The sequence below is a fragment of the Prorops nasuta genome, unplaced genomic scaffold (genome assembly GCF_024137725.1).
Source record: "Prorops nasuta isolate Cenicafe-Biocafe unplaced genomic scaffold, Cenicafe_Pnas_1.2 PNAS00024, whole genome shotgun sequence".
NCBI lineage: Eukaryota > Metazoa > Arthropoda > Insecta > Hymenoptera > Bethylidae > Prorops > Prorops nasuta.
The window spans coordinates 1,334,368-1,622,725 of record NW_027116821.1 but is presented as its reverse complement, the minus strand read 5'-3'; the positions used below and the strand labels follow the sequence as shown (position 1 = coordinate 1,622,725).

General features: G+C 33.0%; 24 protein-coding genes, 9 long non-coding RNA genes and 1 pseudogene across 43 annotated transcripts; 20 read left to right on the top strand and 14 right to left on the bottom strand.

Annotated features, from left to right (window-relative positions):
• Positions 1-51,949: 51,949 nt before the first annotated feature.
• LOC136781806 (cilia- and flagella-associated protein 251-like) lies at positions 51,950-53,021 on the bottom strand. The gene is made up of 2 exons (XM_066740806.1): positions 52,521-53,021; positions 51,950-52,447 (listed from the first exon to the last, which is right to left on the bottom strand). Exons 1-2 carry the CDS (start codon positions 53,019-53,021, stop codon positions 51,950-51,952), a joined length of 999 nt encoding a protein of 332 aa, XP_066596903.1.
• Positions 53,022-54,221: 1,200 nt separating this feature from the next.
• Positions 54,222-56,335, bottom strand: LOC136781720 (putative nuclease HARBI1). Of its 2 annotated transcripts, XM_066740693.1 has the most exons (4): positions 56,279-56,318; positions 55,457-56,210; positions 54,971-55,257; positions 54,222-54,887 (listed from the first exon to the last, which is right to left on the bottom strand). In XM_066740693.1, the coding sequence occupies exons 2-4, from the start codon at positions 55,690-55,692 to the stop codon at positions 54,334-54,336; spliced, it is 1,077 nt and encodes a 358-aa protein (XP_066596790.1). In that variant the 5' UTR covers positions 55,693-56,210; positions 56,279-56,318; the 3' UTR covers positions 54,222-54,333. The 2 variants fall into 2 exon arrangements, with proteins under 2 accessions (XP_066596790.1, XP_066596789.1); XM_066740692.1 differs by having other exon boundaries at positions 55,457-56,335.
• A 20-nt stretch (positions 56,336-56,355) lies between these two features.
• On the top strand, positions 56,356-60,828 carry LOC136781722 (uncharacterized). The gene is made up of 6 exons (XM_066740694.1): positions 56,356-56,430; positions 59,552-59,654; positions 59,727-59,855; positions 59,925-60,187; positions 60,262-60,349; positions 60,429-60,828. Exons 1-6 carry the CDS (start codon positions 56,422-56,424, stop codon positions 60,581-60,583), a joined length of 747 nt encoding a protein of 248 aa, XP_066596791.1. The 5' UTR covers positions 56,356-56,421; the 3' UTR covers positions 60,584-60,828.
• A 54-nt stretch (positions 60,829-60,882) lies between these two features.
• Positions 60,883-62,296, bottom strand: LOC136781805 (putative nuclease HARBI1). The gene is made up of 4 exons (XM_066740805.1): positions 62,094-62,296; positions 61,838-61,984; positions 61,486-61,753; positions 60,883-61,416 (listed from the first exon to the last, which is right to left on the bottom strand). The coding sequence occupies exons 1-4, from the start codon at positions 62,294-62,296 to the stop codon at positions 60,883-60,885; spliced, it is 1,152 nt and encodes a 383-aa protein (XP_066596902.1).
• A 1,760-nt stretch (positions 62,297-64,056) lies between these two features.
• Positions 64,057-66,427, top strand: LOC136781776 (uncharacterized). Its single transcript, XM_066740777.1, has 6 exons — positions 64,057-65,266; positions 65,349-65,417; positions 65,505-65,675; positions 65,760-66,025; positions 66,095-66,200; positions 66,289-66,427. Exons 1-6 carry the CDS (start codon positions 65,152-65,154, stop codon positions 66,417-66,419), a joined length of 858 nt encoding a protein of 285 aa, XP_066596874.1. The 5' UTR covers positions 64,057-65,151; the 3' UTR covers positions 66,420-66,427.
• A 90-nt stretch (positions 66,428-66,517) lies between these two features.
• Positions 66,518-68,953, bottom strand: LOC136781803 (putative nuclease HARBI1). Its single transcript, XM_066740804.1, has 5 exons — positions 68,760-68,953; positions 68,556-68,696; positions 68,217-68,484; positions 67,782-68,150; positions 66,518-66,748 (listed from the first exon to the last, which is right to left on the bottom strand). Exons 1-5 carry the CDS (start codon positions 68,951-68,953, stop codon positions 66,518-66,520), a joined length of 1,203 nt encoding a protein of 400 aa, XP_066596901.1.
• Positions 68,954-72,785: 3,832 nt separating this feature from the next.
• On the top strand, positions 72,786-74,528 carry LOC136781802 (uncharacterized). The gene is made up of 4 exons (XM_066740803.1): positions 72,786-72,996; positions 73,078-73,216; positions 73,295-74,204; positions 74,274-74,528. The coding sequence occupies exons 1-4, from the start codon at positions 72,786-72,788 to the stop codon at positions 74,526-74,528; spliced, it is 1,515 nt and encodes a 504-aa protein (XP_066596900.1).
• A 21,696-nt stretch (positions 74,529-96,224) lies between these two features.
• On the top strand, positions 96,225-98,660 carry LOC136781801 (putative nuclease HARBI1). Its single transcript, XM_066740802.1, has 5 exons — positions 96,225-96,418; positions 96,482-96,622; positions 96,694-96,961; positions 97,028-97,396; positions 98,430-98,660. Exons 1-5 carry the CDS (start codon positions 96,225-96,227, stop codon positions 98,658-98,660), a joined length of 1,203 nt encoding a protein of 400 aa, XP_066596899.1.
• A 90-nt stretch (positions 98,661-98,750) lies between these two features.
• On the bottom strand, positions 98,751-101,121 carry LOC136781778 (uncharacterized). The gene is made up of 6 exons (XM_066740780.1): positions 99,912-101,121; positions 99,761-99,829; positions 99,503-99,673; positions 99,153-99,418; positions 98,978-99,083; positions 98,751-98,889 (listed from the first exon to the last, which is right to left on the bottom strand). The coding sequence occupies exons 1-6, from the start codon at positions 100,024-100,026 to the stop codon at positions 98,759-98,761; spliced, it is 858 nt and encodes a 285-aa protein (XP_066596877.1). The 5' UTR covers positions 100,027-101,121; the 3' UTR covers positions 98,751-98,758.
• Positions 101,122-103,709: 2,588 nt separating this feature from the next.
• Positions 103,710-104,881, top strand: LOC136781706 (uncharacterized). The gene has a single exon (XM_066740680.1). It carries the CDS (start codon positions 103,861-103,863, stop codon positions 104,758-104,760), a length of 900 nt encoding a protein of 299 aa, XP_066596777.1. The 5' UTR covers positions 103,710-103,860; the 3' UTR covers positions 104,761-104,881.
• Positions 104,882-109,615: 4,734 nt separating this feature from the next.
• LOC136781800 (uncharacterized) lies at positions 109,616-110,602 on the top strand. Its single transcript, XM_066740801.1, has one exon. It carries the CDS (start codon positions 109,616-109,618, stop codon positions 110,600-110,602), a length of 987 nt encoding a protein of 328 aa, XP_066596898.1.
• LOC136781777 (uncharacterized) lies at positions 110,187-112,967 on the top strand. Of its 2 annotated transcripts, XM_066740779.1 has the most exons (9): positions 110,187-110,414; positions 110,487-110,603; positions 110,788-110,942; positions 111,068-111,251; positions 111,332-111,493; positions 111,578-111,691; positions 111,786-111,997; positions 112,084-112,294; positions 112,563-112,967. In XM_066740779.1, exons 4-8 carry the CDS (start codon positions 111,068-111,070, stop codon positions 112,108-112,110), a joined length of 699 nt encoding a protein of 232 aa, XP_066596876.1. In that variant the 5' UTR covers positions 110,187-110,414; positions 110,487-110,603; positions 110,788-110,942; the 3' UTR covers positions 112,111-112,294; positions 112,563-112,967. The 2 variants fall into 2 exon arrangements, with proteins under 2 accessions (XP_066596876.1, XP_066596875.1); XM_066740778.1 differs by having other exon boundaries at positions 110,187-110,603.
• Positions 112,968-113,349: 382 nt separating this feature from the next.
• On the top strand, positions 113,350-116,032 carry LOC136781707 (uncharacterized). Its single transcript, XM_066740681.1, has 4 exons — positions 113,350-113,847; positions 114,025-114,175; positions 114,245-114,398; positions 114,758-116,032. The coding sequence occupies exons 2-4, from the start codon at positions 114,037-114,039 to the stop codon at positions 115,533-115,535; spliced, it is 1,071 nt and encodes a 356-aa protein (XP_066596778.1). The 5' UTR covers positions 113,350-113,847; positions 114,025-114,036; the 3' UTR covers positions 115,536-116,032.
• Positions 115,630-117,624, bottom strand: LOC136781708 (uncharacterized). 2 transcript variants are annotated; one of them, XR_010823963.1, is made up of 5 exons: positions 117,075-117,624; positions 116,380-116,969; positions 116,149-116,282; positions 115,949-116,057; positions 115,630-115,756 (listed from the first exon to the last, which is right to left on the bottom strand). XR_010823963.1 is itself a non-coding variant. In XM_066740682.1 (5 exons), exons 1-3 carry the CDS (start codon positions 117,097-117,099, stop codon positions 116,395-116,397), a joined length of 522 nt encoding a protein of 173 aa, XP_066596779.1. In that variant the 5' UTR covers positions 117,100-117,624; the 3' UTR covers positions 115,947-116,057; positions 116,149-116,282; positions 116,380-116,394. The 2 variants fall into 2 exon arrangements, 1 of the variants encoding a protein (XP_066596779.1); XM_066740682.1 differs by lacking the exon at positions 115,630-115,756 and having other exon boundaries at positions 115,947-116,057; positions 116,380-116,748; positions 116,827-116,969.
• A 5,416-nt stretch (positions 117,625-123,040) lies between these two features.
• On the top strand, positions 123,041-123,914 carry LOC136781714 (uncharacterized). Its single transcript, XR_010823965.1, has 3 exons — positions 123,041-123,539; positions 123,609-123,710; positions 123,792-123,914. It is a non-coding gene; the product is annotated as an uncharacterized lncRNA (long non-coding RNA).
• A 2,021-nt stretch (positions 123,915-125,935) lies between these two features.
• On the top strand, positions 125,936-127,770 carry LOC136781713 (uncharacterized). Its single transcript, XR_010823964.1, has 2 exons — positions 125,936-126,351; positions 126,533-127,770. It is a non-coding gene; the product is annotated as an uncharacterized lncRNA (long non-coding RNA).
• A 4,751-nt stretch (positions 127,771-132,521) lies between these two features.
• LOC136781718 (uncharacterized) lies at positions 132,522-134,372 on the bottom strand. Its single transcript, XR_010823967.1, has 3 exons — positions 133,957-134,372; positions 133,256-133,775; positions 132,522-133,202 (listed from the first exon to the last, which is right to left on the bottom strand). It is a non-coding gene; the product is annotated as an uncharacterized lncRNA (long non-coding RNA).
• Positions 134,373-134,643: 271 nt separating this feature from the next.
• Positions 134,644-136,756, top strand: LOC136781749 (uncharacterized). Of its 2 annotated transcripts, XM_066740743.1 has the most exons (5): positions 134,644-134,757; positions 134,844-135,231; positions 135,320-135,517; positions 135,767-136,112; positions 136,626-136,756. In XM_066740743.1, exons 2-5 carry the CDS (start codon positions 135,115-135,117, stop codon positions 136,754-136,756), a joined length of 792 nt encoding a protein of 263 aa, XP_066596840.1. In that variant the 5' UTR covers positions 134,644-134,757; positions 134,844-135,114. The 2 variants fall into 2 exon arrangements, 1 of the variants encoding a protein (XP_066596840.1); XR_010823979.1 differs by having other exon boundaries at positions 134,650-135,236; positions 136,626-136,754.
• A 335-nt stretch (positions 136,757-137,091) lies between these two features.
• LOC136781750 (uncharacterized) lies at positions 137,092-137,807 on the bottom strand. Its single transcript, XR_010823980.1, has 3 exons — positions 137,469-137,807; positions 137,298-137,399; positions 137,092-137,214 (listed from the first exon to the last, which is right to left on the bottom strand). It is a non-coding gene; the product is annotated as an uncharacterized lncRNA (long non-coding RNA).
• Positions 137,808-138,295: 488 nt separating this feature from the next.
• LOC136781895 (NADH dehydrogenase [ubiquinone] flavoprotein 1, mitochondrial-like) lies at positions 138,296-140,631 on the top strand. The gene is made up of 6 exons (XM_066740902.1): positions 138,296-138,574; positions 138,733-138,800; positions 138,881-139,549; positions 139,624-139,856; positions 139,926-140,129; positions 140,216-140,631. Exons 1-6 carry the CDS (start codon positions 138,526-138,528, stop codon positions 140,406-140,408), a joined length of 1,416 nt encoding a protein of 471 aa, XP_066596999.1. The 5' UTR covers positions 138,296-138,525; the 3' UTR covers positions 140,409-140,631.
• Positions 140,632-140,698: 67 nt separating this feature from the next.
• Positions 140,699-167,468, bottom strand: LOC136781894 (pseudouridylate synthase RPUSD2-like). Of its 3 annotated transcripts, none has more exons than XM_066740899.1 (9): positions 164,822-165,214; positions 164,121-164,372; positions 150,505-150,609; positions 149,997-150,084; positions 147,375-147,597; positions 143,752-143,839; positions 143,078-143,254; positions 142,676-142,967; positions 140,699-142,585 (listed from the first exon to the last, which is right to left on the bottom strand). In XM_066740899.1, the coding sequence occupies exons 1-9, from the start codon at positions 164,822-164,824 to the stop codon at positions 142,104-142,106; spliced, it is 1,710 nt and encodes a 569-aa protein (XP_066596996.1). In that variant the 5' UTR covers positions 164,825-165,214; the 3' UTR covers positions 140,699-142,103. The 3 variants fall into 3 exon arrangements, 2 of the variants coding, with proteins under 2 accessions (XP_066596996.1, XP_066596997.1); XM_066740900.1 differs by lacking the exon at positions 164,822-165,214 and adding an exon at positions 164,472-164,706; XR_010824027.1 differs by lacking the exons at positions 140,699-142,585; positions 142,676-142,967; positions 143,078-143,254; ... (2 more) ...; positions 149,997-150,084; positions 150,505-150,609 and adding exons at positions 165,674-165,937; positions 166,012-166,216; positions 166,283-167,197; positions 167,298-167,468 and having other exon boundaries at positions 164,232-164,372; positions 164,822-165,593.
• Cpsf6 (cleavage and polyadenylation specificity factor subunit 6) lies at positions 157,138-181,393 on the bottom strand. 3 transcript variants are annotated; one of them, XM_066740896.1, is made up of 11 exons: positions 180,698-181,391; positions 179,750-179,995; positions 179,438-179,665; positions 178,876-179,358; positions 178,500-178,623; positions 178,190-178,303; positions 177,727-178,019; positions 177,346-177,643; positions 177,012-177,276; positions 175,703-175,783; positions 174,102-175,099 (listed from the first exon to the last, which is right to left on the bottom strand). In XM_066740896.1, exons 1-11 carry the CDS (start codon positions 180,752-180,754, stop codon positions 174,943-174,945), a joined length of 2,346 nt encoding a protein of 781 aa, XP_066596993.1. In that variant the 5' UTR covers positions 180,755-181,391; the 3' UTR covers positions 174,102-174,942. The 3 variants fall into 3 exon arrangements, with proteins under 3 accessions (XP_066596995.1, XP_066596993.1, XP_066596994.1); XM_066740898.1 differs by lacking the exons at positions 174,102-175,099; positions 175,703-175,783 and adding an exon at positions 157,138-158,030 and having other exon boundaries at positions 180,698-181,393; XM_066740897.1 differs by lacking the exon at positions 178,190-178,303 and having other exon boundaries at positions 174,103-175,099; positions 177,727-178,007.
• On the top strand, positions 167,592-173,958 carry pink (WD40 repeat domain-containing protein pink). The gene is made up of 6 exons (XM_066740895.1): positions 167,592-168,073; positions 168,134-168,244; positions 168,318-168,551; positions 168,627-170,644; positions 170,707-170,827; positions 170,891-173,958. The coding sequence occupies exons 1-6, from the start codon at positions 167,987-167,989 to the stop codon at positions 171,143-171,145; spliced, it is 2,826 nt and encodes a 941-aa protein (XP_066596992.1). The 5' UTR covers positions 167,592-167,986; the 3' UTR covers positions 171,146-173,958.
• A 259-nt stretch (positions 181,394-181,652) lies between the features above and the next one.
• LOC136781887 (uncharacterized) lies at positions 181,653-182,216 on the bottom strand. Its single transcript, XR_010824024.1, has 3 exons — positions 182,109-182,216; positions 181,838-182,018; positions 181,653-181,768 (listed from the first exon to the last, which is right to left on the bottom strand). It is a non-coding gene; the product is annotated as an uncharacterized lncRNA (long non-coding RNA).
• A 4,103-nt stretch (positions 182,217-186,319) lies between these two features.
• On the top strand, positions 186,320-186,894 carry LOC136781888 (uncharacterized). The gene is made up of 3 exons (XR_010824025.1): positions 186,320-186,438; positions 186,529-186,709; positions 186,779-186,894. It is a non-coding gene; the product is annotated as an uncharacterized lncRNA (long non-coding RNA).
• Positions 186,895-208,240: 21,346 nt separating this feature from the next.
• On the bottom strand, positions 208,241-210,045 carry LOC136781799 (uncharacterized). Its single transcript, XM_066740800.1, has 3 exons — positions 209,957-210,045; positions 208,903-209,190; positions 208,241-208,487 (listed from the first exon to the last, which is right to left on the bottom strand). Exons 1-3 carry the CDS (start codon positions 210,043-210,045, stop codon positions 208,241-208,243), a joined length of 624 nt encoding a protein of 207 aa, XP_066596897.1.
• Positions 210,046-217,544: 7,499 nt separating this feature from the next.
• On the top strand, positions 217,545-218,554 carry LOC136781889 (uncharacterized). Its single transcript, XR_010824026.1, has 3 exons — positions 217,545-217,657; positions 217,749-217,920; positions 218,013-218,554. It is a non-coding gene; the product is annotated as an uncharacterized lncRNA (long non-coding RNA).
• A 1,491-nt stretch (positions 218,555-220,045) lies between these two features.
• LOC136781669 (uncharacterized) lies at positions 220,046-225,842 on the top strand. The gene is given in 11 exon segments (XM_066740602.1): positions 220,046-220,199; positions 220,526-220,661; positions 220,769-221,151; positions 221,631-221,743; positions 221,803-223,360; positions 223,427-223,557; positions 224,182-224,271; positions 224,303-224,437; positions 224,495-224,592; positions 224,976-225,014; positions 225,091-225,842. Coding segments are annotated over 10 exon segments (2,712 nt in total). The 5' UTR covers positions 220,046-220,199; positions 220,526-220,601; the 3' UTR covers positions 225,196-225,842.
• Positions 225,843-226,162: 320 nt separating this feature from the next.
• Spt6 (transcription elongation factor Spt6) lies at positions 226,163-233,377 on the bottom strand. 3 transcript variants are annotated; one of them, XM_066740599.1, is made up of 10 exons: positions 232,930-233,376; positions 232,767-232,848; positions 232,453-232,652; positions 231,948-232,064; positions 231,853-231,870; positions 228,318-231,769; positions 227,722-228,238; positions 227,345-227,585; positions 226,757-227,204; positions 226,163-226,625 (listed from the first exon to the last, which is right to left on the bottom strand). In XM_066740599.1, exons 1-10 carry the CDS (start codon positions 232,966-232,968, stop codon positions 226,421-226,423), a joined length of 5,319 nt encoding a protein of 1,772 aa, XP_066596696.1. In that variant the 5' UTR covers positions 232,969-233,376; the 3' UTR covers positions 226,163-226,420. The 3 variants fall into 3 exon arrangements, with proteins under 3 accessions (XP_066596696.1, XP_066596698.1, XP_066596697.1); XM_066740601.1 differs by lacking the exon at positions 231,853-231,870 and having other exon boundaries at positions 227,354-227,585; positions 232,930-233,377; XM_066740600.1 differs by lacking the exon at positions 231,853-231,870.
• Positions 233,378-242,045: 8,668 nt separating this feature from the next.
• LOC136781772 (uncharacterized) lies at positions 242,046-242,585 on the top strand. The gene is made up of 3 exons (XR_010823992.1): positions 242,046-242,258; positions 242,324-242,486; positions 242,574-242,585. It is a non-coding gene; the product is annotated as an uncharacterized lncRNA (long non-coding RNA).
• Positions 242,586-244,104: 1,519 nt separating this feature from the next.
• On the bottom strand, positions 244,105-245,695 carry LOC136781798 (putative nuclease HARBI1). Its single transcript, XM_066740799.1, has 3 exons — positions 245,557-245,695; positions 245,112-245,295; positions 244,105-244,906 (listed from the first exon to the last, which is right to left on the bottom strand). Exons 1-3 carry the CDS (start codon positions 245,693-245,695, stop codon positions 244,105-244,107), a joined length of 1,125 nt encoding a protein of 374 aa, XP_066596896.1.
• Positions 245,696-248,848: 3,153 nt separating this feature from the next.
• LOC136781899 (uncharacterized) lies at positions 248,849-249,454 on the top strand. Its single transcript, XR_010824030.1, has 3 exons — positions 248,849-248,909; positions 249,094-249,135; positions 249,329-249,454. It is a non-coding gene; the product is annotated as an uncharacterized lncRNA (long non-coding RNA).
• A 7,826-nt stretch (positions 249,455-257,280) lies between these two features.
• Positions 257,281-258,745, top strand: LOC136781797 (putative nuclease HARBI1; annotated as a pseudogene).
• A 28,081-nt stretch (positions 258,746-286,826) lies between these two features.
• LOC136781796 (putative nuclease HARBI1) lies at positions 286,827-288,176 on the top strand. The gene is made up of 5 exons (XM_066740797.1): positions 286,827-287,008; positions 287,082-287,374; positions 287,453-287,757; positions 287,824-288,068; positions 288,167-288,176. Exons 1-5 carry the CDS (start codon positions 286,827-286,829, stop codon positions 288,174-288,176), a joined length of 1,035 nt encoding a protein of 344 aa, XP_066596894.1.
• Positions 288,177-288,358: the final 182 nt, after the last annotated feature.

Sequence of the window (288,358 nt, the reverse complement as noted above, 5' to 3'; positions counted from 1 at the left end):
GAGGAGGAGGAAGAATGTAAGTATTAACTTTATCTTTTTTACCTTTTCATAATTATTACCTGTTTGTATTTTTAAATTAAAGTGAAGAAAGACGAAGAGACCGGGGAAGATATTGAGTCAAAGGAGATGAAGAAGGAAGAAGAAAAAAATAAAGTGAAGAAAGACGAAGAGACTGAGGAAAAAGATATTGAGTCAAAGGAGACGAAGAAGGAAGAAGATAAAGAGGAGAAAAAAATAGAGGAGGAGGAGGAAAAAGATATTGAGTCGAAGCAGACGAAGAAGGAAGAAGAAGATAAAGAGGAGAAAAAAATAGAGGAGGAAGAATGTAAGTATTAACTTTATCTTTTTTACCTTTTCATAATTATTACCTGTTTGTATTTTTAAATTAAAGTGAAGAAAGACGAAGAGAAACAGACCGGGGAAGATATTGAGTCAAAGGAGATGAAGAAGGAAGAGGAGAAAAAAATAGAGGAGGAGGAAAAAGATAATGTGTCAAAGCAGACTAAGAAGGAAGATGAATCACCAAATTTCTTTTTCTTTTATTATTAAATTTTTATAGAATAGTTTAAAAATTATTGTAGAAATATTATTAAAAATATATATTAATTTTATTTAAAAAACTACAACGATTGTTCAACTAGCAAACCCCTGCTCCTCAACCTTGAATTCACGTGAAAAACGTTATCATCCAAAGTATGGACGAGGTAGTAGAAGAGGAGGAGGCTGTTAATAGCTATTGTGAAGTGGAGAAATCTAATACGTATTGATAGAGAAAATAATAATAATTATACATTTCGTATTGAGCTTACATCTCTACCATTCTCAGTCTACCGAGTTTGCTTGACGTGATAGTTTCAACAAGAAAAAAAAATGGGTGCAATTAAATTGTACAGATTAACTACTGAACAAAATATTGAACAAAATATTGAAAACATTCAGAATATGGATGAATTTGTGGAGGAAGAAGAAGAAGAAGTAGATTTGGAAGGAGATTGGGGTGAAGTGAATAACAACGCGTTGACCGCGATTGTCAGAATGTTGAGGAAGAAGCTTCAGCGGCAAAAATCAACATCAAATATTGATGATGATGATGATGATGATGATGATGAGGCTAATCTATTAGATTATAGTAGTGAAGTAGAGTGGGAGCCAGAAATTTGGGAGCAATAAATTTCTCCAGAAAATATAATACGGTTCGACGAGGATAATGACGTTCTCCAGCTACTGTCGAATTCATTTACGGAAACCTCCAACAATCGGTAAGAATCGATGAAAAAAAAAAACTATCAAGTGCTTGGATAAGTAGTATAATTTTTCCTAATTTTTTTTTCTCGTAGATGATACCGCTCCTACTACTGCTACTCTCACTACCACTTCATTTTTATAATATTTTATTATTAAATTCAATTATAACTTTTTTTTATGTATGTTATTAAAAATATATTTATAAATTTTAATTAAAAAAACAAAAAAATATCGTTCATTTCACAACCTCAAAATTCTATTTCTCCTTCTCCTTCTATTATTATTATTATTATTATTAACGTTCGTCGTATCAGGTCTCTATTGAAATTCTCTTTGACTGCGTTCCGCTTCTCGGATAGGAGGCTAATATGTTTTGATAAAGAGTTAACTAATATGTATTGATAAAGAAAGGTATCTGACTAACTAAAATGTACGTGCGTAATCGGTCAGTTCATATTTCATTGGGAGATCGTTTTGCATCTGAGCGACTAGTGACGAAAAATCTTGAGATCATTTTAACGCTAGCAACGACAGTGACAATGTTCCGTGCTACATCTAAAAAACGAGACATTTTTAAGGATAATCCTGATTTTGATGCCTTGATTGAAGTGCTTGTGGGGATAATAAGTGAAATAGAGGAACAAATAGAGGAAGAGGACGAAGATTTGTTGAGGAATCCGGAGGATATTCCTGAATTTAGCGCCTTGGTTGAAGAACTTGTGGAGATAATGGGTGAAATGGAGGAAGCAGTGCAAGAGGAAGAAGATTTGATAGTAATTGTTGAAAAACTAGTGGAGCTCAGAAATCGAATACAAGAAGGGCTAGAGCAAGCGGAGCAAGAGCAGGAGGAGGAAGATGAGGAGGAGGAAAACGAAGAACAACATTAATTCAAATATGTTTTTGAAGAGAGAAATTTTGGAGGCTGCGCAATCTGAGACTTTCGTCACGGGGGAACACAAGTTACGAGCCTGAGGTACAACTTACTTCGTCACGGTGGAAGCAAGCAAATACATATATATCATCAGTCAATAATGTATTTCAATAAAGAGGGTTTTTTATGCCGAAAGGCTTTTTCCCTTCAATTTTTTTTTTTTTTTTATTTAATTACCTCTCCATCAATCCATAACAATTTCCCTTTTTATTGAATAATAACAAAATGGGAATTATATCGCTCAAATACCTATAAAATTTTTATTAAGAAAAATATTTACATTTTAAAAATTCTTTATCCATAAGGTTTTTTTTTTTTTTTTTAAAAAAATAACGGTACTCGCAAGCCAGCAACCATTTTCCAGTTATATTGCCTTGAGAGCCATTTTCACACCAATAGAACCCTTGAACACTGCTCCTAAATCTTTTCAAGTGTTTCAAATACGTCCCAACCACTTCTCTTTAGGTAAGGTCACGTAGGCTCCGCTCTTATTACAGAGCGGATGATAAGTATCTACGACGATGGACTATTCGCCTTAAAAGAAGTCGATCGCGAAACCTAATACGTATTGATAATTGAATATAAACTTCTCTCCGCATTGACAATGAGATGTAAACTTGATCTGAAGTGGAGAGAAGGCTAATATGTAAACTTGATCTGAAGTGGAGAGAAGGCTAATATGTATTGTTAAAGATGTATAAACTTCATCTGGAGTATAGAGAGAGAGAGAGAGAGAGAGAGAGAAAATTTGAACACGTAGAGGAGAGCATTCTTCAAATCAGTCTTCAGTGAACCATCATGAGTTCCACAAGGAAAGTTAGTTTACCGGACAAGAAAGTGACGCTGGAGGATCTAAAACATTCCTCCAAACCAGTGGCAATAGTGAGGCCAATTGTGAGGCAGCAGCAGCAGTCAGTGCGAAGAGGGTATCGCACGATACCCGAACAGCAGCAGCCACTGCGGCGGCCACATTCGCTGCCCATAGCCCTGCGGATGCTGCATGCAGCGGAGCAGCCTGCAGCGGAGCAGTCTGCAGCGGAGCAACCTGCAGCGGAGCAGTCTGCAGCGGAGCAACCTGCAGTCTCGCGTAGGCTGTAATTAATATTACGTTTACCTAATATGTAGCCTATGTGAGCTGCTAGGTTGTGTGTGTGTGACAGGCAGTCCCCACCAAATCGGTAAGAGTTAATACAAAAAAATAATAATAATAAATATAAATAATTTTTCTTTTTAATTATAGATGCTGTTGCTGTTTTTATTGCGGTACCTATATATATATATATTTCATATGTATTTCAATAAAGAGGGTTTTTTATGCCGAAAGGCTTTTTCCCTTAAATTTATGTTTTTTTTTTCTATTACATTACCTCTCCACCAATCCACTGTATCCCGTACTAGAAATATTGCAAAGAATCAGCTACAGAGGAACAAAGATGGAATCTCTCTCTCTCTCTCTCTCTCTTAGACGTACACTGCTTAACGTAAGAGGGGGGAGGTCGCATCATCGCACTACTCTCTCTCTCTCTTGTATGGCTTAACGTAAGGGGGATGGGGGGCTCTCTCTCTTGTACGGATAAACGTAAGGGGGACCACGTGTGTACCCTACGAGTTTATTCTGCTGGAATCTCTCTCTCTCTCTCTCTCTCTCTCTCTCTCTCAGGCGTCCACTGCTTAACATTAGAGGGGGGGAGGTCACGTGTGTACCCTACGAGTTTAACGTCGGGGGAGGACGATGCGCATGCGCACAACCGCGCACGAGGAGAGGGGGCAATTCCCCTACTTCCCTTGCCCCCGCGGGACCCCGACCCCCTCGCCACGCGGTCCCAGAACCATCCTAGCTACTCTACTTACAGGAATGAAGAAATATTAAATAATTAATAGGATTATAAAAATGGCAGTAATGAGAATTGAATTATAATATTTGTATATACTATATACGTAATAGGTTTTAAAGAGATAAATTTTAGATAAGTATTTTCTATTCAGATTATTTATGTTATCAAAAATAAAGGTATTGTTTACTTTATGGATTTATTTTATACTTGTTACAGGAGTAGTATTCATATTAATCGAATTGCATGATCAGCCAGTCTATGGATTTTACGATTGCGTACAAAATGTGATTATATGGTGTCCTTGAGCTTCCTCAACAAAATTACTAATAAATGCAGTATATTAAAACAAACTATTAAAGTATTATTGTTCATTAGAAAAGTGTGAACTGTATATAAAATATTTAAGTAAACCTTAAGAATAATAAATCTTTCAGGCTATGATTACAGTTTTGAGAATTAATTTAATGCGTATGCTCTTATATAACTAAACCTAATTAAAACATAAAATCATTTTTGAATTATAGTTCAATGAATAATATATCAAAATATAAGAAATCTTAACAGCAGTAACTGAGGGTATCTGTAACTATTATAAGAATGATCTAGGGAAAAGTAGAAACTATTCTAGATCTTCTATATAATTAATATAGTAGGAGAAATATTTTTATAAAAACAAGGTATATTAAATAGTTTTTATATTGTAATATTAATATATATATATAAAAGATTTAAAAATGCTATTACATGATGGGAGCAATACTGATACAGTAGACTGATCTATCACACTATCATTTTTAAAATTTGCTGCACAAATCCTAATTATTCTATTTCCAACATATTAGAGACATATTTTAAAATACTGTAAGATATTAAACTGTAAAGTGACGATGTTTAAAGCATAAAATTTAATAGTGAATATTTTCAGAAGATGAAATAATCTAGGAAGAAGAGGCAAAGATTGAATTCGAATGAAATAAACGCATAGATCACGATAACGATAAAGCATTTGTAATCGCAATATATACCATATATATGATGAGATGTTCAATATATGGTATGATTTAATTTATGAAAGATTTGATTGAAAATCGAGATCCTAAGAAGGAGGGCAAATTTCTGTGTATAAACGGAGTGAATACCTGCTTGAAAAGAGGCAAATATTTGCTACAAAGTATAGTACATTTTTTATTATTTCTCTACTCACTTTTTAAGGATTGGAAATATTTATATTGCAATTGTATCCACTAATCCTCTATTCATAATTACAATCTTGATATATTTTTATTTACTAATATGTATCGCTTAGTTTTATTCAATATATGTAAGTAGTGGTAGCTAGGGGGTTCCTGTGACACGGTGGTGAGGGGAGTGCGGGTGTGCGGGGGAAGTGTCTTGGGTTCCTGTGACACGGTGGTGAGGGGAGTGCGGGTGTGCGGGGGGAAGTGTCTTGGGTTCCTGTGACATGGTGGTGAGGGGGGTGCGGGTGTGCGGAGGAAATGCTTTGGCTATGGGGAGTGAGAGAGAGAGAGAGAGATCCCTCTCACCCTCTCTTTCTCTCTTAGAGTCTCTCACCCCTCTCCCATCAGTCTAGGGCCCTGATGGTTAATTATCCTACGGGTCCACTAGTTCTCTAAGGCTTACCCCCTCTCCCATGTCACTAGGGTCCGGATGGTTAGTTATCCTACGGGTCCACTTGTTCCCTAAGGGTTACCCCTCTCCCATCACCCTAGGGCCCGGATGGTTAGTTATCCTGACAGTTACCCAGAGAACTTTTTTTTGTATTTTAGTTGGTGGAGGAAAAAGTTTCATTTTTCTCCACTAGGTGGCGATCACGAAAATTACTGGGTACAGCTACACCGATAGGGGTCCTGAGCATCTTACGGACTGCCATTTTTTTTTCTTAGACCTGCCCTCCAAGGGTCTTTTCTCCCTCCACATACTTATCCTAGACCCTCCCACTATTTTCCTACTATAGATCCGCCATTTAAATTGATTTTACATTTTTCCTTACACATTGAGCACTAGGTAGATTTTTTTTCTTTTATGAGTTAGTAATAATTATAAAGTGCTTTTTTTATTTTTTTTCTGTTTTTCTTTTTTCTTTTACGGATTAAATTAAGGGAAATAGGAGTAGGGGAAAAGAAAGAGAGTATTAAATAACATTTATCATATAATTAAAAACGAACATGAAACTTATATAAAAAACTAATACAATTGAAACTTATATAAAAACGAATTTACAATAATATTTAGCCTATTCAGCTAATAACAGCTTCTGAAACATAAAAAAAATTTATTAATATCAAGTGAATTGCGAACTTAATTTTTAATATTTACCTTTTATTTGTTTCCGCAACCACTTTGCGAAAATATCCACTTCTTGGGCCACACAGTGAACTGGCTTGTTCTTTCTCGTATACAATAATTTATGCAAACTACATGTTTGCGTATACGTTCTATATTCATTTATTAATATATCGAATTTGGGACAGTTGTATGCTTCTAAGTTCATGCTGATAATCCCCAGTGAATTCAGAACATCTCGTTCAATGTGGCCTCCTTTGTATGCCACTATCGGCCGTTCACAGTCGTTGTTGATTTCATTAATAAAATCAAATACGTCATGTTGGCTGTATTTTTCACAACCAACATTTCCGTATTCAATTCCGTGTATGTTTTTAAACACAAAACTCACTGTCTTTTTATCACTCAAATTTAATTTTTCATAGGGCACACTGACCCTAAACGCCCCGTAATGCGTATAATTATTAGCCAAATTTTTTATAGCTATTTCTTTGTAGATAATTTTTTTGTTGACCATAAAGCCATCAATGTCAATAATATGCGTAATTTCGTTTAAACGTATCATTGTGGCAGAGTAGCTTAAGAGTCACTAGCTTAACTTGAACTGAAAATTTTCTGAACTGAAGACTACCCTACACACTCCTCAAGATTTTTTAAATGCTGTAAGGGATGTGAAAAATTTGATCTGTGGTGGGAGGTGACTAACTAGACACTCTTAGAAACACCATTGGTCCAAAGAGTGAATAGTTAAGGATAGTGGGAGAATTGAAATACTTGGTTTGAAGAGAAGGGGAAAACTTTAGAGAAACAAAAAAAGAATATATTTAAAATAAAGGCAAAGTGTAATAAATTTAGTATTAAAAACGCTAACATGATGATCCCAACGTTCGTCGATTTTCAAGGATTCTATTTAATGGATAAGACATTTATAGTTAAAGAATTTGCAGTTTTACAAGAACTAAAAGTGCATCATATTTTATTTTCACCCCCCTTTCCACATACTTGGTTAAGTGAAGAGGAGAGAAAGAAAACAGAGTAAGTATATTTTATAAAAAACAACGAATTATTATTTTCAATGAATAAGGAATTTCTTTTTCAGTTCAATCTTTTTCAATCATCATGGCTTAAATTGGATGGATGGTTTTTCACCATATTATAAATATAAAGATATTATAAAAAAATATGTATATGAGGATACGGTTTTTGTAAAAGGGGTGGAAAAGTTAAATTGGTTAAAGAGTATTTGTGATTTAGAAATTAGTAATGTAGATGAATATGTGTGGGGAAATTATAATTTAGAAGATGGTTTATATAATTCACAACTTCCTATTTGCATGAATCATGAAGGTATATGCGCACTGAGAAATGTATATTATATGAAATATATGTATGAATCAAAAATCTAGAATATATGTATATTTTAAACTTGAATGCATTCTTTTTACTTCAACGCGAAACCTGATCCGTAAAGTATTTATGTTACTGAAGTGTCTCGGAGACTGATTATTTGAAGGGTTCTCCATCTAAGATTTTTCATTAGTTTCACGCTGATCATTTAAACGGAAAGAAGTACGATGTCGCTTCTAAATAGAGTTTTAAGTAGCCAGGATGAATATCGTGAGTGGGTACGTGATTGTCGCGATTACATTAAAAAATTGAGAGTTGCTAGCCGCAATGCACGTATAGGAGCAAGGCAGAAAATATTTACGGAAATTGCTCAGATACAGTGTCGATTAATCAGAGCAGCAAGAGAAAAAAGTTATTCTTCAAATCACGCTCTTAAGAATCCCGATTTAAGAACTCAGCATGATTATCGCGAGTGGGTTTGCAAGTGTCGTGATTATATTCGAGATTTGAGAGAATCCAACCGGAATGCAACTCCAGATGCTATACAGAAAAATCTTGCAGAAATAAAATGTATTCGAAAGTTACTTCTCCATGCGGCGAAAAATAAAAATTCAATTGGAGCGGGCATTAATGCGGAAAAGCTTATTTGGAAAGATCTTGATTCATCATTTAAAAGTCGAATGTGTAGTGGTATGATAGTAAACACTAATTATATCGAACCACATGAATTTCTATTGGCAGCATCAGAAATGCTGCAATCCTACATGAACAAAGTATTCAGTAAAGTAAGCGCTGTTAAGATAAATATGGTATTCAACGGACAATTTATTTGCAAGGAAATTAGTGATATCAAACATATTTCCACAAAAAATGTGATTTTATTCAAGACTGATACTTTTAGTGATTGGTATAAAACAAACGTCATAGATAAAATTTTAACAAAATTAGGTGAATTTCAAGAGCGTGATAGTGGGTGGGCTTTGGAAAAAATATTAAATTTAATTGTGAATATTAATCACTATAATCCACTACATGCAGGCTGTGGAATCGACCATCCAAAATATATTAAGAACAAACATGCAGTGATAAACATACAGAGTGATGATAATACATGTTTTGCATGGGCTGTAACGGCTGCACTCTATCCGACTATTTCAACTAAAAACCCACAACGACAATCTTCATACCCCCATTTTAAATCTGTTTTCAACGTCAGAAGTATAACATTTCCAACCACATTAAGGCAGATACCTAAATTTGAAGAAGATAATGATGTGTCGATTAATGTTTTCACCATGGTGGATGAGCAAGAAGGGCAGGAGAATAAAATTATTGCACCTCTTCAACTCACAAAATGTGAGAAATCGAGACATGCGAATCTTCTTCTTCTCGAACATCAAGGTGCAGCACATTTTTTATGTATCACGAATCTTTCTCGCTTGCTAAAGAAACAACTGACTCGAAAAAAACAATCTCATCTTATTTGTAATCGGTATGTTATACTGTTTATATTTTAATATAATTTTATTTAATGTTTATATACTAATATGATTTTTCTCTTAGATGTTTACACTATTTCTTCAATGAGGATAAACTTCAATCTCATAAACGTGATTGCAGTCAGCTCAATATAAACGTCCGTATACTGCTACCTGAAGAGGACCGTTGGGTGTCCTTTAAAAATGACAAGAACAATGAGAGGACCCCATTCGTCGTATATGCAGACATTGAATGTTTATTAGAGAAAGTGAATGAAACGAGCGGTAATAGTAGTATTTATCAAAAACATTTACCCTTTAGTGTAGGATATTATTTTAAAAGCGTTCGTGATTCATCGCTCTCAACCTATAAATCATATCGTGGACTCGAGTGTATAGAATGGTTTGTGCGAGAACTCGATAAAATTGCTAGCATAGCGAGCGAAAAACTAAAGACTGTAGTGCCTATGAGAACGCTAAGTATTAGCGAAAATTTTCGTCATAACAATGATCCTGACTGTCATATATGTAAAAAGCCATTTCTTCCAAATCAAATACGTGTTCGCGATCATGATCATTTAACAGGTAAATATAGAGGACCCTCTCACAACAATTGTAATTTAAACTATAAAGATTCGCACGTTATTCCAGTAATTTTTCATAATTTATCTAATTACGATGCACATTTCATCTTCAATGCGATCGCAAACATGTATGAGGGTTCAGTATACCTGCTACCTGTACATAAGGAAAAGTATATTTCATTTACAAAATACATACGGAAATATAATATTCAGCTCAGATTTATTGATTCATTTAAATTTCTTGCATCAAGTTTAGACAAATTGAGCTCATACTTGGAGAGATCTCAATTGCAAAACTTAGAGTCAGAATTTTCGAATTTAAATACGGAACAATTTAATCTACTAACAAGAAAAGGTATTTTTCCTTATGATTACGTAGATAATCTGAATCGTCTGGAAGAAAATGCTTTACCGCCTCGCAAGTTATTCTATAACAAATTAACTGACAGTGATATTAGTGAAGAGGCATATAATCATGCTAAGGAGGTATGGATCAATTTTCAAATACAAACACTTGGGGAGTACAGCGATCTCTATTTAAAAACTGACGTATTATTACTGACAGACGTTTTTGAAAATTTTCGTGATAGCTGCATGGAAAATTATAATTTGGATCCTGCACATTATTTTACACTCCCAGGCTTCACTTGGGATGCAATGCTTAAATATACTAGAATAAAATTGGAACTTTTCACTGATGTTGAAATGTTGCTTTTCGTAGAACGCGGAATACGTGGTGGTTTGAGTCAGTGCTCTCACCGCTATGAAAAAGCAAACAATCGGTATATGAATGATTATGACTCAACAAAACCAAGCAAATATTTAATGTACTATGATGTAAATAATCTATACGGATGGGCAATGTGTCAAGCTCTACCTACTCATGGATTTCGCTGGATTGAAGATACTAACAACTTTGATATCTCTAGCATACCTATAGATTCATCTGAGGGTTTTATTTTAGAGGTAGACTTGGAGTATCCAAGCGTACTTCATGATAATCACTCTGACTTGCCATTTTGTCCGGTACGTGAGGCTCCGCCCGGAGCACGACAGAAGAAGCTACTTGCAACTGTCGAAAATAAGGAGCGTTATGTTATACATTATCGGGCTTTACAACAATGTATTCGTCATGGAATGGTACTGAAACGTATCCATCGCGGATTAAGATTCCAGCAATCTGCCTGGCTAAACAAATATATAGACTTAAACACACGTTTGCGAGCTGCATCTAAAAATGAGTTTGAGAAAAATCTTTTCAAACTAATGAACAATGCAGTGTTCGGTAAGACGATGGAAAATGTAAGAAATAGAGTTGATGTGAGGCTAGTTAGTAAGTGGGAAGGAAGATATGGAGCAGAAGCATTGATATCCCAACCAAATTTTCACAGTAGCGCCATATTCAACGAAAATTTGGTTGCGGTAGAATTAAAAAAATTAACGGCGAAATTTGATAAACCTATATATGTAGGTATGAGTATTCTAGATATTTCAAAAACATGTTTATACGAATTCCATTATGAATATATGCTTCCAACGTTTGGTAGTAAATGTAGAGCATTGTATACCGATACAGATAGTTTGATATACAGTATCGAATGCGATGACATTTACACGATCATGAGAGAAAATCTTTCAAGATTCGATACTAGTGATTATTCGCCTAATAACCAGTATAATTTACCTCTAGTAAATAAAAAAGTGCCTGGTTTGATGAAAGATGAGAATAACGGGAGAATTATGACTGAGTTTATTGGGCTGAGATCGAAAATGTATACATTTAAAATACAAGATAAAATTTTTAAAAAAGCTAAGGGCGTTAAGAGTTGCGTTATCGCTAGAAAAATAACGTTTGAAGATTATAGAGACTGCTTACAAAATTTTACTGTTCATATCCATAATCAAAATTTAATTCGTTCAAAATTGCATAATGTTTATTCAATTGTACAGCAAAAAATTTCTCTCAGTCCACATGATGATAAGCGCTATATTGTACAAGGTACTGTATCAACTCTACCATGGGGTCATTATAGGATAAATGAAATAGAATTAAGTGAAGTAGATTTAAATGAAGATTAAATAATTGCTTCTTTATTAATAAATTGTATGTTACAAAATATTGTTTTTATTTATCCATGAATTATGTGTATTATTGAATCCTAACCACTTTACAAAGACTTTGTCCCCCTTCTTACGTAATACCTTCTCAACTAGATATACATTAGGATTAGCAGTTTTTAAAAGTTCATGTTCGTAGAATCCACCATATATATCTGTACCACTAGAATCCCTTAGTAAATATGTAACAGGATTTGTTTTCTGCACTTTTATAATTTCAAATATTTCAGTTGTCCAATTTGGTGTGTAGCCTTTTGCAAATACATTCTTATATTTACTGATTCGTACAAAATCACCGACTTTGAACTTGGCACGACCAACGATCTTTATATTACTGAATACTGTTGCTAAGAGCTTATTAGCATGTTCAGGTTTCACATCGGCTGGACGCATTCCTATAGTACGATGTTTTCTTGAATTGTATTTGTCAACCAGTTGTTGTAGCATAGCTCTCCACTTGTAATTTCCATTCAACGTAAATCCTTTCCACATTTCTGTCTTCAACGTTCGATTCCAACGCTCGACTATGGTTGCTTTCAATACACTGTATGTTGAGTAATGATTTATTCCATGCTTTTTCATAAGCGATTGGAAATCACTATTATAAAATTCCTTGCCATCGTCGGTCTGTAGATTTTTCGGACATCTCCCACTCTTCAGGATTTTCAGCAATGCAGCTGTCACTTCCTTGCCTGACTTGGTTTTCAGGGCTATTGCCCAGCCATATTTCGACAATGCATCAATAACTGTGAGAATGTAGTGGTAGCCTGCGTCTGCATAGTTTCTCATGTCTACCAGGTCTGCTTGCCAGAGGTCATCGAAGCCTCGTATTATTACCCGTCTACGTAAAAAGTTCCGTCTGGCAGGCACATGCAACTCTTCTACCAATTGCTTCTTCTCCTCACTACTCATAATTATTCCACTACGTGTTATGTTTACAGCAGGTCATCAAGCACTGGCGGTAGTATAAGTTTCTTCAAGGCATAATTTATATCGTCTTCTCTATTCTTCTCATTTGCAAAATCTTTTTTTGCCAGCTGATTAGAGAAATATTCTACAACAATTTTCAATCCAACAATCATATCATTTCGTAATTCCTTGTCTTTTCGATCCAATTTATAATCATTATGATCGACTTTATCAACCAATTTATCGATTCTTATACCAATTTCATCAATTTCATCGATTTTTTTCATTAGAGTTGTAAATTTTTCCTCAAGAATGTTACATTTTAGGTAATAGTGAGTTAGCTTCTCACTGTATTCAAACAATTCTCTCATTAAGCTATCACGTACAGTCATCGAATTACGTAACAGAGCAGCCATATTCACCGCACTTGTCTCATCCGTAACATCACATTCTAAGTTTGAAATTATTTTCTTCTTGGCATTAAATGCATTCTTTTGTTTATCAAACTTTAACGTATCATTATCAATTTTGTGGAAATAATTTCTCACTTTACCGGTATTGAAACCAGCTCCAAATTTATTTATTGTCATAGTGAAGTAGTACGTGGAACTGAGAAAATCTTGAAACTGCAATCTCTTTTATATAGAATAACGCTTTCTTCTCTTATTTAGATCCTGCCAATTTGTAACTATTATGATCGATTTTATCATTCAATTTTTCGATTCTTTCATCAATTTCGTCGATACGTTTTTTCAACAGATTTGTCATTTTTTCCTCAAGAATTTCACATTTTAATGCATATTCATTCAGCTTCACACTATATTCATTCATTTCTTTTGTAAAGCTATCACGCAGTGGTGTCAAATTACTCATCAGAACACTGATATTCACCGCACTTGTCTCATCAGTAACATCAGATCCCAAGTTTGAAATTATTTTCTTCTTGGCATTAAATGCATTCTTATATTTATCAAACTTTAACGTATCATCATCAATTTTGTGAAAATAATTTCTCACTTTACCAGTATTGAAACCAGCTCCAAATTTATTTATTGTCATAGTGAAGTAGTACGTTGAACTGAGAAAATCTTGAAACTGCAATCTCTTTTATAAGATGATACCTTCTTCATGGAGCTCCTCAATTATTGACTGTATCTCATTATGGTGATTCGTATGACCAGCAGCAGATGATGCAATTAATAGTTTTAATCGCTCGACCAGTTCGTTTGGATCGTTCCAATGTACATAGCTCACGGGATTATTATTAACACGCATATATCCCTTGCCTTGTACAAGTTTTGTCTTCGGTGGAAATAATTCACTAATTATTTTCTTCCATTTATGTCCCTTATTCCCACGAAGCTTTCCTGTACTAATGTTATCTGCTCTGTGCACATTAGTTTGAGAAAGAATACTTTTATATGTGTCTAAATCATCTTTAGTATAATCTTCAGGTTCTTTCATGAAGATCAATTCAAATAGACCTTTCGTGCCAGGATAATACTCCTTATCGATAATAATAAAATTACTGTAATCATCAACATTAAAAGCACATTTCGCAAGCCACATTTTATTCGTCACTTTATCTAACTTAACTCCAAAATTACTGTCAATTTTATCCTTAGCATTATTCGTCAACAATTCTATATATTTGGATGCAATTGAACCAGACTTTATCGTACTTCGATTAGCATCTTTTACATCCTCGATGGATGTATGCACAGGTAATTCTATTTGTCTCGCTAAATCTTGCGTGCCATATTCATTATTCTTCTTCACCTTCTCCTCCTCCTCCTCCCCCTCCCCCTCCTCCTCCTCCTCCTCTTCATCATCTTCCAGAGAAAGGTACTGTGTTTCGTGCGACTGTGGATATTCCTGCTCATCATCCGATGAATGACCTTGAACGTTAATTCTGGAGCTGCGTATGAAATCTTTCCGCTGTGGAGTCGATGTGAGATAAGACTTTCTTCGTTTCATCGGAATTATGAAAGATTCCTCGTGTGAGAGAGATCTCTTTATAGGTTCCATTTTCATCTCATGTTTCGGTGCAACGAAAATTGCTTGATTATTTTCGGTGAGCTTCTTTAATGGTTCAACTATTGGTTTAAAAGTTTCATTTAAACTGTCTTCCATCATTACTCTGTCTGATTTGAGTGCGCGATATTTTTGACGAATTACTTCACTTGCCTCAGCAATCTTCTTTAGAAGCTTTTTCTCCTTCATTTTGTAAAGCTATTCTCTATTCAATATATAGACTTGTTCAACGTTCAAGGTTAAACTAACATTTTTGACCATTAACATCACTCTTTAATCACAGCATATTTATTGAAACCCTTTCGATATCGTCCATTTTGCATTGCACTGTCTTTATCAATTACTAAAAATCCATAATCACGCTTCCAACAATTTGAACACAATTCATAAAATTTTTCAAACGCCATATCTGTATTTACATGTTCGTTATATATATGTTTTAGGTTAGTTCCATCTTGTTTAAAAATAATTAAAAAATTTGCATTATCACGTATTAGATGTTTTGGTATCCTTGCATAAGTCTGACAAAGATAAAAGCAATCAATCTTAGAATGTCTACCCATGGAGAAGTAGTCTCTTATATTGTCTTGCTTATCGGTTGCAACATCATCAAATATGAAAATTGAATTTGGTAGTGCTTCAGCTACTTTTATAACCTCACTATTATTAGAAAATTGGAAATAACTAATTTCTTCATTGTCCGATAATAGTCGCTCCAAGTATCGATATTTTGGTTGCTGCAACGATTTTGAATAAACGTATAGGTTTTCAAATCTCACACCCTGAGGGCTTTCTATAAGGCTCAGCAATACATTTGTTTTTCCACAATTTGAAGGGCCACAAACTATACAGCGTATGGTTGATGGGAGTAGAGGTCCGTGACGTCTCATGCATTTATCGGTTGTTCGGTAATCTATATTAGAAACACGAATACCGAGCGGCTGCTTTACGAAGTCCATGACTGAAAACTCTGTGGTCATACAACCTATTTATAGGAATGAAATGAATTGTTTGATCAGTTCTCATCATGCCGTTATTAGTGTTAGATGTGTCAAGTTTGGAGGTATTAACCGCTGAGCAGTTTGAATACATACCGAAAATTTTACTTTTAAAGTACTTTCCGCGTAGTATTCAAGAGGTTTGGAATAAATTGCCTGAACATATTCGTGCAGATCCTGAAGTACAACAATATCGCTGGTGTTTTAAACATCATAATCTACCTAATACAGATCACATTGATGGACCGCTCCCTTCAATAAAAGATTGCTGGGCTTGTCAGCAAACTCTGTGTGAGAAACAGAAAGAAAGTTCCACATGGTAAGCTACGGTTGTGGAACTTTTTTCAATAAAATACTGAATAAATTACCGTTCGAAGTACACATACCTGGCTACAATTATTGCGGACCAGGTACTCGACTTCGAGAACGGTTAGCACGTGGTGATCCTGGTATAAATCCTCTAGACGAAGCCTGTCGTGAACACGATATCGCATATTCAATATATAAGGATCTGCCACCACGTCACCAGGCTGATAAAGTTCTTGCACAGCGTGCACGAAAACGTATCACTGCTAGTGACTCATCTTTACGTGAACGAGCAGCTGCAGCAGCAGTCTGGGCATCCATGAATGTAAAACGAAAACTTGGCTTAGGCCTACAAGTGCATGGAAGAAGCATGAAGAAAAGAAAAATTCGTGTACCGAAGAAACGAGGAGGTTTATTGAGGAAAAAGCAATTTACTCAAAAAAAAAAACGGGGGGGTTTATTACCTCTGCTCCCACTGTTGAGTGCAGTGGGCGCATTAGCTGGGGGCGCAGCAGGTATAACAAAAGCTGTAAACGATGCGAAAGCATCCAAGAGACAATTGGAAGAGATACAGCGTCACAATCGTGTAATAGAAGGCAGGCGTGGACATGGTTTATACCTAACCCCTTACGGACGAAGGGGAGAGGGTTTGAAAAGGAGGAAAAAAACCTCGCAAAAAAAAAAAAATAAGCAACCTCCCGAAATCTGGAGCTACTAGTAATATTCAATTATTACATGCATGTCAGGATATACCACATTTTCGAGGAGTTTTTATGCGCACATCTCTACCGCAAACCGTACTATGCAATGAGTGTGCAATCGTGAATCTTGATGAAGATAAAGGTTCTGGTACACATTGGGTTGCCTACGTTAAACGTAATAATTACGTAAAGTATTTCGACTCCTTTGGAAATTTGAAACCTCCAATTGAACTTTTAGATTATTTTGGTCCTTCTGCTATAATCTACTACAACCACGATCAATATCAATCGTATGATACAAGCATATGCGGTCAGTTGTGTGTCAAGTTTCTACGTGAACAATGTCTTTAACGGTTACGCTGTCTGACCGCGAGTCCATATTAGAGGCAGATTTTTTCCCACCGATCAATCTTCGGGAGGAGCAATATGAACTTGGTCTCGTAGACTTTCAGAGCTTCAATTCAATCGCTAATGTTGATGAGTCGAACAATAAGTTTTACTACGATACTGAAGATCTGACTATACCTACAGGTTGTTATGAATTGAGTGCTATAAATGATCTTTTGCGTACATTGATGCATGAGGCGGATAATGAAGATGTCATTATTCTACGTGCTAATAATAATACGTTGAAAAGTGAAATAAAGTGTAAATATCTGATCGATTTTACAAAACCTAATAATATAGGCTCTTTATTGGGTTTTTCGTCAGATCGAATTATTCAGCCGAACACTCTAGCCGAATCAGACCAGCCCGTAAACATTATAAGGGTGAATATTTTACGAATTGAATGTAATATTACTGCTGGTGCATATACAAACGGCAAACCTCAACATGTTATACATGAATTTTTTCCAAGCGTGCCACCAGGCTATAAAATCTCGGAAACACCGAAAAACGTCATTTACTTGCCAGTCATTGTGAAAGTAATTGACCGTCTTACTTTGCGCATTCTCGATCAGGAAAACCGTCTAGTAAATTTCGGTGGGGAAGAAATTACAATTCGATTACACATTAGAAAATGCTAATTTACAAGAATACTTATAAATCACCGATACCAGATGAGCCTATCATCAGTCCAACAGTTGCTGCAGGAGCAGATACATTGGGTGGGGATTACGTTAGAAGACCGCTAACAAGAAAAAATATAACCTTTCTTCAATCACTGGGTTTCAAGGTCAGAAATAAAAATGGACCTGTTGGACGTAACCGCACAACCTGTGTACGACAATCGCATTACTAAAATGGAAATACATGCTTACAATCCGTATGCAAATGCATCATTGGGAAATAGTGACGAAATTCGAATTCCAATACAACAGCAAGATTTAATTCTTCTACCATGTGAGAGTTACCTATACATAGAGGGAAAATTAATCGAGGGCACTCGTGCTCAGGGTGCAACAGTTCAAGATACAGTGGGACTTGACTGCAATTCCATGGCATTCTTGTTCGATGAAATTCGCTATGAATTGAATGGTATTGAGATTGACCGCAGTAAGAATGTGGGTATTACTAGTTCCATGAAGAATCTCATTTCTCTGACTGGGGAGGAGAGTACGAGTCTACACCATTCAGGATGGTTTCTATCAGATTATAAGCCTACGAAATATTTTAATTTTTGCGTACCACTGAAAATGCTGTTGGGTTTTTGTGAAGACTATAGAAGAGTCATAATAAATGCACGTCATGAGCTCGTTCTCATTCGAGCACGTAATGATACGAATTCGATATATTCTTCAACGAAAATCACCGACTCCAAAATTGATGTTCAAAAAGTGCAATGGAGAATTCCTCATATATCATTGAATGAATACACAAAACTTCAATTTCTACGTATTATCGACCAAAACAAAAGCCTCACCATGGCTTTTCGATCCTGGGAACTCTACGAATACCCGCTTCTACCAGAAACACAGAGGCATACGTGGGCTGTAAAAGCTGCAACACAATTGGAGAAGCCTCGATACGTTATTCTAGCATTTAGAACAAATAAGAAGAATACGCAGCATATGAAGGTGCTTGACTTCGATGATAGTTTTGTTCGTGATATTAAAGTCTATCTTAATTCTGAATTTTATCCGTATGATCGACTTGATACTGATACTGAAAAATCACGATTTTCTGTACTATATGATATGTATGTTAAATTTATCCAATCCTATTATGCTGGAGAAAAACCGTCGAAACCAATGCTTGATTACAACAATTTCTTAGAATATGGCCCTCTCTTTGTCATTGATTGTTCGCATCAAAACGAATCTATTAAATCTGGCAAAGTTGACGTTAAAATAGAGATCGATTGTTCTAAAAATATTGCAAGTAATACTACTGCGTATTGTTTAATTATACATGATAAAATTGTTGAATATAACCCGCTTACAAGTATTGTTAGAAATGTAAGTTAATCGTTAATAGTTAGTTATGTAAGTTAATCGCTAATAGTTAGAAATGTATGTTAATCGCTAATAGACTATAGTTAAGCTTATCATTATAATGAAGGAAAAAAATAATAAATAAGATATAATAATCATTTATTTGTGTTTAAATTATTCCTTACAAATGTTTTCTAAATTAATCTTTTGAAATTTGACTAACAATTGCAAATGTCATATTATTGTAATTTCCACCATGATACGTGAATGTTAATATTTGATTTGAAGCTGCATCTTGAAAATTCTTGAATTGTTCTGGTTTTTCCAGTAATGCCATCATCCTCGCAGGCAAGAAGAACCATTCCTTCGTAAGCAGCTTTGCTATTATTCTCTCCCCATATTTGGTTTTAATTTTCGATAATTCAGTTATTCGGTATGACCCCCCAATCTCCAAAGTATTCAGTTTTATAAAAGTTTTTGGTTCTACAGTTGCGAGTTCATTAATCTTAGTTAAATCCATTTCTATAATAATAAAATAATATTAAGAATAGAGAATAACGTAAAAAAGAAAAAATAATTCTTACCTTCTAAAGATTATCTACGACAATTACGTGACAATAAAAAAATATTCTATCTGCAACGTGAAACTGGTACTTTGTACTGCTTGAAGCTTCAATACTGCTATTACACCACAATAAAATATTATGACTGCAGCGTTACAGACTTGAACTTTCGACTGCTTCACGCTTCTAATCGAGACTGAATGAAATTTCCTAATTGCTAGCGTGGGTGACTTTGAATAATATCCTAGGAGGGAATAAGATATACACACTTGGAAATTGAGAGTAGGGGAAGTGTTGCAGGCAAACGAAACTTGGGTGGCTTTGAATAATATCGTAGGAAGGGATAAGATATACACGCTTATTGGAAATTGAGAGTGGAGGGACTGTTGCAGGCGAACGACATTTTTGATGGGTTACTCACTCATGATTGTAGATTTCAAAGAGAATTCATTATTTTAAACCTGTTGATACATGTATTCTTTAGATCAAGTAGTTGTTAATTAAAATAAATAAATCCATTTAATTATATACACGTTCCTTATATAAAGTGACATCAGTCTAGAATATAAACTTTTCATTGTTTAAAAGCAAGTCGTGAGATACACGTTCTTCAGATCAAATAACCGTCATCTAAAACAAATATATTTAATTCAAACGTGTCATAACACGTACTAGATGGTGCAGATAGTCACGTTCCTCAGATAAAGTAATGACAGTTTAAAATATAAACTTTTCATTATTTAGAAACGAGTCGTGAAATATACGTCCATTATTACTTGGGTTGGGAATACTAGCATCTTAAGGACATATCCTGAGTGCAGCTTAAAATTTACGAGCGCATCAATTGCTTTTCGACAATCTTACGTCACACTGTGACTCTGTTTAGCACGTGGGATCATTTGTCTGCTCTGCTTGTGAGAAAAGTCTTGAGAAAAAAATAGCTAGAGGCTGAATGATTTGTCAGGTCTGCTTGAGGGAGGAAAAGTCACGAAAAAATAGCTAGAGGCTGGTTTAGAGGGTAAAATATGGTCAGAAAGTATCGAGCGCATCAATGGCTTCTTGACAATCTTACTTCACAACTGTGACTCTGTTTAGCACGTGGGCTCATTTATCTGACCTGTTTGTGAGAAAAGTCTCGAAAAAAAATAGCTAGAGACTGGTTGAGAGGGTAAAATATGGACAGAAGGTATCGGGTCAGTTTTAGAGAGCCCTGGGAAAGCTCATAGGAGGAACATTGGGTGGTCCCTAGAATTTCACTCCCCATTGTTTCGCAAAAGGAAAAATAATGTCTGTTAACTATGTAACATGTAGAGCATGCTTACAGGAAGATGTAATGAATAATCTATTCATTTATAATATGCTTACAGTAATTTTTATTCAATATTCAAAAGATTTAACATATAATACTTTTATTCAATATATATATATATATATATATATATATAACTAAAAAGAGTTTTAACATATAATATTTTAAAATATCAAGCTATTCTTCTGCCCTTGCTACCTCCATCGTTGTCTCCTCCTCATCCTCCTCCTCCTCCTGCTCCTCCTCCTCTTCCTGCGGAATTATCCCTGCCTCTATCTCAATCATTCTGATACCTCTCATCAACAGTTGTATACAGCGTGTTACTGTAAAAAATCATCAGATTTTAGAAAAATGTATGATGCAATCTCATTCATAATAACTTACAATTTTCATACTCCATTCCATGCGTCTCGATTGTTTCTTCATTTACCGCTTGTGATAAATTTTGCATAATTTCATCTATTATTCTTGTAATTATATGAATTACTGGAGAATTCTGTCTATACGCTAAATTAATAATCACTTGATACTGCATATTTTTTCACTTTATATTTATCGACAGCTTGTATAAGAAAAAAGGAATCTGTACCCAAGGTTCAAAAAAGGTATAATGTGAAATTAAAAGAAGGACCCAAGGAGGAAAATAGTAGGAGGGAATAGAATGGGTATGTGGAGGGAAAAAGACCCTTCAATGGTGTAGAGGTAGATTGAGAGGGAAGAAAAATGGTTAAATGTGAAATCAAGTTAAATGGCGGGTCCATAGTAGGAAAATAGTGGGAAGGTCTAGGATAAGTATGTGGAGGGAGAAAAGACCCTCCGAGGGCAGGACTAAGAAATCAAAAATGGCAGTCCGTAAGATGCTTAGGACCCCTAGCGGTGTAGCTGCCCCAGTAATTTTCGTGATCGCTACCTAGTGGAGAAAAAAGAAACTTTTTCCTCCACCAACTAAAATACAAAAAAAGTTCTCTGGGTAACTGTCAGGATAACTAACCATCCGGGCCCTAGGGTGATGGGAGAGGGGTAACCCTTAGGGAACTAGTGGACCCGTAGGATAACTAACCATCCGGACCCTAGTGACATGGGAGAGGGGGTAAGCCTTAGAGAACTAGTGGACCCGTAGGATAATTAACCATCCGGGCCCTAGGCTGATGGGAGAGGGGTGAGAGACTCTAAGAGAGAAAGAGAGGGTGAGAGGGATCTCTCTCTCTCTCTCTCACTCCCCATAGCCAAAGCATTTCCTCCGCACACCCGCACCCTCCTCATCACCCAATAAACCCTAGCTCTTAAGAAGACACTTCTCCCCGCACACCCGCACTCCCCTCACCACCGTGTCACAGGAACCCAAGACACTTCCCCCGCACACCCGCACTCCCCTCACCACCGTGTCACAGGAAAACCCAAGACACTTCCCCCCGCACACCCGCACTCCCCTCACCACCGTGTCACAGGAACCCCCTAGCTACCACTACTTATGTAAATGTTAGCATTCAGCAGAGGCAACTCTTGAGTTTTCTTTCTAAACGCCTACTACTATTGAGTAAAATTATAAGATTTAAGAGAAATAGCCAATAATACACATCGCTCTCTCAACAGTTATCTTTGCTGAATACTGTTATGTTTCTACTAATTACAGGAGGATAATATTAATAGTTCGTACTACTTCATTAATTACTTCTTTATTTCAATGTAACCATGTCTTCAACGCCAGTACTAGTTAACATCTGGCTCGGTCGCCATGCTACGGCTACGGCCGCCACACTATGCGCCATCAGAGCCATCTCTGATGCATACATTACAAATACCACTAATGATTCCTATATAAAACAAGTATTATATATAAAAACATATAAAAATGTGTATATATTAACCAATATTATAATAATGATATCTCCAAATATTTAAATGATATTTTAAAAATATTGAGAAAAGTTGGCTTCTCATCGTATATATTGGGTGACCAGTTAGCTATATTCAAATCTATATTTCTAAATAATGACTGCCTTCAAAGGCTTTAACGCGGAGTTAGCGTTGTGCTAAAGATGTGTCATGATTGGTCAAATTGATGGAATTAACCAATCATAATGCAACCCTATTTTAGCGCTAAGGATTTCGAATGCCACCAATATGAATAATTTGAAGATAAAATTTCCTGTAGAAGTTTTACATCTAGCTCTTAATACAAAAATTATTAAAGATTAATAATTGATTAATCAGAGACTGCCTATTGGTATTGCAATCCAGTGACTTTCTGCTATTGATCACACTTCGCCAAGCTGTATACCAATCATAACGTTTGAATTAATCATTTTTAATCCAGAATAGTTTATTCATTAAAAGCTACATTTAAAGTTTGTATAAGAAACATTATTTAGGTATTTTTCATTTTACCAAAATTTTTAATTTTTACCATAGTAAAACAGGGTATCTTATTAATTTGTCGCATAGACAATATACGAAACAACGGAAATTTTACAAATTTATGAAACATTGGCGAGAAATATAACTTTCAGTTTTATGCTTAGAAATTCTATACAAAAATGATAATGTATATTCTTTCGTATAAATGTATTAATAAACTAGTTTACATCGAATAATGTAGGAAAGAGATCTTCGTAAGTCATTTGTTCATGCAGGATAATAACAATGATAACAGTAAGATTAACGTACAAGTGCACTATGGTCCTTTTGCTCAACTGCAACACAACGCAATTTATACTAATTGTTTATATTGGTGTTATAAATCAATAAAAATGGAAAAAACGTTAAAAACAGGTTCAACCTTATATCCCGATGGTTATATATATTATAGAAATAGTCGATTTATATCAAAAGTTGGAGAAGTTATGTAAGTTTTATATATATTTAAATATCTCTAATAAAATTTACATAAGCAATAAAACCGTTTATGAGTTAAATTGATTAATTCCAGCAATCTCTAGTGTTAATAATATAATCGAAGAAAATTTCTTTATGTAGAATTTAATTATTAAAATGAAACATGAGTAAAAAATAAAGTTTTAATAATTTCATTGTTCGTATTGCGGGCGATATATATTGCTAGTATAAAAATGAAACCATATGGTTTGATTATTGTATATTAAATAGCCTTCGCAATCTAATTAAAGCTATCAATAAAATTTATTTTTCAAAACTTGTACTTGTGAAGGTGATACGAGTCTATATGTGTAACCTCATGTGCATTTATTGATAGATGGTTTAAGCAATATAAAGGTTAATATAGAAAGTTCAACTAATTTCATTTCCTTTTTTTCTTATTTACAAATAGTTATTTAAAATGTTCTGTAATGGGATGTAAAGGACAAGCAAAAATGATAAATAAATCATTTAAATGCACAAAGGTACATTCACATCAGAGGGATGAAACATTCGAATGCAAAGCAAAATTTAGGAAAGAGCTTCTTGAAATGGCAAATAAAGTACCTGTTTCTTCTAAAGAAGTATATGACATGGTATCAAAAAAGTAAGATATTCAATTTTTAAAAAAATTTTTTGAATATATGTATTTAAAGTTAAAATAATAGAAAACTCTAAAGACACATTTGTTATAAGCTAATCATGCTCACTGGAATATTAACCCTTAAATGCATGATTTTTCCTTTTTTTAATACCATAAATTGACACAGGTAGATAATTAAGCATAGATAAAGGGAAAAATAAAGAAAAAAATATTTATTTTCCAAAAAGTATAATTTTTAGCACCTAATAAAAGCAAAAAATACTGTTTGAGTTACCGTTTAGAAATTATGTAAGGACAAATACACTGATGTATAAATACATCATCATGCATTTAAGGGTTAAGTAGTATCATTGTAGATTTACATGTTGTGTGGAAAAATATATGCATTTTGTTAAAAGTATTTATTACATAAGACTGTAACAAAACGTAATCAGCTACATTTATAAATACTAGTTGTTTATTAAATCATTTATTTTTATTTCAACTCGACGTTAACAAAAAAATTTAATAAAACGTGTTTGGCTTACATAATAGTAAAATCTTTGAGCGCTTTTAAATGATCAAATTTCCTATTTTTTAATAGAAAGATACAATGGTTTAGGATGCCTGGCTTTATACAATAAATGGAAAAAGAATTTACATATTAATGCCTGGTATAAATCAGTAAATGAAAACGTAATGTAAAACAAAAATGATAGCCTAGGAAAATGTTATTGTGCATTAAGGCGGTTATTTATGAGACACATCTATATATTGTCATAGTATGAATATTATTCAGAAAAGACCTCCTATATTTATGAATTTCTAATTTATCTCTTAATGAAAAAACTATTAAGGATTAAAATACCCTAATTCGAAGCTTACAATTAGTAGAACTATCCATTTGTTCTTCTCCTTCTATTTGTCATACTTTGCCAGCTGGCTACTTCTAACGCCAATGAAAAGGCTTAAATTAATTAATTTGTAATCCTTAATAACTTTTTGATTGAAGCTAAATGAAATGTTTATTGAATAATAATTTTGTTCTTATAAACATTTATACTATCTAAATTTATAGATTCGGCCATTACAGGCCGCCTGATATTAATTAGTAAGAAAATATATATTTCATAACAAGATGATTATAATTAATTTAAATCGAAATAAATTGTTAAATGTTCCTTTCATTTTTATATTTACTATTTCATTTTTTGCATCAGATGCAAGGCAATTTCTTTATGGTATGTTGTGAGAATGGAATCATGTAATGTGGAACTGATTTACCTTCTGAATTTGTAGCAACATAATTATATTTTCTAGTGACAAGCTTTTGGATTTTTTGTGCATATATTGTGTATACGTTCTCGTTTCTTTACATATCGTAAACAGATTAATTGCAAATAGCATATGTTTATGATTCACTTAGAAATTAATAAATGTACTTAAAAATATATATTTTTTCTTTGTAATACAGACATTTTGCAGCTTCGAGTTTATTGCCCTTTCATAAAGTAAAGGATACTCTCAAAAAAAGAAAAACCAATTATGCAATAAAAAAAATAAAAACTTTAAAGGATTTGACAATTTATGGAAATGATGAAAATTTCATTCAGTTCTTAAAGTTTAAGTTTAATAACAAAGAACACACTTTAAAATTGTTAATCTTTGAAGAAGCAATCGACATTTCCGTAGCCATGTTTGATGAGAGCTTATTAAGAAAAGTTTTAAACAGTCCAGCATGGAGTATTGATGGAACTTTTGAATGTGTTCCCCGAATAATAAAAGTTTATCAGTTGCTGACAATTATGGTGAAAGTACATGACAAGGTACAATTTCTTCATATCTTAAATATACAGTGTGCAGTATCGACAGATACTAAACTTTTAAAGGGAGTATATCGGATTATGGAAAAATAATTTGAATTTATTTAGTTATCAAATAATTTAACGATGAATCACGCCTAAGCGTTAAAGTGTATGTTTCTCGTTACTTTTACCTGTTTAATACTTTTTAACAATACGCTAAACAAAAATATGGGTTTTATAGTTAATAAATTCACCACAAATTTGAAACGTAAAATTTATTTAAATTCAGAAGCTGTAGAAAATATATATTGGGCATTCTTTGTCAAGTGGCAATCATATGTTTTTCAAAGTTGTAAGAAACCTAGAAAGTTATAAGAGGTTTTAAGATTTAATTTTTTCAGATTGTTCTTTCGTAAAGATATAAATATAAAACTGTTTATTTATTTGTTTCTTAAAATGTTATTTACCTTTCTTTTAACAGTTTCTCCCAGTTATTTGGATATTAATATCTAATAAAAGATGAACAAATTATCAAAATATATTAAAACTGCTGAAATATAAGTTTCAAGATTTGTTTGCACCTTCCCTAATAATAACTGATTTCGAAATCGGATTACAAAATTCTGTACAACTTGTTTTCCCTAGTTGTGATGTTCAAGGTTGCTACTTTCATTATGTTTCAGTGAGTAAATTATATGTATATGAAAATGTAATATTATAGGGTGTCTCTGTGATGAAACATTCTATATACGTTGATATAAAAGTGTAAATTTTATATGAATTATAATAAATTTAAAATTCTCTCAACGATATTATAACTTGAAAAAGGATGCTGCAAATTCCTTTATTTATATTTTATAACATGCATCCAATTTGAAACAAGAGTAAAATCTGTATTAAATTTTTTTATTTCAGGCTATTCGTAAACAAGCACAAAAGTTTAAGCTTTTCGAATTATTAAAATTAAAGACGCCTGAAACTTACGGAAAAAACAATATTTTATTAAGGAAGATGTACAATTTGGCGCTCCTCCCACCTAACTGTATATTTTTGGGATTTCAATTAATTATTGAAAGTTTAGATATTAAAGATCCTGAAGTTAACGAAATTTTCAAAAAACTTTTCAAATATTATGAAAGGTATTGGCTTACCACAATTAATCCCAGAACATTAAGTACTTTTGAAAGAGCAGATAGAACAAATAACTCACAAGAAAGGTACCATCGGACCTTAAAAGAAATGCTTGGTGCTAAACCATCATTCAGTAATTTCATTTGTAAGTAAACTTTATTTGAAGAATTTGGCTAACTTTTTTGTACTAAATTCTGTCGATTGTATATTACAAAATTAATCCATTACAGCCGCATTAAAAGATTTGATTACGACGAATTATAGAACTCTCAATCAATTCAAATGTGGTATTGATGTGAAATATTCCAAGAAACGAAGGGCAGAAAAAAGTTTTGATGCATGGGTACAGGAGGAATCTGAAAAAATGAAAAATATAGATCTTTTACCACAAAATACGAAAATACAGATAATTTCAAATTTTTTGAATAATACATACTGTATAGAAAAATTGAGAATTAAATTTAAGAAATATTTAAGGGATAAAGGTATAAATATATAACAGTGATTCCAATAAGTCATATGTTCTAATATATATTGCATCTGATAATAATGAATTATAAATATTTTATGACATACATAATTTTGCGTTTTGATTTAGATTTGCTTAGTTTGGACAAAGTTCCTGCCTGTAACATAATTGGAAAAGGAAGCAAAACAGGAACCATCATTTTAAAAATGTCAATAAATAGATAATAGTTTATTTAATATATTTGAAGGTTACTTTCAGATTATAAAAAATCCATCACTGTTGTAATTATTTTAGTAAAATATTTGCTTTCACAAAGATTTAATAAAAATATTACCATTTTATTTCTGTTAGGGTTAATTATTTTCAAAGAACCAGTTCTTCTTACAGTTTCAAAATACGATAGATTTTATAATTATCTTGCAACAGCAATTATAATGTTACTTTAATTAAGTTTCGGAGAAATTAATATTTTAATGAATGATCTATTTTATAATTGTATTATTAATTTCTTTTTACGTTCGAAACCAAAATGTATGCAAGTTATGTGCATACGCAGAAAAAATTATTAAAATCTCATTCAAAAACCGTTAATTATAATCTCACAAAACTTATATGACAGTAACCGATATTTTTCATAAGTAATGCAATACTTAACAAAAATGCTTAGGCTGAGTTCTACAAAAGTTTAACCCATTAACGTCCAAAATGTCCAAATTTCTTGCAGGTTTTCAAAGTGATTTTTTCCTATGTAATTGGCGTTGAAAAAATTCTTCAACCACATATTCTGATGTAAAATTGCATGCTCTTTCAGAATCCGTTGCCAGAATCATGATAAAACTCACAGGAAAAGAGATATGCTCGATTGAAACATAAAAAACACCTAAATTTTCGAAAAAAAAAAATTTTTAGGATTTTTTTTCCAAGTGTTACGGTGAAGATATCACCTTGCGACCGTGATCAAAGGTGATCATGGGAGTTGAAGTTTAACAGGGAATTTTTTTGTTGACCTTGAACCATCGCTTCTTTACACAATGGCGGAAAAAACGAATTTTTTTTTTTCAATCTTCATCAACTTTTTTCTCGAAATCTATGGTCTTTAGAAAAAAATTCATAAAAACAAAAATGCCTTAGAATCGCTCGAGGAACATTCTCAAATTTTTTCAGAAGTTTTTGAGACAATTTTTGAAAATTCCATTTCACAAGTTTCCCGGAAAATCAAAAATTGTCTCAAAAACTTCTGAAAAAATTTGAGAATGATCCTCGAGCGATTCTAAGGCATTTTTGTTTTTATGAATTTTTTTCTAAAGACCATAGATTTCGAGAAAAAAGTTGATGAAGATTGAAAAAAAAAAATTCGTTTTTTCCGCCATTGTGTAAAGAAGCGATGGTTCAAGGTCAACAAAAAAATTCCCTGTTAAACTTCAACTCCCATGATCACCTTTGATCACGGTCGCAAGGTGATATCTTCACCGTAACACTTGGAAAAAAAATCCTAAAAATTTTTTTTTTTTCGAAAATTTAGGTGTTTTTTATGTTTCAATCGAGCATATCTCTTTTCCTGTGAGTTTTATCATGATTCTGGCAACGGATTCTGAAAGAGCATGCAATTTTACATCAGAATATGTGGTTCAAGAATTTTTTCAACGCCAATTACATAGGAAAAAATCACTTTGAAAACGTGCAAGAAATTTTGACATTTTGGACGTTAATGGGTTAATGTAGTAAAGTGGTATAATATTTGTAACATGAACTACCGCTTTAAGTAACTATTGCTTATTAATGATATAGTTCATATTGCGGATACTATATCGCTTTAAGTAAGTAAACTATTGTAAGACTTGGCCTTAATAGTTTAATGCCTCCCGTTAGAATATTAATCATTAACATACTTGCAATTATTCTTTAGTTAACACAGCTTAGAAATGTGACAAAATATATTTTATACGAGTATCTTGAGTACTGCATAATTCTGTTAAAATGTTATATCTTTATATATTAGACGACAGATTTTGTATTTTATTTCTATATTGTATATTTTTTATCTGCAGTAGTAATGTGTATTCAAGAGAAAACAATATTTATCAATCCTGGCAGCTCATTTTGCAACTTCCAAAATGCTCATTTTAATTTTTATGCATTCTTCTCAATTGCTGAACTTCTTTTCCCTGAAGTATAAAATGTAAGGAAATTATGTTTTGATTTATTAAATCATAAAGCAGATATTTTTATTATACTTTAACAAGTAATATATCATTAACTTACATTTACTTTTTGAGAAGTTTGATTACTCTCGTTGGTCGTTGATTTTCAAAACTGCAGTATCAGGGAATAATGGAAATATAGCAATACCAATTGCCGCTTAAAAGCAATCTATTCAGTATAAAAATACCTTTATGAAACATTACTATATGAATCATAAAAAATTATGCAAAGCAATTGCAGTAGATATATGATATGACTTTTATGAATTCCATGCTAGTCGTTTTCATCATATTATTAGAAACCTGTAGAAATTGAAAATAATTAATAAAGTTATACTGTCATTAATGAATATATTGATTATTATAAAATGCATTTAAAAACATTCATGTAATGGTTTTAATTACAATACTAGAGGTATACGAAAATATTTTAAAATAGTACCATATTAAAAGCTATCATTGAAACATGCTGTAAAAACCAACGTCATTAAAAATATGTTCATGTTAAATTATACTTGTAATTAATATAACTCTTAACAAATTAGTGTTACATTTATATCTGATTAACATTTGGCTAGCCAGATATATGTGTTATTTAAAAATTACTCGATTAGTCCTTTCAGTTTTTTACAAAAGAGCTGAAAAAACTTCATAAATACATTTTACTTTATGAGCTGATTTAAAATCCATTAAACACTAAAAGTAACTGCAGATTAATAATATAATACAGCTGTACCCCAGTAACTATATAGAATAAAATAAATTTAGAAATTACATAATATTTTTATTTTTGGTAACATAATTACTTTAAATTTAAAATACTTATGTAAAATTTATCCTTCGAAAGCATATATATATAGACAGTAGATAGAAATGTTATAATTCATATCTCTTGTACGCTTTTAATGATTATAACTATTATCTATTTTAATTTTCTGACTTTTGGTCTTAATTTTATAACTTCTAATTTCTTTTTCCTTACTACATATGTTAAAACTAGTCAAGATATTTTACACGTACATGATAATTGTTACGTGTGTGGGTAACTAAGAAAATCTACAAGTGCGCATGCACAACCATCAACTTACTATTGCTTGAATAAACTCAACTTAACTAAAGTTCTGTCCCTAGAAAATTACTATAAAATTTTATGGCACTTTCCCCCCTACCCTATCTCCGCCTAGCAGAATAGAGTATACAGTGAAGGATCCTAAAATGCGGTTCCTAAACGCATCAAGGGACGCCATTTCTGCCGGTCATTGTACAATTTTAATATATCAAATACAGATCATGAAAATGAAGATGTTTCCGATGAAGATTCAGAATACTTTATGCTGATGTAACGCCCGTTTCTCAAAATTGCCTAATTTACTGATATTTCAATTATTATCTTAATTTTAAAAAGAATATATAAATTTGTAACTTAATCTATAGTTTTTATTTGAATATTCGATATTTGAAAATTCTTTAAATTTGTAAAAAAGTTATATGCTTTTAAATAAATAATGTTTATTCTTACTATGTTTTTCTTCATTTCATTTTCATTGCATAAAAATAGTATTTTATTTATAAATATATAAAAACAAGTAGCTAGATTTCATGCAAAAATTATTAATATTATGAAGCACTGTTGAAAATTTAATCAAGATCGGTTGAATAATTTTTAAACGAGAGCTTATGTTACTTCCTAAACTTTGAAAAAATATACATCACATCATTATTTTATTGAGTTTCTGTTATATGCATCATCATATTAATGACGAAAATAACAGCTAATACAGCCAACGAAGCTAGCCAAGACGCCAAAGACCGATCCTGTTAAAATGGAATTTCAGCTTATCAAAGTCTTAGCAAAGATAAATTTTTCTCGATTGAAACTTCCATAAAAGACATTACTCTTCATCCTAAGTAATTAATAATATGATTTTATGTATACTCAGTTAATTGACATACGAGTTTCGGCATAAATCCTCAATTTTGCAGGTACGGTAATCGAAATCTTTTACTTTGCAAGTGACTTTTCATGATTGGTCAACGTCCTTCTAAATTAACCAATTATATTTAGTCATTCATTCTCGAACGCATCTTAGGTATACAGGGTTTTTCTCTAACAGCGGAGCACAGGAGATTTCGTGTTATTTGACTATAGTAAATTTTACTATAGTCAAATTACTGTTTTCCATTTAATTTAAATATTAAACGTAGTAACCAAGATTAATTGAGTAAAATGACATTTATAATGAATAATAAAAGCAATTAAACTAAAATAACCATTAAATTGTAACTATCTACGCTTTTATTAATTATAATAATGTATAGTAAGTGCTTCATTGCTATAGCCAAATAATATAATCCTAAGTTCCGCTGTTAGGGTGAGAATCACCAAGTCCGGCTTGGGGTTAGCCGGGCTAACAAATTGTACCAACCTATGAAAAATATAGTAATTTAAGTTGGCTATCCAGAAGTTTTTTAAAATCTGAAACTTCACGTAATTCTGTCAACTGCAATCTGCAATTATCTGCATTAAAATTATCTGCTACCCATTTTCAAAAGTGAGGAAACTAAATCTAATCTAGTCTATCGTATGTACATACATATCAAACGATTATTTTGAGAGAAAATACGGTATGCATTATTTTTCAATAACCTAGATGTGGTCATTAACATTACTGTACATATACTGAAACACTCAAAATTGCAAGGTTAATTAAATCTGCATGATAATTAATTAAAATAACTAAGCCGAAATTTTTCTTTCTTCTAGGATATACTATTAATTTATTTTATAATAATGGATAAAGAGCTTATACTACATGGTGCTTATACATTAGATGAAAAAATGAAATTTATTGAAATAATTAAGAAATACAAACACATAAAAGAAAATAAGAAAACGGATAATATTGGTTGGAAGGAAAAATCTAATGCTTGGGATAAAATTACATCAGAGTTCAATGGAACACTTTTGATTGGTACTAGACAAAAAGTAGTCTGCAAAAATTATGGAAAAACTTAAAATGTAATACAAGAAAACACTATGCTAAATTAAAGAGTGAAACTTTTGCTACAGGTACTCACTGGTCATTTCTATTTTGCATGCATCTTGCTTAAGGAATGTCCCCAATAATACAGTTTACATTATTAGTGGAACATTTGTATTAATCATTCAGTATTTTATTGGTATATTTTGACCAAATGTAATTTCCATATTTCAGGTGGAGGAGTTTCTAGTATTAAACCCGACATACTATCAGAAAAAGTGCATGAAATCATTGGATCCTCAATTGAAAGTTTACAAAATCCTGTTGACTCTGATGCAACTGGTTTCTTGGAAGTCAATGTTGATGATAACACAAATGAAAATGATGAAAATATTAACCTAAATTTTGATGATTTGTATGACTCAAATAATAATTATAATCCTGATGATCCTTACAACCCTGATGATCCTTACGACCCTGATGATCTTAGTGATCCTGTTTTCGAGGTAAAATATATAATATATACCTGTATTATTTATTATAGAGCAAATGTTCTAAATAAAAAAGTGTTTGAAAAAAATTTGATATGATAACGTTGGTGATTTTTATTATTACCTACAAAGCAAATATAATTATTTGAGAATATTTTTTTCCAATTTTAATTTGTAATAGTACAAGCAATATCTTTTTGAAAACTTTTAAGAATTATAATACATTTTCCAAAATACGTTTTGAGTTTTAGCAAGATTTTTTTCATACTGTTATAAAACAAAACTCAAAAAGAATTCTTCATGCTAGTTGGGTAGATATACACACACACAAATCAATATAATAATGTTAATGAGACGCTTTATATTTCTTTCGATCTTGCAGTTTAAATAAATACTACAGATTTTATTCTGCTGCAAAGATATTTAGGAGAGGCTTATTATTATTTTACTAACAACATGTACTTTTTATACTATTCAGCACCATTGTAAAATATTTTAAATCACATTTCAGTATTTGATAAATGAACAGGCTATAAATAGTTGGTCAAACTGGAATCCTAGAAAACTGAAAGATCCTGTAAGCTATCCACTGAGAAAAGTAATTACTGGAGGTTCTTCAGAAAGTCGAACAATGAGTTTGAAGAACAAGAAAACACAGAGTATTCAAAGTTTACAATCATCATTGATACAAAGTAAAATAGAATTAGTAAATCTTATGAGAAAACAAGTTTCTGAGAAATCAAAACTAGATAATGAATTATTTCAAATTCAGATACAAAAAGAAAAACTACAGATGGAGCTATTACAAACAGAATTTAGTGTTATTCAATCAAGGTTAGTATATAAAGAATATTTCTAAATCAGGTGATTCTACTTTGTAATGCAAAAGTAACCATTGCTGTTTCTATACTGTAGGCAGGATAATTTGTAAGAAGAATTAACCATGAGGTTCCAATCAAACAAGAGTAGAATTCTTTTTAGTTATGTATGCACAAATATCTGCAAATCTGATTTGATGATTTAATGATGTTGAAGTTTTCAAAGTTTATAGTGATATTATTTGAACTTATCTCACAAAGAGGTAACATAGTAATAATTAAGTATCAAAGCAATTTGTTAAAAATATATTACTTTCTTACAATTGTATTCATAAAGAGTATTTAAAAGTTTATAACTTATCTTAATGACATTGTGACCATGTACTATTTTAAGATAGTACCTGTTCACTAAAAAGATATATATATATATATATATATATCTCTACCTATAGAACAAGGAGACATATTATGGTCATATTATCAAGGCCCTAATATCAGGCCATATACGGTTGGCCTACCTATCATCCGAAATATAGTATAAAGTTCGATGATTGATAGGTCATAAAGTAGAGTAACGATCGTGGCCCATAAGTCGTATGTTAACTGGGTCTAACCAACTACGGCCTTCCGCGGCTCCCGAATCTTCAAGTTGAATTTTCGGAAGAAGTCGGACCTTGGATCTGATTGGTGGTACCAATAGCTTAATCGGCTCCGCCAATTAGATTTAGCGTTACGAAAGGTTGGGGATAGGGGACCAACAGCTCGTTGCTTGTGTCTCCCGATTTTTGCGGCACTCGTTATCTAGTCCTGAAGAAGATCAGTCGCGATCTTAGTAACTTGGAAATTGAAGACTCGCATCGTAGCAAGTGAAAAGTGTGGAAGCTACTCGACTCCGCTCTGCTCAGCTTTGCCCTGCTCTGCCCTGCGCTGCTCTGCTCCGATCTGCTCATCTCGGCTCTGCTCTGCTCGGCTCTACGTTGCTCGACGCTGCTCTGCCCTGCTCTGCTCTGCTCCAATCTGCTCTGCTCTGCTCCGACCGGCTCTGCTCTGCTCATCTCGGCTCTGCTCTGCTCGGCTCTACGTTGCTCGACGCTGCTCTGCCCTGCTCCGCTCTTCTCTGCTCAACGCCGATCCGATCTGCTCTGCTCTGCTCATCTCGGCTCTGCTCTGCTCGGCTCTACGTTGCTCGACGCTGCTCGGCCCTGCTCTGCTCTTCTCTGCTCAACGCCGATCCGATCTGCTCTGCTCTGCTCATCTCTGCCCTGCTCCGATCTGCTCTGCTCTGCTCAACGCCGCTCTGCTCTACTCCGCTCCAGTGATGCCAGAAATGAACTTTTTTGCTACAAAAACAGTTGAACAGGGAAGGCAGCACACAAAGCCGTAAGCCCCTATGCGTGTGAAGTGGCTACTGCGCCAGTCAAGAGGGGAAAGTGGGGGCTACTCACACTACTTCAGGCCATATCGGTGTGATCGGCTTTCTGCTGAGGAGGATGGGGATACCCACACAAATTCAAGGGTCTATCCATGTGATATGACGAAGCAGTGACGTAAATTGTTGCTGACGGTTAAACTCACACTGATGCAGAAAATCCGTGAGATAACGAAGTCGGTCTGTCGGTAACAATTTCTTTCGGGTAAAGTAAACATCGGTAAAGTAGGTTGCGTTTAATATTATGTTCTTATTGTAAGTGTAACCTATTTTCAGCCAAAGGTTATGGTGATTGTTGAAATTAATTGAGGTGCTGTCAAATTACTGTGCTTGGGTTTCAAAGGATGGACAAAACAAGGAGTCAATAGCATCAGATAAGTATAATGGCATTGTATACATTATACGTTATCATAAAAGTTTGTGGTACTTTGTGTTAATTTCTTTTACAGATTATGGTGAACATCATTGTTGTGGTCGTTGCCAATTTTTGGAAAAGCTGGTGCTTTCATGAAGGAGAAAGATCTTCATCAGGATGTGTAAAATGGAGACAGCAGAGAGCAGCGTTTATATGCATCAGATAAGTGTAATAGAGCATTGTACATTTTATGTTATTGTAATGCTTTGTGGTACTTTGTGTTAATTTTTTTTGCAGATTACGCTGAGCATCATTGCCATATCAAAGCCGATTTGTCAAACAGCATATTCATGAGGTAATATAAAATAATGTTGGCATCTTTTGTGCGTATATAAAATAATACATCTTATTTCTTTTAGTATAAGAGCTAATTGCATATTCTTTATGTGCTGCCATGAGTGTAGGACTTCAAGCATACGATATAATAGAACATATCAAAATACTAAGCAAAACTGGTATATCCGATGGTATTTTTTATTTTTAATAAATTATTTACATTGTCATGTGGTAAAGTATGTCGATCTCCTTAAACTGCTTAAAATGCATACTGATAAAAATTAATGGTTTATTTACTTATTCTTTAATTCACACAGATTAAGCTTGTATCAAATCACAACAAGCACTTTGTTCAGGCTCCCTAACCAGATGTACTTGAAACGTAATTGAAAGACCCTGTAGCTCAAGAATGCACATTATGGAAGATAGTAGATGAAACAGAGAATGATGATGTTATTGCATTTGCTATCCACTCATAATAACCATAAATATTTTTTAAGTAAGTAGATTGTAAAAAAAATTGTTTAAATTAAACAATGCTATATATATAAGGTTTCGTTTCATGGTTTGCAGTTTGGTGCAAAACCAGTGTCAAAAGCTCAGACAGTTCTTGTAAGAAAATCCAAGAACCAGAAGGTACTAATGAATTAACAGAGGAATCAGCTCCTGCTCCAGGGTGATAATACTACTTTTTATAATGAAACGGACAAAAAGATGATGAGGAAATCAAGAATGTTAGTTTTTAAGCAAATCAAGAGAAGAGTGGAGCAATCCAAAATAGAGATGTATTCAATTGGACCATCCTTTACCAGCAGAGTATTATTTTATAAATGATACTGTTAATCCTGACATGAATATTTATTTATAAACCACCACCAGTTTTTAGGCCTTATCACACAGGAGACAATAGGTGTTTCAGAAATATAATTGGCAATGGTCGAAAAGTTTAGTGGGAGTCATGGCTTGCTGAACAGTAAGGTGAATGAACCTTATATTTTTGATCCTATTATAGTCAAAGTGAAGGAATTTATACGCATTTTACAGATCTTTAAATGTAGTATCTATTTTGTATAAATAAATTATACTAAATTAAATGAATGCTCGATTGTAATTTTTATATGATGAAATTTATTAATTTAATTAAGTTAAAATTATCAAAAACTTTAAAAATCAGGAGTAATTTCAGCTACTATCAAATCTTCATGAATTCTAATATAGGTAGAACTGATAGACGATGCAGCTCTTCCACATTGTTAGGCAGTTTTCATTTATCATTTTATATTTGCTGAAAATGTTTGCTGTGCATAAAAGTATTTCTGATATTAAATTTAAAAAATTTTAATTATTTTCAGAGAAGAATATTTTAATTTGACTTTTAAATAAACTGACCTAACTGCAAACTCTCTAAGACTCGCTTTAGCATAAATTAATTATTATCCGTTTCAAGATCATGTATAGTAAGGTAAGAGTGACAAGTCATATATGACTTAAATAAACTGGCACAGTATATAATTCTTTTTACAGAAATTTATTTCAATTTTATTTATACAGTAGAGAAAATCAATGTTGTATGGAGATCTCATTTGTAATTATATTGACATATAAAGTCTGAATCACTTTTAAAAAAACGAACAATAATATAACAATCATTTTCCTCCTCTAATTAAATGTTTTCTATACATAGAGTTAAATTTAATATGGCCTATGCATATGATCACCTCTACGCCTTCTGTTTCTTTCATTATTCCGTCTTTCTTCATTGGCAATTATATATCCGAAATAATAGTTGGTACATGCAGCCATTCTTGCTGCGTGTGCCCTTGCTCTCCTCATATAGTTCTCCCTTTCTCTTTGACCAGCTCTGTAGTTGCGTCTGGTTCCTGTAATAATATATAGGATAGGCATTATCAATTTGATTGTAAACTTTGCTCAAAAACATATAAACTTTTTCAGGGCAACGATAAATACTTGATTTAATTGATGTTTCAATTAGCGTTGACTTACTAATTAATCGCATCAAGCATTTATCACCGCCCTAAAAAAACTGATCTTTTTGAGCGCAGTCACAAAGTTATAATTTTAAAATTACACTTACTTCTATATATTGTTTGGTTCACCATTGAACTTGGAGGGCCTTGCCGGCCTTGCGGCCGCGGGCCTTGTCGAGAGACTTCTTCCGGCAGTTCCGGCTCCTCCGCCTCCTCCTCGTAGTCATCATACTCTTCTTCAAAAATATTTTCTTGGCCATCTTGACTATGTTGGTCGTTTCGGCCGTCCTTGAGGGGCTGCTGGGGGTCCTGCCCCTGGGCGCCGGCAGGCTGCCGGTGAACAACATCGTCCTGCACCACCCTCGCTCTCACCCTCATTTTGCCAACACTTTCAGCAATCTTATCGACCGTTGGCTCGCTATTCTGTAATAAAACAAAAATAATATTTCAAATTTAAAATTATTTTTTAAATAATAAAAAAAATGAATCAAAAGAATTAAAAATTCATTACTTACATCCATTTTAGCGTTTTTTTCAGTTTCAAAAAACAGCAGCTGTGAAAAAAGGAGCAGTTTGCCAGCTAAAAATTTCCAAACTTCGTTGCTAAGTTAATTTAAATAATGTGAATTTAGTTTATAGCTACGAATGTTTTTCAATATTAACGCTTATTATTTAGGGTGCGTTCACAGAGACGCTATTTAGCGCTATACTCACCACTCTACCGTAATTCCATGAAAAGTTTATATCTTATTGTTGATGAGTACTTTAAGCAAAGATTATGTGTACCATTTTTGTAGAAAAGAGAAGCGTATTCCTTTTTATAAAATTACAGCATTTTTATCATTTGGAAAATAAAATAAAGACAACAACATGTAATTTACATTCACTTTGGTTTATTTTTGAAATTAAATAATATACAAATTGAATATTTAAAGAATTCAATACTTGATACATGCAACGTTATTACATATTTCCATCGCTATTAATCAATATTACGGATCAAATAACTTTACTGCATAATGAAACCTAGGCTGCTTTTTAGTGTACCGTGATCTCTCAAGCTGCATACATCATCGCCTGAATAATTTTAGCAGTGATATAATATGGATAAATATGTACAAGAAGAAGAAGAGTTTGTAAGTAATACTTTTCTATTAAATCGAAATTTGTTGGGTTTTTTTCTTAATTTTTTTTCCTTTTTGCATCAATTATGAAAAATTTTTTTGATCGATATATGTAAAATTTTTTATATATTTTTCATCGGCTGCAATAACGGCACAACTCAAAAATACATAAATTTGAGAAAACCCTCTCTAACGATTTTACCTGATAGAAGCTATCATTATAATGTCTTAATATTACAAAATATAAAATATTACGTTGCGCTATTATTGTAAGAAGTAATCAATATAATGGTAAGAGATATTAGATATAATTGTTAGACATGGTTTACTCTAATTTGTATATTTTTGAGTTGTGCCGTTATTGCAGTCAGTGAGTGATATATATATTATTTGCATAAAAATACTAAAAATTCGATTATTAATTACAATGTGAATTATTTTAGGACATAGCTGCAGACCTTAAAAATGATTGGGTTTATGATAAGATGCAAAAAACATCTAATAAAAAAAAAACAGAGAATAAGAAAACTGATCATGACGAACCAAATTCATCCAAAAATTATGAAAGTTGTTGGAGAAATACAAGGGTAAGATTATATATATATTCATTTTATTTTATAGAATTTTCTTAAACAATTATTATATTTCATATTAAAAACATTTTTGTTCCAGTACGACAGAGAGGTCAGAGAGCAACGAAAAAAGCTTAATTTGGATGTAAAAAAAATCGCCAAAAAAAAAACACAGAAAGGCCTGTCACTCCAGAAGGTTCTAATATTAAAGTATCATTTGAACGTCATGTATTAATAATTTTAAATTTCAATATTTTTATAGGTGTCTGGACTATTAATTTCGCTACTGATTCGTCTGACGAGTGACGGCTCTCAAAAATCCGCATGCAGTTATACATCGAGAAAAATTTTTTTTCTTTTCTTAGTAGCTCTTAATAGTAATTATTATATTTTTGTTGAAAATATTAATATTCACATAAGTTTTTTAAAAGTATTGGTATGAAAATTATATTAATAACTCTATAATTAATTACATCAAATACATATATATTTTTATTTGAAACAATGTAAATCTGAAATATAGAAAATGTAATATTTTTAAAGCATAAAGTCTATATAATATAAATATATTTAAACATATACTCACAAAAGATAAACAAATTTCTATTTCTTTAAAATAATTGTAATGATAGTTAGGCTGCGTTTTTCATACATTTTCCAGTAATTTCCCCTCCACTTAGCCCTGCAGCCGCTGAAATTTTTATATTCTCCAGATAATTCGTGCCTCCATGGTATTAATAAGTCCGATGATTGATTATTTTTATTATAAAGTTATTCATTTATGGGTTCATCGGGCTCATCTGCATCTAACTCATCTTCACCATTTACGGGATGTAATGTTAAGGTTGTCCTCACTTTCTTTTCATTATTCTTATATAAGTTTTTATATTTCATTAAGGCAATGTGTTTCTCAGTAATATTCATATTTATAGCTTTAATTTTCTTGGCTTTCATGGCACATTTTACAACGCAAGCTGCATTTACAGAATTTATTGAAAGTCTATTGCGCTTTCTTGACTTTAAGTCACTTAATGTTGAAAAAGTTCTTTCTGCATCAGCGTTCGAATGTGGAAGGCATCTTACAGCTGATAAAAGTTTAACGAGATTTGGGTAATTAATTTTTCCAATATCATTAGGTTTTAATATTTTCTTCCACATTTCATCAAAACTGAGTTTTGACCAATTATTTTTTTCTTCGTCTGTTGTATTATTATATATCAAAATCCATTCTAATTTAAGATTTTCTTCATTACAATCTATCAAAGCGTTTGCAATAAAACAAATGTCTAAGAAAGATTCTTCTCTGTTATTTTGTAATAAAGCGTTATCTGCTTTCAAAACTTGTATTTTTTTTAAAAATTCATTATTAATTGGAAATCTTTTCTTAATTTCTAAAGCTGCTGTTACATAAAATTGTAAACAGTGCTTTCTTACGTTAAGTGTAATATCTTTTCGTCCTTCTTTTTCTAGTTCTGTGACATATTTTTCACATTCTGGTCCTAAATAGATTTTATCTATTGGTTTAAAATTATTTGTATCTATCTGTTAGTCTTACGCTTTCTGTAATGTAATTGATTAATGGTGCTTTTAAATAGTTAATACATATATTTTTCAAAAGCTCAACAGATTTATGTTGCAATAAATGCACTCTGGTTTCAAAAGACTGGAAAAATGCATTAAATGAGTTAAATAGATTTAACACGTATTTTAGAAATAGAAAATAACATTTAGTATCCACATTTTCAACTATGGATAATAAATTTTCAGCAATTTTATTTTTTTCAGAAACAACCATTTCGCGTAAAAATTTGTCAATTGAATTCCAGGACGTTAGAATTCTTTCGATGCATTGATATCGGCAAAGCCAACGTGTATCGCTCAATTTTAAAATTTTATATGGTTTTTCTTGAAAAACTTCGCATAATTCTTCGTAAATAGCCGAACGTTTTGGACTATTATTTATGTAAGTTGAAATTTTTCTAATAAAATCTTCACAAAAATCGGGTATCTTTGAGCATGCAGCATTTGCCGCTAATGCGGATGAGTGACAGATACATGGAAAAACGATGATATTTTTGCATTTCTCTAATAACTTTGTTTTAAAGCTTGAATTTTTACCTGTCATAACCGATGCATTATCACAGGCTAGTCCAATTATATTGGAAAAAGGAATTTCCATTTTAATCATTTCTTTCATAAAATGATTAAATAAGTTTTCTGCATCACAGTTTTTGGCATCAACATTAATCAATTTCAATAATCTGCATTGAACATTAAGCGTTGTAACGTCAACGTATCGAACCAAAAATGTCATCCACTTTTTATTGCAAATGTCGCTGGTTTCATCAATGTATATTGAAAATTTGTTTTCTTTGATAATTTCAACTATGCTCTCGGTTTCAGTTGGACATAAAACATTCGAAATTATATTTGTGCATTTAGTACGACTAAGTTTCATGCTTTGCAAGACGTTATTATCTTTTCCGATCTCTTGAAATAAATTTAAAATATCTTTAGCTGCAGCATAGGGTATATTTTTTTCGTTAATTAATGTTGCAAATCTAATTTCAGCTGATTTTTTTCTGTCGTCGAAAGAAGAACTGCGCTGCAGATTCAAGTTTTCATCATTATGCATGTTATATTCTCTAATTTTCTCAATATGCTTAGCTGATGTAGCATGTTGATTTATATGTATTAGGCCACTTACACCAGTGAAATAGCAGGCTATGCAATAATAATAATTGTCATTTCTTGGTATATTGCGTAACCATAACTTGAACTCAGGCTTTTCTAACCAACTTAGGCGAAACTTTTGACGAGTTTCTTTACATTTTTCATTATTTATTATCGAATTATTATCACACGAATTTGTGATTTCATTTAATTTAGCAATCGGCTTATGCTTATGCCGTGAAATAGGTTTTTCATCACATGAAAATTTTATTTCACATTTGGTACAAAAATAAGAGAATTCATCGCCTGAAACATTTTTTACAAAATCTTTATATCGTGGGTCCAACAACCATGAAAAACAAAATTTTCATTTTGTTTTCTGCTTTTTATTTTGAGAATACATTTTTAATTTAATCTAAATGTATTTAAATATTATAAATAGTACAATAATTTAATATTTAAAACCTTCAAAAAATTCACAAATAAAATATTAATAGGTAAGCTGTTAAATTTATGTATAGCGCTCAAATGAGTTCTTCGGAATAAAATAATCGAGCTGCTTTTAATTAATTAATCCTTCAAATGAGTATTTTCCCGCGCACGTAAGAAACTCAAAACTACGTTTTTAAATTAACGTGATAATTTAATCAATATAATAATTAGTTCAGCGCTCAAATGAGCTCTTTTTCGTAAGATACTCAGAGCTGCTATAAAATAAATTTAATTTGGGAATAATCCTGTGTGGTCTTGATAGTAACCTGAAAATAAAAAACCTTAATTAATATATAGGTGTTATTGTAATCTATTCATTGCGAAATTACAATTAAAAAATGTTAAGTTGTGAGAAAATTATTCCAAACGTGACATAATTACGGACATTTCTAGTGATACTATTATTAAAGCATTAAAACTTTTAATTAACTCTAAAATTAACGTAATTATGCTGCGTTTAGACTTATTTTAATCGTAAAAATATGCACAATTCAAAAATATAAATATTTAATTTGTTAGGGAAAGTTGCTAAAGTTTCAATCTTAGCTTATATTTTGTCTAGAAAGTGCTAATGTTTTGAATGTTATTATGGCAATCGCACTCAAAACTGCCAATCAACCTTCAAACAATTCATAGGTTCAAGTGGATGTTTTCTTTTTTAGTATTTTAATTTAAAGAATATTAGCATTTTTGACTTTATAATGCGACCAAAACATTCTTCCTCTTTAAGAAATGCTACTGTAATCGATAATCTTTAATTTCAAATAATTTTTTAACTAAAGGTGCTAGGAAATAAGTTTTTGCAACTTTTTTATTTAAATTTTTGTCCCCTGTCCGATGGCATTGGCATTACCATCGATCATGGGACAACCTGTATACAAGGTATAACAATGATGTCCTGCAAACAAGTTTAAAACTTTGCCGTACATCATTATTACACCCTGTATATACTTTCAAATTAGAATTTTTTTATTTAATAAAAAAGATTTCTTACTCACTTCCTTCACTATATCACCTTCCTTCTTTATTAAAAATCTTAAATTTCAACAAATATTTACACTCTTCAATTATTTTATTCCTACATTTATAATAACGATAAATTATAATATTGTAAATTATTGAAGTTAACAATTTCAATATATAAAAACTTACGTTATTAATCGACGAATATATTATTTTTATTAATATAAGCTTAACATATTATTCAATCAGCCACTTCTTTTCTGATTATACATGCAATGCATATAAATAACTTGGTTAAGCATTGACATTTGACAGTTTTAAAACAAAATGCGCAAAGATATTTTAACTTGATCATTTTAAATAGATATATAATCTAAATTCACGTAATTATATCGAAATTCAATTATTCAAAAAACAAAAACAAATAATATTATTAAAAGTCTTCTCTCCAAGTACTTTGTACCTATATGTTATTTGCACATCAGCACAGTAAGAGTATAAATAAAAGTAAAAGGGTGTATTATAAACACATACTGTGTGCATACTGTATGCTACGAAAAATGTTCCTTAAAAATAATGAAATTTATAATTATAAAGTTTTGGTGGCATGAATGAATTACGTATCAACTAGACTACCAGAAATATCCATTACCTGAACGTTACAGTTTTGATTTTAAATGGAGTAAATTCTTGAATTTTAAAATACTTTTTTAATAAAAGAAGTAATTATAGAAAGTTTTGTTTGTAATATTGAATTTTTTCATTAAATTACGAAGAAAAACGGGTAAAAAATATTACAATGTCAATAGTGTATATCCATCTATGAATTTATTACTCTCGAATTTAAACTTTACCACGATAGTAATAATTTAATGCAAGCGTGCGTTAATGTAGAATTTATGCTCTTAATTTTTTAAAAAGTGAATGCTTCTTTGATGTTGAGGAGCTAAAATATTTCTTATATTCATACTAAACGGCAATCATCAGCTCCGGAAATTGTTGTCATATTATCAGCTTTTCGTATCATCTGAAATGCATAAACGGTAATACAACATATGAAATAAATATCGTATATTAAAAAATAAATTAATAAATATTAATACTTTATTTATTTTACAGATCTAAGCCCTTTTCCAGGAATTCGTTATTCATCGGCATCATTGTCACTTCTTGATAATACTTGCTGTAGTAAATGACTTTGATCATCTGTAGTCTTATACATCAAATATGGCTCCTAAAAGTTTTTTTTAATTAAAAAAAAAATTTCCGGGCAATATTATTTTGAAAAATTCGTAATAAGAAACAATACCTCATCCATTCCAGCTACTTTTGTGTAATAACTTTATAAGCGTAAGCATAATTCAATAAAAATCTTTGACGTTTTCGAGAATAATTCATTTCTATAGTATCTTGCGATACCCATGTATAAAAGAATGCATTGTATTCTTCAGCAATTGCTCCTATAAAAATAATCAAAGATAAGTATTTTTTAACTTTCTAACTAAATTTAATAATCAAGCGCCAACCTTTCTTAGCTCGCAAAATATTTTTTCCAAAAACTATGCTTCATTTCTACGTGATCCACCATGCGATGATATTTGTACTAGAAAATTTGCCTCTGGTAAATCAAAAGACGTATCTGTTACTTTACATATAAATGTAGTATTAAACTTTAGTATCAAATTTAAAGATCTGTAAAATGCGTATAAATTCCTTCACTTTGACTATAATAGGATCAAAAATATAAGGTTCATTCACCTTACTGTTCAGCAAGCCATGACTCCCACTAAACTTTTCGACCATTGCCAATTATATTTCTGAAACACCTATTGTCTCCTGTGTGATAAGGCCTAAAAACTGGTGGTGGTTTATAAATAAATATTCATGTCAGGATTAACAGTATCATTTATAAAATAATACTCTGCTGGTAAAGGATGGTCCAATTGAATACATCTCTATTTTGGATTGCTCCACTCTTCTCTTGATTTGCTTAAAAACTAACATTCTTGATTTCCTCATCATCTTTTTGTCCGTTTCATTATAAAAAGTAGTATTATCACCCTGGAGCAGGAGCTGATTCCTCTGTTAATTCATTAGTACCTTCTGGTTCTTGGATTTTCTTACAAGAACTGTCTGAGCTTTTGACACTGGTTTTGCACCAAACTGCAAACCATGAAACGAAACCTTATATATATAGCATTGTTTAATTTAAACAATTTTTTTTACAATCTACTTACTTAAAAAATATTTATGGTTATTATGAGTGGATAGCAAATGCAATAACATCATAATTCTCTGTTTCATCTACTATCTTCCATAATGTGCATTCTTGAGCTACAGGGTCTTTCAATTACGTTTCAAGTACATCTGGTTAGGGAGCCTGAACAAAGTGCTTGTTGTGATTTGATACAAGCTTAATCTGTGTGAATTAAAGAATAAGTAAATAAACCATTAATTTTTATCAGTATGCATTTTAAGCAGTTTAAGGAGATCGACATACTTTACCACATGACAATGTAAATAATTTATTAAAAATAAAAAATACCATCGGATATACCAGTTTTGCTTAGTATTTTGATATGTTCTATTATATCGTATGCTTGAAGTCCTACACTCATGGCAGCACATAAAGAATATGCAATTAGCTCTTATACTAAAAGAAATAAGATGTATTATTTTATATACGCACAAAAGATGCCAACATTATTTTATATTACCTCATGAATATGCTGTTTGACAAATCGGCTTTGATATGGCAATGATGCTCAGCGTAATCTGCAAAAAAAATTAACACAAAGTACCACAAAGCATTACAATAACATAAAATGTACAATGCTCTATTACACTTATCTGATGCATATAAACGCTGCTCTCTGCTGTCTCCATTTTACACATCCTGATGAAGATCTTTCTCCTTCATGAAAGCACCAGCTTTTCCAAAAATTGGCAACGACCACAACAATGATGTTCACCATAATCTGTAAAAGAAATTAACACAAAGTACCACAAACTTTTATGATAACGTATAATGTATACAATGCCATTATACTTATCTGATGCTATTGACTCCTTGTTTTGTCCATCCTTTGAAACCCAAGCACAGTAATTTGACAGCACCTCAATTAATTTCAACAATCACCATAACCTTTGGCTGAAAATAGGTTACACTTACAATAAGAACATAATATTAAACGCAACCTACTTTACCGATGTTTACTTTACCCGAAAGAAATTGTTACCGACAGACCGACTTCGTTATCTCACGGATTTTCTGCATCAGTGTGAGTTTAACCGTCAGCAACAATTTACGTCACTGCTTCGTCATATCACATGGATAGACCCTTGAATTTGTGTGGGTATCCCCATCCTCCTCAGCAGAAAGCCGATCACACCGATATGGCCTGAAGTAGTGTGAGTAGCCCCCACTTTCCCCTCTTGACTGGCGCAGTAGCCACTTCACACGCATAGGGGCTTACGGCTTTGTGTGCTGCCTTCCCTGTTCAACTGTTTTTGTAGCAAAAAAGTTCATTTCTGGCATCACTGCTCCGCTCTGCTGTTTTCTCCAGCTTCAACGGAAAAGGTTAGCGGGAGTCCCAGCTCCTAGAAATCCTTATATTACGAGTAGAACTTCGGAAAACGTGCTTCATAGCCGTGGAATAGTCAAAAATCACGAATCACGAGTTAAACCGGCTCCCAAGGTGCGTGAATTGGGAATAATAGAGACATTACATTAAGAATTGGAATAATAGTCTAATATCGAGAAAACTTTGAGATTCGCCATGAATTCAAGGACCAAGTCTTTCATGGGCTTTCGGATATGAAGTGTATATAGTTTTATATATAACTTATTGTAAATGCTTTTATCGATTATCGTGTATATAGTGCCGTACTAAAGTCTTATAGTTTCCGGAAATTTGGTTATGCGCTTACAGTATAGTTGATGGTCGAATTCGGTTGTACAGAGTGACCGGGATATTCGTTCAGTTTCGAGTTTCGGTTACGTTAGGATAGTTTTGTCGGGTTTAACCAGGGGTGCATCCCAAGGTCGAATTCTCCCCGAAAGGAGCTACCTTGTTCGATCACCTTGTGGTAATAAAGTTCGTTTTTCTCGTTGGAAGAAACCCCGGAGGTGAATTCTCCCCGAAAGGAGCTACTCCGTTCAGTTCTCTTCGCGAGAGTATCGTTTCGTTTTCGTTAAAAGGTCGCAGGAGAAACACCTGCCTCGAGTAGACCTTTATTTATTTAATTAGTTAGTTAGTTAGTAGAGAGATTCGTTGGATTAATCCCGAGCGCTCCGAAAAACCGTTTTCCAGACCATCCGTAGTTTTTTTTTTTTTTTTTTTTTTTTATTTTCCTGGCGCCCTTTCGGGGTCCGCCTTTTTCTTTCCTTACAAAAACTTTGTACAATATCCTTACACTTATTCTTATATCTATTTCTTCCATTCATTTCCTACATCTATTCCTTACATCTACTTTTACATTTCCTTTCCTCCACACTCCTTCTTGTTTCTTTACATTCCTCCACTCTTCCTCTTTTCCACTCATACTTCCATTCCTTATTCTATCTTAACCTATTCTTTCTTACATTTCTATTCCGAGAGAGAGAGATTTCCATTCCCTTCATCCATTCATCCATCCTTCCTCATCCATTCCGTTCTTTCGTACCTTCGCTTCCGGCTTATTTCTCTTTCCTCTCCTTTCATCCATCCTCCTTATCCATTCCATCCCTTCTTCCCCCCCTTTTAAAATCTCCCTTATTTTCTCCCCCACCCCTCTCTCCCCTTCCCTTTCCCCTGTGCATCTTTCTAGCACATGCTCCCAACTTTCCTCTTCCCCCCCACACACTCTACATCTCCTTTCCTCCTCCTTTCTCCAGTATGCTCCTTCCCTCATCTCATTCCCCATCCTATATCTTGCTAGCCTTTTCCACTCTCCCTCTTTCCTTTCTCCTTTCATATATCCCGGTCTCTCCTCCTCCATTATCTCCTTGTACCACCTATTATATCTCGATCTCCCTATTCTTTCTCTCCTCTCCTTCTCCTCTCTCTTCTTTTCCTCCCTCTCCAAATCCTCCCACATCTTCATTCTCTCTTCTTTGCTCCCCCATTCTTTTCCTCCTCTCCTTTTTCCCCTTTCCTCCATAAAGCTCTTCCTCTCTTCCTCCCATCTTGTCCTCTTCCCTCCCTTCCTTTCCCTCTCCTCTATCTCTCTCAAACACTCTCTCGCCCATCTATTCCCTTTCCCCTCCCTCAGCCTTTCCTCAAAATCCCACGCTCTCTTTGCCGCTCTCATTCTCATCTTTTCCCTCTTACATTCTTCCCTCACACTATATCCCGGCGTTGCCCAATCCACTCCCATTACCCACCTTAAGTATCTCTCCCCCATCGCCTCTATTCTTCCCCTTTCCTCCCATCCCCATACCTCTGCACCATACTCCAATACAGGCCACACCATCCTATCATAAAGCCAAATTCTCCTTTCAAAATTATCTCTGAACATTCTCTTTCCTATCCCCCACACTTCCCTCATCACTACTCCTGCTTTCCTAATCCTCTCCGCTACGTGCTCTTCCTGTCTTCCATTCCTCCTAAACCTATATCCTAAATATTTCACCTGCTTCCTCTCCTCTATCCACTCCTCCTTCCATCTACACTTCACCTCCCCCTTCACTCTCTTTCCAAATCTAACCACTTTCGTTTTCTCCACATTTAATTCCATTCCCCTTTCATCCAAAAACTCTTCCACTGTCTTCAGCATTAGCCTCATCCCTCTCATTTCTTTTGCCATCAACACAACGTCATCCGCATACATCATGCAGTGCACTTTTCCCCTCCCCAACCTTACTCCCCCTTTCCCTTTTTCCTCCAACCTTTCCTCCATCTCCGCCATATAAATTATAAATAATTTGGCACTCATTGGACATCCCTGCCTTACCCCTTTCTCTACCCAAAACTTCTCCCCTGTCTCCTTCCCTCTTCTTACCTTACACGCCGTCTCCTCATACATCCCTTCAATTGCCTTTCTTAGCTCCTCTGTCACCCCTTTTCTTTCCAACACCTCCCATAACTTCCTCCTATCCACCCTATCAAATGCCGCCTTTATGTCTAGAAAACATCCCACCATCCCCCCCCCTTCCTCTATCTCCCTGTTAATAATATAATTCAGTGTATATATGTTCTCTATTACCCCCCTCCCCTTCCTAAATCCAGTTTGCCCTTCTCCTATCATTCCTTTCTCTTCCATTTCCTTTTCTATTCTCTCCCCCAGCACTCCTGCATATACCTTCGCCATCGTGTCCATCAGCGTGATTCCCCTATAATCTTCCACCTTTCTCCCTTCTCCTTTCTTCTTTATCGGTACTATTAGTCCCATTTCCCATCCTTTCGGCCATCCCTTCCCTCTCCATACCGCATTGCATATTTTCCATGCCTCCTCTATTACCCTTTTCCCTCCATTCTTCCATGCCTCCTCTATTACCCTTTTCCCTCCATTCTTCCATACCTCGTTCTCTAAACCATTTTCCCCGGCTGCCTTTCCTGTCTTTAACCTTTTTATCTGCTCCTCTATCTCTTCCTTCTTTATTTCTCTCCCCTCCCCCCTCTTCCTCCTCCCTATCCTCTCCTTTTCTTTCCCTTGCTTCTCTCCCTTTTTTCCTTCTAACATCTCTCTAAAATACTCATCCCATTCATCCATCCTAATCTCTTCTACCCTACTCTCTTCTTTCCCCCTACACCTTTTTATTATTTCCCATATTTCCTTTTCTCCCCTTGCTTTTCCTATTTCCTTACTCCATTCCTCCCTCCATTTCCCTCTCTTCTCCTCACATCTTTCCATATACTGCTTTTTCTTCTTTCTATAATCCTCCTTCTTACTTTCTCCCCTCAGCCATCTCCTCATCTCCCCCCTCAACTCTTTCTTTTTCTCTCTGCATTCCTCATCCCACCACCCTCTCTTATTTTCCTTCCCTCCTTTCTGCTTCCCCTTTATTCCTTCTACTATACCCCTCATCTTCTCCTGCAAATCCTCCCACCTTTCCTTCACCCCTTCCCCTTCACCTTCCTCCATGCCCTCTACTTTTTTCCTAAACTCCTCCACTAACTCCTCTTTCCATTCCCTCCTTATTCCTGCCTTCTCCATTTTCCTTCCTCTTCTCCTCTTTTCTCTCCCCAACCTTACCACTATCGGCAAGTGGTCCGATTCTGTCCTCACCTCTACTTCTATTTCTTTTACGCCCATTCTCGCCTCCCTGTCTCCTACCACATAGTCTATTACCGACCTCCCCATGTGTCCCACATACGTGAATTCCCCTTCCCTGTCTCCTTCTACTTTTCCATTCCATACCTCCATTCCCATCTCTCCAATTATGTCCATCATCCTCATTCCTTCCGCATTTACTACCTTATCTTTCGATCTCCTTTTCTCTTCCATTTCCTCACCCTCCTCCCCTTCCCCTCCCAATTCCCCTATCCTCGCATTCCAATCCCCTCCTACCAAGCACCTCTTACCCTGCCCTCTCTCTATTGCTCTCTTTATACCCTCCTCTATGCTCCTCATTCCCTTCCCTACATATAATGCTATAATTCTCCATTCTTCCCCCTCTATTTTTATTCCTACTTCCATTATCCCTTCATGCCTCCCCTCCTCTCCTTCTTCCTTTCCCCCTAACTCCTCCCTTACCCCTATCAATATTCCTCCCTTCGCCCTTCCCTTCCTCTCCTCCTTCTTTGCCCACTGCTTCCACCATCTGTATCCTCTCGGTACTCTCTTGCTCACTCCCTTCCACCCTTTCTCTTCCATCCACGTTTCCACCATGCATACTATATCCCACTTTCCTATTTTTCTCCAAAAATCCTCTTCCTTGTTTCCCACTCCTGCTACATTCCAAAACGCAATCTCTATTCCTCTTCCTTTCCTCTTCTCTTCTTTCCTCCCCTCCCCTCCTCCTATTCCTTCTCTCCTCTTCTCCGTTCCTTTCCCCAACTCTTTCCCTTCTATCCCTTCTCTTCTCCCCCTCTCTCTTTCCCCCGAAAATTTTCTCTTTCACCCTTTCTCTCTCCTTCCCACTTCTTTCCCGCTCCATTCCATAACTCCCCCTTATCTTCTCTCCACCTCCACTCTTCCCCTTCTATGCACACTTTCATATATCCCATATACACCCTTCTCCCTTTCCTCCTTTCCCCTTCCGCTATTCTTTTTACCTTCTCCATCACCCTCCTCTCTTCCCATGTCATATCCTCCTCTATTCTTTCTTTCCTCCCTCTTAGCTTTCCTTTTCCTCTCATTATTTCTTTCTTCACCTCCCTATCCTTCATCTCCACTATCACTCCCTTTCTTCCTCCCTTTCCTATTCCACCTACTCTCTTTATTCCTTTCACTCCTTCTCTTATTCCTATTATCCCCATTAAATCCTCCACCTCTTTCCTCATTTCCCCCTCACTTCCTTCTACCCTTTCTATTCCCCATATTATTATATTATTCTTCCTACTTTCTCTTTCCTTCTTCTCCTTTTCCCATTCCAGCCTTCTTATTCTCTCCTCTAATTCTTTATCCTCCTTTCTTCTTTCCTCGTTTCCCTTTTCTTCTTCCTCTCCATTCTCCTTTTCTTTTCTTTCCATTTTTTCCATCCTTTTCTTTAATTCCCCTATCTCCCCTCTCCACTCCTTTCTATCTTTCTCCATCTCCCCTCTCACCTCCTCCATCTTTCTTATTATTTGACCATCCGTAGTTATAGTTTGGTTAAATATGAAGAACGATCTATGCGTTATGAAATTCGACATATACAGCGGTCTTTACGGAAATATAGAGAATTTGTTATCGAATATTTTGTGTAGTGATTTGACCCGAACTGCCAAATACGTCCATATTTTACGTTTTAGGAACTCACCCACTCTCCGCTTCCGCAATCCTACTCTTATATTCACTGAGCTAGTTGGCATTTTCGTTTGACGATTACAATATTTTGCGATTACTACAGTACAGTGGTTCTTTCGGGAACCTGGCGCCCAACTTTCGTTTTAGAGTTTGATTAATTTATCGTTTACGAATATCTTAGGGTCAGCCAAAATTTTTGTAGTGTAGCAACATAAAATGTTGGCATATTTTACTTACAAATAAAGAGCAATAATGAGTCATTTTCAGTGATGTCCTAAAAAAGAAAATTGTTAGACATATCTAAATTACTTTACGTTATGAATATATTATTAAATATATTAAGTATATTTTAAGTAAGTTGTATAAAGACTTGTTAGTTTAAATAAGAGTACTGTGATATGTGAAGCAGGAGAAAAAAGATTTTTATTTCATATTTGTAAGCTGCAGCTGCTTTGTAGACACTGTAAATTCTTTGCATGATCTAGCCATGTTAATATAATTATTTGTCATTCATTTTGCTAAACTGAAAACAAACTTTAATAAGCTTTTTTCTATTTAATTTTTACCGTTTAAAAATTTCTTACGTGTGGGAGTTTACTGTAGGGATATATAAATGATTACTCTCCTATTACTTCTCCATTCCTTTACTAACAGTTAAATATTTTTATCTTGTCCCCATAAATTAATATAAAGACTTTGTTTGCGCGATGAGTATTTAATTAGATATACTGAACATTTTATCAAATATACAAAATGTAAGTTTATGTTTATGTAATGGTATGAAGAAAAAGAAATATTTTATTTGTATAAGTACCTTTATTATTAATAATTATTTATGAAAATGTACTATAATATATATTAAATTTTGTACCATGAAATAGAAAATAAGAGTAGTTATCTTGAGATTACTTGAATTTACATTTTGAATAATTATATATAATCAGTTTTTAATTCTTGCTGTATGCTTGAATTTTATCTGTGAGGAAATTATCAACGAATTTTGTATGGATTGTTAATATATATTTATTTTACTGTAATTGAATGAATATATGAAATAAAAAACTAACATTGTAAATTGCATAAGTTCGTTATTATACATTTTTATATATGAAACAGACTTTATTATTATACATAATTTTTTCATAGTAAACTTTGAAAGTAATTGTCAATTATATATGATCTTTCTTGGTCATGCAAATTTTCATCTAATTGTCTATTCATATTATTATATATATCATAATTCATTTCTAATTCTATTGAACGCCTTGATATATTATGTATAACAGCACATGCTGTTATCATTGGCAGAGTACGTTGGGGTGTTAAAAAACGAGATCCTATCGTTAACACAGGGAACTTTTTCCCTAAAACACCAAAACATCTTTCTACCATACACCTTGTACGTATATGCGCTTCATTATAAAGCACTGCAGATGGTGTAAGAGGGTTGGTAAGAGGAGTTAGTAGATATGGCAAGCATGGGTATCCTGAATCACCTAATAACATTGCGTTACCAAATTCTCCGTTTTCAAAACGCATTTTGATTTTTGAATTATCAAAAATGGTTGCATCGTGTGTTGATCCAGGCCATCGAGCAACTAAGTCCATAATTTCTAATCGTGAATTAACGATTGCCTGGACATTGATGGAAAAAAAACCTTTTCCGTTTCTGAAAAGCTCGCCATTTTCACCACCTGTAATAAAATGAAATTACACATATTAACAATTTAATTTTCATAAATATAATAAATTTATAAAAAGTTGATATTTTTATTACCATACGATCTTATGCGAACGTGAAAGCAGTCTATTGCTCCAATAATACGGATAAAACCGGATAACTGATAATTCTCCACTTGACATTTTAAAATTCCATTGTTGTCTGAAGGAAATTTGATAAATTCCTTATGTAATTCAGTAATAGCAAATGACACTTTATGAATTATTCTTAAAGCGCTAGTTTCACTAATGCCAATAAAATCAGCTATAGTAATAGCAAATGACCCAGTTGAGAAAAATCTAAGGGTAGTCAGTAACTGAATTATTGGCGGAATACAATTATTTCTGGAAAATTCAAGTATTTAATTAAGCAAAATTGTATAATTTATAGCCTTGTTCATGTTGCTTGCATTTTCTGCACTTTTCAACAAAAATAATGTACATGTCATACTCAGTATACACTTTTAAAGAAAAGTACAAAAAGTAAGCAATTTAAAGAAAGCTAATAATACATGTCAAAGGATATGGAAAAATATTTAATTGCCTTTCTGTTTGACTCCTTATTTTGTGCTCAATCTTCTCCAAAATGATAACAAAATTTTCTTTAGTTATTCGGAACCTAGTCTCAAAATCTATCGCATCATACAGATTAAACCAATCAATTCTGGGTTTAATAAGTCTAGGCCTTCGATAATTGTAAATACTTTCGTGATCCAATAAATTAAATTCATCGTGATCATCATCAATTAACCAATTGCAAATATCTTCTATATTTTCCATTATGATGCAACAAATAATAAATTATTTCTCGCGAATTTGAAAATGGGTAGCAGATAATTTTAATGCAGATAATTGCAGATTGCAGTTGACAGAATTACGTGAAGTTTCAAATTTTAAAAAACTTCTGGATAGCCAACTTAAATTACTATATTTTTCATAGGTTGGTACAATTTGTTAGCCCGGCTAGCCCCAAGCCGGACTTGGTGAATCTCACCCTAGAGAAAAACCCTGTACTTCCAGTTCAAACTACAGTTTGTAGTCTAGACACTTGCTATACCACGTAGAGAAGTATATGTTGTTCTCGCCACTTACTATGCAGTGTAGTGTAATTCAAGATGGCGGACTTGGCAACGCTGCGTAAAACTCACGAAATTCAAGCAAATTCCGCCATTTTGTACCCGGATATTCGCTGTCTTCGTTTATCAAAAGTGGTATATCAACTATCTCTTTCTACTGACAACTTTCGGTAGTTGAATCTGGTTGAATCGAGTTACCTAGAGATATCGCTAAGAGCGATTCTGTAACACAAAGTTTTCGATGGGTAAAATGTCAGGGGAAGGTGGGGAAGTAGGGAATTAGGGAATACCGGCAGCACTTCCACTTTCCAGCAAGGTTGCCAAGTCCGCCATCTTGAACAGTACTACGCTCTATAGTAAGTGAATTTTGATATAAGGAATGCAGACTGCACAAAGTATACTGCCAGCGGAAATACGTCAGTAGCCATCTTAAATGCAGAACGTAATATATCAAAAATTATATATATTATATTCACAGCCTGTCACCGTGAACGGCGTGAACGAAGACAAATGTTTATTATACGGAAAAATAAAGTGTAATAAAGAAATAAGGAGTAGTGACAGCTTTGATCTATTTGACAGCTGAAGTACTTATGGTAAAAGTGAATAAATAAAATAAAAATACTTTTCCTAAATTGATTTTTAATTTTGATAAAATGGTCAAATTTAGCCATTAATTAATTAGATTTGGTAATAAATACAAAAAATGCGTTTTATTATAACAAATGAGTTGAGGTAAAATAAACTCAATGTTTTTATATTAATTTGTTAACAATTGCATTTTTTATTTATTATTGAGTACAATAAGTTAACGGTTATTAAAAAAAAATTCTTTGTAATGAAACAAAAAATGAAAAAATTTTAATCTTCACCAAGACTTGAACACGAGCCCACCGCATGATAAACGGCAACCTTACCGCCTGCGCTACAGCGCTCACTTGATGTAACATGAGCAAACCAGGCTTTTTAAAGACTGACTACAATTCTTTTATTAATTCGTCATAAATGATCAAGAATTAGCTGTAATAATAAATACATTTATCTACATAGCATTATTGTACTAAATTTATTGTTTTTAATTTGAAGCATACATTTTGCATGAAGATATGATAATTTAAGGGTAACCATTCAGTACTCTATATACAAAACTATTCATATGCTCAACTATCATAAATTAATTAAGTAATATTATAATATTTGTTATATGTAGTCGAATAACTATGATAAACCAGCATATGAATAGTTTTGTATTTAGAGTATTGCATGAACACACTTAAAGTATCGTATCTTCATGTAAAATGTATGCTTCAAATTAATAACATAATAAATTTAGTGCAATAATGCTGTGGAGACAAATGTATTTATTATTGCAGCTAATTCTTGATCGTTTATGACGAGTTAGTGAAAGAATTGTAGTCAGTCTTTAAAAGGCTGTTTTGCTCTTGGTACATCAAGTGAGCGCTGTAGCGCAGGCGGTAAGGTTGCCGCTTGTCATGCGGTGGGCTCGTGTTCGAGTCTTGGTGAAGTTTAAAATTTTTTCATTTTTTTTTTCATTACAAGGAATTTTTTTTTTAATAACCATTAATTTATTGGACTCAATAATAAATAAAAAATGCATTTGTTAACAGATTAATATAAAAACATTGAGTTTATTTTACCTCAACTCATTTGTTATAATAAAACGCATTTTCTGTATTTATTACCAAATCTAATTAATTAATGGCTACATTTGACCATTTTATCAATATTACAAATCAATTTAGGAAAAGCGTTTTTATTTGCTTTGAGTTTTTAGGTAAACGCAGCACCACTTCACACGGATAACACGTAAAAATGTCACGGTTAGCGGTAGTCGCCCTTCTTCTAAAGCCAATGTTGCCTGAAGTCCAAATCACACCTATGCTTTCCAGGCATAGTTGTGTTTGTACCGCTTCCCTTTAAATTTTCTATACTCCTGCTGGCTAGCGCTTATCTTCATTTTTGTTGCTAAAAGCTTGATTCTGGCACCACTGCCGTGTGGAACTATTAGTTTGCTAATAAAAGCAGAGGCTTAATTTTAAGAGATTGCAACATATAGTAATTAATATAGATACAATTGTAAAAAGAAAACAAAAATTTTATTTTACATATATTAACTTTAAATAAAATCCCACAAAGTACTGTAAAATATCTAACATGTTATATTATATATCTAATCTGTCAGCTTCTTTATTTTAATATTCATCTCAATTATCACAGTTTGATCCTCAGCGATGACACAGTAACCACATTATGGTGAATCTATTCTTTTTTTTTAATGTTCGATCCACATAGCTCCATTCTCAGCATTGACATAGTAAACACTTTACAATAATTTAATCTGAAACAAAATCCCAAAAAGTACTATATAAAATCTTACATTAGAAATTACAAATGTAATCTGTCAGCTTCTTTATTTGTATCGTATTTACCCAATGTGTTGACTTGTTTATTTTAATATTCATCTCAATTAACACAGTTTGATCCTCAGCGATGACACAGTAACCATAATATGGTGAATCTATTCCTTTCATTTTAATGTTCAATCCACATAGCTCCATCCTCAGTAGTGACATAGTAAACACATTACTATAATTTAATCTGAAATAAAATCCTAGAAAGTACTATAAAATATCTTACATTTTATATTATATATCTAATTTGTCAGCTTCTTTATTTATTATTGTATTTACCCAGTTTTTTCACTCATTTATTTTATTATCCGTCTCAATTAACATAGTTTGAATCTCAACGATGACACAATAACCACATTATGTTTAGTCTATTCCTTTATTTTAATTTTGAAAATCCGCATAGCTCCATCCTCAGCACAGTGACATAGTAAACACATTACTATAGTTTAATCTGAAATAAAATCCCACAAAGTACCACAAAATATTTATATCTTACATTTTATATTATAAAATTTATTGTTATACTTATCTAAAATGTTCAGTCCTTTATATACTTTTAAAAATTATTTTTATGTACATTTTACAAATTTCGTCACTTTATTTATTCACTTATACCATCAGTATATCAGCTGTCAGTAAGATTAAAACTGTCACTTTATTTCTTTATATTACTTTTTAACTTGCGGTATGTATGTACGATACAATAATACTAACATTTGTCTTGGCTCACGGACCATGCATTATGGCTGCGTTCCGTTATTACTGCATATACTCGAAGTATACTGCAAGTATACTTCAAATCGTTCCAAAATAGCTTGCAGTAAGCTTCCAGTATACTGCAAAAGTCCTAGGGAAATTCATGACGTCATGAATTTTTCGTCACTTCCTGCCAATTTCTTACTGCATTTACTGGGCTTTTCTGGGTGGGGTAAATCCAGTAAATGTTAAAAAAAAGCAAAATGTTGACTGATTGAAATTGGTATAAGTCTTGACGACTCAGTTCTGTTATAATTTTCATCCTCTTTTGTCTTGTGCAAAGTTAGTATAAAATTAACGAGTATTACTAATTTATATAATATTTATAAAAACAGGGCAATAATTATATAATATTTAATTTATTCTTAAACGAAGCAGGATCCAATGGCACATAACAGTGAATTAATTTTTTTAAATGAAAGTAATGAACAAATTCAAGTAATTGTTGATGTAGAAACTGCTGAAAACGCTAGGTCTGGTAAGTTATGTGCTCAATATTTACATAGTTATCATAAAGAAGTTTTATACGCTTTTTTGTTCAATTTTATAGACACGAAGTTTGCCCAAAAATTATATAATGAATTGGTATTGAATAAACAAACACAACTAGACGAAAAACTAATTGATGATCCAGGTGACTCTGAGCTTCAAGATCAAGAAAATCCAGAAATTCTTAACCGTATGCTTTTGTTGTTCATTAAAAATATTTTATGTCATACAATAACAGTCTCCTAATGTATTTATTTAGTTATAAGCTCTACAGATCAACATTTATGGAGCGACAATGAAACAAAATTGTTGTTAACTCTATATAAAGAAAATAAGAATAAAAGTATAAGTGTTAAACATTTATTTAAATTTATTTCAACACAATTGAAAGAAAATGGAGGTTATAATATTACACCAGAGAAATGTAATACAAAGCTACAAGCTTTAAAAAGGTCTTACAAAAAAGTTCAAGACCATAACAAAAAGTCAGGAAATAACCGAAAATCTTGTAAACATTACGAGGTAAGAACACATTTTCAAATAGTTTTTTAATCTTCCACATTATTACAAAGTACTAAATAACTCTATATTTGTAGATATTACAAGATATATTTGATAGAGAACCGTGGATAAAACCTGTCGCTGTAGCAGGTACATCTGTAGAAGCTTATAAAGACAATGATGGTAAGTACTATATAATTATATTATAAATAATAATTTTACATTAGATAGTATAATAACTAATTAATAATCTCATTTTAAGATCCTCCCAAGAAAAAAAAGAAGGAAAACACGCTGCAATTATTATTAATGGAGAAAAAATTAAACAGAGAAGACTCAAATAGACGACATAGAGAAAAAATTGAGAGAATTGATAAATTGCAGCAAATCTTGGAGAAAATAGCCAAAGAAGAGTAAATGCCTGAAGATATTTATTAAACCGTTGCAATAACATTAAAATATTTTTTGTTTAAATCTTGGTATACACTGTAAAGGTTAAGCTAGTCTAACTAAAAGTTAATTATATTTTTTTATAACCCCAATTTAGTTTACGAACTTTTGTGACATATTGTTAAGGTTATGTCATTAAAATTAGGGAAACGATGAAGTAAAAACTGAAAATGTTCTTTAAGTATTTAGTTTTAATAGAAAGTGAATCTATGTCTTCGTACAGTTACATACAAATGTATTTGTCACAATTCTATTAATATTAAAGTTTATAATTCATTGCTTAGTAAGTACGTAATGGCATTTCTCTTTTCTATACCTTCTGTTTTTAAAATATTAGCATTTCTCATGCTATCATTTAAATTGTTTACCCTTCTTAACTCATGGACGAGAATAGGAATATCAATCAAGTCATCTTTTAAGATACATATATTATGTAAAATGCAACAAGCTATTATATAGCGTGGGATTAGATCAGTTCTTATCATAGGAAGCTTATCCAATATACTTCGAAATCTTCCTTTTAGAAGTCCAAAACTTCTTTCAATGATCATTCTTGATGATGATAAGACCGTATTGAATTTTACTTTCTGCTCTGATAAATGACCATTGTTTCTGTACGGTACCATTATATACTTCTGTACTTCATACGCCGCATCTCCAATAAGGTGACTGTTATCAGGGAAGTTCTCCTCAGAACACATATCTATAATATTAGACAGTCTAAAAATACGCATATCATGCACTGACCCTACCTCTCCACAGTAGACATGAATAAACTTCAACGTTTCATCACATACAGCCTAAAAATATATATAGTTAACAGAAACTATTTTGTAGTTAAAATAAACTCAACAAGAATATTTAATTACCTGCAGTTGTAAAAAGTGGTACCCTTTCCTATTTACATACGCCTCAGGGTTTTCTTTTGGAGCAGCAATACTAATATGGGTTCCATCGATAGCCCCTACTACTTTAGGAAATCCATACTGTTGTTTAATTCTTGCCATTGTGATTTTAGCTTCCTCTGTTGATGGCCATTTTATGAAGGTATGCAAATATGAATATAGAGCTGTTGTTACCCTTTGTACAGATCTCCAGGCTGTTGATTTACCTATTCCAAATCTGTCACTAACACACCTGTAATATATATGAAAAATATTAAACTCAATAATCTCAAATAAACATAATTTACTGATAGTTAAAAAAGTAATTTAAAGTAACCTGAAGGAATTAGGAGTTGAAAGAAACCATAATGAAAACAACAATTGCATTTCTGGACAAAGTGTGTGACGTCCAAATCTAGCTGACTTTCTTTCTAAATGAGGCGATAATAATTCCTTAAGAAATGAAAATGTGTTTCGTGTTATTCTATAATAATAAAGTTTATGGAAATTATTTAAATATATTACTTAAAAAATGCATTAACATTTTTAATGTATTAACATTTTTAATGTATCTTACATCCTTTGAAACTCACCGAAAATGTGATTTAAAATCTGCGTCTGTATAATTGCATACGGTCTTGCTAAAATAGTTTGTAATTTTTGTTCTTGTTGAAAAACTGTTATTTTTTGTGCTTACTTCTATAATAAATTCGTCATCACTGTCTGATGAGTCTGTATCAATTAGCATAGATGTTATACAGTTGACAGTAGATGAAATAATTTTTCCCTTTTCCATTTTATTTCTGCTAATGTAATAAATTTTTTAGAAATTATCATAAGCCTTGCACACACATTCACACATACACAGATTTTGACGATTCAAATTAGTACAACACAATCACAAATAACATATGTATATATACCGGTAATGTGTCGCCTGTTTTACTGCAAGTATACTCAAATCCGTTCCTTTTAACATTTTAGACAATATACTCACAGTACTAAAGTAAAAACGGAACGCTGTTTGCAGTATACTGTAATGACGTCATTGTTTCTAGAGATGTACTGTACTGGCAGTAATAACGGAACGCAGCCATTTATTTTGAAATTAGTAATTAGAAATATCTATATTGCGGTCCCTCTACAGTCTCTACCCTCTGACGTATTTCCGCCGACCAGTAGTATCAGCAGCGACTATAGCGTAGTACCCAAAATAGTACTACGCTATAGGATATGTCGCTTTTGGGGGTAGAGGGTAAAGTGCCATAATATTTTCCTATAGCAAATTTAAGGAACTTTGGGTGAGTAGTTTATATTATGCAGCACATGCCCTCTACCGTCTCATCAACTATAAAATAATATGATATAGTAATGTTCATCCTTCCTTAAACATTTATGTACTGTATGAGGTTAATTTGGAGATTATGAAATCATATATTTTTTCTTTCAGTTACAAAATGTTGACTGTATAATAGTTTTGAAATGCAAACTATTCTTATTTTTTATTGAAATTAAATAAAACTTATTCAGAAAACATACAAACACATTTTGATTATGCATGTCTACACAATTTAGTGGATACATTGACGTGTTTAATATTATCCTTTACTAAGGAGCGAACTCATAAATAGGTAAAACTTGTATGCATGTTTAAACAAATATTTGTATTCCTTTTTTAGTGTTTCTTCGTCTTCAATAAAATAATTTTTTTTTCATAAATTACGTAATGCTTTACTATTATTTTTTATGATACCATATAATCGTTTACAAATTCCACTTTTCATATTACACAATTTTAATGTTTTCTACACTAAAGCTGAAGATATTTTTGATGAAGAATAATAGTTATAGCCTTTCTAAACACTCGCCTTTGAGAACCTTATAATTTCAGCATCACTTATCTACACCCAGATTTTAACAGTCTAATCTCACTAGTGTTATAGCTGTTACTTATTGTATTTTAAAGTTGCTTTTTATATTCCTCTTTTTTATAATATGAAAAGTAATTAATACACTTTATTTTAATAAATATTTACACAGACGTGCCAAATCTCATTTTCCTCATTTTTAAAAATGGTGGGAGACGATTCTTGTTGATCTTATTGTGTTGTAAACGAACCTGATTTTGAAATTACTCCAGTACATCAGATTTTTTAATTTTTAGCTTAAATAGTACAAAATGGCTTTTTTCGCCATTTTCATTATTTTACTTCAGAGAACGAATTTTGTTTAAATTCCACAATTAAACCATATAGTATTATTCGTTAGCTTTAAAATCCATTTTCAAAACTTATTATACTAGCAGGATGCGATGCAATAGTGGTAATTTACAAAAAGAAAATTTGTTCTCTAAAATAAAAATCATAAACTGAGGAAAACCGCCGTTTTTCAGCCATTTAACTGATATTTCAAAACACCTGATGTGATAGAGAAATTTCAAAGCCACATTCATATTCAGTAAAAAAAATGGAAGAATTGCCCCCCCCCCCCCTCCTTCCCGTCCATTCTTGAAACTGAGAAAATTGAATTTTCCAGGTCTGTGTTATTGTTGAAGATATAAAGTCGTAGCAAACTATACATATTACAATAATATCATAGATACCACACATGCTACCATAGGAGTTGTTGAATTGTTCTCATCTTTTCACACCGTTCAGAAAATACTTGTGAAATTTCCTTTATGGCTGCTGGTAAAAATTCCTCCATTTCCTTATCTCATTCTTGTATGACAATTCCAAATATTTTCTTCTTTTATATATAAGTTGAACTTCCTGTAATCATTAAACACGGTATGAGGATCTTAATTGCAGCTTCGAAACTCGACATATAATAATAATATGAAAAATACATTAGAATATTACAAATAATATCAAATCAACAGACCTATTAAAGACACTATCTCAACTAGACCTAAGACTGTATGATGAAATTTTTCTAATTAAATAGTCAAGAGTACTTCGATATGTAAAGTATTAGTGTTAATCAAGCATATAAACACAATATATAACATGCTATTGTTAGACAATATGTCAAAAATTACTAAGTTGATCTTTCACTCTTTGTCGAAGGGTATGGAAATTATTCTGTGGGAGATTTCCATTCTATGTAAACTTCAGATCAATAAAAAATTGAAGATGGCTTACAATAAATAAATTATTAAATCTGTAAAATAAACAAAATACATACACAAAGCATACAAAAGATTTATTCTTGAATATGCACTTATTATATACAAAAGATATACTTATCTAAAAGTATTTTTGTTATATTCTTTGTGCATATGCCATATGGCATCAATATGTATAGTGAATGACAGGCCATTTCTCTTTGGTTTTCTTACAGAGATGGTTATTATACTTTTAATTCTTTTATGCCTCAAACTTTCTATATTACTTATTATAATCTTTTAATTTCAGCTGTAAGTATCAATGCACACACATTTACATGAAAACATTTTTGGATTACTTGTGTTCGTAAGTTTCTTCTACTCGCACGCATGCGCACAAAATACATTATAATATAGGGTGTATTCCGAACCAAGCTGCTCGGCTAATGATTTGTTTTTGAAGGTTGGTAATGGTAAGCCAAGCCGAAAGGTGTTCCGAACCTTGCCTGACCCGGCAAAATGATTATGCTTTAAGTTAAATTTGTATGTTAAATATGTCTGGAAGTTCTGGAAAAGTGTTTATACAGCTTATGGAAGAAAATAATAACGTTGTATATGATTTTTTAGTAACCGAAGAAATTTATTCTTTAATTTGTAATGGTAAATGCCTATATTAATTTTTATGCAAAATTTGTATGTCATTTAATAATTTTATTTTGTTTTTAAAATACTCTTGGTTTAGATCCATCATATGCCAAACAATTTTTACAAAAGCACAAGAAAATGGCAATTTCCAAAAGTCAAGAGGAGAGTATGTGCCAATTTTTTATTTAACAATGTTTACAAATATATGGAAGTATATAAGTTTATTTTTGTTTATCGTATTTCATATTTATAGATTTAGTAAGTACATCTGAAAAATCAAATACAGAGGAGGTTCAAAGCACAGAGCTACAAGAGGAGATAAATAGACAACAAATGTTTTGCATATCCACTGATATATCTAACCAAGAAAATGAGGAGGAGAATGTGGATGATCCGGAACCCAGTTGCAGTAATATTAGTTCAGGTTTAAACATTAAAAAAAAAATTTATATATATATATGTTCTTTAATTAACGCTAGGCTGATTCCATGTATTTGTTCATGCTTAGATAGGAATGTTAGACATCATTGGTCACTAAATGAGACAAAATTATTATTGCACATATTCTCAGAAATTAACGAAAAGATACAAACTAAAAAACTTACTTATTCTAATGCATGGAAAAGTGTTGCAGCACAGATGAAAGCATATAAATATTTTTTTACACCATCGCAGTGCTGTGCTAAAATTGAAAACTTAAAAAAAATGTATAAAAATATTGTTGACCATAACCGACAAAGTGGAAATTTACGTAAAACAATGGAAAATTTTGACGTAAGTTCTATAAAAAGTAAGATAAGGTGTGTATTGACATTTTAGTATTAAATGTATTCTTTTTTACAGATATTAGATAAAATATTCGGTAAAATGCCATACATCAATCCTGTTTCGACTGCTGGGACAAGTATTCCTCTTAGTCAACATTTGGAAGATAATAGATTCAACAAAGGTAATTAATGATTATATTATTTTGCTGAGCGCTTAATACTTTCTCTGAAGAATTTCAAATGCAACTAAAGTTGTTGATAAATTTTCAGGTTGTAAGCGAAGCTCAGTGAATGATCTATTAAGTGAAATCGTAGAGCTTAAAAAAAAGAAACTTGAAATAGATAAAAATTACAAGCAAGAAAAATTAAATATACTAAAAGATATTAAAGATAAATTATAGGTAATTTTAAGTGGACCAGGATACAAAATACAATTTTACTATTATGTTTAAACATTAATATTCTATTTTCAAATATTATAAAGTTGTTCTAAAACAAATTATACATTTCTCAAAGAATACAAATTACTTTTAATTTCATCACGCTTACAAACACCTTCTTCTTTTTGCTCTCTTGTAATTTCTAATGGTCCTTGATCTTCAACATCATCCATAACCAGAATTGGATAGCTTATTTCATCGCCTCTTAATAGACATACACTGCCGGTCAAAAGTTTAAGACCACTTGAGAAATTTGGCTCAAAAACAGTTACCTCTTTAAATGCCCATAACTTTTCAATGAGAAAAGATAGCAGAAAATTCAAAACACCATAAGAAAGGTGATGAAATTCTACATATGATGGAATTACTTTCATTCGCCAGAAGCTTATAATTTACGAATATCCATTAAATGAAATAGGTGTAAAATTTTTAATTTTTTGTTTCGCAAATTCAACTGCTTCTACCACTTACAAGAATTGTGGTACGTATCTGAAACTTTGGTGACATAAAGCTCAAAGTTTTAGCTTTAATTTGAGCCATCAAACGTAACGATATTCATCGTATTTCCTTATTTTCATAACGTTTTTCTGAGTAATGTCGAGAAAAATTGTTGACCGAAAAACAACTGCCCAAGCATTTAAGACAATTTCAGATCGAAGAATCCGTCGGTATTAACGACTTATTCTACTTATTCCATATTGCACTTTTATTCAATTAAAAGTAATATGTTAATTGTAAATCTTCGAATTAATAAAATATATTTGGTTAATTATTACTCTACATTTGTTGATTTAATCTAAAATTGAATAGTGCTTTGTGTTAATTGAATAAAAGTGCAATATGGAATAAGTAGAATAAGTCGTTAATACCGACGGATTCTTCGATCTGAAATTGTCTTGAATGCTTGGGCAGTTGTTTTTCGGTCAACAATTTTTCTCGACATTACTCAGAAAAACGTTATGAAAATAAGGAAATACGATGAATATCGTTACGTTTGATGGCTCAAATTAAAGCTAAAACTTTGAGCTTTATGTCACCAAAGTTTCAGATACGTACCACAATTCTTGTAAGTGGTAGAAGCAGTTGAATTTGCGAAACAAAAAATTAAAAATTTTACACCTATTTCATTTAATGGATATTCGTAAATTATAAGCTTCTGGCGAATGAAAGTAATTCCATCATATGTAGAATTTCATCACCTTTCTTATGGTGTTTTGAATTTTCTGCTATCTTTTCTCATTGAAAAGTTATGGGCATTTAAAGAGGTAACTGTTTTTGAGCCAAATTTCTCAAGTGGTCTTAAACTTTTGACCGGCAGTGTACATTATGAAGCACAATGCAAGCAATAATGTAAAAAGGTATTAGGTCTGTCCTCCTCATTGGTAGTTTATCCAGAAGAAACCTCCATCGTCCTTTTAAAAGACCTATTGCTCGTTCTACAATTATTCTACTTCGAGATAACACATGATTAAAATGTGTTTCTTGAGGAGACAAGTGGCCATTATCCTTGTATGGGACCATTACACATTTTTGGATTGTATAAGCTGAGTCCCAAATCAGGTGTTTATTACCAAAATAATTATCCATGCATCTTTGTTGGACTCCAGAATATTTAAAACTTCTCATGTCATGGACTGAGCCAGGCATACCAGCATAACAATGAATAAACTCCATTTTTTCATTACAAATTACCTTTGGAGAAAATAATTTCAACAAATATAACAAAATTACAATATGTTACTTTCAAATATGTCTTACTTGTAGTTGTATAGAGTGAAAGCCTTTTCTGTTGACATAAGCATTTGAATTTTCTTTTGGAGCTGCGATTCTCACATGCGTTCCATCGACAATTCCAATTACTCCTGGAAATCCATATTTTACTGCTATAGCATTAGAAGTAGCCTCTACTTCTTTTAATGTTGGCCAACGAATAAAAAAGTTTCGTAGCTGACATAAGGCTCTGACCACTCTTTTCACAGCTCGCCAAGCTGTTGCATTACCAATGTTAAATTTGGTTACTACGGACGTAAATAACAATAAATAAGTAGATTTATATATAAATTATTAACACATTAATTATTTAGTGTAAATACTCATCTGTATGAATCAGGAGTTGCTAGTACATATAAAGTTATGTAGAGTTGTTTCTCTGCTGAAATAACTGGTCCATCATTATTTATATTTTTTAAATGTGGCTTTAAAATATCCAATAAGAAATAAAAAGTAGACCGGTGCATTCTGTAATTATAGGAATGTTTAAGTTATTAATAGCAAAATATCTTTCATATATCTATAAATTACCGGAAATGTCTCTTAAACTCTTCATCATGGTAAGCATAAATTACATTCTCCATGAGATTAATTACTCTTGGTCTACTTTCTTTAGGATAATTTACGTTTTTGAAAATAAATTCAATTTCTTCCATGTCGCTGTCACTATCACCAGAGCTTGATAAAATAGTGTCAAGCAGTACAACTTTAGCTCCTCTGTTCATTTTTATAATATATCTGAAAAAAAGATTTTTTAAAGTAAAATATTTTATTATTTTATATTATTTGTTTACTACCAGACTCCTTTGTAAGGTTATATTAGCTTAAGTGTATTTTGTCCAGTTAGGTTCGGAACACCTTTCGGCTTGGCTTACCATTACCAACCTTGAAAAACAAATCATTAGCCGAGCAGCTTGGTTCGGAATACACCCATAGTCTACTCATCGAAAGCTCCATCCCTAGAAAGTAACTATAAAATTTTATGGCACTTTACCCTCTACCGCGCATCGTTTTCTATAATGTAAAGTCTACTCTTCCAAGGTTCTATGTATAGTGAAGACTAGTGAGGACGTAAGCTGTCGTAACTGCATTGCATTACGACGTAAAGCTGGTTCAAATTTTTCTGACGTTCCAAACGATTCTAACGGTTACCGCGTCGGCTTAACAAATTTAAAAAGGTAAATCTTACAGAATTATTTATAAATATGGAATAATTGTTTATTGATATATCCTAATTGTATTATTACATTACAGTTATATTTACATCATAATATCTGATTACTTATGAAGTAGATTGTATTTTTCAAAATAAACTTTTAGCTAAATGGTTACTTTTTATTACAGGAAAATATGAAAAGAAAGACTTTAAATAACAATCTTATGGGTCAATCAGTCTTCGTAGGCATGCTTTCATCTACCCGCAGAAAAATGATGTACTATTTTAATTCCAATATGAGAAATTGATTAAGCCTATTTAATGATGATATCATTTGCAATGAGAGATTTTATGTAAAATAGACTGATGTTGGTAAGATTATTTTGAAACGTGTATTAAGTATTATAACAAATAATAAATTTAAATGTGCGTTAAACATTTCACACTTTATATTTGTACATTCTTCAGTTTATGGTTATCCTAATTGTTAGTTTAATTACAGTCCATAGTGGGAGGAACTTATTAAAAATATGGCGCTTCATATTTAATTTCTCTTTCATCATCATATATGTTTCAAAACTATTGTGGCTCAGCTACGCATACTTTATTTTAGGTGCTAGGTATTATGCCTCTTCGATATCCCTTGAACATTAGCTTCTTGAAGTTTGGTACGTACAAACTATTTACACTTTTATCAGTAAAAAAGATATCTTTCATATTGCTAATGAAATGCTGGTTATTGTAATATACATTGTTGCATAGTTCGCTACAAATATGGTGAAATTGTTCTCAAAATAGAGCGTAGTACAGGATTTGCTTGACAGCTACATATATAAAATCTATGTTTATGCTTCATGCATACATGTTGAAGGAATTTCAATAATTTCCTATCATAAGGAAATTGGATTAACTACAATCTTTTACATCTCTATAAATTTGTATGTTTAATAAATATGGCATTTTATGAAAGTAGTTAAGTAACAAAATGAGTTCAATCAGGCAATACATTCATAGATTATAGAACCTTTTGTGCTTTTACTTTCATTGTTCTATACTTTTTAGTTAATTTAATTGCAACATTATTTTCAGACTACAGTGTAAGAATCTATTCCTACTCTGCCTCATCATATTTTATCTGTCGCAGTCTTCATGTATCAAGGATTATTATTTCTAAGCTGCGTTAACTTCATTTTCTGCACTGTATTATGATTCTTCGATGTCCCATTGGCATTATCTTCTTAGGGTTTGGTATATATGTACAAATTATTTATCTTCTTACCCTTCAAGAATATATTTTATATATTTGATAGGACATTGGTTAATGCATTCTACATTAATTACTAGGATGTACTTTACTCTTACATACTAAGTTTTGCTTATATATTTCATTAAGCATACGTTTATATTGAAAATATTATTGCAATAATTTTTTATAAAGGAAATTATATGCCCTTTATTATTTTCCTTTAGGGTAACCAATTGCATTTAAATATACATTTACTGTTTAACAAATTAGAAAAGAGAATACATTCAGAAGTCTGTATACTCAACAAATTATCGTTTTCTCCAAGAAAAATATATGTTAATACTTATATATGTACATTTGTAGTTATCACTTTGTTTACTTAAATATTATTTAAAAATGTTATTAGTATATTTGTACCATAATAAAATATTACTTTTATACAGGATAAGGTAACTATAGTGTCCCAAAACATAGATATATGAGTGTACATGTGTAATTTCCTAAGTATGAAAAATATCGATTTGTTTTGGGTCCTTTTAGAAACTCCTTCCTTATTTTTGCTCAAAATGGCCTTTTTAATAAATTGATATTTCTTGCAGTTACGAAGATTAATGAATTTTTCTTATATATTGCAGCTCTTGGGCCTTTTATGTGACACATCACCCTATGGAAGGTACATTGTACCGATAGGTGGTCAGTAATCGCATTACTTAGACTCTCAATCTATGACGACTTTTATTTAACGGTGGATCTGATTGTTCTTACCTCGTTATGCTCCTGCCCAAAGGAGCAAATGAATATCAATCACATCTTTATAAACTCAAACTCATGCAGAAAATTGAATTTAAATTTAAATATGAATTTAATAGTTTCGAAACTTTTAAGTGGATTTTTGTTTAGTGGCGGACTATATTATATTAAGTATCCAGATTTATCTGTTTTAAATAGAAAATGTTGTGCATATTTTTTTTGTTTAATTCTGATGTGCCGTTATTTCTACATTAAAGGTTTTTTTCATTTTAAAGTTTTTTGATTATTTTATTAAGCCCATTTATTATTAATTACTTCTTTGAATTGTTTTCTTTTATAATCATAATTATAGAATCTCTAGCAGGAATAAAGACTAAGAACCTATTATAATCTAGTAGATTATGTATTATAATACGCACATCATGAAATTTGTACGTTTCCTTCAGCTCCGTTCATTTACACTACTTTTAACAGTGGACGCAAAATTGAATCTTTAGGTTTTTTACATATTTAAGTAAAAGTGTCGATATTGATGTGAATGATTTATGGTTCCTATATACATACTATTTACGTTAAATGTATAAAGAAACTCCTTGATTCAATCGTTCATCTATACCAGTTTATTGTACCATACTTTTATACTAGGTGCTATTGACGCTTTCTTTGTTCATTCGTTTCTCTGTTTTTTATCTGACATATGCACGTTGTGAATTATGTTAATAAAATATCCTATTGGGTTTTTATGTGAACCTTAAATCATTATTTGTAACTTTTAAATCACTTTTATTTTGTCGTCTGTAAAAATTACATTAAAAATTTTTTTTTTCGATTTTAGCAAAAACGGTATGTTTTGTAGGTCCCTTGGTTATATACACTAAGTGGATGTATTTAATATTGTAATCTGTGAAAAATATATACAAAAAATATTAATTGAATACGCGCATCTATGCATGGCATTACGTGGCGTATTTCTAAAAATAGGTATATGAGAAATGTATTCAACAACTAATTTAACATATATAATAATTTTATGGAGGATTAATCGTTAAACAATTTCATTTCTTCTGATATAATGTTAGGCAATATTTTTAGTGAATCAGTTTTTTAGAGCTTTTTCAATAAACAGTCATCTAATAAATGCTTTAATCTTTTAAAAATATAAAGAAAAAATAATATTAAGAAAATTGAAAAATTGCACTATTTAAGATCTCAATCTCGTATAACGTTCAGTATATGTTAGTATAATATTCTTTAATTCATTTATTGACATATTTTATTAATATATAAAGGTTATTATATATATATTGGCAATCCAAAGATTCAAGCGGGCGCCTCTAGTGATTAAAATGCAAAGCTTTCTAAATAAGACACATGAGTATGTAGTCATATAAATGTGATAAAAGCTATGGACAAAAAGAAACGAAATACAAACTACTGCTGTGTCCCGCAATGTTCAAATTATGCTGACACCGCAGGAAGTTTACATTTATTTCCAAAAGATAAAAGAAGAAGATCTCAGTGGGAAACAGCTTTAAAAATGGGCAAGCCGGCAAGTAATACAATGCGGGTTTGTTCCCATCATTTCCTTCCATCAGACTATTTTCCAACCACTGTTAGTAAGTACAAATATATATTTTTTACTAATATTCCAAATACATATTTCACATGCTTAGATAGTTTATTTTATTTTTTTTAAGATACTATAAAACATATGCTTTATCCTACCGCTATTCCTAGTCTGAATGTTCCTGCTAGAAGTCATGAAATTTCTGAGCAGCCTATTAAAAAAGAAGAGAAATTAGCACGTAGTAGAAGGGCAGAGAATAGAGAAAGCAGGTATATATATGTATTTATATAAATTTTTTACTTTCAATTAAAAATTTTTATAAATATATTTCATTTTTTTCAATGCAGGAAAATATCAAATTTAAATTCAGAAAAAGCTAGAGTTGATAAATTAACTGTCTCTGACATGAATATAAATAAAGAAAGCACAAATATTACTTTAGTGAAGCTTAAATCAATTTTAAGCACTGGGGTTCAAGTGAATCTAGCTGATCATAGAGAATGTAGACCTCAAGACAATATTGAACTTGCAGACTTTTTATGTGACAATGTTGCAACACAGAAATGTACACAGGTTAATTTTCTTCCAAAATTCACAGAAAGAATTGTTCAACCAGTAAAGTGTTCTAATTTAAGTAATCTTCTTAATAATAAAACGAAGCTCTTCACTTTCACTGGAATTCACTCTATAGAACTTCTAAATACCATTGTCTCTTGTGTTGAAGATTTAATAACTGAAACAACGACAAACAAAATGATATTATCTGTGAAAGATAGAGTAATTTTGACTATGGTTAAAATTAAACAAAATATGGCATTTGCAGGATTAAGTATTCTGTTTGATGTAAATAGTCAAACATGTGCAAACTATTTTAGAAACATGTGTCCTATACTTGCTGAAGTTCTAAAAGTTATGATTCCGTTTCCTGACCAAGAACTTATTAGAAATAATTTACCAATGTCATTTAAAAATTTTAAACATACAAGGATTATTATGGACTGTGCTGAGATCCCTATTGAACAGTCTAAATGTCTAAAATGCAGGGTTTTAACTTACTCTCAATATAAAAAGACCTATACTGTTAAATTTAACATTGGTATAACACCTTCAGGACTCATAACTGAAATTAGTGTACCTTATGGTGGAAGAGCAACGGACAAGCATATCGTAAATGATAGTTCAATCCTTTTTAAAATGGATTGTAAAGATGGTATCATGGTGGATAAAGGTTACAGAATAGAAAATGAATGTATGAATGTGAGTAATTCTAATTATTTACTGATGTTTAATTATTTGTTAAAATTTACTACTGTTTTTATATTCTAGCTGTATTTAGATCTTATCAGGCCACCGTTTTTACAAAAACAGAAACAAATGAGTCAAGAAGACTGTATCCAAAATGCTGAGATTGCGCGAGCAAGAGTTCATGTAGAGCCAGTGATCCAAAGATTAAGACAGTATGAATTTCTGCGCGGACCAATATCATGGACATTGATGCCTTATGTTGAAGATATACTTATAATCGTTTGTAGTTTAACAAACTTAGGTCCTCCTGTGATTAATATTGACAAATTTATGTAATAAGTTGTAATAAAGATATTTTATGAAATAATAAAAAATAGTTAAAAGTTATATTTTATTATTATTGTTATGAGATAACATCATTCTTGGCAAAAATTGATCAAAATAAACATTTACCAATACAGAGCAAAGATACAAAGTATATTCCTCATTAAAAGAAACGGTAGTACTTATATAATTTTCACTAACACGAGAATAAATACAATACTCAGTTTTATCAAGTCCTGAAATTAGCATGCCTAATTGCATTTGAGCATAATGCTGAGTATTTCTTTTAATGTTGCCATTTTGATCTAAAGTAGGGATTACTTCCATTTCAATAAGTTCTATTGCGGTAAGTTTAGTGCCTTCTTTAAAAGATTTTATCTCAATATTCCTGATAAAATTACAAGTTTCATCCAACATTGTTCCATCCAGACTGCATGCAAGCCAAGGTACTTCAGGACGAACCAAAAGACCAGATTCTAATACATCACACATATTTCTCTCTTTAAATTTAAGTCTGCATGATATCTCATCTTCTAAGCCCCTACGAGTGTGTATATTGCCTTGCCAATTGCTATGGAAAACCTCCATGTATCTGGCATCCCAATTAGCTTTTTTATTAAAATAATACGTGAACTGAGATCTGGCTTTCGAAGACGTTTGTCTAATATTTCTGGCACGGTGCCATTATAGAGTTCCCTGCTTTACGGTAGATATATTTACACTTTGATCCAATGTAACGACAACATGCTTGTGGTAAAATTCAATTAGTTCAGGCTGTAATGTTTGCAATTTTTCAAATGTCATGTTTCTAATTTCACCAAGGATACGCCAACTGCGATAAGTTAAAAGTCTTCTAATTAACTGTTGATGCTGTAATTCTTGAAGATTTGTTTCATCTACACAGGCTTCTAAGTTTTGTCCCATACGTATACAGCTCATAAATATAGAATACTCACCAAGTGGACAGCCTATACAATAGAAAATAACAAAACACACTTTTATATTATATTACTATCGTTGCAGCAATTATGGTAAATAATTGAAGCGATTCCAGAGGCCACGTTTTTCCTCGGTAAACAGAAACATTATACACTGTGCTTACAGTTCATTAATTTTTGTCTCCACTTTTCTCGCATTTCTGTGGTTACTTTTGGTATATTATTAATATAAATATCATTCTGCTTTTTGACATGACATAACTCAGATAGTTGCTTTGCTTTGTAGTCTTTTAAAGTAGAAGCTTTTAAAAATCCCCATTGTTGCTCAATATCTGTGCAGCTCAAATCATCAAGCTCACTTTCATAACAGCTATATATAAGAGAATAAAATTAATAAAAAGTAAATTACTTATTATTGTTGAAGGGAACAATTGGACATACTTAGTTAAATAGAGCATTACAGCCATTATATGCTTGCATTTCTGGGAGTTACCAGCAGGGCAATTACAGTAATTTCTGAAGTTTTCCTCATTTTGCAGTATCCTTGCTCCATATTCTTCATAGGTATCAATCCATATTTTTACAGTTGCAGGATCTTTACTTTGTAGGCCCGAAGTACGGAGAACCAAAGCCTGGATTTGAACCAAAGCTCCATTCTTTTCTTTTTTCCCTACAGATATGATCATTCCACTTTTATACAGCTCTTCTCCTTCACGCATAGGTCTAATATATCCTTTTGACATATTCATTACGTCAATTATTGAAAGCATAAGTAGATGTTGTATATTGAATAATTATACGTTAATAATTTAAATCTTCAAATGATGCTGAAATGTAAACAGAATCTAGGAGTTGTCTTACTTAGAGAGCTTCATATTTTAGCCGTTAGAGGCGCTCGCGTAATTTTTGGATTACCAATATATATATATATATTTGTTTGAATTATTGTACACTGGGAAGAATAAATGTTCTACTCCGATTCATCTACAACTAAGCGTTTTTATTTTCAACTTAGGTTGAGGTTCACCAAGTCCGGCTTGCCTTCAAGCCGGGCTAATATGGTATACTTTCGGGCTAAAGTAGTATAGTTTCCGTTACATGAGCTGTATGAGTTTAGGCCGGCTAACCCCAAGCCGGGCTTGGTGAACCTCACCCTTAGGGCGAACCCTACCAAGTCGGGTTAACTTAACCCAGAGTTAAAGTAGTATAGTTTCCGTTACATTAACTATACTACTTTAACTCTGGGTTAAGTTAACCCGACTTGGTAGGGTTCACCCTTAGAGATTCTTTTTCTATAATACTGTTGAGGGTGGTCCATGGACCCGTACAACTATAGGATATGCTAAAGAGAGAGATACATCAAGAAGGGTCCCTATATATATATATATAGGGTTTCACATATTGCAATACCACATATACGTTGTAACGTGGTAGAAACACGTTACAGAAATGCATAGGTTTTGTTAGTTTTCTCCCGTCCCCCTTAGCGCCTCCTGCGATTCACCCGGTATGACTGTGTAGGGGTGAATGTAGCATGATGAACCTTCCGTGGAGCAACGATGTAGTTTTCCGATGTAGGAATATTGTAAGTGTCGACCACGGAAGGAGAGTAGATGTTTTTGGGATAGAGTATGAGTGCTGAAGGATGAATGTTTGTAGGATTAAGTGTACATAATATAAAGCCTGTTAAGAATATTTTATTTTACTATGAAACTAGTATTAAGAAGTCTCCTCTGCTCCAACATGAGATAGAAAACTGTTGTTGTCCTATCCTTTACGCTCCTGTGCCCGAACGCCTATAATGCCCTCTCACTCTAACCTTCCTGCTGAGCGCGACTGTTTACGCGACGCTCCTACCGTCCCCTCACCGCATATCCCCGCAGAAGCGGCCCCACCCATTCCTTCCCGTTACCGCGCCGCGCCGCTAGCACGCCGAGCCGCGGTCTCCCTTGCCCGCGCTATCCCCGCGCCACGGCTACCGCTTCCCCGACCACGACTCGTCGACCCCGCACCACAGAGCCCCGCCCGGATACCAGAAAACAACGAAGCAGACGACACGGCTAGCCGAGGAATTAAGAAACCCAGGGAACAGTGCGAATGCGGATCACAGCCAATATTATAGGTGATAATTGTCTGATTGATCGAGAGCATGCGCTGTTGCCCTGAATAATGACGAGATCCTAGGAATTAGGAAAAGGACCCGGGGCCCAGGAGGAAACGAAGAACCGAGGACCGGGCCACTTCTGTTCTACAGTCAGAACATTCGCCTCGCGCCGAGTTTTCTCTGATATATAGTGTAAGAGAAACAGAAGGATCGTCGCCGTCATTCACTGAGAGCATCGTCTTAGGAATACGGGCCCCTTTTTCGAGAGGCTAAAGTTATCGCGTCACGGGAATTGTGGAGTGCCGAGATTCGTGGTCGAAGTGGTCGCTGCCGTGTTTCCCAGTGCTCCCATAACCCATACCTGTCTCCCGTTTCTCCCTTACGTTTTTCCCCGTTTACCCCGTTACCCTTTTTAGTCCGCCCCTGCCCCTCCCCGGTCCATCCCTGAATAATTCCCTCCCCCCCTCGTATCAACGTAGTGAGAACCCGAAAATACTGTGTACGCGTATAATAAGTGTGCGTGAGCATCGCGGCAGGCCCCCTCTTCTGAGACTTAGTGGGAATAAATGATTATTCCACCAATTATTTTTTGTGTTTAAAGATATTTGTGCCCCTCAGGTTACAACGTATATACAAGTGGTTAGTGCATGTGCACTGATAACGTACAGTATGCTTATATATCTATAATGAGTGCAGTCTTGTCTTTTAACAGAGTTGCCAACTTATGAAGTTCGCTGTTGTGGTAACAGTGGATGCCGCTATGATTGCTTGCCAGCGCCGCCACAAGTACCCCCCCCCCCCCTCTAAGGAAGATTTTTATGTAACTGTCACATTGTATTTAGTTATCGTCAGTTATCGTGAGATAGTTTTAGTTGCACCCTTTTGTACGTGCGCGTGGGTGGATCTATCGTAGAGTGCCAGTGATGTGTTGACTGCTGTGCTTCTTGGTGATCATCAGTGTCTTCGTGTCCTACATCTTCTTTGTTTGTGTAGGTTGGGTTTTACCTCTCGATTGAGAGGTTTCTTTTTGTTCCACCGTAGGACAGAGTAGACTCTATCAGAGATCCTCTGTACCACCTGGTATGGCCCATCGTAGGGCGGTTCCAGTGGTCACCTAATAGTGTCGTTCCTGACGAAGACGTGAGTGCAGGTGCTGATGTCCTTGAGAGTGAAGAGCCTAGCTTTATTGTGGTGGGTAGTTGCTGTTGGACGAAAACACCGCATCAGCTCTCTATGCCTGTCAAGGAAGATCTGAGGGTCTGCTGGTTGTTCTGTGGACACAAAGAAAACTGCAGGAATCCTCAGTTTAGTGCCGTACAGCATTTCCGCAGGAATGGCTTGAAGATCCTCCTTGAAAGAAGTCCTAAGGCCAAGGAATACCACGGGAAGAACCTCGAACCAAGGCTTGGGTGAGCACATTAAAGCTGCTTTCAGTGTGCGATGCCATCGTTCAATCAAATCATTTGATTGGGGGTGGTACACTGTGGGAAATTGAATCGTGGCCATTTCAGTTAACTTCACCTCGTACTTCCTTGGCCTAAACTAAACTGTAGAAAAAATCATTTATGTTGGTGTCTTAAAACCGACTATAGCAAATAGTGTAGCCAACTAAAAATAAGATCTGTTATTTACATATAGTCCACTCGTCGTTAGTTCGTAAAATGGCAAATGTCAATTACGAAGTGTCAAGAGCTATTTGTAGCGCAAACGATCATTTTAATAGATATTTTTTCAAAATAAACTTAAATTATCTTCATTGCAATGGAATCTAATTAATTTTTTTTAAAGTACACTGCAGAACAGCTGAATCAAATGAAGTGATATGTAAAAAAACCACAATAATTATCAGATAAGTATTCAAACCATAGTGAAGAATACCAGTTAGAAATATTTCTTTGTTAAAAGGTTTTTACAATTTTTAATTACAGGAGTTATTATAATAAGGAGGAGCTAAGGTTAACAGTGTAGACAAAAGACCGCTGTTATTTATGTAAAATGTAAGGTGTAAAAATAGGTCCATCAAATAAAGCTAAATAATTGCTTGGGTATATATAAATATTTGTATTTACATATTAAAAACTCTAACATTTTGCATATTTTTAATAAAAAATTTAATTCCAGGCATACTGGACAAAAAAAATAGGAACTTGTTGGGGTCCTTTGACAGCCATTTTCACCGCTTCAACTAGTCCACCAATTCTTGATCAGAGAAATTAGGTAGATCTAAAATATTAAATAATTTTGCATAGTAAAAAATTATTTGTTTCATTGTAAGAAGTTTTTATCTATTTACCTTCAATAGTCAATTGCATTGCCATTGTTTTCTATAACACGCATCAATCTGTTTGGGACAGAGTTTACTAAATTTTCGCATATTTCAGGCTCTCCTCTAAGGGCTTCCCACTCTCTCATGACATGTTTTCTTAATGCAGCTCTTGTCCTCTCTGCTTCTGGCTTCCAACGTTTCGTGATTATATCCAATATGTTTTCTATCACATTTATGTCGGGGGATTTTGATGGCCAGTCAACTAATGATATTTCCGGATGCTGGTTAATCCAATTCCTGGTTGCGTAGGAGGTATGTATACTAGAATTATCCTGTGCATATTCTATCACAGGCATTTCATTTGCTGGATAAATGCTTCCCACTGTTGACAACATCACATCTTCTAAAACATCCATGTACACTTGAGAGTTCATTTTGGTATCAATTTCCTGTAATTCTCCAATACCATGCTTGGATATCCATCCCCAAAATGCCAATGGAATTCTTCTACTCTTATCTCTTGGAAGAACATATTTTTCTTCTAGCCTTCCATTGTCTGGCCTCTAGACATGTATTCGCCCATCTGCAGTGTAAACGAATACTTTTTCATCCGTCCAAATTACCTTGTCCCAATACTCTTCCGTTTTGCTTATATGTTGAAAGGCAAATCCAACTCTTCTTTCTCTATACTCATTTGTATATTTTATTTTTTTACAGGGACGTTGGCAATAGATTCCCTGGCGATGCAGAATATTGCATATTGTTTTCTGTGTAACATTCGCATTGATTTCATTTAAAATCATGGGAGACGGCTGAAAAGGATTATTTGCCATTGAATTTACAATAATTATATTTTCTTCTGCTGTTGTCTTCGCAAGTCCATGATTACTCCTCCTACAGTCTTGTAATCCTCCTAAGCCATTCTGTTCATAACGATAAATACACTCACTGACTGTGTGTCTGTTTAAATTCAACTTCCTTGCAATTTCAGAAATTGTATAATTTTCATCTTTTAAAGCAATGATCCTTCATTTTAAAAAGATATCTTCCTCTCTTTGATTCATGGTTACCTTTTTTTAAACAATTTCCACTGAACTGTATTCCACAGTCTTATGTTTTTTCTTCAATTGTTTTTCTATAACATCCATTAAAAAAAAGAATGTACAAAACATTAGACTGTGGGATACAGTTCAGTGGAAGTTGTTTAAAAAGGGCAAGCATGAATCGAGAGAAAGATATTTTTATAAAGGAAAAATCATGGCTTTAAAAGAAGAAAATTATACAATTTCTGAAATTGCAAGGAAGTTAAATTTAAACAGACACAAAGTCAGTAAGTGGATTTATTGCTATGACCAGAATGGCCTAGAAGGATTTCAAGATCATAGAAGAAAAAATCATGGTCTTGCCAAGACAAAAGAAGAAGAAAATAGTATAATAGAGTAAACTCAATGTTAAATAATCCTTTCCAGCATTCTGCCATGATTTTGAATGAAATCAGTTCCAACGTTACCCCTAAAACAATATGAAATATTTTGCATCACCAGGGGATCCATTTGCGACATGACTTCCTGCTATTGTGGGGAAGGCACAATTTTAACAAGAATCATTGCAAAGGCACACAGACTTTACTTATAAAGAGCGCCAGGCTCATAAACCTTATATGAGCCAGTCTGAGGCTTGCCGACTTGAGACTTTTCAAGGACGTGGCATGCTGTGAAATTAAAGTGGATTTTCTTGGAAAATTACCAGTACACATTAATAAAAATCAAAATACGAATTATATTCTATCACTGCTCTGTCCATTAATTTTACAAGTATACAAGTTAAGATAATTATACAATTGTATATGGGATTACTCCCCAAAATCTACCGGTAACTTAATACGACAAGAGCAATGAGATGATAATCATTTACAAGAAAATATTTATATATACATAAGAAATAAAAGAATGAATATTAGATAACATTGAGGAGGCGGATCACTCGTATGACTCTCAGTCCAGGCATGGACAAGTCCAAATGGCCAAAAGACCCCTTCCAAGTTTATCCAACGCTAGCCCTCCAAGAACCTAATTACTTGCTGCACTATTCCTGTAGGAAGTATAAGATACAAGCAAAGAGGTAACACCAGGTCAAGTAAGGCGTAGCCAAATCCATCAATATTCAAATCAATACCAGAAAAGTTAATTGGCTAGGGTTGTCCAACGGAGTCTCTAAATCTCCTTTCTTAATGTGCGTATGCACCAAATTCATCAACCTTATGTTAACCATAATATAATTCAATACCTAGCCAGGAGATACTTGATTGAAAATAAGACTATGTACAAGTATATAAGAAGGAAAATAAAAGTATATATATGTATGGCATTAAAGCCTAACTCCTGTCATCGTACAGGCTATGGAATTTATAATCCAACTCCTCTCAATGATAGTCCACCTTCCTTATTGGAAATACTAGAATATATGAGAGCAAAAGGGGAAAGCTCTCTATCTGTCTCCTGTAATTGGAGTTGGACTCGATAACACTTCCTACATAGACCTAATACGCCCCACCAAGTTTGGAGCCACCAAGTTAATTACAGAGGAATATTATTAATTAAACGTTGAGTCCTAATATCAGTGCTCAACGCTTACCTTCATGCAATAAACAGTGTAACAAAGTACAAGCCAGGCATGCACAGCAGTGTCAAATTTAAGGTTAGGAGTAGTGGATGGAGTGAAGTCCCCAATTGAACCTCTCGACAGTTCCCAATTTCCTGTCTAACCTCCTTCCTTCCTTCTTAGTATATCGAATCCAGTCTCAGGGTCCACTTACATGAGTATCCGAACTTGATTAAAGCTTTCCTTGGATTTTCCACAAAGATACGTCCTGCCTTGATGACTGGTAAAAGCGGTGTGTCTGCGCCTAAGGCCCCGCTCGACCAGGCGATCGCGGCAGCTGTGCGCGGGGCACAGCGCCGCCACGCGGGATCGAGCGCAACCTCATTTAAGCGCGGCGCTTTTAAAAGTAGAAACAAGTTATGTAGTAAGGCAAAAGAATTTGCCTTGTTACAACTCCCCTACCCTTAGACGAAACCCATCAGGGTGAGAAAAGACAAAAAAATAATACCATTTATATCCTCGCTCCTTCCCAAAACCCGCAAAATTCAGTCTTTAGGGATAAAATAAAATAAAGGATACTGATTTAGCACTTAGCGCTGAAAGAGAAAAAAACGAGGAAATTAGCCGAAGCTAAACATCAGGAAACATAACAAAGATAGCAACTACAGCCTACAGCCTGAGTTAAAAGGCTTGGGATAGAAGACGAAAAGAACTATATATATATAAAAAAAACTGAATATACATAAGAGAGAGTATATATGAAACGAAGAACAACACAAATGAGCAACGCAAAGGAGCGCAGGAGGCGAAGAAACTATTCCGTTTCGGTTATTGGGGCGGCAGCAGCTTCCGCGGCGCAGAGGGCTGCAGCTTCCATCGCAGCTTCCTCCCTTCGGGCCTGACGGCTGGCGCGGTATTTAAGGACCCAATCTTTCCTCTTCCGATCACTACTGCGCGAGCTGGGACGCCTTTTAATAAAGTGTTCCGGCAGCGGCAGCTCGTTGGTCCACCACATATGCCGCGGTCGGGAACATATTGGCGAGCTGAGGTATTTATTATTGCACCTCAGGCAAGTAGCTTCGTCCTCGAACGCCCAACCGCAATGTCGGCAAAAAACAGTTATGAGTGTCGCAGTGCACTCATAAAACCGGTGACCAAAAGCATGGCAAGCGTAGCACCGATTGAATGGCAGGGGTCCGCGAGTCCACATTTGGGCTCTCTGCTCCAACGGTAGCGGTGGCTCGGACTGAGCCAGCGGACGGCAGTACCAGGGAGCCGATGAGTTCTCAGACTCGGATGTGGGGCCCTGATCCGGGCGGTCCATTGGTCCCTGCGCGGACGACAGAAAATCCCCGGGTCGAACCAATAGGGTGCCTCTTATGGGGCTGAAATCCCGGTCCTGAGTGGAGGTTACTGAATCTGGTCCTGTTAATTCGCCTGCACACGGGCTTAAGGCGGAAGATTCGTTGCGAGAAGACATTCTAAATAAAAGGGTGAACGAAAATCAAGGTTACACCAAGCACACTATATATAGTCGGTAGTATACAGGAGAGATATAATCAGACAACTACAAGGAGTATCCTCCACCAATTTTCTACTTCCGAAGTCGCAATCGCTTCCTCCAAGTAGAGTTTCCGATCTCCGACGCACGGCTGGCAGTTACGGGTTTAATCCTGGGAGCAGAGGGTCTAACCTCCGTTATTTTCTCACCAGGTTCCTCTAAACTTGACTCAGTATGATTCGTTACGAATTCCGGAAAATCAGAAATAAAAGGTTTTAAGTGACTAATGTGTACCTTGGGGTTACAGCGCGAATCAGCATCTAACAGTTCGTAAACAGTAGGGGTAATAACCCTCACTATCTGATACGGTCCTGTAAAATTTGGTGCCAATTTCGCGTTGAAATCATTTGCAGCTGAAGATAAAACGTGACTCTTTCGCCAAACTAATTCACCCACTCGAAAGCTATATTCCCGTCGATCCTGATTATAATACTGAGCCTGGCGGAGGCTAGCCTTCTCCATTTGTTGCTGTACCAAATCTCGGAGTAACTCCAAGCGTCGCATACGCTCGTTCCATTGATTGGGGTCCGTCTTTACAATATGTTTAACTTCTTTTTCAGAACTTTGAACAAAGCGGACGGCTTCCAATCTTCGTCCTAAATTGACAAAGCTTGGAGCCTCCCCAATAGAGCTATGAAACGAGTTATTAATCGCGAATTGGAACTGATGCAAGTAAACGTCCCACGTGCGATGATTCTGTCCAATGAATGACGAGATCATTCCTTTGATCACGCGATTCACTCTTTCGACAGGATTCGCACGGGGATAATAAGGGGGTGTAGTTATTAAGCGAATACCATGTTCACTTATACAAGTCTTGAGCTGCTTATTAATGAATTCGGTACCATTGTCACTAAGGAGGATTTCGGGAGCTCCCCATCGGTATATCACTCGCGTTACGAATGATTTAGTTATCGCAGCGCCAGTTGCCTTTCGAAGCGGTTATATTTCAACCCACCGACTAAAGTTGTCCACAAACACAATTATATAACGAAATTGAGAAGTAGTGGGTGGTAGTGGACCCATAAGATCAACTGAGACAACGGTCCAAGGTTTTTCATAAACACGATGTCCCATTAAACCCATGGGCGGGGTCTGTAAAACCTTAGTCTTCTGACAAACAGCACAGGATCTCACATAATTAAGTACATCGCGATACATTCCTAGCCAATATACACGCACTAACAGTCGATCAAAGGTTTTCGCAACTCCCTGGTGGCCGGCCGAAGGGTCGTCATGAGCTATCTTAAGAGCATTGTGCCTTTTCCCTTCAGACAGAACCAACTTCCAGGCGTCCCAATCTTCTCCCAGCATCTCGCGGACTGGATTCGGTTTGTGACAGTACAGGCGTCCTTCTGTTACCTTCCAGTCAGGGTATGTCCGAGGGTGTTTCTTGATATTGGCAATACGCTGTACGTACCATCGATCCGAGATGACTTCTTTAGCAGCGGCTACGGCAGCATCCACTTCAGTAGATCCTAAAGTTACTGATTCCATGGCCCGAGACAAAGCATCTGGGACTTGGTGCAGGACTCTTCTCCGATGTAAAATAGTATAGTCGTGGGCTTGCAAAGCTAGTGCCCACCGAGCTAAACGGCCGGTAGTGTCCTGCAAATTGTGGAGCCACCTGAGACTACTGTGGTCTGTTATTACCGTAAACTGATAACCCTCCAAATAAGGCCGTAATTTCTTAATAGCCCAGATGACAGCTAAACATTCTTTCTTGGTGACAGTATATTTCTTTTCAGCCGAACTAAGTACGCGATTTATATATACTACAGGATGTTCTTGGCCTTCGAAATTTTGAACCAAAACTGCCCCGATCGCAAAATCACTAGCATCTGTCGGTAGTATAAAGTGTTTTGTAAAGTCTGGTCGTGCCAACACGGGAGCCTCACACAAGGCTATTTTTAACTTTTCAAAAGCCTCAATCTGTTCCTGGTCCCAGTGCCAGTTAACATCCTTTTTTAACAGGGTCACTAACGGTATCTTAACATCAGCAAGATCCTGTACAAATTTCGAATACTATCCATCCCCAAGAACCTTCGAAGCTGTTTCAAGTTTATGGGAGGTGGATATTCGATGATGGGGCGCACCTTCTCTGGGTCCACGCAAAGACCGTTTCTATTTACTAAGTAGCCTAGGAAAGGTACTTCGGCTCGACAGAGCTTACTTTTCTCCCAGTTAATTTCTAAGTTGGCGCGTTGGATAATGGATACGATTCGTGCTAACCAATGCATATGCTTGTCAAAAGTCTCCGTTACAATTATAACATCGTCTAAATAAGCAAACGCCACCGGATCTAATTCAGGTTCTATGAGCCGATCCATTAATCGCTGGAAAGTTGCCGGCGCGTTAGTCAAACCAAAGGGCATGCGTCGAAACTGATAGAGGCCTTTCCCTGGAACTATAAATGCGGTCACTTCCTTACTAGCTTCTTCCAATTCCATCTGGAAGTATGCCTGGCTAAGATCCAACGTAGATATATACTTGGCTGATCGCAATTTGTCTAATATGGCTTCTATATGTGGTATGGGATACGCATCCCTTTTGGTGACTGCATTAACGGCTCGATAGTCAATGCAAAACCTATGTTTTCCATTAGGCTTAGGTACTAATACCGGACAACTAGCCCAAGAACTTTGGGAGGGCTCGATGACTTCTGTCGCTAGTAGACGATCCACCTCTTGATGAACAAGTTCATATAATTTCGGAGAAATTCGCCTAGCACGCTGGCGTATGGGCGCACTTCCCTCGATCACAATTTGGTGTTTGACTAGAGGAGTAATTTTTGGTACCTCTTGAACGGGCTGCTCACGCGTTCTTCGGAACTCTTCTAGAATATCCTGTTGAGACCTTGAAAGTTCTAATGCGGCACAGTCAGACTTAGATCCTTGAGTCCCAAAGTCACGAATCGGGCTCGGGGTAAATGGATGCCAGGGTCCTCCTTGGATTCTCCATCTAAACCGATCCAGATCCATTTGTAGTCCGAACCTCTGTATGAAGTCCATTCCAAAGATGCCTTCATAGTCCAGCTGGGGAGCCACGCGTACATATATGGTATGACAACTACCGTCAATATCCATTTCTAGGGGTACGGTTCCTAGCACTTCACTAGTACTTCCATCTCCCAAACGCATTTCTCCAGACACAGATCGATCGATTAGTGGGCTACGAATATGCAAAAGTTTATCACCCACATACGATCTCGCTGAGCCGGTATCTAACAAAACGTTCATACAATGTCCTAATACTTTTATAACCATATAAGGTCTATTATCACTAAACCTAAAAGTTTGAATAAAATTATCATTATAAGTAACATTCGCAATTACACCTAACCCTTCCCGAAGATTCGTAGGTGGTTCGCCTGGTAATATATACGGACGCAAAGGACCTACTTCGGCGCACCACACGCGTGCAATCGGGTCTAATTTCACAGCAAATCGACGTAAGAAATCAATCCCTAGGATGCAGTCTACAGCTATAAACGGAGCCAGGCTAACTGGAAACTCCACGGATTCGTCGCTTAAATTCCATCGCAACAGTAATTCCTTAATAGCCGCGCACGATTGCCCATCGGCAAGCTTAACACCAAAATTTGAATAATCGCTTGAATAAGGTAATAGGTCTTCGCGCAGTGTTGGCATCTAATATTGTGCGCTCTGCCCCAGTGTCGATTAGGCCATATAGAGTTTGACCTTCTATGCTGAGCTGAACATATCCTCGAAAATCTTGATCCACCCTGTTGGGAGGATTTGTCTGTGGTCGTCCCGGGGATGCCACAATCTCCAATGGGTAGGATTCTTCGGTAAAGGATGGGCAATCAGCTAGCAGCCGTGATTCCTCTTGGGTAGGTGATAGCAAAACCTCATCTATGGGGTCTCCTGTAGATCGGTTGGAGGGGTACGAGACCCGTTCTTCCCGCCTCGCTTTTAGTTTCCCGGCGAAGTTCCAGCTCGAGAGTTTTGTGCCTCAGGTGTTATCCTGGCTTCCGATGAAGATGGCCTATTTTGACGTCGAGGCCGAGGATATTCTGGGGCCCAATGCCCTAACTGATTACCGTTATGGCATGGATGTGTATTACGGTTCGGTCTCTCGTTCGGCCTACTGGCTTCTAGCTGAGGTATAGCTGGTGGACTTGTAGAATTGGTCGTAGTTGGTGGTGTCGTCATCTGGATTACTATATATTGAGGCTTCTTAGAGACGGGCACTTTGATTACCCGATTAGAAGGATTTCCAGTCTCTGGATGATTATTGATTTCCAACGATACCGATGAGGTTGGGAGCGAGCTTCCCGCAATAGCCGCGGTGGCATTAGAAGCCTTCTTGCTCTTTTTACCCTTCTTCTTTTTCGGTGAAGTCGGAGGTTTCTTATCTCCAGGTGGTTTGGAACCAAGGTTGCCAAGTGTAGTACTTTCGGTACTACCGTAGTACCCAAAAGCGACATATCCTATAGCGTAGTACTATTTTGGGTACTACGCTATAGTCGCTGCTGATACTACTGGTCGGCGGAAATACGTCAGAGAGTAGAGACTGTAAAGGGGCTGCAATATAGACAATATGTCAAAATACATAATGCATGGTCCGTGAGCCAAGACAAATGTTAGTATTATTGTATCGTAGTACATGCCACAAGTTATAAAGCAATATAAAGAAATAATGAGTAAGTAACAGTTTTAATCTTACTGACAGCTGATATACTGATGGTATAAGTGAATAAATAAAGTGAAGAAATTTGTAAAATGTACATAAAAATAATTTTTAAAAGTATATAAAGGACTTAACATTTTAGATAAGTATAACAATAAATTTTATAATATAAAATGTAAGATATAAATATTTTGTGGTACTTTGTGGGATTTTATTTCAGATTAAATTATAGTAATGTGTTTACAATGTCACTGTGCTGAGGATGGAGCTATGCGGATTTTCAAAATTAAAATAAAGGAATAGACTAAACATAATGTGGTTATTGTGTCATCGTTGAGATTCAAACTATGTTAATTGAGACGGATAATAAAATGAACGAGTGAAAAAACTTAGTAAATACAATAATAAATAAAGAAGCTGACCAATTAGATATATAATATAAAATGTAAGATATTTTATAGTACTTTCTGGGATTTTATTTCAGATTAAATTATAGTAATGTGTTTACTATGTCACTACTGAGGATGGAGCTATGTGGATTGAACATTAAAATGAAAGGAATAGATTCACCATATTATGGTTACTGTGTCATCGCTGAGGATTAAACTGTGTTAATTGAGATGAATATTAAAATAAACAAGTCACATTGGGTAAATACGATACAAATAAAGAAGCTGACAGATTATATTTATAATTTCAAATGTAAGATTTTATATAGTACTTTTTGGGATTTTGTTTCAGACTAAATTATAGTAATGTGTGTTTACTGTATCACTGCTGAGGATGAAGCTATGTGAATCGAACATTAAAAAAAAAGAATAGATTCACCATAATGTGATTACTGTGTCATCGCTGAGGATCAAACTGTGATAATTGAGATGAATATTAAAATAAAGAAGCTGACAGATTAGATATATAATATAACATGTAAGATATTTTACAGTACTTTGTGGGATTTTATTTAAAGTTAATATATGTAAAATAAAATTTTTGTTTTCTTTTTACAATTGTATCTATATTAATTACTATATGTTGCAATCTCTTAAAATTAAGCCTCTGCTTTTATTAGCAAACTAATAGTTCCACACGGCAGTGATGCCAGAATCAAGCTTTTAGCAACAAAAATGAAGATAAGCGCTAGCCAGCAGCGGTAGCGGTACAAACACAGCTATGCCTGGACAGCATAGGTGTGATTTGGACTTCAGGCAACATTGGTTTTAGAAGAAGAGCGACTACCGCTAACCGTGACATTTTTACATGTCATCCGTGTGAAGTGATGCTGCGTTTACCTAAAAACTCAAAGCAAATAAAAATGCTTTTCCTAAATTGATTTTTAATTTTTATAAAATGGTCAAATGTAGCCATTAATTAATTAGATTTGGTAATAAATACAGTAAATGCGTTTAATTATAACAAATGAGTTGAGGTAAAATAAACTCAATGTTTTTATATTATTCTGTTAACAAATGCATTTTTTATTTATTATTGAGTCCAATAAATTAATGGTTATTAAAAAAAAAAAATTCCTTGTAATGAAAAAAAAAAATGAAAAAATTTTAAACTTCACCAAGATTCGAACCCGAGCCCACCGCATGACAAACGTCAACCTTACCCGCCTGCGCTACAGCGCTCACTTGATGTACCAAGAGCAAAACAGCGTTTTAAAGACTGACTACATTTCTTTCATTAACTCGTCATAAACGATCAAGAATTGACTGTAATAATCAATACATTTATATACACAGCATTATTGCACTAAATTTATTGTTTTTAATTTGAAGCATACATTTTGCATGCAGATACGATAGTTTAAGGGTAACCATTCAGTACTCTACATACATTAAGCTGTTCATATGCTCCATTGTCATAAATTAATTAAATAATATTATAATATATGTTACACGTGTAATGGTATAATTTATGATAGATGAGCATATGAATAGTTTAATGTATTTAGAGTACTGAATGGTTACCCTTAAATTATCATATCTTCATGCAAAATGTATGCTTCAAATTAAAAAGAATAAATTTAGTACAATAATTCTGTGTAGATAAATGTATTTATTATTACAGCTAATTCTTAATCATTTATGACGAATTAATGAAAGAATTGTAGTTAGTCTTTAAAACGCTGTTTTGCTCTTGGTCTATCAAGTGAGCCTTGTAGCGCAGGCGGTAAGGTTGCCGTTTGTCATGCGCTGGGCTCGGATTCGAGTCTTGGTGAAGTTTAAAATTTGTTCATTTTTTTTTTCATTACAAGGAATTTTTTTTTTAATAACCATTAACTTATTGGACTTAATAATAAATAAAAAAATGCATTTGTTAACAGATTAATATAAAAACATTGAGTTTATTTTACCTCAACTCATTTGTTATAATAAAACGCATTTTTTGTATTTATTACCAAATCTAATTAATTAATGGCTACATTTGACCATTTTATCAAAATTAAAAATCAATTTAGGAAAAGCATTTTTATTTTATTTATTCACTTATACCATAAGTACATCAGCTGTCAGATAGATCAAAGCTGTCACTACTCCTTATTTCTTTATTACACTTTATTTTTCCGTATACATACTAACATTTGTCTTCGTTCACGCCGTTCACGGTGACAGGCTGTGAATATAATATATATAATTTGTGATATATTACGTTCTGCATTTAAGATGGCTACTGACGTATTTCCGCTGGCAGTATACTTTGTGCAGTCTGCATTCCTTATATCAAAATTCACTTACTATAGAGCGTAGTACTATTCAAGATGGCGGACTTGGCAACCTTGAGGGCCGTTCTAACGGAGCAATTCAGGCAAGCCTCATGTACAACATGGCGGACAAAAATTTGAACGCGGAAATTTGGGTTGGCAGCAGTGATCGTAAACCCCGTGAACGTCGTTTTTTGTAGAATCAGATTTTTGCCAAATGGTTAGTACACGAGACTTTTGACAGGTCCATTTGTTTGCGTTATTATCTTTTTAACAATGCTAAATGCAAAGCCTGTGTCGCCTGTGTTAACAAATGGTGAATATATTTAACAATTATAACTACGATTTGTAGCTGACAGAATGTAATGAAATGTTATTACTGAATAAAATAAATTAAACCTTGACTTTTTGTATTTTTAATTAAATTCAAACTGTAGATATTGTTATGTAGCATGTAAAATAGATGGAAATTGCCGGTTTTGTATAAGAATTATATAGGGGAGTGCTTTATAATTAATTTTGAAGTGGTATGATAAATGAAAAAAAGTTTAATTTGTTGAAAGTGAATTTTATTAAACTATTAAAGTTGTTTTATAATTTAAAATTATCATTTAATTAATATGAATATTTCTAATTCTATGGCGCCAAAATTACATAAAGGTATCGTTTCCTAGTTTCATGAAGATTTATTGGTGTAAACGAAATTGAGAGAACATGTTAAAGTTAAAGCAATAATGGCTAATTTAATAAGAGCCATAATGAATCTTATATCGCTAATGAACGCCTTTGAAGCGAGTCAGTTGATTCATGTATTTTTTTGATAATAATTTATTATCCAACGATTATTCAAAAGGCGAAGACTTCTTTTTATTCCAACGTTCATCGAAATCTATTTCACATGAAAGGCATGAATTATGTTGTGTTATACTTCAATCTTTGTTCATTTTTGGAAAAAAAGTCTTCTTCCTCCAACAATGGTATTACGTCAGTCAAAAGAATTGGTCAAAACCTAGGAAAAGGAAAAGTACAGCTTAGTAGTCGTATAAGATATAAAAATTACATATTGAAACCAATAATGAATGTTTTACTGTTTAGGTTTTTAATTAGAAACCAAAAGGGCCACTAATAAGCACGCTGCGTCCTTGAACTGTCCTTTTCAAGGTTGCCAAGTCCGCCATCTTGAATAGTACTACGCTCTATAGTAAGTGAATTTTGATATAAGGAATGCAGACTGCACAAAGTATACTGCCAGCGGAAATACGTCAGTAGCCATCTTAAATGCAGAACGTAATATATCAAAAATTATATATATTATATTCACAGCCTGTCACCGTGAACGGCGAGAACGAAGACAAATGTTAGTATACGGAAAAATAAAGTGTAATAAAGAAATAAGGAGTAGTGACAGCTTTGATCTATCTGACAGTTGATGTACTTATGGTATAAGTGAATAAATAAAATAAAAATGCTTTTCCTAAATTGATTTTTAATTTTGATAAAATGGTCAAATGTAGCCATTAATTAATTAGATTTGGTAATAAATACAAAAAATGCGTTTTATTATAACAAATGAGTTGAGGTAAAATAAACTCAATGTTTTTATATTAATTTGTTAACAAATGCATTTTTTTATTTATTATTGAGTCCAATAAGTTAACGGTTATTAAAAAAAACATTCTTTGTAATGAAACAAAAAATGAAAAAATTTTAATCTTCACCAAGACTCGAACACGAGCCCACCGCATGACAAACGGCAACCTTACCGCCTGCGCTACAGCGCTCACTTGATGTACCAAGAGCAAAACAGCCTTTTAAAGACTGACTACAATTCTTTCACTAACTCGTCATAAACGATCAAGAATTAGCTGTAATAATAAATACATTTATCTACATAGCATTATTGTACTAAATTTATTGTTTTTAATTTGAAGCATACATTTTGCATGAAGATATGATAATTTAAAACCATTCAGTACTCTATATACAAAACTACTCATATGCTCAACTATCATAAATTAATTAAGTAATATTATAATATTTGTTATATGTAGTCGAATAACTATGATAAACCAGCATATGAATAGTTTTGTATTTAAAGTATTGCATGAACATCCTTAAAGTATCGTATCTTCATGTAAAATGTATGCTTCAAATTAAAAACATAATAAATTTAGTGCAATAATGCTATGGAGATAAATGTATTTATTATTGCAGCTAATTCTTGATCGTTTATGACGAGTTAGTGAAAGAATTGTAGTCAGTCTTTAAAAGGCTGTTTTGCTCTTGGTACATCAAGTGAGCGCTGTAGCGCAGGTGGTAAGGTTGTCGTTTGTCATGCGGTGGGCTCGTGTTCGAGTCTTGGTGAAGTTTAGAATTTTTTCATTTTTTTTTTCATTACAAGGAATTTTTTTTTTAATAACCATTAATTTATTGGACTCAATAATAAACAAAAAAATGCATTTGTTAACAGATTAATATAAAAACATTGAGTTTATTTTACCTCAACTCATTTGTTATAATAAAACGCATTTTCTGTATTTATTACCAAATCTAATTAATTAATGGCTACATTTGTCCATTTTATCAATATTACAAATCAATTTAGGAAAAGCATTTTTATTTGCTTTGAGTTTTTAGGTAAACGCAGCACCACTTCACACGGATAACACGTAAAAATGTCACGGTTAGCGGTAGTCGCTCTTCTTCTAAAGCCAATGTTGCCTGAAGTCCAAATCACACCTATGCTCTCCAGGCATAGTTGTGTTTGTACCGCTTCCCTTTAAATTTTCTATACTCCTGCTGGCTAGCGCTTATCTTCATTTTTGTTGCTAAAAGCTTGATTCTGGCATCACTGTCGTGTGGAACTATTAGTTTGCTAATAAAAGCAGAGGCTTAATTTTAAGAGATTGCAACATATAGTAATTAATATAGATACAATTGTAAAAAGAAAACAAAAATTTTATTTTACATATATTAACTTTAAATAAAATCCCACAAAGTACTGTAAAATATCTAACATGTTATATTATATATCTAATCTGTCAGCTTCTTTATTTTAATATTCATCTCAATTATCACAGTTTGATCCTCAGCGATGACACAGTAACCACATTATGGTGAATCTATTCTTTTCTTTTAATGTTCGATCCACATAGCTTCATCCTCAGCAGTGATACAGTAAACACACGTACATTACTATAATTTAATCTGAAACAAAATCCCACAAAGTACTATAAAACATCTTACATTTTATATTATATATTTATTCTGTCATTTTCTTTATTTATTATTGTATTTACCCAAAATGCTGACTCATTTATTTTAATGTCTGTCTCAATTAACACAGTTTGATCCTCATCAGCGATGACACAGAAACAACATTATGGTGAATCTATTCCTTTTGTTTTAATGTTCAATCCACATAGCTCCATTCTCAGCATTGACATAGTAAACACTTTACAATAATTTAATCTGAAACAAAATCCCAAAACGTACTATATAAAATCTTACATTTGAAATTACAAATGTAATCTGTCAGCTTCTTTATTTGTATCGTATTTACCCAATGTGTTGACTTGTTTATTTTAATATTCATCTCAATTAACACAGTTTGATCCTCAGCGATGACACAGTAACCATAATATGGTGAATCTATTCCTTTCATTTTAATGTTCAATCCACATAGCTCCATCCTCAGTAGTGACATAGTAAACACATTACTATAATTTAATCTGAAATAAAATCCCAGAAAGTACTATAAAATATCTTACATTTTATATTATATATCTAATTTGTCAGCTTCTTTATTTATTATTGTATTTACCCAGTTTTTTCACTCGTTTATTTTATTATCCGTCTCAATTAACATAGTTTGAATCTCAACGATGACACAATAACCACATTATGTTTAGTCTATTCCTTTATTTTAATTTTGAAAATCTGCATAGCTCCATCCTCAGCACAGTGACATAGTAAACACATTACTATAATTTAATCTGAAATAAAATCCCACAAAGTACCACAAAATATTTATATCTTACATTTTATATTATAAAATTTATTGTTATACTTATCTAAAATGTTCAGTCCTTTATATACTTTTAAAAATTATTTTTATGTACATTTTACAAATTTCGTCACTTTATTTATTCACTTATACCATCAGTACATCAGCTGTCAGTAAGATTAAAACTGTCACTTTATTTCTTTATATTACCTTATAACTTGTGGTATGTATATACTAACATTTGTCTTGGCTCACGGACCATGTATTATGTATTTTGAAATTAGTAATTAGAAATATCTATATTGCGGTCCCTCTACAGTCTCTACCCTCTGACGTATTTCCGCCGACCAGTAGTATCAGCAGCGACTATAGCGTAGTACCCAAAATAGTACTACGCTATAGGATATGTCGCTTTTGGGTACTACGGTAGTACCGAAAGTACTACACTTGGCAACCTTGGTACTAACTACTACGGTAGTACCGAAAGTACTACACTTGGCAACCTTGCTTGGTAGCCACTCGGGTGGGCTTTCGGGACGGACCGGTAGGAGGCGCGGCGGTAGGCGGCCTTGTGGCAACCTGTGATATAGGTTAGGGTAGAGGGTAAAGTGCCATAAAATTTTATAGTTACTTTCTAGGGATGGAGCTTTCGATGAGTAGACTATGGGTGTATTCCGAACCAAGCTGCTCGGCTAATGATTTGTTTTTCAAGGTTGGTAATGGTAAGCCAAGCCGAAAGGTGTTCCGAACCTAACTGGACAAAATACACTTAAGCTAATATAACCTTACAAAGGAGTCTGGTAGTAAACAAATAATATAAAATAATAAAATATTTTACTTTAAAAAATCTTTTTTTCAGATATATTATAAAAATGAACAGAGGAGCTAAAGTTGTACTGCTTGACACTATTTTATCAAGCTCTGGTGATAGTGACAGCGACATGGAAGAAATTGAATTTATTTTCAAAAACGTAAATTATCCTAAAGAAAGTAGACCAAGAGTAATTAATCTCATGGAGAATGTAATTTATGCTTACCATGATGAAGAGTTTAAGAGACATTTCCGGTAATTTATAGATATATGAAAGATATTTTGCTATTAATAACTTAAACATTCCTATAATTACAGAATGCACCGGTCTACTTTTTATTTCTTATTGGATATTTTAAAGCCACATTTAAAAAATATAAATAATGATGGACCAGTTATTTCAGCAGAGAAACAACTCTACATAACTTTATATGTACTAGCAACTCCTGATTCATACAGATGAGTATTTACACTAAATAATTAATGTGTTAATAATTTATATATAAATCTACTTATTTATTGTTATTTACGTCCGTAGTAACCAAATTTAACATTGGTAATGCAACAGCTTGGCGAGCTGTGAAAAGAGTGGTCAGAGCCTTATGTCAGCTACGAAACTTTTTTATTCGTTGGCCAACATTAAAAGAAGTAGAGGCTACTTCTAATGCTATAGCAGTAAAATATGGATTTCCAGGAGTAATTGGAATTGTCGATGGAACGCATGTGAGAATCGCAGCTCCAAAAGAAAATTCAAATGCTTATGTCAACAGAAAAGGCTTTCACTCTATACAACTACAAGTAAGACATATTTGAAAGTAACATATTGTAATTTTGTTATATTTGTTGAAATTATTTTCTCCAAAGGTAATTTGTAATGAAAAAATGGAGTTTATTCATTGTTATGCTGGTATGCCTGGCTCAGTCCATGACATGAGAAGTTTTAAATATTCTGGAGTCCAACAAAGATGCATGGATAATTATTTTGGTAATAAACACCTGATTTGGGACTCAGCTTATACAATCCAAAAATGTGTAATGGTCCCATACAAGGATAATGGCCACTTGTCTCCTCAAGAAACACATTTTAATCATGTGTTATCTCGAAGTAGAATAATTGTAGAACGAGCAATAGGTCTTTTAAAAGGACGATGGAGGTTTCTTCTGGATAAACTACCAATGAGGAGGACAGACCTAATACCTTTTTACATTATTGCTTGCATTGTGCTTCATAATGTACACTGCCGGTCAAAAGTTTAAGACCACTTGAGAAATTTGGCTCAAAAACAGTTACCTCTTTAAATGCCCATAACTTTTCAATGAGAAAAGATAGCAGAAAATTCAAAACACCATAAGAAAGGTGATGAAATTCTACATATGATGGAATTACTTTCATTCGCCAGAAGCTTATAATTTACGAATATCCATTAAATGAAATAGGTGTAAAATTTTTAATTTTTTGTTTCGCAAATTCAACTGCTTCTACCACTTACAAGAATTGTGGTACGTATCTGAAACTTTGGTGACATAAAGCTCAAAGTTTTAGCTTTAATTTGAGCCATCAAACGTAACGATATTCATCGTATTTCCTTATTTTCATAACGTTTTTCTGAGTAATGTCGAGAAAAATTGTTGACCGAAAAACAACTGCCCAAGCATTCAAGACAATTTCAGATCGAAGAATCCGTCGGTATTAACGACTTATTCTACTTATTCCATATTGCACTTTTATTCAATTAACACAAAGCACTATTCAATTTTAGATTAAATCAACAAATGTAGAGTAATAATTAACCAAATATATTTTATTAATTCGAAGATTTACAATTAACATATTACTTTTAATTGAATAAAAGTGCAATATGGAATAAGTAGAATAAGTCGTTAATACCGACGGATTCTTCGATCTGAAATTGTCTTAAATGCTTGGGCAGTTGTTTTTCGGTCAACAATTTTTCTCGACATTACTCAGAAAAACGTTATGAAAATAAGGAAATACGATGAATATCGTTACGTTTGATGGCTCAAATTAAAGCTAAAACTTTGAGCTTTATGTCACCAAAGTTTCAGATACGTACCACAATTCTTGTAAGTGGTAGAAGCAGTTGAATTTGCGAAACAAAAAATTAAAAATTTTACACCTATTTCATTTAATGGATATTCGTAAATTATAAGCTTCTGGCGAATGAAAGTAATTCCATCATATGTAGAATTTCATCACCTTTCTTATGGTGTTTTGAATTTTCTGCTATCTTTTCTCATTGAAAAGTTATGGGCATTTAAAGAGGTAACTGTTTTTGAGCCAAATTTCTCAAGTGGTCTTAAACTTTTGACCGGCAGTGTATGTCTATTAAGAGGCGATGAAATAAGCTATCCAATTCTGGTTATGGATGATGTTGAAGATCAAGGACCATTAGAAATTACAAGAGAGCAAAAAGAAGAAGGTGTTTGTAAGCGTGATGAAATTAAAAGTAATTTGTATTCTTTGAGAAATGTATAATTTGTTTTAGAACAACTTTATAATATTTGAAAATAGAATATTAATGTTTAAACATAATAGTAAAATTGTATTTTGTATCCTGGTCCACTTAAAATTACCTATAATTTATCTTTAATATCTTTTAGTATATTTAATTTTTCTTGCTTGTAATTTTTATCTATTTCAAGTTTCTTTTTTTTAAGCTCTACGATTTCACTTAATAGATCATTCACTGAGCTTCGCTTACAACCTGAAAATTTATCAACAACTTTAGTTGCATTTGAAATTCTTCAGAGAAAGTATTAAGCGCTCAGCAAAATAATATAATCATTAATTACCTTTGTTGAATCTATTATCTTCCAAATGTTGACTAAGAGGAATACTTGTCCCAGCAGTCGAAACAGGATTGATGTATGGCATTTTACCGAATATTTTATCTAATATCTGTAAAAAAGAATACATTTAATACTAAAATGTCAATACACACCTTATCTTACTTTTTATAGAACTTACGTCAAAATTTTCCATTGTTTTACGTAAATTTCCACTTTGTCGGTTATGGTCAACAATATTTTTATACATTTTTTTTAAGTTTTCAATTTTAGCACAGCACTGCGATGGTGTAAAAAAATATTTATATGCTTTCATCTGTGCTGCAACACTTTTCCATGCATTAGAATAAGTAAGTTTTTTAGTTTGTATCTTTTCGTTAATTTCTGAGAATATGTGCAATAATAATTTTGTCTCATTTAGTGACCAATGATGTCTAACATTCCTATCTAAGCATGAACAAATACATGGAATCAGCCTAGCGTTAATTAAAGAACATATATATATATAAATTTTTTTTTTAATGTTTAAACCTGAACTAATATTACTGCAACTGGGTTCCGGATCATCCACATTCTCCTCCTCATTTTCTTGGTTAGATATATCAGTGGATATGCAAAACATTTGTTGTCTATTTATCTCCTCTTGTAGCTCTGTGCTTTGAACCTCCTCTGTATTTGATTTTTCAGATGTACTTACTAAATCTATAAATATGAAATACGATAAACAAAAATAAACTTATATACTTCCATATATTTGTAAACATTGTTAAATAAAAAATTGGCACATACTCTCCTCTTGACTTTTGGAAATTGCCATTTTCTTGTGCTTTTGTAAAAATTGTTTGGCATATGATGGATCTAAACCAAGAGTATTTTAAAAACAAAATAAAATTATTAAATGACATACAAATTTTGCATAAAAATTAATATAGGCATTTACCATTACAAATTAAAGAATAAATTTCTTCGGTTACTAAAAAATCATATACAACGTTATTATTTTCTTCCATAAGCTGTATAAACACTTTTCCAGAACTTCCAGACATATTTAACATACAAATTTAACTTAAAGCATAATCATTTTGCCGGGTCAGGCAAGGTTCGGAACACCTTTCGGCTTGGCTTACCATTACCAACCTTCAAAAACAAATCATTAGCCGAGCAGCTTGGTTCGGAATACACCCTATATTATAATGTATTTTGTGCGCATGCGTGCGAGTAGAAGAAACTTACGAACACAAGTAATCCAAAAATGTTTTCATGTAAATGTGTGTGCATTGATACTTACAGCTGAAATTAAAAGATTATAATAAGTAATATAGAAAGTTTGAGGCATAAAAGAATTAAAAGTATAATAACCATCTCTGTAAGAAAACCAAAGAGAAATGGCCTGTCATTCACTATACATATTGATGCCATATGGCATATGCACAAAGAATATAACAAAAATACTTTTAGATAAGTATATCTTTTGTATATAATAAGTGCATATTCAAGAATAAATCTTTTGTATGCTTTGTGTATGTATTTTGTTTATTTTACAGATTTAATAATTTATTTATTGTAAGCCATCTTCAATTTTTTATTGATCTGAAGTTTACATAGAATGGAAATCTCCCACAGAATAATTTCCATACCCTTCGACAAAGAGTGAAAGATCAACTTAGTAATTTTTGACATATTGTCTAACAATAGCATGTTATATATTGTGTTTATATGCTTGATTAACACTAATACTTTACATATCGAAGTACTCTTGACTATTTAATTAGAAAAATTTCATCATACAGTCTTAGGTCTAGTTGAGATAGTGTCTTTAATAGGTCTGTTGATTTGATATTATTTGTAATATTCTAATGTATTTTTCATATTATTATTATATGTCGAGTTTCGAAGCTGCAATTAAGATCCTCATACCGTGTTTAATGATTACAGGAAGTTCAACTTATATATAAAAGAAGAAAATATTTGGAATTGTCATACAAGAATGAGATAAGGAAATGGAGGAATTTTTACCAGCAGCCATAAAGGAAATTTCACAAGTATTTTCTGAACGGTGTGAAAAGATGAGAACAATTCAACAACTCCTATGGTAGCATGTGTGGTATCTATGATATTATTGTAATATGTATAGTTTGCTACGACTTTATATCTTCAACAATAACACAGACCTGGAAAATTCAATTTTCTCAGTTTCAAGAATGGACGGGAAGGAGGGGGGGGGGGGCAATTCTTCCATTTTTTTTACTGAATATGAATGTGGCTTTGAAATTTCTCTATCACATCAGGTGTTTTGAAATATCAGTTAAATGGCTGAAAAACGGCGGTTTTCCTCAGTTTATGATTTTTATTTTAGAGAACAAATTTTCTTTTTGTAAATTACCACTATTGCATCGCATCCTGCTAGTATAATAAGTTTTGAAAATGGATTTTAAAGCTAACGAATAATACTATATGGTTTAATTGTGGAATTTAAACAAAATTCGTTCTCTGAAGTAAAATAATGAAAATGGCGAAAAAAGCCATTTTGTACTATTTAAGCTAAAAATTAAAAAATCTGATGTACTGGAGTAATTTCAAAATCAGGTTCGTTTACAACACAATAAGATCAACAAGAATCGTCTCCCACCATTTTTAAAAATGAGGAAAATGAGATTTGGCACGTCTGTGTAAATATTTATTAAAATAAAGTGTATTAATTACTTTTCATATTATAAAAAAGAGGAATATAAAAAGCAACTTTAAAATACAATAAGTAACAGCTATAACACTAGTGAGATTAGACTGTTAAAATCTGGGTGTAGATAAGTGATGCTGAAATTATAAGGTTCTCAAAGGCGAGTGTTTAGAAAGGCTATAACTATTATTCTTCATCAAAAATATCTTCAGCTTTAGTGTAGAAAACATTAAAATTGTGTAATATGAAAAGTGGAATTTGTAAACGATTATATGGTATCATAAAAAATAATAGTAAAGCATTACGTAATTTATGAAAAAAAAATTATTTTATTGAAGACGAAGAAACACTAAAAAAGGAATACAAATATTTGTTTAAACATGCATACAAGTTTTACCTATTTATGAGTTCGCTCCTTAGTAAAGGATAATATTAAACACGTCAATGTATCCACTAAATTGTGTAGACATGCATAATCAAAATGTGTTTGTATGTTTTCTGAATAAGTTTTATTTAATTTCAATAAAAAATAAGAATAGTTTGCATTTCAAAACTATTATACAGTCAACATTTTGTAACTGAAAGAAAAAATATATGATTTCATAATCTCCAAATTAACCTCATACAGTACATAAATGTTTAAGGAAGGATGAACATTACTATATCATATTATTTTATAGTTGATGAGACGGTAGAGGGCATGTGCTGCATAATATAAACTACTCACCCAAAGTTCCTTAAATTTGCTATAGGAAAATATTATGGCACTTTACCCTCTACCATAGGTTAGAACAAACCATACTTACCATTAAGATACCATACTAATGTAACTACAATATACTGTGTAAGAAACTATAGTAAGGCGACGACAGCGCCAATGTAGGGCGACTGTATAACTATGATCTCTTCTTCCCTCTCTTCCATCCGGCTTCTTGACTGGGAAGACGTGTTCGAATTGTTGCTGTGATGAAAACGTGAAAATAAAGAAAAGTAATGGCTGACATTAAAATTGAGTGATTTTACATATAGTCCCAGTCTACATAAGTTGAGTTCGGAATTAAACTCTTTTCACTCCGACGGAGCTTTCCCTAGAATTCCCTATTCACTCCGTTTAGTAATTCTGTGTCCGGGAGCAAATTAGAGAGTGAATAGGGAATATGGAAGAGCTGTGATAGCTAATTGCTATTCTATCCCCATTTCTAAAAGGAAAATAGGGGTAAGGATAAATAAGAAATATTGGTACTAATTGGGAGCTCCGTCTGACTAGTTTAAGCGGGAAAGAAGCAAAATTGACAAATGTTGGTTTCATTATTTTGGAATTAAATTTCAAACGTTTGTTTATATAAATCTAAGGGCCTGATAAAGTAAGTGAAATAAAATTTAAAATAATACAATATCGTGTATAGTTAAAAAATTAATCTTTTATTTCTTTTTAACAGTTGTTATGAATAATGAATTTAGTTCGTGTAGACTCTACCAATTTTAATTTAATTTATTTTGATAAAATAAAAATGGATGTCCTACTGCAAGAAAAAAGTAGTGAGTAGTTTATAAAATTATATTAAAAATATATGGAGGGATAAAGTTGCTACTGGAATTTTTCATTTTTGCTGTACTACTAAATTATTGCAATTAATTGAAAGAAGACAGTTATCAAAATAAATTAAATTAAAATTGGTAGAGTCTACACGAACTAAATTCATTATTCATAACAACTGTTAAAAAGAAATAAAAGATTAATTCTTTAACTATACACGATATTGTATTATTTTAAATTTTATTTCACTTACTTTATCAGGCCCTTAGATTTATATAAACAAACGTTTGAAATTTAATTCCAAAATAATGAAACCAACATTTGTCAATTTTGCTTCTTTCCCGCTTAAACTAGTCAGACGGAGCTCCCAATTAGTGCCAATATTTCTTATTTATCCTTACCCCTATTTTCCTTTTAGAAGTGGGGATAGAATAGCAATTAGCTATCACAGCTCTTCCATATTCACTATTCACTCTCTAACTTGCTCCCGGACACAGAATTACTAGACGGAGTGAATAGGGAATTCTAGGGAAAGCTCCGTCGGAGTGTAAAGAGTTTAATTCCGAAGTCAACTATAGAATATAGTGGCTTGTAACAGAAGAGCCACATTGGTGACCCCGACGTGATCCAAACGGATCTAAATTCTGAGACACCTCATAGGAGATCACACAAAGAATGCCTCTGGACAGAACTCCTAGTGCAAACGTTGAGAAAAACCCTCAACAACAGGAAGCAACAAAGGACGAAATAGAAACCCCTCTAAGTTCAAGAGATGAAAAATTCATACGCCGAAACATGGATGAAAATGTCTCGATGACCACGATATTCAAGCTACCGCCATTTTGGCGGCAAAACCCAAAAATTTGGTTTATACAAGCAGAAGCACAATTCCATGCACGCAATATACGCGGTGATAATACAAAGTATTATCAAGTAATAGCATCTCTTGAAGGAGAAGTTCTGGAACAGGTAGCTGACGTCATATCATCTCCGCCTGAAGAAGAGAAATACCAATATTTGAAGCAATCTCTGATAAAACGATTTTCAGTGTCCAAGGAGAAGCAATTAACACGTCTGCTTATAGGCCTAGAGCTAGGTGAAAAGAAACCATCTCAGTTGTTAAGAGAGATGAACAATTTAGCAGAAAGCAATCTAAGCGAAGAAGCATTGAGATCTCTATGGATGAGGCAATTACCTGCAAATGTCCGCTGTATCCTATCTGCTAGTTCAGGCATAGACATAGTTCCTCTAGCTGAAATAGCAGACAAAATAATGGACTCCAACCCAGCGTATACTGTGCTTTCTACACAAGCACAAGACATCAGTGAGGTATCTAGGTCAGAAGCTGAAAGAATAAACACATTAGAGGAGAAGATAACGGAACTTACCTCAGCAATCAAAGATCTGACAAGAAAGGTAGATCAATCAAGAGGAAGATCTCGTTCGCGTAGCAAACCAACGCAAAAATCAGAAGACAAAGACTCCAAAACAATCTGCTACTACCACAAAAGGTTTGGAGAAAAATCAAACAAATGTACCAAACCTTGTGCGTATGAAAGCAAGCAGGAAAACTGAAACTGCTGTCGTCAACGTGCAAAGTTGACGACGGCAACAAAATAAAATTGCCAGAGGAATGCAGACTACATGTGTACGACAAATCCAATCACACCAAATATCTCATTGATTCAGGATCAGTGATTACCGTTGTACCACCAGCGTCTAGTCAAGAAAATAAGTCTATAGGACAATTCAACATGTACGCGGCAAATGGAAGCATAATAAAAACTTTTGGAACAAGGATACTCCATCTCAATCTCGGGGACTCCGGAGATCATTCAAATGGCAGGCCATCATAGCAGACGTAAAAACTCCCATAATAGGAGCAGATATGATCGCCTACTACGGTTTGCTGATTGATATAAAAAACAAAAAGCTAATTGATACCACAACCTCTCTAATCACAAAAGGTGAGATGGTAGAAACATCAATTCACTCAATCTCAACAATACAACCAAAAGGAATTCATGCTGACATGCTTTATGAATTTGCAGAGATTACCAAACCTTTTCAACAAAGCAAAAAGGTCTCATCAGTTCACCATTACATAGTAACCACTGGACCACCAGTCACAGACCGCCCAAGAAAATTGGCAGGAGAAAAATTAAAGGCAGCAAGATCAGAGATCAATTATCTGCTAGAACAGGGATATATCCGTCCATCGAGCAGCTCATGGTCAAGCCCTATACACATGCAATCTAAGAAGAATACAAGCTGGAGATTGTGCGGTGACTACCGTAAGTTAAATGCTGCAACAGTGCCCCAGACAGATACTCGCCACCACTGATACAAGATGTATTACAGAAGCTGCATGGCAAGTGTGTGTTTTCAACAATTGATCTGCACAAAGCCTACCACCAAATACCAATGGCGCAGGAGGACATACAAAAAACTGCTATAACCACACCCTTTGGACTGTACGAATATGTGGTTATGCCCTTTGGTTTGCGCAACGCCACTCAGACATTTCAAAGATACGTGGATTCAGTTTTTCGTGATTTAGACTTCGTTTTCTGTTATGTGGATGATATAATCATCATGTCAGAAACACACGAGGAACACAGAAATCATCTTCGTACAGTATTCATCAGGCTCAAGCAGGAACACCTGACAATCAATGAAAGCAAGTGCAATCTGGGGAAAGAAGAAGTAACATTTTTGGGTTACACAATCAACAAACATGGTTTCAAACCTCCTCAAGAAAGAATAGAGGCCATAAGTACTTACCCAAAACCTAAGACTCTGCAAGTACTAAGAAGATTCTTAGGAATAGTCAATTATTATAGAAGATGCATTCCAAATGCAGCAACCACACAGGCGCCTCTCAATGAACTCTTAAAAGAATAAAAAAAGAATGACAGAAGGCCTGTACCGTGGACAGCAGAATCTGAAAAGGCATTTAAAAACATTAAGCACTCAATCGAGTCAGTAGCATTAATGTCATTCCTGTCACCTTCAGCACAGCTAGCATTAACCACTGATGCATCAGACTATGCAATTGGAGCTTCATTAGAACAAAAAGTGGACAATAGTTGGACACCTGTGGGATTCTTCTCTAGGAAGCTAAGCACAAGCGAAAAGAATTACAGTATCTGTGACCGTGAATTGTTGGCAATATTTGCATCTATCAAGTTCTTTCAACACCAACTGGAGTGTCGTAGCTTCATAGTTCGCACAGACCATAAGCCATTGCTGTATGTTTTTAAACAAAAAACAGAACGAGCATCTCCAAGACAGCTAAGGCAGTTGGACTGCATAGGCCAGTTTACAACAGAACTAGTATACATCAAAGGAGATGAGAACCAAGCAGCAGATGCATTATCAAGGATAAACACGATAGGAATGCCAACAGTATTGACACCTGAAATCATAAAAGAAGAGCAGGAGAAAGACCAGGAAATAAAAAACATACAAAAAGAATCCTCACTTAAGCTGCAACGCCTAACAGTGGAACCTGGCATATCAATATTCTGCTACATATCGTCAGGTATTGTGAGACCGTACATACCAGAATCACTCAGAAAAAAAACCTTTGAGGTAGTGCATAACATCGCACATCCAAGTGGCAGAGCAACAAGTAAACTCGTAAAAGAAAAATATGTATGGCCCGGGATAAGAAAGGACGCACTCAACTGGTCAAGAAACTGTTTAAACTGTCAACGAGCAAAGGTTCATCGACATAACAAATCAGCTCCCAATCACATAGACATGCCAGATGCAAGATTTAACCATATGCACATGGATATAATAATCCTTCCAGAGGTAAATCAATACAGATATTGTTTGACAATTATCGACAGATTCTCTAGGTGGCCTACTGCCATACCTCTGAAGGAAACATCTGCGGAAACCATTGCCAAAGCAACCATGACTCACTGGAACAGCCAGTATGGAACACCTTTAACCATTACCACTGATCAGGGACCGCAATTTGAGGCAGCACTATTTAGAGCACTCACTAACTTAATTGGCGCGAAGAGAATCAGGACCACACCATATCATCCAGCATCCAACGGCATCATTGAAAGATGGCATAGGTCACTTAAAGCAGCTTTAATATGCAGTCCTTCAATTCCATGGACTGAACTATTGCCAATGGCACTCCTAGGGTTAAGAACAGCATACAAGGAAGAACTGGGTGCTTCGCCAGCAGAATTACTCTATGGTACCACTCTACGGATTCCTGGTGAGTTCTTCGTACATCAAGAATTGGCTGCAGAACCTGAAATCTTCGTGAACCGGCATAGGGAAATCATGAGAGGCCTTCGACCAACTCCCACAGCTCATCATACAAAATCACGCATCTTTCAATTGAAGAATCTTTCCACTTGTGAGTATGTCTTCATCAGGTCAGATCACGTGAAAGCACCTTTAGAAGCTCCATATAGAGGCCCATATCAAGTCCTGGAGAGAATCAATGATCGCATCTACAAAATAAAGGCAGAGGGAGAAGAAAAATGCATCTCAACTGACAGATTAAAACCTGCATTTATTTCCAAAGATAGCACTGAAGACGAGATAGAGAGACAAGAAGACTGCAAACCACATCAATGGGGAAACCTCATGGATAAACCAATACAAACGTACAAAAAGAAAAAAGTAACATTTATCAGTTAATTATATCATAATTACTTAGGGGGGAATGGCTGTGGCAACCTGTGATATAGGTTAGAACAAACTATACTTACCATTAAGATACCATACTAATGTAACTACAATAAGTACAATATACTGTGTAAGAAACTATAGTAAGGCGACGACAGCGCCAATGTAGGGCGACTGTATAACTATGATCTCTTCTTCCCAGTAAACCATCGATTAGAAAAGAGCTCTAAAACAATTCTCAAACTTGAGCTCTGTTGGAGTATCATATTAGTGACTTTCTAGAGACTATTTTTACCCCAGTTATTTTATGAAATCTAAAATAGCTCGATCTGTGTTCTGTCCAATCTTTTCTATTAGTCCACCATTAAGTGTTCTAAAAGACCTATTATAGAACGTACCTATTTATGATCGAATGAAATATATATATATATACATTTGATTGAAATTCGGTCGTATTTTATTTCATCGCGCTATAAAGTTTTTGTATGAAAAGTATACATTTAATTAATTTTAGGCGAATTATTAAAAAATTAAAAATTTTAATGGATCGAAGAGTTCGGCATTCGCATAATGTAATCACGTTAAACGTCCATAATATATTAATTTATACTGCATGATTTATAACGTGGTACACTTTATTGGTGCAGTGTTTCTTATCGAAATTTTGTGATACAATTATAGGTACTTACAACTATTTTCTTTCAATTATTACTACAAGATGCCAAAGGTAAAAACAGATTATTATCAATTATCGAAAAGTCAAAAGTTTAGACGACTTCAAAAGTTTAGGAGTCAATTGAACCACACAACTGCATGTGAAAATCATAGATCGGAAGTTGAAATTATCGAAAATCAGAATATTCATACAAATTTTAATCAAATTAATTTAAGGGAGAATAGTATTATAGCAGAAGCTGAAAATATTATCAATCCGTTGTTAAATCAGCCAGAGGAAAGTGATAATGATCAGGTACCAATTGTATCTAACTTATTGAATATTAGTTATTCAAGAGAACCAATAAGTTTAAAAAAGTCTCTTGCCTCATGGTTGATAAACTGTAATATTCCTCATTCAGCTGGAGACAAATTATTACAAATTTTAGTAAATGAAGCTAATTTGAATTTACCACTGTCTGTTAGAACTTCAGTACACACTCCTCGCAGTAACAATATTATAGAGACAGAAAATGGGTCCTTTTTACATTATGGTTTAAGAAGAGCATTAATAGACCAGTTGAAAGGTTACAAAATAGACACAAATGACTCAATAAATATTAAACTGAATATAAATATAGATGGGCTTCCTCTAACGAAGAGCTCCAAAAGTCAAGTTTGGCCAATTCTAGGTCTAATATATGAACCTACGCAGTTAAACAAAACTGTGTTTGCAATTAGCATATTTCATGGTAACAGTAAACCTTCAACTGAGGAGCTATTGAATCCTTTTTTAGATGAATATAATGATATAAAGACAAACAACTTGGTATATAATAATATAACTTATACTCTGGATATAAGAGCTGTAATATGTGATAGCCCTGCGAGATCATTTGTTACTGCAACAAAAGGTCATAGTGGATACGAAGGATGCAGCAAATGTGCTGTCCAAGGCGACTTTATTAACTCAAGAGTCATATTTGACAGCACCTCTGCTCAATTAAGAACTGACGATTCTTTTAAAGTTAAAGAACATCCACATCATCACATTGGCAACTCTCCTTTTGAAAAAATTAACTTTCCAATGGTTACTAAGTTTCCCCTTGACTATATGCATTTGGTCTGTTTAGGGGTGACGAAAAAGCTGATGATGTTATGGATTAAAGAAAGCAATGGATTTAAATTACAATCAGTTGAGGTAAAAAATTTATCCAACGCATTAATGTTGTTATCACAATATGTTCCTAGAGAATTCGCCCGTAAACCTCGAAATTTGGAGGAGATAGCACGATTTAAAGCTACTAAATTTCGATTATTCCTTCTATATTTATCTTGTGCTGTGATTCATAAGTTTTTACCAAAAAGTAATTTAATGCACTTTTATACTTTGCATGCAGCAATATTTATTTTAAGCCATCCTACTAAATGCCAAGAACTAAATAAATATGCTGAAGAATTGTTAAAATATTTTGTGACATGGTTTGGTCAACTGTATGGACGACAGAATTTGAGCTTTAATATTCATAATTTGATCCATTTACCGAAAGATGTAGAATTATATGGTTGTTTGGACACATTTAGCTCATTCCCATTTGAAAATTTTTTAAGTTCATTAAAAAATAGAGTTAAAAAAAATGCAAAACCGCTTCAGCAATTGCATAATAGATTAACAGAGATATCAAATCAAGTAACGGAGAATTGCAAAAATGATGTGAAATATCCAGTATTGATAAAGCCTGCATCACATGCTACATTACCGTTTGGTTACAATAATGCCTACCAAGGCTTACAATTTAAAAATTTTTGCCTATTAAGTAGTAAAAAAGCGGATCAGCACTGTTATTTAAGAAATGGAAAAATTATACAAATACAGTTTTTTACGTGTAAAGAAAACAGGATATTTGTGTTTGGTAAAACATTACAAAATATGGAGAGTCTTCCAGATTATCCAATGAATTCTAAGAATTTAAATATATTCGTAGGAAATATATGGATTGAACATGAATCTTTTCAATATGATGAAATCGTTAGTAAAGCAGTACGATTGCCTTATACTGAAGAAAAATACTGTTTTATTCCATTGCTGCACACTTTTTAAGGTAAAAAACTAATAGTATATTATATTAATATATTTTTTTATAGATTATAAAATTAAATTAACATAAATATTACATAAATTTATTGTTGGCTATGCAAAAATTTAATTTGTTTTATAGTTTAATAACCTATTCTTTCAAATGTCGCTTCAATTGATAATAATAAGTTTATACTTTCACGCTTTAGTTGCTATGGACGAGTTTTTTCTTCCACCACCATGACTTCTAAATTCCCGCGGTGGGAGTGATTGTTTGGGAATTTGATACCGGGTTCTTGCAGTTCGATGTTTTCATTCTACGTGTAATAGACGAAGTTAAATTGGAAAGACCAAACGAAGAAATGTTAGTTTGAGCGACAAAATTAATATAGTTTAAATTCCTTCAATCAATTAACGTAGAATATTTTAACGGATTTATAATTATTCGATATTCATTTTTCTAAGATTAATTTCTTTCTTGTCTCACAGATGTCTTACTGCGTTGTAGTATCAGGGGAAGATTGGTGTTCATCTATTCCGTCATCATGGGTAGACTTTGAGACGGCTACATTTTCATATCCTTCAAAAAATGCAAGCATAGCCATCTGTAAAAATGTATTACCTTTGGAAATTTGGCAAAAAAAAACATTTACTAAATATTATGGTCCTTATGGTAAATTTTACACATATTCAGTGCTGTTTCAATTTCTATGGAGGTTAAATTAAATTAAATATTTGAATTGTTCATTACAGATACATTAGAGGAAGCAAGAAAAGTGGAAAATGATACTGTATATGATTTAACTTCTGATTGCCAGGATTTGCAGCAATTGTCCAAAAATAATATACCCAATAAACGTCGAGGGAAAACAAAATTATATTCAGAAGATTATGAAGTTGATATAGATGCTATGAGTAAGATATGCACAATGATATATACTTATATTAAATTGTAAATTTTCTATTATATAATAATTACATCATACTATAAATAATTAGCATCTGCAATCCCATCTCCTCCATACTGTAATGAAAGGGATACAGCTCTGACGTCTGTAAGCGATATAGAAGAGAATACTTTTTCATCACTTCAATGTTATCAAGAAATAAATAGTAAGTTTATAATCATCGAATAGTTTGTGAGACACAACAAATAAAAGTGTATAAGTTATGTTTCAGCATTTATAATAGTACTTGTATATTTCAGAAAAATTTGAAGACAAGAAAATAAAAGAAATGCTTGCAATAATAAATAAAAAGCTGGACACATTACTCCATATATCAGCTTCTACATCCAACAATAATACCAACTTAGATTTGGTGTATGATGACCTACCAGATTTTCCTATCAACAGTATTACAATATTAAAAGAATTTGAACACCAACTTAAGAATAAAAAAACTGTTCGCCAACAATTTGTAAGTTTTATGATTGCTGGTTATGCATTCAATATTAACATGGTTTATCCGTATTTATAGCGTTTTTACTCATTTATCATTTGTAGGAATCAAAAATTAAAGTAGTTGGATGAAAAAATTTCAACATACATTTAAAAAATGTATTGAGACTAGTTTTAACAAATGAGATAGCCTATAAAGTTACATGGGTTGGACTACCAAGCAATGCAAAAAGAAATAGTAATATGAAAGAGCAGAAGAAGGCGAAGGAGGAAACATTGACTCTAGCGAAAACCAAATTTTCAGATATTATACTCAGTAAGTATATACTAATTTGATTTTAATTTGATAAAAAAAATGTATGTCTGTTAAAAATAGGAAGCAAAGAATAGGCCTTATTCATTGAAAATATTAATGTTACAATTAATATTTAACATATGTCAATTAATACTAAATGATTATCGTGATAATTCTTATATTTTATGTACCAATAATAAAATACAATATGTATAGTCTACGATGGTATAATTCTCTCGTTTAAAGTAACGTTAAATTAAATATAAGTAAAGTTCATATTTCTTTCTAGCTACAATTGTGGTATGTCATTCCAATGCTACCTTGTCAGAGTTAAATGAAACTTTCAAGAACTGGCTGCAACATGCAGGTGATAGAATTAGATATGAGCAGAAAAAAGAAAAATAATGTAGTATATTTGCGAGTAAATAAATAAATAATATAATATATGGGCACTAAAAATATTAAATAATCTTTTCATTTCATAACCTCACTTATTATTACACGTTTCATAAAATATTTTAAATGTAGAGCTCATAGCTTTGTTTCTAAAGAAGCTCTAATAATTTCAATTTAAAAGAGTTCGAATTGTATTCTAATATAACTCGAAAAGAACTTCGTTACATGCATCATAAATGAATGTGTTTAGAGAGTTTTAAGATGCACTTTTATGAGACGCAAAAGATTGCATAAGAAGTCTTTTTGACTTCATTTTGAACGCACCTCGACACTGATCTTTGAGCTCTTTTCAGAATTAACGAGTCATTTATTAGTTCTTAAAGAGCTCGTAAGGTTTACTGGGTTCCCTCTCTTCCTTCCGGCTTCTTGACTGGGAAGACGTGTTCGAATTGTTGCTGTGATGAAAACGTGAAAATAAGGAAAAGTAATGGCTGACATTAAAATTGAGTGATCTTACATATAGTCCCAGTCTACATAGAATATAGTGGCTTGTAACAGAAGAGCCACAGGGTGTTTCTATTCTGTGGATTGGATCGGATTGGATTGGCATCTAGTCACAGTCACGCAACTGTCAGCAAAAAAAGACTAGATTCCCTATAATCCGGTGTGTCTATTTCTGGTCGGATTGGATCGGATCGGATTAAGATGGCGGCGTCTATGGTCTGCTAGAGTGATGTGTCAAAATGACATTTAATACCAGTAGATCGAAGAACTGGAATATTAGCAATCAATGAATAATGAAGAGGTGCTCTCCAAGCGACAGAATATACTTATGCTGTTGTAATACACATTGATGCAGTTATTAATTCAGATGAGTATAAATTTCACTATTATATATGTAGAATTTATTGGAGTACGAGATTCTTTGTGGTTTCTATGATTTTTACAGGTAGTTTTCTTTATTGCAATCTTTGAGATGCCTATCAAATGAGGAAAATGGGTTAGATAGGATAATTAGGAGAGATAAGAAACTAGACGAAAGGACTGCAATTTGAAGAAAAATGCAAGAATTGTCCAACATTTGTTTATTTGAAGTTTAAGTGCAGCCTCCATTACTTGAACTATACAATTTTAGCCCATGGTTAATTTAAACTTGTTTAAATTAAACGGCCTTGAAGGTAAGAATCACTTTTTCTTATTATATTAATTCGTATGTCTTAACCGATTGAAGAAAAGCTAATACAATAGCAGTCAAAATATAAGAAATCTTTTAAATTAAATAATAAAGTATTTATTTTATTTTTCTTTGATACTTAATACGATAAATATAATTAATGTTGCCTTAATGTTTACAGAATCTGAGGATTATGGATCCATCTACTATTATTAATTTCATTTTGGATATAATCGATGGGGAAGATGGGTTATTATTAGAAATAACAAGGCAAAACCATTTCCGTATTCCAAATTTTTTTACAAATGTTGCCTTACGTTACTCCTTAACAGGTAACAAAATATATATTATCAGCTATTTAATGTTATAAATTATTTTGGAATTCTATGCTTTTTTTTTAGATTTTAAATCTCATTTTCGTGTCAATAGAGAAACATTTGAAATATTAATTGCAACCATTGGCCCAAACTTAGTTGAGAGAGGAAGTTTTCGCATATCAGTTGCAAAACAAATTGCAATTGCTCTTTGGATATTTGGCAACCAAGAAGTATATAGGTAATTGACTAAGAACTAACTATCCCACCTATCGGTGAGCCTCTTCGTAAATCTATTTATTTGATAACATTTTAAATTGAATATTATTTACTATAGTTTGCACTTTTTACCAAATAGATAAGTTTTACTAAGATGTAGGTGGAACCACTGACCCTTAATCATTTTAAAATGTAACCATAAACATATAAAAGTTGATTATTAATGCAATTTTGATATAAGATTGATTTTCGATTCCATTTTATACCACCTATTCACAGTTTGAAATGAATACAATGGATTTTTAAACACTCTGTATTTAAATTATATATTTCCGATTAACAGAAACAAACACGAAAATTGATTTCATATTTTTTTTACAGATCTGTAGCAGACAGATTTGGCCTCTCCAAACAAACAATCTGGAAATGTGTTTTTAATGTTGCCTATGCTCTACTTGATCATGTTCAAGAATATATTAAATGGCCCAATCAGAGTCAACTAATTAATATTCAACATGGCTTTTTATCAGCGAGCAATATACCTGGTATCATAGGATCTATTGACGGATGTCACATTCCTATAAGTAGTCCTACTGAGTACCCCAACAGTTATGTCAATCGAAAGGGGTTTCATTCGATGGTTCTTCAAGGAATTTGTGACCATAAGATGAGATTTATTGATGTTTTTACGGGCTTCTGTGGTAGCGTCCACGATGCCAGAGTTTGGCAGCTAAGTGACATTAAAAGATTGAGTGATAATAACGTTAACAGATATTTTCCGGAAAATACACATTTGATAGGAGATTCTGCTTATCCATTGTCTCAGCACTTGCTTGTTCCTTATCGCGATAATGGGCATTTAAATAATACCCAAAAAACGTTTAATACTCAACTATCAAAAGCGCGCATCGTAATAGAAAGAGCATTTGGTATATTAAAAGGACGATTTCGGAAGTTAAAATATGTTTACATGTATAATACGGAAATGATACCATTAATTATAATTAGCTGCTGCATTTTGCATAACATTTGTCTGAGTAATGAAGAAGCAGATGGCGATGATGACTTCGATTCATTAGTTTATGATAACGAAGCAAACTCTTACGAATTTGAAGATGGTATAGACAAAAGAGATATCATTGCTCATTTATTAAGCTAAATTTGAAGTCATTAAGACAAGGCCCATATACAGTCGCTTTATTTATGTATTTATTTATATACCTTTTAATACTTGACATTATTTCATTCTTTTTATAAATTAAAAATGTAAGACAGGGCCCTTATACAGCCACTTTATCTTTATTTATTTATTTATATATATATATATTTTACTATATGACGTTCCCATTGTTCTTGTATAAATTTATAAAATATATAGACCTGTAATAAGCATACAATTCAACGATTAGCTCAGCAATAAATGTACTTTATTTTTAAATGTGTCATATATGCATGGGAGAATTGAATTTAAACATGAAATAACCGGAGAATTAAGTTATAAGTCCAAGTTTCACTTAATTACAATTGAAAGCTTCATATTATTATATTAGTGAAAAATAATTACTAATTTACCTCCAATATAAATTTTATTTTGGTTTTTATTAAATCACTGTAGTCATAATATTGAATACTTCAAAACTTTCCATTTCAAGCTTTGTCGAAAAGTTAAAGATGTATATAACTGTTCATATAAATAATAAGAGCATTATTAATATAATTATAATACAAATTTTATAAGATATAGATGTATACTTATAAGTGTTAAAATTTACCTTCCTGTCTTTAAGCTTTCTTGTTAAATAAAATGTAGCAAAATTAATCTTGTCAAGTCACTGTTGTCATAAAATTTAATCCCTCAATAATTCACACCTCAGGCTTCGTCAAAGAGTTAAAAAATTACTTTTTTCTGTAAATAATAAGGACATAATTAATAATACTAAATATTATACAGCTTAATAAATACAAATGTTATAAGCTATATATACTTGTCAAATATTACATACACTTTCTTCGTACTGTCAATGATCTTTATTTAAATATTGTTGAAATAGATTTAAAAATTGTTTTTTAATTTCCATATTTTCTGCATGATGTCTCTCTCTTTGTTCGTATAAGTCTTGATTTGTTATACTACTTGTTCGTTGTCTCCTCCTTCTTGATCTATTTCTATTTTCATTCCCTGACAGGTATTGTATTTCATCCTCGCTGGAACTGTCATGCTCTCTCCTCCTATAGTTATTAATATTTGCTTGCTCTGAGAGCCTGAATCCACTGGTGCTTGAACCTATTGAGATGGGGGTTATCTCAGGTAATGGTCTCAAAAGTTCATCCATTATTTCAAAATGCTGCCAGTGGACTGGAGCACCGCCAGTCTGAGATAAAATATCTTTAATCTCCTTATATTTTTTTTTTAAATTCTTAAATTTAATATTGCACTGATTGCTAGTTACATTATAGCCTCTTTCCCTAAACTTAGCTGCTATTTCATTCCAAACAGTTTTTTGGATTATTCGATTATTTGCCAGCCTGCCGAAATTACTTCTCACTTCTTCAATTAAGAGTTTAGTGGAATTTTCATCCCACTGGTATTTACCTTATATCAAAATTAATATAAAAATTCATTAACATATTTTATCAAATAATATATATATATAGTAACTATTTGCCAATTTTTAATATATAGTTACATATTACTCACCATTTAATTCCACTGTATTATCCATTATATATTTCCCGTTCTTTTACTGCTATTGTATTAGCTTTCCTTCAATCGATTAAGACATACGAATTAATAAGAAAAGTGATTCTTACCTTTAGGGCCGTTTAATTTAAACAAGTTTAAATTAACCATGGGCTAAAATTGTATAGTTCAAGTAATGGAGGCTGCACTTAAACTTCAAATAAACAAATGTTGGACAATTCTTGCATTTTTCTTCAAATTGCAGTCCTTTCGTCTAGTTTCTTATCTCTCCTAATTATCCTATCTAACCCATTTTCCTCATTTGATAGGCATCTCAAAGATTGCAATAAAGAAAACTACCTGTAAAAATCATAGAAACCACAAAGAATCTCGTACTCCAATAAATTCTACATATATAATAGTGAAATTTATACTCATCTGAATTAATAACTGCATCAATGTGTATTACAACAGCATAAGTATATTCTGTCGCTTGGAGAGCACCTCTTCATTATTCATTGATTGCTAATATTCCAGTTCTTCGATCTACTGGTATTAAATGTCATTTTGACACATCACTCTAGCAGACCATAGACGCCGCCATCTTAATCCGATCCGATCCAATCCGACCAGAAATAGACACACCGGATTATAGGGAATCTAGTCTTTTTTTGCTGACAGTTGCGTGACTGTGACTAGATGCCAATCCAATCCGATCCAATCCACAGAATAGAAACACCCACAGCCTCACGGGAGGGCCTGGGGCAGCGTTGCCAAGTCCGCCATTTTGGTCGCTGCATAGTAAGTGACGAGAACAAAATATACTACTCTACGTGGTATAGCAAGTGTCTAGAATACAAACTGTAGTTTCAACTGGAAGTATATCTAAGATGCGTTCGAGAATGAATGACTAAATATGATTGGTCAATTTGGAAGGACGTTGACCAATCATGAAAAGTCACTTGCAAATTAAAAGATTTCGATTACCGTACCTGCAAAACTGATAATTTGTGCCGAAAATCGTATGCCAATTAACTGAGTACACATAAAATCATATTATTAATTACTTAGGATGAAGAGTAATGTCTTTTATGGAAGTTTCAATCGAGAAAAATTTATCTTTGCTAAGACTTTGATAAGCTGAAATTCCATTTTAACAGGATCGGTCTTTGGCGTCTTGGCTAGCTTCGTTGGCTGTATTAGCTGCTATTTTCGTCATTAATATGATGATGCATATAACAGAAACTCAATAAAATAATAATATGATGTATAGTTTTTCAAAGTTTAGGAAGTAACATAAGCTCTCATTTAAAAATTATTCAACCGATCTTGATTAAATATTCAACAGTGCTTCATAATATTAATAATTTTTGTATGAAATCTAGCTATTTGTTTTTATATATTTATAAATAAAATATTATTTTTATGCAATGAAAATGAGATGAAGAAAAACATTGTAAGAATAAACATTATTTATTTAAAAGCATATAACTTTTTTACAAATTTAAAGAATTTTCAAATATCGAAGATTCAAATAAAAACTATAGATTAAGTTACAAATTTATATATTCTTTTTAAATTTAAGATAATAATTGAAATATCAGTAAATTACGCAATTTTGAGAAACGGGCGTTACATCAGCATAAAGTATTCTGAATCTTCATCGGAAACACCTTCATTTTCATTATCTGTATTTGATGTATTAAAATGTACATGCTTTGATTGCAATGATCTATCATATCTGCGGATGGTTCAAATAATTTACAAGTACCACTATTCTTAACACATTCCCACGCAGTCAAATTATTTTTTAATGTAGTTGTCTTCATTTTGTTCCTGTTTTTCGTTTTCGTTAAATTAACTTTACTAAAAAGTCGTTCGCACTCAGCGTTTGAATGAGGTAAGCAAAGCAAGTTTAAAACAAATTGAGATAAATTCGTGTACTTTTGTAGGTCCATAATATCATCATAATTTAATAATTTAACCCAAAAAACATCTATTAACTTTTCATTTGTAATGTCGAGTGGTAGCTGTGCGAAAGGTAGTAGACGCCATTCATCATCTACTGATTGCCTGGTGAAACAGGAAGAATCTAAATTACGAGGAAACATTTCAAAAATAGAAGTTAATGTTGGTACCGTTACATGAAATTGGGGATCAATAGATTTGTGAGGAATAAAACATTCCAAATCTCTCAAACGTAAATCATTAAAATCAAAACGTTTTTATAACTCTTTGCTTGCTTCTTTTAAAAAATTAAACGTATTCAGACGAAAATTCTGTACATGTTCCGCTTGTTGTATTATCTCGGGTTTCTGCAATTCGGTATTTACCTTTAAACCTAAATAAATTTCATTTATTGGTAGAAAATGAAGCTCGTTATCAGGATCTATGTCCTTCACATTCGTGCTGAGAACATAGCTATTGTCCATATAACAAATTAGAATATCTTTAAATAATGCTGCTGCTTGATTGTAAAGTAATGGAATAATAACTTTTTCAGACTGAAATAGTCAATTAAATTTTGTAAATTTTGGTAATACCCATTTTAAGAACAAATAATAACATTTCACGAATGGATGAGTTATGGGTGAGTAAATTATCTCTGCTGCTGGTAAATGCTGTTCTTCCCACAACTGTGTGATATACATTTGAAGAGGCTCCCATTGCTCTAAAATTCGATCTACAACTGCTTTTAATGAAAGCCATCGCGTTTGAGCACTATATAACATTTTATGCACTTCAGCATCCAACAAAATGTGAAATTCCTTAAATTGGTGTTGCCGCTTACTACTAAGTTTAAAAAAATTATAAATATTGCGCCCTAAATCTTCACATTCACGTGGTAATATTTTACAAGCATAATTCGCACATAAATGTGCAGTATGACATATGCACTTCAAAATAGTAATATTAGGACAATCATTTCTAAATCTAGACGCTACTGAATTATGTGAACCCATCATACTATTGCATCCGTCTCAACCAAATCCGGTTATATTTTCTAAAGAAATGTTGCAAACAATGAATGAATTAATAATATTGTTATATAAATTTTCTGCTGTTTCATTGCTATCTTCATCTCTATAAATTTCAATTAAATCCCATAAGGCGCAACGAATACGTTGTATTTCTGCATCGAAAAATCTAACAATAATGCAAATTACTTTAACCTTGGAGACGTCTGTACTTTCGTCTGTCATTATACTGAATTTGCGTTTTTGTAAAGTAATACATAATTTATTATTATACGAAGATGCTATTACACCTGTCATCGCGGTTAATTTTGTTCCTCCCAAACGTAACATTTTGCAAACATCTACATCCTGAAAACAATGTTTTAATAGAGGTATTAGATGATCTACTATACGATACGCTATGTTATGTTCTGCAAAGAATCCTGTCAAAATTAATTCAATTCTTGTTACATTTTTTTGAATTTCTAAAGCAGTTTCCACGGTGTCCAAACTATTTGTGCTACTTGTACGCCTCATCAAATTCAAATGTTTCTTACTTCGAGCGTGTTTTCATAATGTATGATAGTTCGCCGAAATGGAAGATTCGCACATAGAGCATAATGCTTTCTTGTTGGAAGCGTGAGGCTGAAGCCAATCTTTCAAAGCAGGATCCGTTTCCCAAATCTTTCAATACATTTGACCCCTGCTTTCAGACAGGGCATTTACTGAAAATTCTTGCTCAGCTTCCATTATCAAAATCCTTTAAAGAAATATCAACGAAATTGTTACAAATTTAAAAATTAAAGAATGTTAGTAGAAGCGAAGAAGAGAGATTTTATGTAACAAACTTACCCCTATTTTTCTGATATATGCTTCAAATGTATTTCACAGATGTTATTGATAATCCACTAATCGAACACTTATTTAAATCGAACAAAGGACGGTTTTACGATACTTTGCTTTACCGCTACAGCTCGTTTTAATCTGGGGATTAAACCATAAACCGTATTTCTTTGGATTACAAAGAGATTTTTATTATTGATGATTTGTATATTCGAGATACCGTCTGTGTCACTAAACGTAATTGGAATGAAGATGGTAGTTGAATGATGTAGTTTAATTTAAAGCTTATATTTTGCTTTATTTATCACTTTTACTATTTTTAGAAATGTTTTCACACAATTACACTAAACTTCACCAAAGAAATCAGTAAATGAAGAAATTAATTTAAAATAATTATCGATTTTCGCTGATATGCTTAGAGCAAAAACTTAAAAAACAAGATCAAAGACGAAACAGACAAAAAGACATTGCCTAATGGCTAACGAGGGCTTTTAATGAATTATCCCTCCTTGAGAAGAAAATGAAGGGGTCCATCGTCCACCCTGTGGACCAATCAGATCTTCAGTTTAGCGAATGTTGTTCCTTTGCTGAGGAAATTTTTGGTACACCGAGTAGGGAAGGCTAAGGATATTTTTTCTGGACGGGAAGTACTTCTTTTACGTCACAGGAAGATTTTTCCCAAAAACAAAGTTGGCGATAGCAGGATGTTTGCATCGCAGGATGGGTTTTCGTAGATAGTCATAAAAAAAGAGAAACTCCCGGGTGGCTTATTTGCACCGCAGATGGATTTCCTCGTATGTAAAAAAAGATGTCTGAAAAGGGTAAATTGTATAGATAGTTCTTGGTTTATTGCTCTATAAGCGATAATTCAGGTAGAGAAGGTATAGGGATGCTCTCTTTGCACCCAGGATAGGAATGTTTACTCCAATGTATATTCTATTTAAAATCTATGTTTTAATATAGTTATATCAATAAGTTAAGTTCAATGTCTACCTGATATTCAAATATCATTGCTTTATTTTTTATTTCGTCTAGCTCATATATGGTGATACTGGAGAGTGAGGCAGCATGTAACATTCCACACTTTTCGTTATTCCTGTATATATAGATACTTTATTTAAAGAAGTATGACTATTATTAAGGTGGAAGAGTAATTTACAAATTGTTTGTTAACAATTTTTTATTGTAAAAAGATTCTTTAACATGTGAAGAATATATTCCCAAAGTTTCAAGTGAAAAAAAATAATTTAAGAATCTTTACAAATCTATCGAAGCTATACTCTCAAAACGCATATATGAGATGAAATAAGAAAACGAGTTCGCAGTTTTGTCTTATGCCTTGTTTGGCCTAATAAGCTTTATACATAATTTGCTATTTGAATATTATTCAATACATATATGTACATGTACGCAAACAGATTAAACTTTGATAAGGATGAAATTCATAAAAGTGTTAGTAAACAGAACTTTTAAGTCCAAAAACTTTAAACGCGTTTTTCTCAAAACGTTTAATTTTTCGCGTCGTGAAATGCAAATAAAAAATTATTTGTCTAATTTACTGGAAATTTTGCAAATACATTTTTTAACTTATTGGCCTCAGCAATAAGCAAAGTATACCTCAAACTTCATTAAAAAAACCATTATAAATAAATTTTTTCTCCTTTTGTTTATAAAAAAAACGACATTTCTGTTCAAAACAACCTCAAATTTTAATTTTTAGGCTTTTTTTTGTTAAATTTCACTATATTGTTATGGGTTTACACTGCGATAAGCAAATTCAATCACATTGGTACAACTAAATTTATTCTGTCCTCGTAGAGTTATTTTACAATGTTGAATAGTATAAAATAAATTGATAGGAAACAGGTAGTGACCTCTCCCTTGACCTTTTTATCTAGGTCCTTCTCGAGGTCCTTGAGCTGAGCGCTGAGGGTATTATCTGTTCGTTGAGTTTACTTAGTATAGTGTGGAATCGAGGGGACGGCGACATTTTACCACCCATGAGTGGTAGTTTTGCTCTACAGGGTTGGCAACGTTGAGAGCACGAGATATTTTATTCAAGATGTGATCTCATAGCAATTTTATATGTACACTTACACATGTGTCATGGAAATGTTTATGTATTGCGTGATACGCTGTTAAGAATTGGAATAAAGTAGTGGAAATTGAATAATTAATATAAAATAAGCAAAAAAGTGTAATCAGTATGGTTATTTAAAAGGATTAGTTTTTCTAACGTGGCGTATTTTTATATGAAAGTAAAATCATGGAAATGCGATAATAGATAAGTTATTTTATATTTATATTAGCTTTTGCATGATTAAGTTAACATAAGAGCAAAATTCTTTGTTAAAATATATATTTGATTTTGCAGATTACTTTAATTGAAGACTAGGCTTTTCTCGCTTGTTTGTAAGAAAGAGCAAGCTGCACAGTGATGAATTTATCAATTGATGCATGGATAGAGAAGGTTAACAGGAAGAAACTGTAACATAAATTCAAAGAACATTGTAAAAATACTTACGCTGAACATATTAAGCAACAGCAAAATTGCTCTGTGTATGTGAGTCGCAATCTTTTAAAATACTGCTGTGGCAACAAAATAAATGTAATAAACATACTATAATTTATATAGTGTAATACATAAGCCAATGTAAAGTATCTATTAGACCACATGTACCAGGTTTAGTATAGGTTACTTTATATGTTATTATTTTATGAAATTTATATTAACATATATATATAATTACAGGTCACTATTTGCATATAAAAGTGAATAAACCATTGAATCTAAAGTGATTAGTAACTGTAAACTATTCAATAAACTTTGTATTATTCTCTCTTGCAAATTTTAGTAATTTCATCTTCAAACTTATTCAAATCAACTCAATGGCGTTTGTTGATAAACAATTAAATGTTATATATTCTTTTGCAGATTAATTCTATAATGGTTTTGTGAAAAGTATGGAGCAATATATGTATCAAATTATCAAGTATCAAAGGAACAGCAATTTGAATGAATTGTATACTTAATACAGATGGTCCGAGAATATCAAATAATAATGGAAAGGCAGTATATTTCTTAATTCATTGGATCTTTATTCATTGTCATTCATAACTACAAATGTGACTTCGCCATCATTTTGTTGGTATTTATTTTTAATTTTAATTAATTTTTCTATGACTTTGTCACGTGAGTACTTATCTATAACAATTTTTTGAATGCTTGTTCTTTGAGTGATTTCAATTTCCTCTTTTCTCTTACCCATGTCTTTTACACTTTTTAACATATTTAATTGTTCTTGCTTTTTTAATTCTTTTATACTTGAAAACGTTTCCATTAATATTAGTATCTGCGAATCTCTTTCTTCGTTATTTTCAATCCTTTCTATTTTAGTGTAAAAGGTAGTAATTTCTTCGTTCAAATTTATTGTTTTTTTTTTTAGTCTCTCTCTTCTTGTAGATATTATTTGCAACTTGATCTATTTCACTTTTAGTTTCCTTCAGCAACATTTTCATATAACCTGTAGGAATTCAAATATAAATTAATTCTTTTGTGAGTAACTTATTATTGTATTTATGCAACTTCATAAATGGCAGAACATATGTCAAAAATATGATTTGTTTACTATTTTTCTTAAATCCCCACTCCTACATTTCTATGGAAACGTGTAAAACTTATTAGGTTCTGAATGTGCTGTTTCCGAGAAGAATAGCGTAAATTTTATATATTTGCAAAGATAACTTATAATTTATACAAGCATAAGTACAAAAAAATGGAAAGACATAATTATGGATTTTTAATGAATACCGCTACTTTATTAAAAAAAAGAAAAAATTATAAATTGTACTTATTATAAAAATTGTAATGAAGGTATATCCTATTCATTTTTAGTTCCTTCTTGAATATTTATTTCTTTTAGATACTTGTATTGCATTAAACGTAAACAATTGAATTGTCAGGCTAATGGACAATTTTATAATAATCATTTTCACCCATGTCCCATTCCTCATAACAGTCATAACCACGAGCCTGACACTAAAGGCAATCAAAAATCTTTATTTTATAAGCAAATAAAAAATAAGTCAAATGTTAATGGTATCAAACCTAAACAAATTTATAATTCGGTAATTTTGAAGTAAGTGTGGGTATATGTAATATATTGCATATTAAATTTTCGTTTATAATATTTCATTTTATTAGTTCAATAAAAAGAGTATATTCCTCATAATGCCCTTAGTATTAGAAACGTTCTTGGAAAGTTTCAGGAATGCTTCTATTATTATATATATTATTTGAGTGTATAATATAATAAAATGATTATTCTTCAAGTTTTTCTTTATATTAATTTATATAATGCTTTTGAACTTATATTATAGTAATCCTGAAATAGAACCTGAAATTTCGTTCGCCAACTGCAGACGAATGCTTCAACGCTACATAAAAAAAAGTGTTGATAAAGTAAATATTATTTTAAAAGAAAGGTACACCCTCATTTGGCCTAAAATGGCGGCTGTTAAAAATGTATAGTAGTCTCCACTTTACAAATTTATAATCGAAGCATATGCTTCATCCACTTACTGTTAGAGTGCGCAATAATAAAGTTACTAGAATACAGGGACGCACATAAAAAGTTCATATTTTTGAAGGATATAAAATGTTTTGAAAATATAATCTCCAAAAATAACCTTACACTTGTCAATTTTTACAGATGTATAATTGGCCAAAGCCAATAGCAATTTTATCAAGCAATAGTTTCAAATATCCTTTTCGATAAGTATATTTTTAAATATCCATAGTAGTTTACTTTGAATTAAGAATAAAATATCTTTGTGTAAATTTTATTTAATCTTTACAGAATCCAATTGTATTTCTAAGCGTAACATTATATTGTTACACTGGAGAAATTTAAATTGCACAGGCATAACATGGTGAGAGTGAAGCGTTAAGCTGCCCTACCTAAAATGAAAATATCTAAAGGCTAATGCGAAGACATAACATTATGAGATACTCAGTATAATTCAATGCAGGTGAATCAGAAAGGGTAAAATTCTATTATTTATATAATAATATTCTCCTAATATTTATCTTCAGAATAGGTACATTATAACTCCTAACCCTATGTTTGCTTCATATATAAGGTCTAATGGTGTAAAAGTGCGCAAACTCAATATTGAAACATATACAACATTTTATTAACAATTTTAAAGATGAAAGAGCACATTCATGTCAGTATAAACCTTCGATCATAATAATTAATTTAGGAATGACCTTAAGTTGGAATATTTAATCTATGTACTCTTAAGCACACTGCACAGTTTTACATCAACTTATCCTTTTATATCACTAATTTCTTCATAGATTATTGTAAGCATGGTATGAATTTTTGAGCATGTATAGGTTAATCTACGCAAAAGTATCACACCTAATTACTGGCAGAAGCTCATAGCTGTCCTAATAGTTTTTATAAACACTCCTCTCTACTTGTAACCATGTGAGTATAATTAATGGTTGAGCAATAAATTCTATGCCATATTTGGGGAATACTTACAGCTTCAATTCTAAATTATTTTCCTTTCTACCACTGGATTTGTGTATGCCATTACTTAGAATTAAAAGAACAACATACGCTCTATTTATTTACTAAATGTACTTTATTTATCTGTCTGTTGCAGATTTACTACGTTGCTTATGTGGTTATAGACTACAGAAATAATGCAAAGACAATGTTGATAGACTTCGAGTTAGAAACCGTATTCAAATATATTTCATCCAGATATTTTTCAAGCATGTGCAACTTTTTGGCTATAATTAAGAAATAATAGTTATTCTCTTTTTGTCTAAAAGGCCAGCTTATTTTCAATTATCTTAATTGCAAAGGTACATGTTTTGATAATCGAACGAATGTTGATTTTAATTATTATCATGTTATTAGAGATTTTAGTAAATTTTTTGTTTGCAATGTGGACGAACAAATTAGTTCTTAATTTGCATTTTCTGAAACCAAATACTTTCTGTATTTGGTGTAATTACTTATTTCAATCGTAGTAATTATATTATATTGCTTAAGAACGTTTCTATTCACTATTTATTGAAAGTAATTTTAATATTTCGGACAAGAAAGTTTTCATTTAAGAATCTTTAACTAATATTAACCATTTATGTAGAAGAGTGTCTTAATAGCATTGAATTACATATGATTTAAAGCGAGTATAATAAATGGTTTTGCAATATTCCTGTTGATTCTGGTAAGATAAGTCTTGTATACAAAAAGAAAAACACAAAACTGTTTATTTAATCTTAAACTTAGTACGTCTTCCCTTCGTATTTTACCCTAGACTTTGAAAACAGCGTTTACCTAAAGGTAATTATTATAAAATTAAATTAAATTGTGCATTAAAATTTTTCAGACTTGGAATATTTGTTTTATATTTCTTATCCAATAACTTTCTTAGTTTTTATAAAGGATTATTTTTTATAAACAGCCATTTCTATAGGGTTTATTATAATTATATCGCCCAAGGTTTATGTAAAACTTCGCTTAGCTTCGTTCATTATATATTATACCAATTTTAGCATTTTATATTCTTAGATTCATATAGAAACCTGCACTTTCAGAAAAGCTTTTTGAATAAAATTAATATATTTTGAATTTGCGAAGATACAATGAAGTTTTACATTCATGCTCTGGACCGAATTAAACACCACATACTGTATGAAATTATATGTTTATTCGTTGAAATACTTTTATATTATAAAACATTTATTTGTACTTTTTCTTATGCGTTGCGTCGTTATGTGTAACTTTAATAATGCATTAGATGTATATTTATCTATATTTATTTAACACTCGTTATTGTATTTCATTGATAAAAACAATTGACAAAATGAAAAATAACTAATTTGTGCGATAGATTTGTCGTTTTTCGTTGGGTGTCATCATTTCCTTGTAAGAAATATTATATAAAAATGAATACTACCAAAAATATTTATAAAGGTACTAACAGGATATACCCAGATGGCCATGCTTATCAAATTAATAGAAGTATATTTAATGTTAATAAAGGTATCACGACAACGTAAGTTTTGACAATCTGAATATTAATGTCATAATGTTGTTAGCTTTAATTCACATTGGTTTGATAATAGTATTTCTCTTGATTCATCAGTCATCTTAATAATTAACACCTTCCCAATCTTAGGAGAGATATTTCGTCAACCTTTATCATTTGACCAAACAAAAATTTTGAGGTCCATTAATATCTCTTTAAGAAAGCGAAAGGGTTAAAGGAGATTCGTACAAAATAAAAATTTAACTTATATCTTTAAAAATGTACAATTTACGTTAATTTTAACCAATATTATATAATTTTGAACAATTTATATTCTTTTAAAATAAAAATTAATTTAAAATATATAGATAACTTTATTCTGGAAAATATGAAACTTAAGAGGTTGCATTCTTATACCAAATATTATACATATATACTACACTACCTTACCTAATAAATTAATAAGTATTATATGTAACATGCAGAAAATCATTGTTTTTTAAATAGAAATGTTTCACAAAAATGTTGTCAAAAATTCCTGAAGCTTTCAAATTGCATTATAAATTTCCTTTAGCCTAAATAATTCTACACGTTCCTTGCTTTGCAGTAATCCTGAAAATGGACACAACTAGATACAAATATATAGTTGGTGTGGCATGCAATGTACATTTGTATTTAATTGTGTCTGATTGTGTTGACTTTCAGACTAACTGGAAAACCACCATTATTTGTGACTTTTTAATAGAAAAATGAACATTTATCCACCAGAAAATTTGAGCATAAAAGAATCTATTTTCAGAATATACAAGAATCATTTGTCATTGCAGCATTTTGTATCAATAATATTTTAGACATAATTTTGTTACCTTCGCGGAAGACAGATAATGATATATACCCTAAGTTAGATCTTATCATTTTAAATCTACGTGATTGTTATCTTCAGTCTCCCATACAGCATACATCTTGTTAAAAATATATTTTGCTCATTTATGCTTTATATATTTTGAAAGGAATTATATTTCATGGTTTTATATATTCATTTATTGTAATCTATAATTTCAGTGACCTTGCAAAATACTATATTAATTTATGAATTTTCGTTTAATTGTTAATTGATTATTTCGATTACAATTTACATAGGAAAGCGACAAAGCGTGTGATGAGGGATACGGTCTCGCACATACACTGCTTCGATAAACCTACATTTTTTTTTGCAGTTTTAAAACGAAATATTTTTATTGAAAAACGGGATAAATGGTAGATCAATATAGTGTTTTGTAAACCTCTTGAGATCATCTACAAAAAAATGTAGAAATATATTGGGCTATACCATTTAAAATAACTCATGATAATTTTCATGTAGTCGATTAAATGAAACAAAAATGTTATGTTGCACCACCCTCTAATAAGTCAAACAACTTTTGTTAGAATAATATTTGTTACAAATGTTTTATTGATAACTATATAAGTATTTTTTTAAATGGAAATCCAGTATACGTACAAACTATTCTATTATTAAAATTAATTTAATACATTTCACAGATATTTAAAGTGTGTCATAAAAAATTGCCCGGGCACAGCTAAATTTATAACGAAAAAAGAAAACTTTTATCCTGGGAAGATCCATAATCACAAAATATTAGGAGACTTAAAAAAAAAAGCAAAATTCAGGCAAAGTTTGCAAAATGCTATAATGGATTATCCTTTGACTCCAAAACAAGCATATAATGCTTGTGTGAAGAAGTACGTATTACACAATTGCCGGAAGTTAATTATCACTCAATAGGACTCTGTTGATAAAAAAATATTAGTCATTCTATACTATTACTACATTAATAATAAATGTATGAAATTATATTTCATCCGTATTAATAACACGACGCGATTTAAACTCGATAAATCAGCTTTTATGTTTGAAAACCATAAGAAAATTTCCTAATAAGAAAGTTCTATTGAATGATACAATTTTAAATAATAACACGCTGCAGTTTTTGTCGAATATGCAGGGTGCCCCGTTTTAATTTGTTTTCTCGATCATTTCCAAAAATGATTATTGTTTCAATATATGTTAAACAATAATTGTTTTGCTTAAAATGGGACAAATAATAGCGAAGCAAGCGTAAAGTTGACATGGAAAATTCATATGAATGGCTATGTTAAGATCACATTAAGTTTTTTAATTGAAAGGCCACATAAATTTTTACTCATTCTTATAGCAGGCCTTAAAAGCTATCCAAAACTTTGTTTTCATTTTTGCATTTCATTTAGTCTTTTGCGAGATATTTAAATTTAAATCTATACGTAGATGAGTGATTATACGTCTTTGGGGTAGCCTTTACGTCCATTACTTCAGTTAAACTTACAATTATACTTGCAGTTTTAATTCAGTGTCTCATAAACCACTGGATGAAATGCAAAAATTAAAAAAGTAATTTGAAAATTTCTCGAGATTAGCTACAGAATAATGTAATAATACTAAAACCGCTCTATTTGAAAAACTGAAAGCAACATGAATACTGCCGTGCAATGATCTTTCCAAGTGAACGCAATGCCATCATCTTGTGTCACCCTCGAAATCAAAACAACTATTGTTTAACATTATTTTATGGGACAATTAGATTAGGTGACATTTGGGTAGTTCAATTAAAATAGGATATTCTATATAAGCTATCTAATCCATCCAAAGATTGTCAATCAATCTCACATGGCTAACATTACTCTGTAAGTTAAATTACGGCTAAAGGCAGAGAACCGTTTGTAGACTCTTAGGGATACCGTAACCGTAATCGTTGTTTTTAGTAGAGAAATCCATAACGTAATGCGTTCTCTAGTGAGACTGAGGTTGTTATCGGCGTTACCTTACAGATTTCACTGCCTTAAACTGCGGTAACGCTTACGGTATCCCTAAAAGCTTATGGACGGTTCTCTGCCTTCAGCCTATAGTATATTTAACAAAGGCATACATTTTCTGCAGGCAGCCTGGAATCGCACGAATATGCCCATTTAAACAAATAGAAAAGTCACTCCAAAAGTGGAAATCCGGCGATAAGTCTTGGACACTGAAGTCGTTAAATGGATTACAAAATGTTATATCCTCTAGGAAGTGGAAAAAATTGTTAAAATTTAATATAATAAATGAACTGCATAAAATACATTGTTATCAATTCGAAGATAACATGGTTAACTTTGTGATTTTCCATGATAAAAAATTGACGCGTAAACTAAAAAATACAGAAACTTGTTACATCGATGGAACTTTTGAAACGAGGCCTAAAATTAAGAATTGTAGGCAACTTATTACGATTATGGCTGACTATAATGGAAAAGTAAATTATAATCTGTTTTCATTAAGCGCGTTCTTTATTTTCCAATTTTCAATAATTTAAAGTTTAAATATAGAACAAAAGTAAAAAGGTTATGCTGTAAATTATTATAAAAAGATTTAAGAATTAGAGATTCTACAAAAGCAAATCATTTAAATAATTTTTATTGCAGGCAATTCCATTTATATGGATTTTAGCAAGTAGGAAGACACAAAATACATACAATAAGATTTTTGAATTTATAAAATTGAAAATTGTGCCACAATTGAACCCAAAAAAAATCATCACAGATTTTGAAAAAGGTTTACAAAATGCAATTTCTTTTCATTTTCCGAATACACATTTACAAGGATGCTATTTTCATTTTGTTTACGTAAGTTTTTTAATACTTTATAATTGATTTATAAAATTATGTAATAGCATATAGATAATTATACAGAATATACAATATAGTGGTCATCACGATTTTTTAGGCCTTTCTCGCGGTCTAAGAAAAAAAGCATAAGAAAAATTTTTTATGGCCTTAAAGAGTAGTCAATTTGGTAATATTCAATTGACTTCAGAAAATAATTTGAAGCGCTCGTCAGGTACTTTGTTATTTTTTTTTATCTCAAGAGCTTTTGAAAATACTACACGTATAATGGTTCACCTACATACAGTACTTTTAAGTTAAAATATAATCTGGCAAACAACTGGATGGAATAATAAATTAATATAATATTTCGAGAAGCTTTCGAGATCAACTAGAATTAAACATCTTTAAATGAAGTTTCAAGATCAACAAATAGTAACAGGATATATACTCTTTCAGGACATAAACCTTTTGTCAGATGCTTTTTTCTGTCTCAGGCCGCGGTAATAATTTAAAACAATATTATTAGTACATTCTGCCACATCCTGTATATGTTTCAAATTAATACTTTATATACCTTTTTTTTAGCAGAGTATAAGAAAAAATGCGAAAAAAAGAAATGTTTTTCATAATATGATAAATATGGAAATAAATAAGAAACTTAAAATTTTAATGGTCATGCGCAAACTTTATAATATACCATTACTGCCACCCCATTTAATAAATCATGCATTAGATTGTATATACTGCGATATTCAAAGTGAGAAGGAAATATTTGATGAGTTAAAACCGCTCTTAAATTATGTGAAACGACAGTGGATAAAAAAAGTTGATGCTAATATTCTATCTGTGCATAATCAAAAAACTAGAACTAATAATTGCATTGAGAGGTACCATAAGTTTCTTAAGGAAATCATGGGTTCTCGTCCTAATATGCACACATTTATTAGTAAGCATAAGAAAAATTAATCTAATATTATAATATACATAGTATATTATAATTTTATTGTTTAGAAAGTGTGGTAATTGGAAATTTTTGTTACAGCTAAACTAAAAGACATTCTCTCTTTATATTATGAAGAGCATTTGAGTCACAGCAATATTTTAGTGAATGGCAAGAGAGTCCCACCGCCATTTAATGATTATAATGAATTCTGTAAAGAATATAGACTTATATTTTCAGAAAGCACGTTATTGAAAAACTATATTGCGCTCTCTGTATTTAAACATACAAATTTTATGAAAAAAATGAAAAAAATTTTAAACAAGAATAAAGGTATGCAGAATTAAATACTTCTACGTTATAAAGAGTTTAATGTCTAAACCCTTGGGGTATATAATAACAAACTGCGGCCAAACTATCATCAATATTGATTTTATAATATTACTTTTACTATAATCAGACACTCTTCTCATTGATTCTTCATTTACTCCTTCGGTATATTGCTTACCATTTTTATATCATAAACCACTTATGTTCTATTAATATAGATTTTGGTATACTTTTTGTCTCTCCCCTTCTCTTCCTATTTCGATTTCTTCAATATCTTTCTTTAAGTTTCCTTTCCTGTCTCTCTCTTTCCTCTTCCTTCACTCAATCATCTCACTCACCTGAAATCTAAGCCACTTTAATCAACGCTTTCATCCCCTTCATTCATATAACTTTTTTACCTTTCTTCATATCATTCCATCTCTCCCTTGATCTCTCAGTCTCCCATCAAATATTGAAACCATTTCTGCTGCTAACAAACCCGATTTTCATCCCTTCTTCATCAAATCCTACACTACATATTCTAGTAACCCTGCTAGTTAATTTTGTATATACTTTATTTTCAGAAAACATAAGGTTTATATACACAAATTACGCATCTATAAGAAAAGAGAAAGAATTTTTAATTGTCAATTATTCAAACTGAATATTAATATTTTATATTAAATTAATTCGTGATTTAAGCTTTATAATGTTGCTGATTCCATCTAATGAGATCTGAAGTTTTCACTGTAGAAAACATTGTTAAAATAAAAAGAGTTTAAACAATAAATAGCTTTTCTTAATTATAGCGAAAAAGTTGCACATGCTTGAAAAATATCTGGATGAAATATATTTGAATACGGTTTCTAACTCGAAGTCTATCAACATTGTCTTTGCATTATTTCTGTAGTCTATAACCACATAAGCAACGTAGTAAATCTGCAACAGACAGATAAATAAAGTACATTTAGTAAATAAATAGAGCGTATGTTGTTCTTTTAATTCTAAGTAATGGCATACACAAATCCAGTGGTAGAAAGGAAAATAATTTAGAATTGAAGCTGTAAGTATTCCCCAAATATGGCATAGAATTTATTGCTCAACCATTAATTATACTCACATGGTTACAAGTAGAGAGGAGTGTTTATAAAAACTATTAGGACAGCTATGAGCTTCTGCCAGTAATTAGGTGTGATACTTTTGCGTAGATTAACCTATACATGCTCAAAAATTCATACCATGCTTACAATAATCTATGAAGAAATTAGTGATATAAAAGGATAAGTTGATGTAAAACTGTGCAGTGTGCTTAAGAGTACATAGATTAAATATTCCAACTTAAGGTCATTCCTAAATTAATTATTATGATCGAAGGTTTATACTGACATGAATGTGCTCTTTCATCTTTAAAATTGTTAATAAAATGTTGTATATGTTTCAATATTGAGTTTGCGCACTTTTACACCATTAGACCTTATATATGAAGCAAACATAGGGTTAGGAGTTATAATGTACCTATTCTGAAGATAAATATTAGGAGAATATTATTATATAAATAATAGAATTTTACCCTTTCTGATTCACCTGCATTGAATTATACTGAGTATCTCATAATGTTATGTCTTCGCATTAGCCTTTAGATATTTTCATTTTAGGTAGGGCAGCTTAACGCTTCACTCTCACCATGTTATGCCTGTGCAATTTAAATTTCTCCAGTGTAACAATATAATGTTACGCTTAGAAATACAATTGGATTCTGTAAAGATTAAATAAAATTTACACAAAGATATTTTATTCTTAATTCAAAGTAAACTACTATGGATATTTAAAAATATACTTATCGAAAAGGATATTTGAAACTATTGCTTGATAAAATTGCTATTGGCTTTGGCCAATTATACATCTGTAAAAATTGACAAGTGTAAGGTTATTTTTGGAGATTATATTTTCAAAACATTTTATAACCTTCAAAAATATGAACTTTTTATGTGCGTCCCTGTATTCTAGTAAATCTATTATTGCGCACTCTAACAGTAAGTGGATGAAGCATATGCTTCGATTATAAATTTGTAGAGTGGAGACTACTATACATTTTTAACAGCCGCCATTTTAGGCCAAATGAGGGTGTACCAAAGAAAATACTCTTCTAAGTTTAGCAGAATATGTAACAAATGAATGTAATCAAGAAAAAATTAAACTGAACACTAAAGTGTTAAGAAATATCGAAGAAAATATATTAAATATAATTTTCTATGACAGCAATTTTGTAATAAGTATAATGAAAAATATAGAAAATATGTATATGGATGGGACATTCCAAGCAGTAGCTAATTTCAAAGATAATAATATACAATTATTCACAATTTTAGTTACAATGAGACGTTATCCAAAGCAAGTAAGGTTGGAATTAAAATCTAAATTATTTTTAAAACTTACATTAGGTTTATGAGGCTTTTAATTCATAATTATTTTACTTTATCTAGGCCATTCCATGTTTTTGGATTCTTATGAAAAACAGACGTACTGTAGACTATTTAGAGATATTTTCTTTTTTAAAAGATAATTTTATCGATTTGAAACCTAAACTGGTAATGCTCGATTTCGAACGTGCTACGGCAAATGCAGTGCAAATAGCTTACACAGATGTACAAATTACACATTGCTATTTTCATTATTCCCAAGTAAGCTTGAATTATAATTTGATTATAACTTTTCCTATATTGAAGCCAACATTATAAAAATACTTCACCTTTTCTAATAATGCTTGCTCATGTTGCTGATGACATCACACAGCCAATAGTAACATTATGAAATGTATTTTGCCGTCGACCATATACAAATTCTGAAAAATAATATATTTCTTTTAATCATATTTAAGTAAAACATCAAATATTTATGTTCAGCGATTAATCAATTTTATTCATTTTAAGGCATTAATTAAGAAAGCCCAGAATCTATCAATAATAAATAAAACAAAAAATAAAAGTGTTTATCCTGAAAGATTTATAATTATAAGGAAATTAACATTCCTAGCATTATTACCATCCTATTACATTAGAGATGTATTAAAATTATTGAAAAAAAATACTGAGACACAGTTTGGAAATTTTTTTGGAAAATATTTTAAATATTATGAAAAATTCTGGATCAACGAAATTAAACCTGAAAATTTTTCAGTTTTTAAAAGAAATAATAGAACAAATAACTTTTCAGAATCATATAACAGCAAACTAAATTCATATTTAGGGAAGAAACCACACATCAATTTATTGATTAGTAAGTAATCTACAATATAATAAAAATTTAATACATTAAAGAAGAAAATGCTTCTTTTCGATCTTAAAAGAATGTAACCGATAAAACTGCCGTGGCGGGCAATATGACTTTAAAATCTGTAGTGCAGATAAGATATTATTGACGTTTTTTTATATAACTTTTACAAATAAAAATTGTTGAATTTATTAACCATTACCTCCACTGCAGATTATAAAGTTAAATTATATTTCTTATAGGGCATTATGAAAAACACTTACTAAGAGTAATTAAAATAACATGACTGACAGCTTTTCGTTTCTAAACTTACATAATAATTAATTTCTTTCCAAATAGAAAAGACTCAAACATAATCGGGAGTAAATTATTTACATTTATAGTATATATATAGCTCACAAAAAAGAGCGACCTTACAAGAATGAATCTTCCATTATCATATATACATTAATTTTCTCATCTGCACAATATGATTCAAGTTGTATATGTATATTGGATTTTATATTTGAATTCCTACAGGTTATATGAAAATGTTGCTGAAGGAAACTAAAAGTGAAATAGATCAAGCTGCAAATAATATCTACAAGAAGAGAGAGACTAAAAAAAAAAACAATAAATTTGAACGAAGAAATTACTACCTTTTACACTAAAATAGAAAGGATTGAAAATAACGAAGAAAGAGATTCGCAGATACTAATATTAATGGAAACGTTTTCAAGTATAAAAGAATTAAAAAAGCAAGAACAATTAAATATGTTAAAAAGTGTAAAAGACATGGGTAAGAGAAAAGAGGAAATTGAAATCACTCAAAGAACAAGCATTCAAAAAATTGTTATAGATAAGTACTCACGTGACAAAGTCATAGAAAAATTAATTAAAATTAAAAATAAATACCAACAAAATGATGGCGAAGTCACATTTGTAGTTATGAATGACAATGAATAAAGATCCAATGAATTAAGAAATATACTGCCTTTCCATTATTATTTGATATTCTCGGACCATCTGTATTAAGTATACAATTCATTCAAATTGCTGTTCCTTTGATACTTGATAATTTGATACATATATTGCTCCATACTTTTCACAAAACCATTATAGAATTAATCTGCAAAAGAATATATATAACATTTAATTGTTTATCAACAAACGCCATTGAGTTGATTTGAATAAGTTTGAAGATGAAATTACTAAAATTTGCAAGAGAGAATAATACAAAGTTTATTGAATAGTTTACAGTTACTAATCACTTTAGATTCAATGGTTTATTCACTTTTATATGCAAATAGTGACCTGTAATTATATATATATGTTAATATAAATTTCATAAAATAATAACATATAAAGTAACCTATACTAAACCTGGTACATGTGGTCTAATAGATACTTTACATTGGCTTATGTATTACACTATATAAATTATAGTATGTTTATTACATTTATTTTGTTGCCACAGCAGTATTTTAAAAGATTGCGACTCACATACACAGAGCAATTTTGCTGTTGCTTAATATGTTCAGCGTAAGTATCTTTACAATGTTCCTTGAATTTATGTTACAGTTTCTTCCTGTTAACCTTCTCTATCCATGCATCAATTGATAAATTCATCACTGCGCAGCTTGCTCTTTCTTACAAACAAGCGAGAAAAGCCTAGTCTTCAATTAAAGTAATCTGCAAAATCAAATATATATTTTAACAAAGAATTTTGCTCTTATGTTAACTTAATCATGCAAAAGCTAATATAAATATAAAATAACTTATCTATTATCGCATTTCCATGATTTTACTTTCATATAAAAATACGCCACGTTAGAAAAACTAATCCTTTTAAATAACCATACTGATTACACTTTTTTGCTTATTTTATATTAATTATTCAATTTCCACTACTTTATTCCAATTCTTAACAGCGTATCACGCAATACATAAACATTTCCATGACACATGTGTAAGTGTACATATAAAATTGCTATGAGATCACATCTTGAATAAAATATCTCGTGCTCTCAACGTCGCCAACCCTGTAGAGCAAAACTACCACTCATGGGTGGTAAAGTGTCGCCGTCCCCCCTCGCCAGACGCAAGATTTCTGTACCCAACTATGGGCGCGTTCACGGAGACGCTATCAACGCTACTCTGCGCACACACACACACACATTTCAATCATTTTTCTATGCGCAGTAGCGTTGGCAGTGCTAAAAGCGTGCTCCGTGAACGCGCCTTATGTGTCTAAATATTAGGTCTGTTCTCGTTGACCTACACTTTTAACACTTTCTACACTTTCCGTATTTCTGTCTTTGTCCATTGTATAAGTTGATACCCTAAGGCCTAAACGGGCCTAAAAAGTGCACAAAGTGTAAAAAGTGTAGGCAACGAGAACAGACCTATTGGCAACTTCTGTCTGACTTCACTGGGCAAGATGGCGGGTGCCATAGTGCGATGTTTTCATCTTCCAAGGAAGCAGTTGGGTGGGTTCTTTGTTTCTTATATTATATATACCTTATCATTGTTAGCAAGCTAGAAATAATTATTGTCAGATACAACAAACTAAATATTGTTAACTTTTTACAAATCAATATTTCTGTAATGGTGCAATACTGACAAGGTTATGTAATTTGTTTAAAAGGTTTCCTTGGATCGATTTTGAGTAGTCAACAGCTAAGATCATTCGCTGATGCTGCTCCTGAAGGGAAAGTATGTCTTATTTAATGTTATACATTAATTTAATTTGGAACATTGAATTCTGATACATGAACAATAAAATACTTTTTTAGAAATGTGGCGGACCTCTGTCCGACGAAGACCGCATTTTTACCAATTTGTATGGTAGACATGACTGGAGATTAAAAGGAGCCGTAAGAAGAGGAGATTGGTATAAAACCAAGGAAATATTAGATAAAGGGGCAGATTGGATTATAAATGAAATTAAAATATCCGGTTTGAGAGGCAGAGGAGGTGCCGGATTCCCATCAGGAATGAAATGGTCATTTATGAACAAACCTTCAGATGGAAGACCAAAGTATTTAGTAATCAATGGAGATGAAGGAGAGCCTGGGACGTGTAAAGATCGTGAGATTCTGCGTCATGATCCTCACAAACTTGTTGAGGGTTGTCTGATTGCTGGACGCGCAATGGGTGCCTGTGCCGCTTATATTTATATACGCGGAGAGTTTTATAATGAAGCATCCAATATGCAAGTGGCTATTGCAGAAGCTTACCAAGCAGGTTTAATAGGGAAAAATGCTTGTGACTCAGGGTATGACTTTGACATTTTTGTGCAAAGAGGAGCAGGGGCTTATATTTGTGGAGAAGAAACTGCTCTTATAGAATCTATTGAGGGAAAACAGGGAAAACCAAGATTGAAACCACCTTTCCCTGCTGATGTTGGTTTGTTCGGATGTCCCACCACTGTAACCAATGTGGAAACAGTTGCAGTAGCTCCTGTATGTATAGAAAATTAAGAAAAATATGTTTTAACTGATAAATCTCAACGTTGCTCTTTTTTTTAATGCCGTAGACGATCTGCCGACGTGGTGGAGCATGGTTTGCTTCGTTTGGCCGCGTTCGTAATCACGGAACTAAATTATACAATATCTCGGGGCACGTGAACCATCCCTGCACAGTGGAAGAAGAAATGTCGATTCCTCTGAAAGAATTGATTGAGAGGCATGCTGGAGGCGTTATTGGTGGTTGGGACAATTTGTTAGGCGTAATTCCTGGTGGATCATCAACTCCTGTTATTCCAAAAACGTTAGTACTTTTAAGGGTAAAACAACAGTGGATTAAAATAAAATGATAACTTAAAGTTCTTCTTTCCAGTGTTTGTGATACCGTGTTGATGGATTTCGACGATCTTGTTAGGGCACAGAGTTCGTTTGGAACAGCTGCAGTAATTGTAATGAATAAACAGACTGATATTATAAAGGCCATAAATCGTTTGATCAGTTTCTATAAACATGAATCTTGTGGCCAGTGTACTCCTTGCAGGGAGGGTATCAGTTGGATGTACAAGATTCTTTCCAGGTATATCTTACTTTTCTCCCACAAATTAATTTTAAATAAACTGTTGGAGTAAAAATTAAGTTGTTATCGAGTGAAAATACTTTTAGAATGGTGGAAGGAAAAGCTGAGGAAAATGAAATTGACATGTTGTGGGAATTAACGAAACAGATTGAGCTTCATACAATTTGTGCGTTAGCCGATGGAGCTGCATGGCCGGTTCAAGGTCTCATTAGACACTTCAGACCGGAGATTGAAGCGCGCATAAAGGAGCAAAAACAGCAGCGAACGACATTCAATTAAAATTAGTTAGATTAATAATTTAGTAAAAATGTGTAAAGACAGAAGTGGAATGAAAAAGGTAGATTCTTAAGGAGAGAGAAAAGGGAGCCAGATCGCGCGCCGTAATTTTTTATTTATTTGTTGCTGTATATGAAAGAATGTATAGCTATTGTGTCACAATTATGAAATTTATCTTCATCTGTCATGGATTTTAATAAATCTGTCAAAAGATATAACAATAGAAGCGCAAAGTTTTCTCCATTTAAAGGGCATATTATAATAATTGCGTAAAAATAACATAAAACCAGATATACCGAACGATATATTTTGCCTTTTATTCATTCATATTATACAAGGTAAAACACTAGCTCTAAGTTTCGTCGGCTATAATAATCAAAATGACGTCATTTGGATATGATAAAATGTGCGTATACAGTTAATTTGTATATATGTATATTATATACATAATGTGTCGTCGTTTAACTTACAGGCCGACAACGTTATTTTCGTGCCGCTAACCAGGGCTGTCTTTTTGCAATAAAATATTATTAGTTTACTTAAATATATGAAGCTAGCTGTTTGTATATTTGGTAAGTTAATAAGCGCACACACTGTCTTTTTTACGATAGGTCCGCTGTTACAGTATCACTACCCGCGACTCGATAATAAACAATGCTCTTAAAAAAAACATATAAATCTGATGATGAAATAGCAATTATATGCAAGTGATACAGAAATATATCAATCATTAAATGAATTAACAAATAGGAATTAAACCTCATTTTTAGTGACATATAAATAGCCTAGAGGCTTTTCTAACTTGTGCTTCTTGACTGTAAGATATATTTATATGTCATAAATACATTGCACATTGGTAAAATGCATATTCCTCTGTTGCTAGTATCTTATATCTGTTTCTACCATAAAAATAGATTTTTGTAGCTCCTTATATATTACTGTTTAATCGAATGTCATCAGTTTTAAGCCACATTATAAAATGTATTTTTGCATTCATTCCCCATTAAACTGTATGGATCTTATGTCTCTCATTTGGATATGCACATTGATTGAAAGAATATCTGTTATCTCATAGTCTAAGAAATCTTTATTATTGAACTTGTTTCTAATTAACAAGCTATTGTTTGCTATAGATTCTCTGTTTCCGTAGAATATCACCCTGAGCTGTACAGATTTTTTTCTTTTCAAAATGTCTTTTATTAATGCTACGTCATTTGTACCGCAGTTACACCTAATAACGAGTATTAATTTTAATTGGTGACTACAGGTTCAGATGGTTCCGATACATTTGCTTAATTTTATATTTCATCTGTGGATATTGATCAACTCGTACTTACTTAGAAATATAAATGATAAAATTAAAAGTATTACTGGTAGTGCATTGAACTCAGAACACAATATATAACAAAAAATTAATAAATAAATAAAAGGGGAGTTGACAATTTTAATGAAAAGCGATAAACTCTATTTGACCAGTAATTAGGATTAGTAAATATTTTGTACGTAAGATTGGTTGATATTTTTTAAGTACGTTACAACTATAATAGAGCAATATCGAGATCTCTTTTTTTAATCAAAGGCACGGGGCAAGGTTATCAAAAGATGGATTGTTGTCGTCTGCATTCTCGCGGTTTCCTTTTATACTCGGGAAAGAGAGAAACGTGTTGGATAGGAATTAATTTGATTGTAAGGATAAAACTATCGATCATCATCCGTCCAGTCACTGGCAGCCCATGCTGGTAATGGAGTTTCGTATTCCCACCCTGGACCGGAGTAACGCCAGGCGTGTAAGTACATTACCAAATCTGATGGCTTTGGATCTCTGTATTTAACTTTGCACTCGTAACAGTGAGGATCCACCGTAACTTTATTATTAGCAAATGTCGAATCTGGTGGTTCTAAACCCGTTTGGGTACCTACTGTGACTTTCATGGATTTTTGTTCCTCTTGTTGTTGCTGCTGTTGTGGCCGCTGATCTTCTTCAACAAATCGTAGTGTAGAAGAAGGCGAAATATCTTTTTCACTACTGGATGATAAAACTTGATCCTCCATATCCAGTTTTGGCTTAAAGAGACTCATCTCGGAGTCGCCATCCATTCCCAGCCAATTTTCAGCATTATGAATTCTAATTAAATCACGAACCAGCTGTTCATCCGATTTGTCAATATTACCACCCTTTCCTGTAAATTTATTTTGATAATTTGTAGAAAATAAGCTACGATTCGTAAATGGGGGAGGTGAATTTTAAGATTTAGGATAAATAGATATACCTTTTTGTGGACCAAAAACAGTATGATTGTAAAGGGGATCGTTAACTACAGGATAGCCGAGATACTGAAGGTGAACCCTGATTTGATGCATTCGACCAGTCTGTGGCTTGCAAAGGACGACGGAAGACTTTCCATTGCAGCTCAATCGTTTGAAGCGAGTCACGCAGTCCTTGCCTTTCTCCGACACTTTGCAAACTCCAATTTTGTACGATACTACCTCAATCGGTTCCGAACACACCACTTCCTCCTCTGGAAATTCACCTTCTACTCTGCATACGTACTGCTTATGGACCTAAAAAATATCAACGGATAAAATTTCAAAAAAATACGGACTCGCAATTTGGACAAATGCTACGCAAATAATGTAATAGAATTGTTCTTAGCATTATTAGTAGAATCTACCTGTCTGTATCTAATTTGGTGCTCCATTTGTCTTGCTTTTTTCGGCGTTCGACCAAATAGTAAAATTCCACTGGTCAGTCTATCCAATCGATGAATGGTTCGCAAATTCTTTAAGTTATATTCCTTGGCCAAAATGAATACTACAGTGTTATGCCTATATCGACCGCATGGATGCACCTGCAATTTTGAAAGAGCAATTTCAATATTTCGAAAATAAAATAAACATAAGTATAAGAAAAGGAAAGGAGAGGGGAGATGGAAAAAGAGATGAAGTTTGGAGATTGTAAAAAAGCAGAATTTCTGACAGCTGAAAAACTCTGTTGAAAGGGAGAACTGCAAAAGAGTTTCAGGTTTAGCCTATGTATACAGTACATGTATTCAATTCCCTTTTAAATTGAATACATTAATCACAGAATCATAGTAAGGAAACGATGTTCACTTTATTTCCGGTTCAAGTGTTATCCTAATTTAAAAATACGATAAAATATCACAATTTCCAGTGATATTGAAAAAAAGATGTGTGAAAATGAAAGTTTATGGTAGAAGTTGAAAATGGAGGATGTATTAAGTAAAATTGGCAAAATGAGATGAGTGGGTTTGTGTGTTACAGTGAGCGAGAGAGAAGCAGAGCGACAGATATATTGGCAGTACAGTTCTGGCAGTACACCACTTACAGGAATGGAGGCAGGCTTGTTGACCACGACGACGTCCTCGTCCATGTGTATCACCGTGATCGGCTCCGAGGTGACAGGCACCTCGTGTCTGCAACACATCAATCGCAACCAGCTTAACGTGGCTTTATCTCTACTAAACACATTCTTTCTTCTATTTAATTCTTTCATTTTTTCATGAAAAATTATCCTCCACCACCTTCCTCCTTTTAATATCATTAGTTGGCTGCACAAGTGCGCTTCAGCATCAACTTACAACTAAAAATAATAACAATGAGATATATCGACAAGTTTAGTGATGTATTATTAAAATGTATTAATAAAATCCAAAGAAAAATTGCGTGCTTACACAGGTGTACGTATGCATATATAGAGAGCTCTCTACTTAAAATGTCTCAGAGCATGCACATAAGAAAACGTTTGTTTAACTATTGAAAATTAATTTTTAAGAGTATCAAAAATTTGCATAATACCATTTTAAATTCAAATATGAAGGTTTTTCAAAAATCTTATACAAAAATTGATCATCTCTTACAGTGACAGAGAAATATACATCTTCCTGCATCTTCGTTTCAGGAACATTTTAAATGGTAGACTCTGTATAGAAGTGCGAATGAATAGACAAGTATGTGAATTTTTGGAAATTTTGTACAGAAAGTAATTCGTCTCAGTGATTTCTTCTTTCCTGATGAAAATAATCGTTTTGTCCTTCGTTAAGTAAGAGCAAGGGAAAAGATATAATAAAGTTGAAATGATTTATCACAGGTGACAGACAATGTAGAGCACTACGCTTTCAATGTTTCAACCAATTTCAACGACGAGACTGCATTGCGAAAGAAAAGGGACGCTTTATGTATGCATAATAAATCACTATAAGGGAGTGTTGACTCAAATTTCGTAGCGGCTCGGCTAGACCATTCCAAAATTAACGAGCGTAAATTAGCGAGGCGTCCCTAACTTACTTACGTAATACGACGGGGCTTCGCTGAAATTCTGTAAATATTTACTATGAAAATGAGATCCGTAACTGGGGCAGGTTTCGCGGCTTTCGGCCAACAGGCGCGTTCGGCCATCCTATATATGCTTTATCACGTAGAAAAAGTGATAGAAGAGTGTGATGCAAATAAATAGAAAACCGAGACTCGCACGTCGACACGAAGAAGAGTAGAGTAAATAATTTTTCAACCTTGGCTAAAATTCTTGACATCGATTCTCTTTGTTCTAAAATATACTACCAGAACAAAAAAACTTATTGTATTGGATATCGATTAATCTCTATGCATACACAGACAAGCATACACTAACTCACAAATACATACAAGAGGGATAAATTGTAGAAAAGATTTTCCAGAGAAGAAATCTGCTGCTGCGTGCGAGGGTCTGCTGGATAGTTTTAACAGACTCTGTACTATCAGTGTATGGGTGGGAAAAATTCCATTTTTGTTATTTAAAGTGGTCACGCGATGCCATGACTACTGGCTGAGATCCGAAAATAAATCGGGTTGTCCGGGGATTTGGCGCTTATCTGCCGCTTTCGGCCGATAATTCTGCTCGACCCGGCTAGAAGCGATTGACGTTAGCCACAAAAAGTAAGGAGGGTATTAAACCAGTCGTCCAAAGAGACGATGGAAGAATAATTGGCCAGTGAGACAGAGAATAAACTGAAGATTATCGTCCATCTATATTGATGTAGAAATAAATAAATGTCGACTGTTGGCGAGCTTAAAATCATTTGTACAAGAAACTAACACAGGTGTATGCACGATTGAGTAATGCATTGCTCACTTCCAAAGATATCTCATCTCTCAGGCATTAAGGATGAAAATGATAAATATCGATGGGTAGAGAGACGTTTGCCTTGTTGCTGCGAGTTTCGGTGCGAAATTCATATTGAATGAGGTATGCGTCGACAGTGGTTGACCTGTACCCAAGCAACTGTATAGTATATGCATGCGACGGCGGCTAATTGAGAATTCTCATGAAATTCTAATTTAGCGAGGCTACCTGCATGAGAGGCCGTCGCTGTCGCACTGCTCGTCATTTTGCTCGGTGTAAGGTGATAACGAAAGGAAATTATTGCAAAAGATCGCTATCGAGCACAATAAAAAGAACGTGCGCAGGTGATTTTTCCTTGGCACGTGATAAGAAACAAATGTCATGTACAGCGAGCAGGCGGCTGCATGACTCGTCTAAGGAAGCACATGGCCTGAAGGAATGTGTGTACCATGATTTATCCTTGGCACGGATCTACGATAGCGCAGCTTCGAGTAGAATCAACTCTTCACTCGTGTATAATCACTTTTTTCCTCTCTTCTTCAAGCGCATCGATCACTACCTTCATCTGCAAATTACCAATCTATTCTTAATCATAAACTCTATTTAATTAGTAATATAATCAAATGATTCCTCGATCTTTTTACCAGTTTATTTGTTCCTTCCAGAGCAAAATCATACATGTAATGAAACTGATAGATATATCATAATTTTTAGTCCCGTTAGTGGGGACTGGCATTGTCATCGCTGGTTATTCTTCTATTATTTCAATAAAAACAGTTACGATGCCTCATTAGCTCTGAGTGAAGTTACATTTGATGAGATGCCAAGTGCGACCCTTCTACAAAGTGAGTATTTACTGAGATCAGAAAAATGCTGTGATATTCTTTGAAAAGATCTAATAGAGAATAGAAAATTATAGAAAATGAAAAACTTGGTGTAGCATCGACAAATGTTGGTAGAATTTTCGTCTACTGATTTTTCGATAACGAGAGTGACAATGCTTAGTTAGATCTGAGAAAAGATACACTTGACGAGACGCTAAATGCGATTTTTCGACTGAATGACCATTTTTACTGAAATCTGAGAAACACTGAAATTCTTTGAAAAGATTCAATAGAGAGTAGAAAATTATAGAAAGCGAGAAGAGCTTTACGTATATCATCGATAAATGTTGGTAGAATTTTTTTTCATGATTTTTCAATAACGAGAGTGACAAGGCTTAATCAGATCTGAGAAAAAATACACTGGACGAAACGCCAAGTGAGATTCTTCGACATAATGAAAATTGCTACTGAGATTTGAAAAATGCTGATTTTCTTTGAACGGATTTAGTAGCGAGTAGAAGATTACGGAAAGGTGAAAGACTCTTCGCGTAGCGTCGATAAATAAACGCTGTAGCGTGCCGTCTAACACGCCAAATCCTCGCACACGCACACAGACAGACACACTCATAAATATACGATCGATAGCCATTGCACCGTCGTCACAAGATCCTGACACGAGAAAGTCATTCAAGTTTCATCTCGCTGGAAAGACAAAACGTTCCTGCCTGGAGCTAGTTCTTCTCACCTCCAATCACCTTTCGATTCTTATCACTAAATTCATTATCACTCCAATAATTCATCCATCAATAATTAATCGTTTTCATCTAAAATTTATACGACCCTCCTATTTGCCAGCTGCTCCAAAACACAGCGTGAGTTTTCTGTAGGAGCTAACCGAAACTTTATAAAACTTGTATTTCCTGCTTCTCTCTCTCTCTCTCTCTCTCTCTGCTGTTCTTCTAACGACGAAGTAGAATATTAGTGCATAATAAATTAATGATTCTTGAATACTGTCAATTAATTTACCTGTGAACAACATTGGCGAGCAGGTCATTGTGCCGTAACCTATAATCGACATCGACCATTTGATAGTTGACTGTGAGTGTGCCAGTACGAATACACCTCGCGTATTCCTTCGCAGGATGGGCTCGGAATTCACGCGCAAAAACCTCCAGGATCTTCTCGCCTACCCAGCGTCCCTTTGTGAAAGTCGTAAAGGTGAAATAATATGGGTACACCTTACGCAGTCCTGCAGAGAAGTAAAATCATGGTTACTGTTGTTTCTTGTAGATAAAGAGTATAATAATATGAGAAAAAGAGAAAAACTATCTTTCCGGCAACTCCAAGAACGCCAGTGATTTTAATCTTTAATTACTTGCAAAGCAGTCGCACGAATACAAATTGCAAAAGATAAGAGCTGAAGTCGTAATGAACGATTCAGAACACGCAATGTGGGCATACATTAAGCGGATATAATAGCCCCCTTCTCTTCTATGTACATACTACAGTACATATAAGAGAGATGCACGCCGACACACGTTGAAAGAAGAATTCTTTAATGGACGCAGTGGAAAAGATTCGAGTGCTGCCAAATAGTAGGCCTCTTCCCATTTCTTAGAATATGTTTCGGTCTTAATAGAATCGCGGAGTACAGTGTATTCGCTTCTAATGCCGAATAAGAGCTTTGCTTTGGTGTAAGAATAGAATTCTGACGATGTACAAAACGCATAAGGCTTTGTAGCTCGAGGAAAAAGTGAAAAAACGGGGGCGTGGAATTTCCAGGCGTTAGAGTGGAATACGTAGAGTTTGACATAAGCAAGAATCGAGAGCTGGAGAAAATTTAGACGAAGAGTGTGAGTAGAGAGGGATGGATTGCTCGAGAGGCTTTTACAAATGGGCACATTGGAACGATTCGAAGAAAGAAGTTTTATGTTGGCTGAGGCGCTGCTTTTGCAGAAAGAGCATTGAAGGAAAATTGTTGCAGGGCTGTGTGGCTGCTGTTTTCTTCTCAATCCCCCTCCTAGATGTGTTTTAATAAGAGTCCTTCGTGGCTACCTTCCGTCGCTTCAATCGATAGATAGTAAAAGTCAAAGCACCCTAGAACTCTTTCATTGCTATGCAACTCGTAAAACGTTCCTGTGCTCATTCACTCCCCACTCGTGTGTTCGCCAACTTCGATCCCTATTACTATATATCTTTAACACGATAAGAATAGGAAGGGAGACTTTCTTTTTTCTCATTTATTATTACCTTACCTGAAAAAAAAAAAAAAAAAAAAAGAACAAAAGACTACTATTGTTTAGAATAAGGAAAGAAGACGAAGAATTAAATAAATAGGATTTTTACTGATTTTAAAATAACCTTCCGATCGATTCCTCTTTAAATTGTTAGTGTGAAAAAGTCGCCGAATGAATGCACAGAGATAAATGAAATCCTATTGAATGTATATTTCCAGCTTTGCTCTCGATACTCGTTTAGGCTGACCAATAGCCAGGCCTTATCACTTTATTCCAGAACCATCCATTGAATTTTGCTCACGTTTTCATTAAAACCAATTTCCACTCATCCAAACGTGAGCGAGAGAGAAAGAAATTTACTCTTGACGAAGAAAGTGTAGCAGCAGCAATTGTCATCGTGGCACAGCAAATTATTCCTCCGTTTTCTACGCCTCTTTCTAATGGATGAGAATATTACAAAAATTACTCGCACGTTCTATTTGCATGACGTAGGCCAACACCGATTCTTCGCTCATCTCGATAAGCACTCACGGGTTCTTTAGTTTCTTTCCAAAGTTGGAGGAATAAAGAAACCTCGAGAGTCTACGTGATTCAAATCTAGATTCGAGATTTTATCCGGAGTAGAGGAGCCCGGGTTGTTATCAGACACTGAAATCTCCGGTGTTTGCGATGGTTATTATTGCTAAATTTATGCATCTCATATACTTCTACGTTATTGTAATAAAAACAACAACAAAAAAACAGGTAAACAAATTATACGAGAAATATTTGCATAATAATTAGTTCGGTAGGTATCGACGTGTGCGAAAATAATAAAGGAGAGGAAAACGAAGAAAGAGATGATGGTGGCAGCTAGACGGGCTGCACCGTCAGCCCTGTAACTCTGTTATTCGAATGTAGAGCAGATATTGGTTGTCGATATGCCAGTAGGCAGTAGCATACCGGTCTTTCTAACTATTCGATCGATTCATCCCTTTTCTCACCCTTGGCAAATACACACACACAAACACATGAACAATCCCTACTATACTTTTACTCTCCTTCTCTATCATATCTACAATTTATCTCGATCCACACACCTCCCAACCCAGTAGCCTATACCCACACACATCTTACGTACTATATTCTTTACACTCCCCACCCCCTTCCCCTTCCCCTCTTTGTACATTCGATAATAGCAGCAAACCACTCCACTCCACCTGTTAGCTCGGCTACATTTTCATAAACATAACTTTAAATTCCAATAATAATTTCATTGGATAGCGGTCGATCGTGTTATCCATTAACCATTCGCCTTGCAGTCGAGCATAAGACGCTCTCGTCTTTTGAAAATCACTCGAGGAAATTTTTGTGTTTTCGTGGGAAGTGAAAAATGTCAGAAGCTTAGAGGGACTATGAAGAGTCAACTGACCATTCTCCACGTAATAACTGGTCTCGTTGTAGCGTTCATCCGTGAATCCTGGCCTCTTGGCTTTCAATGCTTTGGTTTCCAATTTCGCCTGAAAGAAAAGAGTGGCGTTAGAGATTGCCTCGTGGGATCAGACAATTTGGATGAATATTATATATAGGATGGCGAGAAAGGGTCATCGGTTTAGAGAAGCGCATGTACGGAGGGGGGGAAAGCCAACAAGAGAGATGCTGTAAGAAGGCTGCGCCGGAAATATCGTCTGCTCCAGACTGGTTGCCGCATCGCATGGCATCACGTCGCATCACGGCAGCGCCGGTCGTCCGCTCATACGTCACAAATACAATTGCATAACTGCTCGAAAAGCGGCGGCGATAGATCTAAAATTAAAGCCTTTAGCCAGGGAATGCGCGCTGCACGCTCGTTGATTTAGAGATGATCCTTACTGAACTCTGCGCTTCTTCTTCCTACGCTCCTCACAATAATATTCCGTCACTCCGATATAACCATTTACCTTCTTCAGATCTTTATTCGCGTCGACCTCCTCCGCTTTTCTCTTCTCTGGAATTTTTTGTGTCGGTACTGCGATGCCTGCATCCCGAAGCGGCTTCAGGTCCACCTGAAATAATAATAGAAAATCTTTAATAAGCTGCATCGATGACGGTCGATCAAAAGACTAGTGTTTATCGATTAATTAAGAAGAGACTGTTTTTGCCGAGGCAAGGTCGCCCCTGACAACGCAACTGGCACCCTAGCCATACACACCTGCATTGCAGCTACTAATTTAACTACGACACAAAATTTTCTACCACCCTCGTCTCCTCCGGGGTCTTCGTGCCACCCTGGACGCGGAAACGCCAGGGCTGAGACACGATAAATATGGATGGGACGGTGAGTTTTCATTGAAAGTTTGCGAAACAGGGTCTTGATAAAAAATTAATAAGAGAATTGACGGTGACACAATTAAGATGGATCTTGTTGAAAACAAGAGATACAGTCAAGTTTCCTCGACAAATGTTCGCAGTTTTGTTGAATATAGAAACTTTGTGTACAATTTATTAGATAAATCGGATTGAAATTTTTATTTTAAGATTGTGTCGCGACGAAACTTGCTGTGAGAGAAAAGGTAGTGTGCCTCCGGTCATTGATGTGTTATGTATACACTCTGCGGATATTTATGCAAATACAGAAGCTTTTAAAATATATTTTTGTAAAATTGGCTTGATGGATGTAAACTCTATTTATGAAATTTCTACGAATTCATGTATGTAAATTAAAAAATTGCATATACCACGAATTTGCAGCTTCTTTCGAGCCAATAAATTTTACAAAATTTCTGTTATTTTTGCATAAAGATCCGTAGTCTAGTTATACGTGCTCGTCGTCGAGAGACTCTACCGTGTCTCTTGATTTCGCCAACTACCGCGTAAGACTGTTTGCAATTACGTTAATAGCAAGGCGGCTGGATGCAACTTTGCCATTGCGTATCGCGGTATTTCTATTGAAAATTTACAAGGAAAATGGGCGACAGCATACAATTGGCACGCTTGACAAAAAAGGATTGCAGCGCGACTGGTTGCTCGCGAGAGGGAAGCCTCATTCTCTAAATGGGAGAAACCTCAGCCTGGTGTTTTCTCCCTTCCCACAAAAAGTTTAACTCCGCTTTGCTGCTTAAAAGTAAACGACGAGGTAACGATCTCAAACGTGGCAAGGTGCGATATTTAAGTAAAAAAAGAAAAGCAAAACCAGAAAAAAGACAGTGCAGGGAAGAAGGTTAATTGAGATGCGAATATGCAACGGAGCAAAAGAGGCAAGTGAAAGAAGAAGAATATGTTTCGGAGACACGCACAATATCTTTCATTGGTCTACGAACCTTTCTCAGCCCCTTCCTACAAATACCCAAAGCTTCCCTCTTCCTCGGCACGACCATGGTTTTAGCGATTTGCCGTTTCAACACCGTAACTCACCTAACATGACCCCACCTGCCATGGGTTGGCACACAAGGGTGTCTTGGCGCGTTCTCCTTTGCGTGCCGACGAAACGTATATTCGTTCTAAGCCTATATGCCTGGCCTGCACTGTCTTTCTCTTTACAATCGTTAAACCGACCAAACTTATTCTCCGGGGATACTGATACTACTGAGATATTTGCTCTAAAGGTACTTTGAAATTGGCAAAGAGTCTTAAAATCTTCCAGCACATCGGCTTACACATCCCTGGAGATAAATTGGATGGAAAATAAATACAGGAAACGTGTGTGATACGCTTACACCTATATCCCTCGTGATCGCACAACGCATCGATTTTAAAGACGCAAAGCTCGCAAGCAAAATCATTCATTTGTTCCATGATAATGACACTGCAATTAAAAATTTTCGCAATATCTGCATCGATGCTTCGTTTTCCCATCGAGAGCCTTCGCGAACTCTTCGGAATTCAAGAAAAATTCAGGAAATCAGACTCTTCGGTTGTCCTAAAAAGCTGGTGGTCCATATTAATTGTGCTATCGAGTCCCAATTTATCCACAGTGGCATGAATAATTGCTCGTGGATGGGGACAAACAACTGGAATTGTTGAATATTGCACGATTAAACAGGATCCTTCGCGTGTCTCAGCTTGCTGATAAGAAACTGAGACTGAAGGTCAGCCACAGTGACCTTCAGTTTAGAGGGTAGTTCACTCTGCACGGTTGCCTCTTTCCTCCCACGAGAGCTTCGCCTTGCTTCTCGCATCGAAAATGTAATTTGCGAAAAACGAGCGTTCGGTCGAGGGTTAAAGGTCGAGGACTCCCCTTTTCCTGTGGTGGGATCGATCGTCCCCCCTCTTATCTCGACCCATCCTGTCTCCTCTTACCTTATCATCGGCGTCTATTCTCTCGTTTTTACTAAAATGTAGCACTCCTGTCATTTTTTCTAAATAGATAAAAAAATGAACTCATTAAATCAAGAAAAACCTAAACAATGAGTACATATAACACATTATATACCATGAAAACAATACCTTCTTTCATACAATAAGTTTGATCTCACCTCAAGCTTCAAAGTAAATTTCACATTCTAATTTATCTTAATGAATTGTACATTGGCATGATTCAATTACGTCTCTGCTCAAATAGATTTGAAAAATGCTTTCAAACAATGGTGAATTCGCTGCAAATATATCTGCTCACTGAGTTGCAGTAAGAGATAGAAAGAGGGAAGCACATATAATCGTCGTTATGGAAGCTTCCAAGGTGGAGATAGAAACATGGCAAAGTTTGGTTGGTGCAGATATTTATACGTAAGTGACCGGTGCATTCCTGAAGCCAGACGAGATACGACGTCAAATACAGTTCTACGACTATCTTGGGAACTAGCAAACTCCACTGAAATTGCCATGCCAGCTCAAGACGGAGAAGCGCTCAGCACCAACACTCGTGCATCATTATAAGAAATTAGAAAAAACTACTATATACAATCTTGAGTTTCTATTTGCTTAGATGTATTTTTATATCGCTAAAGTGCGCGTGCGAGTTTTATCTCTCGTCTGGCAGGTTCATGGTCGTCGTAAAGCTTAAAAAAACAGTTGGCTTCGTCTTCCGAATAAAATCGATAAGAGGTAGAAGATGAGGCCGAGCGTGGACCATTGTAAAAGTGAGAGAAGCACGCTGTTCGCTGTGTCTTGCAGTTTAAAGTTGATATAGTTTCTTTGGACGAGGTTATATGTGAAACGAAGCAGTATTGTTGATCGATGCTGGTACTGTGGTGAGCAAGTTCAAGCTGGCGTGGAAGATGTTGTCCAAGTGAATTTGATGCGGCGGCGACGACGTTGCAGTGCGAGATCGGTATGACGGTGCGCTGCAATATTAAGCATACTGTACGTTACGTGCCTCAAGGAGATTGCAGCTATCAATATATGTCGGGGAGCATTGAATATCAACGGTCCAATTTAGTTGTAGACTAAATTTGGCCAAGTTGGCTTCAATTTGCTCAGATTGTCTCGCAACTTTCATAGTACAGAGGCTTATTAAGAGGCAGCACTGAAATCCTTCACGATGCACTGTATTTGGATTAGATCGAATATTGCAACGATTCAGAATTATTTTACCATGGACTATTAGTTGTAGACAAAAGTCTGGCTTCGATTTCTTTGGATTTTCTTGTACAAATTTTTTTCTCGTGACAAAGAGATAAAGAGTGGATTATGAACAATTAATGTCAATTATAATTTTGCTGAAATCTTTCACGATGCACTGTGTTCTACCATGAATTAGATAGAATATTGCGATAGTTCAGAAGTATTTCAGTATGGATTAGTAGTTTTAGACGAAAGTCTGACTTCACTTTGATTTGATTTTCTTGTACAACCTTTTGCCTCATGACAAAAAGAGAGAAAGGGTTATTATTAATAATTATGTTAATTACAATTTTTTTCTGAAATCCTTCACGATGCACTCTGTTCCACTAGAGATTGGATAGATTATTGCAATCATTCGGAAGTATTTCAGCATGGACTATTAGTTAAAGACGAAAGTCAGACTTCAATTTACTCGGATTTCCTCGTATAACTTTCTGTGTCATGGTAGACGGAGACAGAGAAAGAAGTTTATTATTAACAAGTATCATTGATGATAATTTCAATGAAATACTCCGTATGGTCTACCGCAATCTATTATGGATGCGATCGAATTGTCATCAGTCTCGTGTACTATTTCGTAACTTTCAACATTACAATGAGAAAGCTTCGCTATATATCAACGATATCGTTCTGACCATTCTGAAACATTATTTCATAATCCTCATATTTGACAATGAGAAAATTTTATTTCTTATCAATGAAATCATTCTCATCATTCTCAAATACTATTTTACAATGTTCGTTTATCACAATGCTTATTACATTACATATTAATATATATATATATATATAATGATAATCTCGCTGAGTTCCTTCAGGATGCATCACACTACTATGTATTTGATCGAATATTGCGATGATTCGGAAGTAATCTATAGCGCAGACTACATTTTACAGAGATTTATAAAGGTAACGTGTTTGTGCATTAAGAAAATGAAAATTCAAATAATAAGGCTTGCTCGATGATCCGTTATGAGCACGGAGACTAAATTATTGGCGCACGTGTTACAAGAATACGATTAAATTCGGTAAATGTATGAGTAAATTTAAACACCTATAAACGCTATAAATATATTCGCACAACGATGTCATTCAACGCGTCAGCTTACGGACAGTTTTGGATAGTGTTAGACTTCCGTTCTGTCCATCCATCCACTAACATTTTCGAGATGGAAACGCCTTCGAATTTGCAGTTACAATTTGTATTCTCTCTTCCTCGTTTTTCTTGTACTGCTCTGTATTCAAGCAGAAAGAAATAGTAGAAGCTGCAAAACATTAGTGACGATGGGCATTGATTATATTTATCTATATCCACTTTTGATCAGTCAATTATAGGTACACGGTCTCACAAAGATTTCGATCAAGGTGAGATCGTGTTCTAATAAAGAAGCCCCCACCCCAGCAGCGATTAGAGAAAGAAACCTCGACTAATAATAGATTGACACTGCACGAATGGACTGTAAACAGTCACTGAAAAAATTGAAAATAATTCTTACGCCTCTGCTTTCCAGCTTTTGTGCATCAATCAGATGATTTTGACAAATCTTCTTGCCATGAATATTTAGGAATATACGAATATCGATCTGCATGAATGTAGCTTCTGGTATTCTCAGAATTATAAGTAAAAGTAAAACAGAAGACATTTCTCTCATCTGTCAGCATTGTGGAGGTCTACAGATTACGTAAGGTCGCTTAGTTGGAAACAGTAATCGAGGAACAGTGCCGAGCTATCGTCGAATATCGCGAGAAAATAATAAAATATTCATATTGACTTTCCTCCTATTTTTCATCTGGCGAACAAATAATTAAACAGATTCTGAATGAACAACTCGTGAAATAAACTCAATGGGACGTATTACGTAAGTTCTAGTAAAATAGAAAACTCAAGATTGTACGAGGAGAAAGAAAATAAAGATAGATCGTTATACGTTGTATAAGCATTTGCTCGCTGACTTTGGCAAGAAGAGATTTTGGGTGTTGAGATGAAAACTGAAGAATAAATCGATCGTGATTACAGAGGAAACGCACGAGCTTTCTGAACGATCTATGCAGATATTGGAGAAATCTTCTTAATTCGTTCGAAAGACTGATTATAATAAACCGATAAACGATGATCGTTACAACTAATTTAAGATTCAATATGGTTTGATCAGAATTAAGAGAAGACTAAAAACTCTACAGGAAGAGAAAATAAAGATAGCTCGTTGTGTCGTATAAGCATTTGCTTGCTGACTTTGGCAAGAAGAGATTTTGGATGTCGAGAAGAAACCTGAAGAATAAATCAATCATGATTCCTGAGGAAACGCGCAAGTTTTTTGGACGATCCATGCAGGTATTGGAGAGATCTCCTTAATTCATTCGCGGAAGACTGATTATATTCCACCAATAAACGATTATCGTTACAACTGATCTAAGCTTCCGTACAAATTGATCGGAAATAAAAGCAGACTAAAGATTATACAGGATGAAAATAAAGATGCTCCTCTGCGTTGTGTAAGTACTGATTACTCTGGCAAGGCAGAATAATAAATCCGTCGGCCGATGGCTGAGCAAACGCATGTATTTTGCAAGGGAATCCTCTTAATTTATTCCCACGACTGATGCAATCGATTGGATCCTACTAATCGCAATAGTGATCGTTAAAAATGACTCTGCAGCCTCCGTCCAAATTATCACTATAGAAGACTTCGTATTCTCTCCGTCATCGAATTAATTATGCGATTACTCAATCGAGTTTATCGCAGATCGTCCATGAATAAGGCCTCGGGATATCTAGCGTGGATAGTAAAAAGATTATTAGCTTGGAGGAAAGCTGTTAAACGTGCAAAGAGTAAAAGGTACGAGAAGCCAAAGGTAAAAGGTGCTTGGAAAATGATACTGGTACCTTGTGAGGTTCTGGCGCGTAAATTCCAGGCAGTGGTGCCAGCAAATGTAATGCAGGATTAGGTATCCCAGTTGCAGGATGTCCTGGGGGGATAGGTAGGGGAACTAGTTTCAAACCCCACGGCAAATACCAGGGTGCCGTATGATGCATCTTTCTTGAATATTTCACTCTCACAAATCAACGCTGTCTCTTATCACTGAAAAACTGTTCTAATGAAAAGTACAAATATTATAAAGAGAGTGAAATTACCGCACGCGTTATCACAGATATTTTGGTTCGTGTTCTGGAAACGAACGCTAATTCACCTTCCGGAGAGGTTTGCCAAAAGTGTCGAGCACACCTGCTACTGCTTTCTCACTTGTATCACTGGAATTGCGTTTCTGCAGAATCGCAGTATCTCCCATCACACGTTGCGACCAGATCGACGATGCTGAAGAGGTTTGACTGCTCCGGGATTTTCCAGTGAATTTTAGATACTGCTTTGTTGAATAACCTGACTGAACGTGCGTTTCTGCAGTATCGCAGTATCTTCCATCACACGTTACAAGCAGATCAACGATGCCGAAGAGGTGTGACCCTACTGGGATTATTCCTATGATTTTTAGATACTGCTTTGTTGAATAATCTGACCGAACGTGCGTTTCTGCACTATCACAGTATCCCCCACCATCACACGTGTGGCCAGACCGACGATGCTAAAGAGTTATGACTCCGTTGGGATTTTTTCTTGTGAGTTTTAGCTGCTGCTACTTTGTTGTGATAATGTGGTCATGAAGGATCATGGAGGAGACGTTGATCATACGAGGAGTTTTTGACGCCGGTTCCACTGGCGAGTCACCGTTCACTGATCCTGATCGAGGCAGAACAGAAGAGAGGAGAACAGGGCGACTGAGAACGACAGACACAGAGAGTAGAGCACATGGCTCTTACCCCCACTGCTCTCATCCCTCCTCCAAACACGAGACTCTCCTTTTCCCCCACCATCCTCCAACTTCATCCAATTTGCAGCAAATTGTGCGCCCCCGCTGTATTCGATGCTTCCTGCAATTACAAAATAGAATATATATTAGCAAGAGCGACCATGCGTGAGTTTTTGTATCCTCAACGTAATCCCGTGTTGTTGATACAACGTTGTGGATTACGTTACATGGCGTTGCGTGATTGGTGTGATGCGTTACGCAAAAGTCGAACGACCCACGTGTGTGTCAATGGACCTCGGATTGCTGCTTTGCGTAGCTGGTTTTTTAGTGGCGAGAAACGAAATGGATTTTCGTTAAAATAGATGACTCCAAATGCTGACAGATTTCTTTTTGGCTTGCGGATGAGCAGTGTCCATAATGACTCTCTTGGACGGCAAGCCAGGCAGCAATTAAAATTCACTTCAAATTTTTTACTTTCACAACCAAGGCCATTTCACAATTGGCGTGAAGCTTCTCCTGCATATTCTTTTTTCCTATTGAGCTTCTCGAAGACGATTTTATAGTTTGAGAGAACAGTTGAAATCTCTTTGTCATTTTCTAGCAAGCATGAAATGCCATTTAATGCTGCGCAACAAATAATTCACTGCACTTATACGCTGTATGAGGTAGACTGTGTAGGTTAATGGTTGATGCCACTTATAACAGTCTAACGGGTGCAATGAACCACTGAAATTCTATCAGAACTCTGCTATAATTATTTCTCTTTTTTTGGTCACTATGCATAAATTCCTGTATTCGTCTCTGGATAGTGACTTTGGATTGGGATTAAAAGAGAGAGATGTAATTGAAATTGTAATTGAAATGACATTTTTGGCATAATTCCATACCAGATGCTAGTGGTATCTACCCTGAATGAATTCATCGAAAACTTCTCTCTGCGGAATGCATCAAGAAAGTCAGACGTATAGGTATTACGTAATAGCCAATGTATTTGGTGGCAAGGATTTCAACAGAGAGTCCATTAATAACATTCCTTTATATAGTAGCTTTTGTACCACATCAAACAGAATTTTCATATTTTGTCCAAAGTATTCTGCAGAATGTTTTTACAAAATTTGTCTCAGTCCTAGTAGTGTATAATTCCAATATACGCACTGTGTAAAAATAAGTAAAATAAAATAAGTATATGGCAGGGGATAAGAAACACGAGTTGCATAATCCTTATCCCATTCGTGTTCCTTTCCAGTACACATACAGAGGCGCTTCAACAGACACACACACATATTTACACACTGTTCGTATTCATGTACCGATAGGTCGTATGTAGTCGATGATATACGAATGTGTGTGTGTGTGTATGTATACGCTTATTGCGAGCTGCTATAATATGGAAAGAGGACAACAAAAATTGATTGAGTAACAAACCAGTAATATTAAGGCACATTCGATAAGAATGATCCACATAAGCGTTTCTCCATTCTTATTATTTTAATAAACGAATCAAAAGGTTTTCTTGCGTTAAAAATATACGTATTTGGAGCAGGAACGATTGGAAAAATAAAATGTGCCAGGTGGAAGTTGGCAGGAAATGCATATTACATTATGATGTGTTACCGCATAGTGCGGAGTATATGAAATATTTCAGAAAACCGCATTTGGATTATGCGACGAATGTGATGGCTGACTCGGCTTGGTAGAGGTAAAAAATCTATTCGGCAGAAAGTCAATAAAAAACATTTGCGAGAGGACGTCGGTGAAACCAGTGAAACTGGGACTTTCAAGTAATTCCATCCATTCTACTATAAGGATATGTCGCGCCGATAAATAATGTTACCGGCGAAAGGGCAACAAAGCCACGCAGCTCGGCATCACTTGTTATATTTTGCTTCTCCAATATTCCTCGTATAAATCCTAACATTGCTAGAATTTGTAGTTGACGCACCTATACTACGTTTACGCTCCCCCCCCCCCCTCCTTCACATTCTTATTTTTGTAGCATTTGTATCACATATATTAGCTGTGTTTTATTTAGCTCCACTTTTAACACTTTCTACACTTTCCGTATTTCTGTCTTTGTCCATTGTATAAGTTGACATCTTAAAAAGTGCACAAAGTGTAAAAAGTGTAGCAATTTTTTGCTAAATAAAACAAAGCTATTTTAAAAAAATCTTACAGGTACTTTGTTTTTAAAGTCGTTTTTGTTTTGGCGCTGTTTAAATTTAAAAATGGTTCCATTCACGACCGTTTCATGAAAGATTAATGGAATGGAGTTACCTTTTAACTTTTAGGAGGCCAGGGTAGCCACGCACGCAGCTAGTAACAAAATTACCATTTACGTTAATCATACCCACAAAAAACAAGCTTCGCTTGTAAAAAAAGGACGGCAAGTACATAAGTCGTATCTAGCATGATTAAAATATAGTAATATAAAATATTTTAATTAAAAAAAATAGTGAAATCCAAATGTTAGGCAAGAATAAATTGTTACCATGACAAAAATTGAAATTTGGAGAAAAAAGTAAATAGTGATACAAAAATTACTTGCCGGGCCCGTTGTATGCAATCGTATTAAATAGCCACATTTTTAACTTACGAGAAGCAACGCTTATATAGCAAGATAACGACTTACACATGGATATTACGGGCCCGGCAAGTAATTTTTGTATTACTATTTACTTTTTTCCAAATTTCAATTTTTGCCATGGTAAAAATTTATACTTGCCTAACATTTGGATTTCACTATTTTTTTTTAAATAAAATATTTTATATTACTATATTTTAATCATGCTAGATACGACTTATGTACTTGCCGTCCTTTTTTTACAAGCGAGGTTTGTTTTTTGTGGGATCTTAGTACGTTTTGTAAGAATATAGGAATTAAAACTAAAAATTGTTTTAACTAATTCAATCTAACAAAACATTTTCCAATGTTCTCATCGTTTCATAATGTAAAGCTCCAATTCGAGATATTTATTTATTAATCTATTAAATAAAATACAATATATTACAATGATGAGTTTTTATCATAATTACACTTTTAGAGGCATTTAACCTAGGATTCAATGACTGTTTGAATTATATTTTCAACATCTTATACCCAAAATCACCTTAAAGCCTTTAGCTTTCAAAAATTTGTTTCTAAATTTACCTTTAAATCCACCTTTTTCTGAGGTGTTACTCTCACTATCACCTTTGTATTATGGCTCTTTCTCTGGTAAACCAGTGACATTTATATATTCTTTTCATTAATATATACCAGTTAATGCAACGGAAGCCTATGTTTTTTAGGTATACTGCTTTCAGTTTCCTGAAGTTACACACTGTATGCTCTATTATACATGTGAAATATTGAAATCATGAATTCTTGTCATATTTACAGATCTACATGAGTTTGTTATTATTTTCATCAACTATGTGATTTCTAATTCCACAATTGTATACCCAAAATCACTTGCCAAGCACTTCAGTCTCAAGGATTTTCTTATAAATTAATTTATATTTATCCATCATTTTATTAACTGTTACTTTCAACATCAACTTTAAATTATGGCACTTTCTCCAGTATACTAGTGCCATTTATATTTTATATTCATTAATATAACCTTGGAAATACACCAATTAATGAAATGGAAGCCTCATCTCTTCTTAAATGTACATCTTTCAGTTTCCTAAATTTATTCATTTTATGCCCCATCATATGTAAATGATTGAAATCATGAATTATTATCATCTTTACACATCTATATGATTTTATTATAATATTCATTAACTATTTGATTTATATTTCTAAAACTTTATGTCTGAAATCACCTACAAGCCCTTCATTTTCAAGAATTTGCTTAGAAATTGATCCCTTTTTTTACCTTTTTCTTAACTGTTACTCCCAATATCAACTATGAATCAGGGTTCTTTTTCAAGCAAACTATATAGTGCCATTTGTATTTTCTTTTCATTAATATAAACTAGAAAATACACAAATTAATGCAATGGAAGCCTCTCTTTTGTGGATATACTGCTTTCAGTGTCGCAAAATTTTTCACTGTATATTCTATTGCATGGAAAATATTAAAATGATGATTTCTTGTCATGGTCTCATTTCTAGATGATGTTATCATTATATTTATTATTTAATTAACTTATATATTTCAAAGAGTTTATTATGCCAAGAATCACCTGCAAGCTTTTAACTATTAAAAATTGGCTTCCAAATTTTTTAATTTCTCCACCTTTTCCTTAGGTTTAACTCTCAACATTAACTTTTCATTATGGCTCTTTCTATGGTAAACTGGTATCATTTCTGACTTCTTCTATTAAATATTACAGCTCAAGCCTGCACAATGACACAATAAACACGTTATTGTAATTCAATCAGAATTAAAATCTCACTAAGTACCAAAAAATGTATTACATATTATATTATAAAATTTAATGTTATTTTTATAAAAAATTACATTTGAATAATTATTTTGGAGATAATAATAATTTGTTTCTATTCTGATTAGGGAAGCGTAGATAAATATTTGGTTATAATACTTTTTTATATTATAATTGAATATTAAATAGCGATTAGAAAATATTCATCTACTTTTCTTTAATCGTAGTAATAAGAAAGTTTTATTGTCTTCTGGAAAATTGTTTGTATATATAATAAGCAGAAACTGTTATTGTCTCATGGAAAATTATTCTTATATGTGATATAACCTATCGGGCAGTTGAAGTCCATATGAATTTAAAGAAAAGAAAAAGTTAAACATGAATTTTGTTAATGACTTCCATACCTGAAATTTTAGCATATGTTTATCAAATATCTTAACAATTTTTTTTAATTTATATGCTCCTGATAATCATCGATGCACATAAATGTTGAAAGTATACTTCCCCTTGGCTCAGTGTTGAAAATATGTAAATATTAATCTTATTTCATCCAGTCAGCTCTACTATCCTCAGCAATGAAAATGGAAATGTTCTATCTCAATTTATCTGAAAAAGAAATTTCACAAAGTACCACAAAGTATATTAACATCTAGTATTGTAAAATATAATGTTATACTTATCTAATATTTGTCGACACCTTATGTCATTATTATTCGAATTCATTTGTCATATTGAAAATTTAACACATTCACTAACATAGCAATGATTAACCTCACTGTATTAAATATAAATAACCTCACATTACAATTGACAGTTAACAGTGTTCGCCGGATTAATTATATCGATTACATCGATTTTATTTGATAGTTCACAACACTGGTTTTGTCGTTGAGTTTAACCGGTTGGCAACGCTGAGAAAAAATGACGTCATTTTCCTCTTAACGGCCAACTTCAGCCCGAGACATATATTCTGGCTGGAGAAGATGACGAAAGAGAAGAATCTTAATTTTCGATATATATATATATAGCTAACTGAGTATGATATCTCTGGATAGCGTGAATCGATTTTGATGTTCATGGGCTCAAATGAAAGCTTGTTCAAAACTATTTTAAGAAAAGCTTTACTTGAATCATGACAGTGTATCATTCACGGAGAAAAATCGATTTAAAAATTGAGACGGCCAAACTTGCTGTATAAGATACAGTAGTGCCTCGACGGCGGTATAGATACGTCTATACCTACTTTTATGTACTTGCCGTCGAGACACTACCGTGTCTCTTGATACTTAGGTTACATATATATATGTAACTTTTATTTTAAAAAGTGGTTAAAGTAGTGTGAAAAAATATCAGCCCTTTACGCACTAACATTCAGGAGGGAGCATATATGTGACTATCGAGAAATATGCTGTATTTACAGGTCATTTAAATCATATATGTATATTAATTTGCATTACATTTTTTTAAATTATCTAGGGAAAAGCGCGAGTTCTCTGAAGGTTAAATGTAGGTTATTGGCAATAGTAATGCAGAATACAGCTGGTAAAAAAAGTTTTTTTTTCAACAATTGCGGAACTTCTTTTAAGAAATAAAAGAATTATTATCTCTTGAATTCTTTATGAATTCTTAAGAAATTTTGTAATATCAAGAGAATTCAAAAAGAGCTACATTTTGTCACATGAAATGGAACTCTGAAAGGATTCTTTTTGCTAGTTGGTGAGTCAAAATATATATTTTTATTTGTAAAAAATTATTGGCTTATAGTAACAGGTTAGGGGCATACAATCATGAGAATTGGATTTGCCGGCAGCCTAGAAATTAAATAGGTTGGACTTACCTCTTCGTCCGACGGCGGCTCTTCGTAATCGGTGTCTGTCTGCTTGAATACAAACATCGAATCCGAGTCTTTTAACTCACGTGTGTTGCCAATTTGAGTCTGCACATCTATTGCCTCTAATAATTTTCTTGTCTCTACCATCTTGTTTAATCTCGAAGGGTAATACGAATTACGAAACCAATCAATTGAATTTTTTGTCACGTTAAATTTCAGTTTTATCACATTGCTATGAAGCAGGGTCCGCCAGTTAAACTGAAAGAAAAAAATAACAAAGATTATTAAAGTACAATTTAAACCATAACAACTGCATACACTATTTATTATTTATTATAATAAAAAATTTAATCTTACATTGTAAATAGCAATTTGTTTTTACTACAACTATAGATTTTCCAATGTTAATGATATAAAGTAATATATTTGAGATTTTTATTATAGATTTATACTATAAGTAATGCTTATATCACGTTCGGTTAGTATCTGTTTTAGGTTAAAGTCAGTACCGGTAGAAAAAGGTACATGAAACGGGTGGTTATAAAACTAGACGTTACATTTTCTTATATTCCCGATCAATGTTTATTACGGGATAACCAAAGATTTGAATATATCCTTCAAAAACTATATAAACTTTCGGAAAATAGGTTATGCGCACATTTTTGTATTTTCAATACTCTTGTATTAAAAATGCAGCTTCGACTTACCATGACTTATTTTAACTACATTTCTGTATTTTATTATCACTGTAGATACAAGACAACCTTTGTTTAATTATAAACGATTAACCCGAAATAATATATATTGCACACGCGTATAACACACACTTTACAATACACGCCGTACTGTTCACATATGACAAATTACACACTGTACCATTATGGCTGCGTTCGTTTATTAATTGCGAGTACTAAAATTCTACAATGTATGTCACGTCAAATATATAGGTTTTCAGTACTGGCAGTACATAAATGAACGCAGCCTATACCTAGTATGTATACGTCACTATACGTCATTAATTAAAACTATAGGATGTTGACGTCATCTCTGACCCCAAGGGAGCGCACAGATATTAAAAAAAAAGAACCAAATCAAATTTTGGACAATCAGACGCTCTATTAACGATTAGACACAAATATTAAAACTTTATTTTTTTATATTGATTTTGCGATATAAGAAACATTACTGAATTAATTAATGCTCACACACACACAGGTCATCAATAAAATACCATGAAAATTAATTATTACTATTCTTTGACAGTGTCGATTCAGCCGTTCTTAATATCACATCAGCTTTTGTATTTTTTTCAAATTTACAATCATTTAAAGAAATTTCTGGAATATTCTTTAGCAATTCAATACTACCGGTTTTACTGTCAGAATTTGTCAAATATTTGCTTGTTTCTATTCGAATAGCGTATTCTTTAAAATCCGAGAAATCACATTCTGATGCAATCAGAGTAGCTTTGTCATGCAGCTAAAAATGTATTGCCATTATTATTCCTTTTACATGGAAATAAAAAGAAGATATTCTAACAAAACTTAAGTGGGTAATACCTGAACACCTTCTCCGCAATTTTTAAAACTACAATTTTTTAATGTTACTGATCCAGTTGCATAAGCAGCAATAGCTGTACCCAAGTTTACAAATGTTGAATTTTCAACCAAAAGTTGTGCACCTGGTAAAACTACTAGACCTAATTTAATGGTTGAAGCATTAATAGTGAAGATTTTACAATCTTTCATCTTAACACAACCCTTTCTAATAATTATGCCAGCCTGGAAATCAGCCAGGTTTAATGAAAAGTTTTCCAATGTTGCCTAAAATTAATTGCACAATTTCTTAAGTTAATGCCTTACTGCTGCCCAAGAAATTAGGTATATTATTATTTTACCATGCTTGCTGAAAAATCTAACACTGAGCGGCCACCTTCTGTTTCCTTTGGAAAAAGTACTGTGTTTTCAAAATTGAAGATTCCTTTAATAATGCCCCCTTCTTCCAATCCACCAGCATTTTCCACTTGGTACTGACCTTCTCCTAATAAAACAATATCATTGGCATTACAGGTTTGCAATGCATCTTCCAAGGAATTAGATATTCTAAAAAATAGCACAATAATATAAGGATTGTTCAGATGCTAACAATAGTCAATCAATTTTATTTACTTAAAAAATAAATCTTTAGAGCTCAAAGTTTGAAGTCTATCTAAATTTCCTTTCAATGCTTCCAAAGAGCCACCTAGCCAAATAAAATGTCCTGTTTGTTTATCCTCATTAGATATCATATTTGATTTGTCATGACTATTTGGCATTTGATGCGTTCTTGCAAGCATTTCCCTCATTACTGGATTTTCAAGAACTTCCATCTCAGTCTTAATCTGCTGTAATCTCAAATGCAGCTTCATTAGTTTACATGTTGTCCCTTCATCCATAGCTGCATGAGTTTCCTCATCGTCACATATAGAATCTTCAAGTCTTGTAATTTTTTCTTGTATCTCCCTACCTTCTCTTATCAAGTTTCTAATAGCATCTGATGTTTCTTTACTTATGACATTTCTATTCATATCATAATATAACCTAATTCTAGGCTCTAAATGATTGGTTACCCAATCAATATTCTCATCATCATCCATGTCCCAAGGCATCCATAAATAATTGAAGAAAAATCTTAGCTTATCTATGCAAGTAGCAGTACCCATCATGTCAAGAGCAATGTTTTCTTGATTTATAGTGGGATAAAGTTCTATTAAAGACACTTCATATTTCTCGGGTAAATGAATTTCATCTTGAACAGCTGTAATTTTTACCAATGCACACAAATCTTCAAAATTTATACTCTCAATAACTACTGCCACAATTGTTGGATAGTGTATATTAAAATCTTGACACAGCAAACGTGGAATCTTCCACAATGCTTTCCAACCAACTGGCTCTATTACCAATTCAACATAATAAGTCCATTCTGTTCGAACTTGAGAAGCTGGTACTGTAACTCCACGACTGCAGAGTATTTCAGTAAATTCCACCAATCTCTCTTGTAAGCTTTTGTCAAAAGTATAAATCTCCATCAAGACATGAGCTCTACACAAAGAGAATTTTATCAAAATAGTTATTAATTTTTCATTAATTTATTATAATTAATAAAACTTGATGAAAAAGTGTGAAAGGTAGTTTTATTTACCTGTACAGTTTGTAATTTAAAAAATTTAAGGTTAATCGTTCTTAGTACTTCCAATAATAAAAATTATACTAAGTAACCAGCTACTTCTTGACAATTTATTATTACTATTAATCACTGTAAACCTAAAACATACGTTAGAAAGTTAAATATGGCCCCCAAGCCCCCAATGACCCCTTTGAGGCTGTATAGCACTGTATAGTGTAAAGCAAGATATATCACAAAATTCAAAAATTCAAGAAAGATCGATATACGAAAAATATCGAAGCAAAGTATCGAACGCATTAAATGCGCAATACTAAACGATATACTGCAATTTCACCCAACAACAATAAGGTGATTGAAAAAAAATAGTTTTCTATAAATTTATTAATAAATATATTTCAGATAATATGATGAGAAATAAGTTTGATAGGTGTAATATATATTGAATTTAGAGATATTTGGATATTATCTGTACAACAGTAAATGCCGTTTGCCACTGTTTTGTAAACATCGTTAATTATTTGTAGTGATCATAGCAATGTATATTTTTATGAAGAGACAAATATATGTTCAATATAAATTTTAACAAGCTGTCTCTATTTATTGCTATATCTTAGGTTAAATGCCTGTGTGAAAATTTTACACTAACTCTTAAGAAGAGAGTACACCTTGATTTTTTATATTTTAAATTTACCAAAACTTAAATCATGTTAGAATTACCACATATACTAGCAGAATATGAAGAGATAAATTCTCTTCTTCATGCTCCTATAAGTTCATCAAGTAGGATAAAGGTAATATTTTGGTCTATCAAATATTTTTAAATAACCTATAATTTTATTATCTTTTTTCAGTATCTATGTTTTACTGCTTCACAAAATTATATTGCCTTAGGCTCTACGATTGGAAGTGTTTATTTATTTAAACGAAAATCATGCAAATTTTTTAAATTGCTACCATTATCGGTAAAATTAAAACATTTTGCGTTTTAGTATTTACTAAACTGTCTATTAACTATTTCTTTTTACGTCTATTAAGGAAGGTGCTGTTCTGTGTACGTCAATATCCCCTAATGAGAAAACAATAGCTATAGCAACTAACAGAGGTATAGTTTGTCTAATTCAATTTAAAGTAGCTGCTAAAGTAATTGCAACATCCAGAGAGCACTTGGGAAACCGAGTGACTTGTCTCTGTTGGAATAATAATAATTCCGAGCTCTTTGTTGGAGACAATATTGGTAGAGTATCTGTTATGGTACTTTCAATTTTTAGTGTAGGTTTTAAACAATATCCAATATTTCATCATATTTGTGCTGATTGCTAGAATCATATTATTTTTCTTTTGCAGGTAAATGGTATGTTTCAAACTCCCTCATGTATCCTAATGAATTTAGACTCAAGTATTGTACAGTTATGCTTTAACTCCCCTCTCTTATTGATATCTACTCTAACACGTTGTTTTATATCTGATACAATCAATGAACAGTACAAGCAAATAGGTAATAAAGTCAGGAATGGTGAATTTGGAGCATGTTTTTTTAATTATAATGATAATTTAAATGAGCATAAAGAACATACTAAACAAATAAATGAAGCAAGTACATTGAAAAAAGGATTATTTAATCTTATTCAAGAAAGCAATACTCGCTTAATAGAAGAAGAGCACTGTAAAAGAATATTTTGTGCTAGGCCCAGTTCTAGAATTTGGGAAGTATCAGTGAATGGTACTGTTATTAAGACACATCAATTCAGAGAAGCTTTAGCAATACCACCTTCTCCAGTTTTCAGAGCAAGGGAATATAAATGGTTTGGCAAGGATCAAACACTCTTAACATTCCATGACTTTGTAGAACAAACAAACAAAATTTTTCCAACACAATCTATTAATCTATCATATCTTGATGTCATAGCAGAAAGATACATATTCTCATGGACATCCTTTGGTTTATACATAATTGATCCTATATCTGCCAGTATAGTTTTATGGAACAATGAGTTTTCAAATATAAGCATGGCCTGTTTAGTGGGAAACTCCATATATTTAATGACAAATGATATTAGGTTTCATTGCATTACATTTATATCAATTAATGACATAATAATACAATTGTATAAAGACAAACATTACAAAGATTGTTTAGACATATGTATAAAATTTATTAATCAAATTCAAAAAATAATTGATGATAATAATATTGATTATTTGACTAATCAAAGCATAGAAAAACCTTGGAAGAGGAAAGTATGTGAAAAGATGATTGAAATTTACCATCAAGAAAAGAAAGCAAGGTGTGTTGAGGGATCTACAATTTTTAAATCGGATATGAAAGATGATGAAATCAAACAGCTACTACAACCATTGATATTTTTGTTGAATTCAGAGATTGTTGGTCAGTTAATGAAATTAGAATCTGGCATTGTGCTTGTAAACCCTGTAAGTTTTACTAGAGAAAGTTCAAATGGGACTAATGAGATTCCAGAAAGAAAATGTTTAGATTCAAGTCAATGTAAGTTGGACTTGAATGAAGGAACTGAGAAGCTTGTAGAAGAAACAGAGTCAATTGAAAACGAGGTGCTTTTAGAAGAAATACATAATAATGAAATTCAAGAAGAAACTCAAAAACTATGCTCTCTGATCAATTGTATCACTCCTGATATAACAGAGGACGAATTACAATTAATTATTTTAGATATTCGGACAAATATAAATAGTTTAGAAAATTTGTTCTCACTCAACAATCATGCCTCTGAGATTATGTCAAGCTTACAGCATCATTATTTTGAAACTCTGTTAAGTAATTCATCTGCGGAAAAAATAATGGAGAACACTAATGACCTTGTAAATGAAGAATTATGTCGAGTTTTCGTGGAGATAAATGTAAGCAATATACCAAAATGTTTGTGTGGTTTTCCAGAGCCGATAAATGATACAATTAAAATTAAATTTTTAGAATTAGGCAATGCCTTGTTAAGTAGAAACATTACTTGTAGCAAGATGTGTTTGTACATTTGTAAGAATATTCCATACATGTGGCAAGAATATTTACCCTACTATATACATGCAAAACTTCCTATTAATCATATTCTTCAAGAATGTATCCAAACAATAGACTCCAGGATCTTATCAATTCTCCTTCCAAAATTAGGAAAGAAAAAGTGGAAAAGTGCAATCAAATTTTTATATGTAGCTTTAGATAAGAAATGTTTGTTTTGTTTAAAAAGCACAAAGGATGAAAATGAAGGTGAATTTTTTTATGATTGGACTAACATTTTACAACAGATTTTTAAAAAATATGGGGTAGAAGAAACTTTCAGTTTCTTGGAGCGTCTAGAATCCAGCTTAGGAAATGTTATGTTTGACAAAAGGTAAAAAACCTTGTTTAATTTGTATGATGATAAAATTATAATTGAGGTAAAATTTCTTGTAGCATATTTAAGTCACTGATTTACACAAAAATTTTGAATCGGTATGGTGTAAAAAGTACAGCAATTGATTTTAGTAGGAGCAATACATCCATAGCTGAACACATTGCATTGTGCTCTAAAGAGGTAAAACTATTAAATGAACATTTTCTTATGTGGAGAGATTAATCATGCAAATTTTGTATTTAGGTGCATAAAAAATTGGTGGAAACAATGGGAAAAGATTTATGCCGGGCTATCAACATCAACGAATTTCCGAAAGGACCCCATAATTGGGGTACTATCTTTCAAGACAAATCTCAAGTATGTTCCTATTGCACGCTCTCCCTCGATACACCAGTTTTACTTGGTACAAATGGTATCGCAATTTTTCCTTGCAGTCATGCGTATCACATTAATTGTTTAATGGAGAAAAAATTGTTTAGGTGCCTCCATCATACATGAAAATTAAACGCAAGTTTTTTTGCATCTTATAAGATACATTGAAGATTTTTGTAAATCAATAATTCTATTATCCGATGCTCCGTCAAGCATATGTATACATATACAAAAAAAAATTTATAAAAATTTATATAATTTATTTCTATAATACTAGTCATTATAAAAGTATATACAAAATCCACGTATTGTTGGTCATATTATAAAATACTAAAATTTTTTATCTGATTAAGCCTGTTATATCATATACTATAAATATAAGTTATAAACTTAGCTTCTCTTTCAGTAGCAAGTATAGTACTTTATAATTTTAATATTAAAATATTTTAAATTGTTTTATACATAAAACTTGAACAATTTAAGCATTTTCTACACTTTTATTATAATAATACTTTCATAATTGCAAGTTTGTAAATATCACAGCTCAAAGTTAAGAACAGTCAGTAAAAAATAAACAGTATTTAAAGTAATATTATAAGACTTTTGAGCAACAATAAATGCAATATTCTTTTTCTTTTAACATATACAGTTTTGCCAACAATTTGTGAGAATTTATGATCTTTAAATGCAACAAATATATAATTCAACATCACAGATGTGGCAATGACTCTCATGCAGCACAGCTCAACCAGCTGTTTATAAGTGAATGCTTCAAAATATTAAGGGAAAAGAATAATTGAATTTTCTTTACAAGTTTAGAAAAGTTTAAAGACAATTTAAAATAAATAATCCTAGTGTATAGAATTTGTAATGTTCTTTACAACAAAAAATTAGAAAAAACCTAAATTATCTGTAACTTATATAAATTATTATAATTCTTATGTAAATTTGTTGATTTCTTACATATCATTTCACAATGTTATACATTAAATGAATATTACGTATAAAATTTGATAATATTTGTAAAATGATTGTAAAATGCTTGATTGAGATGAACATTTGAATATTTTGATTGTACAACTTCGACAAGCGTAAGGTAGATTTCAATAAACTATTTTAGTTCACAACAAAGTCAAAACAATTATGAAATTTTACAGTAAAATATAATTGCAGAACACAAGGCATTGCTTCAATAAGCAACAGAAAGTAGTACATCATAAAAAATAAGAGGAAATTAAAATTTGAATGCATCATTTTTCTTTGTTATCTACAAGAGACTAATAAGATTTTTCTTACTGCACTTTGCTTGTTTACTTTCCATAGAATGAAGAGAAAAGAGATTAAAGTAAACCGCTGACTCTTAAAATTAATTATGAACTAGGTATGGATAAATTAAAACAGCGATTAGAACGCTACACACTTACCCCTTTAAGTCCTTACGCGCAAATGTCCAGGTGTTTGATTTTCAGGACGATAGTTACAGAAAAAAATCATATACAAAAAACAGAAAGACACAGGGCAAATCGCAAGCGTAGCAATACAGAAAGATCTTTGCTTTCCATTGGTATAATGAAACTTTAGAAGAAAATATTCCCATTATTAAACTCCTTTACATCAAATTAATCATTTTTCTAATCGGCATAAAAAATACAGTATAGAATAATTGAGCTAGACAAATTTACCATTGTCAAGAATGTAAAGATGTACGCCTAACAGTTATAAATCAAAATGTTTTCTACTTTACATGGGAATTTCTTCTTAGACGTACAAAATGCGGTAAACAAAACTAAATCGCAATAAATATAACATATAAGAACAAAATATAATGTCAATTTTCAAAATTTTTTGCTTCAGCTTTGAAATATTAAAGCTTTTTCATTGATAAATCCATTTACAAAATTTCTTTTTGATAGTTTTGGTTTAAGAATAAATGTTTTTATAATATTATACTAAGCTATTAAAGCTTGATATAATAAAGTAGACTAGGACTGTAAAGATGTTTGAAGAAGTTAGACCGCGCTTTAAATATCAATGATATAGTCAAGTACGAATACATTTCAAAATGGAATATCAATTGTGTAAAAACCATTTGGCTTCAACGGGTCTTTACTGACTAAACTTGCTAGAATATTTAAATATAAATTTGTTCGCATTAACGATTATCGTTTTCCTAATTTATCAAACACTTAAAATTTATAACAATTAAAAATAAGATCATTTTGTAAGGTATAAGATTATTTTCGTCAGGAACTGAAGGCGATCAGTCGATTTATAATTGAATTTCAACTTATTAATACTTCCATCTGTAAAAATTAAAGTACTGTCACAAGTATCATATAAAGTCTTTATTTCTCTCTTCTTCTTTAACAGTTGAAAGTATCAATAATGTATAAATTGATATGTATTATCAAATCTGGCAGTCTTTACAAAAAAAAAAAAAAAAAAAAAAAAAATTGTGAAGACCAATAGCATTAAGCATTATATTTTAAGATTTTAAAGTTTGAACTCTTTAATAGGACTAGAAAGAAGGGTCTCTTGATGCTACACACGCCAAAAGAAAATCAAGTTATAAAAAAGTTAAAAAATACTAACGCTCTAAGCTCTACCAAAATATAAAGTAATTACAAGGTTGCAGTGGATACAAAAAAGACAAAATTTTAAATCTTTCGTTTGCAGCTTAAGGGTCACAATAATTAGATATAAATAGTAATTACAAATGTTTCCACATGATACAATTTTTCATTTCTAATATTTATGTGAATATTTAAATGGATTTAAATGTTGACATTTGTAAAGGTTTATACAGTACTAATCTATATTTTTTTTACAAATTATATATTGCAAGCTGTGTGTCCTAAATATAAAAAAATGTTGATTTTACTGTTATAAGAACGTATCGATACAAGTGAAAAAGATTAAGGATTTGTTTGTATATACATAAAAAATTAAGAGACTCATGAAGAACATGTTTTTTTAAAATTGTATGTGTATATTTATAAAGATAAATAAATATATATATATATATATATATATATATATATATATATATATATATGTGTATTGTATCAAGATACAATCTTCTTATTTCTTGCTTGAAGAGGCCTTGATGAATTCAGCATACGTGGTTCTTCGCTCTTCCCGATGCTTTCTTTCAAATTCGCTGGCCTAACTCTTCTGCGATTCAAATACACCTCAATTAATACATTTTATTCAATTATCATTCAAGCTTGAATAATTTTTCATTTTAAAACATTGCATAATGCAGAATTTTCGACGAGCTACTATCTTTTATCCTATTATAGACCAGAGTTCTAGCTCACAGCAAATCATTGTTTTGTTTTATGTCAAAAGTTTTAAGTTTATATTATCGTAATTTGAAAAGATTCTTATGTCATACGAGTACAAGCCAAACCACATGGTCGAATGTATCGACCATCAAAAAACTAAAAGCTCTATGGTTTACGAAATCTGTCATACAATTTAGTTTTGCATGAATCTTCATACCGTAGTGTAAGAAATGATGAAGACAAAAATAAGAATTAACAAAACAGAAAAGCGGTGAAGTTACATTTACATTTTGTCAGTTTTCGTTTGTCGACTGTTTATCAAGTTTTCATAAAACAAAAATACAAAAAAAACGAACATAATAGTCAAAATTATCTATCAGATGTTTCCTTTTATGAAAACACACTTTTCTGTATAGGGAGCGCAAAAATACACGTCTCTCTCACTTTATATGTATATATGTGTGTATGTATGTGTGCATAAAATACATTTTAGTTTTCCTTTTTGATCTTTAAAATTCCGCTTTCAATTTCAATAAGAAATAAACTAATTGTTTTGTTTGTTAACAAAAGTGAATGTAAAATTAGTGGTTTCAGGATTGAAAGATGAATTTAAAAATGTGTGAGGCTTCTGCTCGTTTAGTGTCTTGAACGATGGGAAGAGTCTCCTCTTTCATCACGACGATCTCTTTCTCGTTCTCGTTCAGGTTCTCGTTCGCGTTCCGATGGTCTTCTGCTTGATTCACGTTCTCGGTCCCTTTCACGTTCTCGCTCTCTGTAGCGATCGTCATAATACCTACACAGGATACGACAGCCGATTGATTACCTTATATCTTATTTCTTAATAAAATTCTTCATTTCATTTTCATCTATCTTTATAAATGTACTTGTACAAGTATCAGCTCTTCCATCAATTCCATTCAGCGTCAACTCGTAGGCTTGCTAATCCAATAATCTAAAGATTTAAAGAAAAATTCGATACTTTTTTTTCTTTATGTACTTATCATATATTTGATAGTTTTTCTATAATACTTATTGCCTTAGCGTGACTTAAATGGAATTACGTGTAAGCTTTGCTAATTCTTTTATTTAAAATTTGTTTTATACTTTTCATTGACACTATTACTTTTAATGATAATAGTAGAGTATTTTATATCGAAAACATACAGTTTATAATCGCCTTAATTCAATTATTGATTGCGCATTTTACATTAAATAAAATTGAACAAAATATTTAAAAATATTAATACGCAGTTAAAACCTGTTTAATGTGCACTTTACATCAAATAAATTAATTCAAATGTTTGTAATAATTGTAAAGAAAACTTAAATATTATATTAATGCGCTATTACATGCATATGCTTGATCGTATAAGAAAGAAAGAATATAATATATTACCTAGACGCCTTGGAAGAAGAGACGGGAGGCGTCTCTGGCGGTTCTTCTTTTACTCTTGGTCGAGCCGATTGGCGCGTCGTACTAATGGAAAACGGACATTGTGTTATGACATTTACACGATAACCAGGCTTACAATTAAGTAAAGCTATTATTATAAATTAAATTAAAATTCAGTGATGAAATTTCGTTTACAATAATTCAATAAACAATGAATGAACGCGTAATTGCGTGAAGGGCACTATTTTCCAAAAAGTCATGGCTTCTTGATTGTAGTTCAAGTTCATTTTCTGTTTTACAGTTTCTTTCACGCATTTCACGCTTATAAATGATATCAATTACGATACGAAGTTCATAATAATTCATTATTTTAACGTATAATCGTATCCTTTTTTTTATTTCTATTAACAATTATAATACACTATAAGACATATAAGCAAGGGAACGCTTAAGAACTCATTAGTTTATTATTGCATCATTAAAACCACGAAATTAAATATTTCAAAAGAATTTTCTATTTAAATTCCCTTGCTCAACGACCAAGTAAATCCTTAATCAACATTAAAATAATTACAATACACACACACACATGTATTTACAAAAAAATCGCCAAAGAATTTTTTACTTCCTACAATAATTCAGTAAAATTACCTACATATGATTGTATACTTCAGCTATTTCATAGCTTATAGAATGCAAATAATATAATTTTATTACCACAAATCAAAATACTCTTATTGCAAGAGTTATTTTCATAAATAAAGATAGCTAATACAATTTAATAAAATTAAAATAGTGAAAGGGTGAGGGTACACGGCATATGAAATACACGTGCGGTTATGGAACTGTGGAGTAGACGTGCAACATATGGAGCTATGAAGTGGATACGCCGCGCGTGTATTTCACGCGCCGTGCACCTGCACCTTAAGTTACACTCCTCTTACACAGAGTATCTCAATTCGGATCACAAGGCTTTTTCATTCTACCCAATAATATGAGCTTTCCGATTATTCTTGGATATTAAAGTATCTTATCTTTGTAAATTATCATTTCGAATCTTTTACACGAAATACATGTTATCTAATTTGGATGGAGTAAGTGTTAAGAAATTTGGCCAAAATGATTAATAATAAATTAATTAATTGTAAGGTAGGAGGGAGAGCGAAAAATAGGGAAAATATATTAAAAAACTACCTAAAGATAATATTGTTTCCTTTAAATTTAAAACAAAATTCTGACTAGATTTTTTCATTTCCAAGAAAATCACAACGAAAAGAAAATAAAATACTGTAAAGAGTGTGCAGTGGCTTACCTTTCTTCTCTGCTACGCTCTCGATACTCGCGATCTCTCTCACGTTCGCGATCTCTCTCCCTGCTGCGTGATCTCTCACGTGGATAAGGCTCACTGTAGTATCGCTCTCTATCACGATCGCGTTCTCTCTCACGCTCTCTATCACGTTCTCTATCTCTCTCTCGGTCCCTCTCTCTACTGCGTTCTCGATATTCACGGTCTCTGCTTCTTGAACGCTCCCTGCGCCTTCTGTGACTTCTTTCTCTGTCGCGCGAGCGTGAACGTTCTAAAAGAAGCAAGTAAATCAGTCAAGCCATCAAATGTATTATATTTTATACGCATCGGCATGCATTACCTCTGCGCGCGGATCCATAACTTTTTGTTTCAACGCCTCGTAAAGTGTCTTGCAATGAGCTAATCAAAATTTTACATCTATCATCGGCAGCTACTTTCGATTGTTTGATCAAAGATATAGCAGTCACTAATGTCTCTATGGCACTGGCATACTCTCCTGCAGCTGCGTCTGATACAGCTCTAGCGATAGCAGAGGAGGAAACAGTACGATTTCGGCCCATAATCTCTTCAAATTCCTGATCAGTTAATGGTGGAGGTCCGTCCGCTCGGTGATCTTGTCCTGGGGCACCGTACGGAGGCTAAAGAATTAATGATGAAAGATAAAAGATGATTAGTAAAATTATAGACAATAAAATCGAAAAATACTAGAACAAGATTATACTTGTGTAGCAGGAGGTCCATAGCCATGCGGAGGCACATGAGGTGGTCCATGAGGCTGACCATGCGGAGGCCCGTGAGGAGGACCATGAGGGGGACCATGAGGTGGTCCATGAGGTGGTCCATGTGGGGGTCCTGGTGGGCCTGGAGGATGCTGACCCGGATGCTGGTGAGGTGGCCCTTGCGCAAAGAAAGCCGGATTAACGTGAGGTGCTGGTCCACCTGGAGGTCCTTGTGGCGGTCCTTGCGGAGGTCCTCCATGTCCCGGAGGCGGTCCGCCAGGTCCTGGAGTATCAGCTTTTTATTAGAATTTATTTTTTTATTTAGAATCATTTTAATTTCATTCAAGTTAAAAAATGGATTAAAAAAAAATAGAATTTCCCTCAAAATCATGCAAAACCATACAGGCGTGTATAAAATAAGAAATAAAATCATGAGTTTTTTTTTTAAGATTTTAATTCTCTCACCACCCATAGAACCTGGAGGAGGTCCTCTCTGTGGTGGGCCTTGGCCAGGTTGAGGGCCTTGCATATGCTGATGTTGAGGGAAACCTGGAGGTCCCTGAGGCCCATGATGCATTCCTATGCACATTGGAATTCGTTTATTTTATCAGTGTATCATTTAATTATTTTATAAATATAGGAATATGCATTTACACAAAAAAGTATACTTTCCCAGCACAATATAATTAACGATAAATTCAAAAGCAATTTAATAATATAATAATCTATTAATTTAATAATCTAAAAAGAATATATATTAAAGAAATGAACAAACCTGGTGGTCGATTCCATTCAGGACGTGGAGGGGCTCCTCTTGGATCTCCTGGAGGCCCACCAGGATGTCCAGGTGGTCCACGCGGGGGTCCTTGACCGGGAGGACCAGGCGGGCCAACGTGGAACTGTTTTAAAATATATATACTCTTAAATTGAACCTCATATCAGGATCTCGTCGCTATCAACACAGATGTGCTGTTCAGTTCGATATAATATTATCACATCGAACCGGTAGCACATCTGTTTTGTTCGCGATGAGATTTAATTGCACTTTTTTTGTTACAAGTATCGATTTACGCTTAGCAATTGCACGAATTACAAGTGTTAAAATTACATGATACTACGTATATCATTTCATAATATGATTAAGTATTAACCATTCCAGGAGGTCTGTGTTGTCCAGGACCTGGTACTGGAGGACCTTGTTGCGGCGGACCGCCCGGGCCACTAGGCCCTCTTGGCGGACCTGGAGGTCCGTTTGGTCTCGGTCCATTCCATGGACCTTGCTGATATCCTGGAGGCGGTGGTCCTTGATTAGGATGCCCAGGTAAAGGATGATGTGGGCCAGGACCAGGTCCCATTGGTGGGCCGTGCATACGAGGAGGACCTTGTTGTCCTGGTCCTCCAGGACCAGGTGGACCCATTCCTGGAGGCGGCATTCTTTGTGGCCTTACTCCTTGAGGAGGTCCCATCATCATTCTAGGGCCATGATTTTGTTGTGGGTGCTGAGGATGCTGCTGGTGAGGTGGGATTTGCGGCTGATGCTGATGTGGGTTATGGGGTCTTTGATTCTGAATTTGTTCCCGACGATTAGAGCCAGCTGGCACTGGTGGGGGCCTCATTTTACATTGAGACTCAAACTGAGATAAAGAAAATAAATAAGGTTATGGTTCACATAATCTTGTAGATTGACTTGATTAATATATTAATTCTACTCACTTGATTAAGGGCTTGTTTGGTAGGGAACGTCACAACTGGATTCTGGCCATGCAAATCTTTTTTTGGAAGCCTCTCCATGCATAGTCTCATACTTTGTTCAGAGCCAAGTGATATGACACAAAAGCCTTTTGACTGCCCATTGGCACGATTTTCAAAGAATTTAACCTCAACAAAATCACTTACTCCAATGCTTTGAACAGCATCAGTTATATCTTGATCGCTTGTCCACTAAAACAAAAATTTATATAATTCACATTAATATTGTGCCAAGCTAAGAACAAAGAGAAAATAAAGACAAAAGAAATAGCTTACCCATGTTAAGTTTCCTACATATAATTGATGTCTTCTACCAATCTGGTTGGGCTGAATATTATTACCCAATTGATGATAAGGTGCATTTCCATTCGTCTCTTCATTATTAGCGTTAGTATCTCCTCCGCCTTCACCAGAGTTTCCACCAGAGACACCACCATTGTCACTGGCAGGAGCTGCTATTACATCATCGTATAAGTCAACTCCATCACCAGCAAATTCATCCTGAAGCACATTTGAGTCGCGCTGTGAGCAATCGACCATAATATTACAAATGTAGAAATTAAGAGAAAAGGTTAAATTAAATAATTCATAATAATAAAATTATTATTGTATTACTTTAATCATCTTAAAACTGAAAATTTAACAATAGCTCATGGAATTGAATAAAAACCTATTTCATTTCTTAGCTATTGAAATTATTATTTCAATAATTATTGAAAAATAAATGATAATGGACAATTATCTAGCTTCCGATGCAGTACGCATTATTCATTCGGTATTCGACCAAATAAATTTTTAGTTTTAATTATTTTATAAGACAGTGCTTGCATAAAACTTTTTTTCCAATTTAAATGTTGAATTGAGAAACAAGTTTGATGTGAAAAATATTTTCTTTATTCGTACTTTGGCGGTAATTTCTATTCTACACGTACACAACAAATATATTGATATAAAGTATGGTTAAAAACAACGCTCATTCAACAATCAATATGAAGAAAGTCTTGTCGGATAAACGTACAGTTACAATTGTGATGAACACACGAAAGATAATACAAAGGTACTAATAGTTTTAGAATTGCAATTAACGTCCATGATGCCGACACTCGGTTAATATCTAATGCATGTCTATTACATATACTTTGTACCAAAGTGAATATTTATTAGATTAAGAAGGTACATTGTTGTTATATTTTCATTATTTTAAAGCACATATAATGGAATTACCTGAGCGAAATCTTGTTCAAGATCATCAGCGTACAAATCAATATCGCCGTCCGCCATTTTACGAACACCGACGCTGACCGACGCTCACTAACTTTCTTACTCAACTTGGCCGGCTCACTCACTCGCCGTCGTCGCCCGTCGCCGTCGCACGTCGCCGTCGCGGCCGTCGCCCATCACTACGCGGAAGCAAGGGTGAGGTTCACCAAGTCCGGCTTGAGGGCTAGCCGGAGTAGCCGGGCTAATATGAGGTCTGTTCTTTTTCGCTGTTTGCTGCACTAGTGCAATAAGTTAAGCCCGTATGCTGACATTCATCGAATCTGCTCGTGAAGAATGGCCTACTAGATTTGTAACTAGCTGGACAGCTTCAGGTCTCTAGTTCTCACCAAAGCGTAAAACGTCACGGTGACGTCAGATGACGTCACGATGACGTATAGGAGTCGTGGTGGGGAGAATAAGGAGAATCTGGTAAATTGCATATACTCGAGTGTAGCGGTTGATCGTCTTACTTTTGTCAAAAGTATATCATCTCGGGATAAAATGGTATAGTAAGAATTTTCTTCTTTCTCTGTCTAATAGCATAAGAGTGAGAGAGAAAGACATATGATACCCCATGTGCCCATTGATTCTGCTCGAGCACGTTTTTGGTATAGTGATAGGAATTTTGGTATACTGATAGAAGCGGTAATAATATAGTAATCAAACGACAGATCAATAAAAAGAAGAGGGCATATTCCAATGAGTGAAGTGTCAAAATGTGCAACTTAACCTCTGTAATTTGTATTAATTTATTAAAATAACTTGTAAGTGATGAACTTTTAATAAAATCATATTAAGTGTTATAAATTTGTATAAAAAATATGTATTTTAGTTTTAACCTATTATTGTGTAACATATGGTGTATAAAAATAACTGAAAATATATATTTTAAATTAAATTTATGTTGTTGATATTTTGTCAAGAATAACACATCATTAACTTTTATATTAATAATAAGGAGCTATATTCTTGAGTCGTAAAGTCCATTGGAGCTTGCAAGTCAACTATGGATCCCAAGCTTACAGCAATAAGATTCTACGAATAAAGAAGATGCAATTCATTATTAAAATAGATAATCGTTAACTCAGATTTTTTTGCAGAAACCTAATATCAATAGTGACAAGCTTTCGTATCTATTTCCAATTGATGATGCTGGAAGAGAACCTCTGAGAGCTCCTGACAGCTCAACTGCCACAGGTCCAAGAAACAGCTATTTACGTAAATCTGTCCAGTGTCATGCAATACATTATCCAGAAGCCATTCTGCTATTATCCAGCTAATGTTTCTACGCAATATAATTAATTTCTTATTAATTTTCAAATATACTAAATATGTAAAGAAGAAAAAGCCAATATATTAAAATCCATTTACTTACACTACATCTCATTACGTAACCATGAGTGAATATTGTTGAATGGTGACAGAACAGTTTATAGTTGCAGAATCAGAATACATTCCTGTTGTGGGTAATGTTGCTGGGTCCTTTTGTTCTTTCGCAGTATCCAAAAGCAGCAAATTTGCAATGATTTTACAATTATAGCCTATATTCGAAGAAAACTTTAATACTTAAACTTAAATTGAAGAATATTCAAATGATTAATAGTAACTCCTTACGGATTAAGATATCTTGCATTATTTTCAATTTCTGCTACCAGTGCATATAGGCAAATTCAGTGGTAAATTGTTATTCTCATCACTTAGAGCTTGTTAATCCTGTAAGTTACGTAGCACTTTAAAGTGGGCAAACAAATCCTTACGCTGCATTATATTAGTCTTCTCTTCCTTCGCTAACTTTTGAAAATTCATATATTACTGTTATCCACGAGTATATTTACCCAGTGGCTGAAAAATATTAGAAAGAGTATGAAAATTCATTCTTAAAAGTAAGCATAAATTATTTCCATATTCATAAAGTTATACATACCTATTCTATTATTTAGCTGGATGTTAGCTGCCACGAAGACATCCATATGCAATGTGCCTGCCCTCCTTCCTTTTTATTCCAGTGTATTATCCTAATAGTTTGCTGCAGGACAGTCTTAAGTCAGAAATAGATTGAAGTGTGATAATTCGGTTCTACTTTCTCTTTACCCTGGCCTACCATGAGGAGATACTCTTTTTTATCTTGATTTTTCATAACGTAAATGATAAATAATTATTCCTGAAATAAAAACGTGCACACACACATATATATATATATATATATATTATTGTCTTTTCAGATTATATACTGTATTTTTTATCTTATATAATTTATTTTTTTTTTCTTTTTTTCAGTACTCCGAAAATTGATTTACGTTAAATAATATTGGTGGCCCTGAAAAGGGCCGATTTTTGGATCCAACACGTGGCAGAGCACATTCCTTTTTTATACCATGCAATCCGATCCATCTAAAAAAATACCCATTCGAAACCAACAACAGTAAAGCTCATTCAATAATCCGTCCAGTAGCCATTCCGCTCGATCACTTGATTAAGTCGATTAGGTATCGAGTTAGTCAAGTTAGCTAAGAACTCTGGGTCAGACCTAAGGCCTTCCCAGATATTCTTCGCTTGATCGAGAATCGCTGCCCTCGTCCTCGCGCCTGGCTCTATCCATCGTCTGGACATCAATGCCCAGACGTTCTCAATTAAATTGAGATCCGGTGATCGAGCGGGCCAATCCACCACTTCCAACTCCGGGTGTCGCGCAAACCACGCTCGCGTTTCGCGTGAGGTATGGATCGCTGAATTGTCCTGCACAAATCGGATCACCGGTACTTCATCCGCGGGATATACATTACGCACGCTTGGGAGAAAAATTTCTTCCAAGATGCGAATGTATTCCCGGGAATTCATACGTGGAGAAATCTCCACAAGATCACCGATATGTTCACCGGAAATCCAGCCCCATACGCCACACGATACGCGTCCAGACCGATGAGTCTGGAAGACGTGGTTTGGCTGCAACCGGGTATCGTTCGGGCGCCACACGTGCAAGGCCTGAGCCTGAGAGGGCAACGATATGAAAACCTTTTCATCGGTCCATATCGTAGCCTTCCAATCTGCACGGCTCCGCGAAAGATTCGCGAGGGCATAGCCAACTCTCTGCTCACGGTGAGCAGGAGTTAATGGGATTTTACGCGCTGGACGACGGCAGTGAATACCTGCAGAGTGTAAACGCCGCAGGCCGGTGGTCACTGAAGCTGGATAATCTATCTCCTCCACTATGTCGCTGACACTAGCGAAGGGATCTTCTTCGATCCTGCTCAGCAGCTGCTGGTCATCGATCTCCGAAGTCCTTTTCTGCCCTCTGTTCTCCGCTCTCCGGTCACGCAGTGCGTGGTCTCCGCCTTCGCGGTACCGACGTATCCAGCGCCTGACGGTGGTTTCGTGTGCCCCGCAGAGTACAGCGATCTCACTCGCGCTTTTCCCGCACTCAAAATAGCCAATGGCTCTTCCTCTGGTAGCCTCACTATGCTGTGACATCGTCGACGTATCCAATAGATATGAATGTTATAACAAATTAACGTTATTATCGATACTTCTAATTCAATAATCGAGGCATTATTCACTTTTATCTATAATAACGTTAATTTGTTATAACATTCATATCTATTGGATACGTCGACGATGTCACAGCATAGTGAGGCTACCAGAGGAAGAGCCATTGGCTATTTTGAGTGCGGGAAAAGCGCGAGTGAGATCGCTGTACTCTGCGGGGCACACGAAACCACCGTCAGGCGCTGGATACGTCGGTACCGCGAAGGCGGAGACCACGCACTGCGTGACCGGAGAGCGGAGAACAGAGGGCAGAAAAGGACTTCGGAGATCGATGACCAGCAGCTGCTGAGCAGGATCGAAGAAGATCCCTTCGCTAGTGTCAGCGACATAGTGGAGGAGATAGATTATCCAGCTTCAGTGACCACCGGCCTGCGGCGTTTACACTCTGCAGGTATTCACTGCCGTCGTCCAGCGCGTAAAATCCCATTAACTCCTGCTCACCGTGAGCAGAGAGTTGGCTATGCCCTCGCGAATCTTTCGCGGAGCCGTGCAGATTGGAAGGCTACGATATGGACCGATGAAAAGGTTTTCATATCGTTGCCCTCTCAGGCTCAGGCCTTGCACGTGTGGCGCCCGAACGATACCCGGTTGCAGCCAAACCACGTCTTCCAGACTCATCGGTCTGGACGCGTATCGTGTGGCGTATGGGGCTGGATTTCCGGTGAACATATCGGTGATCTTGTGGAGATTTCTCCACGTATGAATTCCCGGGAATACATTCGCATCTTGGAAGAAATTTTTCTCCCAAGCGTGCGTAATGTATATCCCGCGGATGAAGTACCGGTGATCCGATTTGTGCAGGACAATTCAGCGATCCATACCTCACGCGAAACGCGAGCGTGGTTTGCGCGACACCCGGAGTTGGAAGTGGTGGATTGGCCCGCTCGATCACCGGATCTCAATTTAATTGAGAACGTCTGGGCATTGATGTCCAGACGATGGATAGAGCCAGGCGCGAGGACGAGGGCAGCGATTCTCGATCAAGCGAAGAATATCTGGGAAGGCCTTAGGTCTGACCCAGAGTTCTTAGCTAACTTGACTAACTCGATACCTAATCGACTTAATCAAGTGATCGAGCGGAATGGCTACTGGACGGATTATTGAATGAGCTTTACTGTTGTTGGTTTCGAATGGGTATTTTTTTAGATGGATCGGATTGCATGGTATAAAAAAGGAATGTGCTCTGCCACGTGTTGGATCCAAAAATCGGCCCTTTTCAGGGCCACCAATATTATTTAACGTAAATCAATTTTCGGAGTACTGAAAAAAAGAAAAAAAAAATAAATTATATAAGATAAAAAATACAGTATATAATCTGAAAAGACAATAATATATATATATATATATATATGTGTGTGTGCACGTTTTTATTTCAGGAATAATTATTTATCATTTACGTTATGAAAAATCAAGATAAAAAAGAGTATCTCCTCATGGTAGGCCAGGGTAAAGAGAAAGTAGAACCGAATTATCACACTTCAATCTATTTCTGACTTAAGACTGTCCTGCAGCAAACTATTAGGATAATACACTGGAATAAAAAGGAAGGAGGGCAGGCACATTGCATATGGATGTCTTCGTGGCAGCTAACATCCAGCTAAATAATAGAATAGGTATGTATAACTTTATGAATATGGAAATAATTTATGCTTACTTTTAAGAATGAATTTTCATACTCTTTCTAATATTTTTCAGCCACTGGGTAAATATACTCGTGGATAACAGTAATATATGAATTTTCAAAAGTTAGCGAAGGAAGAGAAGACTAATATAATGCAGCGTAAGGATTTGTTTGCCCACTTTAAAGTGCTACGTAACTTACAGGATTAACAAGCTCTAAGTGATGAGAATAACAATTTACCACTGAATTTGCCTATATGCACTGGTAGCAGAAATTGAAAATAATGCAAGATATCTTAATCCGTAAGGAGTTACTATTAATCATTTGAATATTCTTCAATTTAAGTTTAAGTATTAAAGTTTTCTTCGAATATAGGCTATAATTGTAAAATCATTGCAAATTTGCTGCTTTTGGATACTGCGAAAGAACAAAAGGACCCAGCAACATTACCCACAACAGGAATGTATTCTGATTCTGCAACTATAAACTGTTCTGTCACCATTCAACAATATTCACTCATGGTTACGTAATGAGATGTAGTGTAAGTAAATGGATTTTAATATATTGGCTTTTTCTTCTTTACATATTTAGTATATTTGAAAATTAATAAGAAATTAATTATATTGCGTAGAAACATTAGCTGGATAATAGCAGAATGGCTTCTGGATAATGTATTGCATGACACTGGACAGATTTACGTAAATAGCTGTTTCTTGGACCTGTGGCAGTTGAGCTGTCAGGAGCTCTCAGAGGTTCTCTTCCAGCATCATCAATTGGAAATAGATACGAAAGCTTGTCACTATTGATATTAGGTTTCTGCAAAAAAATCTGAGTTAACGATTATCTATTTTAATAATGAATTGCATCTTCTTTATTCGTAGAATCTTATTGCTGTAAGCTTGGGATCCATAGTTGACTTGCAAGCTCCAATGGACTTTACGACTCAAGAATATAGCTCCTTATTATTAATATAAAAGTTAATGATGTGTTATTCTTGACAAAATATCAACAACATAAATTTAATTTAAAATATATATTTTCAGTTATTTTTATACACCATATGTTACACAATAATAGGTTAAAACTAAAATACATATTTTTTATACAAATTTATAACACTTAATATGATTTTATTAAAAGTTCATCACTTACAAGTTATTTTAATAAATTAATACAAATTACAGAGGTTAAGTTGCACATTTTGACACTTCACTCATTGGAATATGCCCTCTTCTTTTTATTGATCTGTCGTTTGATTACTATATTATTACCGCTTCTATCAGTATACCAAAATTCCTATCACTATACCAAAAACGTGCTCGAGCAGAATCAATGGGCACATGGGGTATCATATGTCTTTCTCTCTCACTCTTATGCTATTAGACAGAGAAAGAAGAAAATTCTTACTATACCATTTTATCCCGAGATGATATACTTTTGACAAAAGTAAGACGATCAACCGCTACACTCGAGTATATGCAATTTACCAGATTCTCCTTATTCTCCCCACCACGACTCCTATACGTCATCGTGACGTCATCTGACGTCACCGTGACGTTTTACGCTTTGGTGAGAACTAGAGACCTGAAGCTGTCCAGCTAGTTACAAATCTAGTAGGCCATTCTTCACGAGCAGATTCGATGAATGTCAGTGTACAATGACCGCCACTAATGGCCTGCAAGATTTTTTTGATGCGTTTAGGAACCATACTTCCCCATGGATTTTTCCCCGCCTGGACTGAGTGACTGGAAAGAGTATAGGATATGTATGATAGGCTATCCTTGTTTAAATGCCTTAAAGAGAAAGAGAGAGCCTTATACCGCGTTCAACCTGGTTTCTCCAGGCCTTCGTTTCTTATTTTCCTATCTCGGACGTCGCCATTGCTCTTCTCTCTCTAACTCATAGATTTCTATCTGCGTCTTTGTCTAAAATAATTCTACGCCACTGGGTGATTTTTTGGTGAGTCTATACCACTGGACCTATCTGTGAGTCTTGTGAGAGTGTGAAAAGTGCAGAAATGTCAGTTTGGCAGCGCGGATTTTTAATCAAACGAGTGTTAGTATAAATTGTTAAAGAGTTTTAATTTGTTGGAAAATGTTAACCAGTTATAGTGAAATTATAAAATTTTTAATGACTTTTCTAGATTATCGAAAAAAACAGGTATACAAATTTTTTATACTTCTAAAAACTTACATTTACGTATTAAGGATATATATTAAGTTAATTCTTGTCAAAATTAACTTAATATATAAATGTATGAAACAAATAGATTCATGAATTTAAATAAGAAATACATAATAAAAAATATTATTATAATTTTTTAAATAATATGCAGATCCTAGTGTATTTATTATCATGTATAGTTAATTGGTAAAATTACTGCTAATTATAATGTCTCTTTTTCCTAGGCGTAAAGGTTCTATGGAAGGTCCTACCAGGAGTAAAGTGCATACGTCATAATGATTTCAACCAGAGGAATTAAGCAACGCTAAGGAATGGAACACAGTTTCAGATCACGCAGCATGCTCTCCACATCTATAATAAGCCAACCTGTTTTATTAGATAAGTAATATTACTGATAACCATATATAAAATGTATTCAAACATGATCCTTTGTGGTTTCCCTTATGTTTCGCAGGTCAAATGTTCTAATAAGGCTGATGAGCTGCATCCAATTGGTAAATAAAAATGAGGCCAGGCTGTGTGTCAATTCTGCTGCTTCAAATTTGGAATCTCCATGCAGAAGCCAAATGGAAATATTAAAAAAAGATTTGTTATTCAGGTATTATTTAACAATGGTCTAAATGCATCAAAATGGCTATTACTGGTAGTCATTTTTCAAATTTGTTTATATCTAAACTAATTTTCTTTGCTGGTTTAGGTCCAGTAAATATTAATAGATTTGGCTGTCAGTATTTGATCTCAATAACTGTCCTGCATTACAAATGGAGACTAGTAAAGCTGATGAACTGCAACCAAGTGGTGAATAAAAATGAGGCCAGGCTATTTGTAATGCTGCTGCTTCGAATCTGGAATCTCCATGCAGAAGCCAAATGGAAATATTAAAAAAAGATTTGTTATTCAGGTATTATTTAACAATGATCTAAATGCATCAATATGGCTAATTTCATTTACAAATTTAAGAAAACTTATCCTCTTTATCTTACACTTTTCAATTTGAAATAAATGATTGATATTCCCTGAATGGATAATTTCTTTTAATTAATATTATTTGTAAAAACAATTTATTAATATACACTAATAAACAACGATTATTTATAATAAATAAAATTGAAATAATCTTTATACAAGGCATTTTATTTTATTAAAATTACATATAGTTAATACCTTATAAAATAGCAATAATTTCATTTATCAATTAATAATATTATTTCAATAAACTAATACATTTTACCATAATCTACAAAGCTTTACTTCCCGAACACAATAAATACATTCATTTACTATGATTATAATTATTTTGAGCATGGATGCAAATACATATGCAAAGTAGAATTACCCATAGGAAAGTAAAAATATAGATTTATCTGTGGGATTCATGACAAATGACGACGTTTAAACATAAAAAGGAGAAAAAGTAAGAAGCTAATTAAAATCGTCAGAAAAAGGTATATTGCTCTTGAATCCATTGGAATAAATCTTTTATAATTCACAATATAATATATAAACGTAATCTAAATAAAGAAAAGAAAAATATTTTGAAAGATTAATTTATTATCCTGTACCCTACTTTCTATATATAAGATTTTCTTTCATCTCCATTTATAATCTAGGACAGTTATTCAAAGCAAATACTGATAGCCAAATCTATTAATATTTACTGGACCTAAAACAGCAAAGAAAATAAGTTTAAATATAAACAAGTTTGAAAAATGACTACCAGTAATAGCCATATTGATGCATTTAGATCATTTTTAAATAATACCTGAATAACAAATCTTTTCTTAATCTTTCCAATTTCGTTTCTGCATGGAGATTCCAGATTCGAAGCAGCAGCATTACAAATAGCCTGGCCTCATTTTTATTCACCACTTGGTTGCAGTTCATCAGCTTTACTAGTCTCCATTTGTAATGCAGGACAGTTATTGAGATCAAATACTGACAGCCAAATCTATTAATATTTACTGGACCTAAACCAGCAAAGAAAATTAGTTTAGATATAAACAAATTTGAAAAATGACTACCAGTAATAGCCATTTTGATGCATTTAGACCATTGTTAAATAATACCTGAATAACAAATCTTTTTTTAATATTTCCATTTGGCTTCTGCATGGAGATTCCAAATTTGAAGCAGCAGAATTGACACACAGCCTGGCCTCATTTTTATTTACCAATTGGATGCAGCTCATCAGCCTTATTAGAACATTTGACCTGCGAAACATAAGGGAAACCACAAAGGATCATGTTTGAATACATTTTATATATGGTTATCAGTAATATTACTTATCTAATAAAACAGGTTGGCTTATTATAGATGTGGAGAGCATGCTGCGTGATCTGAAACTGTGTTCCATTCCTTAGCGTTGCTTAATTCCTCTGGTTGAAATCATTATGACGTATGCACTTTACTCCTGGTAGGACCTTCCATAGAACCTTTACGCCTAGGAAAAAGAGACATTATAATTAGCAGTAATTTTACCAATTAACTATACATGATAATAAATACACTAGGATCTGCATATTATTTAAAAAATTATAATAATATTTTTTATTATGTATTTCTTATTTAAATTCATGAATCTATTTGTTTCATACATTTATATATTAAGTTAATTTTGACAAGAATTAACTTAATATATATCCTTAATACGTAAATGTAAGTTTTTAGAAGTATAAAAAATTTGTATACCTGTTTTTTTCGATAATCTAGAAAAGTCATTAAAAATTTTATAATTTCACTATAACTGGTTAACATTTTCCAACAAATTAAAACTCTTTAACAATTTATACTAACACTCGTTTGATTAAAAATCCGCGCTGCCAAACTGACATTTCTGCACTTTTCACACTCTCACAAGACTCACAGATAGGTCCAGTGGTATAGACTCACCAAAAAATCACCCAGTGGCAGCGTTGCCAACTCCGCCATTTTGATTATACTACGCTGTACAGTGATGTCATTGATTCCAGAATCAAGCTTTTAGCAACAAAAATAAAGTTAACCGTTAGTCAGCAGCATTATTGAAAATTTGAAAGGAAGAGGTATATATCCCTTCCCTTCAAATTTTCTATACTGCTGCTGGCTAGCGGTTAACTTTATGTTTGTTGCTAAAAGCTTGATTCTAGCATCACTGACATCACTGTACACCGTAGTATAATCAAAATGGCGGAGTTGGCAACGTTGCCCAGTGGCGTAGAATTATTTTAGACAAAGAGTGTGATAGAAATCTATGAGTTAGAGAGAGAAGAGCAATGGCGACGTCCGAGATAGGAAAATAAGAAACGAAGGCCTGGAGAAACCAGGTTGAACGCGGTATAAGGCTCTCTCTTTCTCTTTAAGGCATTTAAACCAGAGATTAGGGGGGAGATTGCTCATGCCGTGTCCCGAAGCAATCCTTGCCGGTAGGCGGCGTTCCAATCCCAAGCGTTAGCTTCGAGACAATTATGCCCTCGCGCCATCTATCGAATCTGATGCGAAACAGCACGACAGAGCTTCGAATAGGGTAAAACAGATCTACGTTAGATAATTTTATAATTTAAGAAAATATTTTTATTCTAACGTAGAAAAATACACGAAAGTAGCAATTAATTTGTAAACAAACGAAATTAATAAAAGTATTATATATCTACCCTACATTATTATTACAATATCCTTCTTAAATTTAAATAAATGATTTCCATATGATTTATTTTATGTATATATATATGGGCGAGGCACTTATGCCGCCCCAAAGCATTGAGACAAAAAGGCGCGTATCTCTTTAACTATAAGAGATATTCACTTTTCACATATGACCTTTCTAAAACCAAATAACAAGAGGCTTCGAAAAAAAACGTCATATGGAAAAATTGAATATCTTTTATAGTTAAAGAGATACGCGTCTTTCTGCATCAATTTCTGGGCTGTCTTAAGTGCTTCACCCTGTATATATTCAGATTGTTCAGTAATAAAGTAAAGTAAACAGGTAAACGTTTTATATTTCGGTTTGAAAAAAGACGAAGAAAGAGAGAGAGAGAGAGAGAGAGAGAAGTATAATAAAGTGCTAAAACTGACCGGATTTGATACAAGTTTCGGTTCATTTTAATCAGGAGAATTTCACCAATTCAACAATAACTCTTTCACTTTGATTTAACGATAATTGCGAATTATCGTAATCATACTTTTAGACTCACTTTTTTTCCGTTCTTCAATCGGGGCATTTAATAATTCTGAAGCGCTTGCTGCGTGTGCGTGAGTTATGCTTATTATCATATTCTTTTGTATACATATATAGACTCACTCTTAAAGCAAGTAGTAGCAGCTTCACCAAAATTCTATTTACTTGATTTAACACGACAAACGAGCGAGTTTGTATATATGAGTAAAATGTTTATCTCGGCACTAAATAGGCTTGTGTGCGTGCGAAACGAAAGCAAAAATGATTCGAGAAAACTATTCTACTAATTCTTGCTGTCTCTTTCCGCCATACCTGCAATCGATTTATTTCCTGTTTCATAAAATCGGGGTCAAATTCCTTTTTCATCTAATGCTACAATGTTTATGCATTTGAATTAAAAATTAAAGCGAGCTGATATTGAGGATGTCCCGTTTTAATTTGGAGTATTAAATGTATCAAAAACCAATGATCCCACCTATGCAAATAGATATCAAGCAGACGGTGTGTGACTTTATGAGGGATATAATAGGGCCATTCCACGTCAAAACGCACGGATTCCGGAGCACAACACCGATTCTAAAAAAAAATATATATGTTAAAATATAAGAAAATACAAGACTTTTGGCGCAAGTTAGAGTGAAGTTACTTTACAATAAATGCATCCTACATATTGTTTTAGTAATAAACTACGCAATACAATAGAAAATTTAATATAAAATTAGTTATTGTAATATACTTATGATTAGAAAAAAATGTTATTTACGAGTACTCAACCTATATCGATGGCTTCTGCTGCAAAGATGAATTCGTAATATAGGGTTTTAATTTATGAGCGCAGCACATACGGGAGATTTCGTGTTATATCATTATAGCATCCATTTTACAATTTTCTATTTAATATATAATGTAGGAACAAGCAAGATTATTAGAAAGAAAAGATATTTAGAAAGAATTGTAACAATTATTACACAGAAAAAAGCGATTGAAAACAAATGTTTTAAGATTTAATTACATGTGATAACAGTAGCCTTCTTTTCACTAAAAATCTTAGTTAATCCTCAGTTGAGCAACCTGGATAAATGCAATTTATATAAACTATGAATTACTTATTCGGTAACTGAGATTTTCGGTAAAAGTAAAGATTTTAATATTCAGGGTGTTTCAATAATCGAAGTATTTCCTTAAAAAAGTGTTTACAGATTTACAAATTTAGCTGAAAGTATTGGGTCAAAAAGGGTCACATGGATGATAGTGAGAGATGAATTGATAATTCTTAAATTTCTGAAACGCGCACGTTCTTTAATGTACTTGTTACAGGCTTTAATCTTAACAAATAATTATTGCCGAGTTGGGATTAGCTTTGCGTAACTTTTCTCCTGAAATTAATATTATCTATCAGCAATGCAAGCATAAGAAATAGCGAAAATCAATGTAGATAACAAAAGGCGAATATCACCAAACGTATGTGCAGTGTACTGAGCGCCAGATAAAAATATGAAAGGTCCACATTAGCTTTATCCAACTCCATCATTATTTATTTCAATGGATATGGCTAGATATAAATATTTGAAAAACACTTTTCAGCGACAGTTCCAAATGTTCAATTATTATACATAGAATCCTTCTTGACTGAAGAATGTTGTTCTCCATTTTCTATCCTCTATCCACCGTTTTCAGAAAAGATGCAAATATTGATATGTCCATTTAATAAATGCATAAATGCTGCAATAAAATAATACAAGTTTTTATACTGCCATTGAAGGGGCGTCCTGAATGAAACATACTAAATTCTGAAAGGAGGAGCGTAGCGTAGTATTGCCCCCTACGTATATAGGGATAGGCTCTACCATAGCTACGTCACGAATGACTCTCACGCCTTCCTTGCGATTGCGCAAATTAATCGTCTTCATACCGCGGTCAGCTGCTGAGTAGCAAGGAGCATAATAATTTATGCGTGATCAAGTGTCCGATTTTGTGGAACAGTGTATTTTTATTGAGTTCTTGCAGTATTGGCCGTTCTTCTATCCTTGTGAAAATGAGCTCGAAGCCGAGACAACCAATAAAAAGTGTGTGTCTTTATGAGGGCTGCAATAAACGTCGCAAGAATGCGAATGGTGAAGACAATCCATGGTTTATATTTCCGGCAGAGAAAGACAGCAGATTCCATATATGGATCAGCAATTGTGGTAAGTCTTTAATTTTCAAATTGAACCTATTTTATTATAGTGGGAGCTCATGTCTAATTACACTTCGAAATATTTCTCCTTCTTCTATTTAAAAACGTAGCAGATCATTTAAGCAGACCAAAGATGCGGTGATAGGTCTTTTTATTATGCACACCTTTTACATTTTGAGTAATTTTGGTATGATAATTTTCTGATAGATAGTACATATTATTAGTTGGAATCGGCAGGAGCTATTCGAGAAGGATTCTATTCAGTTGGACTATTAATGGTAAGATTCCATAAATAGGTTTGATAAACAAATATGCTTAACGGAGTTTGTAGTGATAGCTGTAAACCATTTGCACGGCGAGCGCCCAAGAAACTAGCAAAACAAAAATACGTTCCATGACACCGATAAAAGAATTAAAATTGTTACAATTTTCATTTTATAAGTTTATTAAGACTAGCATTATTAATGTTTTTATTTAATTAGAACTGTGCCTAATTTAAACTCTGAAGAAATAATCGTAATTTTCTCATAATAAGTACCATTTTCACCTTAAAATCAAATATAATTAAGAAATAAAAATTATAAGCTTATTGAACAAAAAGTATAACAGTTTTAACTTCCTTTATCGATTCGGTGGAGCGTGCTTTTGTATTGCTAGTTTTTATGGCGCTTGCTTAGCACCCGTGTTGTCGGTTACTACCGCAACTCAACCAAGCTTATTACTATATTTGTTTATCAACTCCATATACTCAATTAGAGCTCTGAAGTATTAGAATCCTCATAGGACACCTCCTACTGATGCCAACCAATACTAATCCTTGTCAATTGAAAAATTTTAATTGCAGATTACTCCTAAATTAGCGATATTAGTAACAAATTTAAAAAAAATTGTAAATGTCATCCCACACAGCTGACGTTTACGGCGCGGCTATCGTTCGCGGAATACTCCCGTGTATATCGCGATATTTTTCCTGTTAAGTACGGATAAATCATTGCTGAGTATAGAAATTATACTATTGAACGATGCACACACATAACACTATACATACCAAAACACGTATAATGAAAATATCCACATCAATTTTTTTCTACTAGTAGATATTGTCCTATCAGCAAAAGCATCAATTAACACGCCGTGTTGTAATATCACCTTTATATTTATTTTTTAAATTTATTAGAATAGAAATATTTCAAGAGTATTATTTTAAATTTGTTTCATTGCGATTGTAAAGTGATAAATATGCTGAGAAAATAAATTCAAATGAATCTAAATTTAATAGCCATAATTCATGCTTATATATCATTATACTGTAAATATTGATTTATTAATATTCAAATTAAGATTAATTTGAATGATATGTTTTATTTTTTCAGTGTACAAAATATTCTAAATATGATAGTCACGTGAAATCAATAACTTTTAGATAATTGATTGTATTTGTTTCAATCGCACATATTTTTCATGACCATTTATACCCTCAAACTGATTTCTCTTTTTAAATCCCTTTCAGTCGAATATGGGTTATTAACCCTTTCGCTACGAGCGGTGACTATAGTCACTCAACGCCTGACGCTCACTACATACGACCGGTGACTATAGTCACCCAACACTTGATGCATTATATTTTCTAATTGTATTATGGGATAGTTTTTTTTAACCATTTCATTTCTACGAGCGACTACGTTCGCTCTGCGTAAGATACCACGGTATTGAGCGTTTGACGCACGATTAATGTTGTTTTGCAAATGCACACTTTTAGCGGCGGCTCATGCAACGAGAGTAGCGCGCAGGAGAATGCGTCCGTAGTGAAAGGGTTAACGTCCACGTTATACATATTAACCGTTTGAGTCCTAGGGGGTATTGAAAATTCACTGTCAAAGAATCCCAAACAGCGCAACGGCGCTTTCGATAAATGAGTATGAAAAGACCCAAGCAGCGCGATAGCGCTTTGTTTATTTTACATCGATGAATCCTAATAGGACCAATACCGCTTCTTGTATTTGTTTTGTAACGCCATTATCATCTTTTTCTCATCGCTCTGTCACATATTGTAAAATGTACTATTTACATTAAAAGGATCGGTGTGATTTACTCTCTTCAGTAAATCTGAGCGCGCGACTTCGACAATCGGTAACGCAACGTCAGTTGTCCACAATGATGGAAATGGGTTTCCTCAACATAAAATTTGAACAGCGCGATCGCGCTGCTTGGGACTCAAACGGTTAAATAATTAACAACTATTCTAAAAAATTTAGACAAATCTTATTGGGTTTCTTGAACATCTTAACTAGTAATTAGTTCATTATAATACCAAAAAATTAAGTCCATAACAGTTAATTTAATAATTAAAATAATGTTTCTGAAAGAAAGCAATGAAATATTTACAGAATTGTGAATCAAAATGACCTGTGTGTCCAGTTTAAGAGTTAAATATAATCACAGACTTGTGTAGCTTTAAATAATAGTATATTTATTTTAGAAAAATAATCGTAGACATTTAATGAGTTCTATGAATAACGCTAAAATTAGACACAAATTTTCAACCCTATGTTGGCGATACAAACCTTATATCAGAGCTCGGAAATTTGTGCAGTTTTCAGCTGTTTAATATAGTCACCTATGGGAAATTCCTATTAGTCAATATATATACAGGGTGTCCCACGAACGTTGGTCATGCCAATACCATCGGGTAGGGTACGAAATTCTAAGGAAAAAATTTGTAAAAACTGTTTGGCTAGCACTCTTAGTTAAAAAGTTTTTTGCAATGAAAGATTATCGATTATAATAGCCTTTCTTAAAGAGGAAGATTTTTTTGGTAGCACTATAAGACCAAAAATGTTAAGATTCTGTGAATTAGAATAATAAGAAAAATACAAAAACAAACATCCACTTGAACCCATGAATTTATTGAAGACCGATCGGCAGTTTCGAGCGCGAGCGCCATAAAAACAATCAAAGCATAAACACTGTCGAGAAAAGCTACAAGCTAAGATTGAAACTTTTGCAACTTTCTTTTAACAAATTAATTATTTATATTTATGAATTGTGCGTATTTTTACGATGAAAATGAGTCCAAACGCCACATAATCACGTCAATTTTAGAGTTAATTAAAAGTTTTGATTAATTAATAGTATTGTTAATAATAGTCGTAATTATGTCACGTTTGGACTCATTTTCATCGTAAAAATACGTACAATTCAAAAATAATTATTATTAATTTGTTAAATGAAAATTGCAAAAGTTTCAATCTTAGCTTATAGCTTTTCTCTCGAGTCTTTATGTTTTGATTGTTTTTATATCGCTCATACTCGAAACTCGGCCGCTCGGATTTCAACCAGTACATAGGCTCAAGTGGATGTTTGTTTTTGTATATTTCTTATTATTCCAATTCACAGAATCTTAGCATTTTTGGCCTTATAATGCGGCCAAAAGAATCTTCCTCTTTAAGAACGGCTACTATAATAAAAAATCTTTAATTTCAAATAACTTTTTAACCAAAAGTGCTAGCCAAACAGTTATTAGAATTTTTTTCCTTAGAATTTCGTACCCTACCCGATGGTATTGACATGGCCATCGTTCGTGGGATACCCTGTATATATATATATATATATATATATATATATTAGGGTGTCCATAAAATTGAAAGTTCCCAAGCTCAGCGTAAAAATGATTCCAAATGGTTAAACAATAAGAGGTATGAGATTCATTCCAATTTTAAATAGGTTTGTGTTGTGCCGCAAATAAAAAACTACGTTTTTTGAGACATTTTTGCTCATAACTCTTAAATGCTGATTTTTTTTGAAAATTTTCATAAGGATGAATGAAAGCTTATAAAATTCTCTACAATTTATGGTCGTCTTATACATTTTTAGCATAAATCTTATACCTACTGAGTTAAAACGCTGCAAATAAGAAAATTAAAAAAAATCTAACAAAGTGGAATTTTTTCTCGTAAATTATTATTTTTTTTATCTACAATATATTATAAATTTACTATGATATAAATTGTGCTTTTTTTAACTGTGTTTTTTGGAGATTGAAGATAAAAAAAAAATAATTTACGAGAAAGAACTCCACTTTGTTCGATTTTTTTGTTGTAAATTTTCTTATTTGCAGCGTTTCAACTCCGTAAGTATAAGATTTACGCTAAAAATGTATAAGACATAAATTGTAGAGATTTTTATAAGCTTTCATTCAACCTTAAGAAAATTTAAAAAAAAAACAGGATCTAAGAGTTATGAGCAAAAGTGTTTCAAAAAACGTAGTTTTTTGCTTTGCGGAACAGCAGAAACCTATTTAAAATCGGAATGAACCTCATACCTCTTATTTTTTAACCATTTGGAATCATTTTTACGCTGAGCTTGGGAACTTTTAATTTTATGGACACCCTAATATATATAATAAACAGCTAAAAACTGCACAAATTTCCGAACCCTACCTTATGTAATGGAGAAAACAAAAAATAAAATGTTTTTGTAAATATGCTTTAATGAAAATGAATAATCAACCTTAGAATAATAGTTTATTGGCTATAATAATAGGAGCAATTATTTTTTTTTTACTAATAACAGATAAAATAAGATCAAAATTGTATGAAACTTAAGAAGCATTTACAGATAGCAGGAAAATTTAAAAAGAATTCAAATATCTGATCTTATAACCTATTACATTATGAAAGAATGCAGTACCAAATTCATCGAGGTTCGCTATCTGTGTGCTTACTGTACTTATTAAAAAGAAAACAGGACCTAAACGAGAGAAATCACGCTGTAAATCCTTCTTTCTTGTTAAACAAAACACTAATTAAATGGAGAATCGTTATGAATTAAGTACGGCGTTCTTCAGAATTTAATGGACTACAAAACTGTATACAGCTTGAAAAAAGTTTTTAAATTTTTTATTATCTGGAAATTATAACAAAGTTTTGTAAAATTTTGTCCGTATTTTAGCTATTTTCAGTAACAGAATATATATTTTGTTATTAGTATACATAGGCAATAAATTATTATTGTGAATGTAATTTTTCATTTTCATTAAATCATATTTACCAAAAGATTGTTTTTTGCTTTTCATTCTGTAAACTACATATCGCCAACTTATGTTTGGAAAGTTGTGTTTCAATTTAGCGTCATTGCCAATAATACGGATTTTTCGACATTTCATTATGTTTTGATCTATTTAGAATACAATTTATTAAATATGTTTAATCAACAAACTACATAGCTAAAGCAGGTATGTACAAAAGTTGTAAAAATAAAACCGTATGTAGCGTACGTAACCTGCAAAGATTCTTCTTTAAACAGTGCAATATTAGTTTCTAAACTGTATGTACTTTATGGATGCTGGATCAGGTTTGGTGTGAGACTTAATTAGTTAGATTGAAATTATAGTAAGAACTTTTTTCCTGAATTTATACATTACTAAATTTTCTAATATTATTAATAATAAATAAAGCTGAGTCTTTATACAATTATTCAAATCGAATCTAATCCAACGTATATGACACTGAAGTTAGCCACAAGTTCCAGCCACAAGTTGGAGAAAAATCGAAAATGAAGCAAATTGAATAAAAACAATGTTTTAGTAATTATAAAGTAATGCAACCACCTCTCGCTACTATAATAAACATTATTTTAACCAAATAACAAAAAAAAATTAAACGAGGAAGTCAAATACCCACTATTATAAAAAATGTTTAAACATGCCAGTGAATTTTTCCAAATTTTTTCGACTACGCAGCCTTGAAGGCCATAAAATTCTGGGTAGAATAATGTTAGTTCCACGAAGGAGCAAGACCCCCTTAATGATTTTTGTGTGGGTGAAAAAAATTAGAAAAATTCACTGATATCTTAAATCTTAACGATATCGGTGAAAAACGTGGTTTCGCAGATGCATTTGTGCCTATGTTCTTAATAAAAACCATTAAGGGGGTCTTGCTCCCTCATGAAACTAACATTATTCTACCCAGAATTTGATGGCCTTCAAGGCTGCATAGTTGAAAAAATTTAGAAAAATTCATAGGCATGTTTAAAATTTTTTTATAAGAGTGGGTATTTGACTTCCTTGTTTATTTTTCTTTGTGTGATTATTTGGTTACATAAATATTTATTATAGTAGCGACAGATATTAGCATTAATTTATAATTACTAAAACATTCTTTTTATTTAATTTGCTTCATTTTCGATTTATCTCCAACTTGTGGCTGGAACTTGTGGCTACCTTTAGTGTCATCCAACGTATAACATGGGCTCTCACTTATAGCGTAGACTCTTGAGCCTCTGGACAATTATATATATTTTTTAAATTGCTATAATTTTTAAGATAAATTTATTTTTGTTGTAAGTATTTATAGCATGCATTGTCTATTTGTCCTTCAATTCATATTAACTAACTTTAAAATAGTTAAATTTTAATGAACAGATTATTTCAATTTTATAGATATTAACAAATATCCAAAAGTACTAACGAAGCTTTTACCCTTCTTATTAAGTTTACAATTAAGAAAATGTAATACACTTAATCGAAACAGAAATAAAATTTACTTTCCAATTGATATTTAATACGTTATAGAGGAAAAAATATAATGATAATAAAAATAATTGAAACTTATGCTTTTCCACACGATAAACATTTATTTTCAAAGATTGTGCACGTTCCATGAATCGAGAAAAATTGACAGATACGCATTACATAAATGGTTGCCATCTTTTATAATAATGAGTGTAGTAAATATGAAGATTTTTGAAGAAACAAACAGTATACTGTTAATTAATGAAATATCCCGTTTCCAATTTATACATAAATATGCGAGTTTTACCGTATTTCTATTTATAAAATATACAAAATATACGTATTCTAAATAATGGAAAATACCTTATTATAAAATACGGGTAATATCCACAATGTATCCAATCTGCATAACATTTTGTTAGATTACATTGAAATAACTTCAAAATTAAGTTACTACGAAATGTTTGGAAAATGAAATATAGTTTATAAACGTATCATGGGGAGCATTTTGAAACTGCTCAAAGATACTTTTTTTAAATATTATAAAAAATATAAGCTATGCCATCACAATATAAATAATCATGAAAATTGTATTAAAAAAAATAAAAATTTTGCAATATATACACTGGTTTAGTGCAGTAAAAGTACTATGAAAAAATAAAGTAAAATAATTTTCATCTTGCCTAGTACAGTAATAATAACTGAATGCAGTTACCAAATTACTAATTAAATATTACTTTTCGCGTGAAATTGAGTACTACTACATAAGATACAAATATTTTAATGTAGAATGGAAAAGAAATTAAAGCAATTTATGTTGACGTTCTTTGGATAATAAATTGTGCTCGATTGGTAACTTTTATTTTCTTCTTTGAATAATATTTATGTGTCCAGAGGTTCTAAACTATGCTCTAATTATTGTAATAAAAATTTTGCATGTATTTGATTTTATTTTTATTTTTTTTTGTATAGGAAATAAATTGCTATCCCTATATAAGCCGTGTACGCTTCATCAAGCCGGACTGTGCAGTGATCATTTTAAAGAAGATGATTTCACTAATATTTATAAAAATAAAATCAAAAGAACAGCTGTTCCTATTCCCTACAATGAAAAGCAAAAAGAAATTGATTTTAATTTTAAGAAAGAACATGAAATTCTTACGTATTCTGGTAAAATCAGCAATAAAATGAGCGCTGAAATAAATTCTGTTCAAAGATACCCTATAAAGTATGCAAATGAAGATCAACGTGCGTCTAAAACTAAATTGCACGCAGTACTGGACAAAAGAGAAAATATAACATGGGAAAAGCAATCAAGGGAAGCTGACGACGCAAATATGCAATACTCACTTCCTTTAAATTTTGATACAATGGCAATTAAAAAGTGCCTTCAAAAACAAGTTGTAGAAAATTCCTCTTTAACCAGAAAAGAGGATCTAGTTTTTGAAAAATTAGAGAAGGAAAAATTACCTTATAATATAACAGATAGTGACTATAACGGTCCAAGTACTTCAAATATAGTATATGATATAGATAATGATGTGACTGTAAGAAAAGAAAAAGTACCAAAGACTTACTCAATAAGTCTTGAAAATGATAGTGAAGATAAAACATCGGAGCATGAAGAAATGCTGATTAAATCAGGCGAACCATTTCATGCATACGAGCATAGCTCCGATGTATTAGAAATGGAAAGAACAAAAATTCAGTCTACACTTCTTGAAAATCAAATGTTACGAAAAGAAAATGTCGTAATCAAACAAGAAAATGAAACTTTAAAAAAAATGAATCGAAAACTCATGTACAGAATAAAATTACAACGTGCAAAAATATTACGGCTAAAATCAAAAAAAGATAAACCTGTAAAAAAAATAACAAAACAGGAAAGAAAAAACAGAGATTTACAATCGTTGATGAAAAAATACGATTGTACAAAGCCTGCTGCGCAAGCAATGGTGAAGCTTATGCTTCACAAGCGCAAAGCACCATATAGCGAAGATACAAAGAATATTTCGAAACAGCTATATTATTATTCAGCATCTGCCTTTTCAAGATTGAGAAAGGCAGGATGTAATTTTCCTGCAGAAAGTACAGTACGAAGATGGACCTCTGTCTATGATCTCCGTGCTGGCTTTTGCAATTTTATATTTGAAGAGCTGAATAAAAAGTTATCAACCATGCCACTAGTTGAAAGAGTTTGTGCTCTTAAGTGGGATGAAATGAGTATTCGCACGTACGAAGAATTTTCAAAGAAGTTAAATCTCATTGAAGGATTGGTAGATATTGGTCCGCTGGGAAGAAGCAAGGAGCGTGCTAATTGTGTTTTAGTTTTTTGCTTAGATAGTATAAACGCAATTAATCCTTGGCGGCAGCCTATTGCATACTTTTTACCAAAAAATACACTAGCTGGAGAAGATATAGTGTTTTTGGTAAAAAAATGCTTGAATAAGTTAAGGTCTGTTGGTGCTGATGTACGAATTCTCACATGTGACCAAGGAGCAACAAACCAAAATGCATTAAACATTCTTCAAATTTCAGAAGAAAAATGCTGGTTTGAGCTAGAAGGCGTAAAATATTTCGCATCATTTGATTTCCCTCATTTGATTAAGAGGCTACTTAGTCACTTAAGGAAATATAACAGTATTTATCAGGATGGGAAAATAATTGTATCGTACAATGATTTCGTAGAAACATGGCGATATGACAGTAGAAATGTGACTTCTAGTTTATTATCACATATAACGGAAGCACACATTAAACCAAACACTTTCGAAGCAATGAATGTGAAAAGAGCATTTCAAATGCTAAGCCATAGATATGCTGCAGCAATAAAATTGGCAGGCTCAGACCCACAAGGACTTAGAAGTAATACATGGGAATTAAGTGCAAGTTTTGCAGAAAAAATGAACGTCCTTATAGATGGTTGCAATGCATATCGTTTGTTATCAAGAAACCCAGCGAAACGACCATTGTCTCCAAGAAATAAAAATATCAAAGAAACGTTAAAAACATTTTTAAAATGGTCCTCTAATTGGAGCACAAATTCAAATATAATAAAACGACCACCCTGCTTTTTAGGATTGAGAATAACAGTGCAATCTATTTTATGTACTTATAATGCAGTAATCGAGGAATACCCAGAATTCGAATTAGCAGCTGCTCTATGTAATCAGGATTCAGTAGAGCATTTATTTTCCAAATTAAGGCAGCGTGGAGGACACAATCCTAACCCTACTGCGCGTATGGTGCGATTGTCACTACGCCATATTTTATCTACTGGTTATATCTATGCTAGTGATAAAGGAAACGTAAATTGTGAAGAAGCGCAATCTTTACTAGCAAATACTGTTTCTCCTGGCACATCTGGCAAACAAGTATCAACAAATGAGCTTGATTTGTTAAGCCTTGCAACTGACGAAGAAGAAAGTGAATTAATTGCTGCGTGTGAAATCGTGGAATCATTTTTAGATCCATATAGCGATGAAGATATCGATGACCCTGACACACAGCGGTCCGATCATCATTCCGGAATGTATGAAAGAAATGCAATTACATACTTTGCCGGATATATTGCTTATAAAATGATACAAAAAACCAATTGCGAAAATTGCTGCAATTGTATGACAAAAATTCCATTTGAAAATGCAACTGACGATGAATTGTACATAGAATTTCGCGAATACGAAAATAATAATTTGGATGCGCCAAAAGTAACTAAACTTGCAAGACCAACAGAAATATTTACGAAAATCGTCGAAGTTCAATTATTGTCATTTCATAAATCATGGCAATTATATTGGGCTTCTAATCGAATTTTAGACGATTTAATATCAATATCGTTAAAAGAAACAAAACGCTCGTTTCCTGGTTGGTTGGATTCTGCTGATCATGAATGTTACGAGCACAGATTGGACGCTTTGAAATTTTTAATTTCAGTAAAATTATTTGCTCAGTGCCGATTAAACAATCATAAGAGTAAACAAGCCTCGACTAGAAACAGAAAATTAAAAAAAATTAAACATATGTAATCTATAAGTTTACTGCCTGATGGCGAGAAAGTTCGCTGCTTTATGGCAGATTGTAAATAAAACTTTTACTGTCTCAGGGCGGATAAAAAGTGAAAAGTTCACAGTCTTGCAGCAGAATAAATAAAAAGTTCACTGCCTTGTGGCGGAATAAATGAAAAATTCGCTGCCTTGTGGCGGAATGAATAAAAAATTCACTGCCTTGTGGCGGATTGAATAAAAAGTTCACTGCCTGGTGGCGGAATGAATAAAAAATTCACTGCCTTGTGGCGGATTGAATGAAAGGTTCACTGCCTGGTGGCGGAATGAATAAAAAATTCACTGCCTTGTGGCGGATTGAATGAAAAGTTCACTGCCTGGTGGCGGAATGAATAAAAAATTCACTGCCTTGTGGCGGATTGAATGAAAAGGTCACTGCCTGGTGCCGGAATGAATCAAAAATTCACTGCCTTGTGGCGGATTGAATGAAAGGTTCACTGCCTGGTGGCGGATTGAATGAAAAGTTCACTGCCTGGTGGCGGAATGAATAAAAAATTCACTGCCTTGTGGCGGATTGAATGAAAAGGTCACTGCCTGATGCCGGAATGAATCAAAAATTCACTGCCTTGTGGCGGATTGAATGAAAGGTTCACTGCCTGGTGGCGGATTGAATGAAAAGTTCACTGCCTGGTGGCGGAATGAATAAAAAATTCACTGCCTTGTGGCGGATTGAATGAAAAGTTCACTGCCTGGTGGCGGAATGAATAAAAAATTCACTGCCTTGTGGCGGATTGAATGAAATGTTCGCTGCCTTGTGGCAGAATGAATGAAAAATTCCCTGCCTTGCGGCGAAATGAACCTAGAACTTACTGCCTTGTGGCAGAAATGGGAGACAGTTGATGTATTATTCGCTTAATAAATAAGACTAATAGTATTTTATTTTGTGAGTAATCCATCACATGTCAATTGGCCTCCTCGCGGCGTCTCCTGGAAATACACAAATAGGTGTAGCTAACAATTGACAAAAACAATAAAGAAATCCCCCCCCCCCCTCACTCCCTTTCCGGGGCCGGTATTCATAGTCGTTACTTATATCCAAGTCTGACTTAAAGTCTCGATTGTCCTTTTTCATCTGACAATATTAGAAAAAGATAACCTATGCTTAGGTAGGTCTTAAATATAAGTAACGACTATGAATACCGACCCGGCTGTATCTTTTACAACTGAGAAATTGAATGTTTACCGATTTACTTTACTTTTTGATTGATTAATAAGCTAATGTGGACCTTTCATATTTTTATCTGGCGCTCTGTACACTGCACATACGTTTGGTGATATTCGCCTTTTGTCATCTACATTGATTTTCGCTATTTCTTATGCTTGCATTGCTGATAGATAATATTAATTTCAGGAGAAAAGTTACGCAAAGCTAATCCCAACTCGGCAATAATTATTTGTTAAGATTAAAGCCTGTAACAAGTACATTAAAGAACGTGCGCGTTTCAGAAATTTAAGAATTATCAATTCATCTCTCACTATCATCCATGTGACCCTTTTTGACCCAATACTTTCAGCTAAATTTGTAAATCTGTAAACACTTTTTTAAGGAAATACTTCGATTATTGAAACACCCTGAATATTAAAATCTTTACTTTTACCGAAAATCTCAGTTACCGAATAAGTAATTCATAGTTTATATAAATTGCATTTATCCAGGTTGCTCAACTGAGGATTAACTAAGATTTTTAGTGAAAAGAAGGCTACTGTTATCACATGTAATTAAATCTTAAAACATTTGTTTTCAATCGCTTTTTTCTGTGTAATAATTGTTACAATTCTTTCTAAATATCTTTTCTTTCTAATAATCTTGCTTGTTCCTACATTATATATTAAATAGAAAATTGTAAAATGGATGCTATAATGATATAACACGAAATCTCCCGTATGTGCTGCGCTCATAAATTAAAACCCTATATTACGAATTCATCTTTGCAGCAGAAGCCATCGATATAGGTTGAGTACTCGTAAATAACATTTTTTTCTAATCATAAGTATATTACAATAACTAATTTTATATTAAATTTTCTATTGTATTGCGTAGTTTATTACTAAAACAATATGTAGGATGCATTTATTGTAAAGTAACTGTAAGTTGAAGAGTTTTATCAAATGTCAATACTTCTCATGTATTATGATTTAATACATCATAACGCAGAAAACTTAAGTGAATCAAGAAAATGAAAAGCCACCAACATATTTAAATTTAGGAGTATCAGTTCACTATGTTGTATTTTTTGTAACATTCTGTAAAATTGTACATAAATTAGATACTATTAAATTGTATCATTTAACAAATTTTATTTTTGCAAGTATAGTCTTTCAAAGGCTAGCATGGAAAAAAAGTTTGTTATATTTAAAATGCTTTATTGGGTCGGAGTCTGAATTGTATACATATACAATATTTTGTAAATACAGGTATTAACGTCAAAGAGTTTCCACCTTTTTATCTACTTTTTGTTGATCGAATTAAAGTTTAGAAATAATTAACAAAGAAAAGTATTCACTAAATAAAGTATTATAATTTATGAATGTAAGCTATTTGTCGCACTATTCAATGCGCTAGTCAAGCATGATTTAAAACTAAAATAAATAAACCTCTGCTTTATAGTTGCAACAAAAAATATTTCACCTTTATATTTTCATTGGATGCTATTTCATTACTCACACCTTCTTTTAACCCTTATTTTTCTATAGAATATTTTTATTTTTCATTTAATTTCATTTTTCTGAAAGTCATTTTAATCGTTAAAGTATTTTTTACAAATTCTCCGTTTTTATATTTTAATCTATCCATAATAATGAATAAAATAAATTTTTTTCTTACGTATCTAATTATCATTTAATTTAGAAAACAGATTTGTAACCATGTTGACGATTTTTTTAAATAATTGAAAAGTTGAAATTGTGTACTATATTGGAACGTTTAAAATGACTCACCAAGGAATAAAATCGAATGAAAAAAAGGATTCCTATAAAAAAATATTAAATATGCAGGTAATAAAATGCCATTCACTACAAATATAAAAGTCAAATATTTTGTTTTATGATACGTTTGAAATATTTTTTGGTGTTTTAGCATTATAGAATCAATTATTAAGCATAGTTTTATTTTAATCTTCAATATGTCTATGAATATGGTAGATATCTAGCCCGACAAGTACCTTATTGGGACGGGTGTCATAGGAAGAGAATAAATGATTATTTATTTAAATATATTTTATTCATTATAAACTTTTTAAAAATGGTTTTTATTTAATAAAATATAAATTGATGTTTCCCATAGTTCCCTCTATCTGTCCCACCTCCTCTTGTTCCCCAGCCTCCTTGTCCTCCTGATCCTCTGTATCCCCTCCATCCACCTCGTCCTCCTGATCTGATATGTCCCCTCCAACCACCTCGTCCTTTCCAGGTTTCCCCGCCTTTGGAGACAATTTTTCCTCCTCTACGACTGTTTGCCGTTTCTGAGCCGCGATCCCGAGCTTTTTTTATTTGCTGCCATCTATCAAAAAACGAAGTACATGTTAATATTATAATTCAAAAATCATTGTTGAATCATGAAATACGACAATATACGCCTTTATGTGTACTAATAGTTTATCAAATGATCATGAAAAAGTGATGAATTTGCTAGTGTGGGTAATCGGTCAGGTATATTTTGAAAGTAATACATTTTTCGAGTATATAACAAAAATTTTCAAGTTTTCTTTACCAAAAAATCAGAAAATATATTTGGCAGAGTGCAATTGAGTAATTTTTGCAGAAGATTTAATTAAACTCTAACGTCTCCCTTTCTACAGAGCAACCATTTATGTGCGCTTTATTCTTTAAACCCTTTACTTTTGAAAATAATAATCAAAATGGTTGTGGTCCTATGCCAGAAATATAATAAATAATTTTGTTAAATCTTGACTTACTTTTCCTCTCGCTTCTCCTTGTCTTTCCCTCCCCTGGTCTTAGGTAATCCGGTGGTAGAGGCAATTGCCTCCCCTGCCTTTGCTCCTTTACTGCAATCCACCTTATCCGCAGTATCCACCTCGCTATTCTTATTGATAAGGTTTCCTACTGGCTGATGCTCTGGTGCCTCTGCATCTGCTTCTACGGGCGGGCACTTGCGAGACTTTAGCAATTTTGTAAGAGTCATCTTGACTGACTCAGTTTCTTCCGAGGCTATTTTGGCTTTCGCCTCGGCCTCAGCAATTTTCCTGCAAACAAAAAATTATTATAATTATATCTATAAAGTTTAAAATATTCGTCATGTAGATTGATACACTATGTCTAGTATCTACTTGGAATTAGAAGTAAACTGAGAATTCTGCATCGTTGCAATGTATGTTTGTATAGATGAGCTTATGCCGATGTGTAACTTAACGTATTCAATGACAATGTACACAACCGCAATACTTATTTTCCCATAATAAAGTAATCAAGAAAAATATTATGATATATGTAAACCGACTCAAATACTAAAGTTTTTCGTCAAACAAGGCCAATATGTATAACACGCGTATTGCGAAGATATGAATTTTCTGTTATTTTTATTCGAAAAAAATGCTCTTAGCAGACGTATCACTTTACATGCCAGAATTAAACAGAGAGAGAGAGAGAGAGAGACAAAGACAGAGACAGAGAGACAGACAGAGACAGAGAAAGAGAGAGAGAGAGAGAGAGAGAATGTAGAAATGTAATCATTATGAAATTATTATTTTAACGAAAAGAAAGGGAAAGAAAGGAAAAAGTAGACAATCTACAAGAAATATAATTCGAAGGTGGGAGAGAAATAACCTTTATTATTACGACGAGGCAGCTCGTCTTTCCAACAGTAGAAAAGTTGCGGAAAGACTTATAAACTTATAAACAAGATACGCGAGAGAGAAGAGAAGAAAAAGGGTAACAATTTTATGAAGCAAATAGAAACAGAAAGAAAAGTTAAGCATCTACTAACATGTGCAAAAAATCATGTGTACTTACACCTCGTATTCTTTAAACTTCTGCTGGTATTTATTTTCCAGCTTCTCCTCTATCTGCTTCAATGCTTTGGCAAAATCTTCTTCATTCATATTTACTGCATAAAGAAAGAAAAGCGTTAAAATATAATTAAACTATCAAATTTTCTTAAAGACGTTTACTTACAAATATCGATACGGCAATTAATCGCAGACACTAAATTGAAGTGCAGGATTATTGGCAAGCAAGGCTGCAGCACGGTAGGAGTATGGCACTGATGTGACCAGTGAAGGTAGAATGGGTATAAAATGTTCCCCCACTCTGACCTCCCAACTCATATAAATGTACGGGCTAGAAGGTCAGAGTGGAGGGCCGGTTTAGACCTATTCTGGCTTCACTGTTGTGTTTACTAACATTGAGAATAAGAGTCATAGTGGTAGTTCCGAATTTCCACAATCTGCTATCACAACTGGGACATTCACGTCAAAACGCACGGATTCCGGAGTACAAAACCGATTTAAAAAAAAATATATATGTTAAAATATAAGAAAATACAAGACTTTTGGTGCAAGTTAGAGTGAAAAAAAAAGATTTTTCACTCTAACTTGCGCCAAAAGTCTTGTATTTTCTTATATTTTAACATATATATTTTTTTTTAGAATCGGTGTTGTGCTCCGGAATCCGTGCGTTTTGACGTGGAATGGCCCTATTATATCCCTCATAAAGTCACACAACGTCTGCTTGATATCTATTTGCATAGGTGGGATCATTGGTTTTTGATACATTTAATAGTCCAAATTAAAACGGGACATCCTCAATATCAGCTCGCTTTAATTTTTAATTCAAATGCATAAACATTGTAGCATTAGATGAAAAAGGAATTTGACCCCGATTTTATGAAACAGGAAATAAATCGATTGCAGGTATGGCGGAAAGAGACAGCAAGAATTAGTAGAATAGTTTTCTCGAATCATTTTTGCTTTCGTTTCGCACGCACACAAGCCTATTTAGTGCCGAGATAAACATTTTACTCATATATACAAACTCGCTCGTTTGTCGTGTTAAATCAAGTAAATAGAATTTTGGTGAAGCTGCTACTACTTGCTTTAAGAGTGAGTCTATATATGTATACAAAAGAATATGATAATAAGCATAACTCACGCACACGCAGCAAGCGCTTCAGAATTATTAAATGCCCCGATTGAAGAACGGAAAAAAAGTGAGTCTAAAAGTATGATTACGATAATTCGCAATTATCGTTAAATCAAAGTGAAAGAGTTATTGTTGAATTGGTGAAATTCTCCTGATTAAAATGAACCGAAACTTGTATCAAATCCGGTCAGTTTTAGCACTTTATTATACTTCTCTCTCTCTCTCTCTCTCTCTCTTTCTTCGTCTTTTTTCAAACCGAAATATAAAACGTTTACCTGTTTACTTTACTTTATTACTGAACAATCTGAATATATACAGGGTGAAGCACTTAAGACAGCCCAGAAATTGATGCAGAAAGACGCGTATCTCTTTAACTATAAAAGATATTCAATTTTTCCATATGACGTTTTTTTTCGAAGCCTCTTGTTATTTGGTTTTAGAAAGGTCATATGTGAAAAGTGAATATCTCTTATAGTTAAAGAGATACGCGCCTTTTTGTCTCAATGCTTTGGGGCGGCATAAGTGCCTCGCCCATATATATATACATAAAATAAATCATATGGAAATCATTTATTTAAATTTAAGAAGGATATTGTAATAATAATGTAGGGTAGATATATAATACTTTTATTAATTTCGTTTGTTTACAAATTAATTGCTACTTTCGTGTATTTTTCTACGTTAGAATAAAAATATTTTCTTAAATTATAAAATTATCTAACGTAGATCTGTTTTACCCTATTCGAAGCTCTGTCGTGCTGTTTCGCATCAGATTCGATAGATGGCGTGAGGGCATAATTGTCTCGAAGCTAACGATTGGGATTGGAACGCCGCCTACCGGCAAGGATTGCTTCGGGACACGGCATGAGCAATCTCCCCCCTAATTGCATTGTTGCCAGAAAGCGGAATAAAGAGAGAGCGGAGATATTTTCTCGGACCTCTCTGTCTTTCTCGCTGTTAGCTTCTAGCAGAAGAGTCGAGGCAAAATCTTTCCGTTTCGCTTTGCCGAAAATCTACCAATATTCGATGTCATTTATATTTGCAGGCCAATGCCTTTATACATGATTTTTTCAGCATATTTATTTATCAGCATTGACTTATTTAAATCAATAATAAATTAAGGAAATGCGTATTTGATATATAATAATTATTTTAACTATAATTTCATCGTTATATTTCGCTTATTTCCGTAAAATCTGAATTTCTTTAGTTTATTATTGATTATTGTAAGTCAATGGCCATTAAAAAAAATTTAATCTTAAAAAAAAAAAGAAAAGTACCGTTCAGGAATCGAACCCGGACCCACAAATCGCCACGCTATTACCTTACCGCCTAGACCACGAGGCTTCTTCAGTGCACCGTAAACAGATAGTCTTTTTAAGGGCTTGAAATCTTCTTTTAAACCATATAAATAAACGAGCAACCGACAGCTTTATTCATTATTATTCTGTCATAATGGTACACAAATTAAGGAATAATTATATTTTGAATAGTTTTCAAAAGCTTTTCCAATAGCCAAGAACGAAGATAAATAATCAACGCTCGCAGTTTCCGTTCTTGGTTATTGGAAAAGCTTTTGAAAATCTACATTATATAATTATTCTTTAATTTGTGTACCATTATGATAGAATAATAATGAATAAAGATGTCGGTTCTTCGTTTATTTATATGGTTTAAAAGAAGATTTCAAGCCCTTAAAAAGACTATCTGTTTACGGTGCACTGAAGAAGCCTCGTGGTCTAGGCAGTAAGGTAATAGCGTGGCGATTTGTGGGTCCGGGTTCGATTCCTGAACGGTACTTTTCTTTTTTTTTTTAAGATTAAATTTTTTTTAATGGCCATTGACTTACAATAATCAATAATAAACTAAAGAAATTCAGATTTTACGGAAATAAGCGAAATATAACGATGAAATTATAGTTAAAATAATTATTATATATCAAATACGCATTTCCTTAATTTATTATTGATTTAAATAAGTCAATGCTGATAAATAAATATGCTGAAAAAATCATGTATAAAGGCATTGGCCTGCAAATATAAATGACATCGAATATTGGTAGATTTTCGGCAAAGCGAAACGGAAAGATTTTGCCTCGACTCTTCTGCTAGAAGCTAACAGCGAGAAAGACAGAGAGGTCCGAGAAAATATCTCCGCTCTCTCTTTATTCCGCTTTCTGGCAACAATGCATATATGTTTTACCCTATTCTAAGCTTAACGCTCGTGCTTCGTGGTCTCTTCCGATAGATGGCGTTACGGGTTAGATGGACCTGAGAGCAAGGTTGCCAAGTGTAGTACTTTCGGTACTACCGTAGTACCCAAAAGCGACATATCCTATAGCGTAGTACTATTTTGGGTACTACGCTATAGTCGCTGCTGATACTACTGGTCGGCGGAAATACGTCAGAGGGTAGAGACTGTAGAGGGACCGCAATATAGATATTTCTAATTACTAATTTCAAAATACATAATGCATGGTCCGTGAGCCAAGACAAATGTTAGTATATACATACCACAAGTTATAAAGTAATATAAAGAAATAAAGTGACAGTTTTAATCTTACTGACAGCTGATGTACTGATGGTATAAGTGAATAAATAAAGTGACGAAATTTGTAAAATGTACATAAAAATAATTTTTAAAAGTATATAAAGGACTGAACATTTTAGATAAGTATAACAATAAATTTTATAATATAAAATGTAAGATATAAATATTTTGTGGTACTTTGTGGGATTTTATTTCAGATTAAATTATAGTAATGTGTTTACTATGTCACTGTGCTGAGGATGGAGCTATGCAGATTTTCAAAATTAAAATAAAGGAATAGACTAAACATAATGTGGTTATTGTGTCATCGTTGAGATTCAAACTATGTTAATTGAGACGGATAATAAAATAAACGAGTGAAAAAACTGGGTAAATACAATAATAAATAAAGAAGCTGACAAATTAGATATATAATATAAAATGTAAGATATTTTATAGTACTTTCTGGGATTTTATTTCAGATTAAATTATAGTAATGTGTTTACTATGTCACTACTGAGGATGGAGCTATGTGGATTGAACATTAAAATGAAAGGAATAGATTCACCATATTATGGTTACTGTGTCATCGCTGAGGATCAAACTGTGTTAATTGAGATGAATATTAAAATAAACAAGTCAACACATTGGGTAAATACGATACAAATAAAGAAGCTGACAGATTACATTTGTAATTTCAAATGTAAGATTTTATATAGTACTTTTTGGGATTTTGTTTCAGATTAAATTATTGTAAAGTGTTTACTATGTTAATGCTGAGAATGGAGCTATGTGGATTGAACATTAAAACAAAAGGAATAGATTCACCATAATGTTGTTTCTGTGTCATCGCTGATGAGGATCAAACTGTGTTAATTGAGACAGACATTAAAATAAATGAGTCAGCATTTTGGGTAAATACAATAATAAATAAAGAAAATGACAGAATAGATATATAATATAAAATGTAAGATGTTTTATAGTACTTTGTGGGATTTTGTTTCAGATTAAATTATAGTAATGTACGTGTGTTTACTGTATCACTGCTGAGGATGAAGCTATGTGGATCGAACATTAAAAAAAAAGAATAGATTCACCATAATGTGGTTACTGTGTCATCGCTGAGGATCAAACTGTGATAATTGAGATGAATATTAAAATAAAGAAGCTGACAGATTAGATATATAATATAACATGTTAGATATTTTACAGTACTTTGTGGGATTTTATTTAAAGTTAATATATGTAAAATAAAATTTTTGTTTTCTTTTTACAATTGTATCTATATTAATTACTATATGTTGCAATCTCTTAAAATTAAGCCTCTGCTTTTATTAGCAAACTAATAGTTCCACACGGCAGTGATGCCAGAATCAAGCTTTTAGCAACAAAAATGAAGATAAGCGCTAGCCAGCAGGAGTATAGAAAATTTAAAGGGAAGCGGTACAAACACAACTATGCCTGGAGAGCATAGGTGTGATTTGGACTTCAGGCAACATTGGCTTTAGAAGAAGAGCGACTACCGCTAACCGTGACATTTTTACGTGTTATCCGTGTGAAGTGGTGCTGCGTTTACCTAAAAACTCAAAGCAAATAAAAATGCTTTTCCTAAATTGATTTGTAATATTGATAAAATGGTCAAATGTAGCCATTAATTAATTAGATTTGGTATTAAATACAGAAAATGCGTTTTATTATAACAAATGAGTTGAGGTAAAATAAACTCAATGTTTTTATATTAATCTGTTAACAAATGCATTTTTTTATTTATTATTGAGTCCAATAAATTAATGGTTATTAAAAAAAAAATTCCTTGTAATGAAAAAAAAAATGAAAAAATTTTAAACTTCACCAAGACTCGAACACGAGCCCACCGCATGACAAACGGCAACCTTACCGCCTGCGCTACAGCGCTCACTTGATGTACCAAGAGCAAAACAGCCTTTTAAAGACTGACTACAATTCTTTCACTAACTCGTCATAAACGATCAAGAATTAGCTGCAATAATAAATACATTTATCTCCACAGCATTATTGCACTAAATTTATTATGTTTTTAATTTGAAGCATACATTTTACATTAAGATACGATACTTTAAGGGTGTTCATGCAATACTCTAAATACAAAAATATTCATATGCTGGTTTATCATAGTTATTCGACTACATATAACAAATATTATAATATTACTTAATTAATTTATGATAGTTGAGCATATGAATAGTTTTGTATATAGAGTACTGAATGGTTACCCTTAAATTATCATATCTTCATGCAAAATGTATGCTTCAAATTAAAAACAATAAATTTAGTACAATAATGCTATGTAGATAAATGTATTTATTATTACAGCTAATTCTTGATCATTTATGACGAATTAATAAAAGAATTGTAGTCAGTCTTTAAAAAGGCTGTTTTGCTCTTGGTACATCAAGTGAGCGCTGTAGCGCAGGCGGTAAGGTTGCCGTTTATCAAGCGGTGGGCTCGTGTTCGAGTCTTGGTGAAGATTAAAATTTTTTCATTTTTGTTTCATTACAAAGAATTTTTTTTTTAATAACCGTAAACTTATTGGACTCAATAATAAATAAAAAATGCATTTGTTAACAAATTAATATAAAAACATTGAGTTTATTTTACCTCAACTCATTTGTTATAATAAAACGCATTTTTTGTATTTATTACCAAATCTAATTAATTAATGGCTACATTTGACCATTTTATCAAAATTAAAAATCAATTTAGGAAAAGCATTTTTATTTTATTTATTCACTTATACCATAAGTACATCAGCTGTCAGATAGATCAAAGCTGTCACTACTCCTTATTTCTTTATTACACTTTATTTTTCCGTATAATAAACATTTGTCTTCGTTCACGCCGTTCACGGTGACAGGCTGTGAATATAATATATATAATTTTTGATATATTACGTTCTGCATTTAAGATGGCTACTGACGTATTTCCGCTGGCAGTATACTTTGTGCAGTCTGCATTCCTTATATCAAAATTCACTTACTATAGAGCGTAGTACTATTCAAGATGGCGGACTTGGCAACCTTGCCTGAGAGTCCTGACTCCTGAGACACGCGTTTGCCAACACCAGCGCCGCCTACCGGTAGGGATTGCCTCGGGAGTCGGGACCAAGGTTGCCAAGTGTAGTACTTTCGGTACTACCGTAGTACCCAAAAGCGACATATCCTATAGCGTAGTACTATTTTGGGTACTACGCTATAGTCGCTGCTGATACTACTGGTCGGCGGAAATACGTCAGAGGGTAGAGACTGTAGAGGGACCGCAATATAGATATTTCTAATTACTAATTTCAAAATACATAATGCATGGTCCGTGAGCCAAGACAAATGTTAGTATATACATACCACAAGTTATAAAGTAATATAAAGAAATAAAGTGACAGTTTTAATCTTACTGACAGCTGATGTACTGATGGTATAAGTGAATAAATAAAGTGACGAAATTTGTAAAATGTACATAAAAATATTTTTTAAAAGTATATAAAGGACTGAACATTTTAGATAAGTATAACAATAAATTTTATAATATAAAATGTAAGATATAAATATTTTGTGGTACTTTGTGGGATTTTATTTCAGATTAAATTATAGTAATGTGTTTACTATGTCACTGTGCTGAGGATGGAGCTATGCAGATTTTCAAAATTAAAATAAAGGAATAGACTAAACATAATGTGGTTATTGTGTCATCGTTGAGATTCAAACTATGTTAATTGAGACGGATAATAAAATAAACGAGTGAAAAAACTGGGTAAATACAATAATAAATAAAGAAGCTGACAAATTAGATATATAATATAAAATGTAAGATATTTTATAGTTTTTTCTGGGATTTTATTTCAGATTAAATTATAGTAATGTGTTTACTATGTCACTACTGAGGATGGAGCTATGTGGATTGAACATTAAAATGAAAGGAATAGATTCACCATATTATGGTTACTGTGTCATCGCTGAGGATCAAACTGTGTTAATTGAGATGAATATTAAAATAAACAAGTCAACACATTGGGTAAATACGATACAAATAAAGAAGCTGACAGATTACATTTGTAATTTCAAATGTAAGATTTTATATAGTACTTTTTGGGATTTTGTTTCAGATTAAATTATTGTAAAGTGTTTACTATGTCAATGCTGAGAATGGAGCTATGTGGATTGAACATTAAAACAAAATGAATAGATTCACCATAATGTTGTTTCTGTGTCATCGCTGATGAGGATCAAACTGTGTTAATTGAGACAGACATTAAAATAAATGAGTCAGCATTTTGGGTAAATACAATAATAAATAAAGAAAATGACAGAATAGATATATAATATAAAATGTAAGATGTTTTATAGTACTTTGTGGGATTTTGTTTCAGATTAAATTATAGTAATGTACGTGTGTTTACTGTATCACTGCTGAGGATGAAGCTATGTGGATCGAACATTAAAAAAAAAGAATAGGTTCACCATAATGTGGTTACTGTGTCATCGCTGAGGATCAAACTGTGATAATTGAGATGAATATTAAAATAAAGAAGCTGACAGATTAGATATATAATATAACATGTTAGATATTTTACAGTACTTTGTGGGATTTTATTTAAAGTTAATATATGTAAAATAAAATTTTTGTTTTCTTTTTACAATTGTATCTATATTAATTACTATATGTTGCAATCTCTTAAAATTAAGCCTCTGCTTTTATTAGCAAACTAATAGTTCCACACGGCAGTGATGCCAGAATCAAGCTTTTAGCAACAAAAATGAAGATAAGCGCTAGCCAGCAGGAGTATAGAAAATTTAAAGGGAAGCGGTACAAACACAACTATGCCTGGAGAGCATAGGTGTGATTTGGACTTCAGGCAACATTGGCTTTAGAAGAAGAGCGACTACCGCTAACCGTGACATTTTTACGTGTTATCCGTGTGAAGTGGTGCTGCGTTTACCTAAAAACTCAAAGCAAATAAAAATGCTTTTCCTAAATTGATTTGTAATATTGATAAAATGGTCAAATGTAGCCATTAATTAATTAGATTTGGTAATAAATACAGAAAATGCGTTTTATTATAACAAATGAGTTGAGGTAAAATAAACTCAATGTTTTTATATTAATCTGTTAACAAATGCATTTTTTTATTTATTATTGAGTCCAATAAATTAATGGTTATTAAAAAAAAAATTCCTTGTAATGAAAAAAAAAATGAAAAAATTTTAAACTTCACCAAGACTCGAACACGAGCCCACCACATGACAAACGACAACCTTACCACCTGCGCTACAGCGCTCACTTGATGTACCAAGAGCAAAACAGCCTTTTAAAGACTGACTACAATTCTTTCACTAACTCGTCATAAACGATCAAGAATTAGCTGCAATAATAAATACATTTATCTCCACAGCATTATTGCACTAAATTTATTATGTTTTTAATTTGAAGCATACATTTTACATGAAGATACGATACTTTAAGGATGTTCATGCAATACTTTAAATACAAAACTATTCATATGCTGGTTTATCATAGTTATTCGACTACATATAACAAATATTATAATATTACTTAATTAATTTATGATAGTTGAGCATATGAATAGTTTTGTATATAGAGTACTGAATGGTTTTAAATTATCATATCTTCATGCAAAATGTATGCTTCAAATTAAAAACAATAAATTTAGTACAATAATGCTATGTAGATAAATGTATTTATTATTACAGCTAATTCTTAATCGTTTATGACGAGTTAGTGAAAGAATTGTAGTCAGTCTTTAAAAGCCTGTTTTGCTCTTGGTACATCAAGTGAGCGCTGTAGCGCAGGCGGTAAGGTTGCCGTTTATCATGCGGTGGGCTCGTGTTCGAGGCTTGGTGAAGATTAAAATTTTTTCATTTCTTTTTTCATTACAAGGAATTTTTTTTTTAATAACCATTAATTTATTGGACTCCATAATAAATAAAAAAATGCATTTATTAACAGATTAATATAAAAACATTGAGTTTATTTTACCTCAACTCATTTGTTATAATAAAACGCATTTTTTGTATTTATTACCAAATCTAATTTATTAATGGCTACATTTGACCATTTTATCAAAATTAAAAATCAATTTAGGAAAAGCATTTTTATTTTATTTATTCACTTATACCATAAGTACATCAGCTGTCAGATAGATCAAATATTTCTTTATTACACTTTATTTTTCCGTATACTAACATTTGTCTTCGTTCACGCCGTTCACGGTGACAGGCTGTGAATATAATATATATAATTTTTGATATATTACGTTCTGCATTTAAGATGGCTACTGACGTATTTCCGCTGGCAGTACACTTTGTGCAGTCTGCATTCCTTATATCAAAATTCACTTACTATAGAGCGTAGTACTATTCAAGATGGCGGACTTGGCAACCTTGGTCGGGACCTCGCATGAGCATTGAGCAATCTCCCGTTTCATCTCTGGTAGTACCGAAAGTACTACACTTGGCAACCTTGCTTGAGTGTCCAGCCCCTGGTGCAGCGAAAAGGAATAAACGGAATATATTAATAAATGGATAACCTTCACGAGGTAAATAACAACAACTTTATTTTTGTATTTTCAAAAACTACCCGATAAGCTTAATCTTTTTTTTTATCATTTAACAATAGAAAATTTAATTTAAAAGATTATTCTATAAACACAGGTTTGTATTTGTTTTTACTAAACTGCTGCACTAATATACATTAATTAAATATATTAAAATAAGGGAAATGATGTGTTTAAACATATTTATCTTATTTTGACTAATTATGTCAGTTTAGCACTACAACGAAAAAAACAAGCCCAAAATGTGCATGATTTTGTATGTTTCTATAGTTGAATGTATTTAACCTTGAAATATTGTTATTTTATAGATAACCTTTGGGGAAGTTGAGATAGATGATAGATATAAGAAACTGAAAAGGGCTTTACAGCTGTCTCGTTTGAAGAATGATAAGAAAGATATTTTTTTGGGAAACCGAAGTCAGACCGTGCCTCGAACTTGACCAAGTAAGTCTAGTATACATCCAGGTACATATGATACAGACAGTATGAGATCTGCATAGGGAAGTGATGTGGTATCAGCTAGTAATAATTTTGGATCTGTTTTATTAAAGAAAAATGAACTTTTTAATAAAGGAAATCTTGTAACATCAAGAGTGGAAAGGTTTCATGTTAGAAAACATGATGAATCTATAGTAATGCCACCTCCTAAAACAACTGATATTCCATGCAGTTCCAGAATGGTTAAAACTGATACAGACAAAAGTTCTTCAATGTCTAGTTATAAATCATTTTTGGATTGTCATCAAAGTAATTTTGGTAGTGAGAATTCTGACTCAAAGAATAAAACGTCACTAAGGAAAAATGAGACTCTGAGCTGTAATTCTTCATACCAAGAACAAATAAACAATGTTGGGAAATATGAGCTTGTTTTCAAGAACTGGCGTATAATTCTAAATGACCAATTCCAATTAATTATTAAAGGAGAAATAAATAGGTAAATATATTATTTGCATACATAGAGGTGCCTTTAAACCACCCTAGTATGGATATAAAAGAATACTTATCTTTGTAATTATAAAAATATCAATTTTTTGGATAGTTACTTTTACATACATTTTTTATTTACATTCAGAAAAGTTTTATGCCTTCGATGTATCTTGAATGCCTTATTCCATATTGGGTTTTTCTATAATTATAGCATATAGAATTTATAGCACTTAGTATCATTGTATTTAATCAAATTTTAAAACTGATATAATTTTATTGCTTTTTTAATTCAATAAAATTTACTGTTTATTATAAATGTTATTGTTTTTTAACAAATCATATTCATTCAATACTAAATTGAATCACATACGAAAATATAGAATGCTGTTAAAATCCAATTATATGGAACTTTCTATTAGCCAATTAGAGAAGAACCCTGTGTATTTTTAGTTTCTAAAGTTTGTTGTAATATTTTTCATGCTTCAGTGGGAGAATTGCAAGAAGTAAGCCAGTCTTGAGGAGATTGTCTGCATGCATTGTTGAGTCTATTAACAAATATATCTATCGCCTTGAAGGAGATATAGTAGATAAACGAAGAGGTAAATAAATATCAATTATCGCTTTAGTTTTCAAAAATGATTATATATTTTTTTAATAGAATTACCGGACTATTTGAGAAGCAAATTTGTTAATGGTTTTCCTAACGATTGGGAAAATGTTTATCAAATGTGGAGATCTTTTGTCTCTAATGGTTCTAAACCTACTTTCCGTTGGACCACTGCAATCACAGATAGCGATGACGATCTACAAAGCGAAATAACAGATATAACATTGTCATATAAGCCTAAAAGGATTTTGGATCCATTAACTTATACAAATGAAAAAAGATCAACCACTGCACTTCCTACCTATTCGTCTAAAGAAAATAAAGATATGTTCAGTACTGAAAAAATTACACAAAACCAACAAAATTTATCTAAAAGTAATGAAGTTTTTGACGCTTTGTCGAAAAATCATAATTATAATTTACAAAAATCTTTCAGTAGTGAAAGAGAAGGGGAGGAGAATAGAGAGAGAAATAAATTTGAACTTCATGGTCAAAATCTTTTAATGTTATTTGTTGAAATACAACAAACATTAACAAAAAAGCTGTTAGTTGTAGGTGATAATCTAAAAAATAATATTTGCTCCCAAGAATACATTCTGAAAATATTATGGTTACTTGAACAACTTCATTTTATTATGTCATATACAGAAGACCTAACATTAGCTCAGAACATTCATGTAGCTAGAATGAATGATCAGAAAGAACAAAGTAAGTTAGTAGTAGACTGTGATGTTGATTATGAAATGGAGAATAGCAGTGCTAAAAGCAACAGTGAACCAAAAAATGAAACGCCTAAAACTTCCATACTGAATGATATAAGTGAAAGCGAAATTTATTTAGGAGTTCCAAAAGTTTCAGCAGAACTTATCGAAAAGCATATGGTCATGATACAAAATCGTCATCAGAAACGTCGGATTAATAGACCAAAGAGATTGAGAGATGTGAAATAGCTAGCAAAGGAAAACCAAATATTAAATGACCAAAAAATCAATAAAAACAAATTAAGAAACTTTTCGAATAGTATAAAGAATGATTTAAATTCTAGTTTTAGTTTTATGGAAGACGATACGCCTGAAGTAATACGGGGTAAAACTGATTTACAATCTCATGTACCTGCTGCAAAACCTATAAGCTTTAGATCAGAGAAGGTTGATGTAGATTCCAAGTACATAGAAAATATTTTAAACAGCAAGAGGAATAATAGCGATAATAATTCTCAAACAGATCCAAATGTTGTACAAATGACTAGGATGTATTCAGATAAAGAATGTACAAAGAGTAGCAAAAATTTTATGAATTATTTTTCTGAAGATATAAATTTCCGACGTCAGCCAAGAATAGTATTATCTGATATTATAACTAATTCAAATTTCAAGAAGGCAAATAATCCTTCATCTAGTGGCAATACAGATGACAATGCTAATTATAAGACGAGATATAGATCATCTGCATCAAAATCTGTAGAAAAATCAATTATTACAAAGTATTTAGAAAATAATCTTGACAAACAGAAAAAGTCCAAAAGTTTAATAGACTGGATACCTGCAGTGATAAATGTGTCTAGCGGCTCACCGAAGTTTGGTTTAATATTTAAAGGAAATCTATTAAAGTAAGTCATTTTTGAAATAAAACAAAACTGTTATAAAGTAAAGCATTTACAAGCTATTTTTTTTAGCAACTTGGGGCACACTGATCACTGGAACTTTTCTACAAAGATTGTAAAACAAAGACTATCAGCGAAAAAATTTATAACAGTCAATGACGATATTTATACATTAGTTGGTTCTATGAAGGATACGAAACATGGTAAATTGCTTTATTTAACTGGAATCCGTATATCGACATTGCAGGGCACAAACTATTTCGCATGCAACGTCCTCATTTGTTGACGGATTGTAATATTATTTTATGTTTTTGAAAATGCCAGAAGATTATCTATTGAAATACATTAGGCAAAATAACAAAAACTTAAAAAAAATTGTTTAAATAAATATATCAACATTTATGAAACAACAAATAAATTACAAAATCCCCCAACGTACTTTACTAAATAGTGTTCTTGCGTTTCCAAAAAGTCCAAAAATATGCAAATCCGTCAGTAATGACGATGCTGCATTTTTTGGACTTTTTGGAAACGCAAAAACATTATCTAGTAAAGCACATTGGGGGATTTTGCAATCTATTTTTTGTTTCAATAATGTTAATATATTTGTTTAAACAATTAAAAATTTCTTTTTTAATTTGCTCAATGCACTTCACTAGATAATCTTCTGGCATTTCCAAAAACATGTAATGACATTACAATTCGTCAACAAATGAGGACGCTGTATGCGAAATATTTTATGCCCTGTAATATCGGTATACGGAATCCGTTAATATATTATTTTAATAAAACTGTTTATGATTATCTATACCTAATGATTTGTTTAGTTGTTCCAGAAATGCTACTAGAAGAATGTAGAAATGGCTGTCCCACAAAAATAGAACATTTTTGTAAAATGTGGAAATTGCTGGAAAAAAGTAAGTAAAGAAGGCAATTTTTGTATTGGAGAATAAAAGTTATTAACTATTTCAGAGGAAAAATTGATAAAACCAGAAACTGATCATGACTCAACTATTAATACTTTGGATGTTCCCGTTAGTTCTAGGGGTAGGAGAATTTTACCTCCTTTAAGTTACTGGACTGGTAAATATTATATTTCTGGAAAATATAATTACTCTTAACATGTCTGTTAATTTTTAGGCGAACGAATAATTTTAATAGACGACATCCCTCATTATAGTCCAGGTATGTCGCCGAAGTTTGAAAATACATCACCTTCGCTAAGCCCTAAAGTAATAGTGAGTTAATAATTTTTGTAATTAATTGTTTCGACGTAAAACATTACTAAAACTGTAGGAGAAGCCGGAAATGAAAATTGTTGTCTTTATAAAGTTAATCTCATAGGATTATTATCGTTTTTCAAAGTAACTGTAACATTATTTGTTAATAAGGCTAATGAGAAAGATGCTTCGTGAGTTCGAAGACGGTCAAAAGGGAAGCAACGAGTAGCTCCGATTCATCTAACTCGTTAACTATGAATACTAAACGAAGAATTATAAATAGATTGCAATTTTCTTCCATCGATTCAAGCGGCAATGAAATTAGACGCAGTAGTAAAGTAATTTATTTTCATAAACTTAATTTGTTAATAACATAATTAATCTGTATTATTTGGTTTTAGAGACGAAAGTCGAATAAAAGTCAAAAAAATACAGAAACGGTATGTAATGACTAGTGCTAAATTTGTTAAATAAATATGTATAAAATTTGCATGTTATTAAACTTACTTGTTTTAGGTGGATAAAGATAAGCAGACTTTACAAAGGAAACTTAATTTGAAGAGCCAACAGAAATCCGAGTTAAAAACGACTAATCCAGAATCTAAATCTTCTGTCTCGTAAAAGTTTTTTCATATTTAAAATGTATGTAGTTCTTTACAATAGCATACCAATTTATTTAGGTATTTAACGAAGCAACAATCAACAATAATGCAGAATTCACCTCGTGAATTGACCTTCAAATTTTACGAAGGTATCATGAATGGCGATGATATTTTTTCCGAAGATCAAATATCTATTATTTAAAATTAACGTAAAACGTAAAAGGAGTATTAAAAAAAAATGGTGAAATCAAATAGAATTCTGTTGTATCACTTTAAGAGATTTAATATTAAAAAGTGTTTAAAAGTACTGAACCAATGAAGGTTCTTAGTTCTTTAGAATAGTAAGAGTATAGTAAATTATAATTAATCGTTTATTTTATTTATATTACAAAAGAATATAAATTTAGTTCAGCGAATTCAGAAATCTAAATTAGTTATGTTATAATGATTTTCCGTGTACTAGAAGCTTACTGTTTTAATTGAAAAAATAATGCACAATATCTTCAAGATAAAGACTTTGGTTTAAAAAAAAGCTCAATCAATTGTGTATAATATTATTCTACAAGAATAAAATATACGTTTCACGCTTTAATTTTAAACAAATTTTTGTAAATCATGATCTCGTGTAAGCTTATTAAAATAGCGTTACATTAGTTTGCTATAGAATAAAAGAGACAAAGAAAATCGCTGCTCCTTCTGAAGATCATAAATGATATTATTATTCATGCAATCAAGAGCAAAATTCCAGAATATAACTAATGAAAAGGGAGCAAATATATATATATACATACATATAACATTTCTGAGCAAAATTTCATTATTTTTTATGTTTATTTATTAATTGTATTATTCCACTTTTTTATGTTCGTACTATATAAAATAACTTTGAGAAAATATGCTCCGATAAATAACAATGTATTCGCGTTAAGCATACGTTCATCAAGGTAAATTTTTTACGATTAAAAAAAAACATTCTTCATCGTATGTAAGATTAAAATATTAACTTATTATTAATAAACTGATAAGTGACAAATGAAGTTTCACAGGCAATAAGTTTTGTACATCTGCCTCGTCCTCTTATTAAAGCCGACCTTTTCAATTGTTCGTGGACGTCTCATGATTGAGATTCGATGAGTATCGTGTAAAGGGTTGAAAAAACTGTTTGTAATGGATTACAGTTAGCAATATGATAATATGATATAATATAAGGAGAATAAACCTAATATGCACATAGAGCTGAGTTGTTAGCTCTCATCGTACAATGGAGTACCGTCCCCACTGAGAGACATACTCCGGGGACTAGAATTCGTATGCGGAGTTCCTCGTGGTGATTTGTAAGAAGAGGGAATGCGACTGGACGTCTGTCGACTTCGCGGAGTGGACCTCCCTGACGAATCATCATAACTACGTGGTGTCTTTCTCGATTCCTCATATCTTGGCGTACTGCCTCTGAAAATTTTAAAGATTTAATGAGATTTTAACCCTTTTGAAATTAATTCTTTACAGTTACAGCATCACAAATTTAATTCAAATTAGATTCCTACTAGCTGGAGATATTTAAAAACATTTATTTAGCTTACGAGACTCTTGGAGCGGGTTGCTTTAATCTTGCCCATGCTTCAGCTGCTTTTTTCCAGTCCATAGGATCTCCTGAGGGAGTGGACACAGGTGGAGTAGGTCTATGAGTTGGGGTAGACCTATGGTGAGTTGGAGTCATTGTAGGTTGCGCAGGGTGCATAAACGGTCCTTGATGTTGACTTGGCGTTTGTTGGCCATACCTAGGTGTTGGCTGACCATGATGAGGTGTATGATGTGGCGTTTGATAAGGTGTCATGAACGGGGTTTGTCCAGATGGTGTGTAAGGGGTATTAGGATATGTGTGTATTCCCCCGTAATTTGCTGCACCCGTTGCACCAGGTGTATGTGGTGGATAATGATGTGGAGTCTGACTTGCAACTTGAGATAACGAATGCAGCATATGGTGAGGAAGATTCTGAGCTACTCGCTGTATTGCTTCTTGATTCATTCCTAAAAATAATAAAAAGCACTTCAAAAAAAGATTTTTATTTACTTGAAGAATAAAGATAACTCTATAATGAAAGTGTAGAAAGTATACGAAAAAATCTATTTCAATGCATTTCATAATAAAGAGAAATTAAATAACGAACCACTCGCACCTCCTGGTGTAGTATTATAAGGAGTTCGCGAGGTCATGGCCCCACGAGGTGTGCTTGGTGTCGCCTGCCCTGGTACCGGATCTCTAAAATGTTCCTTGAACCATCTAAACAAATCACTAACCCTTCCGAACATTTGTCCCCTGAATCTGAAACCATCCGGGGAGACAGTAACGTACTCGTGACGACATCTCACTCTTGGTAAGTAGGATAGCAAAAACTTTCCAGGATAATTCTAAAATAAACGTCATTCATGGCAATACAATTCGGAATATATACGTAAAACAACAAAACTTAATAAAATCTAAAACTATAAGTTTGAATAAAAACATGCAAGAAATATAAGTGAAAGCAATATATGTGTATGTTACTTTGGCAGCTGAAATAATATAAGGAATTCCTCCGGGATTTTCCTTTTTCTGTTCCTTTAAAATTTCCTCAGCCTTGTCCTTGATACCTTCAACTTTTGGCTTATAATATTTAAAATCCAGTAGCTCCGAGGCATAGGCAGCCATAGGATTCACATGTCTGGCTATAATTTCATCCAGGTCCTCAAACTCTTCGCTACCGATCCACAAGCTCTGACCCAAAGAAAACGCGTTTTCCTTTCCCTCTTCCCTGACGTCTATATGCTGATAAATCTCATCCGTAACTTTCCAAGTTACTGTTAAATGGTCAGCACCTTTGCTGCTTGGCCTAACAATTGCCTCTCCTTGTTTCATTGTTTGCATAAGCTTCTCCGCTTCTGTAAAGCTTATATTGTGGAACGAAGGATGGACTATCACGCGTTTTACGTAAGTTTGTCTTTGCTTAATTTTCTTAGCCTCCTCTTCAACTTTCAAATCCGTCTGTTCAGCATCGGTATCATAGAATGGATCACGTTGGGGTCTGAAAAAATTACAGAAATTTTGAATTTGTTTATTATAATACTAATATAGTAATGCTAAAGAAATCGCATTATAATCACCTCCATTCGTGATTCTTGTCAGCCAAATCACTGCTCTTACTGGTGCATTCAACGCTAAATCGCTCAACTTCAATCTTAATGACTCTACAGTGGATAATCTGACCGACGCCGACTCTTTCTTCCGGATCGGCCACATGTCTATCAGATAAATTTTTAATGTGAATGTATCCGGAGATCCCGTTATCTAATCTTAATCTTACACCAGTAGCCTTTCCTGGACAAGAACCAGCATCAAAGTGATTCCACACTTCTGACAATTCAGGGAAATCATTTTTCAAACAGAAAGGACATTGCCATAGTCCAGTGTCCTCGTTTCTAACAGGATTTGCCTGATCTAATTGTTCACCTTGTGGTTTTCTGTGACTAATTCCAACGACTGTCGCCAGGACTAATTTGCCAATATAAAAGGTCTCTGGGGTTTCTTTGGTTAGAATATCGAATAACTTTTCTGCACTTGGCGATTGATAAGGTACGCGAAGATCCTTGTATCTGGAATTTAGCTCCGCCCTGATATCGTAAAGGGTGACGCACTTGTTGCCAAAACCTTGTCTCTCCAGTTCTTCCGCAAACGCATCAAGGTCAAGGTCTTTAAGACGTTCAGGAGATTCCAGAATTTCTTCTAGAGCTCCAGCAGGATTAGCATCCTCATCATCATACTCTAATGCATCAACTGCCATTTTTCTGGCCCACTCGTAAGTTTCTGGATGAACTCTGGAGCCATCCAATACCTCTACGTATGCTTCTGTGCTGTCACCCAAGCTATTTGTGTCTATCTTTATGAAACCAGCACAATTAATAAATACCTTAGGACCCATGTGGCATGCCGTCACCAGCTGTGTTCTGTTTTCCAGTCTCTGATTAGTTTGCTTAAGCATTTTTATCAAAGCCTGGCCTTTCCTAGGTCCCAAACCACAAACAAATTGAACCAGATTGCCCGAATAAGCTTGCTGAACTGCTTTGTTCACATCTACACCCACCTCGTTTACTCGGTTTACGAATTCTATGTATAAATTCTCCAGAAGCTCCTCCTTTGGCAATTGATCCTGCAAAGGATGATATTTTAAGCACAGGATCTCCTTGTCAGCCGTGCACAATTGGGAAAACTCCACCAAGGGATCCTGCAATCTTCTGGCTAGGGAAATTGCCTGGCGTAGCAGTTCTGGATAATCTCTGAATTCTGTTATACCTTTATTGCTGTTTGAATAAATTTTGGAGAACTCGTTATCCGAGATTTCTACTTTGATGTTGGGAAACTGTTCATCCTCAACTAAAGTTCTTATGCATTCGTTGATATCAGCAGCGATCATCATGGCTTCCCTAGATTCTCCTCCTATCACCACCACGTGTGGTTTCTTTGTGGCCAAGAAATTCCGTATAGCTAGCAAATCAGCTTCTTTCATATTTTTTTCATCCTCCCTGAAGCTGTTTTTACGTTTTAGAAGATGGGGTAACCTAAGGTAGTCGGTGCACTCACCATCTGGTGAAACCAAACAGGCAAAAGCTGCTTGAGAAAAATCTTGTAGGTAAGCCAGACCCATCACCCTAAGACCTTTACTCGTATCCCACTCTTCATCTTCCTCTTCGATAAATTCACAGCTGTAAGGTGCGACCTTTAGCCAATTGTACATTTTCCTACAACAGGCACGCATTATACATTCTTTTGCTTCGGTAATCAAATTAGTCCTCAGTTCTTTCTTCAATTGTGGTATCACCATCTTCGTCAATGCCATTTCCACACTCCCAACTCTAAGGGCATTCCAGTCCTGAACATTTTTACTAAACTCGTCCCTGTAATAGAGTTGCTTCATTTCATCTACGTAATTACTGCTAGTATTTCCTTCTATCACGTCGCTCAAGATCAAAGTCACGAGCTTGTCTTCCTCTGCAAGTATTAATTTGACGAACTGATCCCCTATCAAATCACGTACAGGTTTGTCTTTCAAGTATTTTAAAGCATACACTGGATGATTCTCGTCAATCTCCTTGATGCCTTTCTTCGTCGGTTTTACAGAAATTTTAGCGCGTTCCATATACATCTCTCTGACGGATTTTCTAACTAATGGCTCTCGTGCCAGTTGAATAGCTACCATCAATTGTGCGGCCTTGAGAACTTCATCAGCAGTTTTAAACTTTTGGCTCAAATAATCATTGGCGACGGTCAGAGGCTCCACTGGCTCCTGGTCTACCTCGTGTCGTTGATAATTATCACGAAGATTCTCAGCAAAGTGTTCTGGAGATAAACCAAATTTCTTTGCTAGACCATCCAAGCCTGCCTTCCTGCAAATGCTGTAAGGACCGCTTCTTACAGCTTGTTTTAAAACCTCATCAACTTCTTCTTCCTCTTTGTCAGCAATCTCTTCCTCAGGTGGAGGATCTTCACCATTCTCCTCAGCCTCAGCTATTTGCTGTTTCCTTTTCTGAATTCTTGCTTCTTTTCTCGCAGCTTTTTCCATTTTTCTTACTGATTCTTGCATGGCAGGTATTTCGTGACTATAGTATAACATAAAATGGTGATAGATATCGTTAAATTCTTCGCTAGTTTGAACGTTTTTTAGCCTTTCTATGTCGTCATCCTTGATGACTCTAACGCTATCTGTCAGTGGATCATCTGGATTTTTCATAATTTCGTCCAGCTGATAGTTTCGCATTTTTTCAAAGAGCTTTAAAAGATTATCTTTTCGTTGCCTTAATTGGCACCATTTTGCATCAAACTTGTAAACTTTCCAAAGATCGTTAATATTCAGTTCTGTTAACACGTACTCCTTTCTGTAAAATGAAATAAACGGAACTTCGAAATGTTGATTTCTCATAAAATCAAGAGCCTTCTTAATTTTCCCTATAGTCTGTAGGCCTTTCCTTGCTCGTTCCTTAGCCTCTGCATTGAGATGAGAATCTTGTACGGATATTGTAGGACGACAAAAAGCTTGCTTATAAATCCATTCTGCTTCAAGATCTAATTCATCAGATCCCTCAGGCACAGATGTTACAGGAATTGATCTGAGTTGCATTCTTTCGGGAATATCGGTATTCCTTATCTCATTGTCCATATCAGTAAAATGTCCACGTTTCAATTCACTTGGCTCGTAGATTTCAAAAATACTCTTTCTGCTAGTTTTCTTTTTCATTTGTTTCTTAGGACGTCTTGGTCTTTCAATATCTCCTTCCTCGTCCAAATATTCATCCTCTTCTTCTTCTTCCTCTTCCTCATAATCTTCTTCTCCATATTTGCCAAATTCGTCGTAATCGAAATCCACTCCAAAAATATCCTGGGCTTCTTGTAGTGCTGCGTCTGAAAATATTGGTTTCTTTTTCTTCCTTTTCTCAGTTATTGGTCTACCATCATCATCCACAATAAAATCATCTGCATCAGTATAATCTCCTTCACTCCCTTCTTCCTCAAAGGTATCAGCTGCTACTGGTCTGTGACTACGTTCACTTCTTCTTTCATCCTCCTGTAAAAGAGTATTTTTTAAATTTATGGATTCACAAATATTCTTATATTGATTACAATTTGTTTTCTTATCAAATAACATACCATGGCAGCATCCCTCTCCTAAGAAGCATGAATATACTCAAAGTCATGAGTATTAAGAAGTAAATATAATTAACTTATAACTATTTAAAACTTACATCCCCAGATCCTTCAAATAGTTCATTCGCAATTGCATCCCGCTCATCCTCAGCATCCTTTTCCTGTTCCTCCTCAGACTCCTCATCCTGTATTCTTCTGAGCCGTTTAAAACGTTTCTGAAAGAAGAAGAAATATGGATAATTTGATATTAAAATGTATAGATTTTGTAGTATATTTCTTTTCCTACTAATATTGTGTGATATTTAAAATATATTATTAAGGACATACTTCCAGGTATATAGATATATCTAAAGCTCAAGAAGGTTCTTATAGTTTCTGAGATATATGAAACTAAAGCTAACATTGCAGTAATTTCCTCTAACCTAGAATTTCAAATAATCATAAATTTTGAGCTAAAAAAAATCTAAGTTAAAACAAACCTTTAATTCTGTTTTGTTATATTAAGATCTACTTATTTGTGAAGTTTAAAAAATATCTGGTCTGTTTTATTCTTATGACCCCAACTATATTAAGTCTAATTAGAAAAGCTAGGATATTTCATACTCTTTCCAATTTAACACCAAGATTCTCTTCCAGAAGATCGTAATCCTCATCTTCCAAACGGTCATCATCATAATCTTCATCATCACTTTTCTTCCGTTTTTTGGAACCACCAGAAGCATCGCTGTCTTCACCTTCACTCTCTTCTATAGGATTGTCATCAATCAAATCCTTCAATTCCTCACGAATCTTCTCTTCATCATCTGTAAAGAGCAAAAACATCAAATCAGGTTATAGGTTGATATACTGGAAATAAAACAACCTAAATATGTAAGTATTTTTGATTACTAACACGAATTATGAAAGCTTTCACTCACCTTCTTCTTCCTCGTCACTTTCCTCCACAGTTTTCATCTTTTTGAGTTTCTTTTTCTCATTATGATCTAACTCTTCCTCCTCCTAAGAAAATAATACCAAGGTTAAATAAGGATATGGGTATTACACCGACCACAAGCTATTGCACTTAATCTATTAACTTACATCACTTTCTTCGGCTTCCGAATCCAAAAAGTCTGCCATAATTCTATTTTACGGTTTCTTTTACAGAAACCGGGAGCTTTTGTAGCTTGAATTTATAGGTTCGGTCGGCTCGGTCTTTATAGACAAAGCAAGCAGTAAGCGGAGAGAGTTCGGGATCCCTCAAGCCCTCTGTAGCCAATATTACGGACAGAAAAACGAGGGAGAATTGTCCAGCGCTATTTTTCAACCGCGATTTCAATGTTCTTGGGCTTGTTGGAATCGTTAAGACTCGCACTTTGTCATAAATAAAGCCGTATTTTCCAAAAAACATGAAAAAAATAAAATTATTTAAAAATTCGCATTAATTTTATTTAAACGCAAAACAAATCGAAAAATCGAGCTTCTTTATGACGAGGTGCCAGACCTCTAACGATTCCAACATCAACAAGCCCAAAAACATTGAAATCGGTTGAGAAATAGAGCCGTACCATTGTCCCGCGTTTTTGAGGTGGATGAAAAGCAAAAATTTTTAGGAAGAAAGCTAGGCTTCCACCAAGAGCTGAGTTCGGAATTAAACTCTTTTCACTCCGACGGAGCTTTCCCTAGAATTCCCTATTCACTCCGTCTAGTAATTCTGTAGTTGAGTTCGGAATTAAACTCTTTTCACTCCGACGGAGCTTTCCCTAGAATTCCCTATTCACTCCGTCTAGTAATTCTGTGTCCGGGACAAGGTTGCCAAGTGTAGTACTTTCGGTACTACCGTAGTACCCAAAAGCGACATATCCTATAGCGTAGTACTATTTTGGGTACTACGCTATAGTCGCTGCTGATACTACTGGTCGGCGGAAATACGTCAGAGGGTAGAGACTGTAGAGGGACCGCAATATAGATATTTCTAATTACTAATTTCAAAATACATAATGCATGGTCCGTGAGCCAAGACAAATGTTAGTATATACATACCACAAGTTATAAAGTAATATAAAGACCCACAAAAAACAAGCTTTGCTTGTAAAAAAAGGACGGCAAGTACATAAGTCGTATCTAGTATGATTAATATATAGTAATATAAAATATTTTAATTAAAAAAAAGTAGTGAAATCCAAATGTTAGGCAAGTATAAATTTTTTCCATGGCGAAAATTGAAATTTAGAAAAAAGTAAATAGTAATACAAAAATTACTTGCCAGGCCCGTTGTATGCAATCGTATTAAATAGCCACATTTTTAACTTACGAGAAGCAATGCTTATATTGCAAGATAGCAACTTACACATGAATATTACGGGCCCGGCAAGTAATTTTTGTATTACTATTTACTTTTTTCTAAATTTCAATTTTCGCCATGGAAAAAATTTATACTTGCCTAACATTTGGATTTCACTACTTTTTTTTAATTAAAATATTTTATATTACTATATATTAATCATACTAGATACGACTTATGTACTTGCCGTCCTTTTTTTACAAGCAAAGCTTGTTTTTTGTGGGATCTTATAACGTTTTGTAAGAATATAGGAATTAAAACTAAAAATTCTTTTAACTAATTCAATCTAATAAAACATTTTCCAATGTTCTCATCGTTCCATAATGTAAAGCTTCAATTCGAGATATTAATTTATTAATCTATTAAATATAATACAAAATATTACAATGATGAGTTCTTATCATAATTACACTTTTAGAGGCATTTAACATAGGATTCAATGACTGTTTGAGTTATATTTTCAACATCATATACCCAATATCACATTAAAGCCTTTCGCTTTCAAAAATTTGTTTCTAAATTTACCTTTAAATCCACTTTTTTCTTAGGTGTTACTCTCACTATCATCTTTGCATTATGGCTCTTTCCCTGGTAAACTAGTGACATTTATATATTCTTTTCATTAATATAAACTGTAAAATATATACCAGTTAATGCAATGGAAGTCTATGTTTTTTAGGTATACTGCTTTCAGTTTCTTGAAGTTACACAATGTATGTTCTATTACATGTGAAATATTGAAATTATGAATTCCTTTCATATTTACACATTTACATGATTTTATTATAATTTTCATCAACTATGTTATTTCTAATTCCAAAGTTGTATGCCCAAAATCACCTGCAGGCACTTCACTCTCAAGGATTTTCTTATAAATTAACTCATATTTATCCATCACTTTTTTAGCTGTTAACCTCAACATCAACTTTGAATTATGGCACTTTCTCCAGCACACTAATGCCATTTATATTTTCCCTTCATTAGTATAAACTAGGAAATACACCAATTTATACAATGGATGCCTCTCTTTATTAAATATACAGCTTTCAGTTTCCTAATTTTATTCACCATATGCCTGATCACATGTAAAATATTGCAATCATGAATTCTTTTCATATTTACACATCTACATAAATTTATTATAATTTTCATCAACTATGTGATTTCTAATTCCAAAGTTGTATGCCTAAAATCACCTGCAAGCACTTCACTCTTAAGGATTTTCTTATAAATTAGCTCATATTTATCCATCATTTTCTTAGCTGTTACCGTCAATATCAACTTTGAATTATGGCACTTTCTCCAGCACACTAGTACCATTTATATTTTCCTTTCATTTATATAAACTAGGAAATACACCAATTTATACAATGGAAGCCACTCTTTTGTGGATATACTGCTTTCAGTTTCGCAAAGTTATTCACTGTAAATTCTATTGCATGGAAAATATTAATATGATGACTTCTTTTCATTGTTTCATTTCTAGATGACGTTATCATTAAAATTATGATTTAATTGACTTATATATTTCAAAGGGTTTATGCCCAAAATCACCTGCAAGCCTTTCGCTATTAAAAATTGGCTTCCAAATTAATTTTTTAATTTCTCTACCTTTTTCCTTAGGTTTAACTCTCAACATTAACTTTGCATTATGGCTCTTTCTATGGTAAACTGGAATCATTTCTGACTTCTTGTATTAAATATTACAGCTTAACCCTGCACAATGACACAATAAACATGTTATTGTAAATCAATCTGAAATAAAATCTCACTAAGTACCAAAAGATATATTACATATTATATTATAAAAATCAATGTTATTCTTATAAAAAATTAAATTTGAATAATTTTTTTGGTAATAATAATAATTTCTTTCTATTCTGATTGGGGAAGCGTAGGTAAATATATGGTTTTAATACTTTTTTATATTATAATTGAATATTAAATAACGATTAGAAAATATTTATCTGCTTTTCTTTAATCGTAGTAATAAGAAAGATTTATTGTCTCATGGAAAATTGTTTCTATATATGATATAACCTATCGGACAGTTGAAATCCATATGAGTTTAAAGAAAAGAAAAATTTAAACATGAAATTTGTTATTGATTTCCATACCTGGATGTTTAGCATATGTTCAAACCTCATCCTTCTCTGTTTCATTTACAACCTTTGTTAATCTGCATTCTCCAATGACAGGGTATTTCCAAGAATTGTTATAGCATTTGGCACTGGTTGGCATCAAACTGCAAACTATGAAATAATGCCTATATATAACTTTGTTTTAATTAAACAAATTCTTTTTACAATGTACTTACTTTACATGAAAATGTTTATGTTTATAGCTATTGAGACACTACCGTGTGTCTTAATTATGAGTGAATGTAACAAGATTATCCTTATCTGTTTTATCTGCAATAACCTTTGAAGTACATCTGGAAAGAGAGACTCAACAAAGTAATTGTTATATTTTAATACATGCTTGAGCTGAATTAAAAAATAAATAAATAAACAATTAATTTTTAATTACATACATTTTAAGCGGTTGAATGAGTTACACATACTTTACCATGTGATAATGAACAATTGGCTTATCTTTTTCTTTCGCTAGTAAATTGACATATCATTGAGTCATCAACAGTTAATCACATTTCAAACTACTGTTTCCATTGCTCAACCAGTACTCCGTAGTTGCATTAAACCAAAGCTCTGTTTTCCAGCAACACATGGCAGCACTATCTTCATTATCTATTTTATTATAAAAAGTAGTAATATCCACTGGAACTGTAACTGATTCCTCTTTAACTATGGTAGTACTTTTTGGTGCTTGCATTTTTCCAAGAATTGTTATAGCATTTGGCACTGGTCTGGCATCAAATTGCAAACTATGAAAGGATACCTTGTATATAACTTTGCTTTAATTAAACTAATTTTTTTCACAATGTACTTACTTTTCTTAAAAACGTTTATGTTAATTGTTGTTGAAACACTACCATGTGTGTTGGTTATGAGTGAACGTAACAACCTCATCCTTCTGTTTCATTTACAATTTTCGTTAATCTACATTCTTCAATAACAGGGTATTTCCAAGAATTGTTAGAGCATTTGGCACTGGTATGACTTCAAATCAGAGGTGCATACAAGGAAAATATTTTATTTATAACCTGAAATAAAATCCCACAAAGTACCACAAAATATTAAATTTTAATATATTTTACAATGTTGTGTTACTTATCTGATTCTCCATCAGACTCCTTCATGTATTTATTCCTTTAGTTTAATTATCTACACTTTGAATTATATCACACTATTTTTATCCTAATACAGAGTAATTTTGATTTTGACCTTATTGACAGTTCTATCGAAATCGATCGAAATTAGGGTTATGCCGGTATTGAATATAGCAGTTGAATATAGCAGCCAACTTCAGCCCGAGACATACAGAAGCGGTCAACTTCAGCCCGAGACATACAGATCAGCCCGAGACATACAGAAAGGAAGGAGAAGAATTTCAACTTCGGCATATATATAGCTAACAGAGTATGAGATCTCTGGATTGCGTGAACCGATTTTAATGTTTATGGGCTCAAATGAAAGCTCGTTCAAAACCATTTTAAGAAAAGCTTTGCTTAAATCATGATAGTGGATTATTCACAAAGAAAAATCGGTTTGAAAATTAGGACAGCCAAACTTGCTGTATAAGAGAGTAGTGCCTCGACGGCCGTATATACATGTTATTATCTACTTTTTTCTGTACTTGCCGTCGAGACACTACCGTGTCTCTTGAAATAAAGTGACAGTTTTAGGGCCGGTTTTTCCACCTATTGGTAAAATTTATCTGCTTGGTAAAATTTACAAACTGTAGTAAATTCTATTCAATTTCAAGCTTTACCAAACGGATAAATTTATCCAGACGTTTGCCAATAGGTGGAACAACCGGCCCTTAATCTTACTGACAGCTGATATACTGATGGTATAAGTGAATAAATAAAGTGACGAAATTTGTAAAATGTACATAAAAATAATTTTTAAAATTATATAAAGGACTGAACATTTTAGATAAGTATAACAATAAATTTTATAATATAAAATGTAAGATATAAATATTTTGTGGTACTTTGTGGGATTTTATTTCAGATTAAATTATAGTAATGTGTTTACTATGTCACTGTGCTGAGAATGGAGCTATGCAGATTTTCAAAATTAAAATAAAGGAATAGACTAAACATAATGTGGTTATTGTGTCATCGTTGAGATTCAAACTATGTTAATTGAGACGGATAATAAAATAAACGAGTGAAAAAACTGGGTAAATACAATAATAAATAAAGAAGCTGACAAATTAGATATATAATATAAAATGTAAGATATTTTATAGTACTTTCTGGGATTTTATTTCAGATTAAATTATAATAATGTGTTTACTATGTCACTACTGAGGATGGAGCTATGTGGATTGAACATTAAAATGAAAGGAATAGATTCACCATATTATGGTTACTGTGTCATCGCTGAGGATCAAACTGTGTTAATTGAGATGAATATTAAAATAAACAAGTCAACACAATGGGTAAGTACGATACAAATAAAGAAGCTGACAGATTACATTTGTAATTTCAAATGTAAGATTTTATATAGTACTTTTTGGGATTTTGTTTCAGATTAAATTATTGTAAAGTGTTTACTATGTCAATGCTGAGAATGGAGCTATGTGGATTGAACATTAAAACAAAAGGAATAGATTCACCATAATGTTGTTTCTGTTTCATCGCTGATGAGGATCAAACTGTGTTAATTGAGACAGACATTAAAATAAATGAGTCAGCAATTTGGGTAAATACAATAATAAATAAAGAAAATGACATAATAGATATATAATATAAAATGTAAGATGTTTTATAGTACTTTGTGGGATTTTGTTTCAGATTAAATTATAGTAATGTACGTGTGTTTACTGTATCACTGCTGAGGATGAAGCTATGTGGATCGAACATTAAAAAAAGAATAGATTGACCATAATGTGGTTACTGTGTCATCGCTGAGGATCAAACTGTGATAATTGAGATGAATATTAAAACAATGAAGCTGACAGATTAGATATATAATATAACATGTAAGATATTTTACAGTACTTTGTGGGATTTTATTTAAAGTTAATATATGTAAAATAAAATTTTTGTTTTCTTTTTACAATTGTATCTATATTAATTACTATATGTTGCAAACTCTTAAAATTAAGCCTCTGCTTTTATTAGCAAACTAATAGTTCCACACGGCAGTGATGCCAGAATCAAGCTTTTAGCAACAAAAATGAAGATAAGCGCTAGCAAGCAGCAGTATAGAAAATTTAAAGGGAAGCGGTACAAACACAACTATGCCTGGAGAGCATAGGTGTGATTTGGACTTCAGGCAACATTGGCTTTAGAAGAAGAGCGACTACCGCTAACCGTGACATTTTTACGTGTCATCCGTGTGATGTGGTCCTACGTTTACCTAAAAACTCAAAGCAAATAAAAATGCTTTTCCTAAATTGATTTTTAATTTTGATAAAATGGTCAAATGTAGCCATTAATTAATTAGATTTGGTAATAAATACAGAAAATGCGTTTTATTATAACAAATGAGTTGAGGTAAAATAAACTCAATGTTTTTATATTAATCTGTTAACAAATGCATTTTTTTATTTATTATTGAGTCCAATAAATTAATGGTTATTAAAAAAAAATCCTTGTAATGAAAAAAAAAATTAAAAAATTTTAAACTTCACCATGACTCGAACACGAGCCCACCGCATCATAAACGGCACCCTTACCGCCTGCGCTACAGCGCTCACTTGATGTACCAAGAGCAAAACAGCCTTTTAAAGACTGACTACAATTATTTCTCTAACTCGTCATAAACGATCAAGAATTAGCTGCAATAATAAATACATTTATCTCCACAGCATTATTGCACTAAATTTATTATGTTTTTAATTTGAAGCATATATTTTACATGAAGATACGATACTTTAAGGGTGTTCATGCAATACTCTAAATACAAAACTATTCATATGCTCGTTTATCATAGTTATTCGACTACATATAACAAATATTATAATATTACTTAATTAATTTATGATAGTTGAGCATATGAATAGTTTTTATATAAAGTACTGAATGGTTACCCTTAAATTAACATATCTTCATGCAAAATGTATGCTTCAAATTAAAAACAATAAATTTAATACAATAATGCTATGTAGATAAATGTATTTATTATTACAGCTAATTCTTGATCGTTTATGACGAGTTAGTGAAAGAATTGTAGTCAGTCTTTAAAAGGCTGTTTTGCTCTTGGTACATCAGGTGAGCGCTGTAGCGCAGGCGGTAAGGTTGCCGTTTGTCATGCGGTGGGCTCGTGTTCGAGTCTTGGTGAAGATTAAAATTTTTTCATTTTTTTTTTCATTACAAGGAATTTTTTTTTTAATAACCATTAATTTATTGGACTCAATAATAAATAAAAAAATGCATTTGTTAACAGATTAATATAAAAACATTGAGTTTATTTTACCTCAACTCATTTGTTATAATAAAACGCATTTTTTGTATTTATTACCAAATCTAATTAATTAATGGCTACATTTGACCATTTTATCAAAATTAAAAATCAATTTAGGAAAAGCATTTTTATTTTATTTATTCACTTATACCATAAGTACATCAGCTGTCAGATAGATCAAAGCTGTCACTACTCCTTATTTCTTTTATTACACTTTATTTTTCCGTATACTAACATTTGTCTTCGTTCACGCCGTTCACGGTGACAGGCTGTGAATATACTATATATAATTTTTGATATATTACGTTCTGCATTTAAGATGGCTACTGATGTATTTCCGCTGGCAGTATACTTTGTGCAGTCTTCATTCCTTATATCAAAATTCACTTACTATAGAGCGTAGTACTATTCAAGATGGCGGACTTGGCAACCTTGGTCCGGGAGCAAGTTAGAGAGTGAATAGGGAATATGGAAGAGCTGTGATAGCTAATTGCTATTCTATCCCCACTTCTAAAAGGAAAATAGGGGTAAGGATAAATAAGAAATATTAGCACTAATTGGGAGCTCCGTCTGACTTGTTTAAGCGGGAAAGAAGCAAAATTGACAAATGTTGGTTTCATTATTTTGGAATTAAATTTCAAACGTTTGTTTATATAAATCTAAGGGCCTGATAAAGTAAGTGAAATAAAATTTAAAATAATACAATATCGTGTATAGTTAAAAAATTAATCTTTTATTTCTTTTTAACAGTTGTTATGAATAATGAATTTAGTTCGTGTAGACTCTACCAATTTTAATTTAATTTATTTTGATAAAATAAAAATGGATGTCCTACTGCAAGAAAAAAGTAGTGAGTAGTTTATAAAATTATATTAAAAATATATGGAGGGATAAAGTTGCTACTGGAATTTTTCATTTTTGCTGTACTACTAAATTATTGCAATTAATTGAAAGAAGACAGTTATCAAAATAAATTAAATTAAAATTGGTAGAGTCTACACGAACTAAATTCATTATTCATAACAACTGTTAAAAAGAAATAAAAGATTAATTTTTTAACTATACACGATATTGTATTATTTTAAATTTTATTTCACTTACTTTATCAGGCCCTTAGATTTATATAAACAAACGTTTGAAATTTAATTCCAAAATAATGAAACCAACATTTGTCAATTTTGCTTCTTTCCCGCTTAAACTAGTCAGACGGAGCTCCCAATTAGTGCCAATATTTCTTATTTATCCTTACTCCTATTTTCCTTTTAGAAGTGGGGATAGAATAGCAATTAGCTAGCTATCACAGCTCTTCCATATTCCCTATTCACTCTCTAACTTGCTCCCGGACACAGAATTACTAGACGGAGTGAATAGGGAATTCTAGGGAAAGCTCCGTCGGAGTGAAAAGAGTTTAATTCCGAACTCAACTACAGAATTACTAGACGGAGTGAATAGGGAATTCTAGGGAAAGCTCCGTCGGAGTGAAAAGAGTTTAATTCCGAACTCAACTGTTGCCAAGTCCGCCATCTTGAATAGTACTACGCTCTATAGTAAGTGAATTTTGGGCCGTTTACGAGCGGTGATCTAGACTCTAAATTTCGACAAATTATCGCAGTCATGCAAACTTAGCTCACAACCCAGTAAAAAATTCCCTAGTTTAATCTATTTCTTTCCGTGGATGATATCTGGATCTGGATCTTTTGGATAGGAATATTAGGAAGGTGACCAAGTGGAAACGTCAAGATTTAAATTATTTTAAAATAACCGTGGGCTAATTGGTAAGTAATTGTATATATATTAAATAATTATTAACTGTTTACTTAATTTATATGTTATAATGTAAGGGCTTATTTTTTTTGTTTTAGGTTTATGAATTATTGACATTTTTAAATATGTCTGTTGAAGAAAATGAGGATGTTCTTGTAGAAGGGCTGGGTATTTACGTACTAATATTAAAATAATTAAAAATTTAATTTATTTGCATGTGAATAAATATATACATTTGGTCTTGATTGTATATAGATTTCTCAAAATTTCATTGGAATTATAATGCAACCAAGTTACTGTTAGATGAAGTTCGAAAAAGGTGGAAAGATTTAAATGAGAAAAAAGTATTAACAAAATACATATGGAAAGATATTTCATCAAGTTTTATTGCCAGTGGGTATTCAATAACTGATGAGCAGTGTTGTACAAAATGGAAGAACTTAAAAAAAAAATACAAAACCATAAAGGACAATAATAACCAAACTGGAGCTGTTCGTCAAAGCTGGATATTCTTTGATGAAATTGACAATATTTTAGGTGCTATGCCTGAAATGCGGCCTATATCTTTAGCATCTAGCACCGAAGGCTTTAGGGTTTTAAATGAGAGAAATGAATTTAAAGAAAGTGTAAGCAATTGCTGTAAGGAACCCTTAGTCAGAAATGTCAATAAACGTGATACAAAAAGAAAAATAAGTTTAACAGATATTTTTATACAACGCGAAAAGCACCACAAAGAGAACATAGAGATGAAAAAAAAAATCCTTAAACTTATAGAAAACAATAAATCACATGAACTGCTGAAGAACTGATTGAAAGAGATATACAATATTACAAAAAGTTTTTTCTCAGTCTTTAATTATTTTGTGTATTATGGAAATTCTATGACTTGTTTAACTCTTGTTTTGTCTTTAAAATACAATTTTTATTTTTGTAATGTTTAACAAGCTGCCTTACTGAATGACTTTTTCAACTATTTTATTATATATTTTATAATAACCAAATATTTGCAGAAATCTAGGCTGTTATAGTCCAAATTAATTTAGCTAAAGAGTTATTTAAGGGTAGTGATTAAGGAGTGTAGCCATGTAAAGGTAAATTGAAATACAATTCAGCATTATTGCTCTTATAATTATATTTTGAATTAATATAGTGATTTTTGCAGTAGTAAAGCATCCATCTCACTAAGCACTGTCAACGTTATTTGAGGTTAACTGCACCATGTATTTAATATGTTGTATATTTATGCGTAATAAGGATTAATCACTGTCTGCCAGGCATCGATACAATTATTCATTTGCATTCAGCACTTTCACACAGCTTACGTAGAAGTTCTCTACAAAAATTGGTGAAAAAGTTAAGTACAAGATCAATTGTATCTTGGGTAAAATTTTCATCTCATTACTGCAAAGTCATTTACGTATCAATGTAAAACTCAATAAGTTTGTTTGATAAACCTAATTTTTGTTTAATATTTGGCAGAACATTCTAAAATACAGGTATTGTGACATGAAATTACTCTGTTTATGTATGGTATTAATAGCATTTTAATACTGTAAAATAATACTGTATAATAATGGAATTTATTATAGTTAAAAAGCATCAATATAAATTGTAGGAAATAAATGCAGATTATGTATTTATTAGATTAGCAATAATGTCTCTTTTTTCCTCTCCAGTTGAAAATGTATTGTCATCTAACTCATATATATTGCCATCATAGTCATTCTCTTCATCAACAACAATTACATTATCGTCAAATGACTCTTCTTCGTTGTCAATGCAAATATTATGTAGCACACAACACGCTGAAACTATAAGGGGAATCATATCTACATTGTACATGTAAATATATTTCAATTTTCTCCATCTACATTTTAATAGACCAAAAGTTCGCTCTATTATCATTCTAGTAGCACTTAATTTTCTATTATAATTAGTTTTAACCAAACTTAGGTGGCCGTTATCCTTGTACGGTGTAAGTAAAAATTTTGATAAAGGATAAGCTGAATCCCCAAGTAAATGTGTATTCCTTGGAAAATATTGCTGGCTGTTATTATCCATCAGTGTTTTAATATGACTATTCTGCCAAATTCGAGCATCATGGACGCTACCGCAATACCCGACAAACACATCTATAAATTTTCTATTATAATCACAGATCCCTTGTAAAACTAATGAATGAAAACCTTTGCGGTTGACATAACTATTGGGATTTTCAACAGGAGTGCTTATAGGGATATGACATCCATCAATAACCCCCACAACACCTGGAAAATTACTTATTCCTGCAAAGGTATTAGCATTTTGCATTAACTGATAATATCCTGGCCATTTAATATGCTCTTTAATATGATTTTGAAGTACATATGATACATTGATAACACATTTCCAAATAGTATCCTTACTTAAGCCAAATCTGTCAGAAACAGATCTAAAACAGAAGAAATAATTTTTTAAATGTTATTACATCTGTGTAAAATTTAATAATTATATATAAACACATATATACTATATGCTCTCAGCATTTAAACTTTGAAAAGGTAAAACAACTTAATAAACAATGATTATGTTGCATAATACTACTATTTATTTGTATATGAAAATAAATGGACCAAATCATAAAAACAATAGTTTACCTATAAACTTCTTGATTTCCTAGTATCCATAATGTTACAGTAAGTTGTTTGCATGGCTGTACTTTAGGGCTATTTGCTTGTCGTAGGAAACATGGACCAAATTTCTGAATTAGGAGCTCAAAAGTAGGTTTTGAAAGGCGAAAATGTGATTTAAAATCTAGAAAGAACATTATTATACTCTGGCCTATATTGATTTTATTTTTAAAAAATTGATAATAAGGATGTTTTAGACAATGAAGTTTCTCTATTTTTAATCTCCGAAGCAATTAATGAAAGTCAAAATACATAAAATTATATATATAGTCTATAAAACAAAAGGTAGTTTCATTGCATATTAAAAAATAATGAAAGTATTTATAAATTACAAATATTTTATTGTTTAGAGCAGTATTCAAAAATCATATAAAATACATATATCCATTATGAAAATAAAGTATTATATTACCTGACAAAGAATAATTACATACAACAGTTTCATAATAACTATTAATTCTAAGATGCTGTTCCCTGTTTAGAACGAGAAATTCATCAGTTGAATCATCTTCATCAGAAAGTAATATGTCGTACATATTTGACAAATCCATTATGAAGTGTTCTGTAAAATATTATTTTCATTATTAATGCTACTTAATAAATAATTGATTATGAAAGTACATACATTTAATGAAACAATTTACGTAATGTAATTTTATTCTAAAGTCGGAAAATCCACTAAAAATTTCTGACTGTATAAATATTTCTAAAAACAAGAAGTATTTCAAATTTGTTGATTTTAATTTTCAAAAATGCATATGATTCAGTTAACCTAAAACAAGAAATTGCGCCTTGGATTATTATAATAAATAAATTAATATTGAGCAAATAAGATAATTTACTATACAGACACTACCTGTCAATTAGCTGTCTGTTAGTTTAAATGATTTAAATCCTGACGTTCGCACAATCCTTTCCCCTTCATCACTAATTCAATCCAGATCCAGATTATCTTCCACGGAAAGATATGGACAAAACTAGGGAATTTTTTCGGCTGTTTTAGAAGAGGTTGCATGACTGTGACAATTTTTCGGGATTTAAAATCTAGATCACCGCTCGTAAACGGCCAAGGAATGCAGACTGCACCAAGCGAGCGCCGAGCAGCATATGCCGGCGGGAGTGAAGCAAGGTGGTGGGGGAAAATGGCTGGCCGCCATCTACGATTGTTGATATATATAGCACATAATAACGTATATATATCATATATATATGTTATATTCTAGATTCCACAATCCCGTGAACCAAACCAAACCATTCCATTGTGGACTCAACAATCCCGTGACCGAAGACAAAACCATTCATTAACGTGCGATATCAGCGACATCGTATTTGTTAAAATATCTTCGAAATAGACAGAACTAAACCGCGGGAGAAAAACGGAACGATGAAACAATTTAAACTTCCAAACCTTTTTCCTACTTTGATTCCGGTGTATGTGCATCCCAGTTGCCGCCAATTGTTAATTATTTATAATTATTTCATTTTCTGATCTGCAATTTGAAACATTCAAATGTAACAATGTACAGTATTTCATATTTAATCTTTAAAAATAAAAATGGAAAAATATACTTCACTTACTTTTACCAGAGATGAAACGGGAGATTGCTCATGCGAGGTCCCGAGGCAATCCCTACCGGTAGGCGGCGCTGGTGTTGGCAAACGCGTGTCTCAGGTCCATCTAACCACTAACGCCATCTATCGGAAGAGACCACGAAGCACGAGCGTTAAGCTTAGAATAGGGTAAAACATATATGCATTGTTGCCAGAAAGCGGAATAAAGAGAGAGCGGAGATATTTTCTCGGACCTCTCTGTCTTTCTCGCTGTTAGCTTCTAGCAGAAGAGTCGAGGCAAAATCTTTCCGTTTCGCTTTGCCGAAAATCTACCAATATTCGATGTCATTTATATTTGCAGGCCAATGCCTTTATACATGATTTTTTCAGCATATTTATTTATCAGCATTGATTTATTTAAATCAATAATAAATTAAGGAAATGCGTATTTGATATATAATAATTATTTTAACTATAATTTCATCGTTATATTTCGCTTATTTCCGTAAAATCTGAATTTCTTTAGTTTATTATTGATTATTGTAAGTCAATGGCCATTAAAAAAAATTTAATCTTAAAAAAAAAAAGAAAAGTACCGTTCAGGAATCGAACCCGGACCCACAAATCGCCACGCTATTACCTTACCGCCTAGACCACGAGGCTTCTTCAGTGCACCGTAAACAGATAGTCTTTTTAAGGGCTTGAAATCTTCTTTTAAACCATATAAATAAATGAGCAACCGACAGCTTTATTCATTATTATTCTGTCATAATGGTACACAAATTAAGGAATAATTATATTTTGAATAGTTTTCAAAAGCTTTTCCAATAGCCAAGAACGAAGATAAATAATCAACGCTCGCAGTTTCCGTTCTTGGTTATTGGAAAAGCTTTTGAAAATCTACATTATATAATTATTCTTTAATTTGTGTACCATTATGATAGAATAATAATGAATAAAGATGTCGGTTCTTCGTTTATTTATATGGTTCAATAGAAGATTTCAAGCCCTTAAAAAGACTATCTGTTTACGGTGCACTGAAGAAGCCTCGTGGTCTAAGAGGTAAGGTAATCGCGTGGCGATTCGTGGGTCCGGGTTCGATTCCTGATCGGTACTTTTCTTTTTTTTTTAAGATTAAATTTTTTTAAATTGCCATTGACTTACAATAATCAATAATAAACTAAAGAAATGCAGATTTTACGGAAATAGGCGAAATATAACGATGAAATTATAGTTAAAATAATTATTATATATCAAATACGCATTTCCTTAATTTATTATTGATTTAAATAAGTCAATGCTGATAAATAAATATGCTGAAAAAATCATGTATAAAGGCATTGGCCTGCAAATATAAATGACATCGAATATTGGTAGATTTTCGGCAAAGCGAAACGGAAAGATTTTGCCTCGACTCTTCTGCTAGAAGCTAACAGCGAGAAAGACAGAGAGGTCCGAGAAAATATCTCCGCTCTCTCTTTATTCCGCTTTCTGGCAACAATGCATATATGTTTTACCCTATTCTAAGCTTAACGCTCGTGCTTCGTGGTCTCTTCCGATAGATGGCGTTAGGGGTTAGATGGACCTGAGACACGCGTTTGCCAACACCAGCGCCGCCTACCGGTAGGGATTGCCTCGGGACCTCGCATGAGCAATCTCCCGTTTCATCTCTGCTTTTACCTGCTGGCTCAACCATATTTCTTTAAAATTGTAGGATTTAGCAGTTTGAGAGTAACAAAGTAATAAAGCACGTAATGAACAATGGATTACCAGAAACATACCGGACCATGAACCACAAAGTTCCGTGATATTAATTTTGTCTTCAGTCACGGGATTGTGGAGTCCAAAATATAACATATATATATGTTATTATGTGCTATATTTATCAACAATCATAGATGGCGGCCAGCCATTTTACCCCCATCCCTCGGCTTCACATTTATAGAACGAAACAAGCCATATGCTCCCTCCAGGTACTTCGTACCTCCATGGACTGCACAGGATGCTTACGTTCAGTGATCTGATGCGAGTTAGGGTTAGACCCAGTTTCAGAGCTGCAACTTTCGATAAAACTCTAGATGGATCCGAGTCTAGTGAGGAGGCTTCCGCGAGTGGATCTGATCGGATCCGGGTTAAAGGGGATTAAGGTAGGACGTACTCAGACGTGATCGAAATTCAAAACAGCATTGGTAAAATTTCAATAAGCAAATAAAGGTAAACTTAGTTAAACTTTTATTATTAACATTTTATCACGTAGTTTTTTAATTTCATCAGGTAAAAATAAAAAATTAAGAAGAATTAAATTATATTTAAAATGATAACCTTAATCTTATTTTTATTGTATTTAAATGGCAATAAATTTTCTGTATATTTGCAATTAATTACTAAATTTTTTCAGAAATAAAGATGGATCAATACTACGCTCACAATAGATATGTAGGTATGTAAAGTTTAAATGTAGTACAGAATACTAAAATAGTAAAGTATTCAGTTTTATTAATTATACTTTAATTTCCTGCACAACCCAAAACATTGGAGTGAAAAAAGTGTATTTGCATTAATTATTAAATCTTAATTTCATTAGACTTTATTAAAAGGAAATATTTTAATTAATACTTTCTTTTTTTTGACAGATCTGAATAAATATTCCTGGACAATTGGAAGCACAAAATTGTTGTTGGAACATATAAGGAAAAATAAAAATATAATACAAAATAAAAATATTGGTCAAAAAAAATTATGGGAGGTAATTGCTGCAGAATTAGGTAAAAAAGGATATTTAGTTAATGGCAAGCAGAGTTCAAATAAATGGAATTCCTTTAACTTGTTGGTAAAACCTATTGCTATTAGTCACTTGTCCGTTTTTGACACTTCAATCACGTCGGAATACGTCCTACCTTAACCCCTTTAACCCAGACCCGATCAGATCCACACGCGGAAGCCTCCTCACCAAATCCGGGTTAATCTAGGGTTTTTTTCGAAAGTTGTATTACTGCGACTGTAATAAACCCTAACCCGGATCAGATCACTGAACGTAAACATCCACAAAGTACTGCCAGCGGAAATACGTCAGTAGCCATCTTAAATGCAGAACGTAATATATCAAAAATTATATATATTATATTCACAGCCTGTCACCGTGAACCGTCCGAAAGTATGTACTACACTTGGCAACCTTGCCTCGGGACCTCGCAATCTCTGTGGCTACTGACGTATTTCCGCTGGCAGTATACTTTGTGCAGTCTGCATTCCTTATATCAAAATTCACTTACTATAGAGCGTAGTACTATTCAAGATGGCGGACTTGGCAACCTTGCTCGGGACGCCGCTATGCCGTATAAAGCTCTCTCTCTCGCACTCACGCATTTAGAGCGAGATAAACTAACTACTATAGTTATCGCGTTCCATTCCCCTATCTCCGCCTAGCAGAATAGAGTATACAGTGAAGGATCCTGAAATGCGGTTCCTAAACGCATCAAGGGACGCCATTTCTGCCGGTCATTGTACAATGACCGCCACTAATGGCCTGCAAGATTTTTTTGATGCGTTTAGGAACTATACTTCCCCATGGATTTTTCCCCGCCTGGACTGAGTGACTGGAAAGAGTATAGGATGTGTATGATAGGCTATCCTTGTTTAAACAGAGATTAGGGGCCGTAGTACCCAAAAGCGGTAGAGGGTAAAGTGCCATAATATTTTCCTATAGCAAATTTAAGGAACTTTGGGTGAGTAGTTTATATTATGCAGCACATGCCCTCTACCGTCTCATCAACTATAAAATAATATGATATAGTAATGTTCATCCTTCCTTAAACATTTATGTACTGTATGAGGTTAATTTGGAGATTATGAAATCATATATTTTTTCTTTCAGTTACAAAATGTTGACTGTATAATAGTTTTGAAATGCAAACTATTCTTATTTTTTATTGAAATTAAATAAAACTTATTCAGAAAACATACAAACACATTTTGATTATGCATGTCTACACAATTTAGTGGATACATTGACGTGTTTAATATTATCCTTTACTAAGGAGCGAACTCATAAATAGGTAAAACTTGTATGCATGTTTAAACAAATATTTGTATTCCTTTTTTAGTGTTTCTTCGTCTTCAATAAAATAATTTTTTTTTCATAAATTACGTAATGCTTTACTATTATTTTTTATGATACCATATAATCGTTTACAAATTCCCCTTTTCATATTACACAATTTTAATATTTTCTACACTAAAGCTGAAGATATTTTTGATGAAGAATAATAGTTATAGCCTTTCTAAACACTCGCCTTTGAGAACCTTATAATTTCAGCATCACTTATCTACACCCAGATTTTAACAGTCTAATCTCACTAGTGTTATAGCTGTTACTTATTGTATTTTAAAGTTGCTTTTTATATTCCTCTTTTTTATAATATGAAAAGTAATTAATACACTTTATTTTAATAAATATTTACACAGACGTGCCAAATCTCATTTTCCTCATTTTTAAAAATGGTCGGAGACGATTCTTGTAGATCTTATTGTGTTGTAAACGAACCTGATTTTGAAATTACTCCAGTACATCAGATTTTTTTTTAATTTTTAGCTTAAATAGTACAAAATGGCTTTTTTCGCCATTTCCATTATTTTACTTCAGAGAACGAATTTTGTTTAAATTCCACAATTAAACCATATAGTATTATTCGTTAGCTTTAAAATCCATTTTCAAAACTTATTATACTAGCAGGATGCGATGCAATAGTGGTAATTTACAAAAAGAAAATTTGTTCTCTAAAATAAAAATCATAAACTGAGGAAAACAGCCGTTTTTCAGCCATTTAACTGATATTTCAAAACACCTGATGTGATAGAGAAATTTCAAAGCCATATTCATATTCAGTAAAAAAAATGGAAGAATTGCCCCTCCCCCCCCCCCCCTCCTTCCCGTCCATTCTTGAAACTGAGAAAATTGAATTTTCCAGGTCTGTGTTATTGTTGAAGATATAAAGTCGTAGCAAACTATACATATTACAATAATAGCATAGATACCACACATGCTACCATAGGAGTTGTTGAATTGTTCTCATCTTTTCACACCGTTCAGAAAATACTTGTAAAATTTCCTTTATGGCTGCTGGTAAAAATTCCTCCATTTCCTTATCTCATTCTTGTATGACAATTCCAAATATTTTCTTCTTTTATATATAAGTTGAACTTCCTGTAATCATTAAACACGGTATGAGGATCTTAATTGCAGCTTCGAAACTCGACATATAATAATAATATGAAAAATACATTAGAATATTACAAATAATATCAAATCAACAGACCTATTAAAGACACTATCTCAACTAGACCTAAGACTGTATGATGAAATTTTTCTAATTAAATAGTCAAGAGTACTTTCGATATGTAAAGTATTAGTGTTAATCAAGCATATAAACACAATATATAACATGCTATTGTTAGACAATATGTCAAAAATTACTAAGTTGATCTTTCACTCTTTGTCGAAGGGTATGGAAATTATTCTGTGGGAGATTTCCATTCTATGTAAACTTTAGATCAATAAAAAATTGAAGATGGCTTACAATAAATAAATGATTAAATCTGTAAAATAAACAAAATACATCCACAAAGCATACAAAAGATTTATTCTTGAATATGCACTTATTATATACAAAAGATATACTTATCTAAAAGTATTTTTGTTATATTCTTTGTGCATATGCCATATGGCATCAATATGTATAGTGAATGACAGGCCATTTCTCTTTGGTTTTCTTACAGAGATGGTTATTATACTTTTAATTCTTTTATGCCTCAAACTTTCTATATTACTTATTATAATCTTTTAATTTCAGCTGTAAGTATCAATGCACACACATTTACATGAAAACATTTTTGGATTACTTGTGTTCGTAAGTTTCTTCTACTCGCACGCATGCGCACAAAATACATTATAATATAGTCTACTCATCGAAAGCTCCATCCCTAGAAAGTAACTATAAAATTTTATGGCACTTTACCCTCTACCCCCAAAAGCGACATATCCTATAGCGTAGTACTATTTTGGGTACTACGCTATAGTCGCTGCTGATACTACTGGTCGACGGAAATACGTCAGAGGGTAGAGACTGTAGAGGGACCGCAATATAGATATTTCTAATTACTAATTTCAAAATACATAATGCATGGTCCGTGAGCCAAGACAAATGTTAGTATATACATACCACAAGTTATAAAGTAATATAAAGAAATAAAGTGACAGCTTTAATCTTACTGACAGCTGATGTACTGATGGTATAAGTGAATAAATAAAGTGACGAAATTTATAAAATGTACATAAAAATAATTTTTAAAAGTATATAAAGGACTGAACATTTTAGATAAGTATAACAATAAATTTTATAATATAAAATGTAAGATATAAATATTTTGTGGTACTTTGTGGGATTTTATTTCAGATTAAATTATAGTAATGTGTTTACTATGTCACTGTGCTGAGGATGGAGCTATGCAGATTTTCAAAATTAAAATAAAGGAATAGACTAAACATAATGTGGTTATTGTGTCATCGTTGAGATTCAAACTATGTTAATTGAGACGGATAATAAAATAAACGAGTGAAAAAACTGGGTAAATACAATAATAAATAAAGAAGCTGACAAATTAGATATATAATATAAAATGTAAGATATTTTATAGTACTTTCTGGGATTTTATTTCAGATTAAATTATAGTAATGTGTTTACTATGTCACTACTGAGGATGGAGCTATGTGGATTGAACATTAAAATGAAAGGAATAGATTCACCATATTATGGTTACTGTGTCATCGCTGAGGATCAAACTGTGTTAATTGAGATGAATATTAAAATAAACAAGTCAACACATTGGGTAAATACGATACAAATAAAGAAGCTGACAGATTACATTTGTAATTTCAAATGTAAGATTTTATATAGTACTTTTTGGGATTTTGTTTCAGATTAAATTATTGTAAAGTGTTTACTATGTTAATGCTGAGAATGGAGCTATGTGGATTGAACATTAAAACAAAAGGAATAGATTCACCATAATGTTGTTTCTGTGTCATCGCTGATGAGGATCAAACTGTGTTAATTGAGACAGACATTAAAATAAATGAGTCAGCATTTTGGGTAAATACAATAATAAATAAAGAAAATGACAGAATAGATATATAATATAAAATGTAAGATGTTTTATAGTACTTTGTGGGATTTTGTTTCAGATTAAATTATAGTAATGTACGTGTGTTTACTGTATCACTGCTGAGGATGAAGCTATGTGGATCGAACATTAAAAAAAAAGAATAGATTCACCATAATGTGGTTACTGTGTCATCGCTGAGGATCAAACTGTGATAATTGAGATGAATATTAAAATAAAGAAGCTGACAGATTAGATATATAATATAACATGTTAGATATTTTACAGTACTTTGTGGGATTTTATTTAAAGTTAATATATGTAAAATAAAATTTTTGTTTTCTTTTTACAATTGTATCTATATTAATTACTATATGTTGCAATCTCTTAAAATTAAGCCTCTGCTTTTATTAGCAAACTAATAGTTCCACACGGCAGTGATGCTAGAATCAAGCTTTTAGCAACAAAAATGAAGATAAGCGCTAGCCAGCAGGAGTATAGAAAATTTAAAGGGAAGCGGCACAAACACAACTATGCCTGGAGAGCATAGGTGTGATTTGGACTTCAGGCAACATTGGCTTTAGAAGAAGAGCGACTACCGCTAACCGTGACATTTTTACGTGTTATCCGTGTGAAGTGGTGCTGCGTTTACCTAAAAACTCAAAGCAAATAAAAATGCTTTTCCTAAATTGATTTGTAATATTGATAAAATGGTCAAATGTAGCCATTAATTAATTAGATTTGGTAATAAATACAGAAAATGCGTTTTATTATAACAAATGAGTTGAGGTAAAATAAACTCAATGTTTTTATATTAATCTGTTAACAAATGCATTTTTTTATTTATTATTGAGTCCAATAAATTAATGGTTATTAAAAAAAAAATTCCTTGTAATGAAAAAAAAAATGAAAAAATCTTAAACTTCACCAAGACTCGAACACGAGCCCACCGCATGACAAACGGCAACCTTACCGCCTGCGCTACAGCGCTCACTTGATGTACCAAGAGCAAAACAGCCTTTTAAAGACTGACTACAATTCTTTCACTAACTCGTCATAAACGATCAAGAATTAGCTGCAATAATAAATACATTTATCTCCACAGCATTATTGCACTAAATTTATTATGTTTTTAATTTGAAGCATACATTTTACATTAAGATACGATACTTTAAGGGTGTTCATGCAATACTCTAAATACAAAACTATTCATATGCTGGTTTATCATAGTTATTCGACACATATAACAAATATTATAATATTACTTAATTAATTTATGATAGTTGAGCATATGAATAGTTTTGTATATAGAGTACTGAATGGTTACCCTTAAATTATCATATCTTCATGCAAAATGTATGCTTCAAATTAAAAACAATAAATTTAGTACAATAATGCTATGTAGATAAATGTATTTATTATTACAGCTAATTCTTGATCATTTATGACGAATTAATAAAAGAATTGTAGTCAGTCTTTAAAAAGGCTGTTTTGCTCTTGGTACATCAAGTGAGCGCTGTAGCGCAGGCGGTAAGGTTGCCGTTTATCAAGCGGTGGGCTCGTGTTCGAGTCTTGGTGAAGATTAAAATTTTTTCATTTTTGTTTCATTACAAAGAATTTTTTTTTTAATAACCGTAAACTTATTGGACTCAATAATAAATAAAAAATGCATTTGTTAACAAATTAATATAAAAACATTGAGTTTATTTTACTTCAACTCATTTGTTATAATAAAACGCATTTTTTGTATTTATTACCAAATCTAATTAATTAATGGCTACATTTGACCATTTTATCAAAATTAAAAATCAATTTAGGAAAAGCATTTTTATTTTATTTATTCACTTATACCATAAGTACATCAGCTGTCAGATAGATCAAAGCTGTCACTACTCCTTATTTCTTTATTACACTTTATTTTTCCGTATAATAAACATTTGTCTTCGTTCACGCCGTTCACGGTGACAGGCTGTGAATATAATATATATAATTTTTGATATATTACGTTCTGCATTTAAGATGGCTACTGACGTATTTCCGCTGGCAGTATACTTTGTGCAGTCTGCATTCCTTATATCAAAATTCACTTACTATTGAGCGTAGTACTATTCAAGATGGCGGACTTGGCAACCTTGCCTCGCATGAGCAATCTCCCGTTTCATCTCTGGTACACTGTTCAAAACTGAATCATGTACAGGTATAGTTTCTGCTTCCCTATACTATCTTGTAGCAAAAATGCTTCTCGCAAAATTGATTCATGTCCATCTCAACTCCTCTATACTATCTTATAGCAAAAATTTAAAGACAACAGCGTCAACAGCAGACGAAACGCGACATCGACAAATATGAAGATGACGTTTTAGACGTATAGTAAAAGTATTATCCAGAAAGCATATTATTTATGTTGGAAACGTAGGGATGTCGAAAAATGGAATGGAAAATAATGCAAATATGGTGCATATATATAATATTATTTATCAAGTATAAAAAGGAAGAGATCGGATGTAATTTTCAGCCTATAAAGAGGAAAAAGCATCAGATAAGCATCGGGAGCAGTAAATCAAAAGAAAGATTAAAGAATATTTTGCTTTGTTAAATTAATCTTTCTTCTGACTTGCTGCTCCCGATACTTATCTGATGCTTTTTCCTCTTTATAGGCTGAAAATTGCATCCGATCTCTTCCCTTTTATACTTGATAAATAATATTATATATATGCACCATATTTGCATTATTTTCCATTCCATTTTTCGACATCCCTACATTTCCAACATAAATAATATGCTTTCTGGATAATACTTTTACTACGTCCAAAACGTCATCTTCATATTTGTCGATGTCGCGTTTCGTCTGCTGTTGTCATTAAATTTTTGCTATAAGATAGTATAGAGTAGTTGAGATGGACATGAATCAATTTTGCGAGAAGCATTTTTGCTACAAGATAGTATAGGGAAGCAGAAACTATACCTGTACATGATTCAATTTTGAACAGTGTACTACCGCAGTACCCAAAAGCGACATATCCTATAGCGTAGTACTATTTTGGGTACTACGCTATAGTCGCTGCTGATACTACTGGTCGGCGGAAATACGTCAGAGGGTAGAGACTGTAGAGGGACCGCAATATAGATATTTCTAATTACTAATTTCAAAATACATAATGCATGGTCCGTGAGCCAAGACAAATGTTAGTATTATTGGCCGTGTTTCAAAATTTACTGTAAGTGCTGCGAGTAACTGTGAGCGTGACGTCAAAAAGCTTACTTCGAAGACTGTTCCTTATTTCAGAAGTAACTTCTTGGGGCATTTGGATTATAAATTTTGGAACGCTATTTAGTCATACAAACCTTACAAAGCAGTTGCCATGGAAACCATGTATACAAATGATTCAAATTAAGTCCGACACTTCGACAAATTATCATTGTAAAAATGTGTGAAGAAGTCTCAGATATTGTAATAATTGCATGCTCTCTAATTTCGAATGAGCTTAACAGTGATTCCAGTGAAAGTGAAGAGTCGGACACTGAAATTTTATTAAATTATTTAAAAAACGAACGTGTTCCAAGAGCCCATTGTAAAAATTACATTGAAGAGGTTGTTTGGATGTACACCGACACTGATTTTAAAAGTTACTTTAGGTAATTGATGTTAGTGTGTTTTCTAACTTCATTATGATTGATTGAATTATGTAAAAATTTTATTGTTTTTTTTTAGACTAAGCCGCCATACATTCAGATTTTTGATGGAATTACTAACAAACAGTTTAACAAACGAAATAGGAAAATGTGGACGACCAACAATTTCTGCAGAAAAAACATTATTAATAGCAGTTTGGCTGTTAGCTACTCCTAACTCATTCAGGTAAATACTTGATAACTTTGTATGTAAATTAATTCTTAAACAAATTTTTACAATTCTTATACATTAATCAGAAGAATTTTATTATCAATGTTAATTTGTTTGTGCACAATATATATGTTTGAATAATGTTACTTGACAATTTAATCAAAACTAAAATCTGCATATAGATGTGTAGCTGATAGATTCGGAGTTGGAAAAGGCACTGCGTGGAGATGTGTACGTAAAGTGGTAAATGCTTTGTATTCACATGTACACAGTTTTATAACTTGGCCCACTTCAGAAGAAGCTAAACAAACATCAGATTATGTGTTTTCAAAATATGGATTTCCAAACACTATAGGGGCCATAGATGGTACCCACATAAAGATTGCAGCCCCAAAAACTAACCCAGAGTCTTATATTAATAGAAAAGGATACACATCAATACAACTGCAGGTAACTTACTTTATTAACTATTTTTATTTAGGTTTCAATTCAAGAAAACTAATTTTTATTCATTTTCATGTAGGTAATATGCAATCATGAACTGAAATTTATTCACTGCTATTCTGGACAAGTAGGCTCTGTACATGACATGAGAGTGTTCCGACTATCACAGATTCCAAACATGTGTTGTCCTGATAAATTCCCTGGTGATACACACCTAATCGGAGATGCAGCATATGCAATCCAGAAATATTTAATGGTACCCTTTAAGGACAATGGCCATTTAAGTGAGGAACAAGTCCATTTTAACAAATGTTTGTCAAGAGCACGAATGATGATAGAGAGATCAATTGGATTGTTAAAAGGGAGGTTTAGAAGTATTTTAGATACCCTGCCAATGAAAAGAACAGACTTAGTTCCAAAATACATCATGGCCTGCTGCATATTGCACAATATATGCCTTTTAAAAAATGACACGTTAGAAGAAAACATTATAGTTATTAATGAACAAGCCGAACAGACAGAAGGTGTAAATACAACAGAACGCAGTCAAGAAGGTATACAAAAAAGAAATGCTATTATGTACTATTTACGAAATAATGTTTAATACTCATAAATTGACATGTTATTATTGTAATTAAACAACAGAATAAACTGATACTATTGCACTTTAACATAGCAATATATTTTATTTTTTACATATATATCACAAGCATAATTATCTTATTTAATCAAATAGATATATAAATGTACTTCATAAAACTATGGTGTACAACTAAACAACAGTCTTTTAAATTACTTTTTTTGTTAATTAACAAATAATAATTAAGCTTTAGCTTATAATTATAGTATCACAGTAACTTAAAAAATACGATTTGTAACATTTTGAATATCCAATTTTCGTATAAAACCGAATTATTTAAATGCAAAGATTAATCCTACATTTCAAAGAATGTAAACGTAAATATCATATAAAAATGTATGTCCATCTTGCAAAGACAACATTCTTAAACAAATTTTAGTAAAAAATGAAGCTTGTAATCTGCTATTTCTAATATTTAGTAAACATTTGAGTGATCAAAATCACAATAAATAATTGACAGAATCCTGCATGACTATTTTTTATATAAGAATGTTAGAAAATATTAAATTATCTGAAAACCAATTGTAACAGTCTTTTTTATATACTGGAAATTATACTTTTTCTATTAGCTTCAAACTATGATTATTTTGTAAACCAATGAGAAATGCTAGATAATTTTTGTGTTTATTACAAAGAGCTGCTCAATTTTATCACACTAGAAATTTTTAAAGCAATTTTACTTTGTTAGTAAAGAAGCCATAATATTTTCAAGTCTAGTCAAGCAAGCTATTTTTTCGTTGTGCCTTCTTTCTGCATTTTTTTCTCTTTCTTCTTTTATTTTTAAATTTTCCTTTAAATAATCCTCCACTAAACTGTTCCTTTTTTGTTTTTTTGTTGCTATATAGAAAAAGAACTTCATGAATAAGTTATAAAATGGAATTTTTTAGAGATGTCATTTAATTTTAGGGTTTAAAAATGTATATCATTTCCTGATGCTCTACGGAGTGGTCAAAATTAACAATAAAAAGTGTACCAGGTTCTTTCGCCATTTGATCTTCCATGCTTCTCTTTTCCTCAGTGGGATAATCAGAGCTGGCTGTAGCTAAAGGCTTCATCCACGGCTTTTCACAGAAAAGTTCATGCATAAGCTAAAAGTTATAATTTAATAAGAAATACTGTAATTAAGTTATTAGTGTATAAATTCCACTATTGAAAGTATTAAAATACAAAACTTACATCGTAGTATTCCCACTTTCTTCTATTATTCCCAGATTTCTTGTTATGCTCCACTACTGACTTATATGTCCGTTTAAGAGCTTGGAATTTAATATTACATTTATTTGCTGGAATATTGTATCCTGTTTCCTCCAGTTTCTTAGAAATCTTTTTCCAGCAATCCTTTATCGGTATACCAGACGTGAACTCTTTTTCAAGTTTTTTATATAACTCTATTAATAAGAGTATTTCTTCTCTCTTCCACAGGTACTGATCTGCAAATCATAATATCCATTATAGCAACAATTATGTTGATAAATACAATAACAGTTTATACTAGTTACTGCTAATATTTGAAAGGTCATGTTCATTCTGTTCTATCGGGTTATGTGGTTCTTCACTGGGCGATGGGTCATCTACCTCTTCTTCACTAACTGTTATCAAATTACAGTATATTTTAAATTTATTCATATTGATGATGCAAAACTATATTATTTGCAGTTCATACTTTACCTGTTGTTAGTTGTGACAGTAAAACGGTATTGTTTCTGACCGGTATGTTATTATCCAAAGAAGTTTTTGTTTTTTGTAATAACTTTTGTGCGAAGTTACTATCTGTAAATTATAAACAAAAATTATTGCACTAAAAATATGTCAAAATAAAGTAAAACATCGATTCTGAATGTATAGCAATGTAATGAAATATCCAAATCGGTTTTAAAATGTTATGATTTCAAAATATTTCTTATTGATTTACCTGTTCGTGCTTTAATTGCATCTTCTGGTGAAACTAGTACTCTGTATTGCAAGTTTGACTCACTTTCAATTAAAATTAGCTCTTCTGTCCGATTCTGTAAAAGAACATTAGAGAAGGCCATTGTGGTTTTGCCGCGCTTTTCCATCGATTCTCCCACGTGGTATAATGAATGCCTCACTGTACTGCTTCACCTTGTAAGCCGCAGCAGTTACAGTGAGTTAGAATCAGGAAGTGACGACAGATTTAATGACGTCACTAGTTCAAAGCAGTACTATCGCAGTGCGTTTCAGCAAAATTAGGAACGCTGCTGAAGCACTCACAGTACTTGCAGTAAATTTTGAAACACAGCCATTGTATCGTACATACAATATACATACCGCAAGTTATAAAGTAATATAAAGAAATAAAGTGACAGTTTTAATCTTACTGACAGCTGATATACTGATGGTATAAGTGAATAAATAAAGTGACGAAATTTGTAAAATGTACATAAAAATAATTTTTAAAAGTATATAAAGGACTGAACATTTTAGATAAGTATAACAATAAATTTTATAATATAAAATGTAAGATATAAATATTTTGTGGTACTTTGTGGGATTTTATTTCAGATTAAATTATAGTAATGTGTTTACTATGTCACTGTGCTGAGGATGGAGCTATGCGGATTTTCAAAATTAAAATAAAGGAATAGACTAAACATAATGTGGTTATTGTGTCATCGTTGAGATTCAAACTATGTTAATTGAGACGGATAATAAAATAAATGAGTGAAAAAACTGGGTAAATACAATAATAAATAAAGAAGCTGACAAATTAGATATATAATATAAAATGTAAGATATTTTATAGTACTTTCTGGGATTTTATTTCAGATTAAATTATAGTAATGTGTTTACTATGTCACTACTGAGGATGGAGCTATGTGGATTGAACATTAAAATGAAAGGAATAGATTCACCATATTATGGTTACTGTGTCATCACTGAGGATCAAACTGTGTTAATTGAGATGAATATTAAAATAAACAAGTCAACACATTGGGTAAATACGATACAAATAAACCCAGATAACATTTTGTGTGCAGATTGGCAGCAGATTGCTAACAAAAGTGCTCAAATGTTGTTGTCAGATTGCCATCAAGTATAGAAACATTTGACTTGGTATTTGCCGTCAGAACCAGCACATACTAGTCTTCTAGCAGAATGGCGCCAAAAACAAAACGGAATCTGTATACATAACCTGAGCGCAGATTTATAGCAGATTTGCGACAGAGTCTGCAGTACAGGCTCTGACAGCAGATTCAAAACAAAAACAAAGCAGGATTTGTTACTCTATGTACGCTCTTTAAAATGTTACCCAATAAAACCAAAAATGTTGAATCAACGTAATTTCTTAACGCGTTATCTATAGTTGAAACAACGTGCCCTATGTCGCCAAAATCCACGTTTCTATCAACGGTTGATTTAACGTTTACACAACGGTTAATTTAACGTTTCTGTCCGCTTGAAAAAATTTTAGGATGAATAAATTGAATCGCGTGAATAATTTAACACTTAAATTTGCATTAAAATCACAAAATATTATAAGTTATCATTATACAATCAATTTTTACTAAAAAAAAAAAAGAAAAAATATTAGGAGATGGCTGGACGCGAACCTGCGTGCAGCAGGTTTTTCCTCCTACACGTAATCTATATGAATTAATTGTCTTTATATTGATTTCTATCAATCATCGAATCTTACACACTATAATAATCTGCATCCTAGAAGCACAGCGGACGATCCTTCGAGTCTCCTTTCTCCTGGAATTGGCTACAAATCGTAAAATAGCTGAAAGAATTTCTAACATGGCGCGCACCTTAACCACTAAGCTACGTTAGCATATGATATATCGTTACAATTTTGATGAATATGCAACTGTTATTGAAAATCACCTTACATTATTTTTTATTTCGAATTAAATCCTAAAAATCTTTGTTGTTAAATATTTTTATAAATTACAATTTTTTAATCATTTGAATAAATATTACTAAAAACAATATTTGAACTGTTTCCTTGACATAATTTCAGTTCACGAAGAAAACGTTGTGCTAACATCATTTAATCGTTGCATCTATAGAAAAAATCAATATTTAAAATACATTAGAAAGATTCCATCAATTCTACCGTTTCATATTAGTTGTGGAGAAAAACGTTGCTTCATCAACGGAAGTTAAACGTTATTTCTCTTGGAGAATACAACGTACGTTTAAAAAATGTTAGAAAGATGCCTTGTTTTCAACCGTTTCGAATTGGTTATGGGTAAATACGTTGTTCCCTCAACGTCAATTAAACGTTATTTCTTCTGGATATTTATCATTATATGTTTAAAAATTTTCAGATATTATAATTAATACAATTTTAAACGATGTACCACCTAGTGGCTTTAACGTTGTTCTAAAAGACGGCGTCATGTTTATCGTTCTGCGCATGCGTCATACGGCGTAAGACATTTAAATCAAGTACGCAGAGTCTGCTGTGTTTCTGCTGCAAATCTGCTGCAGGCTCTGCCGCAGAGTCTACTGCGTTCCTGCTGTAAATCTGCTGCAGGTTCACTTGCGTTTCTGCTACAAATGTACTGCAGGTTCTGCCGCATAAAGCGATATCATATTGTTGTTAATCTGTTAGCAGAAACTGACAAGTCAGGTTCTGTTTCAAATATGGTGTCATTTTGCTGACTAGATTTTGTAGCAGAATTTCGTTTAGTTTTGCACAATCGGATAAGGCTATCTGGGAAGAAGCTGACAGATTACATTTGTAATTTCAAATGTAAGATTTTCTATAGTACTTTTTGGGATTTTGTTTCAGATTAAATTATTGTAAAGTGTTTACTATGTCAATGCTGAGAATGGAGCTATGTGGATTGAACATTAAAACAAAAAGAATAGATTCACCATAATGTTATTTCTGTGTCATCGCTGATGAGGATCAAACTGTGTTAACTGAGACAGATATTAAAATAAATGAGTCAGCAATTTAGGTAAATGCAATAATAAATAAAGAAAATGACAGAATAGATATATAATATAAAATGTAAGATGTTTTATAGTACTTTGTGGGATTTTGTTTCAGATTAAATTATAGTAATGTACGTGTGTTTACTGTATCACTGCTGAGGATGAAGCTATGTGGATCGAACATTAAAAAAAAAGAATAGATTCACCATAATGTGGTTACTGTATCATCGCTGAGGATCAAACTGTGATAATTGAGATGAATATTAAAATAAAGAAGCTGACAGATTAGATATATAATATAACATGTTAGATATTTTACAGTACTTTGTGGGATTTTATTTAAAGTTAATATATGTAAAATAAAATTTTTGTTTTCTTTTTACAATTGTATCTATATTAATTACTATATGTTGCAATCTCTTAAAATTAAGCCTCTGCTTTTATTAGCAAACTAATAGTTCCACACGGCAGTGATGCCAGAATCAAGCTTTTAGCAACAAAAATGAAGATAAGCGCTAGCCAGCAGCAGTATAGAAAATTTAAAGGGAAGCGGTACAAACACAACTATGCCTGGAGAGCATAGGTGTGATTTGGACTTCAGGCAACATTGGCGTCAGAAGAAGAGCGACTACCGCTAACCGTGACATTTTTACGTGTCATCCGAGTGAAGTGGTGCTGCGTTTACCTAAAAACTCAAAGCAAATAAAAATGCTTTTCCTAAATTGATTTTTAATATTGATAAAATGGTCAAATGTAGCCATTAATTAATTAGATTTGGTAATAAATACAGAAAATGCGTTTTATTATAACAAATGAGTTGAGGTAAAATAAACTCAATGTTTTTATATTAATCTGTTAACAAATGCATTTTTTTATTTATTATTGAGTCCAATAAATTAATGGTTATTAAAAAAAAAATTCCTTGTAAAAAAAAAAAAAATGAAAAAATTTTAAACTTCACCAAGACTCGAACACGAGCCCACCGCATGACAAACGGCAACCTTACCGCCTGCGCTACAGCGCTCACTTGATGTACTAAGAGCAAAACAGCCTTTTAAAGACTGACTATAATTCTTTCACTAACTCGTCATAAACGATCAAGAATTAGCTGCGATAATAAATACATTTATCTCCACAGCATTATTGCACTAAATTTATTATGTTTTTAATTTGAAGCATACATTTTACATGAAGATACGATACTTTAAGGGTGTTCATGCAATACTCTAAATACAAAACTATTCATATGCTCGTTTATCATAGTTATTCAACTACATATAACAAATATTATAATATTACTTAATTAATTTATGATAGTTGAGCATATGAATAGTTTTGTATATAGAGTACTGAATGGTTACCCTTAAATTATCATATCTTCATGCAAAATGTATGCTTCAAATTAAAAACAATAAATTTAGTACAATAATACTATATAGATAAATGTATTTCTTATTACAGCTAATTCTTGATCATTTATGACGAATTAATAAAAGAATTGTAGTCAGTCTTTAAATAGCCTGTTTTGCTCTTGGTGCATCAAGTGAGCGCTGTAGCGCAGGCTGTAAGGTTGCCGTTTATCATGCGGTGGGCTCGTGTTCGAGTTTTGGTGAAGTTTAAAATTCTTTCATTTTTTGTTTCATTACAAGGAATTTTTTTTTTAATAACCATTAATTTATTGGACTCAATAATAAATAAAAAATGCATTTGTTAACAAATTAATATAAAAACATTGAGTTTCTTTTACCTCAACTCATTTGTTATAATAAAACGCATTTTTTGTATTTATTACCAAATCTAATTAATTAATGGCTACATTTGACCATTTTATCAAAATTAAAAATCAATTTAGGAAAAGCATTTTTATTTTATTTATTCACTTATACCATAAGTACATCAGTTGTCAGATAGATCAAATATTTCTTTATTACACTTTATTTTTCCGTATACTAACATTTGTCTTCGTTCACGCCGTTCACCGTGACAGGCTGTGAATATAATATATATAATTTTTGATATATTACGTTCTGCATTTAAGATGGCTACTGACGTATTTCCGCTGGCAGTATACTTTGTGCAGTCATGGTGCAGTCTGCATTCCTTATATCAAAATTCACTTACTATAGAGCGTAGTACTATTCAAGATGGCGGACTTGGCAACCTTGCACTCAAGCCTCGAAGACCGGTGTTAAGTTGGCGGACAAAAACTTAATTTTTTAAATTTAAACTATGTATATCATTTGATTGTCGTTTGACAATGATTGACAGACTAATAAAAATGTTTGACAGTAATTAATCTGTTAGATAATAAAAAAATAAAATTTGGCGTTAAGTTAGCGGAACTTATTTCCTCTTTTCATAAAAATGCTTTAAAACCATATGGATCGATAGAAAATCGTTTGACGGTTTCAATTATATTAAAGTGAATGTTTGACGGTAATTAGTTTTTCCAATAAATAAAAAATATGATTTCCCTATTATCTGGTTTTCATGAAAGTATCGAAGTTTCATATGAATGTCATTAAACCATAGAATATGGGCCGGGTCGATAGATGAAACTTAAGCTTAGCACGATCTTAGGTAAAATCATTTGTCTCACTTTAACCTTCAATACAGTGCTAAGCTCGGTCTTCGTTTTCAGTAATTGCTAAGTTGAAATTCGAGCTTAGTTACATCTATCGACCCAGCCCATATTCTATGGTTTAATGACATTCACATGAAACTTCGATACTTTCATGAAAACCAGATAATAGGGAAATCATATTTTTTATTTATTGGAAAAACTAATTACCGTCAAACATTCACTTTAATATAATTGAAACCGTCAAACGATTTTCTATCGATCCATATGGTTTTAAAGCATTTTTATGAAAAGAGGAAATAAGTTCCGCTAACTTAACGCCAAATTTTATTTTTTTATTATCTAACAGATTAATTACTGTCAAACATTTTTATTAGTCTGTCAATCATTGTCAAACGACAATCAAATGATCTACATAGTTTAAATTTAAAAAATTAAGTTTTTGTCCGCCAACTTAACACCGGTGCCTCGAAGGCTCGAATTACCGAAGGCAATTCTTGGCCAACTAAAAAAAGTTAAAATTGAGGAAAATACAGTATTTAAGTTGGTAGCAGTGCTTGATGCGTTCGGTGAAAAATGGTCACGTTAGGTTACTAAGGGCCGTTTTAACGAAGCAATTCAGGCAAGCCTCATGTACAACATAACAAGCGAAAACCTGAAGATGGAAATTTAAGTTGGCAGCAGTGACTGCAAGATCTGATGACGTCATTTTTCATTGAAGCAGATATTTTAAAAATGGATAGTATATGATAATTTTGAAAGGTTGAATTATCTAGATTGTTGTATTATTGATTAGTCTGTAAGATACAAGAATGTGTTAATGTACACATTATGAAATAATGTTTTTGAGTTTTATGATAAAAAATATTATGAACTATTTGGTAAACAAATGTATTAATAGAATTAAATAGACTGTGAAGCTCCATCAGTAGAGGAGCTATGCGGTTCCGATGACAGGGAGTGGGGGAAGCTGTTTTGTGGTGTGGAAGGGGGATGGGTGGGGATAAGACTCTCTTAGTATGGTAGTGGTGGGGATGAGGAAGGAAAGGGTCTTATAGTGGGATCGCGTTTGGTTAGGGAGGGTGGGGGTATTTTTCACCCTATGTCACAGTTGGAAGGTCTTATAGTGGGACCGAGTTTGGTTAGGTAGGGGGTATTTTTCACCCTATGTCACAGTTGGAAGGTCTTATAGTGGGACCGGGTTTGGTTAGGGAGGTGGTATTTTTCACCCTATGGTACCGTTGGTTAGTTATCCTACGGGGACCTAAGTTATCCTACGGGGCCCTAGTTGAGGGAAGGTTTTTTCACCCTTCGAAGTCGATGGTTAGTTACCTTACGTAGCCTAACTATTTCCGACTCTGCTACACAGAAAAACTAGGTTGAGTTAATTGCTAGTTCCAGTAGTCACCGCTAGGTGACTGCCTTCCTTAATCTTCTTTCGCGCTAATGGTATTTTAATATTACGTAATTACACACACGGGTGAACTAGTTCAATTTAATTGATAGTACCAGTAATTGCCGCTAGGTGGCTACCGCAATCCCCCCTTTTCTCGTTAGTTAAATTGTAGATAGCTATTGTGATAAGTTGCTGATATCGTGCAAGGAATTAACTTTCCATCGAGCATGGAATTATAACTTTGCATGGCTTTAACAAAACCTATGCAGCGTATAACGAAATATCCTCTAAATGAAAGAGTATAGTTTTAATAGTCTCCCCTATTGGGGAGAATAACATTTTAACATCAATTTCAGGAATATTAATATTTTGATAGGGCAACTTATTAAGTCCTAGCTGTTACTATACCCAGGTCAGGTTCACCAATTTATTAGACCTTACAGCTCCTCACTTATAGTATGTCCTTAGAGGGTACTATTTGACCATTCAGAACCAATTCTAGATCCTCCCACTATTCTCTCCTTCTATGGACCCTCTCTAGACTTTCATTCAAGAAATCATTTACCTTTCTACGAGCGAATTAGTTAAAGTGATAAAAAGATGTTTGACTAAAATTATACATTCGCGGTACCACGGGATACGGCTATAGAGAAGCTAACCTTCAAGAGGAGGATGTGGATGAAAAAGGAGGAGGAGGAGGAGGATGAGACATGGAGACTGGATGAGTAACTGATAGTAAAACTTTAGTTATTGAATAAAAAACAGTTTTAAGAATTTTTATAGCCTTCCCTGACTTATCTTTTAGCCATTTTTAGCTTTTCAGGTAAGCATATCATACGATCCATCTAACAAGCAGGCTAGGTATTAGAAAGGGAAAGAGTTGTCAGTGCACTTCATTTTTTTGAAGGGTAAAGCAAAACATAACTTTTACCTAGACATTAAGAAGCTGTATTGGCACCATTCTAGCGATTGGAGAACTGATTGCTGAGTGTGCTGATATCTTCTAGCACGGATATGCTCGAGTACCTGACGCCTGAGATCATGTCATGTCATGACTTGTTACTTGATTTATGACCTTTTAAATCCTCGATTTTTTCATATTCTCTCAATTTTTTATATGCCTAGCTATCGAGAGGAATGTGCTCATAAATTTTACCGTTTCACTTAAGAAAAGTCTGCAACACGTTTATGCAATTAAAAGAATTCTGGAGAAACCACTGGTAACGTGTCATGACCTGTTTGACGCAAATTTTCCCCAGTTCACTTTAGAAAAGTCTACAACATGATTATGCAATTAAAAGAATTCAGGAGAAACCGCTTGTAACGTGTTACGACTTGTTTGACGCAAATTTCGTAGGTGGGAAAGAATACCCAACCACCCAAATATTAACTTCCAATAAGAATGCATCTCATCCCCTTCCATGAATGCATCTCATCCCTTCCACTATTTTTAAAACCCTTGTTGTCAGCAATCGGGAAATTTCAGTCAGTCAGTTTTCATTAGAAGCTTCAAGGAGGTGAAAGATCCAGTGCAAAGCTATATTCCGAATATTTTCCTTGCTGTACCACAGAAATTCTTTTGGGTGGTAAGAATTATTCTTTTATTATTATTCTCTTTTCTTGCTATTCTATTTCAATATTTTTCTTTTCTCAATTTCTATGTTTTTTCACAGAAAAATGGATTTAACCAAGATCAATGCACTTGCAAGTGTAACTTACGAACCTAAGACTTTCGTAAAGCTGAATACTTTTGAGGAGAATAAGGAGTATCAAATCACTGAATTAGTGAAAATTAAGACCAAATATGGAGAGAAATTAATAGCGAAGCTGGCTACCGACGAATGGTTCTTCCTACCCTCAAGGATGATGAAATTACTGGAGTCGCCTGAACTAATCAAAGAACTTCAAAATGCTGCATCAGCGAATACATTAAAAATCTTATATGTTGGAGGACGATACAATAATTTAGAATTTAAAGTTACCCAATGATAATCATAAGATAAATTTTGGAAATGTTTGTAAGGAATGTTTTTAAGGAATGACACCAATAAATGTTTATTATATCTTATTTATTTATTTTTTCTTTACCCCTCACTACATTAGTAAGATACATATAAATCTAGTCTATTAACTTACATTTCTAACAATACTAGTAAGCGGGTTATATTCAACGATTTTATCATGTATAATTAAACAAAACGCAGTAGTATTACTTGGAATATTTCTAGTACAATCAATCTCAATTTTAACATCAACAGTGCCTGACTTTATAGATTCATTTTGATGCGAACAATCGATGACGAAGAGAGGACCGTATTCCACAAAGTTTTTGTAATTAAGCATTGGTTTCGACTGTTTTTCTCCTGCATAATATGAATGGATAAATTTAACATACATATCATATAGTACAGAATAACGGTTTTTTTCGCTATCACTATCAATTCGGTCATATGGATAAAATTCTGAATTCAGATAGACTTTAACATCACGAACAGAACTGTCATTGAATCTAAGCACCTCCATATGCTGCGTACTCTTCTTATTTTGTCTAAATGCTAGTATAACATATCGAGGTTTCTCCAATTGTGTTGCAGCTTTTACGGCCCATGTATGCCTCTGTGTTTCAGGTAGAAGTGGATATTCGTAGAGTTCCCAGGAACGAAAAGCCATGGTTAAACTTTTGTTTTGCTCAATCAAACGTAGAAATTTAAGTTTTGTATAATCATTCAGTGATACATGAGGAATCCTCCATTGCACTTTTTGCAAATCAATTTTGGAGTTGATGATTTTTCTCGAAGAATGTAGTGAATTTATATCATCACGTGCTCGAATAAGAACGAGTTCATGACGTGCATTTATTATAACTCTTCTGTAGTCTTCACAAAAACCCAACAGCATTTGCAATGGCACACAAAAGTTGAAATGATTCGTAGACCTGTGATCTGTTAGAAACCATCCTGAATGACGTAGACTTGCACTTTCCTCAGCAGTTAAGGAGATGAGATTCTTCATGGAGCTAGTAATACCCACATTCTTACAGCGATCAATCTCAATACCATTCAATTCATAACGAATTTCATCAAACAAGAATGCCATGGAATTACAGTCAAGTCCTACGACATCTTGGGCTGTTGCATCTGGAGCACGGGTTCCAACGATTATCTTTCCCTCAATGTAGAGATAACTTTCACAGGGTAGAAGAATTAAATCTTGCTGTTGTATAGGAATTCGAATTTCATCACTATTTCCCAATGAGGCATTTGCATAAGGATTGTATGCATGCATTTCCATTTTAGTGATGCGATTGTCGAACACCGGTTGAGCGGTTACATCTAATGGATCCATTTTTATTTCTAACGTTGAAACCCAGTGATTGTAGAAAGGTGATATTTCTTCTTGTTAATGATGCGCCAACGTTACCTTCGCTCAATGTATTTTGTCCTCCAGCGTTACCTTCACTCAATGTATTCTGTCCTGCTGCAGCAGTTGGACTGATAGGCTCATCGAGTATCGGTGATTTATAAGTATTCTTGTAAATCAACATTTTCTAATATGTAAACGAATTGTGATTTCTTCACCTCCGAAATTTACTATACGATCTTCCTGATCGAGAATACGCAAGGTGAGACGGTCAATTACTTTCGCAATGACTGGCAAGTAAATGACGTTCTTCGGTGTTTCTGCGATTTTATAACCTGGCGGAACACTCGGAAAAAATTCATGTATAACATGTCGAGGTCTACCGTTTGTGTACGCACCAGCTGTAATGTTGCATTCAATTCGTAGAATATTTACTCTTATAATGTTTACGGGCTCGTCTGATTCAGCTAGTGTGTTCGGTGGAATAACACGATCTGATGAAAAACCCAACAAAGAGCCTATATTGTTAGGTTGTGTAAAATCAATCTGATATTTACACTTTATTTCACTTTTTAATGTATTATTATTAGCACGTAGAAAAATTACTTCTTCTTCATCACCTTCGAACATCTGAGCACGTAAAAAGTCATTTATAGCATTGAGCTCATAACAACCTGTAGGTATAGTTAGCTCCTGATCATCAACGTAAAATATATTGTTTGTCTCATCAACATTAGAGATTGAATTGAAGCTCTGAAAGTCTACGAGGCCGAGTTCATAATGTCCATCTCGAAGATCGATCGGGGGGAAAAAATCTGACCCCAATACCGAGTCACGGCCAGAGAGTGTAACTGTTAAAGACATTGTTCACGTAGAAACTTGACACACAACTGACCGCATATGCTTGAATCATACGATTGATATTGGTCGTGGTTGTAGTAGATTATAGCAGAAGGTCCAAAATATTCCACAAGTTCAATTGGCGGTTTTAAATTTCCGAAGGAATCGAAATACTTAACGTGCTTATTACGTTTAACGTAAGCGACCCAATGTGTTCCAGGACCTTGTTCGTCATCAAGATTCACAATTGCGCACTCATTGCGTTGCGCATTTTGAGGTAGAGATGTACGCATAAAGACTCCCCGAAAATGCGGTATTTTACGGCAGACGTTTGATAATTGCATATTACTAGTAGGTCCAGATTTTGGAAGTCCATTTATTTTCTTTTCCTTTTCCTTTTCACTCCCTCTCCTATTCGACTGTATGGTGCGAGGTATAAACCTTGTCCCCGTCTCGCTTCCATTAAGCGATTGTGTCGATGCATTTCTTCCAATTGTTTTTTGGCTGCTTTGGTGTCGTTTACAGCCTTTGCTATACCTGCTGCACCGCCAGCTAATGCGCCCACCGCACTCAGCAGCGGAAGCAATGGTAATAAACCCCCCCGTTTTGTTTTAGTAAGTGACTTTTTCCTCAATAAACCACCTCGTTTTTTCGGTACACGAATTTTTCTTTTCTTCGTACTTTTTCTAGGCACTCGCAGTCCTAAGCCGAGTTTCCGTTTTGCATTCATTGATGCCCAGACAGCAGTCGCTGTCGCTCGTTCACCTACGGATGAGTCACTAGCTATGATACGTTGTCGTGCACGGCGTGCAAGTACTTTATCAGCATGATGACGCGAGGGCAGGTCCTTATATACTGAATATGCGATATCATGCTCACGGCAAGCATCATCCAGAGGGTTTATTCCTCGATCACCACGTGCTAACCGTTCATGAAGGCGAGTACCTGGACCGCAATAATTGTAGCCAGGTACATGCAGCTCGAAGGGTAGTTTATTTAGCAGCTTATTGAAAAAAGATCCACAACCATATCTCATCATGTCATGCTTTCCTAACGGGTTCGTTGGCACATCCAGCAATTTTTTATTGAAGGCGGTATTCCATCAAACTGATCTTGATTAGGTAAATTATAATGTTCCATACAGGCACGATATTGTTGCACTTCAGGATCTGCACGAATGTGCTCAGGTAATTTACACCAAACAAGTCGAATACTGTTTGGAAAGCGCTTCAATAGTAAAATTTTTGGAATGTATTCAAGCTGCTCAATAGTTAAATCCTCCAAACGTAGCACATCTAACATTAACAACGACATAATGAGAACTGATGAGATAATCTGCTTCGAGCCTATAAATAGCTTGCATGATCATAGAGTTTTACAGTTATGGATTTCGTAAAGCAACCACTGCACATTCGTGTCTCCAACGCCGATCGTTTTATTGTCGGTGGGGGTTGTGGAGGAAGGAGTAAACGTCATGGATCCCTACTTCCATCTACAATTCGTAGTATAATTTGCGGACCCTCGAATTGCGGTAAAACAAACGTACTGCTTAGTCTCGTAGAAAGTCCTAACGGTGTGAGATTTGAAAATATTTATGTATACTCAAAGTCGCTTCAACAACCCAAGTATCAATACCTTGAACGGTTATTAAAAGGACTAAAAGGTATTGGATATTTTAAATTTTCAAACAATAGCGACGTTGTAAAGGTAACTGAGGCGTTACCCAATTCTATTTTCATATTTGATGATGTTGCTAACGATAAGCAGGATAATATCAGAGACTACTTCTCCATGGGTAGACATTCAAATATTGACTGCTTCTACCTCTGCCAGACTTATGCTAAAATTCCTAAACACATGATTCGTGATAATGCAAACCTTCTCATAATCTTTAAGCAAGATGGTACTAATTTAAAACATATTTATAACGATCATGTAAACACGGATATGTCATTTGAAAAATTCAATGAATTGTGTTCAAAGTGCTGGCACCATGATTATGGATTTCTAGTGATCGACAAGGATAGTACAATTCAAAATGGTAGATATCGGAAAGGTTTCGATGAGTATGCTAAGATTAAATAGTATACCGTTTGCTTAAGATTGTTCAGTTTAGAGCTAAGTGTCCATCAAAACACACACATCAAATGAGCATGGAATAAACCTAGTATAAACGTGGAAATAAAAACGTGGACTGAATCTAAATTGAACGTGAATTGAACGTGGAAACGTAGATTGAACGTGGATTGAACGTGGATTTGAACGTGGATTGAACGTGGATTGAACGTGGATTGAACGTGGATTGAACGTGGATTGAACGTGGATTGAACGTGGATTGAACGTGGATTGAACGTGGATTGAACATGGAAAGCAGGAAAATGGAAGAAAAGATGCTGCTAAAGAAGATTGCCGCGAAAAGTAAAGTAATTCGTGAAAAATATCGTGCACTCAAATCAGGAAGAGAAATGATGGAAACCAATTTAAATGAAACTTTTAAACCAATTGTTGAGCCATTGAAGAAGCTCACTGAACATAATGAGATGACCTTCGTGTCCCCGAAATATGAGTATAAACAGGAACCGCTACAGAAGACTACTGTAAGCGATAATTCTTTGATTATTCCATCGAAACGTAAAAGGACTTATCTCTCATCGACTCCACAACGTAAAGATTTCGCATACAACTCTAGAATTAAAATTCCAACCCCTTCATCTGATGATGAGCAAGGAAATTCACGACCTAATGAAACATTATACCTTTCTCTGGAAGAGGATGGGGATGAGGAGGAGGAGGAGGTAGTGAAAGTGGAAAAGGATGTTAATGATTTAGCAATACCATCACCAATGCAAGCAGAAACTCCATCATCGCCATTGCAAAGATCCATAGATTTAAATAGTTCTTTGTCAGAATATGGAGCAATTGGACGTAAATATATAGAGATGTTTATGAGTAAAAATAAGGAAATAATTGATTATAATTTTGGAGTTGAACAAGATGGTAGTCTTAACAAAATGAGAATTGGAAAATGTGCTTTTAAAGTAGATCGTAGAGATTTTATTATTATTGATGAGGAGTATTATCAGGGTACTATTGGTCTATTTGAATTGATCTTCATGAAAGAGCCACATGATTATACTGAAGATGATTTAAAAACATATAAGAATATTCTTTCTCAAACTAATGTACACAGAGCAGATTACAGTAGCGAGGGAAAGCTTCGTGGCAATAAGGGTCATAAATGGAAGAAAATAATTAGCCCATTATTTCCTCCAAAGAATCTTGTAAAAGGTAGCGGTTATATGTGTGTTAATGATAAACCAGTGAACTATGTACATTGGAATGATCCGAACGAATTAGTTGAACGTTTGAGACTTTTGATTGCATCATCTGCTGCAGGACATACGAATCATCATAATGAGATACAATCAATAATTGAGGAGCTTCATGAAGAACGTATTATCCTATAAAAGAGATTACACTTTCCATAATTTCCCAGTTGATTGTGTTACTTCACAATGTCGATAAATAAATTTGGAGGTATTTCCACTGCCAGTAATGTGAGAAAATATTTCCGCAAAACTGAAGATGAAACATTAAAATTTGATAAACGTATGAATGCATTTAATGCTAAGGGGAATATTATTTCAAATTTAGGATTTGATGCTACTGATGAGAAATGTGCTGTGAATATGCGTGTTCTGCTGGATAATATGAATGCTGTACGTGAGAACCTTAAAAATGAAATGCAAGAAAACAGTGATATTTTACGAAGTATTGCGTTAAGACTGGATGAAACCGAGTTAAGGCTGAATGATTTTCAAGTGAAATTGAGTAATTTCATGCAGAAACATGCTGAAGATAATGCAGATTTAAAGAAATATGTATCAATTTTCATGGAGAATCAGACTAAAGAGGATGCTGAATCAAAGAAACATATAATGAAGATAATGCGGAATTAAAAAAAAAAAAAAAAAAAAAAAAAAAAAAAGTGCTATTTTTCATGGGGAGAATCATGCTAAGGAGAATTCTTCTTGAAATAATTCGACAAAGAGTTTTATTAGGAAAAAGAAAGTTTTACTACCATCAGTGCTCGTTGTACCCCTGTAAACCCAACACATACCTGAAGAGTTATGGATAGTGAAGAAAAGAAAAAATTGGTCGAAGAACTGCATGTGCCTGCAAGACGGAATTTTCAACGTAGAAGAGTTATAATACGAGGCTTCGATGACCTCTGGCAAGCAGATCTGGTTGATATGAAGAATTATACTGACGGAGGTTACCACTATATTCTCACAGTTATTGATGCATTGTCGAAATTTGGATGGGCAGTAGCACTAAAAACCAAAACTGGCAAGGAAGTGACAGACGCATTTACGAAGATTCTGAAAAGTGGGAGATGTCCCAAAAATTTGCAGACAGATGATGGCAAGGAGTTTTATAATAGTGATTTCAAATCGCTTATAAAAAAACGTAGAATAAATCATTACTCAACATACAGCGTATTGAAAGCTACGATAGTTGAGCGCTGGAATCGCACGCTGAAGACTGAAATGTGGAAACGATTTACGTTGAATGGAAATTATAAGTGGCGAGGCATACTGCAGCGACTAGTTGAAGACTACAACGCAAGAAAACATCGTACTATAGGAATGCGACCAGTTGATGTGACGCCAGATCATGCTAATATGCTCCTGACTACAGTATACAATAATATAAAGATTGTTGGTCGTGCCAAGTTCAAAGTAGGTGATTTTGTACGAATCAGTAAATACAAGAATGTATTCGCAAAGGGATACACACCAAATTGGACAACTGAAATATTTGAAATTATAAAAGTGCAGAAAACAAATCCTGTTACATATTTACTTAGAGACTCTAGTGGTACTGATATATACGGAGGATTCTACGAATATGAACTTTTAAAAACTGCTAATCCTAATGTATATCTAGTGGAGAAGGTATTACGTAAGAAGGGTGATAAGGTCTTTGTGAAGTGGTTAGGATTCGATAATAAACATAATTCATGGATAAATAAAGATAATATTTTGTAAAAACAATATTTATTAATAAAATTATTCAATTTAAATATAATTAATTTATTCTATAATGACCCCATGGTAGAGTCGATACAGTTCCGTGCACGATATAACGCTTATCATCGTATGGGTTGAGAGCTACTTTCCGTTGCGTAATCGAATAAACATTATGCAATTTTGAGCGAATTAAATTTTGATTGCGGACTTGTACAGTAAAATTTGTTAAACAGTCCTTATAGTCCTCGAAGGTTATGTTTCTAGCAACAACGTAAGTCTTAATACCTTTAGCTTTTTTGATAATTTTATTTTGTACTTTAAATGTGTACATTTTTGATCTCAGTCCAATAAACTCTGTCATTATCTGCCCATTATTCTCATCTTTCATCAGCCCAGGGACTTTTTTATTTACTAGAGGTAAATTGTACTGATTGTTGGGAGAATAATCGCTTGTATCGAATCTAGCAAGATTCTCCCTCATAATAGTGTAAATATCATCACACTCAATGCTGTATATTAGACTATCCGTATCGGTATATAACGCTTTACATTTGCTACCGAACGTAGGAAGCATATAATCATAATGAAAATCATACAAACATGTTTTCGAAATATCAAGAATGCTCATACCTACGTATATAGGCTTATCGAATTTAGCTGCTAATTTTGTTAATTCAATCGTGACCAAATTCTCACTGAATATAGTGCGACTGTGAAAATTAGGCTTAGCAATCATTGCTTCAGCACCATATCTTCCCTCCCACTTACTCACGAGTCTCACATCAACTCTATTTCTAACATTCTCCATAGTCTTACCGAACACCGCATTGTTCATTAATTTGAAAAGATTTTTCTCAAACTCATTTTTAGATGCTGCACGCAAACTAGTGTTCAAATCGATATATTTACGTAACCAGGTGGACTGCTGAAATCCTAAAATGCGATGAATGTGTTTTAAGACAACACCATTTCGCATACATTGCTGTAAAGCACGATAGTGTATAACATAGCGCTTCTTATTTTCTAAAGTTGCAAGTAGCTTCTTCTGACGTGTACCCGGTGGTGCATCACGTACGGGACAAAATGGAAGGTCGGAATGTTTATCGTGAAGCATGCTTGGATACTCTAAGTCAACCTCTAAAATATAACCCTCGGGTGAATCTATCGGTATATTAGAGATATCCAAATTATTAACATTTTCAATCCAGCGAAATCCGTGAGTAGGTAGCGGTTGAGACATTGCCCACCCATACAAATTATTTACATCGTAGTACATTAAATACTTAGAAGGTTCCTCGGGATTGTAGTTTTGCATGTACCGATTGTTAGCCTTTTCATAGCGGTGCGAGCATTGGCTTAAACCACCACGTATGCCTCGTTCTACGAAAAGCAGCATTTCTACGTCAGTAAAAAGTTCTAATCTTATTTCTGTATGTTTGAGCATTGCATCCCAAGTGAAGCCTGGGAGTGTATAATAATGAGCAGGATCCAAATTATAAGTTTGCATGCAGCTATCACGAAAATTTTCGAAAACGTCAGCCAACAATAGTACATCAGTTTTCAAATAGAGATCGCTATACTCCCCAAGTGTTCGTATTTGAAATTTGGTCCATACCTCCTTAGCATGATTATACGCACCCTCACTAATATCACTATCGGATAATCTATTATAGAATATCTCGCGTGGAGGTAAAGCAGTTTCTTCCAGACGGTTCAGACTATCTATGTAATCGTAAGGAAAAATACCTTTCCTTGTCAGAAGGTTAAATTGTTCTATGTTTAAATATGAGAATTCTGACTCTAAATTTTTTAACTGTGATCTCGTTAAATATGAACTCAATTTGTCTAAACTTGATGCCATAAATTTGAAAGAATCGATAAACCTTAGTTGTATATTATATTTACGGATGAATTTAGTGAATGAAATATACTTCTCCTTATGTACAGGTAACAAGTGTACTGAACCTTCATACAAGTTAGCGATTGTACCGAAAATAAAATGTGCGTCATAACCTGATAAATTATGAAAAATTACAGGTATTACATGCGAATCGTTAAAGTTTAAATTACAATTATTATGAGCAGGTCCCCTATATTTACCAGTTAAATGATCATGATCGCGAACACGTATTTGATCTGGAAGAAACGGCTTTTTACATATATGACAGTTGGGCTCAGTATAATGCCTTGAATTTTCACTAATACTTAGCGTTCTCATAGGCACTACAGTCTTTAGTTTTTCGCTCGCTATGCTAGCAATTTTATCGAGTTCTCGCACAAACCATTCTATACACTCGAGTCCACGATATGATTTGTAAGTTGAGAGCGATGAATCACGAACGCTTTTAAAATAATAACCTATACTAAAAGGTATGTGTTTTTGATAAATACCAATTTCGTCATCCGTTTGCTCAACTTTTTCAAGCAAGCATTCAATGTCAGCGTATATGACAAATGGCACCCTCTCACTGTTCTTCATGTTATTGAAGGAAACCCAACGGTCCTTGTCAGGTAGCACAATTCTGATGTTTTTATTGAGTTGCGCACAATCACGTTCATGCGATTTTAGTTTCTCATCATTGTGGAAATAGTGTAAGCAACTATAGGAGGGAAAAAGTAATATTAGAATATAGAAGCAGTAATTATATATATATATATATATATATATAGTAAAACATACCGATCACAAATAAGATGAGAGCGTTTTCCTCTAGTAAGCTGTCCATTTAGCAGTCTGGAAAGGTTCCTGATGCATATAAAATGTGCTGCTCCTTGATGCTCGAGAAGAAGAAGATTAGCGTGTCTGGTCCTCTTGCATTTTGTTAATTGTAGAGGTGCTATGATTGTATTCTCATTCGTCTCAGTCTCTTCCACCATAGTAAAAATATTAATAGAGACATCATTATCTTCCTCAAATTTCGGAATCTGTTTTAATGTAGTCGGAAACGTTATACTTCTAACATCGAAAACATTTGTAAAATGAGGATATGAAGATTTTCGTTGTGGATGAGTATTCGGTTTTGCTGGATAGAGTGCAGCTGTTACAGCCCATGCAAAACATGTATTATCATCACTGTGTATGTTTATCACAGCCTGTTTATTCTTAATAGATTCTGGAAGCTCGATGGCACAACCTATATGCAGCGGGTTATAATAATTTATATTTATAATTAAATTCAGAATTTTTTCCAACGCCCATCCGCTATCACGCTCTTGAAACTCACTCAATTCTTTTAGAATTTTCTCTATTATATTTGTATTGTACCATTCACTAAAACTATCAGTTTTGTATAAAACTGCATTGCGGGTTGAGATATGTTTAATATCACTTATCTCTTTACAAATAAATTGTCCGTTAAAGATGCAATTTATCTTAACTGCGTTCACGTTATTAAACACTTTTTCTGTGTAGGTCTGTACTAAGTCTTTTGCACCTGTTAGAAAATCACGTGGTTCTATATAATTATAATTTACAACCATTCCGCTACATATTCGAGATTTAAATGAAGACTCGAGATCTTTCCAAATAAGCTTTCTCACTCCAATTGATTTCTTATTTTTTGCCGCATGCAGAAGTAGACGCTGGATAGTTGTTATTTCAGTCAAATTTTTGTGTACTGTATCGGGAGCTGCAGATCTATTAGCATCTCTTAAACTTCGAATATAATCACGACACTTGCGTACCCACTCATGATAATTATGCTGATTTCCTAAATCAGGATTCTTGAGAGCATGATTCAAACAATAACTCTTATCCTTAGCTGCTCTAAGTAGAAGACACTGTATTTGTGCAATTTCTGCAAAATTTTTCTGCAGCGTGCCTATAGGTGCGTTGCGATTAGAGATTCTGAGTTTATGAATATATTCACGACACTCGCGTACCCACTCGCGATATTCTTCTTGCGTTTTCAAAACTCTATTTCGTAGAGACATCTTTTGTTCTTTTCTTCGAGAGGACTAATCAGGAACTGAGGAAAAGTGGGTGGGAAACTGAGCTCTCTTTAGATAAAGGATCTCTGAAACACTTCAGGGGGTAAGAGAACATTGAGGACAGGTAACGACATGTTAGAAAATAGATTCAAGCGTTTTTCAGTTATACATATATTCCAGATTTTTGCTCATACATATATTTCATATAATAGACATTTTTTAAGGCACATACACCTTCATGATTCAAACATGCTGGAAGATGTGAATTATGCAAGCTATCTTCTAAATCAAAATCCCCCCACATAAAATTATCTACATTAGTTATTTCTAAATTACAAATATCTCTTAACCAATTTGTATTTTCAATTCCTTTCACAAAAATCTCATCCTCATCATCATAAATATACTTCCTTATAATATCTTTATATTTATAGTAGGGTGAGTAGCCATCCGCCCAATTTAAACCGTGATAATTTAGAAAGAACCAGCTAAAAAGAAACATTATATTAAACAAAAATAATATATATTTTTTCTTTTTCATATACTTACTCTGTCCGCTTTCGCTCCTCTTCACTTAGCCACGAATATGAATAGGGCGGTGAAAATAAAATATGGAACACTTTTTGTTCTTGTATAACAGCAAATTCTTTGATTATAAATGACTTATCCGTCAAACGGAATCCTTGAAAATCAACGAACGATGGTGCCATTATGCCTACGTTTTTTATACTAAAATAATTCTATTTAAATATGAATGTTTCATAAAAATTTCTCCCTCTCTTCAAGCTAATTGTTCTTCATCCCTCCTACTATCCTCACCATAGGTCAAAACTATCTCCCACTATACGTAGCATAGGTCATAAATATTTTCTTGAGGACCAATGACGTTTCCGTTCTTCCAAGAGTGGCAGGTCAGTCATTTCCCCACCGTAGGACAAAAGTTTTGTCATCCCTTAAAGCATCTTAGAATTACCGCCCACTACATGTAGCATAGGGCAGAAAATATTCTCTCTTAGAGCCAATGACGTTTCCGTTTTTCTAAGAGTAATATAGGCATCTTCCTACCGTAGATTAAAAAAATTGTTGACACCTCCCTAACAGTGCTTAAAAGCTCGAAGAAATCGTAGGACAGGCATCAGTATTGCTTGAACGTTTGATTCGTACGACAAATAACATTCCATTTTAAAAATGTCTTCACTGTTTCATATTACACATATAATCGATTTTGACGGGTTTATGATAAACAGAAAGTTTGTGCATAAAGAAGTGGCAATCAAAAACTTAACTACGGGAAATACGAATTACGGTGCATTTCGTGTTCATGAGCCGTATAAAAGTTTATCGACTAAGGACCAAAAGAGCGTAAATTTCGTCTTCAAAAATATTCACGGGATAAAATATTGCAACACAGGATATGAACATTATAATCAAGAAGATATTTACAAATTTGTGAATAGCATAAAATTGGATTGTGAATACCCCCTAGTAGCTTATAAAGGGGGACATGTAGAACGGGATGTTCTGAATTACTTGGATATCCCAAATACAAATTTGGAAAGGTTTGGTTGTCCTAAATTTGATAATTTGATAGCCACTATAAAACCTTGCAACACCCCGTGTAAACTACACGTAAAAATGTTCACCAATCATACGAGAAAGCCTATACATTGTGTATATCAAGAGGTAAACGTTTTCGCACGATGGGTACATCAACAAATAGATGTGAGTATCAAATGTTAAACTTACAATTTGTAAAATATTAACTGGATTTCTCTGTTTCAGATGATTGAATAAAATATATATATATATATATATTGATATAAGTTTAATTATTAGTTTAATTGTAAAACATTTAATTTTATATATTTGTATAAATTGATGTATATTTCCTTCATTTTTTATATATTTGTATATCAGATCAATTATAAGTTTTTATCATTTATATAAATTTTATGTATATTTGTTTAATTATAAGTTTAATTGTAAAAACATTTCATTTTATATATATAAATAAATTCCGTCTGTCATGTAACTCTTCTACCAATTCTTTCTTCTCCTCACTCCCATGACTATTCTACTACGTATTATGTTTACACTAGCTCATCAATCACTGGCGGTAATATAAGTTTCTTTAGAGCATAATTCCAATCATTTTCTCTTTTCTTCTCATTGGCAGTCGTGATTTCCTCTTTTTGATGCTCATTAGAGATATAATTTGCAACAATTTTCAATCTACCATACATATCTTTCCGTAATGCCTCAACTTTTCGCTCCAATTTATTTTCAATATAATTGACTTTATCATTCAATTGATTAATTCTTTCACTAATATCATTAATTTTTTCATCAATTTCATCAATTTCATCAGTTTTTTTCAGCAGAGTTGTAACTTTTTCCTCAAGGCGGTTACCTTTTAGGTAATAGTGAGTTAGCTTTTCACTGTATTCAAACAATTCCCTCATTAAGCTATCACGTACAGTCATCGAATTACGTAACAGAGCAGCCATATTCACAGCACTTGTCTCATCAGTAACATCACATTCTAAGTTTGAAATTATTTTCTTCTTGGCATTAAATGCATTCCTTTTTTTATCAAACTTTAACGTATCATTGTCAATTTTGTGTGAATAATTTCTCACTTTACCGGTATTGAAACCAGATCCGAATTTATTTATCGACATAGTGAAGTAGCACGTTGAACTAAGAAAATCTTGAAACTGCAATCTCTTTTATAAGATACATAGGTTTAGTAACAGCTAGGACTTAATAAGTTGCCCTATCAAAATATTAATATTCCTGAAATTGATGTTAAATTGTTATTCTCCCCAATAGGGGAGACTATTAAAACTATACCCTTTCATTTAGAGGATATTTTGTTATTCGCTGCATAGGTTTTTGTTAAAGCCATGCAAAGTTATAATTCCATGCTCGATGGAAAGTTAATTCCTTGCACGATATCAGCAACTTATCACAATAGCTATCTACAATTTAACTAACGAGAAAAGGGGGGATTGCGGTAGCCACCTAGCGGCAATTACTGGTACTATCAATTAAATTGAACTAGTTCACCCGTGTGTGTAATTACGTAATATTAAAATACCATTAGCGCGAAAGAAGATTAAGGAAGGCAGTCACCTAGCGGTGACTACTGGAACTAGCAATTAACTCAACCTAGTTTTTCTGTGTAGCAGAGTCGGAAATAGTTAGGCTACGTAAGGTAACTAACCATCGACTTCGAAGGGTGAAAAAACCTTCCCTCAACTAGGGCCCCGTAGGATAACTTAGGTCCCCGTAGGATAACTAACCAACGGTACCATAGGGTGAAAAATACCACCTCCCTAACCAAACCCGGTCCCACTATAAGACCTTCCAACTGTGACATAGGGTGAAAAATACCCCCTACCTAACCAAACTCGGTCCCACTATAAGACCTTCCAACTGTGACATAGGGTGAAAAATACCCCCACCCTCCCTAACCAAACGCGATCCCACTATAAGACCCTTTCCTTCCTCATCCCCACCACTACCATACTAAGAGAGTCTTATCCCCACCCATCCCCCTTCCACACCACAAAACAGCTTCCCCCACTCCCTGTCATCGGAACCGCATAGCTCCTCTACTTCCATCCTAATTAAACTAGAATTATTAACTGATTTCATTGAACAATTTTATTTGCCTTTTAATCACATATAAAGGTATTTACAATGTAATCATGAAAATATAATTATTGAAACATTCAAACACCTATTTTCCTTTCATAAAATTTCAATGTTATTTTCAAATCATTATTAAACAGATGATATAGATCATATGTATAGATCAGTTAAAAGTAAATCTTATTTATCAAAGGTGCTTATCCTTAAATTAACCCTAATATTAAGCTCAAACTTTTTAATTCGTAACCGTATCTACATAATACTGACGACTCTGGAGGAAACAAACTATTTCATATTCAATTTGAGAATGGTATGGTTCTTTTCGAGGTATCCCTTTTGTGAATCCTTCTGAAGGACGAATAAGCTTCCAATGTATCTTTCTCATCTTGCTCTAGCATCCCCTTTAGTGGTTATTGTCCTGTACAGTCGCGTCTGTTATTTCTGTCCCGCCTTCGAGCTGCTAATCGACTAGCAACACTTTCGAAATATCGTGGTCCATGGTATTCAATGCTGTCTGATATTTAAAATAAGGAGACTGTATTCGTCAGTATGAACCATGTTTTTATATATGCGTTACGCCACCAAGATGACATAGAATTGGCCACGTCACAATATATATATATATATATATATATATCTGCATGGATTTGAAAACTTCTTTTAATTCAATCACCTGGATTTTTTGTACAAGCATTTATAGGTTTTACATTGTGGTATAAAAAAATCTTGAATGAATATATACAAATAATTAAATTTAAGAATAATGTTAAATTTTTCAATGAAAATCCCTGTAAGTAAAATAACAGGAATTACTAAACAAAAATGATTATGTTAAAATAAATTTATTTAAATGAAGAATAAATAATTTAACCTTTCCTCTCGCTGCAATCTCTTCAGCTTAATTTCGGCTATATCTGCTTGGGCTTTGTAGAACCGATACTTTTCCTTCTGGACTCTAATTTTTTCTTGTATATGAAGCTTGTAAGCAGCTGTAACCTCGTTCTCAATTGTTGCTGGTACTGCAGCCCTCACAGCGCTTTTAGTAATATTTTTAAGGGGGCTGCTGATGGGCTTTCTCAGACTACTTGGTCCCGCTTCATTTCCCCATGAGGTAATGGCTCCTTCTTCTCTTAATGCCTAAAGTAGGGAAATTTTTAATAATTGAATTATCATTCATATGCAAATGAATATTTATTATTTACTTGGAATACTGTTGTACAAGGATCATCAATATTTTCAGGATCACTATCTTCCAGCAAATTGGATACAGTGCTGATGGTGTTAGCAGATGATTCTTTCCAGCTCTTTCTCAAAGTGTTGCAGCCTTGAATGGAAAACATATGGCATTGTGACGTAGGGGTTGGCATTTGATCGCTTCCGAAGCAATTTGTTATCCCTACTGCAGATTTTCCTAATAAAGAAGCCACCCTCTCTAAAATCTCATTGCGAGCCGGTGCCTTAGATTTTCCACCACCTAATAGAAAAATTTCATATGTATTTTATGTATATTTAATATATATTTATCAATTATTTATTACCTGTTTTATATAGTTCAGCCTTATGAGCTGCTGTATATTTGCGGGCATTTGCTTTTAAAGCTTTCCAAGACGCTTTTAAGTCTATTTTTGCCCATTGTCCATCAGTAGCCTTATCAGTTTCATTTTTTATTTTCGCCCACGCCTTTTCTTTTTCACCTTTCGTAGTACCATCCGTTTTCTTATCTTCTATAACCATAAAGTATTTTTCAATTATAGAAACGAAAAGTGCTTGATTTTCTGCTTTTTTCTGAACCATCTTGAAAAAAAACGAACTCGTTTTAATACATTATATTGCAACAATAGGTGAGAAGCTATTTATCTATGTCAAAGTTAATACTATGGGCGGAATCAATACTCAAAACTAAAATCAAATTTAACTCAACAAATATTTATGACGAAGATTAAGATAAGCATTGAATTAAAGGTTAAAATGAGACAATTGATCTTAGTCAAGACCGTACTAAGCTTAAGTTCCGTTTATTGATGCCGCCTATGTTACTGTTCATTTTTACCATTTTTTTACAATGACATTGATCTTTATACGAAACGCTGCTGTAAAATCCGCTAACTTGGCTTTTGATTTTGGACAATTATGCCAGAAATCAATTAACCCAAAACAACAAACAAACAGAATTCCATCATTGTGTATATGTAGTGCCCCTTGCCAACTCCATTTTAAATCGATTTTTTTGTTACTCTGGGCTAATTTCTGGCACTATTGTTTTCAAGAATAGAAAACTAAAGAACGTAAATAGTTACACGAAATTTCACGTATAAATCTTTTTCTACTGAAATTAAGATGGAAGATGTGCAAGAAGGACAGCATCAAAGACGGCTAAGACAGCCACGTAGGCAATATAAAAGAAATAATTATTTCGAAATATACAACGACGAAGAATTTTGTCAACGGTTTCGCTTAACAAAAACTCAGACTTTTGAAGTTCTTGCACAAATTGAGCACAGAATAGTGCAGGTTAACAAGTATGTATACATTATATATATCTTTTTATTATTAACTATAGAATATATCAAATTAAAAAAAAAATCTTTATAGGAATAACGCTGCAGTAACACCAACAATCCAATTGTTAGTGACATTGAGGTTTTATGCTACAGCATGTTTCCTGCAAGTAGTCAGTGATTTTATCGGGATGTGCACCACAACAGCACAAATAATTGTGCATAGGGTTTCTCTAGCCATCGTGAGCGAATTATTTCACAAATATATAAAGCTACCAAAAAGAGAGAAAGAGATGCTACATGTAATGACCGAGAATTTTAAAATATCTGGAATGATACGCGTGATTGGTTCTATAGACTGCGTGCATGTACGCATTCAGTCATATGGTAAATATATAATTTAATATACATAAATTATATATTCTGATTGAATACTTTTAACTCATTATTACATTATTTCTTTAGGAGGAGATGACGCCGAACTTTGGAGATGTAGAAAAGGCTTCATGAGCATTAATGTACAATGCCTGGTAAATAGCAATCTGGAAATAATGGATATCGTTGCAAGGTGGCCAGGCTCAACACATGACTCTACCATTTTCGCAAACAGTCGCTTAAAGCAAAGATTCGACAATTTCGAATGCGACAATGGTGTGATATTAGGAGACCGAGGATATCCAAACCAACGTTACTTGATTACTCCTCTCGCCAATCCTACTACGCCTGCAGAGGTCTTATTTAATGAGGCACACATACGTACCCGTTGCATGGTAAAAATTAAATTTAAAAATTGAATTTTTCCAATTAATTTTAATCTCTTTTTATTAAACTTTTAGGTAGAAAGGTGCTTTGGCAGTTGGGGCAGAATGTTTCCAGTGAGCAGCGGCAAGTATGGCACCAGATTTCAAACGCCAGAACGTACAATAAATGTTATCCTTGCATCAGCAATTTTATATAACATTACTCGACGCGATAAGAGAAAAATTCCACAAGGCCTTGAACCTTATCTAAATATTCCTGAAACACATGAAGCACCTTGCACAGATGATCGCCAACATTTGATTGAAGAATATTTTTCTAGGTATAATATATTTATGAACAATCATAATTCATACATTATTATAAATATGTATACAGTAAATATATAAAAGTTAATGTAATTGAATTTAATTTAAATAGATTAATATAGGGTGATCCACAATCACAAATGTAAATAAGTCAACTGTACGTGCAGTGAGTTTAAAAGCCTCTCTTCTCCATGTTTACTCGTAGCTTTCTTCTAATAATTGCTTATTTTTATCCTCCCCTAAATTTATACATTGGCAAAGATGGACTTGGAGACTTGGCGGTGTGAGAAGCAAATAGAAAGTC

What these genes read in the sequence shown, in the direction of transcription:
- LOC136781806 (XM_066740806.1), bottom strand. Translation starts at nt 53,021, where the DNA reads ATGGAGGAGGTGAGAGGGGAGATGGAGAAAGATAGAAAGGAGTGGAGA. An exon ending in AGAGGAGGGTGATGGAGAAG is followed by an intron (nt 52,448 to 52,520) that starts GTAAAAAGAATA and finishes AAGTGTGCATAG; the next exon opens with AAGGGGAAGAGTGGAGGTGG.
- LOC136781720 (XM_066740692.1), bottom strand. Translation starts at nt 55,692, where the DNA reads ATGGAAAATATAGAAGATATTTGCAATTGGTTAATTGATGATGATCAC. An exon ending in ATAAGGAGTCAAACAGAAAG is followed by an intron (nt 55,258 to 55,456) that starts GCAATTAAATAT and finishes TGAATTTTCCAG; the next exon opens with AAATAATTGTATTCCGCCAA. An exon ending in CGTTCGCATAAGATCGTATG is followed by an intron (nt 54,888 to 54,970) that starts GTAATAAAAATA and finishes ATTTTATTACAG; the next exon opens with GTGGTGAAAATGGCGAGCTT.
- LOC136781722 (XM_066740694.1), top strand. An exon ending in AAATCCAGAAATTCTTAACC is followed by an intron (nt 59,856 to 59,924) that starts GTATGCTTTTGT and finishes GTATTTATTTAG; the next exon opens with TTATAAGCTCTACAGATCAA. An exon ending in AATCTTGTAAACATTACGAG is followed by an intron (nt 60,188 to 60,261) that starts GTAAGAACACAT and finishes CTATATTTGTAG; the next exon opens with ATATTACAAGATATATTTGA.
- LOC136781805 (XM_066740805.1), bottom strand. Translation starts at nt 62,296, where the DNA reads ATGGAAAAGGGAAAAATTATTTCATCTACTGTCAACTGTATAACATCT. An exon ending in GATTTTAAATCACATTTTCG is followed by an intron (nt 61,985 to 62,093) that starts GTGAGTTTCAAA and finishes TTATTATTATAG; the next exon opens with AATAACACGAAACACATTTT. An exon ending in ACCACTTTTTACAACTGCAG is followed by an intron (nt 61,417 to 61,485) that starts GTAATTAAATAT and finishes ATATATTTTTAG; the next exon opens with GCTGTATGTGATGAAACGTT.
- LOC136781776 (XM_066740777.1), top strand. Translation starts at nt 65,152, where the DNA reads ATGTTAAATATGTCTGGAAGTTCTGGAAAAGTGTTTATACAGCTTATG. An exon ending in TTATTCTTTAATTTGTAATG is followed by an intron (nt 65,267 to 65,348) that starts GTAAATGCCTAT and finishes CTCTTGGTTTAG; the next exon opens with ATCCATCATATGCCAAACAA. An exon ending in TTCCAAAAGTCAAGAGGAGA is followed by an intron (nt 65,418 to 65,504) that starts GTATGTGCCAAT and finishes TCATATTTATAG; the next exon opens with ATTTAGTAAGTACATCTGAA.
- LOC136781803 (XM_066740804.1), bottom strand. Translation starts at nt 68,953, where the DNA reads ATGAACAGAGGAGCTAAAGTTGTACTGCTTGACACTATTTTATCAAGC. An exon ending in GAGTTTAAGAGACATTTCCG is followed by an intron (nt 68,697 to 68,759) that starts GTAATTTATAGA and finishes CTATAATTACAG; the next exon opens with AATGCACCGGTCTACTTTTT. An exon ending in GCAACTCCTGATTCATACAG is followed by an intron (nt 68,485 to 68,555) that starts ATGAGTATTTAC and finishes ATTGTTATTTAC; the next exon opens with GTCCGTAGTAACCAAATTTA.
- LOC136781802 (XM_066740803.1), top strand. Translation starts at nt 72,786, where the DNA reads ATGGACAAAAAGAAACGAAATACAAACTACTGCTGTGTCCCGCAATGT. An exon ending in GCAGAGAATAGAGAAAGCAG is followed by an intron (nt 73,217 to 73,294) that starts GTATATATATGT and finishes TTTTCAATGCAG; the next exon opens with GAAAATATCAAATTTAAATT. An exon ending in TAGAAAATGAATGTATGAAT is followed by an intron (nt 74,205 to 74,273) that starts GTGAGTAATTCT and finishes TTTATATTCTAG; the next exon opens with CTGTATTTAGATCTTATCAG.
- LOC136781801 (XM_066740802.1), top strand. Translation starts at nt 96,225, where the DNA reads ATGAACAGAGGAGCTAAAGTTGTACTGCTTGACACTATTTTATCAAGC. An exon ending in GCAACTCCTGATTCATACAG is followed by an intron (nt 96,623 to 96,693) that starts ATGAGTATTTAC and finishes ATTGTTATTTAC; the next exon opens with GTCCGTAGTAACCAAATTTA. An exon ending in CTTGCATTGTGCTTCATAAT is followed by an intron (nt 97,397 to 98,429) that starts GTACACTGCCGG and finishes CTCATTGAAAAG; the next exon opens with TTATGGGCATTTAAAGAGGT.
- LOC136781778 (XM_066740780.1), bottom strand. Translation starts at nt 100,026, where the DNA reads ATGTTAAATATGTCTGGAAGTTCTGGAAAAGTGTTTATACAGCTTATG. An exon ending in TTGCAGTAATATTAGTTCAG is followed by an intron (nt 99,419 to 99,502) that starts GTTTAAACATTA and finishes GTTCATGCTTAG; the next exon opens with ATAGGAATGTTAGACATCAT. An exon ending in AGATAATAGATTCAACAAAG is followed by an intron (nt 98,890 to 98,977) that starts GTAATTAATGAT and finishes ATAAATTTTCAG; the next exon opens with GTTGTAAGCGAAGCTCAGTG.
- LOC136781706 (XM_066740680.1), top strand. Translation starts at nt 103,861, where the DNA reads ATGCCTCTGGACAGAACTCCTAGTGCAAACGTTGAGAAAAACCCTCAA.
- LOC136781800 (XM_066740801.1), top strand. Translation starts at nt 109,616, where the DNA reads ATGCATTTGGTCTGTTTAGGGGTGACGAAAAAGCTGATGATGTTATGG.
- LOC136781777 (XM_066740779.1), top strand. Translation starts at nt 111,068, where the DNA reads ATGTCTTACTGCGTTGTAGTATCAGGGGAAGATTGGTGTTCATCTATT. An exon ending in TAAATATTATGGTCCTTATG is followed by an intron (nt 111,252 to 111,331) that starts GTAAATTTTACA and finishes TGTTCATTACAG; the next exon opens with ATACATTAGAGGAAGCAAGA. An exon ending in ATGTTATCAAGAAATAAATA is followed by an intron (nt 111,692 to 111,785) that starts GTAAGTTTATAA and finishes TGTATATTTCAG; the next exon opens with AAAAATTTGAAGACAAGAAA.
- LOC136781707 (XM_066740681.1), top strand. Translation starts at nt 114,037, where the DNA reads ATGGATCCATCTACTATTATTAATTTCATTTTGGATATAATCGATGGG. An exon ending in CTTACGTTACTCCTTAACAG is followed by an intron (nt 114,176 to 114,244) that starts GTAACAAAATAT and finishes CTTTTTTTTTAG; the next exon opens with ATTTTAAATCTCATTTTCGT. An exon ending in GGCAACCAAGAAGTATATAG is followed by an intron (nt 114,399 to 114,757) that starts GTAATTGACTAA and finishes TTTTTTTTACAG; the next exon opens with ATCTGTAGCAGACAGATTTG.
- LOC136781708 (XM_066740682.1), bottom strand. Translation starts at nt 117,099, where the DNA reads ATGGATAATACAGTGGAATTAAATG. An exon ending in TAATACAGTGGAATTAAATG is followed by an intron (nt 116,970 to 117,074) that starts GTGAGTAATATG and finishes TTTTGATATAAG; the next exon opens with GTAAATACCAGTGGGATGAA. An exon ending in TTAGGGAAAGAGGCTATAAT is followed by an intron (nt 116,749 to 116,826) that starts GTAACTAGCAAT and finishes ATTTTATCTCAG; the next exon opens with ACTGGCGGTGCTCCAGTCCA.
- LOC136781749 (XM_066740743.1), top strand. Translation starts at nt 135,115, where the DNA reads ATGAAAAATATAGAAAATATGTATATGGATGGGACATTCCAAGCAGTA. An exon ending in TGAGACGTTATCCAAAGCAA is followed by an intron (nt 135,232 to 135,319) that starts GTAAGGTTGGAA and finishes TACTTTATCTAG; the next exon opens with GCCATTCCATGTTTTTGGAT. An exon ending in ACACATCAATTTATTGATTA is followed by an intron (nt 136,113 to 136,625) that starts GTAAGTAATCTA and finishes GAATTCCTACAG; the next exon opens with GTTATATGAAAATGTTGCTG.
- LOC136781895 (XM_066740902.1), top strand. Translation starts at nt 138,526, where the DNA reads ATGGCGGGTGCCATAGTGCGATGTTTTCATCTTCCAAGGAAGCAGTTG. An exon ending in ATGCTGCTCCTGAAGGGAAA is followed by an intron (nt 138,801 to 138,880) that starts GTATGTCTTATT and finishes ATACTTTTTTAG; the next exon opens with AAATGTGGCGGACCTCTGTC. An exon ending in AAACAGTTGCAGTAGCTCCT is followed by an intron (nt 139,550 to 139,623) that starts GTATGTATAGAA and finishes TTAATGCCGTAG; the next exon opens with ACGATCTGCCGACGTGGTGG.
- LOC136781894 (XM_066740899.1), bottom strand. An exon ending in AGCCGCCGTCGGACGAAGAG is followed by an intron (nt 150,610 to 164,120) that starts GTAAGTCCAACC and finishes TTATTATTTCAG; the next exon opens with GTGGACCTGAAGCCGCTTCG. An exon ending in ACCAAATTAGATACAGACAG is followed by an intron (nt 142,968 to 143,077) that starts GTAGATTCTACT and finishes GATATTTTTTAG; the next exon opens with GTCCATAAGCAGTACGTATG.
- pink (XM_066740895.1), top strand. Translation starts at nt 167,987, where the DNA reads ATGTTAGAATTACCACATATACTAGCAGAATATGAAGAGATAAATTCT. An exon ending in AATGTTATGTTTGACAAAAG is followed by an intron (nt 170,645 to 170,706) that starts GTAAAAAACCTT and finishes AATTTCTTGTAG; the next exon opens with CATATTTAAGTCACTGATTT. An exon ending in TTGCATTGTGCTCTAAAGAG is followed by an intron (nt 170,828 to 170,890) that starts GTAAAACTATTA and finishes TTTTGTATTTAG; the next exon opens with GTGCATAAAAAATTGGTGGA.
- Cpsf6 (XM_066740896.1), bottom strand. Translation starts at nt 180,754, where the DNA reads ATGGCGGACGGCGATATTGATTTGTACGCTGATGATCTTGAACAAGAT. An exon ending in ATGTAGGAAACTTAACATGG is followed by an intron (nt 179,666 to 179,749) that starts GTAAGCTATTTC and finishes TTTTTGTTTTAG; the next exon opens with TGGACAAGCGATCAAGATAT. An exon ending in TCCTCCAGGTTCTATGGGTG is followed by an intron (nt 178,020 to 178,189) that starts GTGAGAGAATTA and finishes TCTAATAAAAAG; the next exon opens with CTGATACTCCAGGACCTGGC.
- LOC136781799 (XM_066740800.1), bottom strand. Translation starts at nt 210,045, where the DNA reads ATGAATGAAGAAGATTTTGCCAAAGCATTGAAGCAGATAGAGGAGAAG. An exon ending in AAGTTTAAAGAATACGAGGT is followed by an intron (nt 209,191 to 209,956) that starts GTAAGTACACAT and finishes TTTTGTTTGCAG; the next exon opens with GAAAATTGCTGAGGCCGAGG. An exon ending in AAGGAGAAGCGAGAGGAAAA is followed by an intron (nt 208,488 to 208,902) that starts GTAAGTCAAGAT and finishes GTTTTTTGATAG; the next exon opens with ATGGCAGCAAATAAAAAAAG.
- Spt6 (XM_066740599.1), bottom strand. Translation starts at nt 232,968, where the DNA reads ATGGCAGACTTTTTGGATTCGGAAGCCGAAGAAAGTGAT. An exon ending in AAGTGACGAGGAAGAAGAAG is followed by an intron (nt 232,653 to 232,766) that starts GTGAGTGAAAGC and finishes TGCTCTTTACAG; the next exon opens with ATGATGAAGAGAAGATTCGT. An exon ending in GACAAGAATCACGAATGGAG is followed by an intron (nt 228,239 to 228,317) that starts GTGATTATAATG and finishes TAATTTTTTCAG; the next exon opens with ACCCCAACGTGATCCATTCT.
- LOC136781798 (XM_066740799.1), bottom strand. Translation starts at nt 245,695, where the DNA reads ATGGATTTGTCAAATATGTACGACATATTACTTTCTGATGAAGATGAT. An exon ending in ATGTAATTATTCTTTGTCAG is followed by an intron (nt 245,296 to 245,556) that starts GTAATATAATAC and finishes AAATCAATATAG; the next exon opens with GCCAGAGTATAATAATGTTC. An exon ending in GGAAATCAAGAAGTTTATAG is followed by an intron (nt 244,907 to 245,111) that starts GTAAACTATTGT and finishes CTTCTGTTTTAG; the next exon opens with ATCTGTTTCTGACAGATTTG.
- LOC136781796 (XM_066740797.1), top strand. Translation starts at nt 286,827, where the DNA reads ATGGAAGATGTGCAAGAAGGACAGCATCAAAGACGGCTAAGACAGCCA. An exon ending in AGAATAGTGCAGGTTAACAA is followed by an intron (nt 287,009 to 287,081) that starts GTATGTATACAT and finishes AAATCTTTATAG; the next exon opens with GAATAACGCTGCAGTAACAC. An exon ending in TGTACGCATTCAGTCATATG is followed by an intron (nt 287,375 to 287,452) that starts GTAAATATATAA and finishes TTATTTCTTTAG; the next exon opens with GAGGAGATGACGCCGAACTT.